Source organism: Pogoniulus pusillus, chromosome 27, assembly GCF_015220805.1.
Source record: "Pogoniulus pusillus isolate bPogPus1 chromosome 27, bPogPus1.pri, whole genome shotgun sequence".
NCBI lineage: Eukaryota > Metazoa > Chordata > Aves > Piciformes > Lybiidae > Pogoniulus > Pogoniulus pusillus.
In genome coordinates this window covers 16,360,420-16,616,987 of record NC_087290.1, presented here as the reverse complement: position 1 = coordinate 16,616,987, position 256,568 = coordinate 16,360,420, and the positions used below count along the sequence as shown (strand labels likewise).

The window sequence follows — 256,568 nt, the reverse complement described above, 5'->3', positions numbered from 1 at the left end:
GCTGTTCAGAGAACAATACAGATGGGTTTCTGTTAAAGTGATAGATTTTAATATTTAAAACTCTTTGCACATATTTGCTTTTAGTTTAAGAGGGCCATTTCTGTGAGGCATACTTCACAGAATCACAGAATTAATCAGGTTGGAAAAGGATAACATACTTCCTATTGAAAAGGACTTGGGGGTGCTGATGGACCAGAAGCTGGACATGGGCAGGCAGTGTGAGCTTGCAGCACAGAAGGCAAATCACAGCCTGGGCTGCATCCAAAGCAGCATTGGCAGCAGATCAGAGAGGGGATTCTGCCACTTTGCTCTACTCTACTGAGACCTCACCTGCAGTGCTGCATCCAGCTCCTGAGCCCTCAACACAGGAAGCACATGGAGCTGATGGAGCAGGTCCAGAGGAGACCACAAAAATGCTCAGAGGGTTGGAGCAGCTCTGCTACAAGGCAGGCTGAGGGAGCTGGGGGTGTGCAGCCTGGAGAAGAGGAGGCCCGGGGATGACCTCACTGCTGTCTACAACTACCTGAAGGGAGGCTGTAGCCAGGTGGGGGTTGGTCTCTTCTCCCAGGCGACCAGCAACAGAACAAGGGAACACAGTCTCAAGTTGTGCCAGAGGAGGTCTAGGCTGGATGTTAGGAGGAAGTTCTTGCCAGAGAGGGTGATTGGCATTGGAATGGGCTGCCCAAGGAGGTGGTGGAGTCACCATCCCTGGAGGTGTTCAAAAAAAGCCTGGCTGGGGCACTTAGTGCCATGGTCTGGTTGACTGGATAGGGCTGGGTGCTAGGTTGGCCTGGATGAGCTTGGAGGTCTCTTCCAACCTGGCTGATTCTATGATTCTATCTGGCTGGAGAGCATTTTGGCTCTCATCACAAGGTTTAGGGGAGAAATGCAGATTCATTTGAGAAAGCTTTGAGAGCAGCCATTTAAAACTCTTTCTTGAACACACCATATTTATGCCTTCTGTTTTGCAAACATTATTATTATTTGCCCTCCTTGTGGTATCAGAGATCTGAACTACCTTCAGAGAATGAAATGCCACAAGGTAAATCACGCAGCTTCTTATTAAAGCTGCTCTATCAGAGCACCCAGATCAGTGCTAAGCAATCTAGCAAGTGGAGGAAATGGTAAGTCATTATTAAATTTATGAGCAACTGGTTCATAAATCCTATATAATCACTTTTTCTGAGCTGACTTGGGGAAATCCTTTAAAGCTGCCTCGTTCCAGTTGGCATTCGCAGTAGCTCAGTGTGCTAGAAAAGATTTACCTTTCCCCAGGCAACTTCCCAAAGCCCTTTGCTTTTCAGCTGACAGTGAGGAAAGAGCCTGTAGCAGTGTGTTTCAAATTGGAGTCAGATTTAAAATCTTCCAAGGCACCTGAATTTAAGCAGAGATTAGGCACATAAAACCGAAATTACAACTCAAACCTCCTCTGTAATTCCCTCATTCTGGAATTGCTGAAACACCCTGGGTACCAAGCTTATTTACTTCAAGGCTTCTGATGTCTCTGCACATGGACCTGAATTGAACAGCTCAAAGCCAAGTAAGGATCCAGAGATCAGGTGGGTTTTTTCCTAACTTCCCCATGGGGTCTCCTTCAGAAACACTCATAGTATCTTACCCCTTAGCAAAATCAAAGATTCATAGGTTGAAAGTGAAAAGGAGCAAGATCAAAGCCTGATCTTGCTTGTCCTAGGGTCTCAGTGGACATCTTTGATGGCTTTTTAATGCCAGCTCAGCTCCTTAAGCCTCTCTCCTGAGCTGCAGGATCCAAGCTGATGTGTGTGGTCATGTCCCAATATGGACATGATTTCAGACTATGCATGGTCCTCCAAGTGGCTTCCTGGGTGCTTCTTGCTGTCCAGCTGCTCACACTCTCAGCTTTAATATGGCCCAGCTGTGGTTCCCCGCTGCAGCATCTGCTGGCAAAAAGCAGGTAGGGCTCTGAGGTTGGTTTTGCTGTCCAGAACGTGAGGTGCCAAAACCTAGTTGCAGCTTGAGCATTGGAGCGGTGTCTGGTCTCTAGATTGGGTAAAGGATTTGGGGCTCACAGAGCCTTGCATCTGCAACTGAAGTTAGTCCTGAGCTGAACCCAGAGTCTGGAAAGCCAGAAACTGTACAAGTAGTGTGTGGAGATTATGTAAGCCTTTTTTTTTTTTAAGATTAAGATGCATTTTTCATCTGAGAATCATTGAATGACAGTTAACATTTTTCACTTCCCATAGCTTTGGAATGTCATAGAATAGAATCATAGAATCAACCAGGTTGGAAGAGACCTCCAAGATCATCCAGTCTCTTCCAACCTGGTTGATTCTATGATTCTATCCCCCAGCCCTATCCAGTCAACCAGACCATGGCACTAAATGCCCCATCCAGTCTCTTCTTTAACACCTCCAGGGATGGTGACTCCACCACCTCCCTGGGCAGCCCATTCCAGTGCCAATCACTCTCTCTGGCAAGAACTTCCTCCTAACATCCAGCCTATACTTCCCCTGGCACAACTTGAGACTGTGTCCCCTTGTTCTGTTGCTGGTTGCCTGGGAGAAGAGACCAAGCCCCATCTGGCTACAACCTCCCTTCAGGTAGTTATAGACAGCAATGAGGTCAGCCCTGAGCCTCCTCTTGTCCAGACTAAACAACCCCAGCTCCCTCAGCCTCTCCTCATAGGGTTTGTGCTCCAGGCCCCTCTCTGGACTTGTTCCAGCACCTCAACATCTCTCTTGAACTGAGTTGCCCAGAACTGAACACAGCACACAAGATGTGGCCTGAGCAGTGTTGAGTACAGGGGCAGAATAACCTCCCTTGTCCTACTGGCCACACTGTTCCTGATACAGGCCAGTATCTTCCAATAGATGAATTTGTTACCTGAGGATTTTCATTGGCATAACCAAGTGATGACCAGAAGAAAGCTACCAAGGCAGGAATTTTACACATGAAACATGGAAAGCAATTTAGGAACAAGTTGCCAAAAACTAGCTCTGAATGTTTTGGATTTGACATAATCAAGTAATTGATATGATCAAGTCATGGCCAGAAGAAAGCTACCAATAGAAGAATTTTACAAATGAAAAAGACAGAAAGAAAGTTAAGAAGAAATTAACAATAACTAGTCCTGGAATGGTTTGGATTTAGTTTTGGGTTGGTTTATTTTCCTATAGTCATAGAATCATAAAATGATTTAGGTTGGAAGGGACCTCAAAGATCATCTAGTTCCAAACCCCTGCCATAGGCAGGGACATCTCCCACTAGAGTATTTTCCTTGCTAGTTTGAGGAAAATATCTTATATTTCTTTAAATTCAACTTTTTTATTGTTTGGATTGCTTGGATTTCTTTTGTTCTTCTTTTCTCCCCTTTCTTTTGCAGGAACTCTATGAGAGTGAACATCCTTCCAAACAACAGAGATGATTCCACTCCAGCAATATTCAAGTATAGATTATTAGGACCTTAAATAACTTTCAGGATGTGCTCAGTGATCTGAATTTTCCTGCTGCAAATGTAGCTGCCATGTTCAGTTTGATTTGCTGCTGCTTGGAATGCAAGTATGAATATTGCTATTTTCTGTACCCCCCCAAAAGATGTGGCAAGACAACACCGCTCCAGGGCCTGGCAGCGATGGCAGCGCTTCAGCTTCCATTAAACAAACGAGAGAAGGCTTAAAAAATTAACCACCCAGTTGAATATTTCATAGTGACTTTGCTAAATGAGGCTGGGCTGTCTCTCCCAGAGAGTGGTGCAGGAAAAGCAGCCTCCCGCAGCAGGCAGAGACATGCTGAGTCCGCGATGTCTGTCTGCAGGTGTGCAGTGCCTCTCGGGCAAGGCTCCTCTCAGCCACATGAGCCAGGGGACTGCAGCCTCAAAGACCTGAAACCCATACCTTGGAAAGGACCTGCATGATAAAGAGACTGGAGAAGAACTGAACTGCTGCTCCTCAGGACCTGGCCTTGCTTTTTTGCAGCTCCCTCCTGAGACCTTGAGAAGCTAAGATCATAGAATCATAGAATGATGAATTCTGTGGTTCTGGGTGAGTAGAGAGGGAGAATCATAGAATGGTTTAGGTTGGAAAGGATCTCAAAGCTCAGCCAAGTCCAACCCCCTGCCATAGGCAGGGACACCTCCCACTGGAACAGGTTGCACAAGGCCTCATCCAACCTGGCCCTGAACACCTCCAGAGCGGATAATCCACGACCTCCCTGGGCAACCTGTGCCAGTGTCTCACCACCCTCACTGCAAATAGCTTCTTCCTAACATATAGTCAAAATCTCCCCTCTGCCAGTTTAAACCCATTCCTTCTCATCCTGTCATTACATGACCTTGTCAATAGTCCCTCCCCAGCCCTCCTGGATCCTCCTTCGGACACAGGAAGGCCACTCCAAGGTCTCCTTGAAGGCTTCTCTTCTCCACACTGCAGAGCCCCAACTCTCTCAGCCTGTCCTCATAGCAGAGCTGCTGCAGCCCTCTCAGCATCTTCATGGCCTCCAACACTTCCATGTCCTTCTTGTGTTAGGGGCTTCAGAACTGCACACAAGACTCCAGGTGGGGTCTCAGGAGTAAAGGGACAGAATCCCCTCCCTTGCCCTGCTGCCCACACTGCTCTTGCTGCAGCCCAGCACATGGCTGCTGTCTGGGCTGCACTCACACTGCAGGCTCATGTTGAGCTTTTCATCACCCCAGACCCCCAGGGCCTTTTCCTCAGGGCTGCTCTCAGCCATTCACAACCCAGCCTGGAGCTGTGCTTGGGATTGTGCTGACCTAGGTGCAGGACCTTACCCGTGGCCTTGTTGATCAGTGAAACAGCTCACTGGCTCCAAACACACAGCAGTAACTCAGCCAAAATGATAAAATGGATCTTACCTGTGCATGGGTTTATAGGCAAGCTGAAAAAAAAAGATTAACACATAATTTCTTTGGTTTTGTTCCGTTTCCATGAGAAAGAAAAGATTCCCAGTTTTCAGGGGCCATTTCTTCCCACCGCTAGGGGACAATAACTGCTGCCCAGACCTCTGATGTGATGAACAGCCATGGTACTTCGAGGGTGTCTGAAAGCTGGATTGCAGGTATGCAGGGGCTGGCAGCACATGAAGTGCTCTGCCTGGCACTGAAGGCAGCACATAATCATGATGAGAGTAGACAGAGCTGCAGATGCACCTGTACAGACGGTTTGCCAAATGGTGGCTGTGTCAGTGGTTCATGAGGCCTGGAAATAAAGATGTCACTTGTTCAAGAAAAGAGAGGAGAGCCCAGGTGAGGAATACAGTGATGCCATTCAGGCCATGATCCCTCCTGGGCTACTCTGCAGTACTGGATGGAGTCACCATCCCTGGAAGTGTTCAAGAAAAGACTGGATGGGGCACTTAGTGCCATGGTCTAGTTGATTGGACAGGGCTGGGTGCTAGGTTGGACTGGATGATCTTGGAGGTTTCTTCCAACCTGGTTGATTCTATGATTCTATGGTGAACAGAAAGACCTCTGCTTTGTAAAGCTGAATAGCCATAGTGAAGCAGTCATTTTGCCTTATGTCTCATTTTAGTTCCCTTGTGGACAGCACAAGCTCCATCACAAAATAAATAAGTCAGCAAAGATTGTCTGGAAGGTTAAATGTTAAGAGTGTTGTCAGGATGCTCCCATTTTCTCTGTGTGATTTCATATGCATGCAAGCTTGCACTGGAACTGATCTCCTGGAATAAAAAAGGGCTTACTGCTGAAATATTCTACATTATCTTTGATACAATTTTTATGAAATGCAGCTCATAAAATGCTGCAGAGTGTCTTGTATGATACAAAGCTGTGAAGTGCATCTCATAAAATACTCTGGAACCTGTACCTCCAAGCAGAGGATAGATCAAATGCTGCAGCAAATGAATTTAGATGACACCTGGCTTTCACAGTGATAGGTCTATTATTGGAATCTGCTGTGCTGGTAAAAGTGTGAGGAGGGAGGGGAAGGCAGGGGGAATGGAGACATGGATTGCCATCCTGTGTGATGAGCCCCAGCCAGGGACTATTTGTATACACACGGGAACAGTGTTTCTAGAAGCAATTCCCCTTCATCTTTCCCAGCCCAAGTGCCCTTCTGGGTGAGGAGCAAAGCCATAGAAATCCCTCTCCAGTGGGCAAAACATTTATCAGCAGCCTAGGATGTGGCAAACAGTACAGGAACACACTGCTCCTGTTTCTGCCTTAAAGTCTCCTAATCTACACACATGTGTTTGTGTTGCTCTGTGTAAGATGCCACGAGAGAGAAAGCGTCTTCATCTCTTTCTTTGGGGCTGTCAGGACAGATCATGGAATCATAGAATTGGAAAGGAACTCCAGAGATCATTGCATCAAATCCCCTCTGCCAAAGCAGGATCACCAAGGGCAGGTCACATAGGAACACGTCCAAACAGACAGATGCCAAGGCCAGGCTGGATGGGGCTCTGAGCAACCTGATCTAGTGTGAGGTGTCCTTGCCCATGGCAGAGGGCTGGCATTAGATGATCCTTGAGGTCCCTTCCAGCCCTGACAATTCTATGGTTCTATAATTTAGCCAGTTCATCTTGACAGGTCAAATAACACAGGCAGATTCTCTAAATGACATGGTGTTATTAAATTCAGACTGGATGTGAGGAGGAAGTTCTTCAGCATGAGAGTGGTAAGAGCCTGGAATGGGTTGCCCAGGGAGGTGGTTGAGGCCCCATCCCTGGAGGTGTTTAAAACCAGGCTGGATGAGGCTTTGTCCAGCCTGATCTAGGGTAGGGTGTCCCTGCCCATGGCAGGGGGGTGGAACTGGATGATCCTTGTGGTCCCTTCCAACCCTGACTGAGTCTGTGATTCTACTCTATGATTCTATTGAGTTCATGGAGGGGGTTTGTTGGAGGGTAGATTTTGTTGAATGGGCAAGGTCTTCATCTCACAGCACCACAGATCCTAAAATGTCCCTCACCAGATTTCTTGTATTCCCCTTCAGATACTGGAAGGCCACAATAAGGTCTCCTCAAAGCCTTCTCCTTCCCAGACTGAACAGCCCCAACTCCCTCAGTCTCTCCTCAAAGCAGAGCAGCTCCAGCCCTCTGCTCATCCTTGTGGCCCTTCTCTGGATGCACTCCAGCACATCCATATCCTTCTTGTAATAGAGGCTCCAGAACTGGATGTAGTACTCAAGGGGGGGGGGGGGGGGGGGGGGGTGGTGGTGTAATCAAAGTGCACTTAAAGAAGAAAACCAAACCTGTGCTTTCTAAGCTGCCTTTTTTACAAATTATAAATGTTGTTAGCAAGGGAGTGGTATGAATATAACACATGCAGGTATGAGGCATGAGATAGCATGGCCTTTTGACCAAGCAGCTAAAGAGATGCCAATGTCACACGTTCAATGGACTAACCACTTGGATCTCAAGATGCAAACTGTGAATCTTTGTTCAACAGGCCTATTTCTAATCAAATTAGTGAGTTCTTGTCTCAGATGCTCTCTTACCTCTTCCAAAGGGGGCAAAAGGTAAAAAAAGTGCTCTGGATAGAAGTGGAGAGTTTAAATGAAAATGCTATTCATAACTACATGAAACAGCACAAAGCATATCAATTACAATGAAATCCGTAGTCCACCTCAGCCATGTGTGCTAGTTTGAGCCTAGCTGGGATATTTCAGTGAGAGGAGGTAGATGCTAGGCTGTGAAAAGTGAACAATGGTGATGGCTGCTGCACTCATAGGCTTGCTGAGATGTTTAAAAACAAGAACACAAACAGATAACACAGTTGCTCTTTGGCTTTGGACTGCCTCCCCTCACTTCCTAACTTGCTGTCTGTGTGACTAATCCCTCTGCTTCCTAACCCTCCTGGCCAGTTATCCAAACTCAGCTTGAAGGCAAAGTCTGAGATAAGGTAGAGGGGTGGAAAGGTGGTTGGGAGCCCCTCCTGGGGACTCTGGTTTCTGGGAGGGCTGCTGTGTTTCCCTATTACTTTTCAACTTGTATATTTCTGTCTGCAGCTGTATGTATTGTAACTATCTGCTTGTATATTGTGCTAAGCTGTAAATATAGCTTCATTCTTTAATTTCCAGCTGCTGAGTCTAGTCTGGGTGATTTTCTTAAGTGTGAGGGAGCAGGTAAGACCCAAACCATCACACCATGGCTCTCCAAGAACCTCCTTAAGTCAAAGTTTTCACAAACCTCCCTCTAAACCAGGCCAACAAACCCAAGCCTTCATGCCCCCACCCCTCCACCATGCCTCTCTACCCCCCCTATTCCCAACCAGTGCAACACAGCTAAAAGTTGTCTTGGCAGCTCTAGGCCCTAGTTGGCAGCATTGCCAAGGCTGAACCCAGGCCTCACTTCCCCACCAAAGAGACAACAGCCTGTGCATCCTCCCGGGAGCAGAGAGGGAGGGAAAAGGGAAGAAACTGACTCTGCAGCCAGTTTTATAGGCATGCAGGACTTATGGGAATGAAATACACTTCCCAGTCCACCTCCTGGACCTCTCTAGCCTTGGGAGGTCTGTAACTTCATGGTTTTTTAAAGGCACCCAGCCTCAAAACTGTCACAGTTCTTTACCAGTAGAAGTGTAGGCAATAAAAACAGACACATCTAAAAGTTAGGCCTTTGGTCAACAGCAGCTGGATTTAGGTAAATCCTAAACCTTGCATTGCAGAGAGGTTACATCTAGGTAAGAGGGTGGTCTCTTCTGGCCTTCAGATCTATTAACCTCAGTCTTACACTGTACAGAGAGCCTGTCTGATCCCAGCCTCACTGAAATCCATGCAGATGCAAGCCTTGCATTCGTTTCAGTGGGTCATGGATTGATGTCTAACATCTGTTTTACATTATTTAGGTTGTAAGCTCTCTGAGGTATTGGGCTTTAAGCATCTTCATTCATAGCACACAGAGTACAATGGAGTCTTGGCCCACAGTTTGTCTTTTGTCTGTCCTTTCAGTGTATCCTCTCTCACCCTATTTAAAAATTGCCATCTCACTGAAGTCAGTGAGGTCCTGCACTGGTTTCACTCTCTCTTTGCAGGCTCCAGACTGCAGCCTTTCTTGGCTGTTGTATGCCTCATTCATTTCTCTGTGTTACATTTCTGTGGCTTTCCTGATTCTTTGTATAAGGTTAAATATTAGGTTTAAATACTGACATAAAGAAAAAAGTGTATGGATCTGTGTCTGCACTGATTGCCTCTACAGCTGAATAATTAGTAAAACATGGACTATAAATCCACGTGGCCCTGGAGAAAGATGATCTCCCTTCCTCCAGGGGAGAGAGGATGGAAAAACAGAGCCTTTTAAAGCACTCAGCTACTCTGCCACCTCTGCCACCAGTCAGTCATGCATGAGATGTCAAGCTGTCACCACAGTGCTGTGACACTGGCCCACACTCTAAAACATGCTTGAAATACCAAGCATTTGAAGTCTTGGTGAAGTTGAGGAGAGTAATTAAGTATCTGAAATTGCCTGCTTAGTTCCTTCAGCCATACTGGCCTGAAGGTCCATATGCACCATAGCTACTTTTTTAAACATATGCTGGGGACATGCACACCCCTGGCAGTGTTTCAAAGGCTCATGCTCTCCTCAGCAGACAGCAAGAACCACAGCATCACAGAATGTCAGGGGCTGGAAGGGACCTCAAAAGCTCATCCAGTGCAACTCCCCTGTCAGAGCAGGATCACCTAGAGCAGATCACACAGGAACACATTCAGGCAGCTCTTGAGTATCTCTAGAGAAGGAGACTCCACAACCCCCTTGGGCAGCCTGTTCCAGTGCTCTGTCACCTTTACAGTGAAAAAAATCCTCCTCATGTTTACATGAAACTTCCTATGCCTATTTTTGCTCTTGGTTTTTATTTCTGAAGTTCCCACTGCTGCATCCCAACGGTGGAGCCCAAGCAGCAGAGCAGGTGGATTTTGATTGCTGGGACACAGGGACATGAGCTGGATACATTTCTGAAGCCTGTGTAAGGCAGATTTTGTTCCATTTTAAGCACCAACAGTGTTTCCACATTGCTAAAACAGCTCTCAAACTCACTGCAGAGAAGGCTGGAGATGTGGGGCTTCCTCACTCATCTTCCTTCTCACGCATCCATCGCAAGGCAACAACCTTTGCCTGGGGCCCCTATTTTTACATTCATGTGTGGCTCTGTAGTCCTCCCACTGCTATGGAAAAAAAACCATGACAGAAGCCAATTTTAGTCACTCTGTACCTTCCAGCTTCATCCAAAAATAACCCTCCCAAACTCTGCCAGAAGCAAATTTTTCTAGAATTACAGAATTCTTTCCGTTGGGGAAAAAAACCCTTTATGATTAAAACTATCCATTATCTGACCCTACCAAGTCTGCTGCTAGGTCAAGTCCCTTAGCAACACATCTGTGAACCAACTCCAGGGATGGAGATCCAGCCACCAGTGTTTGAGAGCCCTTTCAGTGAAGAAGTTTCTTCTAATATCTAATCTAACCCTCCACTGCTGCAACCCGAGGCCATTTCCTCTCATCCCATAACTTGTTATTAGGGAGAAGAGACCAAAACCCACCTCACTCTGACCACCTTTCAGGTATCTGTAGAGAGAGAAAAGGTCTCCTCCAAGCTTCCTTTTCTCTGGACTAAACAACCCCAGTTCCCTCAGCTGTTTCTCATAAGACCTGTTCTTCAGACCCTTCTCTGGACCTGCTCCAGGACTTCAAAGTCTTTCTTGTATTCTTCCTGTTGGCCTTCTTGGCCACCTGAGCATGCCACTGCTCATCTTCAGCTCACTGATAATCACTATCCCCAGGTCTTCTGCTTGGCAGCTTTCCAGGCACTTTGGCCCAAGCCTGTAGCACAGCACAAGGTTGCTGTGACCAGTGTGCAGGATCTGGCACTTGGCCTTGCTGAATCTCACACAACTGGCCTCAGTCCATTGATCCAGTCTGCCCAGAACCCTCTGCAGAGCCTTCCTACCCTCAGTTTTATTAACTTTGGATATTTCAGAGGCATCCAAATGTTTCTCCTTTCTATTTTCTAATCAGTTGATCTCTTTTATTGGGAGTTAAGTATTTTCTCCACTCTCTGAATCCTCAAGCCTTTGTGGACTGCCTCATATTTTACAGTGACTTAATCAATGATTTACAGAAGATCTCCCTTGAAATATGCAAGAACTTGATACAGAGTGTGGGAGCACCTCAGAAGAGACCCAAATTAAGTAAAAGTCCAATTCCCATGTAATGAATGCATGCAATTATGGAAGTTTTGCAATTATTTCTTCCAAAACTGGAAGAAGTTACACAACCTTCAAATGGCAGAGGATTAGTTTATGCAAACTATTTTGTTAGGCTGTGCTGGGAAACCTCACAGTTCTCCTCACCAACATATGTAAAATCAACAATTAGATGTTAATATAAACCCCATGCTGAAGTCAACTGACAATTTAGAACACTGTGCTTTGTAATAATAAACCATAAAGAAATATGGGCAAATTGGGTATTTAATAGACTGGCAATTGTGTTTTAATTAGGCTGTGCATTTATTAAATGGCCTGAAATAATCCCCAGTGAATAATTAATTTTGAAAAGGGCCATTTATATCTATAGCACTTTGGAAATAACTCTGAATTTTCTAGAACATTGTTACTGTGGAAGGAAATGCTACTGTAAGGTTCTTCTACTCTTCATACATCCATATAGATTGGGTGTTAGGAACAGGTTCTTTACTATGAGGGTGGTGGAATATTGGAATGGATTGCCCAGGGAGGTGGTTGGAGTCCCTTCTTTGGAGATATTCAATGTGAAGCTCAACATGGCTCTGGACAACCTGATCTAGTTGAGGATGTCCCTGCTGATTGCAGGGAAGGTTGGACTAGATGACCTTTGGAGGTCTTTTCCAACCCAGACCATTCTATGATTCTATTGGGATTCTATACCATTGTGCCCTGGTGAGACCACACCCAGAATACTGTGTGCAGTTTTGGGCTCCTCAGTTCAAGAGAGACAGGGATCTGCTGGAGAGAGTCCAATGGAGGGCTGCGAGGACAAATGGGGAACTTGAGCATCTCCCCTGTGAAGAGAGACTGAGAGCCCTGGGGCTGTTTAGTCTGAAGAAGACTGAGAGGAGATCTGATCAGTGTCCATAAATATCTGAGGAGCAGGTGTCAAGTGGAGGGGGCAATCTCTTTTCAGTGGTCAGCAGCAGTAAGACAAGGAGCAATGGATGCAAACTGGAACAGAGAAGGTTTCACCTCGTCATGAGGAGAAATTTCTTTACAGTGAAGGTGACAGAACCCTGGAACAGGCTGCTCAGAGAGGCTGTGACCCTTACAATAAAGAAGTTCTTCCTTATGTTGATATGGAACCTCCTGTGCTGCAGTTTCCATCCCTTGCCCCTTGTCCTACCACAGAACACAAGAGAGCAGCAGCCTTTCCTTCATTCCTGACCCCCAGCCCTCATCTATTTACTTCCATTGATTAGACCCCCTCTCAGCCTTCTCCTCTCCAGACTAAACAGCCCCAGGTCCCTCAGCCTCTCCTCATCAGGCAGTGTTCCAGTCCTCTAATCATCCTTGTAGCCCTCCACTGGACCTTTTTCAGCAGATCCCTGTCCCTGTTAAACTGGGGAGCCCAAAACAGAACACAGTACTCAAGCTGAGGTCTCCCCAGGGCAGAGTAGAGGGGGAGGAGACCCTCCCTTCATTGCTGGGCACACTCCTCCTAACACAACCCAGGATCCTATTGGCCTTCTTGGCCACAGGGGCATGAATATGTAAAACATGGATCCAGGACTTGCAAATGAGATCTTGCACATCCCTAAACCAGCCAGGTAAGAACTTTCACTCTTCACTAGGCTGATGATTTCTTAATAAAGAAATCAGTACCAGGGGCCCTTGTTAACAAGTTCTAAGGACTGGTGGAAGCAGGACGGATTGCAGGGAGAACAGGACAGTTGCAAACGCTGGGATGCTGCTGCCACCTGAGGTTTTCTCCTGGAAATAACAACAGTCCTGCGGGAGCGGTTACACAGAAATTGGGAGCATGGATGGAAAACGGAAACCGAGGCTCATTAGTGGCAGAAAAGCCTCGCAAATGCAAGAAGAGCCCCAGGCTGACCTTCTCCAACGCTGCCCAAGAGCTGTCTAAGCTGTTCTCGGCGCACACTGCTGTCTGCAGGGGCAGCTGTGCCCCTCTTCCTGCCCTCACCAGCCTTATGCTGGCACCAGTGCTTTTGAAGCTTCTACCTAAGAGAGATCAAAGAACTGATCCAAATAAAATCAAATGTTTTTCAGACTGCATCTAGAATGTCATGCTCAGATTTGAGTCCCCCCAATGCAAGAAGAAATCAATTAACTGCAGTAAATTTAGCACAGTGATGCCTGGAGGACTTGCCCCTTGAAAGATGCTGATGGGCCAGAGCTTTCAGCCTGGCAAAGAGGCAGCTCCAGGGGGAATTTACAGCGTCTGTACAGTATCTACAAGAGGTTACCCAGAAGACAGAGGCAATGAAAGGACAAGAGACAAGGGGAATAAGGTGAAAGAAAAGGTTCCAGCTGGCTATATGAAAAACCATTTTCACCACAGGCACAGTCAGTCAAGGCTGCAAGCTGCCCAGAGATGTTGTACAGTTGTCATCCTTTGAGGTTTTTAAAACCAGTATAGACAAAGCTTGGAGGAACCAAGTCTGATCTCACAGCTGAGCCTGCTTTGAATAGGATTGTGTAGATGAATGTGAATAAATCATGAACAATTATAGCATGTGACAGAGAGACAGTTGGAGAAAATGAACAGGGTGTCTGAAATGTTAGAAAAATTATGTATCTGTTTGATCATTTCCCCATCTTCTGGGGTTGGTATCTCATTTTAATTGGCTAAGACCATGCTGTCATTTGTGCCCAGCTTTTGGTCCTGTTCTTGGCTTCCTCCTACTGATGTAAAATATACCATTTTAATCATAAGAGTTATCACCTCACACAAACTTCTCCCACTGTGGACCTCAGCTTTGCACATGATGTACATTGGCAGGCTGGGCCAAGCAAGGCATGAATCAAAGCTAGTTTGCTCCATCGTGTTCACTGTGACAACTTTCTGTCTACAAAAAGTATAACCCAGTTACATTTTAAACCAAGAAAATTAGGGGCATAGCATACCTTTTTGAGCTGTGACTCTCACCAACAGGGTATTGTGGACTTTGTCTCTGCTTCAGTGCCTCTCAAAGCCCTCATTATATCCTGAAATATGTAAAAGGAAGTTACATCCTTTTTTGATATAATAAAATATTAATAAACCATAACCAACCATAGCTATTAAATATCTTTTAATAGTTATCTTTTTTAGCAGTGGATTTCATTCTTTCTTGCCTAAATTCTTTATAACACTAAAATACTTGCACAATATGCAGTGATTTAATGACTGAAATCAAATCATGCTTAAAGATTAATTAGCATTAAATCAGATAATGATAAAAGATTAAGATCACCCCCTCTCCTAATCAGATCATTTAGGAAAAGATGTATTGCTTTACAGAAGTTGATATCTGCTATTCCATAGCTGTAGACTTAATTTTACAAAGGGTTTGCCTCACTTAGTAACTCTTCTGGCACTTACCTCCAGAACTTAATGGCATGCATGTTTTCAGTGCTAATCTGAAGTACCACATGGGATCTTCATAGAATCACAGAATCATAGAATCAACCAGGTTGGAAGAGACCTCCAAAATCATCCAGGCCAACCTAGCACCCAGCCCTAGCCAGTCAACCCTAAATGCCCCATCCAGTCTCTTCTTGAACACCTCCAGGGCCAGCAACTCCACCACCTCCCTGGGCAGCCCACTCCAATGCCAATCACTCTCTGAGAAGAACTTCCTCCTAACATCCAGCCTAGACCTCCCCTGGCACAGCTTGAGACTGTGTCCCCTTCTTCTGTTGCTGGTTGCCTGGCAGAAGAGCCCAACCCCCACCTGGCTACATCCTACAGGCTACAATCCCTTCAGGTTGTACCACGTACCTGGGTACCCCCCTCTGGGTACAGTTTTGATGCTTTATTATAGCTCAAATACTAGAATCATAGAGAGAAAGGTATACTGGAAACTACAATGCTTATAGCTCTGAATTTTTCTGTTTCTTGTGTGGAAATGCCTCTCTAAGAGGCATTTTAAAGAAATTTTCATTGCAGGTTTTGGGAGAAGGCAATACTGGATGCTTGTCCAGACCTCTAAATGCTTCTTCTGAGAGAATCTCAGTGTTGCTCTTCTGAGAGCCACATAAAAGAAAGCAGACAGCATAATTATTTCAAAACAGTTACTTTTCAGCAATGCAAACAATGGATAAACCTCCAGATTCAGGATTAAAGTTGAAAGATCCTGCTCTGCACTGACTGAAAGTGCACAATAACCACAAACACTTCCCAGAATATAGCTGTATTTATAGTTTTCCTATCTGCTACTGAAATATAACATCTAAAGTCAACTCAGTAGAACAACTTTGCTCAAAATTATTTCATCAGAAAATCATAGACCTTATTTACTTTTGTCCTGGGAGCCTGAATACAGTGAAGGCCACTATTTTTCAAGTTTTAGAAGCACTGTTAGTCTAATCTATTACATTCATTTCTAAAGCATCTACCACTTCAGTTTCTTGGTATGCTGTTGATAATATTCACAAGTTGAAACAATTGTGCTTCCCATCCCAAACCCCAAAATCTTAGCTTTTTGTGGACTCCTAAACGTGAGCTAACATTTAGGTAACTTTCATGGGGTGTTTCCACATGTGCAGTCTGACTGCATGAAGTGCCACACGACACCTGAAAAATCACAGCATCACAGAGTGTCAGGGGCTGGAAGGGACCTCCAAAGCTCAGCCAGTCCAGCCCCCTGCCAGAGCAGGAGCACCTACAGCAGATCACACAGCAACACATCCAGGTAGGTCTTGAGTATCTTCAGAGAGAGAGACTCCACAGCCCCCAGGCAGCCTGTGCCAGGCTTCTGTCACCCTCACACTGAAAACATTTTCCTCCTGTTTCCATGGCACTTCCTATGCCTCAGCTCCCACCCACTGCCCCTTGGCCTGGCACTGGGCATCACCCATCAGAGCCTGGCTCCAGCCTCCTGCCACTCACCTGCACATCTTTATAACCATTGCTGAGGTCCCCCCTCAGGCTCTCCTCTCCCAGCAGCACAGCCCCAGCTCCCTCAGGCTCTGCTCCTAAGGAAGATACTCCACTGCCTTCAGCACTGCTGTGGCTCTCTGCTGGACTCTTTCAGGCAATTCCCCAGGGCCCTTCTTGAAGTGAGGGGGGCAGAACTGTGCACAGTATTTGAGATGCAGCCTCAGCAGGGCAGAGTAGAGGCGGAGAATCTCTCAGTTAAGCCTCGTGAAGTCAGCTCAACGTTTGGGGCTGGCTCGGTGCTCGCTCACGACGCTGATCGGGGCGCGGGCTGCTGGCCAGGTGCTAGCCTGTGTGCTGACCCTGCCGTCACACGTTCCGCATCTGTGTTCTGCTGAACTAAACACTCCCAAGTACGGGACACAAAACTAGGCTAAGGCTTTCATAACATTCTACTGTGCATTAAAGGCTTATAGAGGTAAAACGTGTCTTTAGCGAGGAGCAGAGTGCCGACTTCCACATCCACCGGCACCCCCTGCGCCGCGGCCTCTCCTCTCAGCTCTTGCCGCCCTCTCACTGCAGACTCTGCCCAGCCTGCAGGGGCAGAAGGTGAGGGCAGAAGGTGAGGACAGGCGCGCCCGGCATGGCCCAGAACTGCAGCAAGTCGCCCTTGTCGCCGCCTGCAAGGCACAGCCCACTACAGCCACAAGCCGCCGTTGCCGCCGCCGAGGCACGGCCGCCCCGCGGAGGCTCCCTGGGAGGCGGGCAGCCCCGATCGATGACATCGGCGGCTCGGCTGCGGGGCCTGCTCGGCGGTGCGGAGCGCGACTGTGTCTCCCGCCGAGGCGGCAGTTGTCGCCGCTGCTGGGAGTCGGGGCGGCGGCGGCGGTTGGGATGGCGGCACCGGCGGAGCTGTACCCACGGAACTCCATCGAAGATGACTTCAACTACGGCAGCAACGTGGCCTCGTCCAGCGTCCACATCCGCATGGGTACGAGCTGGGGATGTGCAGTATCGCCACGCTCCCCCTACCCGAAGCCTTCACCCTCGCAGCTTGGCGGCGCTGCCCCTGCTGCTCCCTTTGCTGGGCGGCCAAAGGAGATGTCGTACCCCTGTGCTCTCAGCAAGTTCCTCCCTGTTAACCCCGTATCGCCTGTGGCGTTTGGCTGAACTCAGATCCTGCGCGGTATTTTTATCGTCTGGGCAGAGGTGGTGAGTGGGGAGCCAGGGCGTTACCTGGGCCGGGTTAAGGGTGAGGGGAAGACCAGTGGCTTTAGAAAGATCATTTCAGCCTACATGGTGTAGGTCTTTTTGAGATGGATGAAACCTATCTAAATGCAGGTTGTGTTTTTTTTCCAAAGCGATGCCTTTTGAAGCCCGACCATGATAGGTGAAGGGCATGAAAGCTAAAATTGGTGTCAATAATTGCATTGGCTTAACTCAGGGACAGAGATTTGAATTGCTTCCGAGGTGTCAAAAGTTCATCTCTTCTGCTGAAGGCTTTCTGTGCCATTAGCAGCCATGAAATACTGCTCTGCTGTTAACATGTAGGTCTCCAATGCATCAGATACTCTCGTAGAAGGTGTTTAACCACTAATCCTTGCTGAATGAGTTATGATGTTATTTGGTACATCTTGGAATAAAAATGGTAGTGTGCTATGGATTTTTTATTAGCTATTTCTGATAAACAGGAGACCACTTCCTAGGAAAATGCAGTTTTATCCCGTTTGGAAAATAAAGGATGCTGCAGGAAGTGCAGAACGGTGTGAGGAGAAGTTGTGCTGGGTAGCAGGCTACTTCTAGATTTGTTCACTGTATTACAACAAAGTAGGGCCCAGTCTCTCATGGCTTACAAGTATATAGCTGTGGCAAGCAGGTAATTTAATTCACCTTCTCATAGTATGAGCTTTTAAACTTCTTTTTAGGCTGTACTATTAAAGATTAAATCAGTTGTCTCTGCAAGCTCATTCTGCCTTTCAGAGCATTTTGCCCAGTGGACTTGGTCTGCTTCTAGCCAGGACAAAGAATATCTGTGTGATATATCTGCATGTCTTGAACCAGAGCATTTTGCCCAGTGGACTTGGTCTGCTTCTAGCCAGGACAAAGAATATCTGTATGATATATCTGCATGTCTTGAACCAGAGCATTTTGCCCAGTGGACTTGGTCTGCTTCTAGCCAGGACAAAGAATATCTGTATGATATATCTGCATGTCTTGAACCAGAGCATTTTGCCCAGTGGACTTGGTCTGCTTCTAGCCAGGACAAAGAATATCTGTATGATATATCTGCATGTCTTGAACCAGAGCATTTTGCCCAGTGGGCTTGGTCTGCTTCTAGCCAGGACAAAGAATATCTGTATGATATATCTGCATGTCTTGAACCAGAGCATTTTGCCCAGTGGACTTGGTCTGCTTCTAGCCAGGACAAAGAATATCTGTATGATATATCTGCATGTCTTGAACCAGAGCATTTTGCCCAGTGGACTTGGTCTGCTTCTAGCCAGGACAAAGAATATCTGTGTGACATATCTGCATGTCATGAACCACTCTCCACTCTCTATGCTTCTAGAATTCTGAAGCTTGTTAGCTCAGTTCTGGAATTATTTGGTTTTAAGCAGTCTGTATCTGTAGATACCTGTTCATTAAGATGCAAGTCATAAATTACCATAAATTATGTTTTAACTTGGAAGAAGGTTAATCAAATGGATATTACTGCTAAAGTTTGCCCCTTTCAACTTGTTATGGCTGCTTCTGTCTTGCACAGAACTTCAAATCAATTTTTCTTCATTTAGATCTGCTAGTAACATGATGGAGAATGTGTATTGTTTGTAACTTCTTAGTGAGATCAGGTGCTTGTAACTTACTAAAAGTCTGGAGTAAATTACTTGCAATTATTTTTGTATTTATTTTGTCATAATTGTCATTGTTTAAATCATTAAGTCCAGGAATAAATGGAATTTTGCTGGAATACCATATCAACTTTTAAAGGAAAAAAAGTGTCTTCTTATCACTTTACATCGAATAAGGAGTTTGCAGTGATACCTTATCAAATAGAAAGCTTATATCTGATTTACTGCTAAATTGTGTAACTCAGAAGTGGTGATTTTTCTTTTACTTATTCTAGCTTTTCTTCGGAAGGTCTATGGCATTCTCTCCATCCAGGTTCTCTTGACCACACTCACATCTGCAGTGTTTCTGTACTCTACTGAAGTGCAGGCGTTCATTCGTGAATGGTAAATACTAAAATGAAATGAAGCTGTGGTTGTTGTATTGTGTTTGAAGTACAGCTCCTGTAGTTTGCTGCTCTGGAGCAATTCAATGCTTCTAATCGTTTTTATACCCTGTCTTTCAATAGAAATTTTGTAACCTGATCAGAAAATAATTTTCTGGTTTGTTTTTTTGTTGTTGTCCTTGGTTCAGTATTATCATTAAAGTTTACTTTAATCAATACTTTATTATCATAGAATGGTCTGGGTTGGAAAGGACCTCTGAAGGTCACCCAGTCCAACCCCCCGTGCAGTCAACAGAGACATCCTCCACTAGATCAGGTTGCCCAGAACCCTGTCAAGCTTCATCTTGAATATCTCCAGGGAAGGGGCCTCAACCATCTCCCTGGGCAACCTGTTGCAGTGTTCCACCACCCTGATAGTGCAGAACCTGTTCCCAACATCCAATCTCAGTCTGCTCTGCTCTAGTTTGAAGCCATTGCCTTCATCCTGTCACTGCAGCCCTTTGTAAATTAGTAGTGCTTATTTTAATATTTATGCTATCCATCAGTTGTAGAATATCTCATTTACTGACATTTAGGTTGGATATTAAGAAGCACTTCCTGATGGAAAGGGTAATTAGGCACTGGAGTGGACTGCCCAGGGAGGTGGTGGAGTCGTCATCTTTGGAGATATTTAAGGCAAGATTGGATGTGGCACTTGGTGCCATGGTCTGGTCCACGGTGTTAGGTCATAGGCTGGACTGGATGGTCTCAGAGGTCTATTCTAGCTTCAATAATTCTGTGATTCTGTGATTTCTTATTTTATGGTCATTAGTATCTACTTTCAGACTCTGTTCAGAATGCTATTTATAGGTACCTGCTCCAAAAAGTTGAATTGTGTCTTATTCCAGCCCCTGCCTTCCCCATCTTAGTTTATTGTTTGGTTTATTGTTTGTTGTTTTTTTTTCCTGAAAACTAATCACCTGCCTCTCAGATTTTTCTTGAGAAAAAAAAAAGTCTCAGAATCAAAACTGTGATGAATGAGCAGGAGAGAAGAACTGGGGAAGGGAGTACATGGAGTCCAATTTCTGTTTTCCTGCAAGTGCAGGCTTTGCTTTTGCTTTCACTTCAAAGCTCAAAGGAAAAGAAAGAGCATTGATCACTACATGTTTAAGATACAGTGTATGCTACAGAGGTTGTAAAGTACAACTTCCTCCTTAAATGTGATCATCTAAAATAGTCCTGCTTGCTTAGAACTGTTGTGATTTCGTGTTTGATTTTGTTCCAGTTTTCCCTTGGAGGTCTGCCTGAATGGTTTAATTATAGTGATACTTGCTGATCAGTACTGATTTCCATTGGTGCAGTTAGTGCCCATGTTTCTTGCATTCAGGTGTTCATAAAAACCAATTCCTCGAATGTGGCATTCTTAACAGGCAAAATATTACATATCACAGAATAACAGAATGGTAGGGGTTGGAAGGGACCTCCAGAGCTTGGCTAAAGCAGGTTTGCATAGATCAGATTGCACAGGAATGCATCCAGGCAGGTTTTGTAGGTCTCCAGAGACAGACTCCATGACCACTTTGGGCAGCCTCAAAGTAAAGCTTTTTTGACTTGTGTTTAAGTGAAACCTACTGTGTTCTAGTTGTACTCATTGCCCCTTGTCCTGTCACTTAGCCCCACTGAGAAAAGCTTTATTTTATACCATAGTTGTACACTTTGTTATTTTAGTAGAGATGGAGTTTCCTCTTCATATGGGTTTATTTCCAGGTGATGTATTCCTGAGCAATCTTTAGCTTCAGTATGAATAAAAAATTGCCTTTACTTAAGACTGCACTGTTTTTAACTGATTATCTGTGATGTTCACACAAACCCTATGAGGAGAGGCTGAGGGAGCTGGGCTTGTTTAGCCTGGAGAAGAGGAGGCTCAGGGCTGACCTCATTGCTGTCTACAACTACCTGAAGGGAGGTTGTAGGCAGGTGGGGTTGGTCTCTTCTCCCAGACAACCAGCCACAGAACAAGGGGACACAGTCTCAAGTTGTGCTGGGGGAAGTATAGGCTGGATGTTAGGAAGAAGTTTTTGCCAGAGAGAGTGATTGGCATTGGAATGGGCTGCCCAGGGAGGTGGTGGAGTCAGCATTCCTGGAGGTGTTCAAGAGAAGACTGTATGAGGCACTTAGTGCCATGGTCTGGTTGACTGGATAGGGCTGGGGGAATAGGTTGGACTGGATGAGCTTGGAGGTCTCTTCCAACCTGGTTGATTCTATGATTCTATGTTATGTTATAGAATAGTTGCATTGTAAAAGTTGCTTTACATTTACTTCGGATATATGAAGCACTATCTATACCAAAATGATTACTTAAAAACTTGGTTTTATGAAAACTGTTTTTAAGTCTTCCAGCTATTTTAATTTTGTGACTTATTTGGGTTCTTTTTGTATGGAACTTTGCAGGCCTTTCTTGATTTTGATATCTGGGATTGGAGCTTTGCCTTTAATGGTGGCACTGATCTTCTGCAGACACCAGCATCCTGTTAATTTATACCTGCTTTTTGGATTTGTAAGTATTTATGTAGCTTCAGTTTCAGCAGTCCCTAGAGTAGCTTTCATTGTGATGAACTCCTTAAAGTAAACTGGTGGGGAGTAATTTGTTTTTTTGTATTCCTTGAAATATACCAAATATACTTACAAGGATCAGAGTTATTTTTTGGAGATTCTATGCATTAGTTGCCCCTAGGTAGCTTCTATGTCAGTTTTCTTGTAACATCATTTTAGGAAGAGTGGAATCAGGTTGAGCACATTGGGGGTGGTTTTTGTGTTTGTGTATAGCTCTGTCTGCTCTCATTGTTCTGTTGATATCAGTGAATTTCTATAACACTGTTCAGTAGGAAAGGAAAAGGCATTTTATTACCTTCTTTAATAGAAGACTCAAAAGCAACCAGGTGTATGTATTTATTTCTTTAATTGTTGTCTTGTTGATGCTAAATTCTGAGCGTGTTTTCAACACAGACAAGTCAATCCAAGCTCCCCTGAAATTTCAGTCTCCTGCCTGATGTAAATTTGTAGGTACAGGCTAATGTAGCATAGGTTAGCAAAATCCAGATCTAGGATTATATGGAAGTCAGTGTTACGAAAAGAAGTCACAGTAGAACAATTAGAATTTGATGCTTTAGGAGTTGCCTAAGTAGTGTTTGTAATACAAGGGGAAGACAGCTTTGCTGTATAAATGGTAACACAGTTAGAAGCTTCCTGGCTTATGAACTCTTGCAGGAAAGTAAAATGTTTAAACACTTATAAGTGCAGCTGTAGCAAGGAGTGAGGGTTAAATGTTTCAAATTAAGTTTCATTAAAATATGAGAGAAGACACTGTCATAAACCAAGAGGTCAGAAATAACAGGACATTTAACCCAGACTCTGTTTTTATGACATACAGCTTTGCATCCTTCTGTCCCCTGGACTGTGCAATACTTCAGCTGTCATACCATGTTCGGCCAAGCTGTTACCTCACTGCTTGCTACAGCTGCACTTATAAGTACAATGAAAGGAAGTCAATGAAGACACTTAGCTGTCTTAACAAGATATGAAGAGTGTATTAATTTTATAGCCCCTTGAATAGTTTGTAAGAAGTGTGGTAAGAATGTTCTGTGCTTTGATTAGAAAACCTAAATGGCATTTTTCTATAGTCTCATTCCTTTTCAGTTTATATTGTGTCTTCCAGCACAGTAAGACAGCACATGGTTGTGAGCTAGAGTAATGCCTGTGGGGATGTATAACAGAGTGGGATTCATTACATGTGAAGTCTCTTAAGTTTTTTTTTTCTTTTCTTGTATTTTTTTGTTGTTGTTTGTTTTTACTTTTTGTAGACCCTACTGGAAGCACTGACAGTTGGCATTGCAGGTGAGTGGTAGCCATCACATTGTCTGATTCCATAAAGAAATCTGAAAAGGAGTTCAGGATCTTGTACTAATTGCTATTGGAGATTCCCAGATGTGGCTAAAAGGCTATTAAATCCACTATTTGGAAAGGTCAGTGACAGTAAAAAATAGGGGATAAAGGGAGAAAACTGGGTTCTGATGCAGAACTGTTAACTGTGCAAACCAGAAGCAAGAAATGAGTTGTGCCCATCCACTCTTTTGGTACAGCTAGCAATATTTTTTTCTTATAAGGCAACTGTCAGGAAAGCCAATTTGCAAATGAAGTGACCTTATCTTCCCTCTCAGTTTCCTCCAAGGGATTTTGAGTTTGGAGAGTTCTGCACTTTATTGTTAGGGTTGAGATAGAGTTGTGATGGACAAGTCTGAGCATCTCCTTGCACTACAGCTCCCAGTTCAGGATGAAATCACTTCATTGTGTTTTATGAGCTCCTGAAAAACAAAAAAGTCATTTGGGCAAAGTATAGATTAAGGAGGGAGGCACAAAAAAAGGGATCCATTGATTTATCTTTCCCCTCCTATCCCCTAATCAAACCGTTACAAGCCTTCACAGAGGACTTTTTTCAGTATCATGAAAAATTCAGATAGCCTTTCCCTTAAGATCTTACCCATCTGTGCTTAGAATGCTTATCTTCATTTTTTGTTGGTGTTTTTGGATTTGTTTTGAGTTTTTTGGACTGGTTGTTTGGTTTTGGGTTTGCTATTAGGCTGGATGGTTGGATTTTTTTTTTAATAGGGTAGATCTGTTATTGCCATTTAAGATGCAACAGCTGTGAGGTAACTCCAGCTTAGCTAACACAAAGGTCTGTGCATCCTGTGGTCATGATTTTGAAGTGCAAAGACAAGTTCAGGCATTATTTACTTTCTTTGTTCACAGTTAAGATTTTAGTTGGGTTTTTTTTCTGTCTGAAAGTTTAAACTTTGCTTTCCTCAAAAGATAAATCAGGAAATACAGAGTGTAGTGGTTCTTTAAATGACAGCTCACTTTCTCTGTTTATAGTGAGTTTCTATGATGCATCCGTTGTCTTCCAAGCCTTTCTTCTTACTACTGCTGTATTTCTTGGACTGACTGCTTATACCTCGCAGTCAAAGAGAGACTTCAGCAGATTTGGAGCAGGGTAGGTTGTCATTTTCATTAAGATGATTTTTCCTTTATTAAAGTATGCTTTGCAGATATAATAAAGATCAGTAGAACCTGCTTTGAGAGACTAGTGAAGGTGTTATTTATCTGAAATGATTAATTTTATGTGGTTTTGCTTTCTTGGAAAGAGCTGCTTCTCTGTTACTGATTCTTAAAAGCCATAGAATTACACTAGAAAACTAATTTGAGCTGCATTTTACACGGAGACAGAAGGCAGCTGCCTAAGGTACTTGTTAAAAGGTAAAGTTACTGTTCTAACTTTTGACAGCTTTATAAAGCTATGAGTTTTACAGCTGATACCAATGAACAGTTGGCATCTAAGAATTACCAACGTGTACTTGTCAAATATATCATGGAAGAGCTTCAATAAGGGAAGATATTTTAAGTAAACATTTGAAGATAGTGTTGCTTACACTGTGGTTTTGGGTTTATTTTCAGCCTCTTCACTTGTTTGTGGATTTTGATCCTCTCTTGTTTCTTGAGGGTAAGATACCTTGTGTTTAAGGTTAAAAAATATTCTTTAATATAAATCTTTTACTAACTTTCAGTATAACCAAAATGTTTTGGACAGTCCAATATAGCCTAATGAAAGGAAGTTCCTAAGCAGATCCAGTACTGTTGTAGATTGTGCTGCTGATCTTTTAACCATTCATTTCCAATTCATGTTGGGTGTTGTTCTTGCTGATGTAAAAGTGGCATTTGAGTTGATTGACAAAATTTATCAGCAAAGATCCTCGACTGAGAGAATAGGAAGGAGATTTGGCTGTATTTTGTTTCCCTAATTTCTCTGCTGTTAATATTCTGGAGACCAGAGCTTCCTGTCTCTTGAGTTGGAGGCACTTTTATACTCAGTTTAAAAGACTGTGACTGGGGACTATGTGAAATAAGGACACTGAAATGTCATCATCATACTATATTTGTGTGTAAGTGAAAAGACTTTGCACCCTAAAGTGTGGAGTATCATTATAGAGAAGTTTTAATAATTGAAAGAAGAAGTAATGTACAACTCCTTTTTTTCCCATTTCATTTGCCTCCAGCTGTTTTTCTACAACGACACAGTGGAGTTGGTGTTTGCTGCTGCCGGAGCTCTTCTGTTCTGTGGATTTATTATTTATGACACTCACTTGTTGATGCACAAATTGTCCCCTGAAGAGTACATAGTTGCTGCAATCAATCTCTACTTGGACATCGTGAACCTGTTCATACACCTGCTGAATTCATTGCAGGCATTGAATAAAAAGTAGACAGAAGTGGTGTGTGATTTGACTACAGCTTATATAATAAGCATTGGGGTGGTCTGCAGACTCTGTAGTTCTGTCTTCTAGAGACTGATCAGTATTCTGGGAATATTGATCCTCCTTAGGGAAAAAAAAAGGCTTTCTTCTGCAGATAAGTTCTTCTCTAGAATACATGTTATGTAGTTAACATGCAGTTGTCACTTCAGACACTTTTTTTAATCACTTAATTTGCACTTGACATAATTCACAGTAAAAATATTTGCCAACATCTCATGGTTCCAGGGTAAGCCTCTCTCTGCTATTCTACAGCTGCTGGAAATGTTTCCTGTGGGATTCTAGGTGTAGCATGTAAGAGTAGCCTGAGTTTATCATTGTGCAATGATTTGCTGAGCTAAATTATTTTTTTCCTAGTTTTTGTTTGGGGAAATGGAATGTTGGTGAATGTCACAGAGATGTTCCTATCTTGCTGAAGGGAATGTTAAGTGTTATTTATTGCCTGTCTTTCAGTGTTTTGAAAGATCAGTTGGAGATGGACTCTGGCATTTTATCAACTTGTGTATATTAAGCTTAATCGTCAATAAAAATGGGAAAAGCTTTGGTCTGTGCTTGCAGCTGAGACTGGAGGTGAGGGCACCGCCAATGGACACTGCAAACCCTTGCTGGACAGGTGTTTGGTTGCTGACAGGGGAGAGGCACAGGAACAGCACCCACCCCCCGAGCTGTTGAAATCCTGCAAAGCCAGGCAGGGTGAAAACAGTTTGGAGAAACTTGCCTCAGATCCAGCATAAAAGTTGGAGTCTTGTGACGGCTCATCCGTCCTGCCAGGTTAGCAGAAGTGCAGCGCGGTACTTGGGCAATACCGTAAGCGGTGACAGCCTGTGCTGCAACTCAGTTGTTTCACGCAGTCATTTCGGTGGGAAAGGACCCGACTGAGGCTACTTGAAGTACGACCGCCAGTTGTGAGCAAGTTTCTCTCGTTGCTTCAGGGTTTCATTAGGAAATGCGCGGCGCTAGCCAAGAATGAAAGGTTGCTTTTTACCTCGTGGTGACACCTACCGGCTTTGGTCGCTACCCACCCCCGGCGCGCTGCACTGGGAGCGGCGGTTGGGCGTCATTCCATAGCCACAGCGAGCAGCTGCTCCGTGGCGTGAGCACGACGTGAAACCGCCCCGGGAGCGGGGCCGGCTCGGAGCGTTCCCGCAGCAGGCGGGGCGCAGCGGGGCGCGCATGCGCGACCGGAAGGCGCCGTGCGGCGTGGGGGGGACCGGCGGAGCCTGGTGCGTGGCGGCGGTGAGCCCAGGGAAGGGGTCCGGGGGGGGAAGGGGTCCGGGGGAGGGAGGGGCAGGGAACCCCCTCTCTGCGCGCTGCCCGCCCGGTAAGGCCGCCGGTAAGGCGGCAGCCTCTGCCCTGCGCTGGCTCTGGCCTCACCGTTTCCTGTGCCCCCTCCTCTCAGGACATGGCGAAGAGCCTGCGGAGCAAATGGAAGAGAAAGATGCGGGCGGCGAAGAGGATGAAGAACGCGCCCAAGGAGCTGGAGAGGCTGAAAAAAGTCCTGGGGACCAACGCGGATGCCGTCATGGAGGAGGTCAAGGAGGTGGCAACTGTGGTGACCCCCAGGAACGTCCTAGCGCAGGGCGGTGAGTTGGGCTCTCGTTGGGCGCGCTGGAGCTACGGGGAGAGTCCTGCTAGCAAAGCGGGGCAGGACCGCAGGGGAGCCGAGGTGCCCTCGCCAGGTGTCAGGCAGGCTCCGGCTTGCCCCGGCCCTCGGCTGTCTTTCTGAGTGCTCGCTGTGTTTTCCTCCTGCCTCCCGCTCCCCGCCCTTTCCAGTGTGCCAGTTTCTTTTGTTGCCATCACCCGGGCGCAGGGACGTGCTGCTGGATTAGTTTGTGTTCCTGTGACTTATTCCATGCAACTCGGTGACAGCGAGTTGGAAAAACAAATCTTTTAAAGCCTAAATGTGCTTTTAAATCCTCGAATTTGGCTGCCCAGGGAGGTGGCAGAGTCACCATCCCTGGAGGTGTTCAAGCAAAGCCTGGATGAGGCACTCAGTGCCATGGTCTGGTAGTTGATTGGACAGGGCTGGGGGATAGGTTGGACTGGATGAGCTTGGAGGTCTCTTCCAGCCTGGTTGATGCTATGATTAGCCTTTGAGGCTTTGATTTAAAGTATGCAGCATGATACTAAGACATGTCTTTGTGAAGATAGATGAGTGAAGTTTCATCACTGAGCAGTTATTGCAAGCACAGCACTTTATTTGTAGATGAACTGCAAACAGGATTTTATTTCCAAGCTACTTCAAAGAGGACGCTTAATATATGAAAGTTGAACATAAACCTAAAGTAATTTTATAGAGATTTTATTAAAAAAAATAATTTGGGAGTTTTCCTTTTTTTTTTTAAAATTAAAACAACAACCAAAAAAGCCTCATAATAGAGTCATGGAATGGCTTGGATTGAAAGGAACCTCCAAAAGTCACTCAGGGACACCCTCAACTCGATCAGGTTGCCCAGAGCCCTGTCCAACCTCACCTTGAAGATCTCCAGGGAGGGGGCCCCAGCCACCTCCCTGGGCAATCTGTTCCAGTGCTCCACCACCCTCATGATGCAGAACTTGTTCCTGATATCCAATCTAAATCTTTTATGTTCTAGTTTGGAGCCATTGCCCTCATCCTGTCCCTGCAGGCCTTTGTAAACAGTCTCTGCAGCCTTCTTGTAGCCCCCTTCAGGTACTAGAAGGTCATTATTAGGTCTCCCTGTAGCCTTCTCTTCTCCAGACTGAACACCCCCCAGCTCCTCCAGACTGTCCTCGTAGCAGAGCTGCTCCAACCCCCTAATCACTTAAGTGGCCTCCTCTGGACCCAGTCCATCAGATCCATGTTCTTCCTGTACTGAGGGCTTCCAAGCTGGGTGCAGTACTCCAGGAGAGGTCTCAGCAGAGCAGAATAAAGTGGCAGAATCACCTCTCTGGATCTGCTGGCAATGCTGCTTTGGATGCAGCCCAGGATGTAATTTGCCTTCTGGTTCCTTTAGATTGCAAAGTACAATTAAAATAATGTGCCATGTGAGGAAGTGGCATTTTCTCTCAGGGGTGTTCCTTCATTTAGTTAATGCTGCATCTGACAGGAATCAGAGAAGCAGCTTACACAGAGTTGGTTTTCTTGTACTGTCAATTTTTTCTTGGTTTGTGTTGGCAGTCATCTCTCCTGTGGCTTTTGGAAAACAGTGCTTTTAACATGCCTTGGGTTTTGTGTCTTTGTCTCTGGAACTGGGACTTTTTTAGCTACATATCAAAGAATGTTAGGGGCTGGAAGGGACCTTGAAAGCTCATCCAGTCCAACCATCCTGCCAGAGCAGGATCACACAGGAACACATGCAGGCAGGTGATGAATATCTCCAGAGACTCTCCACAGTCTCCTTGGGCAGCCTGTTCTGGGGTTCTGTCACCCTCACAGGGGAAACATTTTCCTCATGTTTCCATGGAACTTCCTATGCCTCAACTCCCACCCACTGCCCCTTGGCCTGTCATTTGGCATCACTGAGCAGAGTCTGGCTCCATCCTCTTGGCTCTCACCTTTACATCTTTATAAATGTTCACGAGGTCACTCCTCAGGCTCCTCCTTTCCAGGCTGAAGAGCCCCAGCTCCCTCAGGCTCTCCTCCTAAGGAAGATGTTCCACTCCATCACTTTTGTGGCTCTGCACTGGACCAGCCTTTTGTTGTGCCAGCAGGTACAGCCTTTTGTTGTGCTGGTGGACCCCTGTGCCTGTTCTCTGCTGATTGCACGTATTGGTATTGCAGCTTTAGGGTTCCAGAAACACACCTTTGTGGTGCAGATCCCTGTAGACTATCAGCATGCTTCAACTATTAAAGCAGCACACTTGCCTTTTTCTCATGAGCTTCATCTCCCAACATCAGACAGGCACAACAGAGAAACATCTCTAAAAGCTGATGATAAAGCTTTTAGAGCTGCACCTGTGTGGTCTGGAAGCGAGGTTGAAATTAAATAGTAGAGCACAGTTTGAATCTGTACATAAACAAGACATCCCCCTTGCAGCTTTGGTGTCTTGCTGTGATGTGATGTTCATGTGTTAGCTAGCTGGGGTTACTCCTTGGGAGTTACCATGTCACAGGCAGTCTTCTAATCCTGTATGTCTAATTATATTGGATTTGATCTTGTGCTAATTTTTCCAGGCAAATGTAGCTCATGCTTTGTCCCATCATTGTATTTCATCTTTTTACTTTGTTCTTCTCTTGTTTTCATCTTTCACTCTAATTGTTTAGAGCAGATCATCTTAGACACCACATCATAAAGAGTGTTTAATTGTGCATATGTTTCAGTAAGCCTATGGCTTTCTCTACAGTTGCAGCATTTAATGGAGACCACAAACAATGCTTTTAGGCATAGTATTAGAACATATGGCAGACTAAAGAATAAGCACAGAGAAGGGGGACCTGAGGGTCCTGGTGGATAGAGGAAGGATGACCATGGGCCAAGAAGCCCAATGGTGTCCTGGGGTATATAAGAAGGGGTGTGGTGTTTAGCAGGTCCAGAGGGGTTCTCCTCCCTCTCTGTTCTGCCCTGGTAAGGGTATATCTGGACTACTGTGGCCAGTTCTGGGCCCCTCAGTTCAAGAAGGACCTCAGGGAACTGCTTGAATGTGTCCAGCACAGAGCCACAAAGATAATGAAGTGGAACACCCTTATGAGGAAAGGCTGAGGGAGCTGGGGTTCTTTAGCTTGGAGGAGACTAAAGGGTGGCCTCAGTGTTTACAAATACGTGAAGGGCAGATGTCAGGAGGATGGAACCAGGCTCTGCTCAGTGATGTCAAGTAATAGGACAGGAAGCAATGGGTGCAAGCTGGTCCACCTGAACATAAGGAACAATGTTTTCCCTGTGAGTGTGACAGAGCACTGGAGCAGACTGCCCAGAGAGGTCACAGAGCTGCCTTCTCTGGAGACATTCAAAACCTATCTGGATGTGTTCCTGTGTGACCTGCCCTAGATGATCCTGCTCTGGTAGGGCAGCTGTACTGGATGATCTCTGTGATCCCTTCCAACCCCTAACATTCTGTGATTCTATAAAGGTTCTTTGCCCAGACATAGGCCTTTAGGGAAAATGTTGCATATTTTCTATCAGCTGTTGAAGTTCCTGGGTTGCAATTGCATTGGTTCAGAAAGCACTCAGCTCTCTACATACAAATACTGCTGTGCATAGGAGGATTATTGTACCACTTTGGTGAATCTTGTAGTAATAGATTCTGTCAAGTCTATTAATATATTTTATTCATTATAAATACCTTTATTTTTCAGATGACTCCAAAATGGACATTGATAATAAACGAAACAAGAAAACTCTTCTAGACCAGCACGGACAGTACCCAATATGGATGAATTCCAGGCAGAAAAAGAAGCTGAAGGCACAACGTGTTAAAGGCAAAAAAAAATCAAAATTGGCCAAAGGCTTAGCTTGGTAGAATCAGAGTTCTGTAAGATCATGAATATTTTACTTACAAAATAAATACCCCAAATAAGTACATGGCAGTTTTGTGCTTTACCGCCGAGTATAATTTCACAGAATCATTCAGGCTGGAAAAGACTCTCAGGATCAAGTCCAATCTACTCTGCAAAGTTCACCCCTAAACCATATTCCCAAGCACCTCATCTAAACGACTTTAAAACACATCCAGGGTTGGTGACTCAGCCACCTCCATGACCACTCTTGCTGTGAAAAGTGTTTTCTGATGTCCAGTCTAAACCTGTTGCATGAACTTTTGAAGAAGTTGTTAGGCCAGCAGTGGTGAAAGCAGTATCAACTTGGTACCTACAGACCTTTAAAAATGCAAAAAACAGTCTGAGTGCCTTTGAATAGATGTGGTGGAAGGCCAAAATAGGCCTAAATGTGTCCTGGCATGTCCAGACATGCCCTGTTCCCCCTCTCTCCTGCTGATGGGGGAAGCAACTGCAGGCAAGGAAGACAAAGGCCTGGTGCCTCCATGTCTCTTCCAAGTTATAAGCAGCATACTCACATATGTTTAGACACTTGTTTGTGTTCTGCCCTAGAAGGGTAAAAGAAAGTCCTAGCTCACCTAATATGGTCAAGTTTGGCAAACTGCCATTCTGATTGGGTAAGCTTTCTGGCCAAAGAGCCATTAGTGTCAGGCTGAATTGATGAGGTGATCACAATGTGCTCTCAGTGCTCTCCGCCACTGCAAACATGCTCTCTGCTGCTGTATCCTGCCATGCTCTGCCATGCTTTTGCCTTACTTGCTTTGCAGCATTTTTTCTGCTAAGTTCCAAGCCAGCTTTGCTGCATAAGAACAAGCCCTGATGATCTGGGGCTTGTATACCTGGAATTAGTTTAGTTTACCAGGAATAAGCATTAAGTGCTTTCACATGATAGGCTAACATAGCCAGTGTGATATTGGGCCCCTCTGCACATCTGCAAGACGTTGTGCCAAGTCTGCACATCTGCAAGTCTTCTGCTGAGATTGGGAGCCCTGGAAAGGACAGAGTCATCCAAGAGGGACCAGAATCAGGTCAGAGATTGTCTGCCTCCCAGCAACCTGTTAGAGCCTGGGAAGATTTAGAAGCCTCAACGGCTAACAAGATGCTGGCAGAACTCCTTTCAGGTGTTTGGGTAGTGTCTGGAGGCTGTAGTTTAGCCCTGGGAACCCGGAGATACTACTTTGGGAGTAAATACTTAAGAGCCTCTGTAACTAATTCTAAGTACCTTCTGCCTTAAGCAGGAAGGAGCCTCGGGTCCCTCTAGTGGGCAAGCAGTATATTAACTGCAAGAGTCTCTTGCCAATTTCAATTAGGTGAATTAACGTTTGTTATACTATTGCTAGTTATTTCTTGAGTGTTCAAGATTGCCTCTGTTTTTCCTCTCTGCAATGTTTTTCATGACTGCAAAGAACTTCTTATTAAAAATTAAGGTCTGTGGTGAGATTCCTGAATATCAAAATTAATAAACTATATTAATCTTGGAAATAAAAAATCCTTGCCATACTGTTGCAATAGATTAAGTGTCTGTGTTTACCTGGAGCTTCATCTTTTATACTGTGACCAGAGGAAATGCTAAAGGAAAATTCTGAAATAACAATGGAAATGGAAATGGGTTTTGTACTGTGATCTTCATCAATGTAACCTGTCTTTTAGTCAATTCAACCAAAGGAGTCTGTAAACTCACCATCTCCTTTACCTTCTGTAAAATTGCTTTCCTGTGCCAATTTATATTGCCTTTAACATCTGATGAATAACAAAAATGGACTTTTTAATATTTAAGTAAAAAGAGATTGTAGAATCATAGAATCATAGAATCAACCAGGTTGGAAGAGACCTCCAAGATCATCCAGTCCAACCTATCACCCAGCCCTGTCCAGTCAACTAGACCATGGCACCGAGTGCCTCATCCAGTCTTTTCTTGACTGGATGAGGCACTCGGTGCCATGGTACATTGTACACTGAAATCAACACCAAGACCTTAGGAAGCTTCTGTAAGTGAAAAGATCAAAGTGTCCAAGTGACTAATGCGTGAAGAAACTTTAGGTAACTCAGAAGTATTTCAGTGCTGTCTGTGGTTTAAGTGCTGCAGGAGCTAAATAAAACTGATGAACATGAGAGAATGCAAATGCAGAGATTAGCAATAAAATTGTTTAAGACATTTTCTGAATTTTGGTAAATGTGAATTCACTTTTCCATGTGTATTTTCAGTGTCCTTCAACGACAGTACCCATCTGTCAATGAGCTTTATGACATGGGCAGAGGATAAGGTACAGCATGGTTGTGTAACACAGGCCATTTTGATGTGACTAGCTGCAGCTGATGGTACATTGCTGGGTGCTAATGTGATGAGAGATGCAGGAATTAGTTGTCCTGGAAGCTTATGTTAAAATCTCTAAGAATTGAAATTATTTTGGTGCCCATAGGATCATAGGATGTTAGGGGTTGGAAGGGACCCAAAGAGATCATCGAGTCCAACCCCTCTGCCAGAGCAGGACAATCCTATCTAACACAGATCACAGAGGAACATATCCAAACAGGCCTTGAAAGTCTCCAGAGAAGTAGACTCCACAACCTATCTGAGAAGCCTGTTCCAGTGCTCTGTGACCCTTACAGTAAAGAAGTTTCCCCCCTTGTTGAGGCGGAACCTCTTTTGCTGCAACTTACACCCGTTGTTCCTTGGCCTATCTGAGGGAGCAGTGAGCAGAGCCTGTCCCCCCCCACTCCTGGCAGCCTCCAGATACTTACAAACATTTATCAAATCCCCTCTCGGTTTTCTCTTCTCCGGACTAAGCAGCCCCAGGTCCCTCAGCCTCTCCTCATCAGCCATGCCCTCCGGTCCCTTCATCACCCTCCTAGCCCTCTGCTGGACCCTTTCCAGCAGGATGATGGAAGGGGAACATCCCTCTGGTTATTTATGTCCCCACACACCCAGGACCCCCAGCCATGCCCCACGCCCTTGGCATGTGAAGGGAGCCTGGGGGAATCTTGAGGGGAGTCAAGGTGACAAAGGGGGTTTGGGGACATCTAAAGGAGATCTGTGAGCATCTAGAGGGGATAAGCGCCCCTTTAAAGTGGGTCTAATGGCATATAAAGTGGGTCTGGGGCCCCTGAATAGGAGTCTGTGGGCATCTAAAATGGGTTTGAGGATCTCAAAAGGGGAGTTGGAGGCCTGAGGATCTCAAAATGGGTCTGGGGGCCTCTGGATTGCCCACTGGGGGCTCCTAGAGGGTCCTAAAGGAGTTGGGGGGAGGTCTCATTGTAGTTTTGTGGTCTCTGTGGGGTCCCCTCTGTACCTGGCGTCTTCATTGGCACTGTAGAGCCTGGCACGATTTGGGAGGGTCTAACTCTCGTGTTGGGGGTCCCCGCAGGGGGCACGGAAGCCAAACGGCACTGCCGCCGCGCGCGCCTAGCTCCGCCCCTCACGTAATAACGTAAGCACGTCCCGCGGCCGCTCTAGCACACCGTCTCTGTGCTCAGGTGCGCCCTACGCGCTCGGCTCTGCGCTCGGCTCTCCGGTGCAGCTCCGCCCATTACGTCATGATGTAAGCACGTCCCGCGGCCGCTCTGGCCTGCACTCTCTCTATATATAGAGCCGCTCTGGGAGTCGTCTTCATCGTCGGTCCTCCAGGATGGTTCCTCCCCTCGCGTAATGACGTAAGCACGCCGCGCTGCCGCGTCGCGTTTCGGTGCCCGTGGTCTCTGCTCTCTCCTATCGCTGGCCTGGGGCCGCCCTTGCTCCGCTGCCTTGCTGAGCCTCCGCCAGCGGGTGAGGAGCTGTCGGGTGATGTCTGGGGGCCTCCGGAGGTTTTAGAAGACTCAAAGATGCCTGGGAGGGGGGTATGGGGCCGGGGGCACTCACGTCCCGGCGTTCTGGGGCTCCTCAGCCCGCTCAGGCCCCGGCGGAAGCCCGAGACCCTCGCCCTGGGCCGTGGCGAGGGGGCGGCTGTGGAAGGGGTAGGGTTAGGGAACCGGAGCGGAACCGGCGTCTTGTGGGCGAGAGTGCCCCTGTAGTACTGGGTGGAGTTTCCCTAGGGCTTTGGAGTCATCCCTTTAGGTTCCCAGAAAGATTAAAGAGGACATCTAGGGACATCTAAAATGAGTCTGGGGGTATTAAAAGGGCTTTTGGGGGCATCTATACGGGTCTGGGATGATTTAAAGGAGGCCTGTGGTCCTGTAGAGAGGGTCTGGGGCCCTCTTAAGCGGATCTGTCGTCATCTAAAGCGGGTCTGGGGAGCATGAAAAAGGGGTCTGTGGGTATCTAAGGGGGGCCGTGTGCCTTCTGCATTTTCCCTCGGGGCCACCCTGGGCGTCTCTGGAGGCTTCCGAAGGAGTTGAGGTGGGCTCTCAGGTGTTAGGGGTATTTGTGAGGTCCCCACAGTATCTGGGATGTTCTGTGGAGTGGCGGGGTCTCAGATTTTGGGATTCCACAGGATCTGGGGAGGTATTGTTCTAATTTTTGGTAGCCTCTGAGGGTCTGGGACACAGCCATGACCCTTCCTGGCATGTCAAGGGACTCTGGGGGAATCTAGAGGGGTTTTGAGGGTAACAAAGGGGGTATGGGGACATCTAAAGGAGGTACGTGAGCATCTAGAGGGATTTTGGGGTCCCTGAAATGAGTCTGGAAGCCTGTAAAGGGGGTCTGGGTACATCTGAAGTGGGTCTGGGGGTATCCAAGTAGGATTTGGGGGCATTAAAAGGATTCTGGGGCCATATAGAGGCGTCTGGGGGGGCCTAGAAGATCTCTTCGGCGCTCCAAGGGCATCCGTTCAGGGTCCTGAAGGAGATGAGAGCGGGTCTCAGTGTGGTTTTGGAGTCCCTCTCGGGACCCCACAGCGTCTGGGTTCTTACATGGCGTTGCTAGGGACTCCGCGGCCTGGTGCGGCAGACTCTCACGGTCACTGCTGCCGCCTTGTGGGCATGGCGAGGTAATGCGTGCTGCAGTTTGCTGCTGCGGCTCCTAAAGGGCTTTGGAGGGTACCAAAGAGGGTCTGGGAGTATGACAATGGCTTTGGGAGACATATAAGGCAACCTAGGGAGCATCTAAAGCAGCAGGGAACGGATAAAGAGTGGGTACAGGGACATCTAAAAGAGATCTGTGAGCATCTAGAGAGGTTCTGAGGGTGCCTAAAAGGAGTGTTAGGGGGGTCTGGGGGCTCGTGAAAGCGTATGGGGACATTTAAAATGGGCGTGGGGGTACGAAATAGGGGTTTGGGTGTATGAAAATGGGTACTGTGGGTATCTAAATTGGTCTGGAGGTTCCCTTGGTGGCTCCTGAGGGGTCTTTGTGGGGGTCTTGAAGGAGTTGGGAGGGCTCAGCCAACCGAAATCTACTCTTCTCTATCTTGAAGGCATTATCCTTCGTCCTGTCCCTGCGGGCGTTTGTAAACAGTCCCCCTGCAGCCTTGTAGCCCCCTTCAAGTACTGGAATGGTATTAGGTCATCTCTTCTCCAGTCTGACACCCCTAGCTCCCTCAGCCTGTCCTTGTAGCAGAGGTGCTCCAACTCGCTGATCATTTTCATAGCCCTTCTCTGGACCTGCACCATCAGGTCCATGTCTGTTCTGTATTGAGGGCTCAAGAGCTGGCTACAGTACTGCAGCTGAAATCTCAGCAGAGCAAAGTGGCAGAATCACCTGTCTCCATTTACTGGCCAGGCTGCTTTGGATGCAGCCCAGGATGTAATTTGCTTTCTGGGCTGCAAGCTCACACTGTCTGCTCATGTTCAGCTTCTTGTCCCCCTGCCCCCCGCCAAGTCCTTTTCTATAGGGCTGCTTTCTGTCACCTCATCCCCCTAGTCTGTGTTGATAGGATTATTCTGGCCTAGGTGCTCTTGAACCTCATGAGGTTCACCTGGGCCCACCTCTCAGCTTGTCCAAGTCTCTCTATTTAGATTTAACACTTTTGGCCTTTAGAAAATGATGACTTTCCAGTGTAATAAAATACTGCTTGAATAAAAGTCTCTCTCTGTGATTGAGTAACTAATCTTCATTATTAGATGTCTTTGGTTTATTGCTTAGAAAACAGGAACACAGCATGATAACAGCTGTGAAACTTTTGAGATTGCAATGTCTGAAAATTCTGCAGAACAGCTAACAGAAGGTGAGATTTAGGGTACTGTGACCTCATTAAACCTTTCTTAAATGATGTTGTAAAATGAGAGATGCTTTTAAATTCCAAATGCTAAAATATGTGGGGTGAATTGTTGTATATACAAGTAGGGATTATTCCTTTAGCCAGAGATTGGGCCTAGAAAGGCACACACACACTTTGTAACTTGTAAGAAGCAGGAAATTAATTACATGCCACTTGCAGGAGAACAGGGAAGGAATCAGAAATATCTGTGCTCTGGTACCATTTGCTGGGAGAAGCATGATTAAGCACCAGTGAGTTTCAGAGAGAAAAATCATGCTTGCACACAATATTGAACAAACTCTCTATTAATCTGAAATGGCCTAAACTTTCTCAAGTCCTGTCTAAACTATGGCAGTGTTGTGCTGTGCAATATACCCTAACCCTCATCCCTTTTCTCCTCCAGAGTGGAGATCAGACCAGGGCATAGTACAGCTGCTTTCTGGCTTCATGCCCAATTCCTATTCCACCCATTAAAATCGGGTGGTCAAGAAGGTCAAGTATGGCTGGAATGTATTTCAGTGTAAGGCTAAGAAATAGCTGGAGATTCTGGGCCCTGAATTTTGGACTGACTCAGTGATCCAGTGGCCAGTGAGACTGCACTGTGCTACTACATGACAGACTAATTTTGAGTTGAAGATCACAGAAATAGTTTTCACCTCTGCAGATCCTGTGTAACTACAGCATTTATTAACAAATTTAAGCTAACTTAATTAGGTTGTCTTTATCCAGCAGCATAGCCTGGTAATTCTCCAGGTTATTCCTTCATTAAATCACTAATTTAGCACAGAGTATTCACAGGGTCTGTTACAGTTTTGAAGACTAGTGTCTTAATTCTAAATGATAAATCTGTGAGAGGATTTGAAAGTCCATCCCAAACGGGGGCTGAACAGAATATGAGATCAATCTATCTCATTTCATTGGGTGGTTATTTTTCTATATGATCTGAGGTTCAGAATGTTCATTCTTCTTCTTGCTTGCCTGTTGTTTTTCCTCCACTGTTCTTCTGGCCTTAAGTGCTCTGTGCCAAACAATTGTTATGGTCACATTGCAAGGTAAGGCAACGTGGCCTTGTGGGCTGTGGTGTCCCAGGGGGAGGTGTCTGGACTTCTGTCCAGAGGGGTCTGAGTTTGTGCAGGTGGGTCCCTGGACTTTGTTCTGGGGAGTTAGCTGGATTATTGTCTACTCGTGTGTGTGTTTGTGTATGTTTATTACCTTTTATACCTAGCCTACTTTGTAAATAATAATTTCCTCTTCCAAAATTGTGAATAGTGTGGTAGTTTAACTGTGGGGGTAAATCCCAGATTCTAAGTGTAAACCCACCACAGAGCCTGCTGCTCTAGTACCCAAGGTGGCTCATTGAAAGCTGCCAGACACCTGCTTATGCAAGTTGCAGCTGTATCTTTGTCTGCAATGGGCTTTACAAGATATTTCTGGAAGGCATGTTTGATCCTAAGAACATAAAAGCAGGCAATGATGAAAAGCTGAATTGTTTCTTCCCAGAGAAAGAAAAAGTTAAGAGCTATACAAAGCCATTACTGTCAAAAAATAAGACGTGGCTTACATTTTTGTGCCTTGTGATCTCTTCCTGATAAAGGCATATTAGGAAATGGTTTTGAAGCCCTCTGAGCTTCATCTTGCCTGCATAACTGAGGGGATACATTAAAGTCATTGGTATCCACATACGAGCATGAATTATGGCATGTACACTGTGGTATTATTCTGGGGGCCTGCACAATTCAGCATAACCTCTATTTTTATCTACTTGCTCATTGTCCATTTACCTCCTGAGTATGAGGGACCATACAGCTTTTTAAGTCCCTGTTTTCACATAACTTTATCCATTTTTGTACATGTATTTCATTCAAGGAATGTAAAATGAGAGTCTGTGGGACAGCTGTGTCCAGCATGCCATGAGCTAGATCATAGAATCATCCAGGTTGGAAGAGACTTCCAAGATCATCCAGTCCATCTTATCACTCAGCTCTATCCAATCAACTAGTCCATGGCACTAAGTGCCTCATCCAGTGTTTTCTTGAACACCTTCAGGGACAGTGACTCCACCACCTCCTTGGGCAGCCCATTCCAGTGCCAGTTACTCTCTTTGGGAAGAACTTCCTCCTAACATCCAGCCTATACCTCCCCTGGTACAACTTAAGTCTGTGTCCTCTTGTTCTGTTGCTGGTTGCCTGGGAGAAGAGATGCTGTGATTGGAAGAATATCAGATAAATTGGTATGTGGACAAAACCAACAGCATCACATTTCCATGTGGATTTCAACCACAGTTCAAAGTTCACCCAGGTTTTCAGTGATTAGAGGCATGCTGTGAGTGTATGCACTGGACTTGGCAGTGCATTGAGTTCACAGCAACACTTCTTGCTTCGGTTCCCATAGAAATGGTACAGTGCCTTGTTCCATTGGGTGCAAACAGAGCCCAGCATATCAGTAAACAAACAGATTTGGATGTATCCTACTTTAATCAGATGTACATTTAATTCCCATTTTGCTGTGCCATCCTGCTTTTTCTGCTGGTTTTTGCAATTGTGTTCTTTAAGAATAATGTGTAAGTTAGGACAGAGGAGAAGATTTTAGGAGCTGGATTTATATGCCTATTGTAAGTAGTGGTCGAAGGGAATAAAAGCTCTTGTATTCAAAACATTAGAATCTGGTTTCTGGACAAAGAAGAAATCATTGGCCTGCACTGCCTTTCCTCCTCACTAGGAATTGAAATAGCCACAATGCTGTATTTTTGTGCTTAATCTCTCTTTGCATCAGCTGCTCAGCTAGTCAAGTACTGAGTGCTCCGGGAGGGTACAATTCCTGATACTTAGAAGTTACTATATGGATGCAGTGTGTTACCTGCACTCCAACAGTGTAGTGTCTTTAAGGTCTGACTTGAGTGAAAAGCACAATGAAGACATAGTCTTGGTAACAAACTCTACATTCTTGCAGCTCTGAAGGGAAATGCATGTGAATACTTCCTGCCACAGTCATTTGTGTTACTGCAATGAATGATAAAGTGGGTGTAAAACATGATTAAATCAACACCCCCTCCAACCCCCCCCTAAGTCAAGCCCACTGGATTAATTTATAAGAAACAATATGCAAGGCCAAACTGCAATGGATTAACTTTTTTTGTGTGGTTTGAATGAATCTAACCCACTGTTTGTAATATTTTCACTGTTATTTAATGTTACACAGCTGATAGTAGATGCACAGGGAATTTCACATGCCTGGAGGTGGACAATCAGACTCTATTCAGTTCTTTGGAAACAACACAGTTCATTTATGAGTGTTCTTTGTGAGTGCTGAAAAGAATCCCAATTGACTAGCAACCCAAGACAGTTCTACTTTTATTTTAACAATTAGCTGTAATAAAATAAAATTGCTGGTTGTGGTGGTTTGGGTGTTACCTGCCCCCCCCCCCCCCCCCCCCCGTTAAAATCACCCAGACTAGACTCAGCCGAGCTGGAAACTAAAGACTGGAGCTATATTTACTGCTTAGCACAGTATACAAGCAGATAGTTAAAATATATACCGAATTATACAAGTTTAAAAGTAATACAGAAAGACCACAGCCCTCCCAGAAACCAGAGTCATCAGGAGGGGCTCTCAAGCACCCTTCCACCTTCTTCCCACCCCTCTACCTTGCCCCATGTTTTGCCTTACGTTCAAGGTGAGTTTGGAGGATTGGCCAGGGGAGTTAGAAAGCAGATGGATTAGTCACACAGATGGCAGGTTAGAGAGAGAGAGAGAAGTGCATCCCAAAGCCAGAGTGCAAAACTCTTGTTTCTATCCATCTCAGCAAGCCTGTGAGTGCAGTAGCCATCACCATTGTTTCCTTTTCACAGCCTCTAATCTAATTCTTCTCACCAAAATATTTCAGCTAGGCTCAAACTAGCACACTGATCGATATGGTATAGACATACCTGGACAGAACAAAAGTGAGTAGCTAGTTCACACATGGTAGGAGCTATCAAAGTTGTCTGATCTTTTACTTTGTAGGATCCAGTTATTGTTAACTTAAAAGTGTCAGTGGTCACAGGATGGAATATCCCATGCTGAGTAAGGAAATGATTCATAGTTTTAAAGGACTGTTGCTTTGATTATACTAAAAGAATCCTGAGCTATTTTTTGGAATTGCCTCTTAAGTACTGTAGTTTCTTGGATCAAGGTAGTGGAGACTATGCACAGGTAGCACTGTTCTATGCTTTAATGGCAACCAATAGTGTACTGATAACTGTAGCTGCTCATGCATGTTGCCCATGTAACTGAGCCAGTGTTTACCAAATAGTTACTTCCTACAAAATAGGACAAGCTTACTCTGCTGCTGAGATTAAGTTCTTGAACTGTATCTGAGCGAACCAGTTTGGCCAGTGCTTCTCTACTGGCTGTTCCATTAATAGAAGGTTGTTTCAAAATGCATTATAACCAGAACGTTTGTGAAGGAACATTGGTCTTTGCTGAGATAAGCAGTAGGGTAATGGCTATTAATTTCCCAGGGGGGTGTTGGTGAGGGTGCTGTAGCAATGTGACACTGAAGGATGTGTGAAGAAAGGACATCTGGGGCACTAGTAACATAAGACTGCATCATCCTACTAGTCAGCTGGTGTCTGATTTTTCAGAAGGCTGTGAAAACATCTTGTGTCAAGTAAAAATATAGGGAAGGTTGTGGAGAAGAAAGAGGCTTTATTCTTCAAGGGAGAATGAGTCAATTGCTTCCTCTTACATTAACCTTTAAGCTTATAGTTCATTCCTTGTTGTTTTCATTGTGAATATTGTTCATGTAGTCCAAGCCAAGAGAAAAGGAAACTGGGTCAGCCCTGCATCTTATTTCTAATGAATTTGCACTAGTTGGCAATCCCTACCTTCAAGTAGAAAGCTGAGAATTCAGAAAAGGGAGCTTGATATCAAAGATGTGCCTTTGCAATCCCTAGAAAATCTTCTCAGATCTGGCCAAATCATGAGATTTTGTAAAACAGCATTTTGCATATGTGGGACAGAGACATGTGAGAGTTTAATACTTAGGTCTAAAAATATTCCATGCTTGCTTAGCAGTTAAATTTCTCACACAACCAGACTGTGTAGCTGCCATTCAGAGAGAAGCAGTAGGCATGAGTCCAAACCACTGCTGCATCGCTGCTGAAGAACTTTCCCTGTAATTACTTGTCTTGTGTTTGCTTAGGAAACTCAGACCAGTCACTAATCTTTCAGTGATCATCTCTTCACTTGCTGAATTTTAATCAAGGAAGAAACCATCTATTTTAGATAGAGAAATGCAAGGCAATAGATTGAAACAAGGGTTGAGATCAGAGGGGCAAGCTCAGTAAAGAGCTGGAAACCAACCAGGAGGAGAAGGGTTTAATGTAATCTAAGAAAAAGACCCAGGAAGCTGGAGGAAGTTTAATTGAGGGGGTGTTTGGAAGCCTGCTGGAAGTAATGGGGAAGGTAGAATGAGTCATTCTGGAAATCTGGGTTCTCCAATACTAAAATAAATATGGTCACAAAAATACTGCCATAGCCTGTTTTCATTCTATTTCAGATCTGAGTTAAGTCATGCCCTCTTTTAGACTGCATTCAAAAACATCTGGGTTGATGTAGCTATTTCTGGGCATAGGTAAGTCTTTAATTTCATGTCAGGCAGGTCTTAAACTGGTCTAGTTCGTCCTTTACATCTCTCTACTCTAGTTAGTAATGTCAGTTAACTTGGTAAGAATTTCCTATCAGCTCTGCACAGGTGTACAGCTGGAATACACTGCACCATTTTACAGGTGAAGAAATTGAGTCAGGTGAGTTCTGTAGTTTGTTTTAGGAAGAGCACTGTGAATCAATGAATGAGCCATGAATCTAAATTCAGGAATTTCTGACCTCGTGTTTCTTCTGGAAATCCCAGATCGTGCTTCCTTTTATTTTTTTCTCTCATTACACTACTTCTATTGTTCAACATTCATTGCTCCTATTAATGTGAACTGATTATATTCAGTGATGGGCCAACAATCCTCCCTCTACAGGGAAATCTGTCATATCACTGTTGCTTAACACTTCCTCTCTGTAAGCTTGTTGTCTATGTTGCTCAAAACAAAGATAAGAATTGTTCTTTTTGTTTTGCCTTCATACTAGAAGGGGGAAAATGTTGCTATCCAGACAATTCTTTAAGTGAACAAAAGAAGGCTAGACTTACTGTTTGTATGCCTACACAAGCGTGTTATACTGAAGGAAATGTGGAATGGGGGTGGGAACTGAAGGAAGAGACAACCATGAGAGGCGAGAGCATGACAAGGCTGGATTTGCATACTAATGAGAACTCTCCTTTAATTAGGAATTTCCTTTCAGTACATTGTTCTTTTTCCTTTTCATGCTATCCATTGCTGGAGGGGTTTTTTTGTGTTGGGTGTTGGGTTTTTTTCAGCCTCTGCCTTATGTGTTATTTCTCATTTATTCCACTCTGAGCAGGAGCAGCACAGAGCTGGCTCATATCCTGATTTCTGAGAAAGTGCAGTTCAGGGAGTGTGCAACCGAGCAGTGGGAAAAGCAGTGCTGAAAGGAACTGGTACAGAAATCAGGGGAAAAATTCTAACAGTGCTTTGCTAAAGGAAGAATTTTTAGTTAATCTCAGAAAGATAATACCATGTTTACAGGACTGATGCTACGTAACTTTTTATTCTGTACAAATGTGTTCCATTCACGTCTGAAAAGTGGGGTATTTCAAAGCTAGGTGAAAAGGAAACCAAACATCTGTGGAGTGTGAGTGGTCCAAACTACATTATAAACAGGTAAAAATGTAATCCATAGTTCAATATTTTCTCCTCCTCCTATGCTGTCTTCCTTCCTGGGTAAATTACAGAATTACAGAACCATCCAGGTTGGCAAAGCCTCTCAGGATCACCAAGTCCAAACTATAATCCTGCTCTACAAGATTCACCTTAAAACATATCCCTAAACACCACCTCCAAATGACCTTTAAACACATCCAGGGTGGGTGATTCCACCACCTTCTGGGTAGCTCATTCCAGTCCCTGACCACTCTCTTTGTGAAAAACATTTTTCTAATGTCCAGTCTAAACCTCCTCAGTCTCAGCTTGAGGCCCTTCTCCCTTGTTCTGTCTCCAGTTACCTGTGAGAAGAGACCAGCAGCAACCTCTCCACAATGTCCCTTCAGGTAGTTGTAGTCAGCCGTGATGTCTCCCCTGAGCCTCCTCTGTCTTAAACTAACCATCTCCAGCTCCCTCAGTTTCTTCTCATCAGATTTATTCTCCAGACCCTTCCCCAGCTTCCTTGCCCTCCTCTGCACTGGCTCCAGCACCTCCACATCTCTCTTGTATTGCGGTGCCCAAAACTGAACACAGAACTTGAGGTGTGGCCTCGCCAAGCCCAAGGGGACAATCACCTCCCTGCTCCTGCTGGCCACAGCATTTTTAATACAAGCCAGGATGTCATTTGCCTTCTTGGCTGCCTAAATCACATTGCCCTTCCCCATAGTGAATGAATTCTGTCATAATCCTTGTAACAAAACAGATACTTTTTCCTGTTTTATGCTCAGAGACAGCCAGAAACAGATGCATTCTGACCCTGTCCACAGTCCTGTATGTTGTATACTGATGTCACAAATGCCTTCTTTTACTGTTTAGTCTGTCTTCCCTGTTGACTGTTGATGAATAAAATATATTACACTAAAATAAGAATGAATAATTTCCCTGAAAGGAGTGAATTCAAATAAATTTCATTTAGCATAAATCCATTTTGGGCATCCCTATACCTTGAATGATTTACATCAATCTTTGCATTTTCTCTTAGTGCTTGTATTCTCAGAAAGGGAATTACACTCTCAAGAGGCTGAAAAGTTAGTTGATCTTAATTTGCTTTGCAGTTTGTTAATTGCACCTGGTAATCCTCCATACATATATTGAGAGTCTCACATGTTTTTTGGTTTTGCACTTCTGCCTGAGCATGCTCTGAGTGGGGGCAGGGTAGGGAGGAAACAACAAAACCAAGGAAGAATTCGGTTGCAAAATATGTGCTCATTAGAATAGAAAGAAACTGCCTGTGCAGCATACACCCACCTGGTCGACATAATTCCTTCTCTGTGCACCAGCCCTGATTATGCTGCTGACATTATGCACATAGGGGAAATTCCTTTCTGACTCCAGATCTGACAGATCTATAACCCTGTTGATGTAAACAAAGCTCACTACTTATCTAAGACCCAACTGTAATTGTCCAGTCAGTTCCACATACAGACTTCCTACTGATGCAAACAGAAGTGCACAGGAGCAGCTGGAAAGATGTTTGGGACCCCGATATGGTTTCTGCTCTAAAACCTTCAAGGTTAACTTTAAATCAGCAGTGCTCCTGACAAAGGGAAAAATCCAACAGTCTCTCCATTTTCTCCACTACCATCTCCTTGTTTTTACCATTCTCTGTACAAGCACAAGCATTCGTGCAAGAGCACAACTGAAATGGTGAAGTCAAAACTAGCCTGGAAACAAAGGGTAAATATGTAATATGCTTTTTAACATATTATAACATATTTATTTTCATGTTCTTAAACTTTCTCAGCAGGAAGCCTTCCAAATTTCAGTACAGTGTTCTGTTGCCTGACCTGTCACACTGATTTGTCACTGAAAGACTAACCACAACAAGGGAAACATGTAAGGTATCAACACTGTGTGTACTCCAGTAGTAATTTACCCTGGAAATGTTGCCTTTTTTTTTTCCTTTCTTCCTTTTTTCTTTTCTGATGCTTTCTTATATGATGGAGGATGGAACACAAGAAATATTTGGATTTAGAAATGCAGCTGCGGTGCCTCATGAGAGCTGTAGTTTAGGAGCTTCATAGTCCTGCTGTTGTCTGTTCACCAAGCTCTCTAGTCTAACCAAACCAAAAGTACTCTATGTTGTGGTGTTTCCTTTTTGAGTTGTCTAGCTTTTTTTTTTTGTTGTTTGTTTCTATTCTGGTTTAACTCCTAAGCTTCTGGTTTAAGTCCTAAGCTCCAATTTTCTGTAGTGGAAATCTCAGTGATGCAATTACTTGAGACTAGTGATTACTGCTAGATTCCCTTCACTCGCAGAATACCTTGACAGCAGCTGCTTTGACATTTTCATCCTTATGGACTCTTTGTCTTGCCACTGAGGGAGGCAGTTCTGCCTCAAAATTTAATGGCTGCCCTCTGTTATCTTGCAGTTACTGTGCCTTTGAACTTCAGTCATAAAATCATAGAAGGTCTTAGGCTGGAAGAGACCTTAGAGATCATCTAATCCAACCTCCTTGACATGGGCAGGGGATGCCTCTCAACTAGACCAGGTTACTCAAGGCCCCATCCAACCTGGCCTTGAACATCTCCAGAGAGGGGCATCCACAGCCTCTCTGAGGGATCCATTCTAGACTCTTGCCACTCTTGTAGTAAAGAATTTCTTCGTAAGATCCAATCTAAACCTATTCTCAACTTAAATCCATTTTCATTTATCCTGTTGCTGGGCTCTCTTGTAAAAACTCCCTCTGCAGCCTTCCTGTAGGTTTGCTTCAGCTATTAGAAGGCAGAGTCTTCTCTTCTCCAGACTTCTTCCAGTCCCAGGGCAAGATAAGCCAGACAAGCTGCACACCTCTATGACAGTTTTTGATGACCCAGATCATCTTTGGTATCACAGAGGCATAGAATGGTTTAGGTTGGAAAAGACCTCAAAGCTCAGCCAGTTCCAACCCTCTGCCATAGGCAGGGACACCTCTCACCAGAACAGGTCACTCAGGGCCTCATCCAACCTGGCCTTGAACACCTCTAGGTAGGGAGCAGCCACAGCCTCCCCGGGCGACCTGTGCCAGTGTCCTACCAACTTACGCTCATCAGGCACAAGTTAGAGACGATACAAAATTTCAGTCCCGGAGCTGTCCAAAATTGAGCAATGCTGAGCACAGCCCAAGAAGTGACAGTTTCCAACGGGCTATTATTAGGCCAAATCTGAACAGTGCCTGGCTTCGAGGGCGAGAAGAGGCTGTCGGCAGGAAAAGGCAAACACTGCCAAGAGTGGCCCATCAGGGCAATCGAATGGCTTAGCGAGGCCCAGAGCCCAGGCACTGCTTTCCCCGGGTTTGTGTCGTGAGGCGAACCGGCTGCGGCCCCCCCTCAGGTGCGCTCCCGCCCGGCCCGCGCCGCCACCTGCTGCCGCCACGGCCCCGCCTTTCCGGCCGCGGCCCCACCGGCAGGGCTGCGCTTGCGCAGTCGGCGGCTGTGCGGTTGGGTCCTGTCACTGTCGCTAGGCTGTCGGCGGCGGGACCGGGGCAGGGTAGGGTAGGGCAGGGCGAGGCGGTGAGCGGCGTGTCCGCCGAGCAGCGGGCGGCGCCAGGCGATGAACTCCCGCAAAGGTAGCGTACCGTGCTATGCCGGGCGGCGGGGCGGGAGCGGGGGGGCTGCGTGGCCGCCGCTTACGCCGGCTCCCGGTTCTTCTCTTCTCCCCGGTAGTGCTGGCCCTGCAGGCTCGCAGGCGGCGGCCCAAGCAGTCCGCGGCGGCCAGCAGGAGGGACAAGCACCCGCCATCCCACAAAAAGTGAGTACGGGGAACTCGACCCGCCAGGACGGAGCCTCTCGCCCGGGACAGATCTGTTGGCCGTTCTTTCTTCACGCTATCTTTCCCCGCACCTCCCCGTAACGCCTGTCGAGGGCAGTCCCGCGGCTCGGCCGCTGTGCCCCCACGCAGTCCCGGCCGTGCTGCTGGCTTTCCCGGGGAAGCTGAGCCGCTCCCGCAGCCGCCGGTGGGATAGAGGGCAGCTCCTCCGGCAGAGCACGCCCTGGCCGCTCGCACCGCACCGCACCGGAGCCAGGCCCTTCTGCGGGCCGTTGTCGCCTCGTGCCCCCGGGGGCTGTCTGCAGCCCCGGCCCTGGGCTCAGGCGCCTTAGGGCAGGGTCTGCTCCTGCCTTCCTCCCGTGTAGAACCCTTTCCTCATCGCTGCGGTCGGCGGCTGTGATAAACCCCTGTTTGTCTGGGATCTGCACAGGTTTGGTCTCTGCAGCCCTCGTGTCCCTTTTGAGTCACCCTCCGATTCATCTTCATGGTCATCTCCCTCTCCTTGTGCTTTCTGTGCAGAGGCTTCTTTCTGGAGACCTTCTCCCGTCTGCAGGCAGTCCCTTTCCCTGGTACACTATCCTGCTCTCGGTCTCCTGCTCCCCACTGTGAGATTGTTTCCTGTTGCCCGCGGTGCTGATAGCACTGTTGTCTCGTTTAAATACATGTTGGCCTTGAAGAAAGGGACCGAAGTTGTGGGCCGTTTCCCCCCTCCCCTGCCCCAGTCTTCTGCTAACACTACATGTTTTTGTCGCTGTCCATCTATTCTCACGATGCCTGTTTTCACTGAACCATGTAGCAGCATTCTCTCATCTCCACAGTGTGCCCAACTTAACTACTCTTGTCTTGTGACAAGGTGGCTTTGTACTCCTCTGTGCTTTGGTGGTTTTTTTCCCCTCATACAATTACTTGCTTCTCTCACTAACTTTTCCTGTATTTTGTTCAGTGAGACTTTATTGGTGACTCATGAAGTCACCGTTAGTCTCTTGCCTTTTTTTGTTGTTGCTCAGGGGTGCAGTCCACCTGCATTGTTCAGACAGGGAAACACACACCCTGATGTTCCTTAGCCTTTTCTCCTTCGAGGCAGCCAGTCTTTGGAATTAGGGAGCAGGAGATGATGGATATAGGTAGAGATGATGGAGTGAAAATGTTGCTGTGTGCTATGCCAGATGAGTCAAGGGGCAAGGTCTTTTTTCTTTCTGATTTCTGTAGGAAGAAATAATATATCTTTGACCTTGGAGTTTTGGTGGGATTTTTAAAGTTACAATCAATGGGGTTCTTTCCCTTTTGAAATGGGTAAAAATAATGTAGAGTGAAATGCTGCAGTAGTGGTTGTCAGGCTTTGACAGATAACTTTTCACACTCCGTTCTGCTACTGCTGTTTCCTCCAGCATCACACGAAAGCAGCATTACGCTTTCAGTTGAGTGAATTTGGATTTACTGCAGTGGAAGCAAATCTTCCGTACAAAATATATAATCTGATTGGACTGGTTCCTGTGTTTCCAGAAACCTTTTGAGAAGTCACTTTGTTTCATTACATGGATTTGTTTTACCACGTTGAAAAGAGGAATACTATTTTAACTCAAGGTTCAGAATTAGTTTTGTAGCTGTCAGTTAAATCTCTACCACAAGGTGAAGAACTTTTCTTCTGCTTGGGTGATGCAGTGCTTAATACACTTCTCTGTCTCGAGACACCCTGTTGGTTGAGTTTGTCGAAAGAGACACTCGGTAAGTGCAGAAATGGTGTTCTTTTCATGTTTGCCGAAGAAATGGGCCACTGTTAAGCCAGGGTGCAGAGTCAGTAGCTGGCCACTTTCCATGCTGAGTCAGCATTTCCAGATGCAGTGGCTGGGTCTGTTCAATTGCTGCAGGAAACAGTGGGTTTGCTGTGGTAGACAGCAGTGCCATACTTTCTTATCTGCTATGTATATGGTCTTTTCAAACTACTTTTATGCTAAGGACACCTCCTACTCTATTTTATGGTTCTTCATGAAGTTTTTAGGTATTCCTGTATTTAGCTAAATAGTTTAATCCCCCAAAGTGAAGCCAGCATCTGAGGTTATTTCAGAAGACAGTCTCAGTAGAAATGTGTTTTGTCCTGATCTTATCCATGCTTAAAATTCACCTGCTACAGCATCTATCAGTGTCTTAGGACCATGCAATATCTGTGATGCACAGTAGCAGCAAATGAAAATGTTGATTTGAGGAGTGGAAATTCTATACCTTAAGTTCCCTCTGGTGAACTTGTTCACTACATAAGAATTGTGACTTGGTTTCACATCTAAAACTGGCTTTATTTCTGTATGTTGTGGTTCATAGGAAAATTCTTCTCTGCTGGGTTATAGCTTTATGGAACAACTTCTATTGCTGCTGGTAACAATGTGCTTCAAAGGAACTGCAGGATTCGGCTTGTAGAATTGGCTAGGAGAGTTGTATTGCACTGTAGCTTATTTGCAGGCTTTTGTTTGAAGAATATTAAGATGTCAACACAAAAAGAAGAAAAAATTACAGTGCCTTTAAACTCTGAATAGCTTTTTGTCTATTATGACTTTGGTTGTCATAGAAGGTTGTGAGGTTGGTCCTGTCACTGCTCACCGTTCACCTCTTAAGTTGGTTTTATGCAATAGAGTGAAAAGAGAAGAGAGCAGAAGTTGAGCTGCATGTTCTGAGGAGAAAGCACTTTGTCTCGAATCAGTACTACATTGAAGTCCTGATTTATTATGTAATAATAAAATCTGCTGGATAGCAATTGGATTTGGTGTGTGGTGTGTGCAGACTTCTTACGTATCTTTTGAATTGGACAAAAATAATCAAATGCTACTGCAAATTATTTCTCCTTAAAGTGGAGAATGCATTTGAGAGAGGTTTGTGAAGTAGAGTTTTTGACAGCTACTGAAGTCCGTGCTCAGAGACGGACTTGGTAACAGACAGATGAGGCAGTTTCCTGACCTCAGTGCTAACAGAAGCCAGTTCTGTAAGAGATGGCCTCAGGTACTTCTGCCTTTTTGCATTCAGCAGAATGATAGGCTCTTCTTTATATCCAGACTAGTACTGGATTCAACTGGGACAGACTTATTTTGGACGTTTTTATTTTGCTTGAATTTATTTGTGAATGAATATGACAGAAGGCGAATGAATATCTTACTGGAGGTTTGTCATCTTTAATGTATTTGCTATAAGTTTTTATCCAAAGCTCACAGCTAATTTTTTTTTTTTAGCATCCAAAACCTAAAAAAAAGGCCACATGATGATGAAGTGTGTTACATGATGATGAAGTGTGCTGAATACTTCACATGTATATATGTGTAATCTCCTTCTCTGGAGACTTGCAAGACCCATCTGGATGTGTTCCTGTGTGACCTGAGCTAGATTCTGTAGTCTTGCTCTGGCAGGGGGGTTGGACTCAATCTATGAAGGTCCCTTCCAACCCCTAACATCCTGTGATAAATCCAGATCCCAAGAGTGAATTTTCAAAACTAAGTTCTCTGTAGGGTAGATGTTCTGGTTTTGTCTTTAAGCAATACTTCACCATGGGTGCTAGAGACCATGAGAGATTGCTTCATGGTAGTGACAAGTGTAAGTGTTAGATAACACAAGGAGTACCATGTTTCTGTACTGTGCACTTCCAGATGGCTACTTGGACCCGTGGGTATTGTACAGTTTTCAGGGTTTTGGGTATAAGACATCACTATGGAATCTTAAATATCTGAAAAGAATTCGTTGCTTTTGTTTGCCAATGTTTCTTTACCACAGTGTGTTTTAACCTCTTCCAGTAACTCTTTGAGGAGAACAAAAGTGCTCATCTTGCAGCATGTTACAGTGGCTTCCCTTTGCTGCTTTTTTTTGTGGTTTGGGTTTTGGGTTGTTTTTATGCTTGCAGAAGTTTTGCAAACCCTGCCCTAGCTTTTTCATTAGCTATTTTTGCAAGGGTGAGAGTGGAAGTATGTATGTGAAATGGACTCTCTTTGACCACCAGTGGGCTTAGGGCATAGTATCTGGATATATATCCTAGAGTTTAGGAAGGCCACTCAGTGTTCTTTTAGGTATTTACTCAAAATTTGATGTTACTGGAAATTGCTACTCTTGCCTTCTTTCTTCATAGCCTTTTGTCATCTTGCTAAAGCTATTTTAATAGGCAATCTGTCTTGTTTCTGTTACATTTACAGATTTCATTAAGCTACCTGTACTTCAGGGCTGTAACTTTCTGTCTTGGTTACTTGCACACTGAGTGTGGGTGGGCTCCAGATGCTTAACATTATGCCTTCCTAAAGAGTACAATGTACAGAAAGATTCAGATCAACATAATAAAATTGATTTTAGTTGTCTAGACGTAATGCAAGTAATTGTTTTCTAAAGAAGTAAGTGATTGCATTTAATGTAAAGAAAGTGTTATGGTATGTTTGATCATGAATGCCTGATTAAATCCACTGTTCATCTCTTTAAAGTGATGACAAAACACAGAGTAAATGATACATTTACTGGAAACTGTTTTCATTTGGTCTCTGTGATTGCTTAAGGCAATGAACTTTAGGTAGTAAGCCTTTATCTAGCTTCCTTTTCCTGTCCTCTTGCGTGAAAATGCTACGTAGTAGATTTGCTGCTACGTGCACCCACACATTTATCATAATGTGTATAGAAGTTAAAAATTCTTTTAATGCTTTTTTGAGACAAGTCTAGGTATGGATGGGGAAGACTAGAAAGTCAGTGTCCAGTCAATTACAGAAGTGTTTCGGTGCTTCCTCAGATGTCTTTGTCAGGCTTAGACAAAATAATTGTGTTGTTGCAACTAAGTTGTTTTCCCTAAAAGCAGCGTTTATTAAGTGGCTGCTGTGCCAGGGAGTATTTGCTAAATGGATTCTGCTCACACAATGAGAGAGAATCACAGAATATTAGGGATTGAAAGAGACCTGGAATGATCATCCAGTCCAACCACTCTGCTGGGGCAGGATCACCTAGAGCAGGTCACACAGGAACGTGTCCAGGCAGGTTTTGGATGTCTACAGAGAAAGAGACTCCACAGCCTCTCTGGGCAGCCTGCTCCAGTGCACTGCAACCTTCACAGTGAAAAAAAGTTTTGCCTGTTCACTGGTCAAAGGCTACAAGTGTACCACTTGGTCTTACTGCATGGGAGTGACCATCAACTCTCTTTATTTTGTTCTTGATCTCTGAAGAATGTCAGAGAAGCTAATGTTAATGTTTTTTTCAAGAGGAGGACTAGAAAGGATTCAAATAGATTGTACTCAAAGTGATGCCAGTGTCTAATAATGAAAACAAATAATGTCACCTCAGTTCTCTACAGAAGAAGGGAATAGGACTGTTAAACATTTAAACATAACTATGTAGCAGCTGTATTCATAACCATTCCCTTTTCTTACCAATTACTCCTGCTGTAATTCTGCCCAACTCTTACCTCTGTAATCTAGTCTGCATTTCAGTGATAACTAAATCTCTTCTAATTGCCTATAGGGGCTCTAGTAATGGGGCCCTTTTTGCTAGCCTGTTTTTTAAAAGAAAATTAATAGTTTGTTAATATTTAAAGGAACAAAAAAAAATCTTTCTACCTGTCTATACAGTTCTCAGTGTTCATGTCTATAAAAAGGTCTCAGCTTTCATGTATTTGAAATGATAAGCCTTGTTTATTGGTTTTCCTATTTGTGTTTCCTTTTTATTTTGTTCATTTTTTTGAGATTCTTACTGTTGTTCGTTGGTTTTCACTTCTAATCTGTTAATTATTGCACACTGTAAAGCAGGATGGGTCTGTTTTAAAGTTGTCAGAGCTTTGGCAGTAGACTTTCCCCTTTCTAGGCCAGTATTGCAGCTTTTAGCATGAGCTCTCCTTTTAGGAACTGTTGTGCTTGAAGGGCTCTCTGACAATGTGCAGAAGATATGTGGAGAAGTGTCTGGAAAGAAAGGTGTATAATGTAGTAAAGCACATGTTACAAAGCAGAACTGAGCTTGAGATAACCACAGAAAAAGGTTTTATTGTTTAACTGAAGACATTTTTGATTAAAAAAGATGATTTTACTAAGTTTCAAAGTAGACCTCTGTAAAGGTAGTCACTTTTTTCACTTCATACTGTTTAGCCTACATGTTTGGAAATACTATGATTAAAACAGGGCATATGTCTAAATATTACATATTCCTGTTTTATCCAGCAGAGCAGCTGGCACAGGCTCTTGACTGTGATATCAAGGGCCTGCATAATGAAGTAATGTTCTGCTGAGGAATCTGTTTGAGTGTTATTAATGCCAAAGGAATCTTATCTGAGATTTGTTGTTTATAAAGTCAGACCACAGAATACACCCTGATAAAATAATGCTTCTTGACAGTATTAGTGCCCTACTGTTTTCCTGAACTGAAGTTTAGTCAATTAATAGTCAATAATTTGAATGTAGGAGATTAAAAGAATCGAGGGCTTTGGTTGCCTTGAGCTATTGTCAATGCTTGGTTTGTGGTTTTCTAAAATGGAAGAGAGAATTCCATAGTTAGAAGTCAATTATATTTTCCTGTCCCTAAGGAAAAAAAAATAGCATCTGTTGTGGCAATAAAGGTCAGAGCTAAGTACAATATCTGTGTCTTAAATTCTGATACTAAAATCAATTGTCTACTATTTTGAAAGCTGCACTAAAATGATATTGTTCTTATATTCATGGCTCTAAAGAAAATTCTGTCTGGACATCTGGCTTTTAATTCACATTGATCTGTTTCTTCCAGTCTCCCCTTTCACTCCAGTAGGTGTGCTTGACTCCCACTCACTACCCTCTTACTGTTACCTGTGTGTGATGTTACTCCTTCTTCTTAGACTGAGATGTGTCTCTGTGTATAATGCCATTACTGAAGAGGTTCTTAGGTAGTTGCATGGAGCCTGGAGATAGGTATGATAGAAGTGCTGTTTCTGTGACTGCTCTGAAAGGTTGCCACAAGGGGAGCAAATGCACAACTGAGCTGTGTCTTCAAGAGAGAAGCTACAGTCAGCAGAGCAGGTGATTCCTTGCTCTTCTAGAGTGCTAAGGAAAGAAACAACTCTGAATAGGGAGTTGAAGCCCTTTCCTTTTGTCCTATTGCTGGTTACCTTGGTGAACAGACTGACCTCTGCCTCACTACAACCTCCTCTCTGGAAGTTGTAGAAAATGAGGTCTCCCCCAGGCCTCCTTTTTTTCTAAGGTAGGCAACCCTCAGCTGCTCTTCATAAGACCTTCACCATCTCCATTGTCCTTCTCTGGACTTGCTCCGGCACCACACCAGGTGGTTCTTTTCTGCTGGGCAGCTTTCTAGCCACTCTGCCCCAAGCCTGTGTCATTGCATGGTGGTGTTGTCACTCATGTGCAGGACACAGACTTGTTAAAGTCACACCACTGGCCCCAGCCCATTGATCCAGCCTGCCCAGATCCCTTTGTAGAGCCTCCTTACTTTCAAGGAGATTAACACACCCACCTATCTTGGTGTCATCTGCAAACTTACTGAATCACAGAATGCGAGAGGCTGGAAGGGTCTTTGGAAGCTCATCCAGTTCAAACCCCCTGCCAGAGCAGGATCACCTAGAGCAGATCACACAGGAACACATCCAGGTGGGTTTTGAATATCTTCAGAGAGGGAGACTCTACAACTCCCCTAGGCTGCGTTCTGTCACCCTCATAGTGAAAAAACTCTTCCTCATATTTGCATGAAACTTCCTATGCCTCAACTTCCACTCATTGCCCCTTGTCTTTTCACTGGGTGTCACTGGGCAGAGCCTGCCTCCATCCTCTTGGCATTCAACCTTTACATCTTTATAAACACTCATGAGGTCACCCCTTAGGCTCCTCTTCTCCAAGCAGCAGAACCCCAGCTCCCCCAGGCTCTCCGTGTAAGAGAGATGTACTCAGGGTGCCCTTGATCCCCCTCATCCAGAACGTTCATAGAATCATAGAATCAAGCAGGTTGGAAGAGACCTCCAAGCTCATCCAGTCCAACCTAGCACCCAGCCCTATCCAGTCAACCAGACCATGGCACCGAGTGCCTCATCCAGTCTTTTCTTGAAGACCTCAAGGGGCTGTGCCTCCACCACCTCCCTGGGCAGCCTATTCCAATGGGAAATCAAAGATCATATAGAAACAGGCTCTAGTGCTGAGCTCTGAGGAGCACCACTTGTGACAAGGCAGCAGCTGAAGTCAACTTCATTTACCACAATCCTTTGGGCCAGGTCACCCAGACAGGTTGTGTAATGCAGTGAAATGTGCACCCATCCAAGCTGTAAGCTCCTGTGTTTACTGGAGGGTGCTATGGGGAAACACTATCAAAAGCTTTGCTAATGTCAGGGTAGGCAACAGCCTTTCTCTGATAGACTAAGTGGGTCACCTTTTCATAGAAGGAGATCAGGTTGGACAAGCAAGACCTGCGTTTCAGAAACCCTTGCTAACTAGGCCTGGTCACCTGTTTGTCCTGGATGTTTTGTGATGGTGTTAAAGGTGATCCGCTCCATAACCTTCCATAACACTGAGGTCATATTGACAGGACTATCCTTCCCTGGATCCTTCTTCCAGCCATTCTTGTAGCTACGTGTCATATTTGCTAACCTGCATTCAGTTGAGACCTCTGCAGCTAGCCAGCATTGCTGCTAAGTGATGGAAATTGGCTTGGTGAGCACTTGGATGGTTTTCTCTGTATGCTTGTGTGGATCCCATCTGGCCCCATAAACCTGTGTGTGTCTAAGTGGTGTAATAAGTCACTGACCAGACTGAATTACCAGAATTCAAAGTTAATCAGGGATGCAAAACATCTTCACCCCCTTTCCCAGAACATAATTTAATTTCTGTTTTTAGCAGCAGCAGTGGAAAGCAGCAAAGTTGATAAATGTATACCTATATCAGAACGAAAAGTGAGTTTATAATGGCACTTCCTAATCTGAGCAGATCTGGGACTATGGTGGGGAGTATTTCACAGAATGTCAGAGGTCAGAAGGGACCTCCAAAGCTCATCCAGTCCAGCCCCCTTGCCAGAGCAGGAGCACCCAGAGCAGATCACACAGGAATGCCTTCAGGTGGGTTTTGAGTATCTTCAGAGAGGGAGACTCCACAACTCCCCTGGGCAGCCTGTGCCAGGGTTCTGTCACCCTCACAGGGGAAAAAATTATTCCTCATGTTTAAATAAAACTTCTTATGCCTCAACTTCCACCTATTGCCTCTTGTCCTGTCATCAGGCATCACCCAGCAGAGCCTGCCTACATCCTCTTGGCACTCACCCTTTACATCTTTATAAACATTCATGAGGTCACCCCTCAGATTCCTCTTCCCCAAACAACCCAAACTTTTGGAAGTTCTTTTCCGTTAGATTAGGTAAACTAGGACCCATTCTGCATTTTACTTCATGTATTTAGGGCACTTGGATCATCTTGCTGTTAAACATAGAACAGCAGACCAAAGACTAGGCAGGAGGGAAAGTTTTTGTCTTCTGGGTTTTGGGTTCTTTTTATGTGTAATCAAAGTGAAAGAAGTAAGCTCTGAAAAACGATTTTAGTACTGGTGCTCTTTTCCTGAAATGATACATTTGGAGATGTAGTCAATATCTGATTATTATATAACATCAAGTTATTTGGTGATACTGTCTTATTCTGCCTAATTAATCTTATTTGAAAGAGAATGTATTATCTTAGGCCTAATTCTATAAATAGTCCTTGGCCATTTTCTTTGGTTTGAGTTGAGAGTAGTATTAGATTTCTATATATTAGTGAGAAAATACCTGATGGGTTTCTTCAGGCTTAACAGAGTTGTGTGTGAAGAATAAATCTGATGAAGAGCAACTGAAGGAGCTGGGGATGGTTAGTTTGAAAAGAAGGCTGAGGGGACACCTCATGGCTGTCTACAGCTACCTGAAAGGACGTTGTGGAGAGGTTGGTGCTGGTCTCTTCTCACAGATAAACAGTGATAGAACAAGAGGGAATGGCCTCTGTCTACAACAGGGTAGGTTTAGACTGGACATCAGGAAGGATTTTTTCACAGGCAGAATGGTCAGGCACTGGAATGAGCTGCCCAGGGAGGTGGTGGAGTCACCAACCCTCGATTGTGTTTAGAAGTCGTTTAAATGCGGTGCTTGGGGATACGTTTTAGGAGTGAACTTTGTAGAGCAGGGTTAATGTTTGGTCTTGGTGATCCCGAGGGTCTTTTCCGCCCTGAGCGGTTTTGTGTTCTCCTGCTGGCTTCTGTGCTCGTTGACTATGGCTGGGACACACCGCTAGGTGGCAGTAGCAACTACAAACAACGCCGGGAGCAGTTAGAGTTGTCAGCTGCAGTTAGACCCTGAGCAGCAGGGTTGATTAGAGCCAAAACAGGAACATATTCTGTGTCTATAATTGGCCCCATTTAGGGGGGAGGTGTTGTGCAAAAGCACTTGGTGTGGATGCTTGGTGACTGAGGACAGGCAGGTGGCTTTGCTTGGGCACAGAGGAAACGTTTTCATTTTTTGGTGTATGTGCAATGTATGTTACATAATATGTATGTATTGTACGTTCCATGTAGTATGTTTGTCTGCAGTATCAAATATATATTGTATGTATGGAAAAGGCACATGATCATACTCTTTCATTAGAGATGGTGGAAGCCCTATCCCTGGAAGTTCTTCAGGCCAGGCTGGATGTGTCTCTGAGCAACCTGATCCAGTATGAGGTGTCCCTGCCCGTGGCAGGGTGGTTGGAGCTAGATGGTGCTTGAGGTCCCTTACAGCCCTGATAATTCTGTGATGATGAAAGGTGCTTTAGCCTGCTGGTCAGGTCGCATTAACTGGGGTTGTAGCAATGCCACCTGAAAAACAAATCCTCACTAATGTGAATGTAAAACATTTCAAAACTGAGGTGTGAGTCAGTATGAATTTATGTATAGCTGTGGATGAACTTGGGATTTTTTTTCATTTGAGTGTTTCATGTTTGGTTCCTCTTTTTGTTGGTTACATTTTCCATTTAACTGCATCTCCCTGTTTAATAAGTAATTACATCATGCATGGTGGTGTTGTCACAGTAACTTGATGCTGTGTATGCACTACTTCTGTAAGTATAGATAGTTTAATCTTGCTATATTACAAGAGTAGATAGTTTAATCTTGGTATATATTACAAGTGTGGATCTTGCTGTATTACACTACTGGAAAGGAAAGGATTTCAAAAACTTCATTCCATCCCAAACTATGTCTATAGAGTCTGCTGCCATTAAGATTTTTATTAAGTTGAATCATTTATTGTTTGTGCACTGTACCCTCAGGGAACATATAGAAAGTGCTTCATGGGTATGGGCTATCTTAGGCATAACAAGCAGCAGAGCTGCATCATTTGTGTATCTGGGACGAGTAGGAAATGTAAACACTTTGATTTAGGAGTGGGACATGAGGAAAATGACTTGTGAAATGCTAACACATTTAGACTCTGGTTCAGAGTCTGATGCTTTCTTGCTGTATTTTTCCTCTTACTGGTATTTGTTGTTGCATGTTCCTATAGGTGGTGCATTCTGCACATGCTTTCAGTGTTTTGTTGCTTTTTTTCATACAAATGGCAATTTTGTTATTGCTCTGCTGCTTCTGGAAGAGGGAGTGAATTCTGTTGGTATGCATTTGATTTGTATCTCCCAGTGACTGAGTTAAAGTGCCTGGTTTCATGTCCAGCGGCAAAGCTGCCCCGGGCAGCAGAGACTGCAGGCTGCTTCTGTGGGAAGCGATGCGGGTTGGGGAAGGCTCCTGAAAAGGGCAGTACCTAATGTAGAAGGTCCTCTAAAGCAGTAGAGGTTGACCACTCAATATCCAAGCTAATTGTTCCATTGTTTCCTTGAAATAAGTGCAAGTGCTTTGAATAGTTTACTGCTGCTTTCTGTACCTTATTACTTGCGTTCAGGAGGTGCTGCAAGCGTGAATGTGTTTGCGTAGACCCTGTTAAATCAAATCTTTGTGTTCTACTGGCCCCATAAATGTGACCTGACAGGCAGGGAAAAACAGTTTGCAGTGACTTTGCAGAACTGCAAGTAACATAAAGCTGACAGTAGGTGTTGGTGGTGATCTGATAAATGTTGAGGGATGACAGTAGTCTTGGCTTCAAAAATCTATTGAGCCCATCTGCTTGCCTGTGTGGATTTTCATTCTTCAGTACTGCATGCTTTTGAGAAACTGGATCAACAGAGCCCGGATCTATTTTCAGTAGCTGCAATACAAAAACATTCCTTTGTGTGTAGTAGAGCTATTTCCCTTACTTTTTTTCCTTTGAGAAAGAAGAGCAAGTGCAATGCAATTTGGCTGCAGGGAATGATGTGACTCATTTAGTGAATACCAGATACAAAGCAAAACAGTGTTTCATTGTCTTGCATTTCTCTGCTGCGTGTCTCTGTTGTCTCAGATTTTAATATCTGAATGACCTGGCACAGACTGAAAATGGTGCTGAGAACTAAAATATGTACACATATATTTTATTTTTATATAGCTACTAAATACAGGTAGTATTGCAGAGAAGTCAAGAGAGCTTCAAGACCTTCCAGGGAGCTAATAGACCATGAAAGCAAAAACTCTTTTTTTTGAGACTAATCCTGAAATGAAATCAGAAAGTGATATGGATCATAAAGAGACACTGAATGAAAATACCTGCAAACTGCCTGGTGGGCAGGGTGTGTTGGACTGCACACCCCTGGTTTGGGCAGGTGCCTGAGTTTTGACCTCTCATGTCAAGAAGAACTGGAGGAGCCTGCAGTAACCAGAGTAAGAAAGTAAGAAAGGGTTGAGGAAATGAAGTTCAAAGAATAGCAAATCAGGATCTGTCAATTATCCAATTAATTTGACAACTTTATTTTGATTACTTATTTTTGCAAGTATTTCAGTTTAGTTTGTGAATGTACTCGAACTCATAATTGAAACTGATTGCATTTTCTTAATGAATACTATTAACTGTGAAAAGTAGTGTGGGATGGAAAGGGTAAAGGGTACTTCTGTTTCCATATTTAAATTGTGGGCATGGTTAAATGTTCCCCCCCCCCCTAAAATCAGCATTAATGCTAGCTAGAATTGTTGTTAGGAAAATAAAACACTCCTGTATGACCTTGCCATCCCTTTTCCTGCTGGCACTGTGCTTTGTGCAGAAGCACTTTGCATGCTTGTACTTGTGAAGGAATGATGAAAATGGTGGAATTATGTTTTATAACAAGAGTAAGTTCCTGGTGTTATGCTGATGTTGACTGGTTATGTGTCAGTGAGGTGTGGAAGCTATTGTGCTGGTTTGAGGCTAATTGCAATATTTTAATGAAAAAATTACATGATAGGCTGTGCAAAAAAAAACAATGGTTATGTCTACTTCACTCATAGGTTTGCTGAGATGTGTAAAAGCAAGGCCACAAACATAGATAAGACAGTCTGTCTGTTGGAGTCTCTCAGTGTTGGTGTCTGTTTCCCCCTGGTTTCTAGCTGGATCTATGTAACCCAAGTAATCATTCTGCTTCTGACTCCCCTTGCTGATCCTTCCAACTCACATTGCACATGAGGCAGATTCTGGGATAAGAGCAGGGAGTGGAAAAAAGGTGGAAGGGTGGTTGGGAGCCCCTCCTGGGGACACTGATTTCTGGGAGGGGTATTGTGTTTCTGTATTACTTTTAACTTGCATATTTCTGTCTCTAGCTGTAAATATTTGTAATATATTGTAAATATCTGCTTCTATATTGTGCTAAGATGTGAGTATAAAGTTCATTCCTTAACTTCCAGCCGGCTGAGTCTAGTCTGGGTGAATTCATTGTGTAGTGGGGCAGGAAACTCCCAAACCATCCCAGCTATTTCACAATATAAATACGTAGTTTGAGTATTTGATGGAGTTTTCTTGAGAAGTGAGGTTGTTGTTTTCATCTTTATCTAATGTGCTCTTTTGAGGCTAATTGGGATATTTTAATGAGAGAAATTAGATCATTGTCTGTGGGGAAAAAAATAGTAGTGGTGTCTGTATCTCTCATAGGTTCTGCTGAGAGATACAAACCCAAGAAACATAAGGTCAGGCAGTGTCTCTGGGTGCTGCTGCTGCATTAACTGTCTCTGCCTGAACTTGTGTAACCCCAACTAATCGTTCTGCTTCTGACTCCTCATCTGGCAATCTCCTGCACATAAGACTTCTTGATGTAAGGGTGGGAGTGGACAGAAGGAGAGCAGTTAGTTTGAAAGCCCTGCTGTTTAGGAGGGGTTTTGTAGTTCTGTATTACTTTTAACTTGTATGTAGTTGTAAACATCTGTATACATTGTGCATATATGCTTGTAAATTTTGCCTTGCTGTACACATAGCTTCATTCTTTAACTTCCCACCAGCTGACTTAGTCTGGTGTATCATGGGGGAGAGGGGAAACTCCAAAAGCCTGAAGGCAGTTGTGGCTTCGTGCTTAGCTTATGTAACTTCAGTTGTTAGCAGAAATTCTCAGGCTTTTTTCCTTCAGTTTTCAATCTGTAGGGACTTTAGGTGGTGGCTCCAGGTACCTGAAAAGAGGTTGTGGAGAGGTTGGTGCTGGTCTCCTCTCACGGGTAAACAGTGACAGAACAAGAGGGAATGGCCTCAAGCTGCCACTGTGTAGGTTTAGGTTGGACATTAGGAAACATTTTTTCCTGGCTGGAGTGCTCAGGCATTGGAATGGACTGCCCAGGGAGGTGGTGGAGTCCCCAATCCTGGGTGTATTCAGAAGTTGTTTGGATGTGGTACTTGAGGATATGATTTCAGGGTGAACTTTGTAGAGTAGGAATAATAGCTGGACCTGGTGATCCTGAGGGTCTTTTCCAGCCAAAATATTTCTGTGATTCTGTGCTGTAGATTTGCCCTGTGGCAGAGGGGGAGCTGTGCTGTTGTGAAATTATTCTCCTGCTGCACTTGAGATATGCTGCTTTGAAAAATCTGCAACCCTGGAACTTCTGTTCAACAGGGATTTGTGACTGCATTTGTGACTCATTGCTGGGTTACGGTCGGGTGGTTGTGGAAAGCAAAGCTTACAGAAACACTTCTCACTGTGTTTTTAAAATTGAAACTTAAAGCAAATTATAGCTTTTCCTGTATTCTTTTTGGTTCTAGACTTTGGGCTTGTCTGAATATCCTAACTGCAATAATTATGAGTGTACATTTGGCTGTGTAGACCTGGTTTTTCAGGACTGTGGTGCGTACATTATAGTCCATAATATTATAGGTTGTAATTTCCAAGAGATAACTGTAGATGTAAATTCCATGCTCCTCTTTATCTTGTGTGTATTACTGTACAGTGCATAGAGAAATGAGCAGCATGAGTGTAGCTAACATTTTGTTATTTACATTTTGTTGTGCCATTAGGGTGATATCACTGCCTTAGAGGTGGCATTTTGCACTTATATTGAGCTGAAAAGTACGGAGTGGGCAGTAGTGGTTGAAAGGTTCATATTCAGTCATATGAGAAGAGCAATCAAAGCCCTAGACTTACTATAGCAAATTAAAATGCCAGAAAATACAATGAGACCAGAAGATTGGGGAGAGAAAGCTAATTTTACTTTAAATAAATTAGATCACTGAGGAGGCTGCATGGAAATTATTAAGAAACAAAAAATAGAAGTAATTGTAGAAAATGATGTATTAAACTTTTCTGGGTCAGATTTGGGGAATGAAGTTTTAAACAATGTATTAGGGCATTTATTCATATTATTTGGGAAGGCTTCCATGGAGAGAGAAAACCAGAGCGACTAGGAAGACTTAGCTACTTATTTAGGGGGTGATGGTAGGGGACAATATAGAATCATAGAATGGTTTAGGTTGGAAAGGACCTCAAGGATCATCTAGTTCCAACCCCCTGCCATAGGCAGGGACACCTTCCACTAGGACAGGTTGCTCAAGGCCTCATCCAACCTGGCCTTGAAGACATCCAGGGAGGGAGCAGCCACAGCCTCCCTGGGCAGCCTCTGCCAGTGTCTCACCATCCTCACTGTAAAGAACTTCTTCCTAAGATCTAGTCTGAATTTCCCCTCTTTGAGTTTAAACCCATTACCCCTTGTCCTGGCATTCCCAGACCTTGTGAATAGTCCCTCCCCAGCCTTCCTGTAGGTCCTTTTCACATACTGGAAGGCCACTATAAGGTCTCCTCAAAGCCTTCTCTACTCCAGGCTGCAAAGCCCCAACTCTTGTAGCCTGTCCTTATAGCAGAGCTACTGCAGCCCTCTGAGCATCTTCATGGCCCTCCTCTGGACTCGATCTAACAGTTTCATATCCTTCTTGTGTTCAGGGCTCCAGAACTGTACACAGCTGTTCAAGAGCAGCTACACTTTTGTCTGCTCTTATCTTCCTCCTGCCTTTTACTGTTACTCTGCAAAGGCAAAAATAAAAGGGAATGGTTTAAATACATCATTGAGTTAAAGAGCTCATTGGAGAGGTAGGACATTCTAAGATTCAGACTTGTATACAGACTACATGTGAACATAAAGCCAGGAGAATCTACATAAACTTGTGGAAATAAATATTGCAGTGGCCCTCATATTTGGATCTCTCTGACAGCTGCACTTAAACCTCAGTGGGTTGAGTGATTTTTATTTATTTTTTTTTCATTTCTAGATTTAGTTTATGGAATTTATTTTAAATCAATTGCCTTGATTTTAATAAAGCAAGGAACTCAAAACTGTGTGGTCCTGATGATAAGGAGAGTTGGAGCCAGCTCACTGATGTGTGGATGACTATTAGTTTGAGATCTTCAGAGACTCTTCTCAGTCAGCAGGTAGTGCTTATGACAATGATAATGCTACGAGATCATTATACTCACTTAATGTGATTTAGCATAGCTCTTTCTGCTTAAGAGTGAGAAGAGAAGCAATTGATAGGTAAAAAAGGTTTTGATCTTTGTTGTTTAGTAGCTGCTATTTGTTTATACACATATTTGTAAAGCTGCTTAACCTTCCACATGAATTGGCAAGCCACCGTGCAGTCAGATTCTGCCTGCTGTTTGTCTTTGAAGTGGTGCTTACAGCCCTCTTGTCTTAGGTAGAGGAGTTCATTGTAACAATGCATACTGAGAGCAAATTCAGAGTGAAGGCTGTAGGGGGCAAAGGCTACTTGGATTTCTCATCAAATAATCTATAGAGCCAGACCCAAGACCATCTTTCGGAGAGGTAGTTGAGTAATTTAGTGGATTTTGTGGTTTAGGGTCAACTGTCAAATGGAAATGTTGACCAGTTGTGTGATGCTGTTGATAATTACTAGCAGTCTGTGTTACTCTGCAGTTTCCCATTTCATGAACTAGAGATAAGTGAAATCAAGAGAGACATTGGAGTATAAACATAGTGTAGCAGTCTCTGTATTGCCACATAGTGAGAGGCAGAAGGCAGATAGTGTTAAATGCATGCACCAGTCTTTTAAAGGTTAAATAATACTGCTGAGATCTCACCTACTGTTCAGGTGTGTGACTCAGGAAATGCAGAATTCAGGGGAGATTTATAAAAACCAAGCATTTAAGAGATATCCTAAGGTTGTTGTACAATGACTGAGAGGAAGGTGTTTATGTGGTTCTAGAAGAAAACATTTATTTACTTCATACTATTTTCATGGTTTCTGAGGCCTTACAGCAGGAAATTGCCAATCCATTCTCCTTCAGAATTCTGTATTTTCCATAATAATCATCATCTCATATCTGTAAAGGGTTAATGCAAGGGCTAAGCTGACTGCTCTCCCAGCACAAAAATGAGGAGAAAAGTAACACACAAAACTCAGGGTTGAGATAGAGATAGGTAAGAGGTTAATATAAGACAGAAAGGACTGCTGGAAAGAGTCCAGTGGAGAGCCACAAGGATGACTGGAGGACTTGAGCATCTCCTCTACAAAGAGAGACTGAGAGCCCTGGTGCTGTTTAGTCTGGAGAAGACTAGACTGAGAGGAGATCTGATCAATGTGTACAAATTTCTGAGGGGTGGGTGTCAAGTGGAGAGGGCCGAGCTCTTTGGTGGTCAGCAGCAACAGCTACAAACTCGAACAGAGAAGATTTCACCTCAACATGAGGAGAAACTTCTTTACAGTGAGTGTGACAGCCCTGGAATAGGCTATCCAGAGGTTGTAGAGTCTCCTTCTCTGGAGACTTTCCAAACTCACCTGGATGCATTCCTGTTGCAAACTACCCTAGGGGATCCTGCTTTGGCAGGGAGTTGGACTTGATGATCTCTGGAGGTCAATTCCATCCTATGAAGTTCTGTGATTGTGTGATACAATGCATGATTACCTTAGCTTAGCCTGTTTGCAGAAGCAGCACAGTGAAATACTGGAGAAAACCAGCATAAAACAGAAAATCAAGCCCAGAAGCTATCTGTCTTCCACTCATTCAGGAAAGAGCCAACACTTAAGATGCCAGAGCCCAGAAGTAGCAACCAGAACAGGAAGCCTCCCACGTTGCAATCTGAATTTCAAGCCCCATCACACTTTGCCACAGTCAGCACTTTCATTTTTGCAGCTGGCATGACTGCAGCACGGTATGAACAACAGCAACAGATTCAACTCAACCCATGACAAAATGTTAAAGAACTCTGTGCTGCTGGAGATACCATCTTGCAGATGAAACAGTGTTAGACTGCCAGGTTGTTTCATGTGTACTTAGTATGGATTCATGAAAGCTCTTAAAGAAAACCCTAAAACCAAACAACAAATTGAAAATCTGGAGTGCTTGATGTTGTGCTGTCATTTAAGATACAAAATGCAAAAGAGGACCTTAATTGAGACTGGGAGCAATAAAATGTATGTATATGCTAGAAGGCAACTTCTGAAGTGAGTGGAACCAATTTATGTGAGAAAGAAACTATGTTGGCCTTATCTACCACTTGATTACTGCAGGATCATCCCTTCCAGTCCTTCCAAAAAGCATGTGACATGTATTCTTATTTTGACCAAAGCATCCTTTTAAAACCTCTTCATCACTATTCACTGTTAAGCTGATCCAGTTTACTTTTTTTTCAGTTATTCACACTTGCCCACCTTATTTCTCCCTTGTGTGCAAATCTGAACGCATCGTCTCTCTTTTCTTATCTTCAGCATTGAAAGCTTTGCCCACTCTTTCCTTATCTCCTGTAATTGCTCCCTACTTCTTCTCCCTGTGCTGTTCATCTTCCTATAAATACCCCTCATCACCAACATTTGTAGCTGCTGCACTTTTCTTTTTCAAGCCCCTTAGCCATTTCTGCAGTCATACTCATTGAGGGAATGAATGATATGGTTGGCAATTGCATTACTCTAATAATAAACATTGTGTAGAGGCATTTATAAATGCTTTTCTCTCCCCATGCCTGCCTTCTCTTCCTTCACAGTTCTACTCCTTGTATTCTAATTCTGTGAACTCTTCTTTCAGGGGAGCAGTCTTGTCTCTGTGTTTTTATATGGAACGGTCTGTTCTAACCCTGACTGAGGCTCATGTAATGTAAAAGCTGTATGGGAATACTTGGTTATTATGTAAGGTGTTCTGGTCAGTCTACTCCACTCTGGTGCCACCCCATCTGGAATACTGCACCCAGCTCTGGACTCCTCAGGATAAGAAAGACACAGACTTGTTGGAGTGGGTCCACAGGAGGTCAGCAAAAACAATCAGAGGCATGGAGCTCTCTCCTATGAGAGAGTTGGAGTTGTTCCTCCTGGAGAAGAGAATGCTTCTGGGAGAGAATTAAGTGCAGCCTTTCAGTGCTTGAAAGGGGCTTGTGAGAAATAGAGGACAAGAGATAATGGTTTTAAATTTAATGAAGTTATATTCAGACAAGAGAGAAGACTTTTTTTTATGATGCAAGTGATGAAATGCTGGAACAGGTTGCCCAGAGACAGGTAGAAGCTGCATCTCCTGCAAACATTCAAGGTCAGGTTGGACAGAGCTTTGAGCAACCTGATTGAGTTGAAGATGTCCCTGCATGCTGCAGGGTTTTGAACTCGGTGATGTTTAAAGGTCTTTTCAGACCCAAACCACTCCATGATGGTACAGTATAAAATAATCCTATTTACACTTCCTGAGATGCTGCTTCTGGATCTGGCATTTTTCTTTCTCCAGTTCTCCTTATGTGCTTTCCCAAGCAGATTAACAAAAGAAAAAAACATAATTGTAATTATCCTTGGAGGATAAAGCAAGTCTAAATATTTTACCACATTCAGTCACTTTTCCTGTTGATATCTCTGAGTGAAAATAAACTGGGGCAATGTTAAGTCTTGCTGTCTTTTTATTCTTGTTGGAGGAGTGGTTGGATGACTCATGTTGGTTGGGAGTTTTTCCAATTTTAACATAGCAATTGGAGGTGGTGCATAGTTAAAAGGAAAAAAAAAAACCAAACCCCACAAAGACAGCAAGCTCTTTTTCTCAGCCTTCTAGTAAAGTAAGCATGAAAAATAATAGCTAAATTAAACAAAAGCTGGAAAGGGTCCTGGTTTTAGGACCTTCTTAGGATATACATCTTATTTTTTTGTGCCCATAATGTCCTTCTTTTGCCTTATTTACAAGTTCTTTATGGGCAAAAGCTAAATTTCTAATGTGAGGAAGCAATTTTTACATCTTCAGTAAATGTACTTTGGGCTCTCTTAAAATAGTGTAAATTGTACTCCAGATGTAATATTTGCCAGTACATAGAAACCTCCAAAGCATGGTGCTGGGTACAACTCACACACCTGCCACTTGCTTAGCTGCTTGCCTTTGCTTAGCTGCTTTTTGATGTAGAAGCAGCAGTGCCTATTTCCAGCACACATATTCTGGTGTATTGTGTAGACAGTGCAGAAAAGAGCACTCTTGACCTTCCTCAAAATACTGAAAGTGATCTTCTCTCTTCCTAAAAACCCACATATTGGGTTAAGTTGAGCTTTTGCTACATTGGTTGTTTTCCCTTGCAAGATTTAGTTCTCATCTTGTGATCTTTTTCAGTTTGCTTTTCTTCCTACACTCTCCTGAGTTTTCTCCTCTGTCTTTGTCTGCTATGTTCACCTGTCTATTTTCACCTTGGCAACATACATGTCCTCCCTTGTAGCCTTCTTTCCTTCTCTCAGAATTTTTGCTTTGTTTTCCTCCTGCTTCTTGATATTTCATTGCCCTCAGTGATTTGTACTGGTTTTTATTTTACTCTCGCTGTCTCTTCACAGTCTCTGTAGTCTTTCTCATCTCTTTGCCTTTATCTAGTTCTTAATTAACATTTGAAGGTAAACTGGTGACTTCTTGTGACTTAAAATGATGTTGTTTAGAATCAACTGATGGAGTGGGTCCAGAGAAAGATCATAAAAATGATCAGAGGATTGGAGCACCTCTGCTACAAGAACAGGCTGAGGGAGCTGGGATTGTTCAGTCTGGAGGAGGCCCCAGGGAGACCTAACAGCAGCCTGCCAGTACCCAGAGTGGAGACAGACTGTTTGCAAAGGCCTGCAGGGACAGGATGAGGGCAATGGATTCAAACTAGAGCAGAGCAGATTTAGTTGGATGTTAGGAAAAAGTTCTTCACCATAAGCATGGTGGAACACTGGAACAGGTTGCCCAGGGAGGTGGTTTGGGCTCCATCCTTGGAGATATTCAAGGAGAAGCTCGACAGGGCTCTGGAGAACCTGATCTAGTTGAGGATGTCCCTGCTGACTGCAGGAGGGGTTGGACTGGATGACCTTTGGAGGCTCCTTCCAACCCAGACCACTCTGTGACTTGTAAGGTTGGCTCTTCTTCTGTGGCTTTTCACTTCATTTTTTCTTTCCTTTTTTACATGTATATAAATATATCTCAGTGATAAATACCAAGAATAAATAAAGATTATAGAAAGCTATTTCTATTTTAGGTTTCCTATAAATAGGGTGAAGTAATAGTGGCATTAATAAATATATGTAATTTTGTAAGTGAGGCAGGATGATCATTGGTAAGCTTTGTGTGGAGCAGACTTGCCAGTCCCCTTGAAACTTGAATAATCTGATTTTTCAAGCATGTATCCTTTATCACTATAATCTTAATAACTTCAGGGACTGGTGAAGAGGATAGTGAAAGTAGAAGAGAATTCAGATAATTTCACTTTCAGTGCTCTTTCATGAGGTTGTCTTTTTATCATAGTTTTCATTTTTTCCTGCTGTGTGTATAAGATGAGAAATGCTCTAAGGATGAAGCCTTTCTCCAAGCCCTCAGTGACACCTATAGTAGGTAAAGAATTACCTCACAGTTTGTCTGCTTCCTATTTGCTTTTTCCTTTTGATGTCTTTATGACTGTCTGCCCTGGCCTCTTTTTAAAGCAATTACTACTTTTCATTCTAGTGGGGGGTTTATTTTTATGAAATACAGAGCTGTGACACTATTGGCAGTCTGTTCCAACACTGTATATTGTTTTAAGTGTTGCTCTAACAGCTGCCAAAATGAGGACTATGTTGTTGAAAACCTCAATTTATAGATTTTTTTTGCCAACAGTTACATCAAAGTGTTTACCCTGCTCATATGTGCAGGAAGACTGAAATGTATGGGAGTTTTAACTTTATGGTCGGAATAAGGAGTTGGCTTTGGGTGTGGACGTGTGTAAATGACATAATTTGCTGACTCAATAGATGTTAGCCACCAGGGTTGAGACCTGAAGAGGAGCTGGTGGGGTTGCCGGGGAGGAGAAGGCAGAGTGACATACTTCTGCATTTTTAGCAGTGTCACTCAGCAAAATCCGCTTCATGCAATGCACAAGAAGATAGGAGGTAAAGAAGAACCCTGACTATCTACTGAATGTCACCATATCTTTTCAGAGTGGATGGTGATTGCCACCTACATTACTGTGCCTTCACCACAGAAAAAGCTCCTTGTAGCGAGCTTTTAGACAAGGCAATATCAGTGTTCTCATGTGATTGCTGAATAAGTGACGGGCAAGTCAGATGGAGAAAGAGAGAGGGTGTGAAAAGAAAGAAGGTAGAGCTAAAAATAAATCTTGAAAGTCTTAACATTCAAGAGGTGGGCTTGCAGGCCAGCAAAGTACACTCTGAAGTCTTCATCAGCAATAGATGATTATGATATAATTCAGATGACACATTAATGGAAGAAAAAGAAAAACAACCCAAAAAGAAGTCAGAGGAGATGTAAATAGCTTTACTGATTGCAAGATAAGATTTTGTGTCTGGACAGACCTCTGCTTTATAGAAATACCTTCAGTACTGTGACTACTTTTAACTTTCTCCTTTCCTATGGAAATATTTTCTCCTTAGCAGACAGAATTTTCCTCTGATTAGAAAAAAAATATATGCTCATTCCTTACCTACAGACTTTTACTGCAAGAAATTTCTCCAGGTTGCTTTGCCCTCATGTATTGTCGTTGCGTGTGTGTGTAATGCTGCTTGCAAAAGCAAAAATCAACATTCCATTTCTTCCAAGAGGAAAAGCAAGAGTGGGATATTTTGACACGGATTTGGTATGTTTTTCTCTACAAAATTAAAAACAATTCCTGATAGAAGTCCTTTGGGATTAGAGGCTTTCATAGCACTCCCACAGCTGGAAGCAGCTCTGGGTTTTTACTTCTATTTTTTGGTGGCTGTATCTTTTCCTATTATGCTGTAATCACATTCAGACTTTGCAGTGACAGCCTTCTGAAGAACTAAATGCATTTCTGTTCCTTGCAAAAAAAGAAAGTAAATAGAAGAATGTCCTTTATGTGAAGATTTTCGCTAATGTCAGTTTATTACTGTTAGTGTTAGCATTTGTTTTGTTTATTTAAATACTTCCTCATGTTGCTGTGTCCACTCTTAGCTATGGAAAAGCCTAACAGAAAAGCCTCTGCTGCTACGTAAATTCAGGGCACTGGTAAGTAATGAGTGAATATGGTGTATCACAGAATTAAACAGATTGAAAAAGACCTTTGAGGTCATTGAGTCCAACCTATCACCTAACACCTTCTAATTCACTAAACCATGGCACCAAGTGTCTCTCTAGTCTCCTTTTAAACACCTCCATGGATGGTGACTCCACCACCTCCCTGGGCAGCCCAATCCAATGCCAATCACTCTTGCTGTGAAGAACTTCCTCCTAATGTCCAGAAAAACCTGCTCTAGCACAGCTTGAGACTGTGTCCTTCTGTTCTGTCTCTGGGTGCCTAGGAATGAGAAGTTTCACCTTTCTTGGTCTTGTAAGAGGACAAACATGCCATCCTCAGTATGAAGCAAGCCAAAAACCTATCCACTTTAGCACTGAGTTGTGCCCCATGGGGCCATGGGTTCACATGGTGATCATCTTACCCAAAGCTTAAATCTTCAAGAAAACTGGGTAGGATACAATTACCTATGTAAAACTTCAGTTAAGATGTTCTTATTTCTTACAAGGAAGGAGACAAAGAGAAACAAAGAAGTGTGCCTACGTGAAGAAGGAATAAGAATGCCTGTGAAAGATAGCAGAAAGAGCATCCTAAGCAGCCATTAAAACTGCCAAAACCAACATCAGCCATACTACACCATTCTGAACAACATCCAGTTCTCCTTCTGACTTTACCTCTGGTCCCTTCATTTGGGCGGTGTACAACTCCAGTGTAAATAATCTAGGTTCTGGGAATCACTGGCATCAAGGAAAGAAAAATTAAGGCTGTCTTACAATAACCTTTCCAATATTACAACAAACCTTGAAATTCTGTGTCCAACCATTTAACCACCCTTCTGCATGCTCTCTGCAGCTTATTGCTCATTGAAAAGACAACTGAGGGGCCAGCACAAACACAGAATACACCAAAGGCCTCTGTTAGAGGCTGTCAGCCCAACATCAGTTACTGCAAGGAAAAGACTTTGGGTTGTGGCACATGCACCTTTGCTGTCTCTGAGGTGAAGTGCACAGCATGCAGAAGAAACATCACAGTGAGTCATCAGCACTTTCCAATCACCTAAAACTCCCAAATGCTTAATGCAATCATGCCTGCTTCTTGTATGTGAATGTACCTGCCACCACTGTCAGTGCCAATGCAAGCAAAGCCATCCAATACACTGCACAGAAGTCATTGTCTGTTGTAACAGGTGAGTAACAACAATAAAGCTGTAACAACAGCACCTGAGAACAGACAGGATTCTCTGCTACTGTAGCATCTTTATATTATTTTAAAATATTAGTTTAGCTAGCTAGGTAGATCTAGCTATTCTTGTTACATCTTAAGTTGGGGCTTTTAGAAACAGCAGTTTTAGTCAAGCTATAATACAGAAAAAATAAATTATTATTGAAGGTACAATTGTATTGCTGAGAGATGTTACACATGTATGCAGTGCCCATGAAAGAAGGAAGCATCTGATTACAATTCAAAGGTGTTTCTCACCTTGAATGTGTCCAGAGAAGGGCACCAAGGCTGGTAAGGGGGCCGGAGCACAGCCCTACAAGGAGTGGCTGAGGAAGCTGAGGTTGTTCAGCTTGGAGGAGAAGAGGCTCAGGGTAGACCTTATTGCTCTCTACAACTACCTGAAAGGAGGCTGTAGCCAGGTGGGGTTGGGCTCTTCTCCCAGGCAACCAGCAACAGAACAAGGGAACGCAGCCTCAAGTTGCGCCAGGGCAGGTTTAGGCTAGACTTTAGGAAGAAGCTCTTCGCAGCAAGAGTGACTGGCATTGGAATGGGCTGCCCAAGGAAGTGGTGGAGTCAATGTGAAACAAGCACTCTGTGCCCTTTGAGAGGAACAGAGCTGAGGGTGACCTCTTTATGGCTAAGAATACAAGAAGTATAAAAGCGTCATTATCTGCTGGAGAGGAGTTCTTGAAAGCCTGGCAGTTACAGAGACACTGTGGTGATTACCACTACATAAAAAGTTTGACAGGACATGCTGGAAAACATCCTGTGAACATCCTGTCAAAATACCTCTCTGTGAAAAATATTTGTACAATAAGGATTTCTAACTATAAAATTAAGTAAGAGACCATAAAACCCTCATGCTTCTAAGAACAGGGAATGACTGTAAAAGGTAAGGCTAAGGAAGTTTTAACCTGGAGTTTAAGGTTACAACATGTATCCAATAATTGTGACCCAGTTTAATCCTTTTGGGTAAATCATGTAGGTTCATCTCCTAGGAGAGGCAGGAATCAGTGTATGCAAGATATTATGAGTCATTGCTTCAGACTTTAGAAGCTAACATATGCTTGACTCAGTTTGGATGAGTAGGAACCTGGGTTGTTGTTTTTTTTTTTTCCAGTGGAATTTAGTTTGTCATTCTGCAACCTTAGAACAATATTTTTTTCCCCCTTGAGTTTTGAAGAAAAAGTACCTAACAAATGAGTGTAAAAAGAATGTTTGAAAGCTTGAATAGCGCTTAAGGCGTTTAGGCAAATTGTGTAGAGCTGAAAGAAGATGCTATTATCAGAAGAGTCCTGCCACAGTAACAATTGTGCTCTAGTTTGTGAAAGGAATAAATTAGCAATATTTCAGGCTAGAAATAGGAAGTTATCCATTCTGTCTAGTGAGTTAAGGCAGCAAAGTGATGTAGTTTGAGCACTGGAACAGGCTCCCCAGAGGGCTTGTGGAGTCTCCTTCTCTGGAGACTTTCAAGGCCTGTCTGGATGTGTTCCTGTGTGACCTGAGCTAGATTGTGTGATCCTGCTCTGGCAGGGGGGTTGGACTTGATCTGCCTGGGTCCCTTCCAACCCCTGACATCCTGTGATCCTGTGAGGGTATGAAAAGATTGACACTCTATTACTGTGCCAGAGGCAGAAATTGTTTCATCTTTGGAAGAAAAGCCGACCATGTGCGCTTGGCACTCCACCTGCCTTGCTCTAGACAAGGACTGGAAAATACTGCTGATATTGTAACTAGCAGAGTAATAATGACTTAGGGAACCACGGAATATCGGGGGTTGAAAGAGACCTCCAAGATCATCCAGGCCAACTTTCAACCCAGCACTGAAGGGTCACTTCTAAACCATGTCCCTAAATGCTAGGTCCACACGCTATTTAAATGTCTCCATGGATGGTGACTCCAGCACTGCCCTGGGCAGACCATTCCAATGTTTGAGGACTCTCTCTGTGAAGAAATTTTTCCTAGAATCCAACCTGAACCTTCCCTGGGACAGCCTGAAACTGTTTCCTCTGGTTCTGTCACTTGCCACCAAGGAGCAGAGGCTGCCCCCTCCTCACTCCAGCCTCCCTTCAGGGGGGTGTAGAGAGCAGTGAGGTCTGCGCTCAGCCTCCTCTTCTCCAGATTGAACACTCTCAGCTCCCTCAGCCCCTCCTTGTAGCCCAGGTTCTCCAGGCCCTTCTCCAGCCTTGGTGCTCTTCTCTGGACATGCTCCAGCTCCTCAGTGTCCTTCCTGTAGTGAGGGGCCCAAAATGGAACACAACACTCAAGGTGTGGCCTCACCAGTGCCGAGTACAGAGTGACTCACTCTGTCTCTAACTATCTTAGGTACAGCTTTTGTCATATGAAGATGGTTTTTGCCTTGTAATAGGAAGCAATTGGCAGCTGATTTTTCAAGGACATTTTAATACACTTTGTGAACATTTGGAACTTTTTGCCCAGAACAGATACAGGAATAAGCTTTCTGTTTTCCAGTAGCTCTAAGAAATGTTCTCGACTCTGCCTTTGTCCCCTCCAAATAAAAGCTTTCTCATGAAGGTAAAATACATATAAATAATAAAGTTAATACAATATAAATAGTTTCAATTGCATCATGTAAATAATGTTAGTACTTTTTTCCTTAAAAAATGGCTTTTTGGATGACCACAGCTGCAAGCAGACTTTGGACAGAGTTGGTTATTATGGTGAGATGGGAGCAGGGAGGGAAAAACAACAACTTGCTACTGGGTGGGCATCTGGTCAGGCAACTGCTGCCAGACTCAGAACTACCAGTGTGAAAAATTCCTCTTTGTGTTTCAGTAAGCACTTCATGAATGAATACAACAACATGGCAAAGATCAAATGTCTGTTAGTTAGGCAAATTCATCTGTGTAGCTCGTAGGCTTTTTTCCCTTTTGGGAAGCAGAAAGCAATTTGACTGTGTGGTTGGATATTCTCAAGCTTCTGGTTTCCACCAGTGCATGTTTCCTTTCAGCCATGCTTCATTCCTGTCCGTATCCTGTGCTTTTCTATGTCCTGCTGATGGTGAAGATAGAGATGAACGTTTTAGAACACTAGTGCTATGGTTGCTGGTTTTCCATGGTCAGTGAGCTCTCAGTGAACAGTCTTGGGTTTTTTCCTGTGGGAAAACCCATGCCACAGCTGCCATTAAAGCACACATACGTGCTGCCTGTCAGATTGGCTTTGGCCTCTTTTTGTCTTAATGAGGACAATATTAAACAACAGACAGTGTAGCCTGGATGAAAGATGTCTGCCTTTAAGAATTAGGGCAGACTTACCTCTTGGGTACTAAAGAGGAGGCAGCAGCTGGGTTTGAAGGAAGACAAGTGTTCTCCAGGAGATTTTGTTATTTTTCAACCTGAGCTTAGGGATGCAGAACTCTATTTGGAAGGTCAGCAGTGATACTGCTATGAATGAATTCTTTAAAAGTACCCAAGGAGATGATTAGGGGAGAGTGTCAAGAACATCAGAAACGTGAAAAATCAGCATTTCTGTATCACTGAGATCACTAGGAGAAGATCAAATACAATGGGTAGTGTCTTAAAAACAGAAAGAATGGGTTGTCCAGAGGCTGTAGATGCCCCCACCCTGGAGATGTTCAAGACCAGGTTGGATGGGGCCTTGAGTAACCTGGTCTAGTTGAGAGGCATCCCCTGCCCATGTCAAGGAGGTTGGATTAGATGATCTCTAAGGTCTCTTCCAGCCTAAACCATTCTATGAATATTAAGTCCACTTAATTTACCTGAGTAAATCCATCTTCCTCTTTTAATCAGATTTCTCTCTTGATTTATAGAATTTTTTGTTTGTTTGCCTTTTGTTTGGGTGTAATTTGACTCCTGCCAAACTGAGCATGAGTACAAGCTGGCTTTAGTTGGTGCTTGTGAGCATGAGGAGAGACTGAGGGAGTTGGGGCTGTTCAGTTTGTAGAGAAGTCTCCAAGGTGACCTTATTGTGACCTTTCAGTATCTTAAGGGGGCCTACAAGAAAGCTGGGGAGAGACTTTTTAGGGTGTTAGGTTGTGATAGGACTGGGGGGAATGGAACAAAGCTAGAAATGGGTAGATTCAGACTGGATGTTAGGAAGAAGTTCTTCACCATGAGGGTGGTGAGAGCCTGGAATGGGTTGCCCAGGAAGGTGGTGGAAGCCTCATTCCTGGAGATGTTTAAGGCCAGGCTGGATGTGGCTCTGGCCAGCCTGATCTAGGGTAGGGTGTCCCTGGCCGTGGCAGGGGGGTTGGAACTGGATGCTCCTTGTGGTCCCTTCCAACCCTGACTGATTCCATGACACTATGATTGATTGTGCATGGCCTTGTGCAGTGTATACAAATAAAGCATCTGTGCTCTGCTTTGGTGTCTTTTTATGTAATTTCTCCTACTTATGTGTGTGGTGAGGCAGTGTGGGTTTTTTTTTTAATACTTTTACATTCAGAGCACTAACTAAAATATGATTTGTACATAAATGTTTCAGATGCTCTGCATTTTGATACTTTTTTATGTCCCTGTAGGAAAGGAAGGGGTTAGCTTTATCAATTTTAAGTAAACAAAATTTTTAATGGTCATTTTAATATTTCAAATATACTATGACTTTCAAGTTCTACCTTAATTTCCTCATGCAGAAGTATTATTTAAGATACCAAAGATAATATTATTGTAGTCTCCCAAAAAGGACATGCAAACAGCTGTTTTTCTATCACTCTTCAAGGAGCCAGGCACTGGCTTGTGTGTCATCACTGCTGTGAATGTTGTGCATAAAGGACCTTAAAGCAGTTCATAAAGCCACATTTTTCTCCCCCTCTCCCCCCCCTCTTCATAAGCTTAGTAACATCTGGAAGAATGATTTGTTTTAGAGTAATTCTACTCTTTGTGCCTCCATCCTATCCCATTTAATACTGACACGTTGATCAAACTTAGGCTTGCTCTGTGGTTGTGCTATTTAGAGTCTGTAATTCCAGCAGCTCACTTTGTAGAACTTGTGGAATGGAACACTCATTAATTGGAACACTCATTAATGATGCTAGAATTTGTTTAGCTTTTTTCTTTTCCATCTGTGAGGGCTTATTTTATTTACATTCTTTTTATTACCATACAGGATAAATCTGTATTGCCAAAAGTGTAATTAAATGATGTGCTGGAATACCATCCATCAGAGAGAGAGATCTTTGTGCATCTGTTAGGGCACTGAGAGACTTCAAATTGCAGTGATGCAACTTGTATCCTGGATTTATTTTTTAACATCTTCTATTGTTAGCCAATGAAGTATAAATGTAATAATCAACTTAACAGCCTGTCTAGAGGCTTGCTTCTAGACTCATAGAATCACAGAATTGTCAGGGCTGGAAGGGACCTCAAGGATCACCTAGCTCCAGCCCCCCTTACACTAGATAGGTTGCGCAGAGCCACATCCAGCCTGGCTTTAAAAACTTCCAGGGGAGGGGCTTCCACCACCTCCCTGTGCAACCTGTTCCAGTGTCTCACCACCCTCATGGTGAAGAACAACTTCTTAACATTCAGTCTGAATCTACCCACTTCTAGTTTTGCTGCATTCCCCCTGGTCTCATCACTACCCAACACCCTCACCAGCTTTTTTGTAGCCCACTTCAGATACTCTGGAGCTGCCTGGGATCTGGGAGGTTTTCCAGCCCTCAGCCAGAACCTTCCTGTGGCTGCCGAACTTCTGTCGGTATTGGTATGTGGATCTGGGTGAAGAGAGAAGACTGCTGCTACGTGATTAGAGGAGGACCTGCTGCCTGTGGTAAGAAATGGTAAAGGAAGTTTTGCATAGTTCTTGCAGTCATCCAGTGAAGTCGGTTGTGGACATACTGACAGGACAGATGTGTCTTGAAAGCCCTGAGAACCATCTACTTGGGATGTGAGAACTGAGATTCTTCTTTGCAGCCATCTCCAGTCAAGTGTGTTTTGGGAAGAACAGGTGACATACAAACAACCAGGTTGAAGATTGCTGCTAACTTGCAACCCTTCCACCAGGGCACAAGAGTGATAAACTTGAAGCAGCAGGGTTTTTTTTAACTGTGGTTAAAACAATAACAAAAGCGAATTGAGGAACTAGGTTTTACATCTGAAACGTATGTAAAGAAAGGGGGAAAATGCAAATCAGGTTGAAGCTTTCCTGCTGTGGTAATGTCAAATACTTGAAGTTTACTTTGGCTGTAAAGAAGTGGGCATAGTCTTTAATGTTACACAAGCCTTACCAGCACTGCCATAGATGGCACTATGGTCTCTGGATCTTAAAATGGTGCTTACATTCGTGGCATTGTTCTTTGGGGGTTATTTTTGTGTGCGTCGCAAATCTCTTGACTCCGGAGCTTCTGGTGCAACTCGTTTCCCATAGCCTCTCTGTTCTGCTTCGCCAGGGTCTTGCGAAGCAAGTGGCAGAGGGCAGAGAGGTGCCGCTCCTTGCCTCAGCAGCAGTTGGTGCGGGGGGTGCGTGTGCCGTGCTGGGATGCGCAGCTCAAGCGGTTTCTGTTAGCACAGGACGCAGGAGGCATCATTAGCCCAGGATGGCCCCGCGGGTGTTTCTGCTGCCTCCTTCCCAAGTGCCGGATTGATAATTAGTGGAGACTTCTGACACGAAGGGAATGTAACCATGGCTTTTTAGGGTGTATTTGGAGGCAGCTAGAGGCAAGGCGCTAAGGAATAAAACCCAGATATGACTAGTGACTAGTGCTTTTCATGCCTGATGTATGGAAGTAGTGATTTAACGCTTCGTTCTTTGTGACAAAATGATCCAAAGAGCCATATTTTTCCGGGCCTTTAATCTGGAGGTTTTCGAGGGTGTCCAACACGTTTTAGATAACTAACCGGGAAGACAATCCGCGCCACAAATCCTTCGTTCCTTTCGTTTTCGTTCTCCTCATAAAGTCACCTCCGTGCACTCGCTGGCGGCCGCGGCGGCGACACTCACCTTGTGTCCGCGCCGGGTCCCTCCAAGCCGCTCTCTCCCCCCCGCGCACCCCTGCGCGCCGCGGAATGGTTGCGCCCGCCGCCGTGCCCAGTCATGTGCGCGGGCCGGCCCGGGCCGCCGCCTCCCGCCTCGTCCCTCAGAGCGCGGCTGGGCCGACCCTGGCGCGGGCACCGCGGCTCCTGCGGCCTCCTCCCGAACAAAAGGGCTTAGGGAAATAACATCGCTTGGTTAAAAAGGCTGCGGAAAGCGAGGGCAGGCGGTCTCGGTTGTGAATATTTTCTGATTTTTCCAGAGATCAAGCAGAAGATTGAGCTGCTGATGTCAGTTAACTCTGAGAAGTCGTCCTCTTCAGAAAGGTACGGCTGCATCTCTTGCATGAACCGGTCATGGTGTGGCACTGCCAAGCAGCGGCGCAGGGCTGGTTTTTTTCCCCCTTTTCCTCGTCAAGTTTGCTAGCATTATTTACGTATTGCATGCCGGTTATTATGCCGTATCCATTGAACCTCGTTTTGGGTTAAGCTTCGTGCTTTTTGGGCAGAATTTATTGGTTTCTTTACGTTTATTTATTTATTTTTCAGTGAAGCCTGCTAGGCTGCAGCATGCAAATCATACTACGGCAGGCTGCTGGTTTGGGTGTGCGGGTGTTGCAGACCTTACTCCTTTTCACTGCCATGCAAACAGCATCTCGGTTTCTAAATCGGGTGTTGAAGCCCTCGGGTTTCTGTTGTGTTGCAGGAAACCGTTGCACGGTTGCAAAGGGTCCCTTTCCATTTAGATGCATAGGAAATATAACTTGGCGAAGCGTTTCGTGTCCTGTTATGTGGAAAGGGAGTGCCCTTTGCGAAGCAGCTCAGGAATTGCAAATCCTCCGATTAGTCACATTGTGTAAGATAGATCCATAGAATCGGAGAATGTGATTCTTGCTCAAGTCCGTGCTAGGAAATGGAGCAGTCGCTGCATGCAGTAATGGTTCATGCCTGCAGGTAAGGACAAAATGACTCAGAAGTGTTTTTAAAGCAATTATTTTACCTGTCAGTCAGATTATTACAATTTCAAGTAGCTGTTTTCATTTCGATGAAGTATTTCGGGGTACTGATTGTGTGTTAAAGTTTTCTGACATGAAATAACCTCCTGGTGATTATTTTTTGATATTTTTTTTTCAAGTCATCCATCCCAGCTCACTTCTGTTTTCCTTGTGACTGAATTTTGGAAGAGATTTTTATTTTTGGAGCTGCTTAAATCCAGAGCAACATAATATCATTCATATTTTTCAACTGTTTTACAGTCCTCATTCGTCTCTATGCAGAAGACCCATATGAATGTACTGCTTTGCCATTTTGATACTGGGTATTGGTTCAAAAAAACAGGAAAATTATTTATTCTAAGCACACAAACTGTGTTTAGCTGAAATTATTACCTGAAGTACATTTTATTGAATGGCTCAGTGTAGACATCATAATGCATAGGAAGCAATCTTAAGGAGGCAGACTAAAAGACATCTTTCAAAATGAAGGAGTGCTGTTCAGCATGCATGGTTTAAATATCACACAAAAAAACCCAAAATGAGCAGTTTAATGTTATTTATTTTTGTGTAAGGTACGTGGAAGCTAACTGCATTGCCTTTAACCAGCTGTAGTATAACAAAATACCAGCAATGAGAGATACAGAAAATGGTGTGTGGGGGAAATGGGTTGTTAAGTCACCTTTCCAAAATGGAGAAATATAAAAAAGAGCTTTCAGAGGTATTTATTTATTTAATTCAAAATTAAGACTTGTAGAAAGAAATCTTAAATTTGTTCACCTTTATCCCACACTGATGCTTTAATTTTTGGTTAAAAGACTTAACAAAATGGTGGTGGCAACAGAAGGGATGATGGAGTGAAAACCCTAAAGGAAACAGGTGTTAACTTCATTTTTGGGAAGGCTTTTGCTGGTGTTGTGTGAGCGAATTCGGTGTATAACATAGATATTCATCGACATTAATGTTCTGCAGCACCTTAAAAATACCAGTCTGTTTTTCAGCAAAACATGCTTGTAGTTGTACTGATGGTAGCTAGATGAAAGGATTGTAACACACGATTGCAAAAAGCTTCATTTGCCTGAGATCCCACTTCAGTGCCATTCATTAAAAGGAAGATTTTATATCAGCTTGATGTGTTATCTGGCAATAAAGATTAAAACCTGTATTTTGTATATGCATTTCTTGAGGGATTTAAATGTGGGACTTAGTGTTCACCTGGAGATTGATTTAGCACATCAGCTGCATGGTTTACATGGTCAGTTATGAATAAGAGCATTTTATATACTGAGACTTTTATTTTTCAATAACCACATTCTTTTCACCTCTCTAAAAATAGACTGACTTTTTTTTTTTTGCAAACCGTTATGAAACAGTGCTATCATATTAGCTGCCAGTTCCTTTCAAGGCCCTTTGAAAATCAGTGTTAGATGTTTTTTAAGAAGAGAAATATGCTATTGATCGTCTGAACTGCTAAACTGTCCTCAATCTGCCATATAGCAAAATTTCAGCGTGTGTTCATACCATACAGACATGAAAACACACATGTTTTTGTCCAACACAGAAAGGGAGTTAATACTGGCACTCGATGTATTTATTTATTTATCTATCCTTTTTTACCCTTACTCCTAGAGTTTGGACTTTCTGAGAAGCTTGGGTGGAAGATCTGAAAGAGTCCATCAATTGAATCTTGTTTTCCACACTAACAGAGATTGCCAGACAGCGCTTTCAGAGGGGAGGGGAGGGGCGAGGAGGTGCTCTGTGCATTTGCAGAAACTGATGGAACAGGAACAGAGAAGGAATGAGGGAGAAGCTCATTACTTTTTCTTTGTTCGGCCCGTGTTTTTACAAGGCAGTTTAATATTTGTCGGGTTTCCTGCTCACTTGGCAAGTTCAACGTGTTATCCTAGAAGAAAAAAAAATAGAGAAGGAAGGTGGAATTTAATGGATGGTCTTGCTGTTAACAGAAGCTCAACATGTTAGAAATTCTGCAATGTTCTCTTAGTGTAGTTGGTTGATACATTTTTAAGAGGCTTTTAGGAGACATTAATGAGAAAGTGAGATGCACACTTTTGTTGAGGATGCACTGAGATGTTAAGAGATTGCAGTCTTAAAAGTAAATGTATAATAAGTGGAGACATTTTTTTGTAATGAGTTTCATCTCTACACTTTCCACTAGAAAAAAACATAATTGCAGATGGGGAAGAACAAGATATTTGTGCTTTGGGGTGTTACACGTTATTTCATTAAGCAGACTGTATCTGTAAGTGATACATTTCTGAGTAGTTAGTGCTGCCCATGTAGGTGCTAGCAGCCTGTGGCAAAGTCCTCATTCCTTGTTGATAAGGTAACTGGGGTAACTACGGCTGTGTGTGTGCACATGGTTGGTTACAGTGGAGTTACAGTGGATCAGGTAACGTACTATAGCTTGTTACACTGAATTGATTTGTTTGGATATCTGAGCTTTAAGTATACCATGGAAACATTTTCCTACAGCATGCTTATAATGTGACACACATCTGTTTTCTTTATTTATTGAGTTACCATATACCCCTTCTTTGTGCTTCGGTGGAAGCTGTGTGAGGTTACTTGTTCAAGGTTTGCAAATGTCACGAGAAATCAAGTAACAGCAGCCATATGGAGGGGGGTGAACTTTCAAGAATCCTCCAAGAGAGGAGAAAAACTAATTTCTGACGTGAGTTATGCACTGTTCTCAGGTACAGCATGGTCAACTTTTGAGATGTACAGATGATTTTCTTTTCTTCTCACATTTTTAAGGGCTTTGTGAATATCCTTGCTAATTCAGAGAAAAATCAATTATTCTACCTGGATAAGTTGCTACTCCTTGGACTGCAAACCTAATGTATATCTATTTCTGTTTCATATTTTAGGACAAACAACTCAGTATTTTTTAGCTCTGATGTCGGATTCTATATTTGTGTCATCTTAGCAATGCAGTTTGACCTCAGGGTATTTGCTGGTAAAGGTTATTAGTAAGGCTGCTAAGTCTGAAGTATTTCACCTGCTCTTTTCTCATCTCTCTGCAAAGGCTGCTTGTATTCCCATTTCTTCAAAAGAGATTTCTGCTTCAGTGATTTTAAAAAACAATTAATTTATAAAAAAAACTAATAGAAGCCACTTGTGGCCAGTCTTAAGTAGGTAACTAGTGTCTCTAATGCCATTTTAGTGATTTTGAGAGGTTGCATGAAAAGCAGGAAAGGGACTGTCATTTAAATGGCAGTTAGATAGTGTTATTAAGTATGTAGAAGTATTGGGTGAGATGGTGTAGGCAAGGTTTAAGGATGACTGTTGGGTGAGATTACTTAGGGTTTTTGGTCTCTTTTTTTTGGCTTCTCCCCCTCCCCTTTTTTTTTTTCTCTCTTGTCTTGGATTATATCTATGTCTTCCTTGTCATTTATCTTTTTACGTTGGGTTAATCTACTTCTCAGTGTGTTTACATGGTCCTCCATCAGGTCATGCCAAGAATACAGTCAAGTAAAAAATAAGAGGAAAGAATCTAAAATAATGAGGAGAAAGGAAGAAAATGGAGACAGATTACTGTCTGCTTCCTTTTTGAAGAGACCTGGTGATAACTTGTGTGAGAGGCATTATGAAACAGCAATAGAACAAGGGGACACAGTCTCAAGTAGTGACGGGGGAAGTATAGGCTGGATGTTAGGAGGAAGTTCTTCACAGAGAGAGTGGTTTGCCATTAGAATGGGCTGCCCAGGGAGGTGGTGGAGTCACCATCCCTGGAGGTGTTAAAGAGAAGCCTGGATGAGACACTTAGTGCCATGGTCTAGTTGACTGGCTAGGGCTGGGTGCTAAGTTGGACTGGATGAGCTTGGAGGTATCTTCCAACCTGATTGATTCTATGATTATACAGAAGGATTCCTTTAGTCTTAGGAACATTTGGATTCAATTTTTTTTAGGGCATCTCTGTATTTTTTTTTGTTAGTTTTATTTTTGTTTGTTTGGGCTTTTTCTTTGTTTGTTTTTTTTTTTTTTTTCCAATTGAATTTAATTATGGATGCACTACTTTTCCAAAGGCAGTAGTATCACTTACGGTGAAGCACAAAAATGAAAGTAGAACCACCATTAGGTGACAACATTCAATATGAGCCAATATTGATATATGTCAAATGTTTTAGAATAATTATTAGGTAATAGAGCATTGTAAGATAATTATATAGTAATTTATCTAACTAATATTGAAACCAACAATAGTTATCAGAATAATACAACTATTTCATGGGTTCTGCTATTTTTCATAGTTTTTTAGAATAACTTCTTTTCTGTAGCTGTCTATTTGCTTTATTTTGGTTCTAAGTGTGTAGAAATATTACTTAACATCCACTTCAAGGCTGTTAAATGTGATTTTAGTAGTTGTATAACTTCTGTTTTTCACTGTTGTTTAAAATAATACCTGGTAACAATGAACAGTATTTATTTTCTCCCCATTTTTCAAAATACTAAGGTGATAAAACCCGGTATTTGTGGGTTTTATCTCACAAGTAGGGAGGAAATCATCCTGTCTTAGTGTGAGCCCTTACGCTATTGTCTAGGGAAGCGCTTCATTCTACCACCAAATTCTGGTGATAGTATGGCTGTATAGCTCTCTTGAACTTGATACTTGATCTCAGGTTACTAAAATTGGATCAAGGTAACTCATGTTTTGTGTATTTTTATGTTAAGTGTTTCACAAGCTCATAATTTTAGTGTGCAGGGCTTTCGGGTGAAATATTAAGGGGGCGCAGAGACAAGGAATTCTGCAGCATGCCCTTGTTCTTGTGTAGAAAGAAATATGGCAACAGCCTATGTAGAAGCAGCCACTTGTGGAGCAGCTTCTTTACTGAGGGGATGTTTATAGGGGACACTGTGCTCATTTTAGAGTTGACAGTGCCTGTGTCAGTTCATTAGTAGGCTTTGCAAAGAATTAGAATTTGATGCACATTTTATTTTCCAGTGATAGGCTTCAGCCGTTTGGAATTTCTGCAGTGCGTAAGGAAAAGCTGTACCCTGATACTTAGTCACAAATGAAAGCATAATTCATATTCCTGTTATTGACATCTTCTGTGCACCACTTGATTTTAAAAAAAATCTACATTTTTACCTTTTCTGTCTTCAAGAGTTTTTCGTCATGCAGTTATTTGAGAGATTTTGTTATGAGGAGGTACCTTTTGAAAAGGCAGATCTCAGTTTTTGTCACTTACTGTTGGGAATAAATGAGAGACCTTTGGGAAATGGAAAGGGTGGAGGTGCTGAGGAAATTGTATGAGTTTTTTTTCCCTGTATGGGAGCTGTTCACTGAAAATTAATTGAAGATGATTGCCTGTGTATAAAATATTTGAAAACTGTGACTTGAATGGTAGACTTTCAAAGGTAAAAACATAGATAATCCACTTTGGAGTCAAATGTCAGCAAACAAAGTAACAGGTCATTTTAAGTGTAGCATTTAGTATTACAAATTCAGTCTGTCTCATGTCTTCTGGCCTATCCACTGTCTTAATCCTAACTTCACTAAAGTGCCCACTCCAGGCCTCTAAAGAGATAGTAAGGGAATGCTACCCGATAGATTGGATAAGCCAGTGTCTGCCTCTGCCACATGACTGCATTTCAGTTGTTGCTGTGCTGTGTCACAGGCTAAATTAACTTGTGTTTTCTCTGCGTCTTCACACAAATGAATAACTCTTTAGACTTTCAGAGAGTTCAGTACATTTACTTTGGTGTGATGTCTCTGTTTTCATTGATCCACATTTGATGTAGTTAGCAAGAGACCCCAAGCAACAGGTTAAGCAAACACGTCAGCTCAAGCACTCATTGCATATTTTGTATATTCTAAACATCATTGGGAAATTGTAGCTCCCAGAATCATAAAATCATTTAGATTGGAAGAGACCTCAAAGATCATCTAGTTCCAGTCCCCCCCATAGGCAGGGACACCTCCCACTAACTTCTCTCAGCTTGTGAATTGCTGTGAATTCTGCCATGTGTTTGGGAGGATATTCATCAGCATTTCCATCTGGTTGAAAGGTACCTTTCCTGTACAAAGGATGCTGTGACCCAAAGGTCTGCTCTTACTAGGTCTCTTGGCAGGAATTCTACAGTTGTGAGCCACTATGTTCCCCTGGTGCTTCTGTGTTTTCTTCAGGACTCACCCTTAGGCTTGGGCAGAGTTTCTGACAAAATACCAACGGTCAACTTTGGGCCAAATCACAGAATGTGAGGGACTGGAAGAGACCTCAAAAGCTCATCCAGTCCAACCCCCCTGCCAGAGCAGGATCACCTAGAGCAGATCACACAGCAACACATCCAGGCAGCTCTTGAGTATCTCCAGAGAGGGAGACTCCACACTCACCCTGGACAGCCTGTTCCAGTATTCTGTTATCCTTGCAGTGAAAAAATTCCTCCTGTCACTGTCTTAATCACAACTTAAAAACAAATATGAGAGTCATTTACCAAACCCATGCTGCTGATTGTGACTGTTTGGATAATTAATTGCCATATTGCCATTTCCCTTTCTGTTACTCATTCTCTTTCTTTTATAATTGAAACCTCAAAGACTAAACCCAAATCTTTGCAGCTCCAAGCTCTGCCTGTGACATGTACTGCAGCCAAAGGAGTGCCAGTTCTTTACAAAGTTTGTCTATGCTGCTTTTCTTATCTGACTACAGCTTTAGGCTGGTTGATTGCTTCTCTTTGAACTGGGCAATGTTCAAGACCAGAACCCACATCCTATGTAGATGTTTCCTTCCTATGAAACCTTGGCCATTGTGTTTATTAGGATGTTTAGAAGGCACTTAAAATAATCCCTCTTTATTGATAAATGTGCCTGAATTCTAACTTTACCTTGTTTTCTACTGAAACAGCAAATTTCTCTAAGTTGGTGGTACCCTCCTTTACTAAAAGATCATAGTTTCTTGTCTTGAAGGTTTGTAAAACATCTGTCTTTTAGTGTTGTGCTGCTTGATCTTGAAGATGTTTTTCCAGAACCCAGAGCAGCATAATTCCATGGAGGGGATGAGGGTTTCTTAAAGCTACTTCTCATTTGGTAAAAGGTCATTGGAGTAGCATGAAACATTTCAAGAATTCAGGGCTTTGTTTTCATGAAGCAGCTTCGTACGCCCCAAATACACTGGGATGTTCAGAGCCTTCCTAAGGAGGCAGGCACTTGTCCTCAGTTCTGTTGCTGGGTTGTGCTGTGCGTGGGGTCATAGCGTCTGTATTTTGGGTATGCAAAGGCAGCCATATTAGTGCAGAAACTCTTCCCTCTTCTGAAGTTGCATATTTCTTCAGTGTTGTGCAAGCTTAAATATTAGCAGTAGTTCTGGCAGAAGCTGGGGGAATTGTTTTTTTGCCATTAGTACTACAACAAAGAGGCAGTATTATTTTCTTTTGTAACCACTCTGTCACAAGATACAGCAGTGATTTTTATGTGTGGAGGTGGGGAAAGGGACTGAAATTCCTCCGGTTTTCAGTGGACAACTGTTTTGTTATTCTGTACCCAGCATCAGGACCTGCAGATTTTTGTTGTCTATAATGTTCAGCTGCTGTTCAGCTCTGTCCACAGATGCATTCAGCTCATGCCATGCCCAAATACCAGACGGACATATCAACCTCTGTTTATTCCATGCTGTGAACTGGAATAGAAGATGTTTAGAGTCATCTCTGCTCTTTATGAATCTTTCTATAAAAGGATTACCATACCCATAGGAGACCACGTGTGGCAGTTTCCTCAGTGGTGCTTTGTCATCCCCAGTATGAAAGTGTAAAGCCTTTTTGACAGCTCCTGTTGCATATGTGAGAAGAATCAGGAATTTCCACTGCTGCTTGGTGTCTTAGCATATGAGAAGTGTCTGCTTCTGAGGAGACTTAATACAGCTTATAACCAGGGCTTCCTTGAGAGCCATGAAAAGGATGATCACCTATAGTGATTCTGAAGTACACTTTGATCAATTGAAATGTTTTAGTCTAGTATAAATAAGAGTACAAACAGTATTTTGCATACTTTCTTTGAAGTCTGGCTTGGCTCCTTCCCAGGTAATTAATGTTTCAGAGTAGTAGTCTAGAAAACCAAATGAAAAAAAGCATGCAGCCTTCCTCAGAGTGCTTATGCTTCAGAAGTGAAATAATGCAGAGCATAAAAAAGATATTATTGGTGATCAAGGTAAAAAGCCTTCCCCTTTCTCACATATGGTCTTGATATCTGTGGGTAGATTACTGGCATGATGAATTAGCATAGACCTTATTCCTTGGCCACCATAGCTGTAGTGTGCTGCCAGAGACTGTGTAATTTTTTGTGCAGGTCACTAGTATTTAAAGGTGCTATTGCTCCTAAGGCAAAATTATTATGTTCCTGTAATTTAATTTATATTACTTGGTTTGCTGTATGGTTTTGCTTTGTTCTGCTTTTCTGTTAGAATGCTGTACGGTTGACTCCTGACTTGGAAACATCCAGTCAAGATTCCTTTCAGACGTGCTTAGCACATAGGAATTTCAAGGACTATTAAAAGAAACAGAGGGCATCTAGCTGGAGTAGAATGGTGCCTGAGAATGGCAATACATTTTTATTGGGTTTACTATCATTTAAATATTCAGTGGCTTACAAAAGTCATTAGCAGAACTGCATTAAATGTGTTCCCATAGATGCCTGGACAGCTTAGGCAGCATAGATGACACTGAACTCAGATTTAAGGCAAGGCTTATACACTGCAGCTCTAAAGAGGAACCAATAGCTTTGCTAAGAAACTTGCTAAAGGCATCTGTCCTTTTAGCCATGCCAATTGCTAGAGGCAGCCAAGTGTGGAGAGCTTTGGGTCTTGGGCATACCTTGTGTCCTAGTTAAATAGTTGAGCGCAAGACTAATGCAGGTCTGTGTCTTCAGGGCCAGCCGTCGTTGAGACCAAGCACTTATTCCCAGGAGGTGTGCGTGCTTGCATACATGCTGACACACAGAAAATGCATGTGCAGCTGGACACAGAGAGCAGCTTAAACCACTGCTGTTACTGGCATTGACAGAAACATACACAGAGCACTCAAGCCAGAATGGCACGGATGGCCTGCTCTTATTTTTCCTTTCCAGGTCCTTGGGATAGAAGTTCACTAGAACAGAAGCCCACACGCATGCTTTAGGGGTCCCCTTAGCAGCTAGTTTTAAATGGAGTTGCTGAAGCCTTGACCTATTGGTGTCCTCCATTTGTTGGCACCTACAGCCATAGGTTTGTGTTCTCACTCCCGTTGCTGGTACTTAGACCTTTTATCAGTTACTCGCTGGCCAGTCTGGCTTGATGCTGCCTTGAGTTTGTGCATGCACAGAACAGAAAGTGCATCTGCCAAGACAGTATGGGAGAGAGTGTTGTATTCAGGGGTAGGGCTCAGTCAGACAAGTGCACTGACTAGCCACACATTTGGATCCTCATTTATTCTTTTTCTCGCTGTTTTTTGATACTTGGTTTTCCCTTATCCACCTTTATCCCTGTCCCTCTCCACCTCTAGTGTCTTCTCCTAAATATTTCATAACGTCTTATGTATTCTTACAATCCTACAGTAAGTTTTACACTCCCAAAAGACAACAGGACCCTAAGCCAATAACCTTTAGCTTTCAAGGTGTCTCTTGGGGGAGAGTTTTCCTCCTTGCCTCATGGTGGTGAGTGTCACACAAAGGGAATATGGTCTGATTGATGGCATTTGGAGTAGCTGATTCAGGTGCTCTATTTGTGCTAGTTAGGTTGTTAGGGTTTCTCTACCCATTGTTTTTCTGCTGATCCTTGCTGGATCTGTTTCTACTGTGGTTAGCCTTTAATCGGATAACCTAGCACTGGGCTCCCAGGGATCCGGTAGCACCTGTCAGAACTGGAACTGTTTGGATTTTTGACTATCTGACCAACAGACTGAGATAAGCTGAGGATCCAAAATACACAAGTCCTTTGCTACTGCTCTCCAGTCTCATGGAAGTTCAGTATTGCAGAGTTTTTCCTAGTCCTTCTCTCCAATTTATAAACCTATATTTCTGGAAAGAAAAACTGAGGTATCTTCTTACAAGGTGGTAAATACATCCTTTATTCTTCAGACTTATACCTGCTGGAGGTACTAGCTTGTACATTTAATGAAGGCAAAGTTCAGTAATGACTGCAAAGCAAGTAGTGATAGTTACTATGCTGAACTTGTCCTCATTGCTTGTTGCAGAACCCGTTCAAGCTCAGATAGCAGGGGGATGCATAATTTTAGTAAAGAGTTCTGGAGCATCAACAGACTCCTGCCTCTATGTGTTGTGGTCCAGAAAAGAGCTAGCAGAAAGTGTTCCAAAGTCCAGTTTAAAGGCAAAAGGCAACCATGTGTCCATGTTTAGGGGGAGAGAAATGTCTACAAGGTGGAAAGCAAAGCCAGTTGTTAATTTGGCTTGCAAGCTTCAAGAGATTACTCAACTTCTTTGCAAGGCAGATGAGCAGATAAGTATCACAGCCCCACAGTGTGTATGAGCCAGTACTTGGCTGACATCTGTATTCAGAAACCTGACATGTATTATTCCTACTGTAAGAGCCCAAGAGCTAGCTCATACTTGAGGCTTTGGCAAGTTGCTTCTCTCAGGAAGAGAAACAGATGATGTGATTGGATGGTTGTGAGTTTTTTTGTGTGTATGTGTGCATCCCTGTTTATTTGCAAAACACATAAACAGAGCTCTGTGTGCTTGAGCAGAGTACAAAGTGCAACAAGCAGCTATTTTGCTGATGTTTTCAAGTCTGTCTGTCTAGTAAGCACTGTGCTAAATCTCCTCAACTCAAAAACATCAACACGCAAATAATTGCACACAGCTCTCCTGTGATCACAGATACAGCATTTTTCACATGCCTTTTTTTGTTTGTTTTTCCTGCTTAAAACACAGAGGCATATATAACTTTGAGTCTCCCCAAACTCCTTTAGTCTCATCATTATTATTTATAAAATTCTTAAGTTTTCACACACGTGATAGTCTAGATTTGATGTCTTTGTGTGTGCATGGGGTTTTTGGTTGTGTTTGGGGTTTTATTTGTGTGGGGTTTTTAATTATTATTCATTTTTTCCCACATTTTTTACTTTAATAAGAGAGTAATCAGCTCAACCATCAGCCATGATTGCAGCCAAAGAAAGAATTCTTTAGAGAGCAGTTTGGTCACAGGCATTATTTTTTTAAGATAACAATACCATACTTAAAATGCAGCTTTACCAGCAAGTCTTCATGCATGCTGTAATACCTGTTTTCACTTTCTGGACTCCACAGTTTGTTCCCAGCTCATGTTTGGCGTCTGATAACTCCTGCCCTTTACTGCAAATAGCTCTCGTCAGGCCTTTCCCATGGACAGGTGTGAGCAGTTTTAGGATCTGTCTTCCCAGGCTTTTGCCAGGTCTTCACTGGATTTCTGTAGGGCAAAAGTGTTTAGATTTAGTCCATTGTGGTTTCTTACTTGTTCATTTTTTCATTCTAAATGTGTAGCAAGTCTGTAGCAAGTCTGACACCAGATCATAATGCCTCATCACCCTGCTCCATTGGTCTAAGCCTGAGTGAGTCAGATGTAGCGGACATACATGTTGTCGTCTTTAACTCTTGATAGCTTCACTTGGCTCTCTAAATTTCTTATCAGATGACCTTGTTTTGTCCACAGTTAGCAGTTCATGTGTGGATTGTTGTGTCCAAAAGACACCTGTCTCATGCAATTCTACCTCTCTGGCTGTTTGGTTACTCTTTTACAAGAACCTGAGGCTTCATTAAGTTTACAAAACAAATTGTCTTTTTTTTTTAGCTATCTCTAAAATGGACTTAGGTATTTCCTGTTTTCCTGCTTCACATCTAGAGAAGGGGTTTGCTACAGCATGTTTTACAGTGGACTTAAGACAAAGGAAATGACTAAGAGAGGTATTTGATTGCTGTTAATCGGCTGTCCATGATAGACTGTTTCTGCATCTTAATTTCCAAAGCTCTGAGTTATTCATAGTTAATTGTGCTTTTCACCCATTAAATGTTCAGCTGCTGGATTGGGCAGGAAGTTATTCACTTGTTTATGATAAATTCATAGCCTTAATTGGGATGGAGAAAGCTTTTTGCTAAATTGTATTAATGATGTGGTAATTCAGTTCCTTCAACACGTGAGTATTATACTTGTCATATGCAAACTAACACAGAAACTTTGCTTTTTCTTGGGTGATCCCATCTTTATTCACTGCTAACAAGCACCTAGAAAGCTATGTTTAACTGTGGCTTGTATCTTTGAAGTCAGTACAAACCTTTTCTAATAGAATGCAAAGTGCATGTATTCAGTTACTGAAAAAAAAATGGAACCTTCAGCTCATGAAGTAGCTCCTTGGTAGGATTTTCGTGGTGAAGGTGGCTGTGGAGTAAATATTGAAAGTGTTCTATTTTTTAAATTAAAGGAGAACTTTTAAAGGAAATAAAGATGAGTGAAAACTGCTTCTGAGGGTAGTTAACTGTGAGCATGAATAGCGGTGCACAAGGATTTGCTTGTAAAATTACTTGTTAGGATAGGCACCTGGTAATAATTAGTAGGCTACAGCTTTTTTTTCTACAAGTGATTTATTCTGAGCATACTGCAAGCATATACAATGCTATCAGCTGAAATGCTGTCTCCTTCCTTTTTAGTCCCACCTGCATCTATTTTGTGTCTCCTGCTGATGTGTTTCTTGCCTTGATTAGTTAGGAGAATCACAGGCTACAGTACATCATGCTGTAGCTTTTCAAGTAGTGCTGGTAGCCTGCTGTATGACCTAGATACTGAAGAATTAGTATGCAATCAAGAGAGAAAATAATTCTTGCGAAGTAGAAGTGGGTTTTTTTTTGGAAGTGAGATTATATGGAATTCTTAGAGAAAGATACCAACAGGATTTTCATATTCACTCTGTCTGCAAAGTTCAGTCACAGACTTGTTAGGAGGATTTCTATGAAAAGTATTCTATGAAAAGTGCTGAAATGATAGACTAAAAATTATGTTCTACAGCATGCTTTTGTGCTAAGGTTTTTTTAAAGCTGTATGAGGGTGAGTCATGGTGAGTGTTTTAAATGATTAGAGGAAGGTACTGTTATAGCTATTTTATTTCTCCCCCCCAAAAAATGTAGAGTCCAGCATCAGTAAGTTTGCAGATGACACCAAGCTAGGAGCAAGTGTTGATCTGTTGGAGGATAGGAGAGCCCTGCAGAGGGACCCCAACAGGCCGGATGGGTGGGCAGAGACCAATGGGATGAGATTGAACAAGGCCAAGTGTAGGGTTCTACACTTCAACCCTGAGCAGTGCTAACGGCTGGGGACAGAGTGGCTGGAGAGCAGCCTGGAAGAAAGGGACCTGGTGATACTGGTAGATAGTAGCTGACCATGAGCCAGTAGTGTGCCAGGTGGCCAGTAGTGTGCCAGGCTTGGCTCAGGAACAGTGTGGCCAGTAGGACAAGGGAGGTTATTCTTGCCCTGTACTCAACACTGGTCAGGCCACACCTTGAGTGCTGGATCCAGTTCTGGGCTCCTCAGTTCCATAGAGATGTTGAGATACTGGAACATGTCCAGAGAAGGGCAGCAAGGCTGGGGAGGGGCCTGGAGCACAGCCCTGTGAGGAGAGGCTGAGGGAGCTGGGGGTGTGCAGCCTGCAGAAGAGGAGGCTCAGGGCAGAGCTCATTGCTGTCTGCAGCTACCTGAAGGGAGGCTGTAGCCAGGTGGGGGTTGGACTCTTCTGTCAGACAACCAGCAGCGGAATGAGGGGACACAGTCTCAAGTTGTGGCAGGGGAGGTCTAGGCTGGATGTTAAGAGGAAGTTCTTCACAGAGAGAGTGATTGGCATTGGAATGGGCTGCCCAGGGAGATGGTGGAGTCACCATCCCTGGAGGTGAGGTGTTCATGAAAAGCCTGGATGAGGCACTTAGTGCCATAGTCTAGTCAATTGGCTAGGGCTGGGTGCAAGGTTGGACTGGATGATCTTGGAGGTCTCTTCCAACCTGATTGATGGAAGAAAAAAGAAAAGAAAATCAAGCCTTCCTGAGTTGGAGATTAGAGGTTTGTAATTTAAAGATTAAGTGGAGTTTGAGCATCTTGAAGTTTTTCTAGGTTTTTTTTTTTTTTTGACATTTATTAGTGTTGCCAAAATTCAGTCCTGTAAGCCCATAGAAATGCAAAAGTCTGTTTTCAGTTGCAGTGCCATTTCACTGCATGTAGGAGAAATTGCTGGAATTTCAGTGAAGTACAGATTGACTTCCTTGTGCCAAATTGGAGGATTTGTATTGCTGTTATGGAGAGGTGTGGGTGATGCTGACAGTGTAAGTGGAGGTGATTTGTTTAGAGTGCATCACTGACTGCATAGGAAGGTGGAAACTTGAGAGGCTTTATTTTGTGTGTTGATTTGACTTCAAAATACAAGTCTTGAGGGGCAATTACTAGAAGTCATTAAAAGCACTATGTTAAGGGGCAAAAAATGCTTGTGAAATACATGGAAGAAAGTGTTATATTTATATTGTTGTAATAAACATTTTCTTTGTCAGCATCTGGTTTTTCTCAGTTTCCTGGGATACATACTAGTTAAGTTTGGCAGATGTGTCTGGGTGCTGCTAATTGCCTTTTCCAGTCTTGCTGACATGACTAGGTTAATTTTCCCAAAATCTGTTGAAGATACTGTTTTGCTGAAGTCATAGTTTTTATGATTTGGGGCCTCTTTTTTACAGTATCACAGTATCACCAAGATTGGAAGAGACCTCATAGATCATCAAGTCCAACCTGTTACCACAGAGCTCAAGGCTAGACCATGGCACCAAGTGCCACATCCAATCCTGCCTTGAACAGCTCCAGGGACGGCGACTCCACCACCTCCCCGTGCAGCCCATTCCAGTAGCCAATGACTCAATGACCTTGCCTTTGTTTTTCAGAGAAGGCCATTTTTAGCTGCTGAAACACTGTTGCACTGGCATACTTCAGAACATTCCCAAGCTCATGTTGGACTGAAAGCTGGGTGGCTGTGTCCATGTGCTAGAGGGTAGGGAGACTTTGCAGTGGGACCTGGACAGGTGAGACCCATGGGCTGAGGCTAGTTGTATGATGTTTAACAAGGCCAAGTGCTAGATCATCCACCTGGGTCACAACAACCCCATGGAAAGCTATGGACATGGGAATCTGTGGTTGGAAAGCTGCAGCTTGCAGAGGGACCTGGGGGGTTCTAGTTGACAGTCGGTTAAATAGGAGTCAGCAGTGCCCAGGTGGCTAAGAAAGCCAATGGCATCCTGGCATGGTGTCAAGTAACAGGAGTGGAGGAAATGGTTTCAAGCTGTGTTCGGTTTGGATGCTAGGAAATATATCTTCACAGAGAGGTTTCTCAGACATTGGAATGATCTGCCCAGGGTGGTGGTGGAGTTGGTATCTCTGGAAGTGTTCAAGGAGTGTGTGGAGCTGGTGCTTAGGGGCACTGTTTGGTGTTGACCCCTCAGTGCTGGGTCAGGCATTGGACTGGGTGATCTTGAAGGTCTCTTCCAACCAGATGTTTTCTGTGATTCTGTGAAATCTGTACATATAATTATGATGGTGGTGTTAGGTGATGTAATTGGGTTTGCTACAGATAGAAACACGAAAGGGAAAATATTTTATTCATGGCAGGTGCTAACAATTCTTTAGTCGTGATTTGTCTGTTGAAAAGTTTTTCAGATGATTTGGTTTTTCTTAAAGATTTGGATGGTTAGTGTGAAAGATGCATGTATGTGTTCCTTTCCAATAAGGATGACTAAGGGAAAGACAGTGTATGTATGCACTCAGAAGAGAACAATATGGGTTTATCCCAGATTTTGCTGTATAGAGGGAATGAGACTTTGATTTTTGAGAAGTTGTTTAATGGTTTCCTGTAAGGCATAAGTATAAACACACACAGAGATGCAGTATATCTTGAATTTTTTTTACATATTTAGCTTTGTTGAGTGTTTTCCTGCCACTTTTTAACAAAATGTGCTGACTTAAATTTTACCTGTGCTCTTTTAAAGTCAACAAAACAATGCTGAAGTGTTGAGACTGTTTTTTTCCTTTTAATCTATAGTCCCCACTGTTGTAATACTTGTAGTTTATAGATACTGGTGTTAGCTAAATGATGTTGGATGAGACTGATAAAGCTCTGGTTTCAGTGAACTCTTACTTTGTACCCACATTGATTGGAAGTACCCATTTCCATCTTGTACTCCTGTTCCTAGCTTACTTTTGCTTAGGCTGATGATTATAGTGTCCTTGTCCAATGAAAGCTTGCTGTATCTCCCTCCACGACTCATCAGTAACTGTATTTGAAGTGTCCTTAGGGTTTTAGGCAGAGCACCAGAAGTCATTACTCTCCCTCAGGATCTGATTGTGCTGTGTCTGAAATGATGCCAGTCTCTGGGTTGTTTTTTTTTTTTTTAATACTTTTGTATTCACAGAATGATCTGGGTTGGAAGGGACCTTCAAAGGTCATCTAGTCCAAGCCCCTCTGCAATAAGCAAGGGCATCCTCAACTAGATCAGATTGCCCAAAGCCATGTTGAGCCTCACCTTGAATATCTCCAGGGATGGGTTCCCAACCACCTCCCTAGGCAACCTGTTCCAGTGTTTCACCACAGAACCTGCTCCTAACATCCAATCTGAATCTACTCTTCTCTAGTCTGAAACCATTGCCTCTCATCCTATCAATGCAGGCCTTTGCAAACAGTCTCTCCATCCTTCCTGTAGGCTTCCTTCAGATACTGGCAGGCTGCTATTAGGTGTCCCTGAAGCTTTCTCATCTCCATGCTGAACACTCCCAGCTCCCTCAGCCTGTCTTTGTAGCAGAGGTGCTCCAACCTCTGCTTTTTGTAGCCCTCCCCCAGACCTGCTCCCTCAGGTCCATGTCCTTCTTGTGTTGAGAGCTGCAGTGCTGCATGCAGTACTCCAGGTGAGGTCTCACCAGAGCAAAGTGGCAGGGTCACCTGCTCTGGCAATTCATCTTGCTTAAATTCCTAGGTCATTTTGTTCATTCTTGCAACTGGTGCCATTTTATTTCTCTGCATTGTGTATGAGGATCAGAGAGGAACCAGGGCACAGTTGTGATGATTGTGCATTATTTTTAACATGCTTTGATTTTCTCTTTGATACAGCTTGTGCTCTCTTGGAGTTTTCCCATGTTACAATGAGAAATAGTTGCTCTCAAGCTTTAGTAAGCACTCACTGTGTGTGTCTGTCCTCCTGTAATGAGCTGAGCAGGCAAATGTGAGGACTGCTCAGCTAATGTGGCAGTGTTGCTGCCCTGCTTGGGTCTACATAGACTTATTAGAGAATCAGTCTCTGGTAATACCTGGATTAAAGATGGATTAGATTTTGGTATACTATTAATTCAGCACATGCCTTTTCTGTTCACTTCCATATGCAGTGACTGATTTCTGGAACAGAAGTAAGTAACTAGGGTGATATCTTAGGCTGCCCCAGGTGGCTATTTCCCTGGATTCACAGTTGGCAGATTCTGTAACAGGATTTTGGTATTGGTGACATGACAGACTTAACCAGATGCTCTCACTGAACTACAGCAGGTAATTACCTCTTGTGTATGGTTTTGTAAGAAGAGTTGATCTAGTCTAACTGCTTTGCAACTGAAATGAATGGTTCTGCTGTAGTTTTTTCCTCTCATCTTCCTCTGATCCTTCAAGTTTTCTGCCTCAGTGAGCTGAGGTAAGTACAAGGGTCTACTTGTTGGATAGGAGCAGGAAATTTGTGAACAGGACAGTGATAGTAATTGCATATAGCACAATCTGTCAAAGTGTTGTTTTGAATTGGTTTGGGTTTTGCCTTTCCCCCTCCTCCCACCCCCCCTTTTCTTATTTTTCTAGCATGACATTAATGTCTGGGTGTTAAAGCTTTAGAATAAGGACAGGAGAACCCTAAGTCAGCCCTAACACTTCAGCATTACATTGTGGACTTGCTTTTATTGTGGTCCTCACTACTGTGGGTGCTGTTTGTAAAATTAAAGCATTAGTTAAAAGAAAATGTTGCAATTCAAATTTTAGGATTGAGTAGAAATTCTGAGGAAATAGAATACGTTGATCTAGAAAAATGCTCATTTGTTTTATGCAGCAAGAATAGGGCATATGTTTCAGTTTATTTAGTAATCAAGTGCCTAATAGAGTTTGTGCATTATTCCATATAGCTGAGTTCTTTAGTAGTCCTGATACCTACCTTCTGTGGAGGAATACATTTCTTCCCTGTTAATGACAGTGAGATTTTCAGGTTAGTGTGAAGCTTGGGTATTTTGGGCTTAATGCACGTTAAAAGGAAACACTAGTAAGAAAAATCATCAGTTGTTCTTGGGAATATGGTTCTCAGTCAGATACCTTGGTCAGCAGCTACTTGGAGGCTGATGTGGAGAAAAGCTCACATGCAAAGCACAAACTCATTTGTTCATGTAGAGCCTTATCACCCTACTTTCTTTGAGTTTGGTAGGATGAAATTTGAGACTTTGAGGTTTTTTTGCTAGATTGTAGATGTCTGATAGGAACATCTCGAGCAGGACATTTTATCATCTCTGTCTAAAAGTGGCTACAATAGCTGGCTGTCCTTGCATTTGACAGTTTCTATATTTACAGTCTCTCTCCAGCATTAATTCAGCTTCTTTCTTATCTTCTATTTTACAGATCAGCAATAATTAATCAGTGCAGTATGAGGCATTTAATTTCTTTTCTCAGGAGTTTCTGCTAACAGCAGTGGAACTGTTGGACTTTCAAAGCGTACTGGTTCTGTCTGATAAAGTTTTGGTAATATAGGTATTGATACTTAAAGCCATTAAGCCTGTTTGGAGAACAGTGAGTCTGCAGAACAGGGATTTTGGTCTTGAAAGGAGAAGGAAGAAGAAAGGCTGATAACATCTATTATCCCAGGCTCACTATGGAAGTCAAGTGAGGTTTGCATTGGTGGTTTGGTTTAGCTGTACACTAGTTACTTCTGTAGCATGTTCACCTATGAAAAGTGCATGTTCAGCCCACCTTCTGTGGTACATTGCCTCTGTATTTCTAGAAACTAAAACATTGCTCAGGAAAGATAGTGGCAATCCTGTTAGAATTCATATGAAGTAATGCTGTGGTCAGAGTGGAGCATCCTTCTTTGTCATGCTTGGCAAATCAGTGATTTATGGAATGAGACAACATGTTCTCATGTGTAACCAGTTACTATATAGCTTTTTTTAGACCAGTGATGGAGAATAGAATTCTTCTCACTACTAACCCTGGTTCAACAGTAACATTTTAAGAAAAGCTTTCTGAATTGAGAGAACACCACCCCTAGAAAATTATCTTAGATGTGTATTTGTCTGCTCATTTCAGTGATCTGGGCACATCAGCCAGGAGCTGCAGTTCTAAATGCCACCAAAAATTCACTTGAAACGTGAAAATACTTATTAAAAGTAGCAACAACTCTGTCAAATTTACTGTGGCCAAAACCTGTTATTTTTTTGTTAGGGAAGATGTTGAAATTTTGAAGTTAGAACAGTACATAGTTAAATCATATTAGTATTAAAAGGCATGCCACTGGAATGATGGCTGGAGCACCTCTCCTAAGAGGACGGTCTAAAAGAGTTAGGGCCGTTCAGCCTGGAGAAGAGGAGCCTCTGAGGTGACCTTATTGTGGCCTTTAAATATCTGAAGGGGGCCTACAAAAAAGCTGGGGAGGGACTTTTCATACCAGGAGGTGACAGGACTGGGGGGAATGGAGCAAAGCTGGAGATGGGTAGATTCAGGCTGGACATGAGGAGGAAGTTGTTGAGCATGAGAGTGGTGAGAGCCTGGAATGGGTTGCCCAGGGAGGTGGTTGAGGCCCCATCCCTGGAGGTGTTTAAGGCCAGGCTGGATGGGGCTCTGGCCAGGCTGCTCTAGGGTAGGGTGTCCCTGCCCTTGGCAGAGGGATTGGAACTGGCTGATCCTTGTGGTACCTTCCAAGCCTGAGTGATTCTATCACATTTGATTTAAGGCTTAACAACCCCAGGATACAGGGCAGCCTTGTTGATAGTCCTGTTTGGAGGTAGGACAAATTATTTACAATTCACTGAGTCTTTGTCAAGGTGACTTAGGGAGGGGTTGTGGCATTTGCTCTCTCTGGAACAGTTTAAAATAAGGAGGGACCTGAGAAATTACAGTTCACATACCAGTGACTAAAAATACTGCATGATTCGGTTTCATTCTGGGAAGACAGAATCACAGAATATATTTGGTTGGAAGAGCTCTTCAAGATCATCAACTTTCAGCCCAGCACTGCAAGGTCAATGCTAAACTGGGTCCCTAAGCAGCAGGTCCATGTGCCATTTAAATACCTTGAGAGATGATGACTCCATCACTGCCCTGGGCAGACCATTCCAATGTTTGAGAACCCTTTCAGCGAAGAAGTATTTCTTAGCATCCATCTTAAACCTCCCCCGGGGCAGCTTGGAAACATTTCCCTCTGGTCCTGTCGCTTGTCACGAGACAGAAGAGGCTACCCTCTCCTTGCTCCAGCCTCCCTTTAGGTGGTTGTAGAGAGCAATGAGGTTTCCTTTCAGTATCCTCTTCTCCAGACTGAGCAACCCCGGCTCCCTTGTGCTCCTCGCAGGCCATGTGCTCCAGACCCTTCACCAGCCGTGGTGCCATTCTCTGGACATGCTCTACCACTTCTGTGTCCTCCTTATAGTGAGGGGCCTGAAAGTGACCACAGCATTTGAGATGTGGCCTCATCAGTGCTGAGCATGGGGGCATGGTCACCTCCCTGTCCCTGCTGGCCACCCTATGTCTAATCCAAGCCAGGATGCCATTGGCTTTCTTGGCCGTCTGGGCACACTGCTGACTCATGCTTAGTTGATTGTAACCCAGTGCCCCCAGGTCCCTTTCCAAGTTGGAGCTTTCCAGTCACACATCCTCAAGTCTGTAGGTTCCTGTGACCCACATGCAGGACATGGCACTTGGCCTTGTTGAACCTCATGCAGTTACCCTTGGCTCACTGGCCTCACCTGTCCAGATGTCACTGTAAAGCTTCCCTACCTGCTAGCAGACTGACATAGCCACCCAGCTTGCTGTCACCTGCAACCTTACTGAGGGTGCCTCAATCATCTCTTCCAGATAGTTAATGAAGAACTCAAAGTACCACTGTGTATTGTCAAGATACACTTTATTTTTAAGAAGATTGAGTTGTAACATGAAAATGGCTCAAGTAACTCTAGAATTGTTCTTCCTGAGTGCTAATAGGCTACTATTCAGGCAGTCAAAATACTTTTTGAACATAAAAATAAGCAACTGGTGATAATTGTTTCAGAACAAATAAAACAATAGTTGTGCTGGTTTAGATTAAAATTGCTGAACTTTGGTTAAACCACATGTATGGTGCTGAGTGTTCTAACAGCATGGGAAGTTTGTAAAGAGTATGGCTGATGTAGATCACTGAATAAAGTCTTGGTCTGGAGATAAGAGAAGAATGAATCTGTGTGGGTTTGGAAGTGCTCAGTAGTACATAAGGAAAAATCACAAACTCTGTGTTCTGTTTTCAGAAAGTAATTCTCTTTTAGCCTTTTATTACAAACCCCATTTTGAAAAGGTAAATACTAAGTTGTTGAAACCATTGCAGGTACTAAGAAAAAGGCCATGACTATTTTCTCCCTGATGATTATTAATTTGAATATGCCACACACAGAATAAAGAAGAAATGAACTTGTAACTTCTTTTTGAAATGTATGCAAGAAGTTATGAAGGTGTTCTGAACTGTTCCCCTCCTACTCCCTAAAATGTTTTTTATTCTCTTATCCAGCTTTTTACATCTTTTAAATAGAATTTATATTTTGATGTCTCCTCTTCTGCTGGACTACTTTTTTTTTTTCCCCTGGTGTGTGAGTCAGATGTACATTAGTAGTTCTTTCTGTTTGAATTAAAGTGACAAAGTTGTTGAATCCTTGTCAAGGAAGACTTGAGGTGGAGGGGACAAAACAGAATAAAACTTCAAATCTCATCTTAGTTCTTAGGTTAATCATCCAGAGCATATCTGAAGTCATAATAACAGGATTCTTTTAAGCACTTACAGAATAGTCTAACATAGGTGGTACTTCAATGTCTAAGGTAAGAACAAGCATGAAAAAGATTTAAATTCCAGAATGAGAACTTAGAAGCATACGAACCTCATAAAGACCTTGTAAAGGGAGAGTATGTAATCCTGCATCCTCCTGGTTTTAAACGGGTTGAGGTGGGGTTTTTTTTTGAGTTTTAGTCAATGTACTGCTAAGTAGGTGCAAGAATTTCTCTGCTGACTGTAGCGAAGTAAATTACAGTGTACATGAGGTAGATGCAAAGTGTCTCAATTCGGGAGTTGGGAGGAAGAGGCAGTCTTCTGAACATTCCCTTGAGTGAAATTAAGACACAAACAAGGTCATATATCAAAGTGAGACCATTTCTTTCCTGGAAAAAAGAAACCAACCAAACAAAAAAACCCAACAACCAACCAAAACAGAGAAGGAAGATAAAAGGGAGAGAGAGAATAGAGAGATGGAGCAGGAGAGATGGGGAGAGATAATTGCCACCCTAAGGGTCTGTCTTCATCAGAGAAGCTTTCCTGGTCGGGCTGCTGGAGAGGGTGTTCTACTGTTACTCTGGCTGACGTTCCTCTGGCTTGTGATATCCCTGGTGGTGCTGCTCCAGCTCGTAGTGTTTCCAGTGATGTTTTCTCTCAAGCAGGCATAATTCAGCGGTTATATGTTGTTCTTGGTTCATTCGGCTGACACCTTTGTCATATTAACAGTGCATAGGTGACTTTCAGGAGATCTTCCCATGGCTTTGCAGGGGTAAGAAACAAGTGTCCTTATAGACATTGCTGTCTATAACTACCTGAAGGGAGGTTGTAGGCAGGTGGGGGTTGGTCTCTTCTCCCAGACAACCAGCAACAGAACAAGGGGACACAGACTCAAGTTGTGCCAAGAGAAGTATAGGCTGGGTGTTAGGAGGAAGTTGTTGGCAGAGAGAGTGATTGGCATTGGAATGGTCTGCCCAGGGAGGTGGTGGAGTCACCATCCCTGGAGTTGTTCAAGAGAAGACTGGATGAGGCACTTAGTGCCATGGTCTAGTTGACTGGCTAGGGCTGGGTGCTAGATTGGACTGGATGATTTTGGAGGTCTCTTCCAACCTGGTTGATTCTATGATTCTATTCTATGATTTGACTATTCTTTCAAGTTTTTCAGTCTTTTTGTGCCATAAAATTCTCACAAAGCAGTTTTGGTTGCATCCATACACTAATTTATTTTCTAAAAGCTGTGATTCATTTTCACTGATACTGTGTTTATCCAGCAATAGTTTAAAAAGCTGAGAATCACTCTTGTATGAAAACACCTCTCCTTTTTTTTTCTGGTAGTAAAATGAAAAAGTGCTTTTATGTTAGTCATGAAATTTTGACAGTGTTCAGATTAGTGACAGTCTAGTTACATTTTCCATGGAAAATGCTGGTTTACTCTGCTCACTTGTCTTTTTTTTTTTTTTTTTTTTTTTTTTTTTTTTTTTTTTTTTTTTTTGGAATGCCTCAAAATATTTCTTTTAAAAAAAATCAAATTGCTGTACACTTAGGAAAAAAATCCTTAAATTCTTCTACATGAACTTTTAAATACTCTTGATATTTCCTTTCTTAAAGAAGTACAGTATTCATAGAATCATAGAATGTCTTAGACTGGAAGAGACCTTAGATATCATCTAATCCAACCTCCTTGACATGGGCAGGGATACCTCTCAACTAGCCCAGGTTACTCAAGGCCCCATCCAATCTGGCCTTCAGCATCTCCAGGGAGGAGGCATCCACAGCAAGCACTACAAGGAGCAGTGGCTGCAAACTGGAACAGAGAAGGTTTCACCTCAACAAGGGGAAGAAACTTCTTTAGAGTGAGGGTGCCAGAGCCCTGGAACATGCTGCCCAGAGAGGTTGTGGAGTCTACTTCTCTGGAGACTTTCCAAACCCACCTGGATGCATTCCTGTGTGGATTGCCCTGGGTGATTGTTGTGGTAGGCCTGATAGGCCCAAAATTGGCTTATGTATCTCCTGCCTTGCCTAGGCATGTTTTTCTGCTCTACTAGAGAGGCAAGCGTGGGAAAAGGACACAAAACAACCTGTAGCCACTGAGTCTGACCTGCCCAGGGTCCTGTGGTAAACAGGGTACACACACCCACCTCGTGCAAGGCCTGTGCTTTTCCCAGTTTTGGGTAAAAGTGAGCTTATGGCTTTGTCTAATATGGTAAGGTTTGGCTAAGTGCCATCCTGATTGGCTATTCTGTGTCCAAAGGGCGATTAATCTCGGCCCACGTTGATAAAAGATGATACGCAGGTAAACAACCTACTTTTGTTCCCCTACTCTCTGCTGTGCTCAGCCATGCTCTGCTGTTGCCTGCTGCAATTGCCAACTGCCTTACTGTTTGCCTGGTAAACTCCTCTGCCATGAGTTACCGGGAGCAGACCCTGGATGCCTGCATGTGATCGGTCTGTGTGGCCAGCGTGACGTTGTGCTGAGACTGCACCGCATGCTGCCACTACACCTGAAAGTCCTGCTTAGGAGAAGCCAGGAGACAAGGTCAGAGGTTGTCTGCGTCCTTTCCCCAGAAGCTGGGAAGAATTAAGTCTCCGTCTGACAAGACAGAGTCCCCTGAAAGCATTTGGGCACTGTCTGGACTGTGGCTAAGCTCCACAAGTGGGTAATAATAATTTGTGAGTAACTACTTAAATGCCTCTTTGTAATTCTCCGTTGCCTTTTGCCATAAGCAGAAAGGGCTCCTTGAGCCCAGCTACTGAGCAAGCAGCATACTGACCGCAGGAATCTGCTCTTCCAGTTCAATTATTGTCTATATATTTTGCTGGTTATTACTAGCTCTAGATATTATCCATAGAATGTTTCCATGACCGTGTAAGAACCAAAATATTATTAAAATTAGTGGTTGGGGGTGGCAAGAGTTCTGAATAGCAAAAATAGTAAACAATATTAATTGTGGAAAAATACCATCTCGCATCACAGAATCATAGAATCAGCCAGGTTGGAAGAGACCTCCAAGGTCATCCAGTCCAACCTAGCACCCAGCCCTGTCCAGTCAACTACACCATGGCACCAAGTGCCTCATCCAGTCTTTTCTTGAACACCTCTAGGGACAGTGAGTCCACCACCTCAATTAATCAATTAATTTCCTCTCCACAACAGTGATGCTGCTTTGGCAGGGTGGTTGGACTCAATGATCTCTGGATGTCCCTTCCAACCTCTAAGGTTCTGTGATTCTGTTTGACACATAAATGAGATGCAGCATAGGTGAACTAAAAAAGGCCTCTGTGGGGTTGTGTAGAAGTCGCTCTGCAAAGCATTGCTGTTTGGCACATTCCTGACTTTGGGAACTGTATGAAAGTGATCACTGTTTCTTGTGCTTTCTCCACGCTTAATAGATATACACATCATGTGCTTCCTGTTTTTTCATTGTCTTGAAAAGGGCAATCAGAATAGTGGAAATGCAAGAGTCAGTTATAATTAGAAACCAGAAGTAAATATTAAGCGCATCTTTGCCTCACCACTTCCGTGTTTTTCCAGTCTGAGTTTTTGAACATATTACCAGCTCCTTATATTCTGCTAAGGAACAGAGTACCCTTTCACCACTCTGCATGTGCAGCACATGCTGCTTGAACATTACACCCACTTGCCAGGCTATTTAAAAATATTGTAAAATATCTGAATGACAGTTCATGAGCAGTGCTCAAGAGCAAAAATTGTACTTGGCCAGACCCCTTTGCAACAGTTCTTAGTATTCTGTGATTTAGATTTAAGTCTTTTCGAAGCATGGTCTACTATGGCCTTTGAAGTTAAGTTGGCAGAAGAGTGTGCCCACATCTATAAGCCTTTGGTGTGGATTATACTCTCTATTCAGACATGTTTTGCTTTAACTACAGTCTCTGTTCTGGAAGAATTGAGGGCACATTCTGCTGGTTTGGAAGCAGACTTGCAAAACTGTCACTTGCTGTTCTATTCATACACTCTTGCAGCAGTAGTCTTTAAAATTTACTGTCCTTGCATGCTTATTTTAGGAGACTTGTTCTGCGTAGCATGGCCTCCTTTGGTTTGGACTGGTTACTGAGCTATAAAACAGGATCTTGCAGAATGTATTTGTAAGATAAGTTTGGGTTTTTTTGAAGTTAGTTGACACTTTCAGTGTATTTTTGAAAATACATTTCTCCAAAAACTCACATTCCAGATCTATTTTCAGCATTATTTGAAGGGGAAAAAAGTGGAAGAACACTTTGTTCATAGCCATGTTCTGTCTTTATGAACTCAGGCATTTAACTTCTCTCAGAGGAGTTTCTCCAGCCCTTATAGTCACTTATGCAGTAATAATTATGCAACTATTAAATGTCCTTTCAATTTCCATTACAGTGATTTTTAGTTTGCAGAAGATGTAATTATTAGTGTTACTTAAGCTTAGGCAAGCGTACAGTAAAGTTAAAAAAAAAAAGAGTAAAAGTACTGAAGTTTGAAATTTAGCAAATTTATGTATGTCATTTGAATGTGGTTCCTTTTATTATTTGATCCTGGGCAGAAGAACTGTTAATTTATTTTCAGCAACTGGCTAAAGAAAACTACAGTGTTTCTAGTACCTTTGCTTTAAGTAGGTTGCTAGGGGGTTTAGTAAGGGTTTTAATGGTCTAGGCAGTCTGTTAATTTTTAGAACTGATCTTTCTCTTGAGTGAATTTCTCCCAGTCTCTTTCAAAGAGCAGTGTAACTGGGGAAAAAACCTACACCACAAACCAAAACATCAGGCATTGTAGGGATTTCTCTAAGTCTGTATATCCATAAATCTCTTTTAGGCATGGAATCATATGCTGAGTGCTTTCGCCTTGCAGAACTGTCAGAAGGTGAGAAAAAAAAATCAGAAACTAATTTAACATGTGCTGCTCCAGCAATATTCTCTGATGCACTGAAAAGAAGTATGGCTTTGCAAATCTTAACCCTTCCCCATGTTACTGTCCTGGCTTCTCCGGCTTCTCCACCACTTGGACGTGGAGACATGGCAGTCTTTGAGGTGGTAATTCAGTTTACAATGCATATACGAATAGAAGAATGGTGTAGTTTGAGTTAGTTTTGCAGTGTACAGTAAGAGTACATGCATCAAAGTTTTGGATTTCTCTGAAGAATTAATAAAATAAAAAAAAAACCAAGCCCCTAAAAATGACTAAAACTCCAGTAGGCAGACCATGGTAAGTAACACAGTGCAGCAGGCACATTGTTTTCCAATATTTCCAGTTTTCCAAAAGAACTCTTACTATGCAGATGTGCAGCCTGAGCACTGCACTTGAGTTTTAAATGTAAAAGAAACTCATTTCCAAGCCAGATGTGTATGCAAACAAGGAGTAAACTCCAGAAGATGGAAAACTTCGTGTTTCCCTCCACACCTGACTTCAGATATTTTTGTTTCTTAAATAATATTTGGAATAACATCTCACTGCAGTTCTTAAATCACTCTTGCCTAGCCTTCCATGTGGCCCTAAAATTCTAGATTTGTTTTATAGGGTAGAAATATATATTTTTTTAAATTTCAGTGTGAGTCTGTCCACATATGCATTGCATTGCACATTAATGACATGCAAATCACCCTTGGATTTCTTGTAAAATCCTAGCAGGATTGTTTTCTCACGTGGTTTCTGGTTCTTGAGAATTCTCTCTACCTGAGAGATGTTAGGATACTCTTGTCATCTATAATAATGATCTTTTGCTTTCACTACATCTGACAGAACTGGGCCAAAACTCTTCTTGAGCGTAGAAATCATAAAGGTCTTGTCTCCTCTGCCAGTCACTTGTGTGCACTGCAGTGGATGTTAGCAAAGCTCAGGGAGTGTTTCCTGAAACATTTTATCCCTGTTAAGAGTTTACTAACTTTTAACTCCAAGAACTTTGACCCTGATATGTGCTGCTTAACTAATTGGATTTGTTTTTGATTTGCATGTCCTGATGCAAGTGCAAGGAGTGTCCCTGGTAAGATGACAGACACAAGCATTAACCTGAGCAAAAGAAAAGTGGGAGACAGAATGCTGCAAGGGAGAGATGCATTGGCTGTCTTAGGAACCAGTATGTCTATTGTCTAGCTATTAAATGGTAGCATCACAGTAAAGCCATTTAGAGAATACATAGTGCTGTAGAAGATGCTGTGGTGGGTTAGGAACTTTCCTACACACTACTGAAATTTACTAGAGTAGCTCAGACAGCTTGGAAATAGATGAAGCTGCATTTACAGCAAACCAAAATTTACAAGCATGTAAAGATATTGTGTATATAATTATGTACAAATACGAAGTAATACAGAAATCCAAACTCCCTCACAGACAAGTAAAGCTGCCCAGAAGGGGCTCAAAGCTACTCCCTCTTTCTCTCTCTGCTTTCCCAGACAGATAAGCAGAACCACCAGCAAAGCTTGCATTGTTATTTGTCAGTGGAGAGATTAGAGCAAAGAGGAGCAGCGTTGCAGACCAGAGTGGGACACATTGTCGACATTTTGGCTTTTTATCCCTCTCAGCAAACCAGTGAATGATATGGACTTCATCATTATTTTCTATTCACAACCAATGATTTAATTTCTCTCATTGAAATACTCCAGTTAGTCTCAAACCAGCACAGGAGACTTCTGCTTTCATGGGGTCCTAGACACAGCCCCCATGTTTCTCTCCTTTCACTGTCTGAACTCAGAGTAACTTTGGTATGAATGAATTAAAGACAAGTTCACAGTTGCACTTAATTCTGTAAGAAAATTGTGTGTGGCAGATGTAACTTATCACTCTCTACCTTTTGAAAGGGGAGGGAATGCTTTGGTTTTGTCTATTCCTGACACTTCGTTAGGAAGATTGTAGTTTACATTCATAGGGATAATGTATTGCATAGCACTTGCCCTGGAAAATGCCTGAAATAAGTGCAAAAAGGGAGGGGCAGAGGCTGAAGGGGCAAAATAATGTAAATTTGTTTGCCTCTTAACTGAGGCAAAATCTTTGGACTTGTTTCCTCCTTTCACTGTGGGTGGAGGCTGTTGTAGCTTCAGTTCTCAGTCAGAATTCAGGACCTGAGCTGCTGCATTTCTGATGTCACTATTTTCGTTTAATTGATCTAAATACTTTTTCTAGCAGAGTCAGAAAATATACAGGAAACAAATGGCTGTAATCTTCCTGTTTATATCCTATAACTGACCATTTTCTGCTCTCACTGGGATAGGTCAACTGAAGGCTCTGCACAGAGGCTGGAGTTGTCAGCAAGCAAAACCTTGAAGCTAAGCAGGAAAGTTTCCCCTTCATTTGTCTTTCTCCTAGCTTAGATTTGTATTTCACACTGCAAAAACCACCACCCCCCTCCTATTTATTATAATAGTTTTGCTTCTGTTCAACTAATATTTGATTATTGGGAAACCACTTCTGCTACATGTATGTGAGCATATGTTAGCATATAAAATACTGTGGCACAGTTTCCAGCAGAGCTGGAGGAAATTGCCAAGAAATGTGAAGTGCAGACTAATATTTTATAGCTAAAAAGCAATTTTCTCTATAGCATTCTTTCCTCTTCTTTTTGTCCTATTTATGTATTTATTACATTGATCTTTATCTTTTGCCTATTGGAACTTAACATTCCCAATACTGTTGTCAAGTCTCTGTCCATGTGCCGCGGAAGGTAGAGTTGAGAATGCTGCTGAATATTGAACTGTCTGAACAAAAAAAAATCACTCCAATACTAGAGTTCTTGTTTGGTCAAATGAGCAGCTGCTTTCAAACTATAGTTTCATTATTAATGATTCATGAAGATATTTTCATTTTTATTTAGTGTCAGACATAGGTAAATAACAGACAGCTCTGAGAAATAGCAATTTGTACAGAAATAGCTGAAAGGAAGATGACTTTTTTACATTATTGGGTTAATTTGCAGCCTGCTACTGTTCTGTAGGGGCTTTATTTGAATATATTCTTACAAATGGGGGCAGGGGAAAGTTATAAAGTCCAGGCCTCCTGTGCAATCATAATAATGAAATTAAAATGAAACATGCTGGACTATAAAATTTAATAAAGTCCTTCTACAAATGTATGGAAGATTTCTACCAATTTATAAGTTGCCTGAAGCAACTACTATGTTGTCTATCTAAACTGCTAAGCAGAAACCTGCTTCAAGCTCAGAGCTGTCTGGCCTGCACTGACTTTTGCAGATAGCTGACAATGAAGCCCATGTGATTGGTTTTTAAATTATTCCCATTTTACCTTTATCTGTTGTCACTGCTGTACTTCTCTGGTGGAGCTCCTCTCAGAGAAATGTTTTCTGATTAGTTTCTCACTTCTGATCTTCTCCCCTAATGAGAAAAAGCAAAATTATTTTATTGAAGTCTCTTCATTTGTTAAAACAGCTTTTGTCGCTCACTTGTGATTAAATACTTTGGTTTACTGCTTACTTGATCTGCACATTGCCCTCTTTTTAGTGCTGGTATAGAGGGAGTCAAGTCAACAACCCCATGTCAAGCTACGAACTTGAGGATGTGTGGTTGGAAAGCTGTGACTTGGAGAGGGACTTGGGGGTTCTGGTTGACAGTCAGTTAAACAGGAGTCAGCAGTGCCCAGGTGGCCAAGAAAGCCAGGGGCATCCTGGCGTGGTGTCAAGCAACAGTACAAGAGGAAATTATTTCAAGCTGTGCCAGGGGAGATTTCGTTTTGGATGCTAGGAAATATTACTTCACAGAGAGGGTTCTCAGACATTGGAAATGTCTGCCCAGGGCAGTGGTGGAGTCAGCATCCCTGGAGATGTTCAAGCAGTGTGTGGACCTGGTGCTTAGGGACATGGTTTGGTGTTGACGCTGTAGGTGCTGGGTTGGGGGTTGGACTAATTGATTTTGGAAGTCTCTTCCAGACAGATGTTTTCTGTGATTCTGTAATAGTTTCCTCATCTTTCTAATTTAGCTAGGTAGATTTTATCTTTGTGGCATGTGGTTTCAGAATTTTAACGATGAACACTACTCTCCTCTCTTGGTTTAGCCTACAGTATCTGGTATTTTCATGTTAATACTTTTTTTCCTGGCAATGACAATTATTTGTCCTTTAAACATGCATTTCTGAGGATGTTGTGGCTATTTTGAAGTCATATTTTAATGATAAATTGCACATGATCTTTTCAAGAGAAACAGCACCTAGGTAGTTATCTTTTATCCGAAGATAAAGTTAACTTAAAGAAGATTTTTCTGCATTATTTTGCAAAGTGTTTGTCTCATGACCTGTCTGAGGTTAACTAAAGCATAGCAAGAGTCTGTGTATGACTTTGGTAACTATTTTTAATTTCAGGTCTCTTTACAATTCTGAAATCTTATTTACTTAATGATATGTGTAATTATTTTGGTGTAAAATGTTATTTTTAAAGGAAATGTCCTTTCCTTTTGGAGCTACTGATTAATCTACTTCCATTCAAAGATGTAATAACTCATACCTTAATCACATTCTCATTAGAAAACAATTAGGCAATTCTGGGGAGTTGTAGTTATATAAGCTAGTCATAGACCTAGGATGTTAAAACCAAGAAAAAACCTGTAATGAAAAATAGTTTGTGTTGGTTTTGGTTTCCCAGAAAATATATATATATTTGTTTAGTGAAGTGGGGTTTTTTGTTTGCTTGCTTTTTAAAAATGTTTGTGGTCCTTGGTCAAAATACTGCATCAGGCCTGGTTCAGTATATTCATACCAGCATTTTAGCTGTCAAAATGAGAAATGATACTCAGCCTGTGTCTCTCACTCTAATATTTCTAGTCAGAAATTCTTTCATACAAAAAAAGAACCCAGCTCAATAGTTCAATACATTTTACCTTTGAAAAGGTGTTCTCAGAAAGTCCATCAGAAATAAGGGTTATTTAGAGTCTTCAGAGCATTAACTACCCCTTTAAACAGATTCAAAAGGTATTTTCCATTCTGTCATTTTACAGTAAGCTGCCTAAAAAAATGGGTTTGATACTGGAAACTGCTCTGGGGCAGTAACCAGTTGGGTTGTTTGTCCCTTAGAAGATTGTGTGTGTCTGTCTCCTGATCTCACATCTGTTGAAGGCCAAAGGCTGGCAATGGCCAGTTGCCCAGAGAAATCTCCATCCTTGTGGATACTCAGAATGAGCCATCTGGACACAGTCCTGGGTAACTGAGTCTAGGTAGCCCTGGTAGACCAGAAGGGTGTACAGATTACCTCCAGAGGTTCCTTCCAACCACAGCCTTTCTGTGAAGGCCAGCCCATGTGGGCAGACACAACTTGGATTCAGCAAAAAACCACCCCCAAACCCCATCAGAATTGTGTGGCACTATATTCACTGCAATAGTTTGACAAGAAATTTAAGGGGATCAAGGAGAAAGAGAAGAAAGATGTGCCATCCTATGACAAGAGGAATACTGAACATTAGGTTGGCTTTCTCTCATTTCAAGACCTGTTACAAAAGAGCCTCTATAGTGTTTTATGGTGGCTTTTGGAGAATAATGTAAAGGGGTTGTCTTGCTCTTAAAGAAATAAATACTTCTTTCACAGAAAAATTCAAGAGCATGTGTTTCTATTTACTTATGAAGTAGGAGCTTGCCAGTGGTTTTTGACTGAAAACAGGAGAATATCAAAAACAAGAGAAGGAATATACTGAGTTCCACATATGTAAGTATTTTTCCTAAGCTGTGATTTTGAGGCTAGTAATATAAATATACTTTGAATGTCTGATAGAAACAATCTGGGATTTCTCTAAGCCACTTTAGCCTGTCTGGAGGCCTTCAATAAAATCATAACCATTATATATTTTATATATATATTCTCTGTTGTATATTATATAAATATTGCTTAAGCTCTTTTCCTGCTTAACGGAACCTACATTGGCAGTAGAAATCAGGGCCAGTTTCCATGGCAACGTGGTGGCTCTGGGAGAAAGGCTGATGCTGTGCTGTGGTTGGTAATTTTTATGCAGGGGAAGAGATGCAGAGCTGCATTTTTAGTTAAGAAATGTGTTTCAAGGCACAAGAGCATTTTACTTTTTTAATAAGTCTATTTAAAAAGTAGGACTGGAAGAATGAAAATTGAAATCTGTTGTTTGCTATTTGCAGTAGAGAATTTATTTTTGTCATTACAAACAGCACTTTAAAATGTATCCACAATTACTACTGCTCTTTCTGCATGGAAATAGTGAGGAGTCTTCTGTACTGAAGACAAAGGAAGTTTTGTTCTGGGGCAAAACAGAGACAAAATGGACTGGATTTTGACTTTGTCTCCTAGTCCTTTCAGTCTGATTTTCACCTTCTGATTTCTTGTAAAATAATTTTACAAAAGTCTTTGAGGATTTCCAGAGAAATACTCTTCTTTTTATATGACAGCCTTAACCTCTGGATTTCTTTATTTTCTCTGAGTTTTCAAAAAGTACTCCTCACTTGCTTGTTCTTTCCATCCTCTGCTAGTGGTACTCAGTATACTTGCTTCTATTTTTTCATGATCACAGGGATGGGAAGGTGGTGCCAGGGAGATGGTGGAGTCACCATCCCTGGTGGGGTTCAAGAAAAGACTGGATGAGGCAGTTAGTGCCATGGTCTAGTTGACTGGATAGGGCTGGTGGATAGGTTGGACTGGATGAGCTTGGAGGTCTCTTCCAACCTGGTTGATTCTATGAAGAGCTCTGACACTGACTCCTCTATCTTTATTTTCCCCTTCTGAGAGGAAGCCAAGCCCCTCATGTCCCATATCTACTGGAGAATGTCCAGAAGTTCTGCACAATTACTCCTCCTTGTGTATTTTTGTTTGCTATTTGTGTATTAGTTGTCAGCATTGTTTATTTAAAAAATGGTTGCTGCTGGTACACAGATATTTGAGAGGAATTCAGATGAAATTGGAAGAATCATGGACATTGTTTCACAAACTTTGTTCTGCATGCTTGTAAAGGTTGCTGATCAGGATAGACCGTGATGTGTGGTGAGCTGAAGAAGGTGAAGCTTGTGTTTAAAATGAAAAAGCCTCTCTCTTATACTTCACTAGAAGTTATATTTTGAAGAGCTTTGATGAGAAGCTTAAGTAGTTGTTTTCCTTGTTATTAATGAAAAGCTTAGGCTTGAGGAATGTGTGATTTAAAGGTATCAGAGAGCTTTCTATAAATGCTACGTTTGGGTAGCATGAGTCATTAAGGGAAGGGATTTCTAAAGCCTGTAGTTTCTTTTCTATCTTCGATGGGATTAAGGTGAAGATTTGCTCATGTCTTCGCATTTCTGTGCCTCCTACACTGCAAAATACTTGCTTCACCTTGTTGAAGTGGGATGTTCTGAGAAGTTGGAACCTTCTGAGCTGAACCTGGCTGGAAGCAGCATTCTTCAGAAGTGTGAAAGGCTCTGTTCTTCTCAATGAATCATCTTTCCCGACCCTAGCGCTATGCAGTTAGTCTGTATGTGGTGTTACCTAGCAGGAGTTAATCAAATGTTTAAAGGGAACTGATTTATTCTGTGACTTGTGTAGAAATCTGAGTAGATGAAATCTTCACAGAGGACTGTTAGCCTCTTCTCGGTCTCTCGCACCCACACTATCCATCAGAATTAAGCTTGAAGGCATTTTACACTTGTCCAAGGCTCAGTTGCTTTGTCATGCTGATGACTTAAAGAAATCTCACTGATAGTGGAGTATCTCTATCTCGTCCTACAATCAGCATGTGTTTCAGCTGCCATCTTCTCAGAGCTTTAGCAGATCAAAGCTCTAAATGATCGCCTGTGTGCGCAGTTGTACATCTTCAGTCAGGAGCAGCAAAACAGCTCTGCCGCTAGTGTAGGTACATAAGGTGAGATGAGCTCGGTACATCTTCACCTCCCCTCAACTTTGTCTCTTGATGCACAGTGGTCCGAGTTTCCTTCAGCTCATTTCCATCCATTATTGCTGATGTTCTGCATAGCTTCTTAAAGACTTCCCTAAGGCTTGTCAGATAACTGAGCCAGTGCCAGAGTAGACTTTAGCTGTCTTTGACACTGCCTGAGCTTGGGGAAGGTCAAGCAGTACATTGTAAACATACGTAATGTGTCCTCATTTTAGCACTAGTCAGGTTAACGAAGGTTTGACACACCATAATGCCTTAGTGTTTCCCTTTTCTGCAGCAATAAACCTATGTTGGTCCTCATTTTTTGCTTGTAGTATGTCTTGAATTCGAAGAACTGTCTCTTTCATTTACTGTCATTGCAACTCTGCACCAGATTGTTTCTGACCTTTTCTGTGCTGTGCCGATTATCCTGGCCACTTGACTTTTGGAACCTGGAATTGGAAAGTTCTTCAGTTCTGCAAACAGTTGTGTAGTGGTCACCATTGTCCTTGAGGTGGAGTTACTTATGGGAGAAAGGTGAACTGGAGATGATAGCCTCCCAGTAGTAATAGTTGCTGTCCAGTTGGTGTTGTAAACTGGATTCAGAACTTACCAGATGAGTCTCCTTTCCTGAGCTGTATAGTTTAGTGACATGGTAGGTGAAGCTTCAGTCTCAGCATTCTGGTACCAAGGCATAAGGTATGGAAAAATCCCACTCTGGGAGGTAATTGCCTCTTCTCTGCAGGGGTGGCCATTCACTTGGGATACTGTGACAGCTAGGATTCCTTGAGTGTCTTTCCTCCATGGATGAGATTTTTTCTTTCTGTTAGGAATATTGCTGGTGAGGTAAAGCATGCCAAGGCTGGAATGAGTCAGGTCATCTGATAATCCTTATTCTTGGACTTACTGACACAAAAGAGATTCTGAAAGCCTCATGGGAAATTGTTGCAGTATTTGAACCCAGTTGTTGCAGTATTTGAGCCAAGATGAGAGGGCTTTATAATACTGAAGTTAACTTCTTCTGAAGTAGCTGCTGCTGGTTGATGATCCAGTGAAATTTGTATTCCTAGGGAAGAGCTTTATGGTGAGGAGCAGAAAATGAAAGAGATCTCTCTGCTCTAGCACTCTGCTGCTAGGCTGGGGTGGTGGCATGATAGGACTGTAGTACTCCCTGCTTGAAGTGGTGTTCATTTACAGCTACCTGCTGTTTCGAATGGAAGAAGGCAAAGTTCTTTGGCATTTGACTTTGTATGTTGAAGCCCAAGATTGCCTCCAAAGGCTGATCAGCAACGTGAGAGAGAAAAAGTTGTTCTCTGTTTAGCCGTTTGTTTGAGGTTACAGAAGGTGCTGTGTCTGAGCTTGCTTTGCTCCAGGAGGAGTTTCTCCTACTGTTTGATCGTATGATGGTATCTTTCGAAGGAATGTTAAGTCCCAAGAGGACTGATAATTGTGTTTGATAATGACCAGATGTAGAAACTGTGCCAGATGCTTGTGATGTGCCAGCAGTTTCTCTTTGGGTGCATGGATTTTCTACACATTACAGTGTAGTTTTGCAATAGAGTGAGTGAGAAACCTGAGGCTGTTTAGTCTGGAGAAAAACTGAAAGGGAATCTTATCAATGTGTACAAATATCTGAGGGGTAGGTGTCAAGTGAAGGGGACCAAGCTCTTTTCGGTGGTGCGCAGCAGTGAGACATGGAGCAACAGCTACAAACTGGGAACGTAGACGCTTTTAGCTCAACGTGAGGAGAAACTGCTCTACAGTGAGGGTGCCAGAGCCCTGGAGCAGGCTGTCCAGAGAGGTTGTGGAGTCTCTTCCTCTGGAGACTTCCCAAACCCACCTGGGTGCATTCCTGTGTGGATAGGGCTGAGTGATAGGTTGGACTGGATGATCTTGGAGGTCCCTTCCAACCTCTAATGTTCTGTGGTTACTGTCAGAATACAGATAGCACTTTTCATGTAAAACAAACAATTTCTTGGAGTTAGAGATGTGGCTCCTTATGCTCTTTTTCCTTGTTGGCTTAGAGCCTTTTTTCCTAAAAAGCAACAACATGGTCTTTGGCATAATTGAAAATAATTGTAATAAACTACAAATAATTGATCATAACTGTTAACATTTAAAATTATTCCGAATTCTAACCAGTTTCAAAGTCTTGAATTATGCAACGTAACCGCTCATTGAGCAAGAACTTGGGCTTTGTTTAGATCTGTCTGCTGTCTTTGTTGCTTGTTGTCTGTGTGGATCTATTTAGAAAGCCTTCATTTAAGGCTGTCTCTGGTTCAAAGGGCTCACTGTTAGAAGGCACCTGTCTAATTAAGCTAAATCTGCATTTGGGAATGAATAGGCAAGAGTTCAACTGGTAAAGCAGACACCATTTGAACAAACAACAAAGAGAAGCCAAGTAGGAATTAACAGCTGGAAGAAAGTTGTATACAGGGATTTCAGACTTTAACCCCTTAGAGCACCTGAGGGATTTTGCCTTCTAGGCTTGGAGAGAATCATAACTGAGACGTTTCCAGCTGGACCCACACCCACTCAGTGACTGCTTACGGCATTCCCCGAAGAGATTGGGTGGACATGTTGGGGGGGTTGTAACGCTGTTGGAATACAGCTTACTCAGAAGTTTGGTTTATTAACTGTGTGACTTGGTTATTTCACTTCCTTTTAGTTGTGTTTTCGATTGCAAAACAGTTTCAGTGTAAGGGCAACGAGGCTGGAGAAGGGCCTGGAGCACATGGCCTACGAGGAGGGGCTGAGGGAGCTGCGGGTGTTCAGCCTAGAGACGAGGAGGCTGAGGGGAGGCCTTTGCTCTCTACAGCCCCCTGAAGGGACGTGGGAGCGAGGAGGGGGCAGCCTCTGCTCCCCTGTGACAAGCAACAGGACCAGAGGAAATGGTTCCAAGCTGCCTCGGGGCAGTTCAGGCTGGATGTTGGGAAATGCTTCTTCACAGAGAGGGTTATCAGACATTGGAATGGTCTGCTCGGGCCGCACTGGATTCACCATCCCTGGAGGTGTTTTAAGCAGTGTGTGGGCCTGGCACTTAGGGACATGGTTTAGTGTTGACCCTTCAGTGCTGGGTCGAAGGTTGGACTTGGATGATCTTGGAGGTCTCTTCCAACCAGATGTTTTCTGTGATTCTGTTAATCTGAGAATCTTGAGGAGAGTTTTGTTTTCCCCTCAGAGGTAGTTCTTAGCTTCACCTCACCAATTTCTGTCTCCTCCCTGGTTTTTTTTGTTGTTGTTTGACTCAATCTGTCTCCTCTGTGCTTTCTTAAAGAAGGGGAATCAGGTGCAGATCCTAGCTACTTTCAAAGTAAAGCTTTATTTACCTGAAAGTCATCCTTAAGTTAATGAATTCAGTAGTTCACTGTGCCTGCAGTGCAGTGTTCACAGAGCAGCACTCCTGTTCTATGCCTGCTCCTTGTGAAGAACAGGAAGATTTCTTCAAACAACCTTTTTGTACAGCAATCTTCCCTGCAGTGCATTATTATCCATTGCTCAATAATAACAACAATAAAAACAGGGGTTTTTTGTCTGTGAGAATTTTGGATAAAGAAACCTGAAGTCTGTTGTGGTTTTTGGTAATGGAAGCAATTCATTTGTTGAGGAAAATGGAGGAATGTCTGAAGATGAAGCGACTACATAAGGTCAGACCCAAAATCCATCTGCGTTCCCTCTGGCCAGTAAGAATTGCCTGGGAAAGAGCACAGGCTTGGGCCTCAGTAGGCTGAATACTCTCCCACATCCAGTGATCTCAAGCTGAATGGTTTTGTGAGTAAAAGGCAGTTTTGCATTAGCTGTCCAGTTGATTTTTTTTTCTTCTGAGAGTGCTTTTTTCTGAGTTCTGTTTGAACTTAGCTACCTTCTCTTATCTATGATATCTGGGGAGAAGAAGTGGCTTCAGTTTAAATGTTATATGGCATGAGTAATTTATTTTTTTCTTTAGTTTTTCTTTTTCTGTCAACTTGGCTCGATTTGTGTAGGGAGAGGCAGTGAACAGTCATTTCCTATTTGCTTTCTCTGTGTCTCAAGATTTTATAGGTCTCTACTGTCTGTTTTCCTGGCTGTAGAGTTTTGCTGTGTTGAGATGCCTCCCCATGTGCAAGGCATTTCATGTTTTTATTCACCCTTGCTGGCTTTTTTTTAACCTTTTCCACAACACAGCAGCAAAACACCCCACAGCATCAACGGCAAAACCTCCTGAACAGTTCTTCCTGAATTTCTCAGGGTGTAATTTTCCTGACATTTTCAGCTTTTAATGTTATGGAGATTGCTTTCGCTGTTGGCTGTTCCCCAGCTGGAACATGGAACAGGCAACGTGTCAATGGCAGATAACAGTAAAATGAAGTTGTCAGTAATTTTACATTTCTTAAAGTGGGTGATTGATTTTTCTGTAAGACTTCTGCTGTGTATTTTGCCTCAGCTTCACTGCAAAGGAGAAATGATTCAGTTTTTCTTTTGATTTTTACTAAGTATTCCCTGCAAGCAGGTTAAAAAATTGGATTTCATTGCATTTTGATTGGATGTTGCTATATTATTATTTTTTTTTGTCCATTTAAAAGTGAGTAATTAAAAGGTAGCATCCCTACTAGTTGATTTCTTACAGTGCTTCCTTCCATACAATGATAAGATTTTAATTTACTGAGTTCTCTTCATGCCTACTGACAGAATACTGTTGAGTCTGGAAATTGTCTCATCTTTTATGCTTTGATGGTGATTGAAAGACTTTGCAAGGGTGATTGCCCATTGGAATGGACTTCCCGGGGAAGTGGTGGAGTCACCATGCCTGGAGGTATTTAAAAGGAGACTGGATGAGGCACTTAGTGCCATGGTTTAGTTAATCAGGAGGGTTAGGTGATAGGTTGGGCTCGATGGTCTCGATAATCTTGAACCAAAGCAGTATCATCTAGAGCAGATTACACAGGAACACATCCAGGCAGGTTTTGACTATCTCCAGAAAGGCAAGCTCCACAGACCCCCTGGGCAGCCCGTTACAGTGTTCTGTCACCCTCACAGTGAAAAAACTCCTCCTTTTCTTTACATGAAACTTCCTATATGTCAACTTCCACCCACTGCCCCTTGTTCTGTCATTGGGCATCACTGAGCAGAGCCTGGCTCCAGCCTCTTGGCGCTCACCTTTATAGACATTCATGAGCTCACCCCTCAGGCTCCTCCTCTCCAAGCACCAGAGCCCCAGCTCCGTCAATCTCTCTCATCTTTGTGGCTCTGTGCTGGACTTTCTCAAGCAGTTCTGCGTCTGTCTTGAACTCGGGGCCCAGAACTGGAGAGAATACTCTGGATGCTGCCTCACTAGAGAAGAGAAGAGGAGAGGGGAAGGAGGACCTCTCTAAACCTACTAGCCACAGCCTTTCCATTTCAAGAAACTCTATGCTGGAGAAATGAGATCTAAGGTAAATAAAGTGGGGTGTATCACAAAGGGAGATACTGTGCATAGAATAGTTACAGAACAATTTTGGTAGGAAGAGACCTTTAAGATTATGAAGTCCAAATGTTAAACCAGCACTAAACCAGTTTCCAAATCTCCATATCTGCACATCTTTTAAATACCTCCAGGGATGCTGACCCCACTATTTCCCTGGGCAGCCTGTTCCAGTGCCTTACAAACCTTTCTTTGAAGGTGTTTTTTGCTAATATCCAACCTAAATCTCCCCTATCACAGCTCTTTGTCCTTTTGCTTTTTTACTCAGGACAAGAGGCTGACCCTTACCTCACTACAGCCTCCTTTCAGGCAGTTGTAGAAAAATATAAAGTCTCTAATACAGGATGCACACTGTATTCTTGTTGAAATGTTCACTGTAGCTTGTCTTTCCACTTCAATAAAAGGGCTACTAAGAAATGGCAAAACTGGAGTTCTTTCGTCAGCTGCTGGCCTACCTAACACAATTAAATTACATGTTGGCAGAAAGGCAAGCACCGGTGATGCCAGGATGAGTTATCCAACTTGGCAGCAGAATTTAAGCAGCCAAGTCAAGTGTTAATGACTTGATTTTTCACATATACTATAGAAATGTATAAGTGGACAAACCCTAAGAATCTCTTGCTGAGAATCCTAAACTGAAGGAAAACATTGCAAAAGAAGCCAATAATACAGAGTTAGCACTCAGCATTTATTTCACTCTTTTTCATGTCCTAATGTTTTACTGCTTCAAAAGATGCAAGCAAAGCTAGAAAGAAAAACCAAAGATCTTGCTTAGTTTAAATCAGTGTTCTGTTGTTAACAGATAAATCATAAATCACTCCAGAAGGAAATAAGTAATACCTTTCCCTTCTTCCTGATGTGTGCAGAGGACAGTAAGAAAATGCTCATGATTTACCAAGTACAGTGAGGACTGGAGACAGCAAAAAGCCCAGCCTTTTAAAACCAAAGATCTAAAATATAGTAGCTTGACAGAGACTAGGAAGCAGCTGTTCTCTTAATCTGTTTCCTAGGAATAAATTCAAATGCTGACTTTTTTGAAATCTTGGATTGTACAGCCCTTCCCTCTGTTGGAGGGAATTTTTTGGCATTCTTTGATGTCTGTTTCAAAACAAGCAACAAAATATGTAAATCTCAATTCCAGAAATTCTTCCAGTTGTCTTTAAAATCTTGACTTTGTCTTGGGAAGAAATAGACTAAGTAGATGTTATCTGCTAAAAGACAAAATCAGCATCACCTCAATGGATTTTTGAACTTATTGCTGTGACCTACCCTAGGTTTTGTTATATTTTTACCTCCTTATCTGACCAAAATAATAACATGGAAACCTGTGGTGAGAGACAAATACTGGTATTATGCAAAGTAAGGAGTCAAAGCACTGATGGAAGAGCCTGGGACACCACTTTCAGATCTGTTGATGAACTGTAGGCTTTGTTGTCATGCTTTAATTTTCTGGCTCATCAATAGCATTAATAATTTGTGAATGTTCATAGTTGCTTGTCCAAGATGTCCTGTGCTCGAGCAGATGATGTTTCAAGGCTTGTAAATTAGATCCTTTTACAGTGATTTGTTGATTAAAGCTTTCTGATGACATCAGACTGGGCACAGGGGCCATCAGCTTGCTGTCACCATGAAACCAATGGAAGGCCGTTACTGTAGCATTGCAGTAAGATTAACTGGTCAGAGAGTCCTGTCCCTTCCATTTGCTCTGTCTACTTTTCACACAGTGTACCACATAGAGACATGTTGGCAACAAAGGAGGAAACATCAGGGGCAAAAAAGAGCATAGTTTATGTAAATAGGAGCATTTGCAAACATTTATTATGTGCTCAGGTAGCCTTCTGGCCTTTGTTAAGAACAGTGCATCCAGCAGGAGTAGGAAAGTGATTGTGTCTCTGCACTTGGCACTGCTGAGGCTGCAGTTTGAGTATCGTGTTCAGTTCTGGGCACCATGGTGTAAGAAAGACATTGGGGCCCTGGAGGGTGTCTAGAGAAGAGCAGCAAGGCTGGTGAGGGGGTTGGAGGGCAGGGCATACAAGGAGCAGCTGAGAGAACTGGGGTTGTTCAGCGTGAAGAAGAGAAGGCTAAGGGCATAGATCTTACTACTCTCTAAGGAGGTTATAGTGAGGCTGATGTTGGTCCCTTTGCCCAAGTAACTAGTGATAGGAAATGGACTTGAGTTATGACAGCAGAAATTTAGATTGGATATTAGGAAAAAAAATCTTTACTGAAAGTGAGTGTTGAGGCATTGGAATGGTGCTCGGGGTGGTGGTGGAGTTGCTGTCCCTGGGGGTGTTGAATAAGCATGTAAATCTGGCTATTCAGAATATAGTTTAGTTGTCATGGTAGTTGGGTTACAGTTGGGCTTGATTATGAGGGCCATTTCTAACCTTTATGATTCTGTGGTTCTATTCTATGATTATTTATCCTCCAAATGGATCTCTCATCTCTCCTCTTTCTGTCCTAAATTTTATGTGGTTAAAAATTACCTAACCCTGTTGTTTGGGTAGATGCTCACAATAACTTAAGCCATTAATAAATTAATTCCACATATTCCTTCTTAAATCTATCCATTTACTGAACGAATAGCCAAATGTTATTATGGGAAAGGGGTAGCAGGCAGATAAGTTTGGTATGCACACAACTTCCAGCAATGTCCTTTAAAGTAAAGGCGTAAGAGCAGCTGCTGTGCAGGCGGCGCACGTTGCCAGTGGAATTTATTTCTGACTGTGTACTCTTCAACTCCAAATGCTCTGTCTTGAACAATTGCAGTGTGTAAAAATAAAAAGTGGAAGGGGGAATTATGAAGAGAAGTAGGATCAACATAAATAGAGTTTTTAGTCATGATGAAGGAAGTATTTGAGTCTAAATTTTAGGAGCTGAGAAGTTAGCAAATTACAGATTTCTGTTTCTAATGTGGTTTTCAGACAGCTTCAATTTGGAGTAGATAGGGATGCAAATTGCAGCAGTTTTTGGTGGCACTAGGGCTTGAAGTTACTTTGCAAATGTATTTTGTAAGTGTATTTATTTGACAGGTACCTAGTTTTTACTTGTGGGAAGTATGGATACAAAAAATAACAGCATCAGCCTCTTTGGAAAGGTATTATTTCACAAACAGATGTGCTCCTTCCCTGGATTTCATTTATGTGGATTTCAAAATGTGAGTAGCTTGTGAATGTGTAGGAATTCTGAGTACAGGCTTTTCCAGAATAGGGTCTAAAACATTTTTAATCTTCCAAACTGGAGGTGCAAGCCAGGATTGAAAAAAAAAATCAAATTCTCTTAGGTGATGATGGTGCTGTGGGTTTTGGTTGATTGGTTGGTTGGTTGTTTCCCACTCTGTGCATATTAAAGCATACTGTGTGTGTCCTGCAAGTGTATCATAGGCTACCTAGGAAAATGATTTTTTCTCTCTTTCTGATAGCTGTTGTCAGTATTTTTTATACAGCTTTCCATAGTCTTGGCAGCAGCTACAGAGAGAGGAAGTGCATTAATTCGTCTGGTTGGGGTCGGTGTTGCAGGAAGAGTGTTTTCATGCTGTGCATTAATGAGATTTTCCTCCTTCAGCTATCAGGCAGGAGGTTTTGAATAAGTTGGTGTTCTCAAAAAAATATTTCTTCTGAATTGTGCTCAAGAAGATAGATCTAGTAGCTCATCTGCTCCTCAGGAATTCTGAAAGCTCATCCATGTCTGATTATGTACTTTATGTATTTTTGCAAGCTGTTCCAGCCAGTATGTCCAAATTCATTTGGCACCTGCTTTTGATCTAGTCAGTGCCTCTCTAGAGTTCTACAGGTGATGTGAAAGATGACAGTGAGAACATGTTAGACACATGCCATGGGTATTTTCCAAGGCTTTTTTCCCTCCCCTCTGAGGGGCTGCAAAGTCTAAATTTACTGAGTGTGCTCTTTCTTTCATTTTCAGGCCAGAGCCTCAACAGAAAGCTCCCTCTGCACCTCCACCTCCACCCCCGCCCCCACCGCCACCCCTGCCAGAGGCCACTCCACCAGAGCCGGAGGAGGAGATTTTAGGGTCTGACGATGAGGAGCAAGAGGATCCTGCAGATTACTGTAAAGGTGTGTGCAATTTAGCAGCATCTCTGAGGGTAAACATCCTGCAAGTCTTAACTCTGATTCTTGGGAGATTTTTAGAGACCTGACTGAATTACAGAACTTACTTATGAACTGCTGCTCATTTTGGCTCCAGGTGCACAGTTGTCTTCAGTTCTTTTTCACTTAGCCAATGTTCCATTTATTAATAAATACATTTTATGTATTTTTGCAATAAATACACAAGTATTGCATCCCTTTTCTCTTCCTGATGTCCTAGATAGAAGACTAGAGAAGAAACTTTTCTTGAGTGATGTTAGTTAACACCCAAGCCAAGCCAAACAACCCCTCCTGTGCTTTGAAAGGTTATAAAATACTTCTGTGCCTTTAACGATGTCAAGTACATTTATTTTTGAATCTGTTGTTTTTTCCCTTCTCTTCCATCACCCAGCCCAAGATCTTACATCTTTTTCACGCTGCCTTTCACAAAGAGCCCTCAGACTTGCCTGAAGCTCTCCATATCTTCATTTTAGCTCTTTATTTGCTTGATTTTTGTAGTTTTATATTGTTAAGTGCATAAAGACACGTGACTACAGTGCTAACAGTGCCCTAAGTTTGCTTCAGTGTCACCGTTAAAGCTACAAGTGTGTTCCCATGTGTTCTATACTTACATAACAAATCATAAATAGCAGGTCTGTTAACTATGGTATTAGATTTCAAACATACTGATTTAAGAAACATCAAAATTACATCACTCCAGATTGTTGCTGAACATGCAAAAAGCACTGTAGGCACATTGATTGTATCTCACGTTCTGTATTCCTCATATTGAGACGCTTGTTGTGTCGCGTATGATGATGTCTTCTTAATCAGAAGTTCCTGTGTAAACCTGGAGATGTGCTATTTCAAGAACCCCCTTTCCCAGCCTGGAATAAGTCAGTTTGTATTTTCAGACTTAACAATTGGAAGTATTTTGTTGTGGTGTAAGAAGTTTTATTAACATGTGATATTTCAGAGATTTAAGTGGCTTCCAAATAGCCATAGTTAAAAGCAAACAGTAAACTCAAACTGAATGTTGAGTTTCGCATCAAGGAAAAGAAAAACATTTGCACATTCATTCCTTAAGACAGCTCTTTGGATATTTGCTGTTTAAACATCAGTTTACTTGTAAACATCTGTATTTCTCTGAGATAAGTGTTCCAGGATCCCCACTTAATTCCCCCTGAGGTCAGGACTGCGTTTCATTTAAAACAATCCACTGTTGTCTGTGTTCCAGTATCTCTTGCCAAAATCTCACCATCTTCCAGATGCTAAAACACAAACCAAACAGAAACTAGTCTGAAGTTTACCTGCTTAACAAGAGTCTCTGTGACTACAGCAGATCATATGCTTTTAAAGTCAGCTATGTGCTAAACTAAGAATACTTGAGTATTGCCTAAAAAATGAGAAAGAACTGCTGTATACTTCAAGGTTCTGAACTGAGGCTCTGAATTGATAGAAATACAGTGGAGATGGTTCAAGTTTGGTTCCTTTGGATATTGCTATCATAGAATGGTTGTAAGGGACCTCAAAGATCATCCAGTTCTAACCCCCTGCCCCCACTAGAACAGGTCACCCAAGGCCTCATCCAACCTGGCCTTGGAATACCTCTAGGGAGGAAGCTTCCACAACCTCCCTGGGCAACCTGTTCCCGTGTTTCACCACCCTCACTGTAAAGAACTTCTTCCTAACATCTAGTTTAAATAATCATGATTTATTTCAGTGAGGTCAGTGGTTTTGCTGCTCCAATAGACGGTTTCTCTTGTTTTCTGATCACGATTTTACATAAGCTGACCAACACAACTCCTTGAAGTCTGCTGGAAGGATCAACATAAGAATCTGAGTCAAATGGCTGTATTGGATGCTTTGGGGCTCTACAGGCTTCCTGTTTATTTTATATGGAGTGTGGGGAATTAATAAATTACTTGGTAAAGAATTCCAGAGATGGCTGTTAGACACCTTATTTCCCTTTGTTGGAGAGGTTGCTATATCAGTTTTGAAGATGCTTGTTTGATTTAGGTAACCTTACCTGTGTTTACAGAATGGAAGATAAATATTTGGAAAGCATAATTTATTCTGGAAGTCTCATCCTAACTTTGTCTCCAAAATGACAATCTCCTAGGATTCTTGAGTGAGGCAGATGTATGCTCAGCTACAGTCTGAAATCTCACAGGAAGACAGTTTTGATGAGGGAGTATTTAATTCTTTTTTAAAGAAAAATATATTCAACATTTCAGCTGTTTGCTGGTAAATTCCCATTGCTAGGGTGGTTTTGTTTCTAATTTTATTCTTAAGGGTGTTTTGCTATGTGCTGAGCTCACACCTCCACTGCATTATATGCTGGCTGGTAACTAGTCATAATGGTATTTTCAATTAGGAGGCTGGATTAGTTTGAATTAGCACTTCGTATAAAAGAGATAACTACCAGCTATTGATGTAATGCAGACTAACCTCTGTTCCCTGGCAGCTCTCTCCAGGGCATGTTTAAATCTGTGGAGTGACTTCTGTTGGTGTCACTGAACTTAGATTAAATGTTTGTAAATCTTTATTTGCTGAAGGAATGGCAATATCTAAAGTCCAACTACATAAATTTTGAAAGGGTGCTGGTGTTCATGGATGTAATTGAAATTCTTTGCTTCTCTGATCATCATCTTTGCCCCTTGGAGATGTCTCCCATTCATCCAGCTCACAAAGGGAGTAATTCCCTTTACAAACACAGAACTAGCTAGTCACAATTAACCAATGCATTCAGGGGACTTTTAGGAATAATGGTCTCATTTTTCTGACCCTCTTTCTTGAGTGCATGTAGCTGTCTGGCTGTGAGAGAGGTTTTTTTTCCTGTGTGCTGCAGTGAATAGCACAGAAGGGTTTTTTTTTGGTGTGTTAGCAGCAGCTCCACTTACACATTGAGGATTGTCAAATACCAGTGTTGTTTTTCCCAAAGTCCATAATTTTTTCTCAAGTTGTTAATTTTGCATAGGTGCTTTCTTGTTACCATGATTTTTAGAAGGCTTTGTGTCAGATTGTGCCTTAGGAGAGGAGAAAGTGGCTTGTGAAGTACATCTCCTTGGAGAATATGTTGCTGCAATTGGTATGTGTGGCATATGCTGGTGTATTGCTATAATTAGTTGTGAGAGAGTCATAGGGACCAAAATAATGTGACTTACATGTATACTACTGGTATTCTTGCAATACAAAGACTTTTCTAAACTAACTTAACCAACCTCCAATTTGTTAATTTGATGTCTTTGATTTCCTCTGTAGAGTGTTCTCTCTCCTATGAGTGATGGGAAGACTTCTTCAAGCCTTGGCTTATTTTTGACCCTTTAAGGCATGCCACAGGCTATCTGCAGTCAGACAGACTTTATAAGGCAGTTCTTTACCTAAACTATTTTTTTGGAAACATGTTTCCCTGTATTTAAATTGTTCATTGAGTGGCATGCTATTAAGATGTTACAATAAGGAATTAGTTTGTTTAGTGGAAAAAAAAAAGTTACTTCTGGATACTGAACCTTAGAATCAACCAGGTTGGAAGAGACCACCAGGATCATCCAGTCCAATCTAGCACCCAGTCCTCTCCAGTCACCTAGACCATGGCACTAAGTGCCTCATCCAGTCTTTTCTTGAACACCTCCAGGGACGGCGACTCCACCACCTCCCTGGGCAGCCCATTCCAATGCCAATCACTCTCTCTGTGAAGAACTTCCCCCTAACATCCAGCCTATACTTCCCTTGGCACAACTTGAGACTGTCCCCCCTTGTTCTGTTGCTGGTTGCTTGGCAGAAGAGACCAACCCCCACCTGACTACAACCTCCCTTCAGGTAGTTGTAGACAGCAATGAGCTCTGCCCTGAGGCTTCTCTTCTGCAGGCTGCACACCCCCAGCTCCCTCAGCCTCTCCTCATAGGGTTTGTGTTCCAGGCCTTTCACCAGCATTGTCGCCCTTCTCTGGACATGTTCCAGCACCTCAACATCTCTCTTGAATTGAGGAGCCCAGAATTGGACAGAGTACTCAAGGTGTGGCCTGACCAGTGTTGCGTACAGGGGAAGAATAACCTCCCTCGTCCTACTGGCCACACTCTTCCTGATGCAGGCCTTTCTGTCTAATGGGACCCCTGTGTAGTGGTTTAAGTTAGCAGTTCAGATAAAGCTTGTGGTTGCCTGCTCTCTCTCCTTCCTTGCTGTAAAAATCTCAGACATGAGAAAAATGCTTTGCTGCTATGGGCAGGAACCAACCAGAAGAGCATCAGTAATGTCTGCATTGTTCTTAACATCTTCTCAGGAAGTATTTTATTGCTGCCTTCAGTAGAAAGTGAATGGGAATTTAAACAATCTCTCTTGTGATTCTGCAATCATGCAAAATAGGTTGACTGGAGAAGCTTCAAATATGATAAATAATATAAATCTTTCCTGCACTCTCTGTGAAGTAGAATGGTATAAGCCTGGGGAAATCAAGAACAGATGGTGTTACCACTAACAAAAGCCATAAGAGAGAGGGGTGAATAAACTCTACAGTAGTTGCAGGACATGATTATTTTTCCCCCCTCTGGGCCCATCTAAGGCAGAATTTGAAACGTTACGGTAAAAAATTTCCTTTGATTTCCTATTTATAGGCTTTATATTTTGAAGAGGAAAATGTATGCCAGAAGAATTATTTGAAAACTTTGCAATTATTGTTTATTTTCTGAACATGTTTTTTTCCTCCCTTTTTTTTCCCCATAAAGGAGGCTATCACCCAGTGAAAATCGGTGATCTTTTCAATGGCCGGTATCACGTTATCAGAAAGCTAGGATGGGGACACTTCTCTACAGTCTGGCTATGCTGGGATATGCAGTAAGAAAACTATTTGTTTCCACTTAATTCTTCTCTTACTACATTATTTTGCTTGCAGTCACATACTGTTTCACATGCATGGTGAAGTTACATAGATGTCTGTTATCTTTATGCTGGAGGATGGCTGCAGTCTTATTTTGCTCTTGGTTAAGGGTGTAGTTTATAAAAGCTCTCAAAACAAGTATAAGTCTACTTTCTTCTGGAAATCAACTTTTACTTACTGCATTTGCATGTTTTCTTCAGCATGTGAGATTAAGCTTATGTATTTATCTTCAATGAAAAACTATAACTATCTTTATTGAATGATAAAATGTGTACCCAAATTCCTCTTCTAATGACAGTAGTACTGAGACAAAAGATTCAATAGAATCAATAGAATTTAAAGTTGAGTTTAAGTGTAATTCGTGTGTTCACTCTCAAAATTCATTAGGTGATGAAATGTTCTGTGTAAAATTTTCCATCCTTCCAAGTTAGGCTGTTTTAACTCAGAGCATGTGATGTAAATCTTCTTCTTTTCAAGGGGAAAAAGGTTTGTTGCAATGAAAGTTGTAAAAAGCGCTCAGCATTATACGGAGACAGCCTTGGATGAAATAAAGTTGCTCAAATGTGTAAGTACCACTCAAGCAATACAGTGCTCAATTATAATAGCAATAATGACTTAAAATAAAATAGTAGAAGATTGATTTTAAATTTATTTTGACCTTCTCCTTTTTTTTTTTCCCCAAATAGTTGGCTTATGTGTTATCACCATGCTGAAAGCTCCAAACCATTGTCTGACTTCATGTACCAAGCTAACTTAGTATTTTAAAGTGAATGATTTCCTAAACTGTCAAATGTTTACGTTCTTGGTTTAGGTTCGTGAAAGTGACCCTAATGATCCCAACAAGGATATGGTTGTACAGCTAATTGATGACTTCAAAATTTCTGGAATGAATGGCATTCGTATCCTTTTGAAACCAGGCCATCTTCATTAAAAATTATCTACTGAGATAAGGTAGCATTTAATTCTGGCCTTTTTTTGTTGCTGTTGTTAGCCTTCTTACCTTAAATATGTAGCACAGAAATACATGTAAATGTGCAGAGCAGTCCAGTATGTAAGGCTGTGGTCAGAGTGAAAGTCACCTAGTGTTTCTAAACATGATGCAGAACAGAATCACAGAATCATTCTGGTTGGAATAGACCCCCCCCAGGATCATCAAGTCCAACCATTATGCCTACTCTGCAAAGTTCACCCTTAAACTGTGTCTTCAAGCACCACATCCAAATGGCTTGTATACACATTCCAGGATTACTGACTCAACCTCCTCCCTGGGCAGCCCATTCCAATGCCTGACCACTCCTGCCATGGAAAAACATTTCCTAATGTCCAGCCTAAACCCACCCAGTCACAGCTTGAGGCCATTCCCTCTTGTTCTATCACTGTTTACCTGTGAGAAGAGACCAGCACCAACCTCTCCACAAGATCACTTCGACTAGCTGTAGACAGCCATGAGGTCTGCCCTCAGCCTCTTCTGTTTCGCACTAACCATCCCCCGCACCTTCAGTCGCTCTTCATCAGATTTATTCTCCAGGCCCTTCTTCAGCTTCCTTGCTCTCCTCTGCACTGGCTCCAGCACCTCCACATCCCTCTTCTAATGAGGTGCCCAAAACTGAACACAACACTCGAGGTGTGGCCTCACCAGAGCTAAGTCTAAGGACACAATCACCTCCCTACTCCTGCTGGCCACAGTATTTTTAATCCAAGCTGGGATGCTGTTTGCTTTCTTGGCCACCTGGGCACACTGCTGGCTCATATTGAGTTTTTTGTCTATTAAAACCCCCAACAGCAGCTTTCCAGCCACACTGCCTCAAGCCTTTAGCATTACTTGAGGTGGTTGTGGCCCAGGTGGAGGACCCGGCATTTGGCCTTATTGAAGCTCATGCCATTGACGCTGGCCCAGCAACGAATCCTGTCATGGTCTTCTTGGAGTAGAGGGAGCATATTAAAAACTGGAGCTCTACTGAAAAGGTTTTTATTAACTGAAACTTACAAGAAGAATATTTCCTTCTAGACTGGTAAAGGGAGAGAGTCAGTTTCATGAGTCACAGAATCAGAGAAAACATCCAGTTGGAAGAGACCTCCAAGATCATCCAGTCCAACCTTCAGCCAAACAACTGTTTAGACAGACAGAAGGAAAAATAGGGAAGCATCCTGTAATATGTTTATAATTATAGTAGCACAATAAGAATATATGTGGTGATATAATAATTGTAAGAAATTTCTCTCCAGATAATATATAACATTAATTAAATGCCATAGAGCCTAAATGCTGCCAATCCAGAAATGTTCTTCTGTGTTGGTACTAGAGCATTATTTCATTTAGCTGATGTTTAACCCTCATCAGATTTCTAAATGCCCCTATAATGTGTATTTGTAGATAGATACTTACAGGTCTTTAGTCAGGTAAGAGCAATTTTACGTACATAAGCCTGTCAGATGATGAACATTTGTTCTTATTTTTGTTGCTCTGCTTATTTTTCTCCTTTTCAGACATTCTCCAAACTGCTTTTAAGTGTGTTTCATAAGAGGCACGTCTGCTGGGTGGGCTTTTGGTTTAGTTTTTGCTGGAGGACTTTATCAGGATGTTAGTGTTGTGGGAAGATTCTGGGGCTTACAAGGCTGTTTCCTAAATCTCCATTCACACCTTTTGGCAAAGTCTTTGTTGTGGGCCATCTGCTTTACAGTTAGGCTGTTTCAGGTCAGGTTGGTATATCACACAAAGTTAATTTTGCATACCTACTCCAAACACTTGAGCCACTTGTGTGTCTTCTCCTCATTCCAGTTGTCCCCCCAGCACTGAGCATGAGTTTGTCCAAGATCTCCCAGAAGAATGCTGCATGCTTTTTTTTTTTTTTCAGTTAGACATCAGTTATTTTGGTGTGGCCCTCCCTGTCTTTGTCTGCCTCTGCCATTCCTCTTTGCTTCTTCCTTCTCAATGCTCTCACCTCTCAGTTATTTAGTTCCCTATACCTTTTTTTCTTTCCTGGTTTCTGGCACTGCATAGCACTTCTGTAAGTGCGAGGAATGTCAGGAATGTGCAATGGAAGGTCAGCAGCAGTGGTCTGAAGTGCTCTGCATGGGTGTTCTAAATTTCATTTCTGAATGTTGCAGTGTCTTACCTCTGAGATCTGTGTTGCTGTAGTGTTGCACTTTCATTCCACGGGCTAAGATAATAAGCCCTGAGAACTTCATCCTTTTTCCTGCTGTTTGCTTTATTAGTGACTTCAGTTCACTGGACATTTGTGTGATAAAGTAGCCAAGGCCATTTTCTCTTTTGAATGGAGCAGACTTTTGTAATACTCTGAGTAGGCATATTGATACGGTTGGGAAATGACTATTCATTGTCTCCTCTGTTATAGGACTTAAGGAACATAAAGTGAGACAAAACAGGTAGCAGCAATCAGAATCACAGAAAACATTCAGTTGGAAAATGAGACCTCCAAAGATCATCCACTCCCACCCTCAACCCAGCACTGAAGGGTTGACACTAAACTATGTCCCTAAGTGCCAGGTCCACACTGCTTAAACACTTTCAGGGATGGTCACTCCATCACTGCCTTGGGCAGACCATTCCAGTGTTTGAGAACCCTCTCTGTGAAGAATTTTTTCCTAGCATCCAGTCAGAAGTTTCCCTAGGACAGCTTGGAACCATTTCCTCTGGTCCTGTTGCTTGTCACCAAGAAGCAGAGGCTGCCCCATCTTTGCTCCAACCTCCCTTCAGGTAGTTGTAGAGAATGATGACATCTCTCCTCAGCCTCCGCTTCTCCAGACTGAACAACTCCAGCTCCCTCAGATGCTGCTATGTTACAGCTCTTCACAATGTGCTTTAGCTAGGCTTGAGACCTTTTTAATTTGACTGATCTTCAGATCTCTTAAGTTTGATCTAACACTCTTATAGTGGATGTAGAGTTTAAGATGCCATTTACCTTTTTGCATAGAGGTAAGTACTTAAGAGGGATGTAGATGCTAGACTGATAGACAGGGTAAGTCTCATTTTGGCACAAGTTAAGTGACTCTAAGGTCAGTGGCAAGGTCTAGGTAGTATAACTTAGAGAACAGGTAACATTTCTTCCCTAGCCATGTAGTTCTTTGTGGATGGCCTCTGAGGTACAATGCAATTTCATCATTGAGATTTTCTTTCAGCATTTGTCAATTAATTAATTATCTTGAGTTTGTTCTTCTTTGCAAGGTTATAGAATCACTTAGTTAAAATTTTGACATTAAAGTCATTCCCAGCCCATGCCTAAAGGTTAACTCAGTATAGTCAAATCATATAATTTCTTGCTGGAATGCTATAGATGATAAAATTACTTTGAATATCTGAATATTTTCTCAGTAGAGCAGTAACCTACTTTGATTTGTTAAGTGTAGAATCTCTAAATCAGGAAACCCTCAAACCACAAATCACTGGAAGTTTCTACATGGTATTTTTACCTAATACTCTTCCCATATCTCCTGCTGACCTCTGTTGGTGGCCTGCATAGAATCATGGAATTGTTTCAGTTGGAAAAGACCTCTAAGATCATTGAGTCCAACCCTCTACCTAACAGCACCATGGCCATTAAACTGTGCCCTGAAGTGCCATGCTTACAGGTTTTTTGAATGCCTCCAGGGATGGTAACTTCACCACCTCCCTGGGCAGCCTTTTCTAATGCCTGACCACTCTTTAAATAAATATTTTTTTCTTAATAGCCAATCTAAACTTTCCTGGAACAACTTGAGACCATTTTCTCTTGTTTTGTCACTTGTTACTAGGGACGAGAGACTGACTCCCACCTCAGTCCAGCTGCCTTTTAAGTAGTTGTAGAGAGCAGTAAGATCTCCCCTCAGCCCCCTCTTCTCCAGACTGAACAACCCCAGTTCCCTCAGCCTTTCCTAGTAACACTTATTTTACAGATCCTTCACCATCTTGATTGCCCTTTGCTGGACACACTACAGCAACTCAGTGTTTTCCTTGGGAGTGAGGGGCCCAAAACTGAGCAAAGTATTTGAGATGCAGCCTCACCAGTGCCAAGTACAGGGCCACAGTTGCGTCCCTGCTTCTTCTGGCTGCACTACCCCTATAGAGGCCTGGGTGCTGTTGGCCTTCCTGGCCGCTGGAACACGTTGCTGTCAGCCAGTGCCCTCAGGTCGTTTTTTGCTGGGCAGCTTTCCAGCCACACTTCCCCAAGCCTAGTAGCATTGCACGGGATGGTGACCCAAGTGCAGAACTCAGTAGTGTTTTTTACTTATTGCTTCTGAATTCTGCGTTTTCTTTGAGTTCTTTGATTGCTCTTATTCTCCACAGTTAAAATTGTAGGTGGCAGATCCATTCTCTTACTACTGTACTCTTTGTTGTCAAGTGATTTATAATTCAGCCTAATCAAAGGGATATTTAGAGTAGTTCATTTTTTATAAGACTGTTGCTGCAGACTTCTATTGTTAAAACCTTCTGTTGATACCATGTAAAACTTTGTAGAAGCTAGAGATAATAGGGCAAGTCAGTACTTATAACTATTGCAAAGAAGGCAAAAATGAATTAAGTACTTTTTTTCCAGTTCCCCTCTTCCATTGTTCACCTTAATGCTGTTGTTACCAGGTAGAAATAACTGGCAAGATTTGCATAATTAAAACATTTTAATTTGTTCTATATTTGGGTACTGTTCTTGTGTGTTCTACATACAATTGAAATATTGCACTAAACCTATACCATGGTCTGCTCATTTTAGGGTGGTGATTGCTTTAGCCAGTGTGCAAACATCTGTTTTGATCTCATCAATGAGTTCATTTGGAGATTATCCTTAATTAAATCCCAGATGTTTGTATGGTCTTTGAAGTGCTTGGACACCATCTCCTAAAATGGATCATCAAGTCTAATTATCAAGGCCTTCCCATCCGTTGTGTAAAAAGTATCATTCGACAGGTAAGTTTTGTTAGTGTTACAATCAGGTTTTTCAGCCCTGGTTAGCAGCTTGAAGGGTAGAATGATCATACCTCAGCTGAGCTCTTCCTGATGTGTCAGGGTTTGAGCAGAACTGAATAGTCTGAGAAGTGAAAAGAATGGCCAAGGTAAGACGAGGGTCACTCTGTTAAGAGACACAGCTGCAGGGCAGTTCTAGTTGACAGGTCATGCCTCTTAGAATCATAGAATCAACCAGGTTGGAAGAGACCTCCAAGATCATCCAGTCCAACCTAGCACCCAGCCCTATCCAGTCAACTAGACCATAGCACCAAGTGCCCCATTCAGTCTTTTCCTGTACACCTCCAGGGATGGTGCCTCCACCACCTCCTTGGGCAGCCCATTCCAATGGGAAATCACTCTCTCTGTGAAGAAAATGTTAAAATCTTTTGGAGGATAAAACATAAGAGCAGTGGGAAATAGTGGTGTAGAACTGAACAAATGATATCCCTCTGAAAAATAGGTTCTGAAGGCAAAAATGTTCTTTGAAAAGTTATTTTCTGCAGTATTTAAGGTTTTTTTACTCAGATAAGATGATGAAATGGTTCAGAATGTTTCACCACGATGCGATTCTATGATTCTAAGTAAAAAAACCCAGCAAGCAAAACTTCTATGCTCTTTAATATGTTATTTTACAGTACCATGAAAATAAAATCACTAAGATACAATCTTAAGGAGAAATAGTGTCAGAAAAATCATACATCTTTCTCTGAGTTACTTATAATATCCATGCAATTAAAATGAAAATGATGAATTAATTTGCCACTTTGGTTACTTGTGTTGTCTTTCATCAACATTGCCTCTGTTTTATTAAGTGATCTGCTAAGTAGTTACTTTCTTTGTAATGATTATTGCATGCCAGTTAGGGAATGTCAGCCTATCAGATCTTTCAGCAGAATTGGCTGGATAACCTGATCGTTGCAGTTATTGGAATACAGTTGAAATTTTAGGTCCATACAAGGAGATGTCTCCTTTACTAGACCTAAGGAGCTGAAGTAATGCAGTGCTCCAGATGAGGTGAGCTGCCTGCTAAGAAATGGGCATGTGTTTTGTATTTTATGTGCCCATAAATTGCTGCTGCTTTCAGTCACCATTGTCATTTCTTCATCTGGAGTGGTTTTGTTGTGGCTGAACTCTTGTCCTGGATTTTGGCTAACACTGAAGAAATGAGGAGGTAATTTCTTGATACACCAGGTTTAGCAGCAATTAGCCTTTTCTTACTGAGCAGCCAAATTGTTTTTTCAAAGGAAAATACGCTGAGTTGTTTTTTACACATGTGCAGATGAACTAAAGAGCACTTGGGAAATGGAAGTCTGAGAGCAGTTTGCTGTCATCAAGGTGACTTATCCAGTCAGCCTCTTAGTCTCAGTAACTGACTTTGAGCTAAATAAATTGTCCCATCAGGCCACTGCAGGCAATCGGTCGAGTATCTCTGTACTAGTAATAAATACATTCAACTTAGTCTAAATAATTAAAACAACTATTTTAAAACAAATATTTTGTAATTAGGTACTTCAAGGTCTAGATTATCTACACAGCAAGTGCAAGATCATTCATACAGACATAAAACCAGAAAACATTTTGATGTGCGTGGATGATGCCTATGTTCGTAGAATGGCTGCTGAAGCTACTGAGTGGCAGAAAGCTGGTGCACCTCCTCCCTCTGGCTCAGCAGGTACAGTAGTGAAGTTCCATCAGTATATTAGTGCAAGGAGTATTTTGTTTGATGAAAATTAACATTTCAAAAAATTGTCTGTGAAAAATGCATGTCTAATTAATTCTCATTAACTGGAAGTTATAAGGGAAATGCTAAGCTTTGCACATTGCAATTTTCAAAGTACCCAGATACAGAAAAGGGCTTATTGGTATAAACTTACTCTCATCTCACCCTGCAAGCTTTAAGGGCAGGGATTTAGCTGCACTGAAACTTTGCATTTCTTAATATTGACAATAATTGATAATCTTGGCTAAATTATGTGTCTGATTGCATTACAAGTTCATCAGCATCCTTGTGAATTTTTTTCTTCTCATCAGTTGTAACTTGGGTTCAGAATGCAGAGAGTAGTCTTTAGGAGTCTGTAAGGTTTTGCCTTTGAAAATGAAATGTATTGTACCTGTCTGAATTCATGATAAGCTCTTTTCTGCAGTACTATGTGTGAAATGTTTTGTGTTAAACTCGGTAAGAGTTTAGATGAGAAATCTACCTGATGCTTAGCTAAAGAAGTTCACAGCAATCATTAAAGACAAGAAGATGTATTTTTCAGTACCATGGTTGCTATTTACTTGCCAGTCAAGCACATCAGCTACATAAATAATAACATTAAAATACCCATGTAATATTGTCAGAAAATAATATATCTCAAATTGAAACCTATCTGGTATAATAAAAGTACTTGCTGTATCAGGAACAAATGCTGTGGTCAAAATCCCCAAATGCCTCACTTTATTTTACATGTTAAGATGCAAAGTCTTACAAATTGTGAGTATATTGTGTTGAATTCTACATAATGTGTAATCATATAGCTAAAGGCTATATGTATGCTGTTTGGATGGGAAGTAACTTGATTTTTTTCCGTGAGCCTGTATATTGCTGCCTGACACTACAGTAAATCATAGAATTGTCTGGGCTGGAAGGCACCTCAAGGATCATCTAGTTCCAGCCCCCTAGCTATTGGCAGGGGCACCTCACACTACATCAGGTTGCTCAGAGCCACATCCAGCCTGGCCTTAAACACTTCCAGGGATGGGGCTTTTACCACCTCCCTAGAAAACCTGTTCCAGTAAATAAAATTGTAAAGAATATATTGATGGAGATTTTATCACACTTGGTTCTTATAAAATTGTTCTTAAGTCTGCAGCTTTCTGACACAGGAGCTGGAGATGTGCTTTCTTTACAGCATTTTAACAGTAGGTTCTGCATAGTTTCTCTTGTTAGAGTACTGTTGGTATTCAAGTTTAAGGTTCTTTTTGAAAGCTTTGACCTGTCAGGGACATACAGGCATTTTTTTGCCTGAACTTATCAGCAAAACTGAACTGGTAAAAGAACTCTGAGGTCTCAGCCATCTCTGTTACTTATTTTTCATTTGTTAGTTGTCATATGCCTGTGTGTCTGAAGTTTGTGAGAGGTTCTTCTCCTGTGTTGAGTGCCTCTTTCTCACTTTCTTCTTGCTTCTATCTCACATATTTGGTTATTTCTTTTGGGTTTGGTTGTTTGGGGGGTTGTGGCTGGTGCATTTTCACAGTAATCTCATCAGACAGTCATTGATGATACCTTTTGGAGAGACACTTAGGGAGAGATGAAGATGCATTCTCTGTGATGGTGTGGTTTTTGTCATGAGCACTTCTTCATGCCTTCAGTTCTAGCAGTCAAACTACCTTGTTTCAGAATGAAGGCAACGTGAATATTTGCTGTTGAGTGTCACACAGTAGTCTTCTTGGCTGATATTCTGTGAACTATTTAAGATTTGTCTATACCTGCATGGATAGCTGATCCATGTCTTCAATCTGTGGCAGCTCCTCAGGAGTTTAATTTGTTCTGTCCACTCTTCACTGATTCAGACTTCCCTTTCTGACTTCCATTAACTGTCCACTAACCACAGCAGAATGAGCAGATCTTGATGCTAGCTAACTCCTTCCAATTCCAGATGCACTAATGAGGACAGTCAATGTTTTCAGGCAGCAGGTGCTAGTAAAGAGTGAAAAAATCTGGCTAAAAATAATAAAAGTTAGTATCTTACACTTGATGAAGAATATTTTTACATAATTCCTACTACTTTCTCATTTTGTAGTATTCTTTTAATAAAAATGCATCTTTTTTTTTCTTCTTTGTAGTGAGTACAGCTCCACAACAAAAGCCTGTAAGTATTGTGATATTATTCAAATGATCTATTTTCTGTTTGTGTAGGTAGTAGTCGCTAGTAGACTGCTGGTAGCCTCTACTCCTTTTTAAAGATCTTTCAATAAAGCCTCTGTCTTTCAGAGAACACTTATGGTGTCTTTGGCCTTATGAGTTTTAAGCACAGTATTCTCTGATGGAAACTCACAGGGACTTTATGATTCCATGGCTGTGTCACAGACCGTTAAGCGTTGCCATTTGCATCATGAGGAATAACCTGTTCTGTTCAAATCCTGATAAAAATGGAGGCATGCACTAAGTATTATGCCTTGTATATAGCTTAAGGACACCAGGCCTTAAAGGGAGAGAGATGTTACAAGGTTTGAAAGATCTGCTTGCCATGTACATCTAAGAAGTAACTACTGGTAATTAAGAACACCTGTGGTCCAGCCTGCTTTCTCTGCCTGTGTGTAGAGAACATGCATCCTTTCAATGGGCATACAAAGCAGGTGACAGTTAATGGGATCATCAAATTGACTGTCTTGTACTGAGTGTCCCATAGCTGCTTTTGAAGATAACAGGATTTTTGCAGATAAGCCTTTAAGGAAACAATATTTCATTCTATTCCTTGTACTGCACATTATATGAGGATTTCTTACTGTGCTATCCAAACAGAGAATGAAAACTGGATAAATCTCATCTATCCAACAGTAAAAATAGAATTGAGTTAAAATACAGAGCCTAGCTCACTGTGTTAATTGTTCATTTCCTTGATATTATACCTGAGTTTCTCAATCCTTATGTTACATAAATTGCAAAACATTTTGTAATGGTCATCTGTGGTTTGTGATTCATACATTTTGGACCCAAAGTGGATAATAAAAACGGTTTCCTTTCACAGGAAATAGCTGAACAACACAAGAGTTACTTAAAATCCTTCACTTTCAGTCTCCTTGGCTTTCTCATAGCTTTTCTTAGTATACTTTTGTTGGTCGTTACCTGCATTGTATACCCTTCATATGTAAATAACAGACAGGATAGCAGATTGTACTGTCTTCCACATACAGTATAATCTGTTAATCTAGGTTGAAGTCGAAGGTTATTGTGCCTAGTTGAGATCATAAGAATTTTACCCTGGTGTATTTCTCTTGTATCAAATAAAGAACCATGTGAGAACAGGTACAACTATGTAAAAAAATTGAAATCCTTTTTACTTCATATATGCCTACATCCTTCTTGAGTTGAAGTAAAAAGGAAAAAAGTGATGTTTTTTCTGTGGGAAATTTTGTTCCACTCTTTTCCATTAGTAAGTAAATCACACTGGAAGCAAATTTAGCGTGAGATGCCCAGAGAATAATTGTGTAGGGGTTTTGTCTAGTTTTGTATTAATATTTCAGGTTGGAAAAATCTCCAAAAACAAAAAGAAAAAAATGAAGAAAAAGCAGAAGAGACAAGCTGAGCTGTTAGAAAAACGCCTGCAGGAAATAGAAGAACTGGAGCGAGAAGCTGAAAGGAAAAAAATAGAAGAAAATGTAACCTCAGCTGTGCCATCAAATGATCAAGAAGATGAGTACCACCCAGAGGTGAAACTAAAAACAGCTGATATAGAAGAGGCAGTAGATGAAGAACCTGGAAATGATGATGGTTAGTATTACCTGCCTTTATTGACCCTGAATTTACTGTTTCAGAAGGGAAACAAATTGCAGTGTTGCAGCTCAATTCCTCCTCAATTCAAGAGAGATGTTGAGATACTGGAATGTGTCCAGAGAAGGGCGATGGAGCTGGCGAGAGGTCTGGAACACAGCCCTGTGAGGAGAGGATGAGGGAGCTGAGGGTGTGCAGCCTACAGAAGAGGAGGCTCAGGGCAGAGCTCATTGCTGTCTACAACTATCTGAAGGGAGGTTGTAGCCAGATGGGGGTTGGTCTCTTCTGCCAGACAACCAGCAACAGAACAAGGGGACACAGTCTCAAGTTGTGTCGGTGAAGTTATAGGCTGGATGTTAGGAGGAAGTTCTTCACAGAGAGAGTGATTGGCATTGGAATGGGCTGCCCAGGGAGGTGGTTGAGGTGCCTTCCCTGGAGGTGTTGAAGAAAAGACTGGATGTGGCACTTAGTTCCATGGTCTAGATGACTGGATAGGACTGGGTGCTAGATTGGACTGGATGATCTTGGAGCTCTCTTCCAACCTGGCTGATTCTATGATCTGAAAAATCTGCCAGCCAAATCTTCAAACTCCTCTAGATTATTTAATTTCATTTTCTCTTGTAACTGAAATCATAACTACAGAGTCTGAAAATGAAAAGTCAAACGTGCTATAGAGGAAAAGGAAAACGTCAGTTGCAGCCTAGCTATCAAATCCCACAAAAGAGCACACAAAATGCAACAGAACAATCAGTTGTTGTAGCACATTAATTGGCATAACTGACTGCCTTGGTGATGTAGAGGAAAAATAAGATGAACTTGCACTTTGTAATATTAATGTAGTTAGACTCGTTGCTTTCCTTCTTTCTTGTTACAATGTTTATTGCAATGATCTGTTGCAGTTCCTTCAAGATTGGTTTCAAGGAGTCTTTGAGATGTCTTCTTATTTAGTCTGAGACATTTTGAGCGTAATTTTTACAGACCAGCTCCGTTCTGGCTTCCCTGTTTTTTCTTGTCAGCTTTTTCTGATGAAACTGTTATTGCTGTAATTGGCCTTTGGTTTGGTTTTGTTCTGCTCTTGCTGAGAATTTTCACAGAATCACACAAGGGACCTCAAAAGCTCAACCAGTCCAACCCCCTGCCAGAGCATGATCTCCTGTACCAGAGCACACACAGGAATGCATCTAGGCAGGTCTGGAATATCTCCAGAGAGGAAGACTCCACAACCCCCATGGGCAGCCTGTTCCAGGGTTCTGTCACTCTCAGTGGAAAAAATTGCTCCTCATCTTTACATGAAAGTTCCTATGCCTCAACTTCCATCCATTGCCCCTTGTCCTGTCATTGGGCATCACCCAGCAGAGCCTGGCTCCAGCCTCCTGGCATTCACCCTTTACATAGTTATAAGCATTCATGAGGTCACCTCTTCTTCTCGTCTTTTCCAGGTTGCACAGTCCCAGCTCCCTCAGGCTTTCCTCATAAGAGAGATATTCCATTCCCTTCCTCATCTTTGTGGCTCTGCACTGGACTCTCTCAAGCAGTTCTATGCCCCTCTTGAACGGAGGGCCAGGTTTTTCTTGCCCTACTCTTGCGATGACTCTCTTTGACACAGATTGAGTTACAGATTTGTAAAGCTTGCTTTCAAGACTCATGTGTCTTCTCTTCAGATATTTTTCTTTCTGAATTGTTCTCTCCTGGAGCACTTGCCATTGTTACATTTTTCTCAATCTGTTGTTAGTTTGTTCTTTCACCTTTACTTTAGATATGAAAGTCTCTCCCTTTTTTCAGTGGTGTTCACTGTTCCCTTGTGTGGTACATCAGAAGTCAAGGAGCAGTTAAAACTGGTGAATTCCTAATTTGAAAATGGTACATTGATGTATGCTCTAATGTGTTGCTCATGGAAAATTTTCAGGTGAAGCAGAAGATCAGGATGAAAAAGAGGACACAGAAAAAGAAAACACTGAAAAAGATGATGATGTTGAGCAGGAACTTGCCAACGCTCACCCTCCAGATCCCAAGTGGATAGAATCCCCCAAAACAAATGGCCATATTGTGAACGGCCCCTTCCTATTGGAACAACAGATTGAAGATGAAGATGAGGAAGAGGAAGAATGTCCCAATCCAGAGGAGTATAATCTTGATGAGCCAAATGCAAAGAGCGATTACTCTTATAGCAGCTCCTATGAACAGTTTAATGGTGAATTGCCAAACGGACGTCATAAAATTCCTGAGTCACAGTTCTCTGAATTTTCAGCTTCAGTGTTCTCTGGGGCTCTAGAATCTGTAGCTTGTGGTTCTGCTGTTTCTGAAGGATCAACTGTAAATGAAAGAGAGGAGAGCAGCCCATCTCACGACAGGAGCAGAACAGTTTCAGCTTCAAGCACTGGGGATTTGCCAAAAAGTAAGTATTCTTCCCTGTGCTATTATACTGTGCTTAAAAAGTCTCTTGGAGCCATGGGTGATATCTTATGTAGATGAGTAGATGTAAATGTGTTATCTGTTTTCAGTGACAGGCAGAGGCAGATTTTATTTGGGGGATTTTGGGTGCAAGTTCAGTACCCAGCCCCATGGGTAGGTGCTTGCACTGTTTTCAGTAACACAGAAGGACATTTTGGTTAACAGGTAAAAACTGTCACATTATTTCCCTGACTTTGTTTAAAACGTTCTCAGTGATGCTGACTTTTTTCCAAACCTACAGGTGAAATGTTTTAAGTGGTTTTAGCTTCTGAGTTGGTGCCAAACCTACTAATGTCCTGGCCTGTTTCATGCTTGAGTCTGAAGGGTGCCCACTGAAAAGATGCTGCCTATATGCCAGCCCCTGCAGTCAGAGAAATCTGTGCAGGCCACCCCCATGTGCTCTCCTGACTAAGCACTCCCCCAGCTTGAAGAGGGTGGTGGCATATGAGGTCAGGTGAACCATAGCAAGGCTTGGGTTACAATTGCAGCCTGCTGCTGGGAACCCTTTTTTCATTGCTGGTTGATGTAATCTTCTTGGTTTCATCTGCAGTGAACATTTTTCTCATTGAATCATACATCCGTTGTATGAATACAAAAATTCTCCATTACCTTTATTTTCAATTTAATATTTCACCTTAGAAGCCTTTTGTCAAAAAGGCAGAGCAGCTGTCTGAAAATAAAGAGGAGACTCTTAAGTTGGTTTGGTTCCAAAGCAGTCTGGTGAGTTTTGAGCTTTTAGCACTAGGTTTCATGTAAAGGCAAATGGAGTAGTTTGGAATGGCTTTTAGAAATGGAGGCAGACGGGGAAATCACTTTTGATTGGAGGTGATGGAAATCATTGATCTGGTAACATGGGTGTGTATTACATTTGAAAAAAGCAGCAGGTAAGTGGAACAAAAATGCAGTGCCTAGGTTAAAAACAGTTGTAATCATGGAGTGACAGGTTGGGAAGCACCCTGAGGATCATCTGGTCCAACCTTTCTAGGTGAGAGTGTATTTTCAATGAAGTGGTCCAGCACCCTGTCAAGCTGAGGTGTTTAAGAGGAGCCTGGATGAGGCACTTGGTGCCATGGTTTAGTTAATTAGAGGGAGTTAGGTTGGACTTGATTATATCAAAGGTCTTTTCCAACCTGGTTGATTCTGTGTGTGCATTGTCTGGAGCTGTTCTGCTGAGACAGTGAGGAGAGGGGGTGGCATTTCACAGGTTTTGGAGAACTAGGATACACAAAAGTGAAAATCAGAAACACTCCCTAGTTCTGTGCTCAGGTTCATCTCTATGGATGTTTGATAATACTTACTAGAAGTTGCACTCCTTTGGATCTCACTTTAGTTCTGGGGGAGCCATTTGTCAAATTAAGAATCCAAGGTCTCATGGTCATCAGAGTATTCTGTCAGTTACTGAAGAAATCACAAATGTTCAGCCATTGGCCTGTTGCCTCTTCAGGTGCCTCTGTTAGTAGATGGTTGAAGAAAGCTGTTTCCTGGTGTCATACTAAGTTGTCTTACTGACCAGGTGTTCCCCCCTCTTACTCTGCTTTGTTTACTGCCATCCTTCATCTTCAAGCCATGTGGCAAGAATTTACCTCATACTGTCTGGGTTTTTTATATTTATTTTTTAAATTATTTTGCCTGAACTACTGAATTGTGAAAGCTCCTGCTGCTTCTTGGAAAATACATGTGATTTTGTGTTGAAAAATCAGACTCTGCTACACAGCAAGCTTTTGAGCAAAGACTTTATTCTGTGACTTTAAGCTTTCTAGTTGCTGCCTCTTAAGTGCTGGATTGCAGCCTTATTCTCTCAGTGGATTTTACTTCTGTGCTTAAGCTTTGGACTCTGTTCCAGCTTTTTTAGAGGACTGCTTGGAGGTCACTGCCCTTTTTGTCCGTTGCTGTTTAGTCCTCTGTTTTGTTTCCTTGTCTCCCCTGGTGGATCCTACTGCTTTATTTTCTGGTTGAACAGTAGTTTGTCAGTGCTGTGCTGGCCCCTTCAGGCTTGCTGTCCCAACAGTTGAGGATTCTCACCTGATTTCAGTTGCTCCTAATTCACCATTAGACATTCCTGCTTGTGGTATGCCTGGTGTGTTTTCCAGTCCTCAGGCCAGTTTAACAGATCACTGTATTCTCATTGGAGCCCCAAGTGTCTTTTGGATCTGTCACCTCTTTTATCTTACAGTCAGTTTCCAGACCAGACTTCATTGCTTTGGGACAAGGAAATTGAGATCAGTCCTCTGCTGATCTGTGATACGTCATTCTCTCCTCCAGGTCAATCTACTTCTTTTCCAGTTCGGTTTAGGAGCTTGCAGGTGGTAGTGTAAACAAAGTAGCAGTCCTCCACTGTGGTTTGTTAGGGTTGTCAGTTTCCCAACAACTTTAGAGGTTGCAGGATTAATTAGCTGATAATTCTGCCTTTTCAGTCTGGGTCATACTCAATGCAAATAGGACCTTCAGAGAACTTTAGTTCAGCACTGAGTTTTCTGTGAAATGAGAGGCTGAGGGAGCTGGGGTTGTTTAGCCTGGAGAAGAGGAGGCTCAGGGGGGACCTCATTGCTGTCTACAACTACCTGAAAGGAGGTTGTAGCCAGGTGGGGGTTGGTCTCTTCTCCCAGGCAGCCGACAGCAGGACAAGGGGACACAGTCTCAAGTTGTGCTGGGGGAGGTATAGGCTGGATGTTAGGAGGAAGTTCTTCACAGAGAGAGTGATTGGCATTGGAATGGGCTGCCCAGGGAGGTGGTGGAGTTGCCATCCCTGGAGGTGTTCAAGCAAAGGCTGGATGTGGCACTTAGTGCTGTGGTCTAGTTGATTGGCCAGGGCTGGGTGCTAGGTTAGACTGGATGATCTTGGAGGTCTCTTCCAGCCTGATTGATGCTATAATTCTGTGATTCTCTGTGGTTCTCAAATTCCTGTTGCCCTTTGGACAGATGCTAAAAAAGGGGGAAAGCCCAGGCATACTTTACTTACTTTAGTCAGGAATGGACGTGCAGAATTTATTTTCTCAACTAAGCTGTCCCAAGAACATGTCTTTCATGTGGAGTTTGAATTTCAACATTTTCTGTCCAAATCTGTTCTTGGAAACATGCTGTTTTTTCTTAGAAGCTTTTCTGGCTACTCTAATAGCAGCCATTTGGCAGTGAGAGAGCACACAAAAATTATGCTTGAAATGTCTAAGGGTATTGAGATATCAAGGTAAGAAATCCTCATAACATTCAGCAAATGTTTTTGATGTCTTCAGTGTATCACAAAACTGGATAAAGGCAAGACTGCTTAGAGATCTTGGGCAGCAGTGTGCTCAAAATAATAACTGGTTTGCATTTTGCTTGTGTTAGCAAAAACTCGTGCTGCTGACTTACTGGTGAATCCCCTGGACCCAAGAAATGCAGATAAAATTAGAGTTAAAATTGCTGACCTGGGGAATGCTTGCTGGGTGGTAAGTATGACTACCTCATTTCAGCTCTTTAGCCTTCACTGTTTAGAACAAAGCTTTTTATTGGTAATGTTTTTTTCCATTAATGTGATTCTTTCTGTTTGTAGCATAAACACTTCACGGAAGACATCCAGACAAGACAATATAGATCCATAGAGGTTTTAATAGGAGCAGGTTACAGTACACCTGCTGATATCTGGAGTACAGCATGTATGGTAAGAGCAATACAATGTGCGTTTCACATGAGTGGGCCTCCTAAAACCAGTTGTTTATCTGATGAGGGAGCTTGGTGAGGATGATTCTGATGTTTTGCCACAGGAACATTATCATAATTTGTTGTAGCTACTGATTTCTCCCCTTTATTTCAATTCCTGAAGAATTCCTTCGATTCCTGAAGGAAGCATTTTGGAGAACATTTCACATTTGGATTTTGATGCATTTTGAAGTCACAGTCAAAAGCATGCAAGTTTGGAGGGGATTTTATATATATGTATGTATGTATACACACACACACATATCCACACAGAGTGTCATTTAAACTGGGTATATAATATATCACCAAATCACAAAGTGTCGGGCTGGAAGGGACCTTGAAAACTCATCCAGTCCAAGCCCCTGCCAGAGCAGGATCACCTAGAGCAGATCACACAGGAACACATCCAGGCAGCTCTTGACTACCTCCAGAGAGAGAGACTCTACAACCCCCCTGGGCAGCCTGCTCCAGGGTTCTGTCATCCTCACAGGGGAAAAAATCCTCCTCATGTCTACACAAAACTTCTGTGCCTGAAGTCCCACCCACTGCCCCTTGTCCTGGCACTGGGCATCACCCAGCAGAGCCTGGCTCCATCTTCCTGGCACTCACCTTTACATCTTTATAAACACTCGCGAGGTCACCCCTCAGACTCCACCTCTCCACGTAGCAGAGCCCCAGCTCCTTCAGGCTCTCCTCACAAGAGGTATGTTCTGCTCCCTTCATCATCGATGTGGATTGTGCTGGACTCTCTCAAGCAGTTCTATGTCCTTTTTGAAATGGGGGGCCCAGAACTGGACACAGCATTCCAGATGTGGCCTCGCCAGGGCAGAGCAGAGAGGGAGGAGAAAATATATGTATATATTTCTATATGCTTTCATATATATATACACACATACTATAAATGACAGTCTAGAATCAGTACCATGTTTTCTTCCTGTCTTAAAATCTCTGCAGTTCTTTGGTGTATTTCCATTTCTTTTTTAAACAGCAAAATGATCAAATACTTCAAATGCTTGCCAAGTGCAGCAAAACCATTCCTTAGATTCCACTTGCAAATCACAGCTTTAGGTTCTGAACTTCGAAGAGAAGGCATTTGTTAGTAAAATATATGGTAACGTTCTGTAGAATTAGTTTTAGCATCTAGTAAAACTGAAATTACAGGTGTTAAAATATGTTTGAAGAACATAAAAAAGTAAAAACTTAAATTATTCAGCTTCTTGTAACACTTAGTCTGTCTCTAATATCTCCTTGGGGACAAATAGGCTGTGTGCATCTTCTCATTAAAAGATACACTTAGAAATATCTTTGTCTATTTTAAAAGTGAAAACTTAATTCAAGTCTTTATATTTTACAAATACATGTCTGAAGGGAGTAAATGTGTGAGGAGAAGATCCAAATACTAGACAGTTTGCAGGCGTGGGTGATGAGAAGAATTGCAGGGCTCAGAGGGAGAGGAGGAGGATTGAAAGGAACAAAAAATCCTACAGACATTTTAAGCTCAGCAAGCCATGTGTTGGAAATAACTAACCCATAAGTAAAATTGCAAGTGTGTTTTCTCTGAAGTTTAATACTGCCTTTTGCTTTAGCATACAGAAAAGAAAATCAGTTTACAGTTCTGTTCTCTGTTGCATTGAAAACAAGCCACAGAAATATTCCACAGCTTTGATCTTTAATTCTTTGAACTATTCTTAAGTAACTGTGAAGTTACTATAGAGACTTTTTGTTCCTTTTACTTCATGCTTTGTACACCTCAGATGAACTTGATACCTTTTTCTGTCATTGAATACCCTAGATTTGTCTTCCTATAACATTTTGCTTATCCCCTGCTAATTGTATATACAGTCTTGAAGCTTATAAACCCACATTGTAAAGGGCTCATTTTAGAAGGAAGTGAGATACTTTATAGCAACAACACACCTAGGAAATGCAATATTTTTTATGATATTTGGGGTTGTCCAGCATCTTACATGTTAATTCTTTTCAGTTCTATAAACATCACTGCTTTCCTTATGTGAGTTCTTTCTCAAACTCCAGAAAAAAACCCAAACCAAAACAAACCACACAACCTCCCTCCCTCCTCCCAAACCACACAGACACACAGAGACAATAAACCCACCAAAACCCAAGTAAACCTTAAAGCATCTCTGCCACTGATCTTAAATCAGATTCACAGTTATTTATGAGGTGTTAGTATTTTAATGAGAACATTACAGTTCTGCTCTTCGTTATGGGTGCTTTTCAGATGATTCAGTGTTCGAGGCACAGACACTGGAATTCAGGCTTCTGCCACAGACTTTGGGGTTTGCCCTTTAAAAAATGCTGTAGGAGTTTTATAATCTTGCAGCAGTGCTGTGCAGTTACTGAGCTCAGCTGTCATCCATACATAGTCCTGTAAAAAACACTCATCAATTTCTCAAGCTTCACCCCCAAAATTCAGTGTTTCAAAGCTGCTCAGGATCTGCTTTCCTGTGGGGTTGAGAAGATGGCACAGAACACTGACAGCTGGATCCTGTATCAGATGGACAACATCTCATTTCTGCCTTGAAAACCATAGCAGCTCTTTCTGCACAGGATTTGTAGCAGATTAAGAGCCACCTGTCAGAAGTGTATTTGTGAATACGTTTAGGGAGCTGGGGCTGTTTAGTTTGAAAAAGAGGAGTCTGAGGGCAGACCTCATTGCTGTCTACAGCTACCTGAAGGGATATTGTTGAGAGGCTGCTGCTGGTCCCTTCTCACAGGTAATTGGAGACAGAACACGGAGAATGGCCTCAAGCTGAGGCTGGGTAGGTTTAGATTAGACATTAAGGAAAAGTTTTTCACAGAGAGAGTGGTCAGGGACTGGAATGAGCTGCCCAGGGAGGTGGTGGAATCACTACCCCTGGATGTGTTTAAGGGTGGTTTGAATGTAGTGCTTGGGGCTATGGTCTAAGGTGCATCTTGTAGAGTAGGGCTCTAGGTTGGACTTGGTGATCCTGAGGGGCTTTCCTAACCTGGATGTTTCTGTGATTCTGTGAGTGGGTGGTAGGCAAGGTTCCATGTAGCTTGGCAAAATAATAGATCCTGTCCTTCATTCTGGTCATGATTCTCAGTACAGATGAGCTTTCCTGTCTCAGTCTCTCTGTGGAATGATACTGCACATACTAAAACAGTGAGCAATGTGCATTAATGTGAATGCAAAGTGTAGTAAGGTATTATCAAAACAAAAATCACACATTATGCTTTTAAAGCACTTGCTCAGAACTGAATCACTGACCTACTTCTCTGACAGGGTTTAAAATATTTTGACTTGATTTGGGTAGGATTGCGTGCAAATACCTCTTGTAGATTTGTGTGCATGCACAACCTTCAAATGGGAGAGCTGTGGGTAGTATTCTCACAGGCACTGATCCAGGTGTGCTCTTCATTCCTCCATCTGTGTAGCTCTTGGTGACAGAAGACCTGCTGCCTCAGAGTGAGTGTTAAGTTTCACAATGAGGCTGCCAAACTCTTGGAAGTCCCTGCTCACAAATGGTCCAGCACACTCTGGCAGTAGGTAGTACACAGAAAGATTGCTTAGCTTGTGAAATCAAAAGCAATTTGGGATCTTAGTGTGGTCTTATGCTTTGTGGATATCCATTTGAATCTAAGTTTTTTTCATGACCTTTTGCTTGCTAATGCAATAATCTTGCTCGTTGGGAATAGCATTGACTATGAGAGTAGCATTGGTGGTGTAAAGTGTTAAGTCAAACACAAGAGGTTGTGTTTCATCACAACAGCAGAACTGTCTTCATCATACCATTGGCTCATTAGTGATGAGGGTGGAGATGATATTTTGAAACAGAAGTCTCTGATAACAGTGCAAAGCATCTGTGTTTGTGTGCACAGCAGCTTTCAGAGTACTTCCCTTATCAATCTGGCTTTTAGGGCATGGTAGGTTGGGTCGTTGTGTCTACATGGAATGCGTTCCTCACCTGGGCTCTGCTGACAGTGGGGGGTGTTATCCACGCCAATGGTTTTGATGCAGCTTCCAGGAAGGAAGAGCCCTGGTTTATTTCTGTTGTCTTTAGTTTGGGGGTAGCCAGAGATTCTGATCAGGATTGCTTGTGCTAAAAGAAAGCCATGTAAGGGCTCTAAACAAATAGCCAAAGAAAGAGGAATGACTCAGTGCTAATAAACTCCTAGTTGTTTCCTTTGGTGCTAGGTCAGTGTATAAGTAGCATAGCAAGCCAGCAGCCTATGGACTGAAACTTCTTATTTTAATTCCAGTTCTTACTCTTCAAACCTCTTCAAATCAGATTTAAAGGATGAGAGCAAGCAGTCCAGTACCAGTCCTCTGCTTAGGTCATCTGAATCTCAGAGTCTTTAAGGAAAAAGAGAGGGGAAAAAACCAAAACCATCCAACCAAAAAACCCAGAGAAAGAAAAAAGCAGGGCTATAAAGAGAAGGCAGTGAGTATCTTTGGAAGCTGATCATCAGTGCAGCCACGATGTGCTCTGAAGCTAATGAAACACTTTAGATGTCACTGGGCTTTTCCAGACTAGCACAGAATTGTTGGGTTGTCCTGGGCTCAGCTAAGAATGCACCAAGGTGTAAGGTAGGTTACTTTTTTCCCCTGGACAGGCTGTTGCTGTCGTTTGCCAGACATTTATGCATTTGGCTAAGGAAATTGCAAAGGGCCCTTTCTTTTTCTGCTAACAGTGTGGCCTGTGTAAGGGGCATACTCAGCTGCTCTCTTGGAAAGCTAGACACATTTATTCAATTCTAGAAAATTCTCTGTTCCCTGTTTTAATTTTGCTAACAGAGAAGTGCATCTCTCGTTGTCACACACAAAAGAATGGACCAGTTCAGCTCCAGCAGTGCCTTTGACAGAATGGAAAGCACCCTGATCATTTTATCAGGCTGAATTTCTGTATTTGCAATATTGAGAGATGTTTTTTTTCCTGTGGAACACAAACTGTTCAGGCACTGCATGATTTAGCACTTCCTAAATCTCAAAACCCATGGAACGCAGTCCTCTACTGCTGCTGCCAAGAAATCTTGGCAAGATAAGGGAGTGAGTACTGGCAGAGGGCATCCCTTTGTATTGCTCCTGGAAATGACTGGAAGCACCATGATGCCACTGCTTTTCCTTGTTTATGCTCTTTGGATTGGAGACAGAAAAAGCACCTGGAATGATGAGTCTGATCATCTGATTTCTGTTGTTCGTTGTGTAGTCTTGTTTGCACTGCAGGGAGGGGATGACTGTCAGAAGAGCCAGGACATTAACAAGACTGTTTTTAACACTTCTCTGAAGTGGCTTTTGTGATGAGTTGTGATTCCTGAAAGATTTCTTATAATATGAACTAGCAAATAGGTCATAGCTGTAGATCAACAGGAAGTCAGACACAGAAAGAATCATACTTGGTGGTTACCAACCCAACGAGAATCCAAAAGATGAGAGAAGGGGGAGAGGGAGAAGGAGCAGGCAAACAGCTTTCAAAGTGAGTGAGAATAACCATGTCCTGGGCTGCATCAAGAGAAGTGTGGCCAGCAGGGCGAGGGAGGAGATTCTCCTCCTTTATTCTGCTCTCCTAAGACCCCACCAGAGTAGGGTGTGCAGTTCTGGAGCCCCCAACACAAGAGGGACATGGAAGTGTTGGAGCCAGTCCAGAGGAGGCCACCGAGATGCTCAGAGGGCTGCAGCAGCTCTGCTATGAGGACAGGCTGAGAGAGTTGGGGAACCTGGAGAAGAGAAGGCTTTGAGGAGACCTTGGAGTGGCCTTCCAGTATCTAAAGGAGCCTACAGGAGGGCTGGAGAGGGACTATTGACAAGGTCTGGTAATGACAGGATGAGGAGTAAAGGGTTTAAACTGGCAGTGGGGAATTATCTAGATGTTAGGAAGAAGTTCTTTCCAGTGAGGGTACAGGTCACCCAGGGAGGCTGTGGCTGCTCCCTCCCTGGAGGTGTTCAAGGCCAGGTTGGATGAGGCCTTGAGTGACCTGTTCTAGTGGGAGGTGTCCCTGCCTATGGCAGGGAGTTGGAACTGGATGATCTTTGAGGTCCCTTCCAACCTAAACCATTCTGTCAGATGCTACTGCCAGCAAGCATAGAGGGGTGTTTTTTATCATGAGTATGTCTGTTTGGGAGAGAGAACTCAGGGGGACAGAATGAAGAATGAGCAGATCATAGTAATTTACAATGCTGATACTAAACCTGTATGTAAGTGTTTGTAGTTCAGTCCCCAGTTTACTACTTTGCATGGTGTTCCTCCAGCACGGGGTGGAGAAGTAACTGTCCTTATCTCCTCTTCCTGTGTTACAAGCGGGGGAAAAATGATCATGTCTCCCTGGGCTCACGAGGATCAGCATGCTCCTGTGTGTGAGTGGCACATTGCAAAGGTGTGATGACAAGCTTCAGTCTGCACAAAAGGAGCATTTTGAGGGGGGATAAAAGAGGAAAATAAAAATCTGGCTAAGAGAAGAACTTCAAGTCACTCTGCAGATATTTTTCAGTAGGCTGATGCAGTATGGAGTGCTGTTATTAATCACTGTACACCGTTTCTGAAGGTGGTGGGTGGACAATCTGAAATACTTCATTTTCTGAGGGAACTGATTCTGCACAGCAACCACTCAGCACATACATGAATCCAAGAGCAGAGTACAGCATATTACAGAAACCTGCTTCCCTGTCGGGCATCCTGTGCATGTCTGTGTTGTGTGGATCTGGCCTTTCCTACTGTGCACTAGCCGTGTCCTTTGATAGTCCATCCATTGCCTGGCTCTGTCCATGGGGGAACAAACTGTCTGCTGGCAGGTGTATCTCAAAGAGCTTTTTGTTCTTGCTGTGCTCCCACTTACCTGTGGAACAGTGTGCTTAAAACTAAGACTATTTTTAAAGCAGCTCTTCATTTCAGCTGGTGCAGAGAAGCTCAGGCGAAGTGCCTGGATCTCATCTGTCAGAGGAATAATTTTGGCCTATAGCTTGTTGTCCTTTTTCAGCTGGGGCTTTGTAAGAGGATTTCAGGGAGGCTAATGCAGTCCAAGTGAATTGTTCTTCCAGTCATCTCCCAGACAGCTTTCCCTGGGCATGCATCCATTTTCAGTCACCAGATTGAGTACACAGCTGTCAGGCAATGAGAATGTAGCTATTTCCGACCGTGTGATTAGGCATGGATCCATAATATATGGCAGCGATGCCAGCACTCTTGTGGTAGGTTCCTATAGAATCACATGGCAGGAAAGGAATCATAGCCTCTGCAGAGCCTCCAGAAAGCAGCAGTGTGACCATTTGTATGAAAGGTTCTCCATCTGCAGATGGAGAAAAGCAGTCTAGACTGTTTTTCTGCAGTAACCTTCAGAAAGTGAGAAGTAGCAGTTGCCAGTACAGTCAGTAAGGATGGATGATTGCCTTGGGCTTTTGTGCCATATGTTGAGCGTGCTGCAGTGCATTTGTTACCTTCATATAATCATTAAAACGCTGATTTATCGGGAGGTAAATGTCAACATTAAGTGAAAAAAGAGGATGGTATTTCAAAGAGCTGCTGACAAGAAACTAGTTTTTAGAAGTGATTGCATTTGAAGAGAAAGGAAATACGGCTCATCTGTATTTGTGGCATCCTAGAAATAATAGGCAGGTTTAGGTGGCAAGAGGTTTCTGGTAGCCTACCTTCTGCTCGAGCCAGGGTTAATGTCAACACAGGGTTACTCTGAGCCTCCTCCAGCTGAGGGGTACATATCTGTCAGAATGGCATTGCTAGAGCCCTTCTGGACAGCCTGTCCCAGTGCTCAGCCAGTCTCACTGAAGAACTTTTTTGCTTCTCTGTGGTTGGAATTTCTTATCTCACTGCTTGTGTCTGTTCTCTGTCCTTTCCTTGGGAAGTGTTGGAGCAAGTTCAGAGGAGGCCATGAAGATGCTCAGAGGGCTGCAGCAGGTCTGCTATGAGGGCAAGCTAAGAGAGTTGGGGCTCTTCAGCCTGGAGAAGAGAGGAAGGCTGGGAAGGGACTATTTACAAGGTCTTGTAGTGACAGGATGAGGAGTAATGGGTTTAAACTGTCAGAGGAGAGATTTAAACTGGATGTTAGGAAAAAACTCTTTGCAGTGAGGCTGGTGAGACACTGGCACAGGTTGCCCAGGGAGATTGTGGCTTCTCCCTCCCTGGAGGTGTTCGAGGCCAGGTTGGATGAGGCCTTGAGTGACCTGTCCTAGTGGGAGGTGTTCCTGCCTGTGGTGGGGTGTTGGAACTGGCTGATCTTTGAGGTCACTTCCAGTCTAAACCGTTCTATGGTTCTGTGGTAATGCTGAGAAGTGTGACTCTGAACATCTCTGCAGTTTAAATACCTGCTTGTTTATAAGGTCCTTCTGGTTCTTTTTTTTTTTTTTTGAACTGTAAAATGGAAACTGTCAAAGCTTAGGGCAGAATAAGAAAAAAATGAGTGATTGTTGATGAGTGACTTCAGTTAGTGACTTTGTAGGATCTACAGAAGTATCAGCAAGGGTCAGTATTGCTTTCTTGGCTCCTCTGTGTGATTGCCATGAACTATTCTGGCTATAACCCACTTGGATGGCTCTGCAGTTCACAGCTTGCAAATGCCAAGTGCCCATAAATAGGCTAAATATACAGGTGATTTAACAACTCCAGGTTATGAATTGGAACAGAAAAATGTCTGTTTTCAGGAGACAAATGCTTTGTAGGAAATATTCTAATGGATTCAAATCCCTTGCTAGAACTGTGCCATGAAGTTCCATCTGGTCTTTGGAACTATTTTTTGGATCAGATGTTTCCCCTGGTCTTGGAGAATAGTTTCATGTTCCAGCCACTTGGAAAAGAATTAAATTCCTGGGGCTGCTTGAGTAATTGGTGATCCAGAGCAGAAAGAGAACAGTTTAACCAGTTAAGAGAGATGAGCCCATGTCTGTGCTCAAGGATGAGCTCTTGTGGTTATCTGCCTTCTGCAGCTTTTAACGGGCATTACACCCCTAAAGAGAAACTCACTTTTGTCCCGTCCTAACACAGGACTAGCATCCCATGCAAGCATCATCATGGCCTGTAGGGAGCAGTCATTGCAGTGTCTACTCTGGAGTCCCTCATCAGCACCAGGCTCAGTATTTCACTCTGCAACTGCACTGTGTGCTTTGACTTCTGGTTCAACAAACGTACCTTTTAAAAACCTCTTTCAGTCATCAAGGAAGCTCACCCTGTTTACTCATTTCAAGTGATTAAATACATTTTCAAATAGACTTTTTTGTTTTAATTCAGAGGGTTTTTTTCATTCCTAACCATGTTATCTGGCAGATAATTAGCCTTCAGACACAGACATAGCTCTTTCTATGGAGAAGTGGCCCTCTCTCAGCTTCACTGACTTACATCATCATCAGACAATGCCTAATTATGTAAGAGGCTGTTAGACATGGCCTTACACCGATGCCCTCCTCACACATGCTTGCAGCCTATCTGTTCAGATGGATGCTGTTTGCTGCCTTCCACCACCGAGGACCGGTGCTGGATGTCACACCACAACCAAAAAGCCCCAGGGATTGCTGGGGAGGAAGTGCAGTTGCATGCCTCTCACCTGTCTCCTCTGTTCATCCCCAGAAATGCCTGGGGTCTGGCTGTGCTGCCTGTTGCCACACTTGCAGCCTCCAGACTGACAGAGTGTACTTGGGGCTGGGCGTGAGGCTCTCTCCAGAGCCTGGGTTCATGCTGTAGTTGTGGTGCAAGGGAGCCCCCAGGTAAGTTGCCTCTCCTCAGTCTCAAATCGAGTCATAGGCATTGAGCTTTGACTGTTAATTCCCTCTAGGTGCTGAGATAGTTGTGATGTTGTGCTGACATCTTGAGATGAAGAACACTGACTCTGAAATACCCACATGTATGTCTGTTGTCTTGTAGGCTTTCGAGCTGGCCACTGGAGATTACCTGTTTGAACCACACTCTGGTGAAGACTATTCCCGAGACGAAGGTATGAATCTTCTGGGGTGGCAGCTTCTAGCTGTCGTCACACTGCTTGAACGTCCAGTGAGCTTGCAGTGGGTTCTGTATTTGAGTGAACTGTTCATATGCCTTGTTTCCAGAGTATAAACATGGTCTTTTTCTTTTTAGTTTTAAGTTCCATCACTAGCAATGGGTGGGCAAAAACTCCCTTCTGCAGATATTCATCTACTTAACAGCTGCCTGAAGGAATTAAACTGCCCTTCCTGTAAGACTGCATATGTGTGGAGACCTGACTGAGAATAACAACTTTCTAGCTTAGAAAAGAAGCAACGAATTTGACCTTGACAGTATTTCCTCTTGATAAGAGTGACACTGGAATAGTGTTGACATTGTGTATCTTTATTTCAGCGAGGCAATTACTAATTTTTTTTGGGTTTTGTTGTTGGTTTTTTTTCTTAAATTGGAATTAACTCCTGCTTCCATCTGTATATCTGTCCATTTTCATGCTTGTTTTGCTCGTACTCTTTGCAGTGGTCATGTGGGCATCATTCATTGTTCTAAGCGCTACTAATGATGCCAGAGCTCTGCTGATCCCAGAACCTCTGCATGGATTTGCTGCAAACGTTGATTTGAAACTATTTCTGATTTTTTACTAATTCCAGTTTCTTTCCTCTTCTTTTTTATCCCATCCTTTCCCTGCCCCTTCCACTCCCGTATCCTTTTTTTCTCTCCCTCATAGACCACATAGCACACATCATAGAGCTGCTAGGCAATATCCCAAGGCACTTTGCTCTATCTGGAAAATATTCTCGGGAATTCTTCAATCGCAGAGGTAGTACCTCTTCTTCTTGGAAGGTGCCATGATGCAGACAGAAGTGGAATTGCTGTTACTGGTTATCCCAGCTCCCACTCAGGAGTCTTTCCTGAAATCACACCACCAGAATTCCTCTCTGAAAAACAAAACACACAGGAATCTGTGGCAATGGAAAAAATAACTATTGGTACATTTCCAGTCACACTGCAAAACTTGGTGGTGGCAGCTGATACTCAAAGGTTGCTTTCAGAAGACGTTTTAGCTGAAAGTAGCTTTCCAAATCAGCCACTGAGTGGTGTGTCCCTATCCTGTTTGTTTGGTTTCTTTTAACCAGGATCAATCTGTTTCTGTCTGTACCAGGCCGGTGTTAGTGTGTGCATGCAATGTACTGATTAAACTGTTGTATGTTTCTGTTTTGCTGGCAATGTTCTCCAATGCAGACCACATAGCATTGATCATTGAACTGCTGGGGAAAATCCCTCGAAAATACGCTATGTTGGGGAAATATTCCAAGGAGTTTTTCACCAAAAAAGGTAACGGTATTTCTGCAACACTAATTTAAAGCATAGTGCTATCCCAAAGGAGAGTGTGTTCAGTCATGGGTACTGGAGAAACAGGTCCGGTTAGACGGAGCACTGTTGCCAAAGAAGAACTTTGCTTGCACGATTTGCAGCACTCAGTGCTTCATTTGACATTTGTTTGGGCATGTACTCGACAGAGTGTGGGTATTAACAAGTGTCTGTGTGAACCTGTTGTCCAGTGTCCGTGTTAAGGAGTCAAGTGATGCATAGCTTGTAATGTGATGGGAAGTCATCTCTCAACTGCTTTTAGTCGTGTGTAGGGATCCAGCAGATGCTACTGTTGGGGAATAATGCAGGTGGGAAGGAAATAGGTGGGCAGCGGGCACACAGCTGCCTGCTGTCGGTCCTCACACTGATGAGCTCCTTGAAGAGAGAGCATGCAGGGAAGGTGGCTTAGTGACAGACCGGTGAGGAAAGCTGCTCTGTGGTGCACTGTGCTGTCTTGCTTTGCATGCTCCCAGCTACTGAAATGTCCAGGTGCCACAGCCACAGCGGTGACTTGGCTGTGTTTGGTGCTGTACAAATGTGCAACCCCTCCAAGATGAAAGGTCTTGTCTGTTGCCACGAGAAAGTAACTAATCGGAGCAAATGCACTGCGCCTTTCAGTTCTTGTAGTCTTTTCTCGGGCTGCTCAGGGTGTGTCAGGAGCAGCCCGTTAATGTGGTGGGACAGCATGTGGGGCCGTTGACTGCAGCTGCCAAGAGTGGTTTCCTGCTGCAGAGCGCTTTGGCTTCCCTATTGAAAGCAACTCCCTGTGCCTGAGCACACAGCCTGAGCGGCCAGATGCAGCAGAGTGCTGGGGTGGCTGCAGTGGCAATGCTGTCTTGTAAGGGTTGGGTCACAAAGTGGGAGACAAGATTCTCCTCCCCCCGGATGAGAACCTGTTGTGTGTGGATGTCTCTGGTACAGCAAGGACCTCGGTGTGCCTCTATTGCTGTTGTGGTAAGAGCCAGATCCTTATGTCTGCCTGTCTGGGATGCAGAGGCATTGAACACAGCGCAGCAAGGGGCGAGAGTGGTTGGTGATGAAGGACGGACAGTGACTGCCATTTGGAGCACTCTAAAAGTGTCTTTTTAGTCTAGTGGGGAGGTTACTGGAGGAGTAGTAAAGGTTTACAAAAGTGTCAATGGATGAGCAGAAAACAACTGTTGTTCTCCAGCACATGCCAGATGAGAGCTGGGGGGGGACACCTGAAGTGGAGCTTGAAGGAGGTGACTTTAAAATAAGCTCTTGTCGCCTCAGCAGGCACTGAGCTGCAGGAGCCAGAGAGGCTCAAAAACAATCTCTTGTTAACTGAGGTGAACTCAGGGCTGACAGGTCTGTGAATGTATAAAGCAGAGAAACAGCTAGGCAGGAGGCACCCCCCGATGGGGATTGCAGCTGCTAGAGTGAGGGCAGGCCCTGCAAGAGGCTCCTTTGCCTTCCCTCCCTGGCCATTCCTGTTGCCACTGCCAGAGGCTCGTGTTCTTAATTTTCACTTTACACCAGACGAGTTGGCATTATCTAATAATGTCACAGACCCTTCAAGTGATCTAACAGTTACCCAGTAACCACAGTGTGCCACATGGAAGGGGCCAGTTCATGGAATTCCCTTGAAGTGTAGAGCTTCATCTGATTCCATGAGCAACCTGTCACTGAAATGCGTTGCTGCTGTCCTCCAGGACCTGAACTTCAGTGGCATTCCTCAGAGGCACTCTCTGCTGTGGCTTGTGGGTCTGGGTGGGAGTTAAGCACTTTGAAAAACTTGGTTTACCCACCACACATAATGTCAGCATGGGTGTGCTGTGGAGGCTTAGGGAGGCAGAATCCCACCTGGTTTCCTGCAAACAGAAGATCTCAAATGTAAACTCAAGCTGCATTTTCAGATCACACCAGTGTCAGAGAAACTGAAATACTTTGTCGAGAAAAAAGAGAGCTGGTGAGTGTCCTGCTCACTTTCTGGAGATGATTTTTATCATTAAACTGGCACCAGATAGCCTTTTCTTTTTGCCTGGCCAGCCTGGTGCTGCTGGCCTCACTCATGCCCCCAGGAGGGATTTGGTTTGATGGGCTGGCTTTGGAGTTGACCAGGAAGCATTGATACTTAACCTGCTTATGGCCTGAGCACTTGAGATGAGAGGCCATGCAGGGTACAGACCTGAGGCCACTCCAGAAATGGCACACTGCAGTGTAAAGGCAGACCTAGAAATGTAAGTGTAGGCTTCTCTTCTTGCAAACCTTGGGTAAAAGTCATCACGGTTTGGGTGTTTTTCCTGTCCATAAATCAGTCTCAGAGTGGCGCTTTAGATGTTTGAATGGTCCTACTGAATTCACAGGCACAGAAGGAAGAGTGTCACCAAGCAGTGAGTTTACAGGATTGAGTGCCTCTTCCCGTGAAACGCCTGAAGCAGTTGGTGACATTCAAACAGGAGGGGGCGCTTAGAAAAGGGAAAGCATTTTGAAGTCACTTTTTAGTCACTGTAACAAAAATGGTCGCGGTTTTTATAGGGTCTTGTCTTGATGGAGCCCAGTAATAACTCCACTGAGTCCTTTTCTCCAGGGCCTCCTTCCTGCTATTTGTAAAAATGATTTATATGCTTTGGCACTAAAACTTAAACCACAACATGGTGGGGGAAAAAGAGGTTTTATGTTTCTTATCGTAGTTGATAGCTCTGTTTCCTTGTGAGCTAAACCTGTGCAAGATGTTGGCTGAGTACTGGCTTTGCCTATTGGAAGCTGTAGCAAGGAATCATAGAATCATGGAGTGTTTCAGATTGGAAAGTACCTTTAAAGGTCATCTAGTCCACCTCTCTGCAGGGACATAGAATCAGAGAATGCACTCGGCTGGAAAGGGACCTCAAGAGCTAAGTATTCAGAGAGCAGGAACTTGGCTCCCACAGGGGCACCTTCAATCTTTATACAGCCTGAGTATATAATGTGGAGACAAAGAGGAAGGCAGTGCCATGTGGAAACACACTTCCCCAAAGCTGCTCTGGTACATCATCATGACAGCCCCTGCAGCTGGGGGAGCTATGGACACAGCCTGAAGTGTTTGGTCTTGCTTGCTTGTTTTTAGGTTATGTTTTGCTTGCAGTCAGTAACAAGTCACTGTTTTCTGTAACTGTTTGCCAGTTGTTTGAGTTTAGATCTCCTCACGAGGTAGTTTGCCACCTGTTCTTGGTAGTGGTCACTGAGAAACACTCTTTGAAAGCTACACAGGGTAAGGTTTCCAGCAGTTACTTTTTAGTTACACAAAGGTTTTAGGCACTGGAATGGACTGCCCAGGGAGGTGGTTTTTTAAGATTGAATGAGGCACTTGGTGGCATAGTTTAGCTGATGTGGTGGTGTTAGGTTATAGGCTGGACCTCATGATCTCAGAGGTCTTTTCTGGCCTTGGTGATTCTGTGAGTCTAGGAAAAGAGCCTGGAATGAAGGCACTGCTGGGACAGTGTGGGCCAAAACCAAAGCCCTTGCTCGTTTGACTTGTGAGTACTGGTGGGCAAGCTCGTGCTGTAAATGTATAGATGCAGTTCTGCTGTCATTTTGCTGTGTCAAAACTCCTCCTACCCTGTGGGCAGCACGTCTTACTCTGCATTACCAGCAGGTGTCTTCTCTTTCTCTTGTAAGTGATCTACAGTTTGCACACCAGCTCTTCTAGGGCCTCTGTGATAACACTTGGAAAGCTGCTTTTGCAAGTGTACCACACTGCCCAGTATGTCCTGCTCTGGCCTGAAGTAGCAGGAGCCTGTTCTGCTGAGTGTGTGACAGTTTGAATCCATTAATAGCATGCAGATGCTCATGAAGTCTGTCCTGAAAGCTCTGTATCAACAGGGATGCAGAGAAAGTGTGAGCTGACATCTGATGGCAATTTATGGGCAGGGACTACAAATGAATTTGCCAAGCCACTTCAGCCTGTGCTGTAGTGTGCTCGTGAAGCTATGGGTGAGTCACGTTCACCTTCCAATACTGGGTGAGAAATTACCACCTTCATCAGCAGTGCAGGGGACAATGCAGTGGTTTCTGAAGCGTGGAGGCTATCTGGCCCAGATGTATCCCCTGGGAAACAGAGATGACAGCAGAGGAACTGCAAGCAGACAGAAGAACCATTGCCATCATACGAGATAGCCTAGACCTCAACGCTATTGCTGGTTTGAGTGGCAGAAGATTCCTGTCTCTTTTGTTTGCTTTGGTCTGAAACACATTGCCAGGTTGAGCAAATTTTGATGGAATTCAAATCCTCCAGCTGCTGTTTGAAGGAGATGCTGGCAGCAGCAGGCACTTCTCTCTCAGGAATGCTTAAGCCAGCGTATGTCCTGGGGACATTTGCCAAGACAGTGTTGCAGAATCTCCCAGGGCTTGGCTCGGTGTGGGAGTCACTGCTGGCAAATGCCACAACCTTCACCTTGGCATGGGAGCAGTTGTTGTGAAATGTGGGGGTTTTGGCCCATGGTGTTCTTCTGTCAGAGTGTGAACTGGTGCGTGGTTGAGTGCCTTTGTGTGTGGGGACAGAACGAAGACAGCAAGGAAAAGCAGAAGTGGTGCTGCAGCGGAGTCCAGATGTAAATATGGTTTGCCATAGGAACGAGTTCCTGGCTTTGACACTGGACTTACAGTCTCTCTGGTGACCTTGAGCAAGCTTGCTGTGTCCTGCCCTTCCTAAATGACGGTTCTCAGCCTTGGCAAGGGGCTGTGAATGCAGAGTGGGAAAAAAACCAAAACAGGGCTTAGCTGTGGACAGGGATCAGGCGGTATTTTTCTAATGCCAGTAATGTTTCTGTTTGCAGGGGAGCTCCGACACATTACCAAGCTGAAACCTTGGAGTCTTTTTGATGTGCTCGTGGAGAAGTATGGTTGGCCTCACGAAGATGCTGCACAGTTTACAGATTTCCTGATCCCCATGCTAGAAATGGTCCCAGAGAAACGTGCTTCAGCTGGAGAATGCCTCAGGCATCCGTGGCTGAATTCTTAGCAGAGTCTCCCAGCTGTACAAAAAAGCCAGCAACCACTTTCCAGTGCGTCGGACCTAAAGGGTGACTGTCACAAATTCTTTAGCAGGATCACACGTGAGCTGGCTTCAATCCTCAGACCTTTATTTTGCTTGAGGTACTGTTTGACATTTTGCTTTTTTGTGCACTGTGTTCTTGGGGAAGGGTAGTCTTTCTTTTTTGTCTTCAGCTAGTAGTTTACTCACCCACTTACTTCAGAAAACACTTAACTGTGTCTTTAAGCATTGTTTCTTGTGTTGTGTGGCATTCAGCTGTCAGATTTTTGAAAAAAGGAAACCTACCCCCATGTGTTTTGGCAAGTTTTGTAACTATTTATGAAAAAAAGTAATAATAAAATATTTTAGCTGATGCATATTATATAATTTACAAGTGTAAGAAATTTATGGAGTCAGAACCGAGTTACGGTGAGGAACTGTACAATTTTCTCTTCTGGCAAAGGGAAGTCACTCCTGTACTATAGTGTATGTAAATGCACCTGTAAATGTTTATTGCCATTTCAATATGGGACTGGGGACTCAATTTCAGAGTAAAGCTACTTAAGTTTTAGAGAGCTTTATAGCAAACCAGTTGCACGTAGTGGACTTAAAACCGCTTTAAGGAATTGTGTGAACTTTCTATTCTTGCGGCAGTTCCTGCTCATTGGGTTTTAAACAAAGTGGCTCTGGTTTACAGGATTTCATTCCCCAAATGGCACTTTAAAGGAAGGCTAGACTTCTTTCAAATAAAGTATGCATTATCATTTAGCATTCCCTTTTAGAACTTTTTGCCTATTTTAAGTGCTTTTAAGGAAAAGAAAAATTAGCAATTTCCCTTACAATGTGATAGCGAAGACATGGTACCATATGGCGTTGCCTTTTTATAAGCACTGCAAGTTGTATTATACCTTAAGAGAAAAAAAGAAGACATAAATTAACAGTTGAGCATGAGAACCACCCTATGTGTAAGAATTGCTGACCTCTTTTACACAGACCTGCAAATATGGACAGTGCAGTGGGCACAGTAATGCCAGAAGGAAGATCATGCTCATTCCATTCATAGCTTTACATGTTTCTAAACCGAATTGCACTAGCTTTATTCTTTCCCATTACTAGGCAGACAATTACCTGTTGTAAGTTGCACGCAACAATTAGGTGTTTCCTAGGAAAAAAAAGCAAGCTGCGTAGGCTGAAGCTCATAGGCAATACGGATTGTAGAATGTACAGTACAGAGGTGCGGTTGGGCCTCTGGCAGAAGTCAGTGGGATGAATGTAAGCTTACTTCTGATCTTCATGTAACTACGGTGCCACTTTTTTTCTTGACCGTGTCCATATGAAATTTATTCACATGCCTTTGCAATAACTAGATTGTGAGAAGATAGCCCCATGCTGTAACAATAACCAGTTGTTTGAGGTGCTTGCAGTTGTCTAATTAAAGTGTTTTGTTTTTTCAGTGTGCTGGTCATTGGAATCCTTGCTAGCTCTTACTCCCAGCTGTTTGTTTGCTAGTGATCTGTGGCATGGCAGTGGTGGGTGGGAGCTGGTCTAATCTGGACAAAGTGAAGAGCAGCTTTCTGTGCTAATCTGTAACCTGTATCACCCTGCAGCCATCAGAGTATCCTGAAGGATACCAGGGCACAAGGGGCTGCATGGCAGTGGTTGCTAGGTGAAACACAGTAAAACTGAGCAAAGAATGTTTCTTACTCGGTGTTTAACTACTGTAAGAAAGCCAAAGACAGCCCCATCCCCAATAGGCTGGTGCAGCCACTCCTCCACAGAGAGGCTACAAAGCCACCAGAGTGAGGGACACGCACCAGTGCAGAGAAACTTGTGCCCACATGCTGAGGCCTACCAGGAGCTGGGTTTCAGGACCGCAGGTCCTCACCCTCCACAGAGTGCTTCATGCTGGAACTGCTCTAACTGCTGCATGGACAACACATGTGAACAGGACAGTGGCACAACGGACTCCAGACCTAGAGGTAAAAATTACGTTCAGTTCTCACCTGGCCTAGCCCCTGGTAGTCTCTAGTTACTGCAATTCATCAGAAGCCTTAACCCCTGAATACCAGCACTCGAATGCCATGCCAGCTGAAATGCAAACCAGCTGAGGCATGTAACCGTACAATACCTCTGTCTGGCACACGGCAATACCCCAGAACTCAAGGGACCATGCATAGTACTGGTCCCGGTCTGCCCTCCAGCACATCACCTTTTCGTGCTGCTCTAAGAGCTCACCTTGTAGAGCACTTTGGTATCAGAGAGGCTGTGATCACCTGCTGCCTGGAGGAATGGAAAGGGGCTATAGGGGCTGAGCCAGGTTTTTTCCCAACATCAGTGTCCAAGTAGTTGAATGGCACTGGGTTTCTGTTGCTACTGATGGCCTAATCATACAATCAGTAAGTCCTCTAAATGCATCAAGTCCGTCCTGTTCTACTTGATGCTAATACACCACCTCAGGTATTCTGTACAGCACATGCTTTGTACAGCCAGCAGTTGTTCAGCACAGTATTTCTAGTGTGCTATTTTTACTTTTCCCCCACCAATAATTAGAGGCAAATTAGAATTTAAAATAGCCCAAAATCTTTTCTACGTGTTAAAAAGAATTACCCCTTTTTTCAGTGAGCAGAAACAGTCAATTCACATCACATTTCAGGTTTTCTTCTCTGGTTTTCAGGGCTGGAGTCATCAAGCACAGTCCTGTTAGGTGAGCAGAACTTAGAGCAGTCACTGCTGAAAAAAGTAAGGACACTGTCACACACCAGTTATTGAAGAAATCTGCACTATCTTAGCTGCTAATGCTGAACAGGAGTAAACCACTTCCTTAAAATAAATAAATAATTGAACCTGTGTGTGAGCACACATATACACACACATATATATATATACAGACTCTGCTCTGTGTGTGTATACACACACTTATTTATATAATAACCCATACCCCACTGGAGCACCACTCACTCAGCTCTCCTTCAGCAAGAGGGTCTCTGCAGTGATGAGAAGCTGCATTACAAACAATTGAGCTTGTTTTTAAACTTTCCAGTCTGGAGAGTCTGACAGCATCAGTGCCCACACAGTCGCACCAGCAGGAAGACCTGCAGATCCACTGGAGGAGGACAGGAACATAGTGCAGGGTGCACCTGGTTCTGTGGTCTGCAACTGAGGTCAGAGAGCAGCATTAGTGCAGCAGTGCTGGTGTGTACAGGCTGCTGTGCAGCACAATGAACACCCATTCACCAGTCAATAACTGACACCAGAGCCTGCTCTGCGCAGAGCAGTTCTTACCTCACCTCTAGAAGCAGGAGAAGAAATAAACAGACCTCCCTCGTTCAGGGAACAGCCCCTTCAGGGCACTTCCCTGAAGACATACCATCCTTCCAGGACAAGCAGTTAAAACTGACATAACTGTGATTTATTAACATGAATTAAAATGCCCAACCAGTGCTGCAATGTGACAGTATATTAAAAAAAAATTAAGGATCATATACTGTACTACTTTCACAAAGATCACACTTCTTTTTTTTCTTTTTGTTTTGGTTTTTTTTCTTCAAAAGAGACTTATATACAATACTATATCAAATGAAGGGCGTCGAAGCAATTGTACAAGCCAAAGAAATGCAGTATTTACAGGACTCCAAACATTAGAAACGCTCTATACATTAAATTACAATTTCTGCAAATAACTGATGAAACAAAAAGCCATGTCCACACCAAAACTATAAAAAGTTGTATTGCATCTTTTCCTATCTCTATGCACACAAAGGATTGCTGACAGAAGGAAAATGGGGGGGAGGGAGGGGAGAAAAAAATGTTAGTGCCATCACTTAGCCTGCATACTTATTTAATTACATGTGTATAAAAGTAATATAGAAAACATTCACTAAATGAATTTAACTGCAACGATAAAATTTTAAAGGTTTTGCAGCATCAAACCTACTGCCCAGGAAAAAAAAAAACAAAACAAACCCAACACAGCTGGAATGTTCACGTACAAAGTAAAAAGAAATACCTAATACTGGCTTAACAGCACATTCTCAGGAATTTTAAAAAGAAAAAAAAATGGAAGGAATACAATGAAAGAGCACTGGTGTCTGCTTTTATACAAAGTATCATGTACAAGCTTTAAAAAGTACCTCCAACAGGTACATATGAAATATACACAGTTTATATTACACAACATTTTAAAAATGTTTAGTATTAGAGGGGTCGGTTTTAATGCCACCCTGAACCATGGTAATTGTTCTGAAAAGTGGGTGGCACCTGTGCTCTGTGAATAGGGATCTGTCCAGGCACCGGCGAGGCCTGCTGTGGCCCCTGCACTCCGTGGGGCAAGGTGACAGAGCCAGGGTGAGGGCAGAACCCTGAAGCGGTGGGTGTTGTGATACTGTTTGGTCCTTGAGGTTGGATGTGAGGACCCTGACCAGGGAGTGGGCAATGAGGTCCTGTTCCAGCAGGCTGATGTTGAGGTCCAGGTCCTAGTGTTGTGTGATGTGGGGCTTGTGAGGAATAGGAGGAAACGCTCGTGTGAGCATTTGAAGGAAAATGGGGGGGCGCTTGATGAGATGGGTGATGTAACCCTTGTGCTGATGCTGGGTGATGCCCCGAGCCGGTAACACTGGAGGGTGGGGGAGGAGGAGGGGGAGGTGCAGAGTTTACAACATGCTGGTGTTGTGCTTGCAAACCTTGGTGTCCAGTTGAAGGATGGGGCGGTTGGTGGTGGGGGAGAGGACCTGGCGGTGGAGGTGGCGGTGGCAAATGGTGACCAGCAGCTTGAGAATGAACGTGTGATCCAGGAGCTACTGCCACGGCGTGAACTGGACCAACGACGTGTGCTACAGAGTGCTGCTGATGAGTACTTTGCTGCTGTACGAGGTGAGGTCCTGGAGCAGGTGGTGGTGGAGGAGGAGGAGGAGCAGCAGATGCTGATGCCTGGTGATGAATACTAGGGTTCTGAGATGGCAAGAAATGCCCTGCAGTTACATGGTGTCCCGGCACTGTTTGTTGACCCGCAGTGCTAGGAAGTGCTTGGTTTGGTCCAGATGAAAACACAGTCTGTTGGGGTATGCTGCCCTTCAACTGACTGTAACTCTGAAAGTTTCCAGAGGGTTGCTGGCTTTGAAAGTAAGTAGAAGAAGGAGGTGGGGGGGGGCGGGGGAGGTGGTGCATTGCTGTTCAAATTTTGTTGGTTAAATTGGCTGTAGGAAGCCGCAGATTGTCCTGAAGTTGGCTGAGTGAAGAGGGGTCCGCTAGCCTGCTGTTGAGTACTTGGCTGAAGGGTTGGCGCTGCTGGATAAAAGTTCCGGTGCGTTTCCCTCTGGGGTGTTCCAACTTGAGGTGACTGAGGATGATGAGGTCTGTATGGGGATCCCAACTGCTGCGAGTGAGGCTTTGGTGAAAGGTATCCATGCTGCACAGGCGCGTGAGGGGTGGACGACTTGGGAGGATTCTCCAGGTGTGGTGAAGGGGGGCAATGCAGCTTCAAAGGTGCAGAAGGCAGCTTCTGTGGGTGTGAAAGTTGCTCGGCAGAGCTGCGCAGATGTGGCTGAGGTGGATGATTTTTTGAAAGTGCTTGGACGCTGTTTGCTGGCTGCTTTTGTTGCAGCTCAGATTTTGGGTGGTTCACACATTCAGCCTCAGGTGCGTTAGCTGCAGCTTCCCAGTGCGAATCTGTTTTGGTGGGAGTTTTCCCAAGGGACTGTGTTGAAACTCCAGGACTCGGTGAAGAGGGCTGGAAGGAAAAGAAAGTCAGTGCAAAGCATTCAATTACATGAGCGTTAGAACAAGAACAACATCTGAGGGTTTCCTCCTGCAGGGAGAAAAGAAGTGTTGAGGCACAGGATGTGCATTGGGTGTAAGAAGACCAGCAACAATAGAAAGCTTAAACTGAACAAGGCAGTTATTTTTAACAAGTGTGTCTCAGCCTTCCAAAGAAGACCACAAAGTCTATTTTGAACTACTAACAGAAACTGGATGTGTCAGGTCAAAAGCAGAACCTGTTAATGTCTTTGCTTTCTCAGTCTGACCAAAAATCATTACAGACAAGCCCACTTAACAAAAGTAATGCCATTTTCAGACTGATTCAACATTTTGAAGCTGGCACAGTGCAAGCACACAGACTGAACAATGCAACCTGAATTACTTCACTTAATACTGTACAGGCAGCTGCTCAGCATCTTTCTCATCGGTGCCAAACCCTGAGATGGCAAGAGGCTAAGGTACAAGGTACGTAAATCACGTTCTGACTGTCAGTTCTGAGCCTAAACTGACACATCAGACACGCCTCTTCTGTGCCTCCTATTTGCATGCTCAGCTACTGAAAGAGCAGGACATAAATAAGCTTTGTGTGCATGGACCAACATGTTTACCTGTGTGAAATTACGGCAGAGACAGAGGAACATTTTGTAAGGTACATAGGATGTGTGTATATTTTCATATGGATTTTCTACACCATACATGTGCCCGCACACCCTGTCCATTACCTTGCTTGCTTTTGATGGGCTTTTACATGTCCTTTGTGAAGTATCTGGGGACAGACATTCAGAAGTAGGCTCTGGATTTTCAGTATCAGGCTCTACAGAAATAAAGCAGAGATAATGGTAAGGAGTGGGGAAATCTGGTCTTATGCTTAGCGGTCTTTGCTAAGTCGTCTTACAACAATTTTATTAGCTCTTTCAAAGAGACTATTCAATAGGTCAACTGTCATACAAGGTCATCTGCTTACTGACCTTCCATAAATTCAGTGAAAGAAGGAACCTTAAGCTGCAACTGGGAAATGAGATTTGAATGAGATGAAGGTGGAGACTGAACATGAGACGGTGAGCATGGGCTACAAGGTGATTCTCCCCCTACAGATGAAGCAGACCCAAACATATTATTAGAATGATTCCAGATAACCATGGAGGGGGACTGGTGTGACTGATCTACCTTCAACATGATAAATCAACTCACCACTGTCCTTGTCTTTCCTGTGATCACTGAGAAGTAAAGCTCTCTGATAACTCCGTTCTCTCACTTGTTCCACAGAGGTTGATGCAGTCCTGGAAAAGAGCAGGACGTACTCAGTTTAAGAGGATGTACTTCCAGAGACCCGACACAGGACAATGCACATGCAGAAATACTGTGTCAGAGAAAGTGTACGGTGTTGACTGTATGTATGAGCCAAATATCTGCTTGTACATAAGGAAATGTGACCCAAGTATTTTGTATTGCTTTCTTCCACTTTTATGACGTTGCAGGAAATTGGTATATTCATATTACACAAACTGACAATTCTTCCTAATATGGAAATACCATCTGTGTAGGTGGGGTTTGGTTGTTGGGGTTGTTTTGTTTGTTTGTTTGTTTTGGTTTGTTTTTTTTTAGAGTAGTTCTTAATTTTCCACCTGCTCAGAATAAGTTACAGGTACTGCTTCACATTGCTTTTTGGAGAAAATTGTCTTCTTCCCAAGGTGGAAGCAGTCTTCCTAAGATTTTGCTCTGTAATAGTGAATCCATAGTTGTAAACACTGCACAACTACAAGTCTATCTCCTTTTAAGTTTCTACATTTGACCTGCCAGAGAGTGGGGATAAAATGACTGTCATCGCTTCCATAATCAACTACATCTGACAATCACAACCTGATCAAGAAAGCAAAGACAGTGCTGCACAAAATACGTTCTTTCAAGCGAGCAGGTACAGCATTACACTGCGACACTGTTGTACTAAAATAACTTTTGCTGCTGCCTGCAAAAATAGTGCAAAAATTTACTGATAAATTAATTCTTCTCCCTTTAACCTTTTTCCACATTCTTTGTTTAGAATGTAGTTTCTCCATAGTGAACTTACAGCCCCTTTTTTACAGTGAAACTTCACAGGCTCCCTTCAATAGGCTCTACAAACTACTCCTATTTTGAAATAGCTGGAGCAGCTGAGCAGAAGGATATTCAACTCGTCAGCCCATGTTCATCCCTAACACTGTTAGGTCCTCACTAGAGCATAAAGAACATCTGCAGGATTTATCTTGTGCCGAGTAACATTCTGGGGACTGCTTCACCAGAGCTGACAATCTATCTTAAGAGTACCAAAATGCCTTAAGTGTGCAAAATTTACACAGACTCCAAGTCATTCTATTTCATCCTGCCCTCACAATGAATCTCTCCACAGGATTTCTGGTTTGTTGGAGTTATCTGGCACAGCATCTAACAGAGCATATGGTCTGCACACAGGGAGACCATTTAATAAGCAATGATGCAAGTGTCACCACCTGCTCTGTACCTAAGCAGAAGGAATCATTAGGCAGACTGCATGCAGCCCTGCTCACTGCACTTAAGTAATAGCAAACACCATGAACACACTCCAGCCAGATCTCTGGAAAACAGATGACCTAAAGTCTTCAGCAGCTTTTGCTAGTCAATACAGATTATTTTCCTTTTCCACCCTTCTTCCCCACAGTACTTTGAGAAAGGTTTTGTGATTTAAGATGAAAAAATAATCTTTTCAGCCTACAGACAGAAGAAGTGTCTGAGTGCAGAGCCAAGGCCACACTGAGAAGACTCAAAGTCTCTCACAGCCATTACAGCATCCTCTATCCAACTGTTCTTCCCTTCCACACACCTTCCTCAGCAAGTACACACAGCCCAGCCAGCACAGTGGTGGCAGGCACGTACCTACTCATTGATGCTATTCTCTACACGTTTACAAGTGCACTTTACCTACTGCAACTTGTCTTGCTCAAACCCGTATCTGTTTTTCACTTAGAAAATGCAGAAGCAAAGCAGAATGAAAATGAATTAACTAGAATCTTACAGAGGTAATTTTACATACACTCTACTGTTTGAGATATCTGATATGGTTCTGAGGAAAGAGGCAAGGCAACTCTTGACTAATCTGGAAGAAAAGTTCCCAAGCAGTGATGTGCAACAGCACCGGTATCAAATTAGAATTAATTCTTCAGCATTCCAATTCTGTAGCTTTGTGGCTTACCACTGAACTTCTGGTTCATTCTTCTCACTGGAAGATTCCTTAACTGCACAGCTGTTGCCAACATCTTCTGGAGATGCATTATAAACAGCAGCAGGCAGTGGTAAAGGGAGGCTTGCAGCGTTATCAGTTTGCTCCCCATTTTCACCACTGTTGTTATAGCCATCGTTAGCACTATTGGTGGTACTAATATTTCCTCCACTAGCAGCCTGAGGAGATACAGTAACCAGGGGGAAACTTTCTGTCTTGGAGCCACTTTTTCTAGCTTCTCGTTGTCTCTTACGGTATTCTAACAAGGATACCTAAGGAGAGAACAAACAAACACAACAAAAGGAATATTAAAAGGCAAGTTTCCATTGAATTGAAACGCTGAGAAAGCAAACAACTAATATTTCAGTAAGACATGCCATTTGCCTGCCTCCAAAAGAAAATGGGGATAGATTGATGGAAAATACTTCACTGTATCTGCAGTGAATTCACAGAGTACTGAGCTACTGATGTCTGTAAAGACAATACAAAGAAAATAGCTGCTGCCAAGAAAGGAAGTGTGATGGAGGTCAGCAAAAAGTTTGTTGAAGTTATACTGTTGGCTGAAGCTGCAAGGGACTTTACAGTTTTTCCTGGGACTACAGAGTTTAATAAGAGTCCAATGGTAAAAGCAAAAGTGTTTTTACGAGATCTCAAGTTGACAGCAGGATGTGATTCCCTCATCATCCTTCTGCTTTACTGTACTGCACGTATCTCTGAGCTCTTCATACATTGTTCCTAACATAATAGCATTTAAGACTTCCATTCTCTTCTCCCAGTTTATTCTGAATTTCTGTCATTACTGCAATCTAGAAGAGATGATTAAATTAAATTCTAGGTACATTTTATTACTAAAAACAGTGAGACATGAAGGGGAAAATACCTTCAGTGACAAAATAAATTCCCAAGACATTTTCACTAAGTATCTTCAGGATTTGAAGCAGAAAGCTGAAATATTGACTTTCATATATATATCTTATTAAATGGCGCTTCCACTGATATAGTGTCATTACTGAACATCTAATTTTTCCCTTGCAATTATCAACATCCTACTCTGAAGCATAAAGCATCCAGAACCCAAGTACAATAATGAAAAAAAAATCATGTTTAACTGGCTTGGTTTTTCTGTCAGTGTAGAAAAAGATGTCTGCTTTTATTGAGAAGTACAGCAGCTCGTTTGTGGCCCTAGGGTTGGTTGTTTGCTTTCCAACACATCTATCCATTAAAGATTCATTTATATGTTCCAGAGTAAGAATAGTTAAAAATATCTGATTTTCTCATACAGTTCAAGAATTGATCTTGCTTTCAAACAATTTCTATTATTTAGACATGAATGAAGTCCTGTGTGATCCTGCTCTGGCAGAGGGGTTGGACTAGATGATCTTTCAAGGTCCGTAGGTCCGTTCCAGCCCCTGACATTCTGATTCTATAATCTGAGGTGTGGGTGTCCAGTGGAGCAGGCTAACCTCTTTTCACTGGTCAGCAGCAATCAGACAAGGATCAACAGCTACAAATTGGGATGTACAAGGTTTCTCTTTAACATGAGAAGCTTCTTTACAGTGAGAGTGACAGAGCCCTGGAACAGGCTGCCCAGAGAGGTAACGAAGTCTCCTTCTCTGAAAACTTTTCATACCATCCTGGATGCATTCCTGTGTGAACTACCCTAGAGGATCCTGTCTTGGCAGGGAGGTTGGATCTGCAGATCTCTGGAGGTCCCTTCCAAACCTCTAATGTTCTGTGATTCTGTGACCACACAAATGGGCTATCCTGAAGAACAGTGCTTAAAGAAAGCTTAGAAGTTAGGAATGGATGAAATCTACATGGTGTGGCTCAGATATACAGGACCATACTGAAATGGCATAAACCTGTACAACAGTGAGAGAAAGGAGGAACAAATGCCCACAGAAGTGTGGAGAAACCTCTTCCACAGTAACTGTGTCTTATGTGATGCTGGGAAAAGCTTTTATTCTCCTACAAAATTCCTTAGGTGAGATTTCTTCCATTTTTCTGACACAGTGTAAAACTGTATTTCTTTTATGTGCCCTGGAAGATCCTAAACTCCATTATTTCAAGGGTACAGATAAAACTGGTTTATTTCTTCAGAGACTTGGAGACAGAAATCCTGGGAAGTGTGGGGTGTTGGGGCAAGCCATGCCTTTTTTTCATTCGGACACTAGAGTAGACCTTGGGCAGTAGCAATCCTTGTCAGCAAGAGAAAGGGGTAGTGTTAGTAAAGCACTAAGTGTTGCCAGCATTTGAAAATGAATTAGCTTTCAGGCAAAGAATGTAAAAGTACAGAGATTTTGGGTTCACACAATTCTTTGGCTTTGCCAAAACAGCAGGGCTACAATAACACACAGGATCTATATGGCTGCCAGGGTCAGGACCAGGTAAGAACTGAGCTTTTCAATTGTGTTGCAGTTTGAGGCAAAGTAAACAAAAATGCAGTTCTGATGGAGAACTTCTGAAGGAAAAATCCAAAGTGCTCCCTAGCAGGGTGCCCCCAAGGCACAGAGGCGGCAGCGTGTACCAGGGGTGCAGTGGGACCACAAGCTCACACTCTGCACTGTGTGTGCATATGAATGTGCCCATGCCCCTTCTCTGTCATTACCTCTGCGGAGAAGATAAATCACACCTTTCCATTAAAAACTATTACTACATCCTGTTATGAGACAGAACTGGCAAGCTGTGCTACTGGAGGCTACCACCTTCCATGTTTGTCACAGCCTCTGCAAGGAGCAAAAGGAGCCCAACCCAACAATCGAGTGCAGTCAAATCCAGTTAGAGATAGTAACTTCCAGTTCTGGGTTGAGCTGGCCATGACCACAACAACTTACCAGTAAGAACTGTTTCATGAGAGTAAGCAAATCTAGATTGTGCTTCTTTTTCACAGTATTTTAGGAAAAAAAATGGCAAAGAGAAAAGAAATTAAGCCAAGAAAATTATTTCTTGAACAAAGGATTCTGTGAAACCAGGATACCTCAAATGTACAGGTAACATTCAGGGTTTTGAAGTTTTTATACCACAAATATGTTATGAATTTCTTCAAGAAACTGCACTAAGAAATATTCAGAGTATGTGATCTCTATGGAGCTAGTGTATATTCTGTGTAAGAGGTTTTTACTACTTGCTAGTATAAGCAACCATGTTTAAACCTGAAATTGTTTATTAAGCAATTCATTTAAGACTCAAGAAAATTAGGGATTTTTTTCTTCCGAGTAATAGATAGAAATGCACTCTAAAAGGCATGTGCAGCTGTACTCCTTATCTTCATTATTTCCCCTGATTAGTATCTACCAAAGGTGGGCCATCAGATGATTTTTTACTGTATCATGGTTCTTTCTATTCTATCATCTATTAATGATATCGCCATAAACCAGACCAAATTATTTTAAAAATTATAACCTTTTTCTTCTGTGGAGGATTCTGGGGTGTGCAATTTCCATCCATCAAGTTGTCATTGACAGTCCTTCCAAAGCCAGATGCAATTCCATCTTCTGAAGTACAAAAAACAGATGCTTCCATGAACATGCCTCTAGCATCATCTTGAATCAGGCACTTTGACTCGTTTATTCTGAATCCACCTCCTACCTCCAACTGATGTGAAGGTGTCAAGTCCCTTAAATTAGAATTCATTGAGAAATTTACACCTGTCCTGTCGGGACTTTTTACCCAGGAAGAGTAAATTGTGCCCCGCCCACAATGAGCAGTTTCTAACTGGCTGTTTGAATCAGTCCTATCGTGTGGCGGGGCTTCCAGGTTTTTATGCAGTGCACTTTGCTCAATTACTTCGAGTCCCAGCTGGAGGTCTGACACAGATTCCATTTCTCCAGTGCACTGCCGTGTAACATCAGTCCTATTCCTTGGGCTGGAATATGCAATTGTCTTTATTTCTTGCAGGCCCATTTCTGTCATGTTGGAATTTCTGAAAGAATTGAGTGCTTGAATCGATGTTCTGTCATATCCCTGTGTGAAGAAAAGACATGTCAACGCTTCTTCCACGCTCCAACACAACTGCAACTATCCATTCAACTATTCAAAACGTTCATTTGTGCCTTTTAACTGTCATTACAGGCCTCCCAGTACCATGAATCTGTCTCTCTTTGAGAAACTGTTCTACAACCAGACACTTATTTCAGCTAGTGCTACGTATTAGGTAAAATAATTCTAATAAAACACACAAAGTCAAAATAAACTTTAAATGCCAGGTTTTAGTTATGACCAGCAGCACAAGGGGAAAAGCTTAAACAAAAGCAAGTCTCTGGCCAGGATGTTACAATGCACTTGGTTTTAATTCAGTGTAAAAGGCATCCTCATTCTAAAAACATTTATTTCAAGAAGGGAGGAAAAGCAGCAAGGCTTTTCTAAGACACCGAATTTTCAGACAGTATTAAAACCAGTACTCTGTGAAAGGAAAAATAAATACATTTCTTAAACTACAGAAACTTCTTAAACTGTAAAACCCAGTACACATGCATGGCTGGAAGCAGCTTTTCTAAACCAATATATTTTAAGGTTATCATGAACCCTTTCAAAATTATTTCTACAAATTCCAAGTTCCTAACTAAAACCCCTCAAGTTACAGAATCACAGAATGTTAGGGGTTGGAAGGGACCTCAGAAGATGATCTAGTCCAACCTCTCTGCAAAAGCAGGACCACCTAGAGCAGGTCACACAGGAACACACCCACGTGGGGCTTGGAACATCTCCAGAGAAGGAGCCTCCTCCAGGGCTCTGGCACCACCACAGTGAAAAAAAGTTTTTCCTTCTGTTCCCATGGAACCTCCTCTGCTCCAGCTTGCACCCATTGTCCCTTATCCTATTACTGGACGTCATTAAGAGGAACCTGTCTCTGTCCTCCCAACACCACCTCTTCACATCTTTATAAACATTAATGAGCTCACTCTTCAGGCTCCTCTTCTCCAAGCTAAATTTAGAGAATCTTGAAAATGTTAACAATCACTTATAAGCCCTTGTACTTAAATGCTGACTGCATATGCAAAGTTTTTCATCTACTTATAATGCCAACTGAAATTGTTAAGATTTTTACCTAAAAACACCCCACCAAAACAAATATATGCTTAACTCCCAGGAGAGAGTATTTGGATCATTCGTTTACACGACTCACCAGAAGCAAAGGTATGACCCCGCTAAATCTCTTTCCCGTGGCTGCCCCTCGCCCATTCCGTTCTGGTGTCGCAGCACGGCTGGACAGAGAGCGCAGCTGCCGCAGGAAGCTCCCGCGTCCCAATGCCGCGCTGACCCCTAGCGGCCACCAGCGGAACAGGCCTACAGCAGCTGATGTTCCCGAACTCACCCACCCACACCCACCAGGTACACCTTTCTGTACCGCACTCTCACTCCAAGCGTAATTAGGCTTAGGAAAACCAATTAAAAGATGACGGCAACAAGACGACATGTTAATTTAGATCCAGCCACAGCCTGAAAAGCACAAGTGCTTTTCTGCTCTTTCAACGACAGTAGTTGTTACCCCTTTCCATGAAGACAATCAGGATTTTAAGAGATAGAAGCAGAAGAGGTAAAACAGTTTAAAGTAAAGAAATTAAACAGGTAAAAGTGGAAATACATGGTAATAAGCAAATAAAATCCATAGGGGAGTTACCCTTTCCAGGAAACCTGCACTGATTGGTGAAAAGCATTTAGCAAACCCCACGCAGTCACACAGGTGAAACTGATACCATTTGCACTTTCTTGCAAGTATCCTTACCTCTTGACTGTAAGCTCGCCTTTTTATTTCTGGGGAACTGTCTGGTGAGGAAATGTTCTAAATAAAGAAGAAATTGCAAATCAGTTTCCCTTTTAGCCTAGAGAATTGCAAAACACCCCCCTGTAGCAGGAAGACAAATACCAATTGACACTGGAGTGCCTGAACGCTCAGAACTCTGGAAATCTCACCTCAAAGTGCATGGTGTTTCCATGTATACATGGAGTTACAGGAGTAACTGGCGAGTAGATGGGTTTGTAACCATTTCTGCAAGCTTCATCTTCTGTTTTTACCCTTGGAGGAGTAGCAAATGATGATGGCTCGGAGGCAGCGATGTCAGCATGAGTTGGTGTGGCATATGGAGAAGGAGTAGGCGTGGATGTTTCTGAGAATGCAGACTCCAACAGTTGATAGAGTCTTCGTTTCTTTAATGGTGTGGTTAGATCTGTGTGCCAGAATTTGAAAAAAGCTAGAAGAGCTCTAGATACAGTTTATCATGTACAGTTGTTTACACACTTGATGTAATGAATTTATGAACTCCCAAGATTACAAACATTTATTAATGCCCTTAATGCTCTTAAGGCTCCCTGAAAGATGAACTAACAACCTACAAAAGCTTCCTGAAAAATAAACTTTTTAACAACCTACAGATAAATCAGTAGCTGGAATCTGTTTGCTATGATGTTGAATGCTTCCAGAAAAGGCAAAGTCCAACTTCTACACAGAATTCCACTTTTTAGCTGAATAGTCTTAAATACAAGTTGAGGGCTGCACTGAAGAATCCCCTGATATGCTCCATATCCTTACAGAAGCATGTTTAGTCTTCAGCATGTTCCCATTTCCTGTTATTCCTAAAAAATGACAGTTTTTCAACTGTGTGCAATACAGGCTCCCTGAATTGAAAAGAAATTCTGAATATAAACAACAGAGAAAAGGAATTAATAATCTAACCTCATCAAGCTCTCAGTCAGAGACACTAGTGTTTGACTTCTGTAAGCACCATGAGATACCCATCTGTCAATTAGACAGGTTTTCCTTGAAATAAATGTTTGGTTGCATAATGGTTGGGATTTTTTTGCCCTTTTAATAAGGAAACAGTAGAAGTATCCCCGGAGTTTTCATTAACTTCATTCACTTCAACAATGTCCTCCACATGTAACTACTCTGACACATGTCTTACTACTCTGTTAGTAAACTTCACCTGTTAAGGAGCAGCTGTCATTCAGTATCAGAGGGCTTTTGTTTTCACCATTGATGGCTGGACTTCTGGATCTCTCTTGTGATGGTGAATTAAATCTATCAATCACTGTTGAATTTTCTTCTTCTAAGGCCTGCTTCAACCAACGCTGTTAGAAAACAAGTACAAATCATTGACTCTGAAGTGTCTCAAACTATTCAAACTGCATCACACCATGTCAGAACTGATTTGCCAGCATGCTTTTTACTGCCTGAATTTGTGCCAGCAAACATAGACTTATTTTTGTTTAGTATCAGATGGGGAGCCACAAGAAAGGGGAGGCATTACCTTCTTACAAGATCCAGTCATGTTTTCCACAGGTTCTTTTTTCCTCCTCTTTTCTGAAAGGAATGGTGAAGTGAAACGAATATAGTGCTTTGGGGTTGAATATACATGCGGACTGTAAGTGAGACCTGGTAAAGAATTCAGCTGAGTAGCCAGAACTTCAGGGTCGGTGGTTATACGTAGAGGCCTCTCTGATAGACTGTCTGTGGGCTTTCCTGTTTTATCACTCTTTTCACTTAACCATTCACTGACCAAGTGCTAAACAGAGAGAGAGAGAGAGAGAGAGAACACATTATTATGTTTTGTGAGTGGTTTTATCAGAGGCTTTTAAAATTTTTTTAGTCTTAACTATTTGACCCAGTCAGCTGTTCCACAAGCCAGAAAAGAGGCTGCAAGTTTAAAGACATGCAGAGCAAGAAGAATGAGGACAGTTTTAAGTAAAATAATGGGCACAGCAGAAGGAATTAAAAATAAATGTTCTTCATACCAGTGTTTTGGAAGTATTGCTTTTGTTGGATTTTGGGTGTTTTGGTATAAACACTTAGTTCTTTTGTATTTACCTCTTACTCAATATACAAGTGCCCAGGCCAGCTGTATTTACCAACGTGAATTTGGTAACAGAGCTTTAAAGATAGATCTTAAACTTGTGCCTGAGCACCTAAGATGAGGCACAGCTTAGGGGAAACAGACAATCTTAACAGAAAGTTAAATCCTCTTCAAATTTCTGTACTGTCAAGGTTATGCTTCAGTCAACATGTCAGGCAGACACTTTGAGAATTCTTCACTGTTGCAGTTGTATTAAATTACAACATATTTACTAAGGCACACTTATAAAAAAGGGTATTCCTTCCTAGCCAGTACAGTGTCTTTGAAAAATGTGCCATTAGATTTCAGTTCCTATTAACAGAAAAAATAACTTCCTAAATTTGACAACTGTTAACCAAAATTAATATCATATTATTTTATGTGTCATTTTTTTAGTATCCTCAAGCCTTTAAATATGTAATGATAATCTGTGTTAAGTTGCTTGTCTTCTACAAGTCTATCTCTATTTTTAAAGCAATACTGTCTCCTCACTTAGGGTACACTGAGTACTACAGTGCAGTAAGACATTTCAGAGACTTATGCTTAATACTATGCAACAGCCAAAAAGTGCTGTAAAATTCAGACTTCTCAGGTACCTCGCATTTTTGCTAAGCAATGTGCAAAAAAGAAAGATTATAGTCACCTCTCTGATGAGAATTTAACCGTGATTCAATTAGTAGTGTTATTCAGAAGCCTTTTGAACTATGTTTGGGGGTTTAATACAATACCATCTTGAAACTGTTATTGTTCACCTGACAAGAAGTTTCAACCTATGACATGGAGCCCACTAAAACTTTCAGAACTTGTAAAGCAAGCTAAAAAAAAATGTCACTACTTAATGCATTCCATAGAATTTCAAAGCATAAAGTTTCACAGCTTAGCTTTATTCAAGACTTCCAGTTTTGCATTTTTTTTTTCAGCCTTAAATATGACAGCTCTCCTCCAAGCTTTCTGCACTGCAGTCCAATTAAAAAAATCAAAGCATGACAGACAGTAAAACTCTTTCCTCCAAACATGCACAGAACTGTTTAAACCTACTCACTTCAGACCTAAAAGCTGATTTTCATTGAGATATTCTGTTTGCCAGCATTAAAATACCTTTACATAATGAACAATGAAAGGAAAGGCTTTTATAGTGTTTTCTTTGCCCTTTTAAATTAACAATTTCAATTCTGTTTGGGTTATGTATATTATTTCAGCACATTTACAAAGAAATGTCCTTGGAAAACATCTGTTCCAAATTTTGAAAGATGTCTTCTGAAGTCTCTTAAAAACCTTTTACCAACAGATGTTACATGTACATTTTTTAATATCTTAATTTATTACCAGTGCCTGGCTACGTAATAGTGATTTTAAAAGAAAGTAGTCACCATTTAGGAATAAATAAATAAATCTGTAGCTTTACAACTCTCTGTTAAAGCCCATCCTCTTCTCCCCATCCCTTAAGGAACATACCTTCTTTGTCTTAGGATACTTAGTAGGGCATTTATTAAGTGCTGGAGCTTCCGTTTCAGTAACCATTTCTGTAACAACAGTTTCTGCTTCAGGCTCAGCTACCACTGCAGCATTCTCAGTTTCATTATGTTGTGAAGTTACTTCCACATCAGGAGAAGAGGGCTGGATATCTGAACACATGCTGACAGTTCTATGTCGTCTGCGTTGCTGTCCAATGTGGGTTCTACTCCGTGAGAAGCTTTTTCTCTGTTTAGCTTTGTTAACTTTGGCTGGGGTTGGCTTGGTGGCAGTTTCTTCTTTTGCTGGTTCCTGGTACAAAATAAAAAGTCTAGTAAGTATATCCTGCACACACGTAAAGCTACATATCACTCTATTAACAAAATGTCAGTCTCCTTTTCTTTTAGAGGTCTGAAAACTTCAACCTCATTTTTGTTGGTAGAACTAAAATACATAAGGGATAATAATTCTATGAAGACAGAATGTGGCTTCATGAAACTACAACATTCGTTTTAGGTTCCTCCCATGCACCTGCTCTATCAGCAGTAGAATATTCATGTGTATTAACTGCCACACCACATTCATTCATCCATGAATTCAGAAATCAGCTGCTTACAACATGATGTATTTGAGTCCGATATCCTTTTTGTAATTTGTAGTTTACTCAGCATTTAGCACTGTCATAAAACATACTCAGCAGCATCCTGACATGAATTATCCAGGGAAACAACCTGAACTGAGAATCTGTAGGAGTATTTGCAATGTAAGAAGCACACTAGCATCCAGTAACTGAGTAAAAAAATGGTTTATGAAATATTAAGCATCATCTGCAAGAACTCAAGAAAAAGCTATGCCTTAGTAATGCCTTTCCTGGAAAACAAAAGAAAGGATTATAGGCTGTTCCCAAGTAACTCACTGAAGCAGTGAGCTGTCCTGCACCAGTTACAGAGGGTGCCTAAAGAAAGACACTTTCTGTGGCTAAAGTCAGCACTGGTAAACAAATCCTGTCCTGACCTTTAAGGACAGACTGCATTATACAGCTGATGTGTGTGCACTGAAATTACTCACAAATTAATTTTACACATATTTTATTGAACAAAAGGTACCAGAAGTTAACACAATGCCAAAGAACTATATTTAAAATCAGAGGGAAACAACCATAGGTCATCTCATACATCTTGCAGTGCAACTTGACCTCCAAACCAATGAAATATGCCAAGCTAAAAGCAAGCTTTAAAATAAAGTTTCAGATAACTACCTGAATAAATTCAGCATCATTCAGACTCTGTGCTTCCTTGCATTCTGATTTAACTTCAGTTTTTGCTGTGCTGATTCTTTCCAAAGCTTGTTCTCTTCTTTTTTCTCTTTTTTCTAGTCTGGCAAAAGCTTGCAGGATAGCTTCCATTTTCCGTTCTTCTCTTGTCTGATGGATTTAATAATAATCAAGTTTCCGTCATAATCTTTTGCATATATACATTTCTGCCTTTTTTAAGTACTTTATTTAGCACATGTTCAGTGTATGTGACATGGAACTCAATTTCAGCAGAAGCTCAGAAGAAAGGGAGATGTTACAATGACTGCAATTATTACAGACTCCTGAAGACAGGCTTGCATTCATACCAAATCTGACAAACAAGAAGACAGTCCTGCTTTGTATTTAAGAACTTGCTAAAAGCAGTAATTTACTAGTAAATCACTGGCCTGTAAGCATAAAAAGAACACACAGGTCTGAGCCACTTACTTGCATGTAGAATACTTAAGAAGCAACACTAATGACCAGAGAGATACAAAATACTAATACAGCTATGGAGCAAGAACACAAAGCTCCATCATCCTTTGAGTCATTTTTCCAACTGTCACAAACTACACAAAAATATACACTCAAGAGCCAAGAATTTCAGTGTAACATTGTGTCACACAGAGAAGCTAAATTTCCTATCTGTAGTTCAGGTCCTCCAGTGATGTATGAAGGCAGATCCCTTCACCTTCAGAAAACTCTGCTGAAGACAGTACAGGGGTGGCAGAATTGGGAGGCTTCCAGTACAGATGTTTTTATTATAAATGCCTGCAGCTCAACACTGTATTGATAGCAACAATGCATTTGCACAAAAACTATGCAAATATATTGCTCACATGAGTGAATGAGTAGGCCACATTTTCTTTTGCCATTGAACCTGCTTCTGGTTGCTTAATAAAACACAGCTAAACACACAGTTACTTGCAACCCTCACAGTGGAGTAACAGTAATAACTATCTCTAACTATTAGAGCAATAAGCTGCACAGAAAGCTTTACCTTAAGAAGAGTGCAAATGTAAAGCGCAAAAAAAGTGCCTCTGCAGCAGAAGCAACATATGTGATGAAAATCATTCCTTGAAAGTATGGCAAGGCATTATTGTATATTATTAGAGCTCATGCTGTCATTCTTCAGGTTTTCCATTCAAGTAAACATTTTACTTGAAGAGATTTTGTTTTCTGGCATCTAATAAACACAAGTCTCATAAATTCTGCTACTGACAGTTGTAGGAAATAGTGACCAAAAGGAACGTTTACCACAACCCTGTTTACTTATTCAAGGTCTAGGTAGATACAGTTTTGGTGCCAACTTGAACTCCACTTACCAGAAGTTCAAGTACAAACAGTAAAAATCAAAGTTCCAAATATTAGCATTTCATTATACAACTTGGCCCAGATTTTGATTTAGCCAGCAATTTCAAGTATCTCAGTTTGAATGTCTATTTAAAAAAAAGCACATTTTAAAACGTCATTTTTCTTAACACTGTTCTACCAACCCAAGAAAATTTGAATGTTGAGGCTTCACAATCTGAAAACTCAAAAAAATAACTAGTAAGACAAACCTCCTCAATCCCAATACTAATTATAGAGATGGCCTTTACAAATAACAAGCAACAATAAAGAGCAAAGATGATTTCTGCAATGACTTTTTTAAGGCAGTAAAAAATTATATACATTTGAAGATAAAAGCAGGTTTTAATCAGAAAACAATGATCAAGCCAGATGAAATGCTCTCAAAGGTTGAAGCCCATGTAAGAATCTGACCTAATATATATTCATATTCTACAAGCCTACAAAAAGCAGCAACTAGCATGGGAAGAGCAGGTGCCACTAAGCCTTAGTGACAACTTTAGGCAGCTACTTGCTTCCCAACTTACCATCTTCCTTTTCCTTTCTGCAATCTGCTCCTCTGATTCCATTTCTACTTCATTGCTAATGGGAGTTTTTTCTTCTATATCATCAATAAAATCTGGCTCCTGAAAGATGGAAATGACTGCTTTACAGAAGCTCTACTACTCTTGAAAACTAGGGAAAACTAGAAGCTACAGAGAACTAAGAATCCTCAGATTGCTACATCAGAAGTAACCAAGCCAATAAAGGGAGACGAAAAAGTAAAAACTACTAATATCCACTGGTACCTTTGTATGAACCTGTAAATATAACCACCTGGCTAGACCTTCTCCATCCTGAGCTTTGACAACATCTGTATCTTTTTTCTTTAGCATACTGATACTGAAATTTTGGGGTGCTGTCCCCACTCCCCCACCCCACCAATTGAGGAAAAAAAACAAAACAACCATGTTAGTTTTAGTGAACTAGAACAATTGTCCAAGGCGTTGTTAATAAACAATTACAAAGAAGTTCTTCTCAGCTCAAGAGTGTTCTACTGAAGTCATATTTTCCATTTAAACTTTCTATCGCTGCCACACCACAAGAAAACACAAATGTTACCAAACTAAAATGGTCTTCTGCTTTGAAAAAAAAAAAACAACCATGAAAAAATAACTTTTGGAAGAGCTAAGTGGTCACTTGTCCTGGATATTACTTCACCTTTACATAAAGGATAGAGAAAAGAGCTTTTAACATCTGTCGTAGAAGTGTATTTACATTTTCCCATGTGGTTTCTTTACTTAAGCAGTATGTATTTCACCCAAGGGAAAAAGTTCATAGTTGACTGGCTTCTGTTTTCATATAGCATATTTTAACAGCTTTAATCCTTCTCACAATTCCTATTAGTTTAAGCTCAGTTTCAGAAAACAACACAAGTTCTTCTGTGACTGTTCCATATAAGCACTGCATACTGCATAAAAAGCTCAGGAGAAGGATCCAAAGACTAGTTATCACTTGTTAAAATCAAAATATTGAACAAAACACAAAAAGTACTAAAAAGAGGAGAAAGTCTAAATGTTGCCTCTTTAGAGAACATAATTTCTAACAGTCACATGCCATGCCATCTGGACTTCTAAGCATTTTAAAGCTATTGAGCTAGTAAAACTCCAGATTAATTTGACTGTCCTAAGAAAACTGGGTGTCAATATGATTTTTACATTATTTCCTTCACAAACTGATGTTAAAAGAACAAGGAAATGGCTCCTTTCCAGAATAACTCCTTTCCCATGCCCCTAAATCGTCATCAAAATTTTTATCTTTAACAGTTGCTCCTAAAAAATAATTATTAACCTCGTGCACTTCTCCTACTAATTCTTTCAAATTGACATTAAAGGATAGACTAACTTAAAATTACCAGAGAGCTTTATCATACTGCTTATTATCCAGCAATTAGGTTCAAAACACCTTCCTGGCTCCTCAAACTGTTACTCAATAGAGCTGCAGACCTCTATTAAGCACAGAGTTCCAACCAACACTTAATATTCTGGGTTGAATTTGTAGTTCTTACAGGAGTAGGACTGCTTACTGCAATGTTTGAAATGCTAGACTCTGGAGTAACACAACTAAGCAAAAGGCACTCCAGGATGGACTGGGAACTCCCGAAAGCATGGCATGAAACTTGCATATTAGAGACAGATAAAGAATTTCCGAGGAAAAAAATGAATAGTTAAAACTGGCATAGGAACCAACACTGTCTTTAAATACAATAAAATACTAGGGAAAAACTGAGAACAGTATAAAACTTCTAAACAGTTTATTCATCATTATGATTTCTGGTAAGTCTACACACCCCTTTTCAGTGACTTGTTAAAATTCCTTTAGTAACTACAAAAGGGGAGTATGTGCACTTAAAAGCTCCTTTCTGAATGTCTTTGTGGCAATACCTGATTATTAGAAATGGACAGCCTGAGGGGTGAGAGCTTCCTCTGTTTATTATCTGCAATTTTCATTTTGGTGGTTGCTCCTTCACAGTCCAATGTGATGTTCTGATTCTGAGTCTCCTTTTCTCTTGACGTATCTTTCTCTTTCTTTCCCTTTTTCCTTCTGGTTTCATATCCCGTATTGATGTTTTCTGTAGGCTCAGAACGTCTGAGAACTGGACATTCAGGATTTTCTTTGAGGCAAGCACAATCCACTTTGTATTTACTACAAAAATGAAATGCAAGAAGGCATATTTTGATTAGGCTGTCCAATAATGAGCCTTTTCAATATAGAAATCGCACACACGAACTGATACATTTCACATCAGACATCTGCTACAGAATTTCTGATTCCAAATACTACATATAAATATGGCCTAAACGTATTAAAGGCAGCTGAGTCAAATCTTCACCAAGATATACAATATTGCTAGTAATTCAAAAGCCTCACCTACTGGCTATCAGAACTTGTGGCTCTTTGCCACGTGGAATTCTTTTTTTGCTTTGGTATGGTTAGATGATAGAAGACATGTGAAACCTGAGTATATCCTGGGTGGAAATATAACCACCGCCAAAGAAGTTAACAAGATGCGTGGAAGGCACAGAGTTCTTGCGTTGTGCAAAGACAAGTAGGACATCTCCACTTGCAGAACGAGCACACTGGAAAGAACTCTGTATGGCTTTCTATGGTTTGAAATTCCACTTGGATACATAGGGACTGTTACTCAAACATTTGATTTACATCAGCTGTCGACTGCAGGTACTAAAATACAACTGCTACATACATTCAAAAAGATAAATAACAGAAATGTATGAAAACAATTTCTGAGGCTGTCTTCACATGAGAAGTGTAGGAGTATACTACAACAGTTAACAGTGCAAGATATCTTGAGCTAGTCTGAACTCAAGTTGATCAAGACAGGCAGCACTCTACAGACAACTGGTTCAGGTCCAGAGGTAGCGAAGGATTATCTTGAACAGCAGCGCACCCACAGTGACTTACAGAGAGATCACAGGAAAATGTGTTACCTTGGTGTAAACAAAAGGCTAAACAGTTGGACTGCTTCTGGATGTGACCAAGTGCACATACAGAAATAGGCTCTTTGGTGCTTCCATTCCCAATCTAATTCAATTTAGTATTAGCCTAAGTGTTCCTGCACAATGTAACTACACCCGAGAACATTCCCCACTAGCCAAGATAAATCATTACTGGGAATGACTCAAAGGCATCAGATTTCAAAGAGGTGTTTAAATAACAGCTCCTGCATATGGGAATGGAATGTAACCAATTTTTTGCTTTCTCATTTTAAAACAATGCTTAGAGACAATGGCAATAATTTATTAAGGATTTCCTCAATTTGCCAAAGGAGCAGAAGTTATACTCAGGAGAACATGTAACAGGTTGCAGAATCTAAGGCACTCAGCATTCAGTGTATTTGAACATTCTTAATCACGTACGAAACAAACACTATTTATAACTAAGTTCCACAGATGCTGTCTTCCTCAAGTTACACTACAGAGACACTCTAAAATAAACAGGGCATCACCCAATAGTTCTAGATTTTCTTGGCTTTACCCACACCATGGAACACATTGAAAAAAAAAAATCATTAATCTTGAGGTTTTATTCACATTCATCTGTCTTTTCCACATCATTTGTAAATAACTGTAACACTGCTGAAATCAGCAATAGATATGCAGTAATGTAAATACAGAAGAAACCCTGCTGACTGTTCATTTTAAGTACAGTGGGGGTAAGGGGCCCTGTATTATTAAAGCATTCCAGAAAGTAAAATATGTAAAAACAAAGGCATTGTTAATTGCCATGTAACTTAACAAGCATTAGACATATTTTAGAACAGCACAATCAAATACTTACCAATTTCCATAATCAAAATCAAATGCTATAGTAATCTCTGCTCCCTTTGGAATGTTATGGATGGAGTAAATATAAAGATGAATTGTCCCATCTTCAATTACATGCCTCACCTGTATTCAAGAGAACATTATTATATTATCAGGAATTAGTCTGTTGGGTTCTTTCAAAATACCTGAACAGAAATTTAGGGATGGCTCAAACTATTGTTTAGGAAACTCAAGGAAAAGGGGCCTTAACTTCACATTTCTGCTCACCTCTGCATTTGGTGTACATGAACGCCTGATAAATCGAGCTTCATTTCCAAATGTTCTTGCATCAACACACATTTCTAGTCCATGGAATTTGGAATAAAACAAAACAAATGGGTATGGCCTGGAAAAGATACAAGAAAACCCAAAGTTTAAAGTTTTTGAAGATGCTAAATATTATTCATTCATCACATTAGTTAGCTCTCTACCATGTTTGGCACGATACACCAAACTTGTGGGTTAATCTGATGACACAACATTTGGGGGGGGTGTCTGACACACCAGAAGGCAGTGCTGCCACCCAGCATGACCAAGACAGGCTGGAGTTGGGCAAAGAGTAACCTTATGAAATTCAACAAGGGTCAAGTGTAGGGTACTGCACCTAAGGAGGAATAACCCCACATATCAGAATAGGCTAGGGGCTGGCCTGATGGACAACAGCTTTTTACAAAGACCTGGGAATCCTGGTGGACAACAGGATGACCATGAGACAGCAATCTGCTCTTGTGGTCAAGAAGGCAAATGGCATCCTTGGGGTGCATCAAGAACAGTGTTACAGGCTGAAAAAGGCTCTCCTCCCCTTCTACTCTGCCCCAGTAAGGCCTCATTAGGAGCACTGTGTCCAGTTCTGGGCTCCCAGGTTCAGGTACAGGCAACTGCTTGAAAGGGTACAGCAAAGGACTACAAAGATGATTAGGGGACTAGAACATCTCTCTCATGAAGGAAGGCTGAGGGTCTAAGGGCTTTTTAGCCTACAGAACACTGAGGGGGGATCAATGCCTAAAAACACTTAAAAGGTGGGTGTTACAAGGACAGGGCCAGTCTTTTTCCCAGGGGTGCTCAGTAATAGGACAAGAGGTAATAGGCACAAACTTGAACACAGGAAGTTCCATCTAAACATGAGGAAGAACTTCTTTACTTTGAGGGTGGTAGAGCACTGGATGAGGCTGCCCAGAGAGGTGGTGGAGTCTCCATCTCTGGAGTCATTCAAAACCCGCTTGGACGCTGTCCTGCGCAACCTGCTCTAAGTGAACCTGCTCTGGCTGAGGGGTTGGACTTGATGATCTCCAACTCCTATGAATTCTGTGACTCTGTGAATGTCATGTCTGTATTGAAGCTTTATGATTCTAACTGGCACATTCTCTAAATGTATTCTCAAAATACTGAATGAGTTACAGCCCTGAATGTAACTCGTATGCATTAGGATCTAAAGGGAGGAACAGGGCAAGCACTAGACATGGAAGACACCAGGATAAGATTCTTCATCTTTCTTAAACTTTTCTTATGGCAGGTCCTAAAATGAAACATAGATAGACATTTAGGTGCCTCATGGAATCATCTGGAAAAAAAAAGAACCCCAAAAAAACCAACAAAAAGCCAAACAAAAAAACCCAAACCCAATCAAGTAACACTTCCACATCCCTGCCTAACACCTGCAGTACTTCTAACACCCAACCCTCCTGAAAGGAGGAGGTATCTACAGACTTTGCCAAGACATATCTTAAGTTCTGCTATAACAAGTGCTTGGGAGCAAAAAGGGTGAAAAGCTGTGTTCTTTCTCCTCCAACAGACCTCTTGCAATTTCCCACGTAGGTTAGTCTGTGCAGTTAATGGCAGCACTGAAAATGATCCACAGTAAGAAGGAAGCAGTCATGCATTGCTCAGTAGCTTAATCAAACAGAACCCTGACAGCAAAATGTCCCCAGGTTGACCCATGTCCAATTCTGTTTTCAGCCTGATGGACTCAGGATCTTGGAGGTCTCTTCCAGCCTGGCTGATTCTATGTCTTAAAACCTCACAGAAGAGAGCATATTTGCCATTATATTCTGAATTTTTAGGATGGTAGAACTTGACAATCTCTGGTGTAAGGTGTCCAGCTACTCTACTAAGAATACAGGCATTATGTAACCAGGGAAGAAGGAAGAAGAAACAGAACAGATATGTAAGGATATCCAGAAGAGAATGGGGAAACCCAAATTCCACCTGCAATTATTTTTAATCAGAGAACAGTAAAATACAAGGCACTGCTGGTAACTAAGACCCACTTGTGCTTGAGGCAAGAGTTGGACAAAACAGCATCTTATTAACAGTTATCTTATGAAAACATGTGGAATAAACAAACCTTTTAAAAAAGTATCCATTAGCTTCAAATTGTTCTCTCAGCATGAACTTTCCTCTGTATTCAATAATAAGTGCATCAGGAGGCAAGTCTTTGGCAGCTTTTAAAATTTTCTTGTTTTTTTGCACGTAACTCTACAAAGATACAAGTTGGTTTATTAAGCACAGTTTTCTACCATTTTTCCACTATTACCCACAGCAGATGACACCTTCACAAAAAACAAGCAATTCTGTATGAACTAAACCCCCCCCTCTTCTTTGTAATTAATTCTCCAGATTGTTTTCATCCAACTGTCCTGTTCAATGCAACTATTCTTGAATGTAGATTCAGGGAACACTTTAGAACTCGTGCTCCACAACACGGCTGAAAATCAGCATGTTCATGCTCTCAAAATTGAAGTACTGTATCCCCTAGTGCACTTAACTCTCAGCACTACTAGTACACGTTGCTGAATTGTTTTGTGTAACACTTTCCAGAGTATTCAATTCCTTCAAACTAAACAAAATGTGCAGACATCGAAGGACATTCATGATTCATTCAATGAAAATCAAGACAGGAAAATAACAACATAATACACAAAAAAAAAAGAATCCTGAGAGATGCTCCAAATTTGTTTTCCTCTTTGGATGGAAGAGTGCTTTTAATTAAAAGCCAACACATACCCTGACAATTAGTGAACTCACACCTCTTCTAACTGTCATTGCCAATCAAAAAGGAAGTAACTTCTGTGTAGGCAAAAGGCTCTGTAAACAGGGATATTCTGCTAAGGAGGGTGTCCCACCCATATGCTGTAATGGTCATTGAAGAAAAGCAGCAAAGATGCTTCCATTAATGTGCCAGAATAACTACATCTTTAGATTTCTGCTTACAAAAATGCTATGGTCTGTTAAAGGGCTCTGACTAGAAGCTGCTAAATAGCTGATGTTAAGCATAGAAAAAGACACTTCACAATTTCTTCATTAACTAGAAATTGCAGGGTCGCAACAGTTAGAAAACAAACCAAAACAGAACCCAAAACAAAGAAGAAAAACCAACATCATATTATCATCTATCCTCATGAAACACCTCTCATGAACCAGTAAAAGAAATTTGGTTCTGAGTCCCTAAACATCCAAAACACTTACACCTGATGTGGACAATTAACATGCTGATACACATAGCAGAAAAAAATATTCCACTTTAAATCGACTCTAACCACTCCATATAGTTCTCACAGAGCAGAAAACCACTAGCAAAACTCAGTGCATTATGTCCACCAGAGAAGACAGTCCAAAGATACTCAAATGTTCAGGCTCAGACTCACACTTTAGTTACTTTCACAAGAACAGGAGGATACAAGATGAGAGAAATTAGTTTTAAAATCAATTACACGTTCTGAAAAACATGTTAAATCTCTGATGCTTCGACCTGGCGAGACAAGATGCACAAAATGGATGTTTTGGGGCAGATGTAACCCCACTTTCTATTTTTTTTAAGGACACCTAAATGAATATATTTATCATGGCAGAAAAGCAGCATGCAATAAGCCAAGGCAGAGCTTGTTACCTCTACTGGAGGTTTGAAAATCAGATTGCTGGTGCTGACTTCTTTTTTGTCATTTCCACTGCCTAATCTCAAAGCTATTTTTTGTGCTTCCCTCTGGACACCCTCACTGTACTGGTTATTATTTGCTTCTTCATAACGATCCATCCAGGCCTTGATTTTGGTTTCCCATCCAAAGTTTGAACTGTCAGTAGGATCAATCTCTGGAGCTGAGCCCTAAAAGTCAAAGTAATTGACCAGATAATACAAGGTTAAGAAAAATATATATATTAGAGAAGTTTACAATGAGACAAAATGAAGGCCAAAGGTACACCACAGATTTAAGGTTTGGGTTTTTTACAAAGCTCAATATAAAAGTCTGCATTACTTAGAAGTGGTTGAGTTGAATTCAGTATCATTACATGTCTTTTTAGGAATTTTATGGTTTCACAAGTATTGGCCAAGAATACATCCCCTGTCCAACAGGAATGGAGTCTCATTGCATTGTTAGTGCAACGAGAACAGCGTCTTGACATTGTTTCCTCCCACAGCCACACTGCATCAGGAGTCTGTCAGTCAGGTCTCCCTGCCCTAACAATTTTGTGTTAACATACGCAAATTATAGCTTCCATCCTACAACACACAAGATTTGATTTTCCCTTTTCAGCCTTATGGGTTATGCTGTTATTATTTTTCTGCTTCACATCTTAACTAACTTCACTAACCCTACACCTACTAAATTAAGGTTGTCACTCTAATGTTATGGGCTTTGCACAAATCCTTTTCCTCCCCTTTTCTGCTCCTTACTAAAGGCTTCTCTTTCCTCTTTTAAAGACAGGGCCATTGCACCTCCAGGCCTCACAAGTATCAGCTAGGCTGCAGCCGACCAATGCTCTTTTTTCTATCCACCTGAGCAGAGACACTATTAAAAGTTAACAGCAAGTAGTTCAGCTGTTCTTTTGCATACCGAGAGAACCATACACGCAACAGTACTCAAAATAGGTGTGAGGCTAAGAAAACCATGAAAGAACACAATGGAACCTTTCAAACACTATATTCAAAAAGCACAAAACAAAGATTTTTCTTCACCAATTCCATCTTGACTATTCACAAGTCACATCTCACACATTTGAAGTGTACTGTGTTCCATTTGGTTTTATATATCTCAAGGATGAAAAAACTATGGGAAACACCTACTTTTCACAGCTTGCATCTTTTTAACTCACAGAAAAAATTAACACTGCTGTAGCACTTAAATCTTGCAAAGCAAATATCCCAACATGATTACTTAACTGTGCCAGCAGTAGTGAGTAGAGTTCCACTCAAAGAATACACAGAGGTAGAACAAAACAAGCTCCTGGTTTGGTTTTCAAATGCAATATAGCCATTTTGTTCTTTTGCTGCTTAGAGCTGAAGCTCAAACGAGGTGTGCACTCATCTTTGGACAGCACCAACATCTCTTGAAAACCAAGTATTCTCAGAATAGAAATTTACACATGCCATTTCAGTTAACTTCCAGGACATAAAGATGTAGTGCTCACACCCTCTTCTAAAATTACTCTGTGAGTATATAGTACGTTAATTATCAATAGTATTTTAGTGCTTAATGTATAGCCCTCCCCACTAAAAATCGTATTACCTTTACTCTTGAAGATTTCCTGGACCCTTCCCGAAATGCCTGCAACAAAATTAGGTATTTATATTCTTTGGAAGAAATAAAAAATTCTATTAAGAAATTAATAGCTTTTCAATGTGGACCATTCTCGTTAAGACATGCAAGATGACAACTATGCTGACATCTCAAGAAGGCAACAGGTTATAGCTCTCAAAATCCATCTCAAAAACCAATTCAGCACTCTGAGCGAAGTGCATGTTGGATGGCACAGATAGTATTCCAGGTACCTTTCTCCCACACAATTCTCTAGAACTGCAGAATTCAAGATGAAGTAACGGAAAAGTTACTTATTGGGTAAACCTGTAAATTGTCCACATCCTTCATTACACTATTTGTTGACAAATGGGAGGAAGAAGCAGGTATCACAGATGTCCTATAATACTAACTTCTGAAAAGAGTCTGTCACTCTTCAGCAAAACCTTGTTCTTTAAATCACCTCACATAATACTAGGAGCTAAAAAAAGAATACATGGTACTAAGTTTGCAATCAGTAACATTCATCCAAAATGATGCTCTTAACTTATTCTGATGAAGTTTTAAAGGACAAAATTCTCATCCAATCTAGTGGAACTGAACTGCACAAAGAACTCATTAGTTTAAGGAATTCTCTGTACTTTACTTTTTCACACAGACTGTATTATTTACAACTGTAGTTAAGACAGTATAACATCTGTCAAAGTAATTCAGTGGCTAACTTTCTGACACTACACTTCCACGTAATTTCAAATCAAATAAATGGGAATGAATTTACGTCAGGACAACTAACAGCAACCACTTCTGAACTTAAACCACAATTGAGCACTTTCAAACAAAGAATTGTACCTTGACTATCTGCAGGATTTTTTGTCCCACCTCTAGCAGCATCAAGGGGTCCAGTAAACATAATTCCCCTTTACAAATTTTGCTTCAATTATAAAATTGCTATTTCATAGCGAATACATATACATTTGAATTAAGTGGGGGCAGAAGAGGTAAAAAAGACTGCATCATTCACTGCAGCATATTACATTTCAAGCAAAATCAGGTAATCAAAAATTACTGACCACACCTGCATTTTATAACTAGTGTCTCTTGGTATGAGATGTCACATCACTGTAATTTGTAACACTGAATAATTTATAAAGAGAAATTACATTCACTTACTTTTTTACATTTTGCTATGTTCTGTTCTTTCTCTCCACTTTTTTTCCTTTTCTTATCGACTTTTGTAACTCTTGGAGGAGTTAAAGTAATTGTAGTTGGTGTATGTTGAAAAGCAGTATATAGCTCCACAGGAACCTCATCACCACTCTCTGTTGCGCTGGTATCCCCATCTTTAAAACAAAGAATACTCTCAGTTACACACTGTAGAAATAACATTCCCTAGTCACTCCAAACCTTCATTTAAAAAACAAAACAAACATACTGGAAATGTGCTTCAAGCACTCACACACAAAATTCACCAACAGCTGCTAAGAAAAAAGAAATGACCAATGAAAAAATGGTAATTAACCAATGGTTAAAATCCCAGGTAATAAAAGTATACCAAATAAAGTCAATATTTCAAATGGAATTATGATAGTCCATTATAAGCAATATTAAAATCAAACTGAAAAAAGGGGGAAAAAAGAATCTGTAAACTCATTCATACGTAGCTTTTACTTGAACTATGATGTCAGGATTCTCTCAGATTACTGTATCCCAGAGGGAATTAAAATTAGTGACTGTCCAGCATTTCCTGTGAAGCCCCATTAATCAGGCATGTGTAAATTGTAATCAACTCTCTCAGCTGCAATTTCCAGCTTCAAGTGCTTTTTTCAGGGTAAATATGTTTATTTACCCACAAGCCTCCTCCTCTCAAAAATCCTGGTTCTGCTGCTCAGGGAAAAGGGAAATCAATTTCACTTGTAATGACAAATCACACACAAACTGACAGACATTTTCTTTTGTACTGTGCACCTGCAGATCTAAAAGCCAAAGCCTGAAATTTAGCATACATCAGCATTTATGTCAGACAAACACATTTCCTGACCTGAAAGGGGATTACCCTAGTTCTGTCAAGATGAAAGGCTGTGAAGTACAGGGAGGACTGGGAAGAGAGATGGTGCACACAGATAGGAGACAGTTGTTCTCATGTGCTCAGTACAGATTTCTCAGGTTTCTAAATACTCTGTCTTCAGTAAACATACTTCACACTAAGCAAGACTTTCTGAAACTGCATAGAGTGTGGCTTCACAATAAGAGAGCAGAGCAAATATTCCTGAGCGCAGAAGGATGTTGCCTTAATCAGTGCACTCAAGAGTCCTAATTCTTGAAACCTTCTTTACTAAATAAAGAACTCCAGCTATTTGTTACTCTGGATTTTTCTTGCTCACAACATCCCTTCACAGAATTTTTCTATGCATAGTAAGCAACCCAATTCTATCACCTTGGTTTTCTTTCAGATAATTTACTAGGCACATCATTTTAGTTATAGATTAGGAAGCGATGATGTTTTCTGCATTTCTTTAATTTCTGCCGAGACTATTTTCTGAACTAACATTAAAAAACAAAACCAGCAAACATAAACCAAAGAAATAACTAATCAAAGAATAAATAGGAGAATAACCCCAAAGCTCTTTTGAAACTGCTGATGTCTGCAGCCCATATCCTAGTACCTACAGAATCATTATGTCAAGCCAAACGCCTCTCACACCCCCAAGCCTCACAAAACACTGCCTTCCTTAGGAAAGCAACATTTCAGTGTTGTTGCCTACACTGTGCCCTAGCTTACCGTAAAGAATAATTACCTCAACCAAATATAATTACACAGAGTTCTTTTGAGACACTCCTTCCTAACCTACATAACCAGCTTTCACTTTGAAGAGCCTTAGTATTCCACACTAAGGGAAGAGTTTGCATCTTGGAAGGCAAGATACAAACTCTCCAAATTTCACAGTAAGTTATGGGCCCAGACTCATTTCCCCATAAGCAGCAAAAGCTTTCATCAGCACCAATTTTAAGGACAGCTTGAAGCAACATTCTTTAAAAAGTTACATGTCTAGATACTGTATCTTTAAAATAAAAGAACATCAACAGAAGAACAATAGAAATCAACAGAAAACAATCCCAGTGTCCAGGATACAACTATGGGCTTTCCAAAAAATATTCATTGCACTGTACCAGAGTAAGCAATCCAACGCCCAGTAAGCTGCACCAGAATTACACTGCTCAACCAGAACTACAAAACCAAACCCACCACAGACAACTAGAGGCCCTCCCTAGAACAATGGGTTCTAAGGGTTACAAGAAAAAAAGATGACATGTTACACATATAAGTTTAAGACTCTCACCAGATTTTCTACCATGTGAAACGGTCACTTAAAAACCTCTTTTCTTGAGGCAAACCAATTGATCTACTTGCTCCCCACTGCTTTGGATACAACAAGGCTAAAGTAGCAATTTTTTAATGAAAATTTTACCCAAAAAAGAAATTAGTGTACTCTCATATATAAATGAAAAGCCTTATTATATGCAAGCCTAGAGGGGAAAAAAAGCCCTGAATATGTACCTGCTCAAAGAACATCCAAATAATGCAATCTTACCTTTACTCAAGCACCTGTAGCTCAGTAATAAATTACAAGTACCAGTCTGCTGCTGCTGTTCACTATTGAAAACATTTAAGAGATGTATTCAAAACAATGCCCTTTTTACTTCTCCTACTTGGAATAGTATATAAAAAACAGCCTTTTTTACTAATGTCTCATGAAAGCCAGTTCATATCCAGATTCACTTAAAATCTGATTGAACCATGTAATACCAGGCCACATATAAAAGATGTGTATTTGATTAAGCAAGTATGAAAGTTAACTGGCAATGCAAATACACATTCAAGTTACCTATTATAAACCACAGTAGTGACTATTTTAGCTGAGCCTCCAACTAAACAGGATTAGAATTTATCTTTGTTTTGACTCTGTCTTGATACGTAAGATGTACTAGTTAGTATTTCTTTTCCTACCGAACACATAGAACCGATTTAAATGACCATCAGGATTAAGGAGGGATGAACAACTCAAAAGTTAACATTTCTTGAGCTCCTGTCATGACTTTCACTCTCTCTCTTCCCCGTATAGTGAATGGTCAGAGTGTGGCTACAAATCTTAGCAGATGACTTAAAAAACCCTGTACTATCTAGCAGTGTCAACCAAAACATTACAAAGTAAGTTTGGTTTTGTTAAAATGGAAATAGACAAAACAACACAAAGATTGCAGTGTTCTAAATAAATCATTAATGCCCTTAAGGGACTTAAGGCACCTTAGCACTGGACAGCAGAACGTGCCAATGGCACCACAAAGCACAAGCAATCCTTCTAGGCTACAGAACACATTTTTCTGAAGACATGAAGGAGACAGCAGAACCTTATCTACATGGTATTTTTTTAAGAATTCTTAACACACACACACACACACACACAGAGCACGTACCCCAGTCACTCAGAGACAAGATTTGACAGTAAAATGTGAATCAGATCATTGTAATATAAATGCACCATTACTTTAGCCTTTTTGCAGAAAAGGGCACAGCAGACAGTAGAAACACACAATTTAAAAGCCTAAGCCAGAGCTACACCCCCATCTCTCTTTGACCCTCTGCTATCCCAGCTAAAGAGAGCCAACACCCAATGCCGGAACCCATAAGCGGCAACCAGAAGAGGAAGCCTCCCACGTTACAATCCAAACTTCGAGCCCCACAATACTTCAGCCAGAACTTTTCGTTTTGAAGCTGGCATGAGGCAGGATGGTATGAGTAACAGAAGATTAAAACTCAGCCTATAAGACTTGGTAACCCTCTTACTGCAGCAGAAGAAACCTGAACCCTTCTCATCTTATCTTCAGTAGCTTAGTCACAGCAATCTAGTTTTATAAAATTACAAAACTTTAACAATGTTCAAATTGACCGAATTATTCCACAATGGTAAGAAAAAAGGCAGTAGTGACAACCTTCAACACAACTCATGCAACTTCAACAATATTAATATAATGGTATCTTAGTAACAACAAAGCCAAGTAAAAGGGAATTGATTTATCAAACCTTGTATCCTGACAGCTACCAAAATTGCAGGAACTATGTACATACTCTTTAAGTATAGCTGATAAATACTTATTTTAATAATTATAACCATAACTAGGGAAAATATTTAAGCTTTACTCACCTGACATATTTTCCCTTTTCCTTCGTTGCAACAGCACTGCCCTTTCTTTATCTAAACTCCTGAAATGAAAAATTAATTTTTACTCCATTCATCATGCTTATGCACCAAAGCCTCTAAGTATTAAAACAGGTTTTTCACTGTTACCATTTTCCACTATCACAGAATAAACAGTGAACTAGCTGATTGTTTACAGATACTGAAAAGAACATCAGCTCTACACTGTTGCATCCCATTTTAATGTAAAGTACAAACAAATACTGGATCACTTAAAAAACTTAACTAAATTTCACATGTTGGCTCATGGATTACAGATAAGCAGACATTAAACCATCATCCTGTAGATTCTTCAACTGTCTATTCTGCAACAACAAGATCCAAACAGACTATTTTTCAGAGAAAACAGAGTAATTTTTTTGCAATTAAAATACTCTGAACACAAGGCTTTTATTCTATGTTTAATGAACAAGCTGCTACCTGAACAACAGGTAGCATTTTATGCTCTACATGGAGTAGATACAGAACAATTATGACAATTCAAGTACAATCTATCTACCACACTCAGAACAAAATGCCCTCCTTGTCATATCACAGGACTTCAGGTTTGAAAAGGAGAATACAAATACTCATTCCAGAGCAAGAAATACTCGAAAGTGAGCACTGCAGCATTTTGGAATGAGGTCATAAAGCAGAAGACACTGAGAAGTACTGGTAGGGCAGCTGACCTGAAAACACTGCTTGTTAGGGCTCTCAACGTACGACAGCCTATGTATCAGTCAGCCTGAGAAAGGATCCAGGAATCATTGCCATTTCCTTAAGTGTTTTCTAGAGTTTATCCTCTGCTTAGTGAGGTGAAATAATGACTGCTGTGAGCAAGGGAACAGACTGGTAAGATCATTTGCAGCAGATGTAGCTCCTGTAACTAGAATTGTCAGGATTACACTACATGGTTTGTTTTACCTGCTGATTGTTCCAGTACTTCCTCTTTTTATATTCTCTAATCAACCTAGTAATTAAAGTGTTTAAACCAAACTACTTACCTTGGTTGACAACGTTCACATAGATATATGTCAGGAATATGCTGCCTGTCAATCCCCATGCAGTCAATGTGCTGCCAGACACTTAAAACACAAAAACAAAACCAAAAAACAAATAGGATCTTTTTTATGTTAGGTACTTTTTTTCACTTGCGTGCATAATTCACACACACACACAGAGACAGAGCCATTTTTTTTCATCATGACCTTTACTCAGATTAAATACTGCCTAAAGCTATATCTCAAACACTGTCTTCGACACCACTCTGCTAGCTGATTTTCTATTCCACTGATCACTGTAATTCCAATCTTGTGGCTGTCTCCCGGTGTCTCTCTGCTTCTTTAGACTCATTTTCCCTCCTGGAAACTTTTCTCTAACACTGGAAATAAAAAATGGTAAATCATCACAACAGCGAACAGGATTGTGACAAATACCCTGAGCAACAAGAGTTATGCTTTACATAGCAATGGGCACTTTAAACAAAAAGATTCCATTTCCTTTAATAAATAAATAAACATTATAAAAAAAAATCTATACAAATATATTGATGGAGTTACTTAATGTGTTTTAGTAACACACATATTTATATGCTTTGATACGCACCCCTCGCATGACTGTTAACACTGTTGGGAAGTACAGGAAGAGCCTCAACTTCTTCCCAAGGTCAGGGAAGAGAGGATGCTTCTTAGACTGAAAGCTAACCTAGGACAGTATGCTCATCCCACATGCTGCTAGAAGAAGCTGAGACATACAAATTGCTATTATCTTTCTAGTTGTGAATTTGTCACAACTCTTTCCAGCTCATGGAGAAGCTCTTCCTCAAAAGAAGCAAACACTACCTAACTGGTGGCTGCCTACTGCTCCACTGCTGAAAGAATATCTGATTTTTCAAAACAAGGGAAAATGTTATCAGAATCAGGGACCATCAAAAAATTACAAACAGGCTCGTTAGGTAAGCAGACAGAAGGAGGGAGCTCAAACGATTATTTTCATTATCCATAACTGTCATTTCAGAAATACACTAAATGTAAAAATACAAGCTAATACTGAGTAAATGCAGAAACATGAGATTCATCACCTTCTGTTAAGTACATAAACTCTAAAATATTTCTATGCTCATTTTTCCACATGCAAGTGGAAAAGTGCACCTTATTTTACTGTGAATAAGTAGATGCTTAACCACAAACACAGAAGTTATACATTTAAATTCAGCTTCTCCAGTTAAAAAAAATCAAGTTAGGCTTTTCAGTTCTTAAAATTCTTAAAAATACGTACTTTGAAAATTAAGAGTTATCAGAAAGATTATGAACAGAGAAACCAGTATTTGAGAAGCTTCTTTCAGATTCTTTTGTGTCCTTCAAGATACTTGATTTACATATAATTTACCAAGATGCTTTACTCCTCAATACATGGATATTAGGAACTAGGTCTTTAATTAAGCATACTAACAAATTGCTTAGACAAACTAACAAAAAAATGCCTTTTTCTGATAGAAAGAGATATACTTATATTAAGCAACAGTGCACAGGTAAAGGCATGATCAAATAAATATGAGTAGTCAAGACAGACTGGAATAAACTATAAAACATGCACTGGCCTTAACCAAGTACCCTGCCTACTAGGAAGCCAAGCAACCTTCAAACACTGTTTTAATGGAAGGAAATTTCATGACTCAACGTAATTAAACCACCACTTAGCTAAGCTTACTTTCAGTGTAGCTTCAAGTTTTAAGAAACATTTACCCTTCAAATTAATTTTATATTTATTACCTGCACTTGTCACAACAGATCATATATCCATCATCATGTGTAAAGCCACAAATGCATCTGGTAATATCAGTTCCATAGCTCCCATCCTCTGAAGTACTGATGGTAGTAGCACTGGAGGTTTCATCGAAGTTGGGAGTGCTAAATATGCCTACTTCATTCTTACTTATAAGCACTGATGGAGGAGAAGCCGGAGGTGTTGGAGGAGGCCGAGCACCATAGTTGTGGTCCTAGATTTTTGCAGAAAGATTGTTACAGCTCTTAAATTCATATGCAGATGGTTAAGCCAAAGTGCAAGCATTCACTTTGTAAAACACTTCAGAGAGTTATTTTTTAGTAATTTTATTATTTATGTCATTGCTTATTCTTGTTTTCTACTTTCTTAATTATGTTGTACATGCAAGCACACTACATTCTGTATTCTAGTCTAATCAACCATCTTTAGTCAACTTACCAACTCCCAATAAGACATAAAAATGCAAGCATTAATCAAAAGTTGAATTCCCAGTTAGGAATGCCAGATTTTATGTATTTATTTTATACAGAATACTTAGAATGTCACTTACTGCATAGGGCAAACCAATGTAACTGTGTGAATGTGAGCTGCTGGTATACAACTGGTGCGGATAACTGTTCGATTTTTCAACTACGACAGGGCTAGCTTCTACGGATTCTGGTCTGCAAAGCAAAGAACAGAAAAATAAATGTCATTAGTATGTAACAACTTCTTACTGCCTGCTGATGCTGTTTAAAGCAGCATACAAAGGAGAGGAAGCAACCAAACACACATCACCAACAGTCCTTTCGTTCCTCAAAAAAACCCCAACCAAATAAGGAAAACTAACCCTCTTTTTTCATTTTATAACGAAGCCTCCAGAGTGGCAGACAACCACAAAACAGAAAACAAAATATTAAAATCATGAGTTTTTTTGGCAGAAGAAACTGCACCATCATTACCTTTTCTCAGCAGTTACATTCACATGTGATGCCAGCATACACATGTTCTCTCACAGATGAGACGCTTTTAGACAGTAACTTAACAGTTTTTTTCACTGCACTATGACTCAATCACACTAGGACAAACACCAAATAAATACAAAGTTACCCAAATGTCTGGAGTTTGGTTGTTTTTTTCAGTTGCTTGGGGGCTGGTTTTTGTGGGTTTTTTGGGTGTTGGTGTGGCTTTGGTTGTTTTTTTCACCTTTTCTACGTTGAAAGGCAGGAGAAAACACCAGTATCTAAAACGGAAGTGGCTCCTGACTCGCATCACAAACCAAACCCAGTTCATTTTCCTAATTTTAGCTCTATTAAGCCTGAAGTCTATTTCCCATCACAAATATATTAATAATTCCTGGAAGTGACTTTTTTCAGTGAAGTTGGTTACTTAGGAATCTTAGTTAAAGTAGGTGTGTGTGTTTTTCTTAGACATTAAGGCAGTGGATAGAGGCTTTTGCTACACCATGAAGTGATACTGTTTGAAGAGGACACCAGACACTTGAAATTGTTGGTAACATTTTTTGGTATGACTGTAAGAAATCATTAGCTTCCTCAAAACAACATACTATTTTCATATCTATTTAAGTATATCCTACTAACATTTCTGGTGGCCCATTTCTTCTCATTAGCTTTTCCTCACGCTAGGTTGCTACATAGTAAAACTGTTAAGGATGAAACACTTGTTAAAAACACTACTGAGTGTAGATTTCAGTTTCTAGACACCAAAGAAAAAAGACCATTTTAAAAGCTAACATTTCTATTAGTCACCAGCTGCAATTTTTTAGAGAGCAAGCTAAGGTGCAAGTGCACAAATCACGTGAAGTGCTAACATTAGAAATACAATTCCTGACTAACACCAGAGAGAAGAACAACTTCTAAAACACTCTCTCTAGGTGAACCTGCTCTGATGGGGGGACGGACTAGATCTCCAAAGGGTCCATTACAACTCCTACCATTCCGTGATTCAGCCACACATGCCCTTTTTATCTCAACCCCCCCAGTAAAACCTCATTTTCTCTCTTACATCACTTCTCAACTTGAAAATTTCATTCAGAGTTGTTTCTCAATTCTAGACAAAGCTCAGAATTTCCAAAGGCTTGAATCTTACAACAGAAGGGAGGAGAAAAAACCCCAAACAAACAAGTAACAAAAAATAGAAAACAACACACCACCTTCATCCCCCCCACCAAAAAAATACCAACCAAAACCACAAACCAATAAACCAGACCAGTGTCTTTTCAACACTTTTGCCTTCAGACATTTACTCACATAACACACTCAGGCGGTAATCATGCATCACTGATGTTGTTCAGTTAATCCTTCTGATGATCTAGCCAATCAACATGTCAGTGAATGAAGCACTATTTATCCATCACGGGTAGGACAGAAATTAACTTGTCTTTCTCCAGTTCAGGAGGGTCTTGACCACCGTATTGATACTGCTGTTCTTCAACATTTACTGAATGAGACAAGCAGCAGCACAGCTGCTCCCACCCACTATATGTATGTTCACCACTCAACCTAGGTCTTGTTTGCTTCGATATATGGAAAATGCTCATTTTCAGAGCAAGAAGGTTTACTGGTTCAATACAGGGTTTCAAATCAGGTACAAACTATCCTTTATCAATGCCACAACTAATTTAGAAGAGTGTTATTCATTAACAATAAATGTTACCACAACCTAAGTACCAGCTACTTTAACATGAGAGCATTTTGTGAAAGACACCTGAATTGAAATGTCCTAAGAAGAGAGGTCATGCATATTTTATCAACTGACTACATTAATTAGGTAGGTATTCTAAATCTCTTGCAAAATGTTAAGTCAGGACAATAAATACACCTCATTTCCTAAATTAGTTTCTACCTACTCTAGAAATTTCTAAACCACTTAAAGAGAACTAAGTTTAATATTCAGAGACCTAACAGTTGTGGAAAGCAGTCACATTAAGCCATTAAAAACATTTACAGAAAACAAATGTATTTACCCCCAACTATTTTAATACTCAAACTACACTCAGAATACAGGGCTAAAAAGGAAAAAGGGCATCTTTACATGAGCAAAGATAGCCAGAAAATGAGTAGGAAAAAATAGTGTTAGATACAAAGGCAATTAAACCTTTGTATTAAAAAGATTTTAACTCAAATACAAAAGCAGAGCAGAATCATCTTGCAGCAAAGATTTTTTCAAACACCTATCCAGGGGGGCACAGATGCTCACTTAAATTGTGATAGTATGCTCATTAAAGCTTTGAATGTAACTGTTCCACTTGCACATTCAAATGCTAGACTGAGATGATGAACTGGGTGGAGAAGACTAAGAAACACAGGAAGGTGGTGGAGTTAGAAATTAATCATCATAGTTTTCCTTTACAGTCAACGGAAAAGTAATATTCATCCCATAAGCAGTACAGAATGAGCATAATTTCTCCACATAGCTAAGGACAACCTTCTTAAGTTTGTCAGATAGGTCCACATTGTAATACATCCTTACAGAGTTCTTCATACCTCTTTTCTGTCCACCATGTGCACAATACTGACATGAAACAGAAAGCACATCCTTCATACTTTTCCTTTGGCCAAAATTACAAGGCCTCCTTCTCAAATAGAGATCTCAGAACTTGAGAGTTTTGTGAAAGAATCACGCTTGGTAAAATATTGTACAGCTGACTGAACCATGAGATACAATTTAATTGGAAAAATAATTTTTAGAATTTTCTTTATTCAAGTAGGGCTCTGGTAGCAAAGCACTAACTACTGGTGTTTTCATGGGCACCCCAAAAAGCAGGTTTTCAGGAAAAAAAGTGTAAGCATTTACACATTCAGATCTGAAAGAACACTCTGAGGGTTTCCTTGACTGTATTTTTGAACATAAGTCAATTCTGTACAAGACTGAGGACTGAGTATACCACACTTTTCAGCTTGATCTCAAACAACTGCACCCTTCACTGTCTAACTAAAGTAAATATTTATGATGTTTACAGTTTTCATCAAAACTGAATTTGGTCACCATAATATACTACAGCTGAAGTTAGACTCCAATTCTAATATTAGGCCCTAAAAGAAATAAATATTACCTTGATAAATTGACAATGACAATTTGCTAAAATGTCCCATGTACTTAAACGATTTAGCAATTCAAAATATTCACAAGGAACAAAATTAAAAGCACTACAGAAAACCTAACCCCCATATTGTCAGCCTGCAATACTTTAAGACACTCCCTTAACTTCAGAACAGGAATGTATATATGTTTTTCAAATGACTAAAAAGGCACAATATTCAAACCCTCAAATAATTTTCACTCTCCAAGAGAAACAACTCTCATGTTCTGGATCATTTCCTACAGTTCTTATTAAAAAAATCAATGCGAACTGACAATCTGTATGTTGGCAGCAGGTGGCACTAGTGAGAAATCAAATAAGTCAGAGAGATCAGGTAGATTACAAAAACTCAGTCTCTGAAAGCTTATAGTTAGTCTATATTAAGAGAATTAACTATCAAGCATTCTAAGCATTTGTCAGTAGTTCTTTAACAAGTCCTATCTTCTACATACCGTTCCTTTTAAATATTTTATTTCTGACTATAACAAAAAAGAAATCGAGAAGGTGGAGGGAAGGATGCAAAAGTGATTTCTAACACCCAAAATACAATCAGTCCTTAAGAATTTGGGGCCATCAAATATTTTTATAAAAATGCAGGTGTTCAAACGGTTTAGACACATAGAACTCCTTAAAACTCAAATTTTCAAAGACAGATGGTTATCCAAGCTTTAGGCTATGAAAACATCTGTCAAAAATCCAAATGAAACCTCTTGCTTTCAAACATGCTTCAACAACATCAATCTGCCATGCCAGTTTGATAGGTCTAATACTCAAGTTCAGGTTTGTCTTCCCTTTGCAGCAGCACACTGAGCAGTCAGCTCAGATAAATGAAGGTATTTTGTATGAAAATTGTACTTTCTATTTCAAGATACTTCACCTAACTAAATAGATCTGATGGGCTTCACTACCTAAACAACAAAGAACTGAGCACTACTTTACCACTGAGTAAGTTCTGCTACCCAGGCATCCCACAGCAGCCCTTACAATCACAGGCTGGCCCAATACCATCTCTAAGAACTGTCAAGCTTCCCATTGTCCTAAATGGCATTTTTTTCCCTTTCTTTAAATCATTGTTGCAACAGTCACAGGAGAGCACATCTTTATTTAAGACTACAACAATGTTCATATGTTTTCTCCTGGTTACAAAAATCAACCCAATAGTCAGGATTGAGAAATGTTAGGTTCAGTATATTGGCCTTTTGCGAAAACATAGAGAGGTAATAAAAGCAGGAAAGCAGTGCCACCGATGGTTATCTCTCAGCCTACAGCATACACTCATGCTCTAAAAGGTAGACTAACGCTCTCTTATGGGGCACTGGCACAGTAATTGGCTCTGCTTAGTATTACAAGGCCTTTAGAAGTAGGAAATCACACATGCTCATCTTTGGAAACACTTTTACAAATGCAAGCAAAATAGGTGTTCTGACTACTATAGCACTACCAAGATAATGCACTGCTAGAGAGCTCAGGTACAAGTAAGCTAAGAGGCAGACTACTTAATCCAATTTTTAAAACATTCAAATAACTTGAGTTATTCATTACATTAATTTAAAAAAAAAAAAAAGCCCAAACCAACCAATCAAACAAAAAGCCCCTACAATTCTGTATTATTTTAATAGGTTTATCCCTTAACTTGAAGCATAAGAATTTTTTTTAGATCTCAGCACTAAGAAATTGCACTGAACGTAAGATTTATTTCTTTCTCCCTGGGCTCCTTCTCCAACATAATCAGATCTGCCACTACCCCATTCCTATGTTTGCTCATGCTTCAGCAACTGATGAAGCAATATCAGACCAGTCACTCACAGCAAACAAATTCCAACTCCTCCCTCTCAGGAAAACCCCAGAACTTGCCCAAAGACCAGTACCAGTATGATCTATACCCTATGTGTTACTCTCTGAAAAAAACTATAAAATTACATGCAAATCTTACCAAAGGCAACAGAAAAGGCTTACAACTGTCTAAGATGGTAAGTTAGGGTAACAACTGTGTGTCACAATTTTAAGACATGGCTTTTAAATCAATTCAAGTCGATGATGCAACCTACAGATGTTTTCAGCGTTAAGTACGACAGAGTTAACAAGAATTAACCTCATTAGTAACAGTCACTTCAGATCTGAAGAAAAGCAGTTCCTAACTGGGTCGCCGTGCCACAGCATCAAGCAAATAACACACTGTGAACTCAATCTTGTTTATACTGACAACTATATTTATTTATTTTAACTTCAGTGTGGCATGCTGTGTCTGCAAAGAATGTCGGCAGCCGCGGGAATCATAACCTTTCTCCAAAAATAAAAGAAAACCACAGGAAGAGATAATGAAGAGAACTGTAAATGGGTCACTCAAAAATTTCTCTGCACCAAAGAAACTAGTGTTCATAAGAGATCAACAAAACAACGTAAAAGAAATTTGTCATAAAAACCTTCCAATTGCAAATTTTCTTTATGTAAATGGTGTAAAATTAGAATAGTCTCATAGAAAACTGAAAGTACAGGAGAGAAACATGTCCTTAAAAAGCCATTCAAGAGTTTTGCTCCCACTGAGTAACATTTCTTTCAAAGTTTTTGGAGGAAAGCCATTTGCTTCTTAAACTTACATGCTAAGAAATACCAAAATCAGCCCCTGCTCTGACAAATCAAACACCTCTCCCCAGACAAAGCCCCAAAATTCACTATGCTTATTTCACACAAGTGAACTTCTACTAGCGTTTCAAATATAATATATCTCTGTGAAGACAAAGAATTAGACAGTTCATCCAGGCCTCAGACTTCCATAAATAAAAGCACCTTTGTACCACTTTCTTGCAATTTACCACATCAAATTAATTTACCTTTCTATTATGGGAAATATTTTTTTTACATATATTAAAATATTGCTGTTTCAATTTTCTTTTAAAGTGTGAAAGGCAAACCAAGAAGTATGTGTTTCTTTGGCTGATAAGCAAGAAAAATATTAATCTGTGTAACAGTTTAGCTTCTTCTCCTTTGCTCTCCCTGAAGAGGAAGAAACTGACTTAAGAATAAAGTGACAGTTACAAAGTAATTAAAGATTCAATAGAATTCCTAATTCCTCTCCAATTCTATTCAGAGAAACATCCCTAGAGGAAAAAAATTTATACAAAAAATAAATCTCAGAAATTATGCTCAAATACTTACTCTGAGCCTGCAGCCATTTCCAAATAAGAAGTATCTGCTGTGTCAACCCCCAATGGGATCACTATGCTCATGACGTTCGTTTCTGATAAATTCGATTACTACGGAGTCCTATGCATTGGTATCCAAAACACTGGGGCATGCCAGCCACAGTGCTCATTGCAAACATCTAAGTGCATCCACAAACCCTGTTAACAAAAAAAAAGGCAGAAGACTGAGTCAGCTCATTTGAAAACCAGGCAATTTTACATCACATATTTAAAAACAAACTTATTTGTCATAATTATTTATTTTTTGTTTATTTTATACAGAATCAAAGAATCACCTAGTTGGAAGAGACATCAAAGATCATACAGTCCAACCCTCAACCCAGCACTGATGGGTCAACACTAAACCATGACCCTAAGTGCCAAGTCGACAAACTGATTAAATGTGTCCGGGGATGGAGATGCCTGCACTGGGCAGACCATGCCAGTGTCTGAGAACCCTCTCTGTGAAAAAATAATTCCTATCATCCAGCCTGATTTCCTCCCGGCACAGCATGAAACCATCTCCTCCGTTCCTGTTGCCTGACACCAAGGCAGAACAGGCTGCCCTTCTCACTCCAATCTCCCTTCAGGTAGTTGCAGAGGGATGAGGTCTCTCATCAGAATCCTCCAGACTGAACAACCCCAGCTCCTTCAGACACTCCTCATCAGTTATGTGCTCCAGGCCTTTCACTAGTCTCCTTGTCCTCTGGACACACTCTGGTACCTCAAAGTCCCTCTTGTAGCGAGAGGCACAGAATTGAACACAGTACTCAAAACGTGGCTTCACCAATGCTGAGCACAGGGTGATGATCACCCACCTATTTCTGCTGGCCACATTTCTATCCAAGCCAGGATGCCACTGGCTTTCTTGACCACCTGGGCACACTGTTGACTTATGTTCCCTCAACTGTTAACCAATAGCTCCAGGCTCCTCTCTGAGTCGCAACTTTCCAAACATACATGCCCAGGTCTGTAGCTTATCAGAAGGTTCTTGTGACCTGGCATTTGGCTTTATTGAACTTCATACAATCAGTCTTGGCCCGTAGATTTAACCTGTCCAGATCCCTTTGTAAAGCTTCCCTACCCTCTAGCAGTTTGACATAGCCACCCAGCTCGGTGTCATCTGCAAGTTTAATGAGGGTGTGCTCAACCCCCTCACCCAGATCACTGATAAAAGACAGTAAAGAGTACAGGCCCAGGTACTGAACCCTGGGGGACATCACACCAGACACATTTAACTCCATTCACCACCACTTTCTGGGCCCAGCCAACAGCCAGTTTTTAATCCAATGAAGACTGCACTTACCCAAGCCTGTGCAAGGAGTTTCTAAAGGAGAATACCATGGGAGACAGTGTGTCAAAGTCTTTACTAAAGTCCAGGTAGACAATGCCCACAGCACTTCCCTCATGCACGAGGCAAGTCACCTTATTATCAAGAATGTCAGAAGCTGGAAGGGACCATCCAGTCCAACGCCCCTGACAGAGCAGGATCACCTATACCAGATCACACAGGAACACATCCAGGCAAGTTTGGAGTATCTCCAGGGAGGGAGACTCCACAACTCCCCTGGGCAGCCTGTTCCAGTGTTTTGTAACCCTCAGAGTCAAAAAATTCCTCCTCATATTTAAACTAAACTTCCTATGCCTCAACTTCCACCCATTGCCCCTTGACCTGTCATTGGGCATCACTGAGAAGAGCCTGGCTCCATCCTCCTGGCACTCTTATTGTAGAAGGAAATCAGGCAGGACCTGCCTTTCTAAACCCATGGTGACTGGGCCTTATCACCTGGTTGTCTTGGTATGTGCTGCACAACAGCACCTCGGGATGACCAGCTCCAAAAGCTTTCCCTGGTACCCAGGTCAGACTGACAGGCCTGTACTTTCCTGGATCACCCTTCCAGCCCTTCTTGTAGATGGGCATCCCATTTGCTAGCCTTCCGTCAACTGGGAGCTCCTCAGTTAGCCAGGACTTCTGACAAATAATGCTGAGTGGCTTGGTGACTACATCTGCCAGCTCCTTAAGTACCCTTGGGTGGATCCCATCTGGTCCCATAGACTCATGCAAACAAAAGGACAACATTCAACAGACTCTAAAGTTAACTTCATAACACCCTTAAAATAAGTGTATTTGATCTCAAGGCCTGAACTTAAAAGGATTATAAACTCACAAAAACATTGTCATTTAAACTAGTGATTTAAAAAAACCCACCTCATTCATCACGCTCAGTGAGGTGATAAAGAGTCACTTTTTGGCAGACTTACTCAATGTGACATATGTCTGCTTATTGCTCTATGCTGCCAGAGCCCAGCTGGTATACCCTTCAATAGAAGCCTCATTACAGAATTGTTCAAATATTTTTTAGAGAGGATTATTCACCTCTGGCATGCACTTTGAAAAAACAAAAAACACCAAACCCCATAGCTCTGAATGTCCACAACACAAACGAAGAATGTTAAAAAAACCCAATGTCTTACAATGTCTTAATTCCCATTCTGCATGTTTTTAAACCAAACTCATTCCAATGGTTCAGAACAATAATACAAAACAATTTCTTCATTTATTAGAGCACTAACACAACTGTCAGGTGCCACATTTGTGATTTTTTAAGCAGTAAAATAAAAAGAATCAGCAGCTTTTAACTGTACAGCAAAGATACAACCTACTTGACTCGCACACATGAATACAACAATCCTACCTGTACAGCATACATTACTGGTGTCCCACCCATCTTACTGAGACAGAACATCCGACTGGATGAAGTACACAGCACCTCGGCTGTCTCTATTTGGGTTAGGAAACTGGTGCATTTTTATATCCTAATACATCTTAAGTTTTCCACAAGTGACTAGATTCAAGGGAATAACGCAAAATGTATCTTCCCCCACCCCGCACAGCCTCTCTTCCCTTACCAGGAAATAAGAAACGGAGAAAAAAAGACAGTTTCAGTTGATTTACACAAAATACTTTACTCTCCTGCTACAAAAGTGTCAGATTACACCAGCACATACAGAGAGGACACAGGGAAAAGGGAGAAGGGAACACTCATCCAAAATCCTGTAACAGGAAAAAATGCATCTGCCCAGAACAAGGACAGGAAGAGAAAGAGAGCAACCAGTGGCCTACCTCCTAGGATCGTAAAGCAGTCATAACTCCTGACCTGAAAGTGGGCAACATGTGTACTATGCGGTTCAAACCACTGCACTAGATAACTGAGCCTCCATCTCCGGAGATACTCAAAACTCGCCTGGAAGTCTTCCTGTGTGATTTACTCTAGGAGTTCCTTCTCTAGCAGGTGGGCTGGACTAGGCATTTTTCACAGATCTTTTTGAACCCCTACCATTCTGTGATTGTGTAGTAGCTTCCAAAGAGTCACAACTGCAAGAACATGGACCATTTTAAAGCAAAGCACATACAGTGTCTAACAAATACACTCCTCTCTTCTTATGAGGTGTAGTCATAGAATTGTCAGGGCTGGAAGGGACCTCAAGGATCATCTAGTTCCAATCCCCCTGCCATGGGCAGGGACACCTCATACTAGATCAGGTTGCTCAGAGGGGTTTCCACCACTGTCCTGGGCAACCTAGTACCTTAGATGAAGTTTACAAAAGCCCAACAGTTTTAAGATCAACATCTTTAACAAAATTCATCCTTCCTAAACACTAGATCATCAAGAAAAAAAAACTAGTAAACCTCCAGGGAAAAATGGTGTATTTTAAAAAAATTAAACGGCTTCAGAAAACCATTGTGGACTTAAATCTGAATTTATTCCTTTTACTGACAAAACTGGTATCATAAGGATGATGAAGTGGCATCTGTACAGGACATCTCTAAGGTATGAACTGACACCAAGTCTTCACATATTGCTTGAATTTCATCTTACTACTGAAGTCTGCCAATCAACGCCAAGCATCTTTATATGCTCTGAAGCGCCTTAACTTTCTACAGTTCATTCTTTTAGACAGCCGAAGTTCTGTTCCGGTCCCATTACAAGTCACCAACTTGTCACAAGACACCACATAACCACCTAAAAAGCAACCAGGCAAACTGCCATTGGGGTATCTTGCTTTTCTCACCTGAACATTGTTTTCTTAACCAATGCCACAAATGCTGAAAACATACTATTTTCAAGAACAAGCAGCAATAAAAGCCTGTTAAGTCAAAAGCAGGTACAGAATATTCTGAGTAGCAGGCATAAAACAAACCCCAAGTCTGTCTCACAGTCTAAACAGAGCACTCACTTCTGACACCATATAGACTTCATCTGCAATTTACTTTTTTGAAGAGGATAAATAAATGGTAAACTGATGTTTCCTGTAAAATAAATAATATTAATTCCTACTCAATAACTGAAAACATTTTTTAGTCCAGCTAAACTGGCTATCACAGGTTGTTCCACTACCAACTGCAGTTTGACCTATGCTAACAAACCATTAGCATAAGGGACATTTGTCAGCTATCACAAGCACCCCCCTCACATATAGACAGGAGGGAAAGTAACACAAAAACCTCTGCGTTGAGATAAGGAATTTAATGAGGAGATAAGCTGCTCAATTACTTTAGCCTGGTTTGTAGAAAAGCACAGCAAAAAGCAGAAGCTGCAGCAGAAGCCAGCAACCAAGTGATGCCTGGATGCCCCAACCTGCAGCCAGCCCCGAGGAAAGGCCGACACTGCAAACCTGGAAACCGGAAGCAGAGACTAGAAATAGGACGCCTCCGATGCTACAATCCGAGCTTCAAACCCCATGATCTTTGCTGCAGCCAGCACTTTCATTTTAATGCTGGCATGACATCACTATTGTACTGAATATTCATCAGCAGATTCAACTCAACCCATGACAAGATATTACTTTACACTTATTATTAGGTAAGACTATAAAAGTAGGTCCAAAAGACATACTTAACACCACTACTTGGGATCAAGGTCCCCACTTAGACATTTCTCACACTTAAAATTACTTTTGATGGTGGTGTGGTTTTCCTTAATTGAATTTTCTTTAAACGCTTCTGAGCGAGTAACAACTAGGAATTAATGTAGGAAAAAACGCCCAGGAGATTGATGGTAGTGAAGAACCTGCCTCTGACAATTGCCTCAAGGGCTATGACATCTCCAAACTCACACTAAACAACTGAGGTTGCCCAATCACCCTCTATTCAAGTGGCCTTAATTATCAACACAGAGTAAAGACATGTAGTTATCAAACTCAACAATCAAGTGAAATTTGGTTTTGCTTCCTAAAGTAATGCAGAGAAAGAAAAAAAGTTTATATTTTTAGAATTATTTACATAAAGAAAATTAATCGATAAAGCAAAGCCAAATTAACACCATCATCTCTGAGCAGATAGATCACTTTTGTGAGAAATAAAAACAGAGCAACGATAAACATCAAATGTATCTTTAAGCCTTATTCTGAATTCACTCGGTTCCAAGATACTAACCTACTCTGAGTAAAGTCAGACTTGAGTGACTCACATTTATTTTACCAAACACCATTAAATTGAAGTTGTTTAATCTAAAAGGAAGCAGAAAATTATTTTAATGCTACTTCATCATATTTACCACCCTAAGATTTCAGATCCTCAGCACATACACACATGCACAAAACCCTCCCCTGCCTTATGGAAGAACGCAAGCAGTCACATGAGTCATAAATACTATCTGCTACCATAAGATGGTTGCTTCAAAATTATGCAAGTCCCCACTTCAAGTCATTGTTTTTTTCAGAAGTCTGACAATCCTTCTCCCATGGCCTTCTATGGAAACAGTTTTCAAAGGTGCATTTTATTTAAATAACTGGCAGGAGTGAAAAGAAGTATGTCAGAGAAGAAGTCTTTCTACAACTCACATAGATCATACACAACTTACTGTCTGAGAAAGTCCTTCTTCAAGCACTATATTAAAGTTAAAAAAAATACTAGTTCGCTCAGGTAATTTCAGGGTCAAAGACACCATATAAAAACTGCTGCTCCAAAGTTCAATGATCAGTTCCTTATTGTGCAAAGTAGGTCATCTACTGTATTTCAGTCTCAACAGTAGAGGGCCTCCAATTTGGTTAAAGTCCACTCTATTCTTATAATGATAAATGAAGGAATTTTGGCAATTTATTAGATCAGATTTTCTTCATTATTACCCTTCCAGCAGTTTTATTATATGAAACTACTGGTTTTGTTCAAAGAAATGTTGTTTTTAATTGCAATTAAAAAGTGTGTCTTGTCCTAATATTATTTTAATCTTAAAAACAAATAAACCCAACCAAACAATAAACCTTTCCTTCGTGCATTTACCTTGCATAAGATAAACCTCCTTCAAGAAATTTATCACACATTATCTTTCAATCACATTGGTTTACATTTTCAATGTCAGTGCCTCTTCTCTCTAGAAAAGCTTCCAGACTTACCAATATTAAGACTAATATGTTTGAAGCCATACCATACTTCCCATGGTCCACTTTGCTTATGGCACCAGAACCAAGTTTTTTTCTTTAATGACAGCAACAGAAGAACACAATGCATTCCAAATTATGCATCTATGCGGCTTTGTACAAATAACATAATTTATGCACTGAAAAAAAAATAACTTACATATTATCCCTGAGGTATTCTACTTACACAACATTATTCTGTGGTCTAATGAAGACCACATGTTTCCTCTCTGCCGTGGCCTTCTAATAAGACCAATTGTGTGACAGCAAAAGAAAAAACGTTTTCACTGGTACAGAGAAATAAAAAACACCAACCACAAATATAGAGAGGGCTCAAGTTTTGAATAAAAAAGTAAATCAGTAATCTTCTGAAATTACATCAGTATTTTTTAACATAATCCTACAGGGTCTAAATACTCAAAATTGAAACTAGTTGCTATGATCTGATGTTGGCAGAAAAGAACTCTGGACTTGCTTTATCAGCATGTCTTCCCCCCCCCCTTCAACTTGCTTTTTAGGATCATCAAAACCTATATAGAACAGTTTCAGAAAACAACCAGATGACAGACCACCTAGACAGAACACCACACTTGTAAAATAAGAACGTGAAGTCCAGTCAAACTGTTCAGATGACTCCATCAGGGTTTCATAAGCCCAGCTGTCAATCATCCTCCAAGTGCCAAAAGAGGCCAGACAAATTCCATTTTCCATAAGTTTCTTTTTGGTGCTTTTGTTGTATAAAAGAATGGAATTCAAAGCTAGGTGCAGCACAACATCATTTTCTAATTGATGAAGGGGCATCAGTGAAAATAAATTACGTTTCAAACCATTTAACTCATATCTGGAGAATTTTTCACATACACAAAATTCTACAATTTTTGAGTTGATTGCTAAATCAGTTCAATTTTCTTACATCATTAGGCGTTATAAAAATAGTCTTTTCCTCTCTATTTTTATAACTTTATATATATACTTGAGGTTCTTCAATCTTTTTTTTCCTAGCAATTGTCTCTATCACTCACCACCTGTCAACAATTACAAGATTTAAAAAAAGTAGTTATACAGTTTAGATGTTTCAAGATTTTGGTATTTCATCACATAACTTCTCTTCACAAAGAATTACCAGGACCTCCCTAACCAAGACTACATGTTTAAGGGAGAAAAATATAATTAGTGTATTTCATGAGAGGTTTAAGATAAATAATTATTCAGATTTTACACTACTGCATACAACATTACCTCAAATTCCTTAAATAATGACACTGTAGACTAGTCAAATTACTTTTAGAATCATAGAATCAACCAGGTTGGAAGAGACCTCCAAGATCATCCAGGCAAACCTAGCACCCTGCCCTATCCAATCAACTAGACCATGGCACTAAGTGCCTCATCCAATCTTTTCTTGAAGACCCCCAGGGACGGTGCCTCCACCACCTCCCTGGGCAGCCCATTCCAATGGGAAATCACTCTCTCTGTGAAGAACTTCTTCCTAATATCCAGCCTATACCTACCCTGGCACAACTTGAGACTGTGTCCCCTATACTCTCTGCATCTTGACATAACTAGAGAGGAAAAAAATTAAACTTTCTAACCTGTCTACCTATGGCAACTGTCTTTCCTTAAAAGCAAATATTACAAAATACATTAAGAAGTAAAGCGAGATTTTACTGATATTTATTAAACTGCATAACTGCAATGTCTGAGAATAATTATCACTCCTGAACATATTAAAAAAATACACCCCATGTTTTTCAACTTAGAGAGAAATAGCTGGTTCCCCCCACGTTAAAGCAGAGCTCATTTGACCAGAGCACATGCACAGAAGAGATCTTTCGCTGTCCAAACAGTAATGGTCACAACTATTGCTCATACTCTCTAAATACAGGTAAAATAATAACAATTTCCTAGAGCAGCACTGAAGTATCAGAATGAACACTGTATGCATGTTCATTTTTAAGAGATGTGCACAAATCTAAGGGAGTTAACTTGACGCTTACTGGAAGAAATATCAAAATGTTGAAACAAAGTGATCATTGCTGTCAATTTTCCACTCATGCAAGAATCCAAGGAAGAAGAGTAAGGGTAATCAGATTTACAGATAAAAATTATTCAGAGGTAAGATACATAAACTGATTGCAGTCTTAAGTCAAGCAAGACCTTTCAAGTTCAACCAACATAGGATGCTAAAACAGCTGTAAGCTCTGAGTCAATCTGAATATGAAAACAATCTGTAGTTATTCAGCACTAAACCTAAAGGAAAACTCCAACTTCCATTTGCCCCCAGTAGAAAATTCTTGCTATTGTGGGTCCAGAGTCACATAGGATCACTCTGAAAACAACTGCAGTTTTCCGTATCAACAAGGTATTTCGGACAAGATGCTAAGACTTCCAAGACAGTACTACTGCTTCCAGACCTCTGCTGACTTTGGTGTTAGCTGTTTATAGAAATCATTTAATGTAATAAGAGATACAGATGACCAAAAGGTATTAGTCTATTTTATTTTCCCGAAGAAGAGTCTATAAGGTGTGTTGGTGCTTCCTTCTCCTTAAAAACGCTTTCTCTACAAAGGGAGTGGACTAAAAAGTGATGTTACTCAAGCACACAGGAACAGAGTTATATACTTTAAAACTGAAAGACGCCAAAACAAGTCTATTACATACAATGCGTTCTAAACACTCTCCTCTTCTTTCACACACGCTCTCCCACCGCAATTACATCACATGTGTATAGACATTTTGCAATCACTAGCAAAAGCAATTCTTGTCATGCTTTTCCTCAGATTTACAGGCCAGTAATGTTAATCTGTGGTCATGGGAACCACCCTTCCCACAATGCAATCCGTAAGAACAGACCTAAGAAAAGCTGATACACCTATGCCCTAGCACAGTCTATACAAGTTAAAGTTTTGAGTAGAAATCACTCACCTATCACTATAGTGTGTTGTGGTCCTGAACTGTCACATTGACAATACACTAAGTTTTCCGACCTGACTTCACTGCCTACAGCATTTTGTGTCTCTCATTTTATTTTTTAAAGTTTCTTTTTAACTGGGAGTATTTACGAGAAGAAAACATTAAGAAGATTGTACTAAAAACATTTCCATGTTTTGATAAACCACTTTCTCTTACTGCTCTGAGCACTCACATCTTCTCTACACAATAGTTAACTGGAAAACTAGTGATAGAAATGACATTTTAGTGGTATAACCCAGATATTCTTCAAATAGTGAACCACTCTGTGCACACATGTATGTTTATCTACACACAAATGTGGAAAAAAAACCCAGCATGTTTATAGATGGAGCATAAATACATATATCAGAATAATCTGAGTATTTATTACTGACAATTTCTGACGTAACAGGTGTGCTTGCAGACCAGAAGGCCAACTGTATCCTGGGCTGCATTACAAGTGTGACCAGCAGGAGGAGAGGTGATTCTCCCCCTCTACTCTGTTCTTGTGAGACTACACCAGAACTATTGTGTTCAGTCCTGGTGCCCCCAACACAGGAAGGACATCAAACTGTTGGAGTGGGTCCAGAGGAGGGCTATGAAGACAACCAGAAGGCTGGAGCACCTCCCCTATGGGGACAGGCTGCAACAGTTGGAGCTACTCAGCCCAGGAGAAGACTCAAAGGAGATCTTACAGTACCTCTGGAAGAGGGCTTACAAGAAAGCTGGGAAGGGACTTTTTACAAGAGCTTGTAGTCATAGGACAAGGGGGAATAGCTTTAAGCTGGAAGAGGGTAGATTTAGACTGGATATTAGTAAGAAACTCTTTATACTGAATGTGGTGAGACACTCGAACAGGTTGCCCAGGGATGTTGTGGATGTCCCCTTCCTGCAAGTGTTCAAGGCCAGCAACCTGGCCTAGTGGAAAGTGCCCCTATCCATAGTAGGGGGTTTGGAACTAGGTGATCTCTAAGATCCCTTCCAACCCAAACCGTTCTATGATTCTAGCTTTAATCAGACTTTGAATGATAAATGACTAATCTTACTCGCAAGGAAGCTTCTAAACTGTTTCCCCTGACATACTCCACGACGTTATAGATGTTGCTAAGAGATGTTCCAAATGTTACACCACTGCAAGTTGCAGAAAGAAAGCTTAGTAACAACCATGAGTCCAAATTCAGACCTTACAGATAACTTAAGTCTACTTCAAAGCTGTACAAAGACAAAAAGCAGTAGTAGATAAAAATAAGGACACAGCAGGCACACTCAAATACAATATAAAAATTAGGACCCATTTATTCCTACTGACCTAATGTTCTCCAGCACTATCTTCTTCTCCATCTTCCTCATCACAACAGATGTTCCTGACCTCAGTCACAAGCCCTTCAGCCTCCTATACCCTCCACACTGAACTACACATAGTCAGCAGTCAGGTCCTACTTCACCTACTTCTCACATGTCCTGTCACTCCGACAAAAAAAGTACCTGCTGTGGCTGGGTTGGAGTCACACATGACAAATAATGGCTAAAATCATTATGCTGCTTCACCCTGCCTCTCCCAGGACACTGTTCATAGCCATCTCTTTTCATTCTAAGCTTCAGAGATCTCAAGAGAATTAGCTTCCTAACTCTTGTAAGTTATTGGTTGTATTGATTGAGACCTGTCAATCTTCAGAACAACTTAAGAAACACAGCTATTACAGCCAAACTACTACAGCTCATTCTCTTACTTTGCTTTTAATTGTGGCCATATAGAGCAAGAACAAGCATAATTATTTATGAACAATACATACAGGACTTCACATTCAATAAAGACCTCACTCATGTTTGGAATGACAGCTAGATTGCATGAATTACCCTTGCATTTGGGATCTAGAAAGAATTAAAAAACCTGCCTCCTACATGGTACCTGAGATTTATGCATTAAGAAAAAAAAGTTTCCATCAGGTAATTACTAAATCTTCAGTATTAAATGCATTACACTAACTCTAGTCAGAAGAAAGGAAATTGCCCTTTTATGTACAAACCTAGAATCTGTGTGTAGCTAGAAAGATTTCTCCCATACAGAAGACCTAGTTACTACGGGCCATAGCTATCTTCACTTTACTGTATTTGCTCCAAGAATTATCATCTTGTATTTTCCTGAAGAAATGATTGAAAGTGATCTCTTCAAATATTTATGTCAGCCCATTAAAACACGGAAGAATTTCCCTTACCTCTTCTCTCTCTTCACTCCTTCTCTCAATGGAAGTTAGACAAAATATGAGACTAGGAAGAGAAAAAGAATGAGTAGCAGAAGGGAAACAAAGATAAATGCAGTTACAGAAAGAACTATTGAGCGGAAGTCTACTAGAGGATTAGTAACCAGAGGCATATGTATATTTAAAAAAAAGAAAAAAATCACACAAAAAACATGCTCAGCAATTTTAGTATTTACAGAAATCAACCCCTCAAATTTAAAATTGTCAATCACTTCATGTCTCCTAAGTTTACTAAACATCTTCTATACTTTTAAAAAATAGACCACACACAAGAATGCCTGTTCATTCCAAAATTATCAATTATTTGAGCGGGAGAGTTAAGGAACTGCAAAATACAGGACAAGTACAGAACATGAAGAACAGAAACAGCAGTACGTTTGGAGAAGTAACCTGGGTACCTAACCTTATTGTGCAAGTATCTCTACAATATGGAAGTTGTTTTAAGACAAAATTTAAAAGATTAAGAAAGCAAATTAAGCAGTTTCCCAGTTAAGGAAAAAAAAAGGGCTTTAAGTCATTCTTTTATCAGCTGCTTTACTGTAAACATTTTTCTCTATCCACCACAAAGTAGTAAATAACTGCTGACTAATCTTACACAAAATGTCTGTCACAATTTTTCCTCCAAGAAAAAGTTATTTACTTCTTGTTCTTGACAAACACTTCAAAAATACAATGTTTCAGCAAGTACACGTAGTCCACATTCTGCAGTAATGCTCAAGTCCTGCCTACAACTTCAAGGGCCACGCATATTTATTTTTTTATTAAATGCAACAGCGTACCTCACAGTGATTCAATCACTAGAAGGTCTAGACTCTACGGCACAATAATCCTCCCAAGGAGGAGTTCAGGCCTTTGGGCAGAAAAAACGTGGCTACAAATACAGATCAGAATGCCTTCAACAATCTAAATATTCTGCTGGTTTCATGACATCACATAAAATAAAGTTGTGGGTTTTTTTCTGTATTGCTTAGTAAGATCTGGGAGTCTAATAATTAGATATCTACTACATAAGAATTCTTTTGACATAAAGTCTGACATTAGGCTAAACAAATTCCTATTTTGACAGGTATTCACTTAGGTAAATTCCAAAAACTAGCTCTGCTGTCATTGGTGGCACACGACTTACACGAATAGCACTGCAGCACTTCTACTGTTACTTTGGAAGCTGTACAGAATAGGGAATAAGAAAAGACCTAGTTTTTTTTCTCTTCCAGTACAGAAGATGTGATTGGAAAGTAGAGACCATAGAACATGCAGCAGAGAATGAACTTTATGGAAAAAAAACCTACAGACATTCATAAAAATCCTGTGTAATGATACTAAAGAGTAAGATTCCCATCATTTCTACTCTCAAACAAAAAATGAACAGAAAAAGAGCAAATTGCTGTATTATTTGGTAAAGCAGCTGAGGGAGGAACCTTATCCTTATAACCAGACAAATAACTACTGTATTATCAGTTGTATATAAAACATTCACATTCCTTTCATTGTTGGAGGAGGATAGGTTTGGAAATTAAATGAGAGGTGCAATCTCTCTATAACGTCTTCAAAAACTGTAAATAAGTTGCTGTAATTCTCAGATCTTCACCTTCACTTTAAGTAGAACCTACTAAAAACATTCTTCACTGCAAAAGTCTTTTTAAACCAACAGTTAAGATGGGATTAACTGTCTAGACCTGGAATATACCTTGGTTTCTGATACAGTTTTAAACACAGCCCCATTATAACCATACTAATTAGGAGCTGGCACCTTGTGTGTACTCAAGGCACGTTAAGAGCATCACTCACTGTACCTTTAAACCTAGTCAAGTTAGGAGAGCTAAGAGTGACAAACATCAAAGCAATTCCCATAGTCGGAGCTACTCCAAGTAATATTCAAATCTACCATCCTGTATACATTTTAAATTCTCGTTTTCCAAATACAGGGTATTCATTTCATCACATTCTGTGACTGATGAAATAATCAACAACAGACAACAGATTACAAGTCCTTCTTCTTAAGTTGTAAAATAAAATAGAATAATGTCGTTAAAAGCTAGTCTTATCATGTTGTCTTTGAACTTCACAGTAATTCATTTTTGTGATAAAGATAAAAAAGTAAATCATCACCTAGATTATGATGGCATAAAACAATAAACAAAACAATTGCAAATGAGAAGCATATTTTATAAAGTTTCTATAAACCTGAGACTATTACAACATTTTAACATCTACACCGATTGAAATGTTAAAACTAATTTCTATCTATAATAAAAACTATTTTACCATTCTCATACTTGGCATGATTTGCAGAATTGTTGGTCCTTTGCAAGTTTTCACCTATGTTTTACAATACTGCATCTCCATCTAAGCAGTGCATGACTATCCCATGGAAGGAGAAATAGTCTTTCCAATAAATAACTATGTGAAATTTATACATTTTACCTGCACAGGATGCAATATACTTCAATATAGTCTTCATTTCTACTTTTCAAACATTTAACTGGAGTAGACACTGATTTACCACAGTTCATACTAAATATTTTTCATTAAAAAAATACAAGAAAGCATTTAAGTCAGACATGTACAAAGTACATATTTTAACCTATGTGGTTTTTACATAAAGCTATCTTCAAAAATTTACAGATTATCTCAATTAAGATTTTCGATCAACTGGAAGGTCTTAAAATCTTGCCCATTTCATTAATAACACATTAAGAACTGTAAAGGGAAATAATCTCAATACCTCCCAGCAAGTACATGAACCCTTGACAGTTTCTTTTAAATAATTTGTTTATTATACCTTAAAGGAAGGCAGAGCTTTGTCTTTGAATGCAACTCTAACAGATATTTATTTTTTTCAGTATGAAGGTCAGGACCAGAATTTGCGATCCTCTAAGATATGAAGTTAACTTTTATTACTAAGAAAATATGAATAGACGTAGCTAGAAATATTAATCTTGCACCATTCAAAAGCCCACTACAATTATTCTTCCAAATTCTGGATTATTAAAAATACTTTTAAACGGATTTTTTTCTTAATCCACATTCCACATATGCTGCAACTTTTTTCCAAAGTTTCATTTGTAGCAATAAATCAAAACGACTATTTGCACAGTGGAAACATTTAAACACTGTACCTGTTCCAAACACAGTATCCAAAAAAATTTGCTTTTGAGAGAATTACAAATGCTCATTTGTATGGAAGTCACCAGGCCAACAGCACAGATAGAGTTTTTGGGGATGTCTCCAGAACACTGGATTGCTTTTTTTATATATTCACCAAACTACATTTTCCCCATTCAATTCTGTGAGAACGTTAAAGGAAAATGGCAAAGTAATGTAAATTAAGGTTAAGTGAAAGTAACCTATTTAGAGTAATGTCACAATTCTACAATTACGTATACTACTCCTTACCTAAGTCCCCAAAAATGTCCTTACTATCAGCAAAATTAGGATTGTCCTTAAATCAAACTGAGACTGGTTCTAGAGACACTTCAGCCTTCAGCATGACACCAATTTCTGTTGCTTTCCAACAGAGTATTAACAGTGGTATAGTTTCATTAAGCACAAAAGATAAAATATAACTCCTAAAAGTAATGTGCATTTTAGCACTAAGAGAATTCTTCCCTAGATATAGTCTAAAACGTCAGTGTTAGTTCCCCTCTGAAATTTCACAGATGGCAAAAAGTTCATCCCAAAGGCTAACTTGAGAGGTAAAGCAGATTTTTTCCCTCACATATGAAATACTTGTAGTTCCAAAATAATTTATTTATCTTCACTCTGCATTTCTGCATTCGTTACAGTATGTTTGTAGACCACAAACATTTACTAAGTAAGAAATTTGTATTTCAAATGTTCCCTCTTTCCAACAAAATTCTATTTGGGAGGGTATTTAATTTTGTGTGAATATACTGTAACATATCAACATCAATCAAATCTTTAAAAAGGCAGATTTTCTTTTGCTATATTGGCAGTTTAAACCAAATCAAAGATCTGTTTTTTACAAATGGAGAAACTGAGTCACAGAGGCAAACTGACTCACTAGAACTTACACAGGAAAACTGGAAGATTCCAAAATTCCCAGGACATTCTTAGGGATAAAATTAACAATATAGAAGACAAAATGTAAGACCTGACTATGAGTGTTTCCATCTCTGGGTTTATTTCAATCTCCCTAGAAGAATACTTTTATAAAGTGTACAACATTATTTTCTTTTAATCTTGAATCAGATGTCTGCTTGAGAACATGACTGCGGCCATGAAGTTAGACTAAGAGCTACGTAACCCTCTATGTCATAATGTTAAAAAAAAATACTCGTAAGACCAGGGTCTTTTAATCTATGGAAAGGAAACAGAAAAAGGTTTCCAAGAAGTCCATATACACACTTGTTAGAATATTTTTCATGTTTTTTTAAAATAAACAGAGTAAGATGTGGTTTATTAAAAAAAAAAACACTCAAATCTATACAAATAAGGAAGGTATGATGGAAGCATGCATTACTGGACTATTAACGCATGACTTGGTGGTTGAAATCACTCAGCCTTTGGCCTCAAAACACACAAAAGGCATGCATTAACAACACTCTAGAAGTCTTACTATTTTACTGTCCAACTTAGGTATACCTTAAACCACACATCAGTGATTCTAAACAGTACCTAAATTAGTATTTTTTAGAGACTGAAGACAGTTTTGCCATTTCAGTACCTCACAGTTGTTCAAATCCAGAAGGTTCCAAAGCTACACTAAGATAGGAACTCATACCTCATTAAACCAAGGACAAGATTGAAGTCAGACATACAACTGGGAAAAAAATGTTAGTATTTTGTGCTGTTGCTTAAAATGTATGGTTTGCAGCCTCCACAGTTTGCATCAGAGCACACTACACCAACTACCAAAAAATAAATCCTTGTGACCTCCCTTCCCCCATCTGAACGTATTTATAGTGGTGATACTAAAAGGTTCGTATTTCATTTAGAAAAAAATTAGACAGGAATTGCGCTGTCCCTTGGTATTTTAATGTGTATTATCACATGTAAAATTTATACAGCAGTACACAAAATAAATCGAGGAATGAAATATAGTATCAAGATCATATGTGGCAGAATAAATTCCATGTCTTAATAAAGTAACAGGTTATCATCTCGCATGCATTATTTCCCTAAGTATTATGTTCTGTTAGTAATCTCAAGCTGCAAGTACATGGAATTGCTACCCTGATGCCCAGCAAAGGTGTTTCCTAGAAGGTGAACGTTTACAAATGCGATTCCACAAAGAATTCAGCTGACTTTCAGCGATCTTAACTCACTAGGTACTTTGATAAATACTACTGCTGCTATGTCATTAAGATGGACAGATGTACAGTACCCACTACAAACGCCAATTATTAAACCGATACACACACTACCTTACAAGCAACCTATACACACCCCTCAAAGAAGCTGCTCGAGTGTGCTGCCTTTTTCCACCCCCCTTTTCCCTGACAAGAGTGGTCTCGTTCACTTGCCTTTCACAGACATAACCAATAAAATTAATCAGCTGGAACACAACATTTTTAAATCGCAGTAAAGTCAAGAGACGTTTTGTACGTTATTTGATGGGAAGTCTTTCCATTTAAATATAATGAGACTCTAATATGCTGCAGACAAACGCACTGCATGGGGTGTGGAGGACCCGAGCTGATTAGATTACCACAACATCAGCCTGAGGCCGCCATTTTTAGAATCTCTAAAGGACAAAAGAGGGAAATTAAAAAATCTGCTCCACATTTTTTCAAAAGTAACTTTAAAATTAGAGTGATTATAATCAATTAATCATGCATTATAAGGACAGCCGTGGATACCTCTTGCTCTTCTCTGATCTGAGCCTCGAATAACAAAAACGTTTCGTTATTACTCCTTTAAGGTACTGTAAATAAACAGATTAAACATTCCTAAATCGAGATGCAGCACCAAACTCTTGCTTTTAACGACACGCAGTATGTACCATTTTAGCGACCTCAGGGCTTTTAGCCACCGCACATTCCCTAATGGCTGAGTACAGGGGAATACAGGACCTTTATAATCAGCCTATATTATGTTTCTCTACCCCACTTAGTGAACCGTTTGTTTCTCCACCCCTACATATGCAGCAATAGGGTCTGCCCCACCAATATTTGTTTCTTCAAAAAAGGAGACTGAAGTAAGACGAATGCTGGCTGCAGAGACTAAAGCAAGAAAGGGCTGCACCAATATATAACTACTTACACCCTCAAGAAAGGGGGTGGAGAGAACGATCTCCTTTTAAATTGGCACAGAAACTCTTGTGGACTGCTTTCCGTTTGTCCAGGTTACACCACGAAGCAGAGATATTAGCAGGGAGGGAGGAGAGGAGGCGGGGGAGTGGAAGGCAGAGAGATTAGGCCTATAACGAGCCATTTTAGTGCCACAAAGCAAAAATATACAGGATGGAGGAAGAGAATAGGTTTCCCTAAGCTTCATAAAACTCGATACGCAGTCCCAGTAACACATAAAGCCGTTCTGAAAATCACCACTCTAAGAAAGCGTACGTTGTCACATAATACCCTCTTCTGATTCTTTTCCCAAGCATAATGCATAAATCTGGCATAACTGCCAAAAAATTCTCCTCAGCTCCTCCAATTACAGTAACCCGCCATATTCACAAGACATAGAGACAGCCTGCCATTTTTAACCAAACCCCACAACACGGGAAACAAATTTAAGGTTAACTTAATCACAATCTAAACATGTATCAAGGTGGGAAGGAGTTATACTCGCAACGAGGGTAAGGAGACGTTCCCGATGCATTTCACTCCCTTTTTGCCACCCTCCCATCCCCAAAACACTCACAGCAGAATACGCTGGTAATAACCAAAGACTCACCTGTAATGATCACAGGCCAGGCAGCAGGAACCCTCAGCTAAGCCCCTTCTCTATCCTAACTAAAACAATGCAGAAGCTCTACTGCGGATATCCCTACCTTAGAGCAGGACTCAACCCTCAGCAGGCTCTAGTAAAAGAAAGGTAAAGAAAGGGAAAAGGAAAACCCCCCCTCCCCCCAAACCTAGGTCAATGCGCAGAACCGTACAGGGACCAGCTTGGAAGCGCCTTTGCCTTGGGACCTGTGTACAAACCCCACTACCGCCGCGCTGCTGCTCCCGTGTCTCCCTCCTTTCAGCCTCCTACGCTCCCTTCTATGTCACTGCCTCTCTCTGGGAAAATGGCGTCCGCTCTCCCCTCCCTCCCACTGCACGGGGCTCACCCGCCTCTCCTGCCAGGGGCAGGGTTACCAAGGCGAAGCCAAACAGCCGCCATTTTGCTTATGGGCTGCGAGTGCAATCTGTGCCTTGCGAGCCCTCAGTGTCCATTTTGCAACAGCGCTTTGCACGTTACGCTAAACGTCTCGGTCTGGGCGCGGCCGAGACACCAGACTGCGGCAGGGGCTGGGCACAGGGGCTGTGAAGGGGTGCGAAGGGAAGTAGGGCAGCGGGGGAGGGGCGGCTGCAGCTGGGGCTGGTACCGGGGGCAATCCGCAGCCCCGGGGGCGCGTAGCGCGGAGGCGGGGCAGGGGCTCCGTCCCAGGCTGTTGTGGGACCGAACGAGGGCGGAAGGATGTCTGACTCAGAACTGCATCCTCTGAAGCACACGAAAGCTTCTCTCTCGGCTGCTTCCCCCCACCTCTCTTCACTGCCGTTGCTACTCTCAGCCTAACCTTTATGAATCTTAGGCTGAGAAGTAAATTTTCGTAGGAAAGTACGCGAAAAACCAGGCAGATCGCCGAACCACGCACAGGCAGAGAAACTTGAAAGGCGGGAGTGAGCTGAGAAAAAGAGATGGAAAGAGAGCTTCGAGGCAGGTTTGGGGCGATGTAGCGCTTTTAACTGAATCTCTTCTGTCAAAAAGGCACCTGAGACTGAGGCGTTTAAGGCTATTATATAAGGCAAGTAGAAGACAGCTTCTTTTTTGAAAACGAGTAGCACAACACTAGCCGAAGGCATTTCTCTTCTGCTCGGAGCGAGAGAAGCACTGAACAAGCCTCATTTCCCCTTTAGGGAACAGCACTTGGTGAGCAAGTACAGTCTGCAAGAGCAGGTAAAGCAGAGAGGCTCGTTTAGCGTCTCTGGGCACACGTAGCTACGGAGCTACCCTCCCATTTCTCGTTCTGCCCGTACACCGCCCTGCCTCCCTTGCCCGGCTTCAGCCCCTCCAGCGATACGGCTGATTGAGGGAGGGGAGGCGGTGGCTGGGGTTTCATTCGACGCCCACCAGGGGCTGAGCGAGCCTACTTCAGTGCGCAAACTCGGGACACCAGATAAAAGCTGACCTGGCAGCTCTTAACGTTGCCTCGATGGAGCCGCCACAATTCGGCGACCGGAGAAGCAGTTAGCAGCAGCGCCATAGACTAGCGTCCCACACACACCTTGGGCAGAGAGAGTTTGAGGCTCTAAACAGCTGCTGCTGCGGCAGGAGGGAGCCAAGGTGAAGGGATCTGCTAGCTGGTTGGACGCAGAGGAGGCGGCTGTAATGGGGCATTGAGTCTGAGGGAGGAGGGGGGCGATTAAACGTCTTGTGACCATGGCGGAGTCTACGGGTATTTTTTCCTGTCTAACTTTCTTGTGCGTGTGTCTCTTGTTTCTCTCTTTCTCCTTAGGGCGCTTGGCTGGGGCTGCTCGCTCGGGTTCTGCCTGTTGTCGCGCGAAATGGCGGCTGGCGTCTTGGTGGGTTTGGTTGTCGGGCTTTTTTTTGTGTAGGGTTTTTTTTCCTTCCTCTTCTATTCCCCTCCCCCACTTGTGCCTTGGCTGCAATTCCGCAACGAACCGCGGCGGAGACGGAGTGAGGCGTGGGGAGGGAGCTGTGCGGGAGCCAATAGCCAGGGCGGCCGTTATGGCCCGGCACACCCTGATTGGCTGGCGCTGACATCATCCTGCAGCAGGGGCAGCTGCAGCTGGGCAGGGTTCGGGAACTGACGCGGGAGGCTGATGCAAAGGGAGAAAACGGGCGCCATGATCCTAGGGCGAGGGAGGATTTCGCGGGTGAGGCATCCTGGAAGAGCTGATGCTAAGGAAAGCAGGACCAGGCTTTGGCTTCTCCTTTCCAAACAGTGCTGGGACTGTAAGGACAGGAGCGGGGACAAAGAGGAGCAACTCGTGCCTGCTTTTGTAACTGCGTCAGTCCAAGATGGCGCAGGGTGTCCCTGGAGAGGGAAGGGAGTTGCACGTCCGCCGGAGGTCATGTGACCGCGCTGCATTCCTGTGGGGTTTGGCTGCGGACCAGGCTGGCTGAAGCCGTGGCGGCCGCGGAGAGTCCGCGCTGCCCTCCCCCTTCCTGCACAATGCCGTCGGTGCTGCGTTCCTTCCCATTTCCCGTCCCACACTCACTTCACGCAGGAGGGTGTAGCTGCCGCTGAGGAAGGCTCTCGCTTGTCTCTTCCTTCACCTTTCTCCAGGGTGTAGCTGCTCTCGGGGGAAGGTTTCCATTCCACCCTCTCTCTCTGTAAGGCTTTACCCGCTGCAAGGGAAAGTTCATCCTCGGCGTCCACTCGCTCCGCCCGTGCGTGGGATCAGGCGGTGCGCGGCTCCGGCTCTGGGCCTGCCAGCGGCCGGTTGTACTCAAATAGATGCCACCCGCTGTTGTTCGGCTACCATTGTCTCGTGTACGAGAGCGCTTGTCTCTGTAAGTTAGGTGCCCCGGATCGTCGAATCGTCCTTAGTAACTTAACGGAAGAGGTCTTTTCAAGTGATGTTTGAGTGCCTCCATTAAAACAGCTGAGGAAAAGTGACAGGCTACGCCGACTTTTAATGCTGAGGAGGTCGTCGCGTTTGTCCTGTGGCTTTGCTGGGGCTACAGGGTGGGGAGGCTTAAGAGAAAATCTGCTAGCTAATAATGACTGTATTCCAATTGAGCAGAACTTAAGTATAGGCAAGCCAATCGATCTCCTTTTATTTGTATGTTGTTGGATCCTGTTGAAGGAGTTGAGCAGACTTTCTGTAGAGTGACGTGTATGTTACTAAGACAGGGTGCAGATGGCCTGCATCTTTAATTCGTGGATTTGAGTATATACTTAGTGCAAATGAAAAACTATGGCATGCAAATATCGTGAAGATGCCCCATGTCTTGTTTTCCGAGGTTCATAGGAAAATGAACTTGTCACACTAGTCTGGATACCCTTGGAAGCTTGGCAAATACATTTTTCTGGGGTTGGGGGGGGCGTATTTCACTGTTGAGGTGAAGGAAGTGAAAAGTGTCTGTTTTGCCGTCCTAACACTTCTAAGGAATGCAACTCGTGTTAGTGGGATTCTCATGTTTTCAGAGCAGTTCGATGCTAGTTCCCATGCCTTGTTCTTGTATGCAAGGGGGCAGATTCAGCCTCTGCATCTAACCCAATGAACAAATTAACATTTAAAATTGTTGATGCTTTATAGGTGTTGGTTCATAGCACTTTTTCTGGTTTTAGTCTGTCCTCAGGTTATCTGATTTTTTTTTTTCTTTCCTCAGTAGTAACCTAGTGGGGGATAAAGCTTGACTATTTGGTGAATGTGCTACATGAGAACTACTGGAATGGAAGTAATTCAGTATATGACTAATATAGAAGACTCCTGTATAATAAATGCTACTTAATACATGTTACATAAGTAATACTTTGAGGTGGAGTCTAGTTACATAAGAACTGACTGGAGACTTAGTAGCTACTCTAAGAAGTCCATATTAGTTGGAGATAGAGCCTGGAGGCCATCTCTGTGTTGTCAGGGGAGGGGCAGAAGAAGAAACTTTGAATTATCTAATAGTCCGATGTATTGCTTTGTAGATTATATAAAGGATTCCAGGAATGAAGTGGAGGAGACAATGTTTAAGGATGATGCATCATAAAGCTCTCAAAAGCTTGAAGTCCCACTTGAGCATTTAGTTTTTAAGCTGTTTCCTGAAAGAACAGCTGCTCCCTCTCCCCATTTTTTTAAGTGAACATACTGACCGTTTTTGTTCTATGGAGACCATTATGAAGATCAGAACACTTCAGTCCTAGAGGTGGTGATAATTCTGTGTTTTGTTGGTTTGTTGGGTTTTTTTTTAAGAAAAGGAGTTTACTGGAAATGGTTATGAGGAAGCAGTTTGTTTGACCAAATATTAAGTGACTATATTTCTGGTACTTTTTGTGTAGGCTTAGTATGACACAAGGTAAATAAATTCTCCCCTTGTAATGGAAGCATCCAGAGTGGCTTTCAGTACAATGATTCTTTTGATAACAAATTGATTTGTTTGGGACATGACGTTGTGGATATGTCGCAGTATCATCAGGGTTGGAAGAGACCTCACAGATCATCAAGTCCAACCCTTTACCACAGATGTCCTGGCAGTTGTGTTAAATCAAGAGCATTTGGCTGAAGTTGTGGAAAGAAAATACACTTCTCTTTTATTAGTACTTGCATTTAGACACGTATTCAGTAGCTGTGAAATGGGGAGTAGTTTGAATGTTGATGTTAAGGTAGCTTATATAGAATACCTGGATATCAAGTGCAGCTATGGCAGCTAGAGCTTCAATTCTTAAAGTACCTTTTTAGGTGGCTCACATGGAATCAAGAAGTGAACTACTTCAAAAGTTCTCTGTAACTGGTAGTCTATTGCAGCAGTACTTGAGGTGTCGCTGCAGTTTTATGAAGCTATAGAAGTGAAGGCAGGTTTTAATGAGCTCATAATGTTTTCTTGCTTGTTTCAAGGTTGCTTTATTAGCTGTTCTCAGGGAAGCAGTTGTTAGTCACTTCAGAGAGACAGTAGCTTCAGTGTTCCAGGGCAGTCTCAAAACAGCATCTGATGCATTCAGAATTGCTTCAACAGCATGCAGCAGATGACTGAAAATCCAAATGCACATAGTACTTTGAGACTGAAATCTCAGGAGAGTGAATTTGCCCAAAGGCCAGTCTGATGCAAGCTCTGTCTGAATGTGAAGGGAAGGAACAGAGCTTTAGAAGACAGCTAGGTAAAACCAAGCATGTAGCTTGCATTTATGGTAGTCTGCCAGTAAGAGAAACAGTTTCTACTGAACTACGTTTCTTCCATTTTGATAAAGATATTTCAGTTGACTGGATATTCTCCAGCAGTCAGACTTGTTGCTTTAATTTGCCATGGCAGCCTGTCTGTGCATGTATATGTGGTCTGTGCCTTTGCTAAGACCTGTTAAACAGCGTTGTTTACTCTTAGCCTTACAAAGGCATTGACAGAAGTTCAAGGGTGTTTGGGGGAGAAAGGAGTGAGATATTAGCAGTGTAACAGATCTGGCTTACTCATTACTGCCATAGTTGAAACAGTTGAAGTAGTGCTCATGCTGAAAGATGATCCTGCACCTTCCCCAGCTGTTCATTCTTGCTTCTGCACTACCCCGTTTTTTGGATGGAGCAAGTGATCATGTGGGAAGTAGAACAATGTATCTAGTGTAAGTCTAAATGCAATGGATGGTTTTCTGAGGTAAATGTTCATTGCATGTCTTCACAAACACTTCTGCTTCAACACAAGTAGGAAGAAGCAGACATAGGGAGAAAGAAGATGTACATACTTTAACTGCTAGCAGTGGTGGGGTTTTTTCTTAGAAGAGATGCAGTTCTTGGGGAATTCTGAGAGGCAATGTGAAAAGGCATTTGGCTACTGCAGGCAGGATCCCTGCTTAGTCAAGCAAGTTCACGTTAGAAAGACATTTTAAAGCTTTTTGGGAGTGCATAAGACACTGTTAGACCTCCAGTTGTAGTTGGCACAATCTACAAAAATAAGTGATGTGCTATTTCTGCTCAACTGTAGTCAGTTAAGTGCAGATTGTGTACTGAAGTACCTCAGCTTTTTTGTAAGTGTAAAACTTGGAATAGGCTTTATTCTTCCAGAGATGGCTGATAACCTAATAGCTGGAATATTCAGTGAAGAATTACTTGTACTGGAGGTGCTGAGATAATCTTACTAAAAAAAAAAAGGGATACCTATGGCTCACAGTAGTCACTAGTCCAATGAATGTGCATTATTTGCACGTAGTAGAGCAGGTTTAGTGACTTTTGACTGTTTATCCAGCTGGATATGGAAGGACTGTGTTCTGCACTTGGAACAGCAGCAGGACAGGACTGGAGCCTCCTTTCAAAAATTACTTCAGGCTTTGTGCTAGGAGCTTTTTTGAGAAAGTTGAGAGTAGCAGAGTCTCTGGGAGGAAAAGAAGTAATTGGCTGCTTCTACGGCTCTTAACAATTGAGTTCCTCCCTTAAAGGAGGGTGTTTAGAGCTGTAGCATGGCATGCTTATCCCAGGATTAGTGGGAATTTGCACCGAGTCCAGCTCACTGGTATGACCTTTGGGTAGTGAAGTAGGACAGTGTTTTTTCTCCTTGTAGCATGACCTTGTTATTTGAAGTGCAATCTTTCTGATGAACTTTTAGTTGCTTTGAAGAGCAGTATTAAACTTTGTGTAGTTTCTGCCATAAGTAAGGCAGTGCTCTGACCTGATCATAACACTGCTAGCTCTGAAGCTCTGTCACTAGCAGTTCTTTTAAGATGTTGAAAATAACCGGCAACAGTATAGTTTCTCAGGCAGTGTTACTACAATGGGTGGTTCTTGACGATCACAAGGAAAAACATGTGGGGAAATACTGTCATGTGCTGTAAACTGGGCTGTGCCAGTCAGAAAGCTACTGAACTGCTGTTCCAGCTTCCCAAAGGTACAGCTGGAGCTGGTCCTATCACAGAGAAAGAGTTTGAGTTGCTTGGAAAGCAAGCAAAACTCAGCAGCTGTATGTTTAGACTTGAAGGTTTTGTCAAAAGAGGATCCTTATCCCTGCTGAAACTTCCTACTGTGACTTTTTCTGAAGGGAGCTTTTAAATAGGGGTAGGGCACAACCACTGGCTTAACGAATTTCCTATGCTCCAGTGGTCAGATACAGAGTCACTGTCTGGCAGCTTGTCAGTGATGTGCAGACACAGTAGTTCTTAGGTAGAAGTGCGGCTTCAGTGTAGCACTATTTCACATCGCTTCAGAGGTTTAGCTTTTGAAGATGGCTGTAGTCCTTAATTAATGAGGCCTGGGACTCCAACAGGTTCAGAAGTATGGAAGCTTGACACCAAGGTGGTATATCCAGAATAGGTGGCTTTAGCTGTAAAAATGTGGTGGGGTGTGTTTTTCCTGAAAAAGTCAGTAGACTGGCAGCTAATGTAGCTGTGGTGGAGTTAAAATCTTAGTGTCTGATCTACAGAAATTAGGATGTCTTTCAGTCCAGTTGGTGGTCATGTGTATAGATCTTCGGACTGCAGCTGCGTCCAGTGTCAGTACAAGTGCTGTAGACCAACCAAATACCCAAAACTACCTTGAGTGGTTTATCTGGTGTGTCAGAACTATTGGGCAGGGGAAAAGAGGGACTTAAGCTGAAGAGACAACTTTATTAGTGCAGTGAAAGCAATTCCTTTAAGAGACTAAATGAAATTTATAGCTGGTCATGAGATTGAAATAGTAGTCTAGTCTGTAGCCCAACAGGTCTTTTACCAGCTTTATTCCCTGATAAATACTGAACTGTGTAATGTGCTGCTTAGTTTTGGGCCATGGTGTTTGTTGCCAGTGTTGGTGGATGCTAGATTGCTCAATGTAGTCTTACCTGCTGAGACAGGGTAAGTTGTCTCTCAAACTCTATCCAGGAGAACTTTGTACCTTCTGATTAGAACTTATTTTTAGTGTCACTGTCACAACTATCCTGATTTAGAAGAGTACTTTTCTCAAAATGAAACTACTGATTTTTTCAGGTGGTGCTGCACTTTGAATTAATCTCTGTAACGCTGCTCCAATTACCCCAGCATTCATGTACTGGAGCAAGCTCATAAGCTCTTAAAGGCATGTTGGGTGGTTGTCAGCTCCTATTTTTAAACTGTTTCTGAGAAACACTACTGTGGCCTATCTCTGCACAAGCATAGGAAAGGTTATACTTCATGTAGAAGCCACAGTGGCTGGGTTCAGCTAACAGCCATTTTTGAACTTCAGTGTGTCCTTTTCTAAGATAGCAGTTAAATCTGCACTGACTTTGGGGAGGGGAAATGACAACAAGAGGAAACAGTGGCAGTGAGCTATTAAGTCCTTAGTTATACCTTGCTGTATTAAAAGATAGAAGTCTGTGGTATGACTTACTGGCCAAACTTGAATAGTTTAGTGAACCTGCTTGGTTAAAGGAATGCAAGGTGAGTTGAGAGCTGGAAAACTCTAATATCTCTCTTGTTGAATCTTAAATATAGTGGCTTTGCTTAATATTCTGCTACTGCTTTGCAGTAATGCATTTACTAGAGTTGTGTGATACTACAGTACACCACCTTTAAATTTCCACTAACATTAGAAAATTGCATGACATTGGGTTCTGTATGCAAGTAGAACTAGTAGTCTAAGGTTTTTGCTCCTTGTGTCCAAGATCATCTGTTTCAGCCTAGGGTTGAAATACAAACACTGATTATGGGTGTTAATGCACCTGCTGTACTAGAGAGGGAATTCCAAAATGGAAGGACCACTTTGGAGAATATATATTGTGTGGTTTTGAACAACAATAAAGAATACCGATGAAGCACTTAGTCTGGGTTTTGTTTGTCTCTTAAAACTGACAGGCAAAAGGTATTTCAAATGGGGCTAAGTACTACAAACAGGAATTTCTAAAAAATCATGTTGCTGAAAGATTAATTATACAGTGCTATATCAACCTCATGGGTTCTACATGTCTTAGAGCTCTTCCAGAAGACTTCTCAAATGCTGTGGTTGCTAGCGTACACCTAATTGATGGGAGGGAAAATATATTTGCTTTAGAAGTGCAGCTATTACCTGAATCGATGACTACATAATCCTATTCCCATTTAAGTAATTGTAATTAGCAGATACCAAGGAGATGAACTGCTATCAAAGTTGTGCACTGTAGGCCAAGTGTGAGTGCTTAAATGAAGGATAACTTAGCATTGGACATGTTGTAACCTCATCCTACAGTTAATAAACCTCTTTGAAAGATATGGTAGCTTTTTGCACTTCATCTCCTGTTCAAGTGTGTTTGCTTGAACATGCCCTTTAATTTCAGTAATACAGCGATGCAACAACATGTTCTAGAACCATTTCCTCATTTCCAAAAACTCCCTCAACTCCATACACTTTAACCTGGCAAGAATATGCATATACTTGAGTCCTCTTCAGCTCAGTGGCTATGTTTAACCTAGTCAAATTTGAGCTATAGGCTTGCATCTCAAATTTCTCATATGAGTAAACCTTGTATCCTTTCAATATATTTTGTAATTGGCATATCACAAGCAGGGATATTGAGCTGTCTACAAGTGCTCCTATCTAGAAGTAACTGACTGGAAGGTAGCTTTGCATGTCTATAGATGCTGCATAAAGCATGTTGTTTTTTTTTCCTGTGGACAGCCTAACATTTTAAAGTGTCTTGCTCTGGATGCCACCTCTTTTTTGCCTGAACAGTATTGAGCAACAACTGTGTACTGATTGTATGCAGTGCAAGTAAACTCGACATCCTGTTTTACACTTCATGCGTATAATCTAAACATCTGTTGCATCTTCCTACAACTAGCATGGTTCAGAAGCCATTCTATATTTAAAATCCAGTGCCTTTCAGGGGTGTCTGAAGTAACAGTTTAAAATAGTTGCTGGGGCTTTATCACATGCTGCAATAATGTGCTTGTTTTGATGTTGGTGCTCCTTATCTTTCTCCGTTGTTAGTCCCTACTATAATAATAGAACATCAAAGAGCAAACAAACTGAATTGGGTGTCCAAACACGTAGATGAACTTTTCATTTTCCTTTGTGCTTTTCTAAGATCTTTGGTTGAATCTGAATTTTGGATATGGCCAGTTGGCACTGGAGTGAAAGATTACTGCTTAGGAGCACCTTTGCTGGAGCTCATGAGATGAAATTCTTGCTCTACTACTACAATACCAATGCAATGCTTCATTAAACCCATTTGCTTTTCCCTTACACAACTCCAATATATGCATTCATTTTTTAATATATATTTTTTGAGTCTCATTAAGCATGTCTGACTTGTGATATCTTTTGGAAACTCAGTATCAAACACTTGATGCTCAACTGTAAATGCTTGAAGGGGCCTTCTGGCCTTCCTGGCTGGCAGGGGGGAAAAAAAGTATAAAATACATTAATCTGTAAGCAAGCTTTACAACATCTACCTGAGATAAATTTAGTCTAAAGCAACTGTTCTTCAGTATATGTAAACTAAACCAGTCAAAACTTGAAATACCAATACATGTGAATGTCCATGGTAACTATTAAAGGAGAATAAAAGGAGGACAATGGAAGCTTCTAGAGGTAACTGCAGCTCTTTGGGAGGAATGAAAGAATAGATGGGTTGAAGCAAAGGTGTAGTGTTCTTTGTGTTACTGGAAACGTGTTCTCATGAATGTTTGTGGACTTTCTAAGCTATTCACTTAAACTTTTAAAAAGCCTGCATTGAATGCATCATCGCTAGAGATTCTTCCCTCAAGTGCAGTGAAATACAAACTATAAAAAGGAAGCTTGAAATCTCTCAGTTGGAAGGCAAGCAGGCCTAATGTGGTTCTTGAACAGTGTACAGCTTTGAAGTAGCTCAAAGCTTTGTCTAAAGCATATTACAGAAATTAGGAAAATGGAGGTGTTGTATGCAACTGTGGAATTCTGAAAGAGCAGTTTGAGAGGGGTCTGCATTTAGCATCCCTGTTTCAAGCAGTTGTGCTGCATACTACATCACGTGATTGCTAGTTGTTGTACAACAGGAAAGCTTGGCTTTTTTTCCATTCATCTTGTGGGGGGAAACACACATTTGGACCTGTATTTAACTTCCTTCCTGTTGGGAATTTACGTCTGAACTATTAAGGATTTCTGGCCCTGTGTGAAATTTGAGTTTTGGAGTCTTGGGGAGGAGAAGGTGTCTGGGACCCATCTTAGCTGTGACATTACAAAGTCATTCAGTGGTTGTTCTCTTAGCGTTCTGGGTGGGTACAGCTGGATATGCTGTGGCATATCATGGTCCATTGATAACAGTATAGCATGTAAAGCCTATCAGAGCTTTTTTCATTGTCAAGCACTTTTACTTTCAAAAGACAGGTCATCATTCAGATATAGAAAAACTGTCTTATTTATAAAAACAGAAAAAGAAAATGACTGAGCTGGTGGCTAGCTCTAGGAATGGCTATTTTATGCCTAAATTTCTACTTCCCTACCGGATTCCTCCAGTTTAGCTTGCAGACTTCCTATGCAATAAATGTATATAGTGTAAAGTACATAAAGCAGCCACTCACTGAAGAATAAGCAAGATTGCTTAAGAAAGAGCAGCACAGAAAAAAGGAAGATGTTTATCTTACTAGATCTACCATTTACTTCAAATCCTGTTCTGCAACTGGGTGTTAATACGGAATCTCTAATAGCTTGCTGAAAGAGACACAGCTGTAACCACCAAATCAGTAGCCTTGTTAAATGCAGAAAAGCTGGAGTGATGAAGCCTGTAAGCATGCCTCCAAAGTCCAGTAAATGCTCTCTATGACTGCACAGCATAATATATCTTCATTTCTTACAACTCTCAATTAGTAGGAATTTAACATCCATGTTTATAGGTGAAATCAGGAAGAACATACAGCAACAGGGTCTGATTTTATGCTGTCCTGGAAAAATCTGGCCAGTGGCAGCTGGCTATTTGTAATTTTTTCTAATGTGTGTAATTTTTTTATTCCTGGCTATTTACTCATGCTGTTTGCATTAACTCCAGCTTTTCTCCAGAACGTTGCCCCCAACTTAAATATGGAGGCATTTGTTTTGTAATGTGAAAGAAACTGTTAAACCTGCTGATCTTTTTACTGCACAGGAAGAGGTGATCACAGGAGAGAAGGTGGTGGCTTGAGATCATAAGTTGGCATATTCTTACAGCTTCTGTTTGCTGCCTAATTGACTCCTAAGATAATGCTGGGAAAAAAGCTATAGCTTAAAAACACAGCTGACAACAGGCTCATGTCTACCCTCAGAAAAGTAAACTTTCCTGCCACAGTCTCCTGATGTGTTTGGCTAATGATTACAAACAAACAACCAAAACCCCACCAGACACAACTCAAGAGTTTTAGGACTGTTTGCCCGGAGTATAAATACTTCAGCCTTTGAGGCTTGTGTGGCTTAAATGTTGCATCAATGCTGTCTCAGTTATTTTTACATTTGGGGAGCAGGAAGAGTACTTGTTTCCTGTCTTACCCTCCCCCAAAAAACCTTCAGTACCTTAGACAAGGGGAAGAATAGTAGCAACCCTGAGTTGGTCTGTCAGCTCTGAACTGCATCAGTGCTGCCATGCAACTGCAGTAGCTATACTTCAACGGTATTCTTTTGTTTGGATCTATACAAAGGCATTAAGTCTCTCAGCTGAAACCAGAATGCAGCTTGCTTGCTTATTACTTGTATGTCAGTAGTCCCCAAAATACAGATATTAAAGCTCTTAACTACAATTACCCCTTCTCAAACTGCTGTCATGGGAACTTCGGTAGGCACAGGCATGAGTAACAAGAGAAATCAGTGAAACTGAATTCTCTAGTGTATCTTAGTCATAACATGAATATATTCAGATAATAATTATTAATGTCTTCACTTCAGCTGTTACTTTTCCTTATCCATAGCTACAAATTACTTATAGCAAAGATATGTACTAAAACCTACAAAGCAAAGAAATATAACTTGGTAAAAGTACCTGTCTAGTTTGAGCTATGTGAAACTCCTTCCACATGAGAAGTCCTGAATTGCTACCTTGGAATTGTAAAATCATTTGGTTGGCAGAGGCCTCAGGATCACTGAGTCCAGCTGTTAACCCAGCACTGCCAAGTCATCACTAAACCATGTCCTTCAGCACCACATCTACGTGTCTTTTAAACCCTTCAGAGGTGGTGACTCCACTTCTTGGGTGGCCTGTTGCAGTGCTTGGCAGCCCTTTCTCTGAAGAGCTTTTTCCTAAATACCCAACCTAAACCTTCCCTGGTGCAACTTGAGGCCATTTTCACTTGTTTCTTGGAAGAAAAGACCCACACCTGCCTTGCTACATCTTTTCAAGTAGATATAGACAGTCCTAAGGTCTTTCCTTACTGTTTCTCCAGGCTAAACAACAGCTACTCCTCAAAAGACTTGTTCTCTAGAGCCCTCACAAGCTTTACTGCTCTTCTCTAGGACATGTTGCAGCAATGCAATGTCCACCTTGTACTGAGTGGCACGAAACTGAACATGCTATTCTGTGATCCACAGAGACATAAAGAAATCCTATACCAGTGCCTTGGATTTTATCTTACAGGAGAACTGCAAAAGGCTGCATGTAGTCTTTCTTAGTGGTACTGTAGCAATGATGTAAGGCCACATGTCGCACAAGTTTCTTTGCAGCAGTATTCACATTAAATTCATGAGGAAAAGTCTCTGGGGCTGTGGTGTGGATCTGATTTTACTTGCAGTCAATGTACACGTAATCTTTGTATAAATACTCTCTCTTCCCCTGCTGAAATCGATCTGCAGTAATCCACCTGAAAGTATGAAGCTTCTTGTCTCTGTGAAGCATGTGGGGCACAAGCCTAGAATCACTTGGGCAAGAAGAAGATAAATACTGGCTCTGGAATGCAGACGTATCCCTGTGTGTGGAGAAAAGACAGAAACAGCAGGCTTGTCCTAGCATGCTTCTCAAGCAGCTGCACAGAAATGTCACCACTGTGCAGGAGTTTGCTTTACCTGCAGACTTCTGTCTATTTCCCACTATGGATTTTCCATTTATTTAACAAGAGAGGCTATGCTGTGTTAGGGCATTATGCTTTGCTTTTTGTTCTGGGGTTTTGTTTCATGTAAAGTTAGGATTTCAGAAAACTGAACTGATTTTTGGCTGCTTACTCTGATTCTTCCCGCTGAAGCAAAACCGGCATGCTAGTATTAGCTTGGAAAACTAGCAGTGTCTGAAAGGACCCTGATTGAGAATACAATTTTAAAATCACAAACTCAGGAAACATGGAGTGTCTGCTTACAGAAAGACTTGCAAGCTCTTGCATCACTGCTGAGGCACAGGCACAGATAGTAAAAACCTTGCTGTCCGAATCGTGCTTGCTCATTTTAAAAAGCATAGCAGTATGGTAGCAAAATGGAGCAGTTTTGTCTGTTCTCAAGCACATTTGTAGTTTGCAGATGAAAATCAAGAATTTTGCTCCTACTCAAACTTCTACATTGGTAGTGCCACAAATTTGTGCAGTTTGCAGCTCCATCCACAGAATTACCATTTTTCTTACAGTAATTTGAGATTAAATTAGTAATAAGATGTGTGAAAATTTAGCTGGACATTGACAATACTACCCCTTTGAAAGGTGAAAATGAACCATTTGTTATAAAACAGAGTATAAACATAAAGCAGTGAATGGCATGGAGGACAGGAGCTGAAGTCAATGTATGTTCCCTTCAAAGAGCAGGATCTGTTAACTGTGCACAAGTCCTTTGTGGGTACTCAAAGATGTGAACCTGAGTAGGGCTGGTAGCACCACTTACTGGTTTTGGTGTGGTTTACTTTCATGGAGTCCCCATGATAAAAGTAGCCTTGGAAGTGTTGGGGGAATCATGCTCTAGTTCTTGGTTTTATAGTTTAGAAAAAGCCTCTTGCTGTTCATTTGAGATCTTGCCAATAATCTTGTCCAAGCCGTGATCCTTTCATGGGAAAAGTCTGTGTCTAAGTAGTGGGTGGGGGTTTTGAATGGGTGTGGTTTAAGAAGCTTATGTTTTAAAATGAGCCTTTCACAATTCCTGATGCTGGTCAGATTATACATACCATAGATGTGTGAAACAGATGTCACTTAGCCTGTTCATGTGTATCTGCTAGGCTGAGAATAATATTAACTAGATATGGATGGATTGGGTAAAGCTTTTGTGCAATGGTCATTCTGGACTCCTCTAAGATGAGTGTAGGAGTGTGACTTTCTGTTAGTTGCTTCTAATTGCCATTGGAAGGGGCTGGAGCTGTTTAAAAAAGGCCCAGATTATGCACTTAGTGCTATGGTCTAGTTGACTGGACAGGGCTGGGTGATAGGTTGGACTGGATGATCTTGGAGGTCTCTTCCAACCTGATTGATTCTATTCTGTGATTCTAATTACTCTAACATCTGAACTGAAAAGAAGAAGAAATCATTCCATTAAACCTTTGTTGTTGCTGAAAGACGAATAGTATCAGGAAGCAAGTGGTAGAGTAAGGAAAGGATCTACAGTGAAGACAGCCATCTTCAGCAACAGTGAAAAAAGGAAGCCTTACGTGAGGACCTGCAGCAACTTAGTGGCTGTTAGCTAATGCCACTTGCTATCAAAAAGTCAATGCAGAAGACTAGATTTGGAAGCATGGGAATGACAAAAACAACACTGGAGAAGTTGGTGGAGTTCTTAGCTTGGCCTAAGAGATGGAGGACCTGCAGCTTAGGTGGAGAGTATGACTAGTTGGGTAGTAACCCAGCAAAGTAAGAAGTGATGAGCAGTAGGACCATGTCCATGGTGACTGAAACAAGTTCAACTCAATGCTGGAATGCTGCCAGCTTCTTAATGAGCCCTATCTAGGAAGTGGTATGTCAGAACCTGCTGTGCATACAAGAGACAGTAGTGTTTTGAGGTGTTCCCTCCAATTGCTCTTTACCACTCTTCTGGGTTATTGTTCTGACACCAGAGCATAGTACTCCTGTCACCTCAGCCTGCTGTGAACAAGGGCTTGATCTGTTTAATGAGATCGCTTTCTTCCACCTCTGGATTAAATTTGTGAGTTGGGGCTTGCTGTGGATCTAAGATTCATGTAAATGGAGGGGAAGCTAAAATCCTTCCATCCTGTATTGCTGTAAAACCACCACTGCTTTTTTGGTACAACACTGTTTAAACTGTGTAAATAGATTTTTTTCAAAGCACATCAGGGCCTCATGTCAGAGGTGTAGGTAAGTAGAAACTAACTACTGGTGATCCAAGAAAAATTTGGCTTGAGGAGTTCCGTTACATTGAAAGTATAAGGCAGAGTTAGAGAGCAGAGGCTTATTAAAAACATATTGTTAAGTATTACCCTAAGATGCTCTGAGGTCTGGTCTCATTTGTTTGTCACAATTTAACAAAGCTATTCATGCAGAAAGATACTTTACTGATAACATGACAAGAAATTAAGGCACAGTATGTGGCCTGTAATTATAAGCTTATGTAAAACAAGAGGATTCTGTGGCCCAGGCAGTCTGTTCTGAAATTTCTCGACTTACCCCTGCTTCATTTCATAATGTTTAGAACATAAATTGGAACATAGAAGGTTTCACCTCAACATAAGGAGAAACTTCTTTACAGTGAGGGTGAGAGAGCACTGGAACAGGCTGCCCAGAGGTTGTGGAGTCTCCTTCTCTGAAGACTTTCCAAACCCACCTGGGTGCATTCCTGTGCGAACTACCCTAGGGGATCCTGCCTTGGCTTGGAGGTTGACTTAAATGATGTCTGGAGGTCCCTTCCAACCCCTAAAGTTCTGTGATTCTGTTACAAATTAGAGTAGAACTGAGTTTTCTGCAGCTGTTTTTTTGTTTGCTTGGTTTTGGAGCATCAATAATTTTCACTTTAATTTCATGAATTAACAATGCAATTAAAAGAGTGAGCTTAATGGCAGGCTAAGTCTTACTTGGACCTTTTTCTCCCACCCTCCTCTTCGCCTTTTCTATGCTGACTCCAGTACCTCATGAGTTACTGCTAATCCTGGCAGAGGCTAGTGTTTACAACTCAGCTTGCTTTTTGAATACAGGCTTCAATCTTCTCTACAAATTAAAACCAGATGGAAACTGCAGGGAGCAAAATGAAATTTAATCCTGGTTTGTGACTTGTAATGTTCACAAAAGTCTTTGGATATTATCATTGTTGTTTTGCCTACAAAATAACCTGTGTCTTTCTCCAGTCATTGTAATGTGCAGTCTTGCGGTGCGCTTCGGTAACTGCTGTAAGCCTTCAATGCAGTATATTGATTTACTTCCACTACAGTGGCAGACTGTGTTACAAGTATATGACACTGATTTTATTTGTCTAAGGTAAGGGATTGGAAGCTAGTAAATCAGCCAGAAAAGTTTTTGTGGGTTGTTTTTTTTTTCCTTTTCCTCTGCTCTCCTCACCCAGCTGGCAGAGGTGAAATGCAGTGGGTTTGCAACCTTTAACAACCTTTTCTCCCTTAAACTACCATAGCTGAGAAGAATACTGGGTGGAACTTGAGGAGCAAGACAGCCGCAGTCATCCAAAACTTAATGCAGACAGGATAAGGATTTTTTCATGCAGTTAATGCTATATTTTTTTATGCTGGTTTGTGTTGTCTCGGAGGAAGAGACTGAACATGTCAAATCAGAGAAACGTTGCTTCCTGCTGGAGTTTGGGATTTCCTTGCAGATCTCCCCTCCATAGCTGCAGGAGCTGTTTTTGCGTAGCGTGTGTGCTGAGGCAGGAACTTGCTGGAGCCAAGCCAAACAGTTCTGCGCACAGCGTAATAGTTTCTGACTCAAATTGTGTGGTAACTGTCAAAATATTGTAGGGTGTGGCAGGAACTGCTGTGTCTAATGTTGCTGGGGATTTATTCCTTCATAGTTTGCCTAAACGAGTATCATATACTAATCTTAATATATGAAAATGGGCGCAATCTTTCTTGTGTTTTCTAACCATCTGAAACCTGATAGTGTGCAAAAATGAATTTCACTGTCCTGGAATGCTGTGGCGTTTTCAGCCTAGAGAAGAGGAGGCTCAGAGCAGACTTACCTGGAAGGACATTGTAGCCAGGTGGGAATTTGTCTCTTCCTCCAGGCAACCAGTGACAGAACAAGAGGACAAAGTTTCAAGCTGCACCGGGGCTTGTTTAGGCTGGATGTTAGGAGGAAGCTCTTCACAGCAAGAGTGATTGGCATTGGAATGGGCTGCCCAGGGAGGTGGTGGAGTCTCTGTCCCTGGAAGACAGGGACTTCAAAAAGAGACTGGATGTGGCACTTGGTTCCATGGGTTAGTTAATTAGAAGGTGTTAGGTGATAGGTTGGACTTGATGATCTCGAAGTTTTTTTCCAACCTGCTTAATTCTGTGATTCTGTTTTCTCCTGGTTGGTCAGTCTTAGTTTTTTTCTCATTTCCCGCAGAAAGAATGAAGGGTTGTTTACAGAAGAAAAACTTCAAAAAATAATAACTTAGAAAACTCTAAGCACTGGAAATAGGATAAAGCTTCAAACTTTAGTTTGATAATGTAGTTTCACTAGGAGTTAAAAATACATTAGAGGAAGTTAGAGTATTAAAGCTATAGGTCTGTTCTGAAATGCATACCTGCTTCGTGCAGCTTTTTGCTTGCTAGAAAAACATACATTGTTATGCTGTTGAATTTTAGTGTCAAGTATAAGGCTTGTGGGCTTATTATGGACAAAAGCTTGAAGAGAATTCATATGAACTGTACTAGTTCAGCAATTGTTCTTGGCAAACAAAGTCCTCCAGATTCAAGAGGCGAACAGGAAAGGAGGAGTCAATTTTTCAGGCAGATAACTCCAATGAAATAAATCTGTAAAAGAAAAAACATAACCAGTACTTGTTCCAGTTAAGTCTTGAACTTCTGTACCATGGTGACATGTCTTCCAGTGCTTACCCCGCTGTTTACTGGGAAGCATATTCCTACTTAAGGCCCAGTCTAAAGACTCTAATGTCCTCCTTGTGCCATCTCTGTGATACAGCACAGGTGTTTGGGATGGAAATACTTCTGTGGCAGAAGTTTTTTCAGGCAATCTGTTACATAAGTGAAGTTGCTTTTGAAATAAATGCAAAAACTTGCATTAAGTTTCTGAATGTATAATAGTGTAAAACAGTGTGTTGCTTCTGTATGCACTTGTTTTCATATGCTGCTTCAGATCTGCTGTCTTTTTACCCTGCAGTCCCAGGGGAGAGCTTTGGAGGAAGCCATTTCTCATAACTTAGGCTATACTAGCTCCAGTCCTTGTACATCATATGCTTTCTTGTGCTGAACGGTCTTCTAATGTTGCTTGGAGGAAGGGGAGAGGTGATCTTATGGAGTGTCTGTAAATAAGGGACTTAAAGGACTGCCTGAATTTGCTGCTTCTGGTGTCTTTCAATCAGACCATCTAGAAAATGCTACTTCATAGAATAATCTGAATGTGTTACACTTTTTAAGTGCTTCCTTGCACATTCCAGGGAAGTGTTTCCAGTGTCCTTGAGTGTTCATCTTAAGAGTGTGGCTGGTAGGTTGAGGGAGGTTCTCCTCCTCGCTCTTTACTCTTGTGCTGCTTTTGGAATATTTTAAGAAGGAAAAAATAGATTGTAGGCTGTGAAAAAAACAAACAATGGTGATACCTACTTCACTCATAGGTTTGCTGAGATATAGAAAAGCAAGGACACAAACATAGATAAGACAGTCTGTCTGTTGGTTGGGAGCGCTTCCTGGGGACTCTGATTTCTGGGAGGGCTGCTGTGTTTCTGTATTACTTTTAACTTATATATTTCTGTATATAGCTGTAAATATTTGTAATACATTGCAAATACCTGCTTGTATATTGTGCTAAGCTGTGAATATAAGACTGCATTCCTTAACTTCCAGCCAGCTGAGTCTAGTCTGGGTGATTTCATTGCATGTGTTTGTGGGTAACTCCCAAACCATCACAACTCTGTTCAGGTGAGGCCTCCTCTGGAGTGCTGCATCAAGTTCTGGGCACCCCAGCTCAAGAAGGACAAAGAACTGCTGGGGAGAGTCCAGTGGAGGGACATGTAGATGGTTATGGAACTGGAGCATCTCTCATGAGGAAGGGCTGAGAGAGTAGGGTCAGTTTAGCTTGGAGAAGTCGAGGCAATGTGGGCATCTTACTAATGCTTACAAATATCTAAGGGACAGATGTCAGGAAGATGGGGCCAGACTCTTGTCAGTAGTTCCAAGTGACAGGACAAGAGGTAATGAGCATAAACTTGAACATATGAAGTTCCATCTAAACATGAGAAGGAACTTCTGTACTTTGATGGTGGCAGAGCATTGCAGCAGGCTGCCCAGAGAGGCCTCTGTCTGTGGACAAGTTCAAGGCCTGCTTGGATGTATTCATATGTGATCTGCTTTAGGTAATCCTGCTCTGCCAGGAGGGTCAGACTCGATGATCTTCAGAGGTCCCTTCCAACCTCTGCCATTCTGTAGTTCATCTCTTGAGAGTTAGTGAACCTAAGACATGAAGCAGCACCTAAAGTGCTACCAGAGATGCAATTCCTCACTCCATTTTAATAAATGAGATCTTCCATCCCTACACACAAGTGGATAAGGTCTGTGTACTTTATTTGTAATAAAAATGTTTTTTTTCCCTAGTATTTTTTAAAAAGAAAATTCTCATGAACAGTAAATGACAGGCATGTAAAATGTTAGGCTCTGTGTGTGTGACTGTTTAAGGAAAAGCATGATTTTTGAAGTGTGTTTTTTGGACTTGCAGACAGATTACACAAACTCAAGAAGGCCCACCCCACATCCTGTGTAGAGAACCAGCTCACAAAAATGCCCATTGTTCTTCAGGATTATAAGTCACTGTATTTTCTGCCTGCCTTGGTTTTCAAAACACTCTATGGAAAATACTAATGCAAAGGGACCAGAGCAGCTTAAGGAGTGCTGGGTCCTGCCAGGTACTGAGCACTTGCTCTTACTGAAATGAGGGAGTGGATTAAAACATTAGACTCCCTGGCTGGAGTACAAAAGGGTTTTGTTGGTGAAAGTAGCTGAAGAGTTTTATTAGTTGTGCGAATCAACTGATAATTGACATACTTTAAGCCTAAAAGGTGTTTGTATGCAGCCATGCCAATGTTTACTGTCTTTAGGGAGCAGGAAATGTTAGCAGAGTGGCTGCAGGCATGGTGAATTTTCTTTGACGTTGCTTCACCTCTGCTCAGTCTTTTGCTGCTGAGATGCAGTATCCCACCAAAGACACAGGGTGGTTACTCTTTCTGATCCTACGACTTGTGCTATCTGCAAGTTAATGGACCTATCCATAAAGAAGGGAGCTATCAAACTGAAAATGGTAATACTTTTCACTCTGGTTGGTTGTGTTTGAGTTTTGGTGGGGTTTTGTTTGTTTGGGGGTGGGGGTGTTGTTGTTTGGTTCTTTTTTGTAGTGGTTTTGGGTGGTTTTTACCAGTCTCTTTCACCTAACTTGAAGCTTATTTTTTACAAAGCTGAGGTGCCCTTTTTTGGTGTTTTTGTCAAACAGGAAAAGCATTCCAATGTGAATTTTAACCCCCTCATTTTAGGTTTCTTACTCCACAAACCCAGCTTTTTATACTCCTTTCTAGCATTCTGTACCTGTTTAAGACCAAAACATTTCTTATGGTAATACAGCTGTAGCTAAGCAGAAGGCTGCCATGAGAGTGTTTGAAGATGTATCCCTTTTCTGCAGTCCAGTGAAAGGAATCTCTTCTCTTTAGTGTCTGACAGTCTCCTGACTGCAGCAGTCCCAAAACATGTGGCCCATAAAATGAGATTATAGGGAAGGCATTCAAGTAAACAGAAGTTCACCCAGGATGAGAACTGCTCTTTTCATGCAAAGCTCCTGTGTGCTTTAGCCTGGTGCTGCAGCCTCGTTCCCTAGCCAGCGATGACTTCTCCTCTCGATGACCCCAAGGGTGTGAGAGCACCTAGACCATCCCTCTGTTTTGGGAATAGTCTTCTCCTGGAGTGGCTGGCACAATAGAGCCCTCTTTACAGTGTTTTCTTTGCAAGGACACACCCAATTACAAGTTAAGGGAAAAGATTGCTGTCTGTGTCTCTTCAGTGTCTGTGTGTAGCAATAAAAGACCAGTCCCATGACATGGCTAGAGCTGCCAAAAAAATGCAGTGAATGTACAGCTGTATTCGTCATTAACTGTGCAGAAGTGCTACAGTCTTCTCCTGAATTACATTCAAGGGTATCTGCTTAAAGCTGAAAACCTTTATGGTTTTATGAGCACACAATGATATTAGTAGATAATAGTGTGTTTCTGTGATTGTGTGGTCCCATCCAGGCCTCTTCTCTTGACCGTCCACAACCTGAGACAGGCTCAGTCTGCAGTTCAAGTACTTTCTAGTTCCTCATTGAAACTAAATGATAGTCTCCATGAAGAGCATTTCCAGACCTGCTCCCTGCATCCACTTCTGGCCTCAGAAATGAAGTCTGACAGTGCTGGTCTGCAGGATTAACACTGTGTGGGATATTGGGGCATAAAGCCTTCAGATTTAAGTTCCTTTCACTGTTTCTCCTTTTCCATATTTTTAATAGAATCTCATACATCCTTCTACCTTTCCCATGGATGCTGGTCACCAGGGGAATAATTCAATCAGTGGTGGTCCCACATTGCTGGTACACTACAGAATCACAGAATGGTCTGGGTTGGAAGGGATCTTGAAAAGTCATTTAGTAGGTAGCGAGGCTTCAAATTTTGGTAGCCTTGTCTTGGCGTCCTAGAGGCACTGCTGTGTAGCACAGCATGCAGACTTTCATCCACAGAGAAAATACTCAGAACAACAGGAGTTACAAATTCATGTGATTGTGTTTGAGACTGGCTGACATTACATTGCTGATGTGCTAATGAGCATTAGTGAGGAGTGTAACAGATCCCTATGGAATGAAAGACTGATTGGAGCCTTTGAGACAGCACAGCCTTACACTTACTGCCATTACCTTTCTTTAGAGGTGACTCTAAACAAGAAGTTCTTGTACATGGTCGTGGGGTGAAGATTTGTTCAAATAGCAGCATTGGTTATTTTCAGTAATATGAAGAAATACGGGCCAGAAACTCTGTTTTCTTTCTGCACCTCATACAAAGAAGTAGAACAGCCCTGAGAAGTAGAACAGCCCTGGTGTCATGGATTGAATTGAACCTGCTGCTGTTGTTCATACCATGCCGCAGTCATGCCAGCTTCACAAAGTGAAAGTGCTAACTGGACCAAAGTATGATGGGGCTTGAAGTTCAGATTGCAGCATGGGAGGCTTCTTGGGTTCCAGTTTCTTGGGTGTGGGCTCTTTCTCTGGAGACATGGTGGCAGAACAGGTGGTAGTTGGGTATTGGCTGGTTTGGGTTTCCTATTTTATGCTTGTTTTCCCCATGCTGCTTCTGCAAATAGGCTAAGCTAAGGTAATCTTGCACTATATTATTACATCAATTAGATTATTAGCTGAGGTAATTATGTACTGTGATTATGATATCTCTCATTAAACTCTTATCTCTTTATCTCAACCCTAAGTTTTAGGTGTTGCTCTTCCTCTCACTTGGGGAAGCAGGTAGGTTAGCCCTTGCACTAAACCATTGCATTCCTTTTTAGCTCCCAGTGTGGGGCAGTGAAAGCAGCTGTGTTGCTTAAGACAGTCAGTTGTGGCAGGGGACAAAAGGGTTGAGATAAACAAGAAGAGGATTCAGTTATGGCTTGAAGCTTGTTAAGAAAGTTTAGTGTAAGTTTGTTTTGTTTGTTTTCCTTCTCTGTGGTGTGCTGTATTTCCTTTCTGGGGTACTGTATGTGCTTGCAGTGATGCGGGATAAAAAGAAGCATAAACATAGGATAACAGGGGAACAAGAGAAAGAGAGAGCTGTTTGCTCTCTTATCAGGCCTTTGGAAGATGGCCTAGGTCAGTGGATGGAACTAGCAAAGGCCTCAGGGAGGCAAAGAAAAATCTCTCCTCCCCTGTCCAGGCCTGTGTTTCAGCCATGAGGAACAGAATAATTTCTGTGTGGGGTCATTTATGTTGTAGAAAATGGCAGTTTATGAGCAAGATTTTGAGAGGTGTGAACATTGCTAAGGCTGCAGTATTTTGTATTTGCTGTAGAGGTTGTGTGCCACATAGGAGAGAAGTGGAGCTGTATATCCACAGTCTCGTCTCCAAAATTCCTGCACTTGGTAATGATTTAAATTAACATGAATTGTGTGAGAAACAGCTTTTAGAAACCTTGAAGAATTTTAGGTGTGCTCAATGAAGTACCTGTCAGATGCTGCACAGTGCTGAAGCACCAGCTCTGGCTGATGTGAGCTGCCCTGTCATTAGTCCTCCTCTATTAAAACTGAAACCTGTAAACCAGGGGAAGCTAAGTGAAATCAGTATAATTGCTCAGTGATAGAGAGTTGTAAACTCTAAACCAGTGTCTACACAAGAGTCTCCACCAATTCACTTCAACCTGTTCAGCAACCCACTGCATTGTTCAGTGATTGAATGAAGCAGGTCACATACTGCAGCCTCTATGAGCTTCCACCCTCAGTCCATACACGTACCGGCGCTGGCATGCAGGTGAACTTGTAATGGACTGCATCAGCAGGGAAGAACCTTGCTTTTCTTACCGTGCTCAGTTGATGCTCTGTGAGTGGCTTGTTGTGGGGTCAAATGACTGCCAGCGCAAGGGAAACAGGAGGGACAGCCCTCCATTTTGGCAGTAGTCATCAATCAGATGTGCTTTATGGTTCCATGAACTTCTATCTCTGAGTTCTACACACATCTCTAAATTTCTGGAAAGCTGTGGTGGTTGAAGGCAAGATGGCCAGGTGCCACCCCTCTCCCAGAGCTCTGATACTCAGTTTGTCAGCCACTTCACATGAATGCAAGTATGGGACACAAACTTGGCTGACTGTGAGCTTCTAAGATCTTCCTAGAAATTTCTAGCATTGGTCTTACAAGGTGTGGTTCAGATGTCCCTATGTATGTGTTTAGAATGAGATGAAACAGGTGATTGTTGAGTGACTACCAAAAAGTCTAGGCTCAGATCTGGGCAGCTGCAATTAGGCAGGTGAGCCATGCTGAAGGAGGCTGAAGACCTCAGTGCAATTGTCTGGAAAATAAAGGGATACACACAGTAGAAAGAGAAATCTAAGAATGACTAAGGTCATTGGTAATGAACTCAAAAAAGGGGGAGGGAGAGGAAAACGACATTTACAGATCTCAGCAAGTTTATCTGCACTAAGAGACTGGTGTCCAAGTAGTAAATTCAGTCTGGGACTGCAGTAAGGCACTAGGTCCCCATCATCCTGTAAAAGAAACCCCTTCATTTTTCCTTGTAAAGCTTGAAGGCCCTGAACAGTGTCTGAGGAGTTGTTTTTAGTACCTACTGTTACAAGTGACACTAGAGATTAGTAAAAGTGGAAGAAGTTAGATGAACCAAAACTCTTCTGTTGTTATCTATTTAGTGCTGTCCTTGGTGTTCATGGCTGCACTTCATAGATGTTCACTTTCGGTGGTTTTTGTGCTTGGTTGCACTTCCTGTTTTATATACTAGCATCATGATGTCATTTGTGTGCAGCATTGTTGGGGGACCATGGTGGTGAGCTCTCCTGAAATACCTGCAGGAAAGGCTTTCTCCATGGTACGCAAGAAGACTTCTCTTTGCATAAAAGAAGACTTCTTACCTGTTTGGAAGTGGGGAGCAGAGTGGGAGGAAGAAGCAGTGGGAGAAGTACCAGCCTCACACGATCTTCTCTGGGAATCTGCTTATGGGACTAGATTGTCTGTCTTCACCTAGCGTGAGTGAGCATCTGGAGCCTGCAGAACTCCATCTGTGCCTCCATAGCCCTGTACAGGGATGCAGAAGGGAGAGAAAGGGTAGGGAAGACCATAAAGCAAAAAAAAAAAAGCAATGAAAAGTGAGGAAAAGAGCTTCAGAAATAGGTTCCTGCTCCTCTGGCTGGGCAGTGCTGGTTATGGGAAGAAAATGATGAGAAAGTCCCATCAGGGTTTGTTTCTTTCTTTCTCCTGTATGTCCTAAGAAGGTAACAAGGATGGATTGGTTTCTTCTGATGATGTTGCTGCAGGAGAGGAAGGAGTCTGTCTGCCAGGAGGGAGCAGGCAGCTGTGGCATCTCTTGGGAGCAGCCTGGGCCTGCTGCTCTTCCTGCCTTGTCAGACTGCCTTGTCTGCACCGAGCCAGGCTCTCTGTGTGAGCAGCAATTGCACAGAAAGCATTAAAATGAACTCGGAAAAACTTAGGGAAGACTTTGTCTCCTTAAATCTGTTTGAACGGAGCTCTTCCAGCATGAGTCATCTGCGGCTCTGGAGGAGCGCTGGGCAAAGCCTTGCTCCCCTCCGCTGAATGGAAGCTGTCAAAGTGCCCAGAGCCGGGGCAGGGAGAAAAATACCCCGATTCATTTTCTAACGAGATAGGCATGGGAGAAATCCCCAGGGGGCCACCGCTGGGGAGGTTGCGGCTTTGTATTTTTCAGTCACTCTGCTCCACGTAAGCAACACTGCAGGAGCTTTGAGCTCCCACCCAGAGGATTAAGACACCCCAAGCCTGTCCCCAGGAAACAGACAATAGTGTTGATATGCATGTTCTGCAGAGGAAGTGGCTTCTGGTGTAACCAGCAAGCAGTCTGCCAAAGGCCACAGTTTGGGTGGTTGCCAGGCTAAATTTGACTTAAATTAACCTTTTTGGCTTTTGTCTTACTGTTTTCTGAATGTTTCTCCTGCTTCCTGCCATTTCAATCTCACATATGACGGGGTTAATTTTTCCCCCACAAACATGAATACAGGTTTTTTACTTAGAAAACACAGAATTGCTAACAGAGAATCCAACCTGTTGGAAATACTGATTCTATGAATAGGTCCAAGCTAGTGGAGGGGAGATTTAACAGGCATGGAATAATCTTTCATTGGAAGGAGAAGTAACTTTATGGAATCTGAGTATGAATGTGTGCAATGTGAAGAGTTCTCTGTAGTGCAGTTCACCAAAGGCCATTTTTCAAATTGGGAACAGTGGGGATCCAAGATACTGGCTTCTGCTAACCAGTCTTGATGCTGGAGAGGAGAAGGCTCCCAGGAGACCCTATTGTGGCCTTCCAGTATCTGAAGGGGGCCTATAGGAAAGCTAGAGAGGGACTTTTTAGGCTGTCAGGTAGAGCTAGGACTAGGGGGGATGGAGCAAAACTAAAAGTAGGCAGATTTAGATTGGATATTAAGAAGAAGCTCTTCAACTGTAAGGGTGGCAAGACACTGTAACAGGATGTCCAGGGAGGTGGTGGAAGCCTCATCCCTGGAGGTTTTTAAGGCCAAGCTGGATGGGGCTCTGGGCAACCTGATGTAGTGTGAGGTTTCCCTGCCCATGGCAGGGGGTTTGGAACTGGATGATCCCTGAGGTCCCTTCCAACCCTGACAATTCTATTGTATGAGTCTGCATTCTCAAATCAGGAGGTTAGCAAAACTGTGGCTAAAACAGGCTGCTAAGGTGCTGCTCAGGGATTTGTAATGCCCTTTCCCATCCCACCTCACTAAAACCTTTTTGATCGGAGTTTGACATCGGCTATACGACGTAATTGGCTGCAGAAAAGGCTGCGTGAAAGGCAGACTTCAGCTATTGGAGGCATCAGGCGCCCTCTTGTGCCGCTTCTGCGGGAGCGTTGCAGGGGCCAGCAGCTTCCCTGGAGCAGAGCCTGAGGGGAGGAATTCAGCCTCGGCTGTATTGTGCTGTGTGCTTACGCACCTGCATCACGATCCAGTTTCGAGAGAAAGGCCACATCTTCCAAAAGACAAAAAAATGAGATTTTCTGTTTGTTTTTCAGAGTCACTCAAATGTAGCAGTGTTTGCTGTGATTCCCTGTGTGGTGGTCGTCGTTCTTCCATTAAACCTACCTACTTAAAAATACCAACAATGACATCCTAGCCTGGGTCAGGAACAGTGTGGCCAGTAGGACAAGGGAGGTTATTCTGCCCCTGTGCTCAGCACTGCTCAGGCCACACCTTGAGTGCTGTGTCCAGTTCTGGGCTCCTCAATTCAAGAGAGATGTTGAGGTGCTGGAAGGTGTCCAGAGAAGGGCAGCAAGGCTGGGGAGGGGCCTGGAGCACAGCCCTGTGAGGAGAGGCTGAGGGAGCTGGGGGTGTGCAGCCTGCAGAAGAGGAGGCTCAGGGCAGAGCTCATTGCTGTCTGCAACTACCTGAAGGGAGGCTGTAGCCAGGTGGGGTTGGTCTCTTCTGCCAGGCAACCAACAACAGAAGAAGGGGACACAGTCTCAAGCTGTGCCAGGGGAGGTCTAGGCTGGATGTTAGGAGGAATTTCTTGCCAGAGAGAGCGATTGGCATTGGAATGAGCTGCCCAGGGAGGTGGTGGAGTTGCCATCCCTGGAGGTGTTCAGTAATAGCCTGGATGGGGCACTTAGTGCCATGGTCTAATTGATTAGATAGGGCTGGGTGCTAGGTTGGACTGGATGAGCTTGGAGGTATTTTCCAATCTGTTTAATTCTATGATTCTGTGACTGCTTGTGGCTACACAGCTTTAGCCTCAGCGTTTGAAAATCTGACAGCCCTAGGTCTGATGCAGCTGCTGGTAAAAGATCATTTACAGATTTACTTGTAAATTACCCAGTGAAAGAAAGCACAATATG

General features: G+C 41.9%; 4 protein-coding genes and 1 long non-coding RNA gene across 12 annotated transcripts; 4 read left to right on the top strand and 1 right to left on the bottom strand.

The window, feature by feature from the left end:
• Positions 1 to 16,808: 16,808 nt before the first annotated feature.
• TMBIM4 (transmembrane BAX inhibitor motif containing 4) lies at positions 16,809 to 26,135 on the top strand. Its single transcript, XM_064165898.1, has 7 exons — positions 16,809 to 17,010; positions 19,144 to 19,252; positions 21,682 to 21,787; positions 23,091 to 23,124; positions 24,160 to 24,277; positions 24,739 to 24,784; positions 25,338 to 26,135. The coding sequence occupies exons 1-7, from the start codon at positions 16,914 to 16,916 to the stop codon at positions 25,542 to 25,544; spliced, it is 717 nt and encodes a 238-aa protein (XP_064021968.1). The 5' UTR covers positions 16,809 to 16,913; the 3' UTR covers positions 25,545 to 26,135.
• Positions 26,136 to 26,721: 586 nt separating this feature from the next.
• On the top strand, positions 26,722 to 31,070 carry LLPH (LLP homolog, long-term synaptic facilitation factor). Its single transcript, XM_064165899.1, has 3 exons — positions 26,722 to 26,828; positions 26,992 to 27,175; positions 30,847 to 31,070. The coding sequence occupies exons 1-3, from the start codon at positions 26,766 to 26,768 to the stop codon at positions 31,008 to 31,010; spliced, it is 411 nt and encodes a 136-aa protein (XP_064021969.1). The 5' UTR covers positions 26,722 to 26,765; the 3' UTR covers positions 31,011 to 31,070.
• A 3,724-nt stretch (positions 31,071 to 34,794) lies between these two features.
• SRPK2 (SRSF protein kinase 2) lies at positions 34,795 to 165,013 on the top strand. Of its 8 annotated transcripts, none has more exons than XM_064165958.1 (17): positions 34,795 to 34,807; positions 79,866 to 79,929; positions 124,739 to 124,890; positions 129,627 to 129,735; positions 130,256 to 130,343; positions 130,590 to 130,677; positions 135,571 to 135,677; positions 137,223 to 137,388; positions 139,545 to 139,570; positions 140,946 to 141,192; positions 143,099 to 143,587; positions 146,968 to 147,068; positions 147,173 to 147,280; positions 157,164 to 157,233; positions 157,945 to 158,037; positions 158,460 to 158,552; positions 163,364 to 165,013. In XM_064165958.1, exons 2-17 carry the CDS (start codon positions 79,892 to 79,894, stop codon positions 163,546 to 163,548), a joined length of 2,160 nt encoding a protein of 719 aa, XP_064022028.1. In that variant the 5' UTR covers positions 34,795 to 34,807; positions 79,866 to 79,891; the 3' UTR covers positions 163,549 to 165,013. The 8 variants fall into 8 exon arrangements, with proteins under 8 accessions (XP_064022028.1, XP_064022024.1, XP_064022031.1 ...); XM_064165954.1 differs by lacking the exons at positions 34,795 to 34,807; positions 79,866 to 79,929 and adding exons at positions 47,437 to 47,526; positions 47,624 to 47,708; XM_064165955.1 differs by lacking the exon at positions 34,795 to 34,807 and adding an exon at positions 47,496 to 47,526.
• A 1,934-nt stretch (positions 165,014 to 166,947) lies between these two features.
• Positions 166,948 to 228,817, bottom strand: KMT2E (lysine methyltransferase 2E (inactive)). Its single transcript, XM_064165953.1, is given in 27 exon segments — positions 166,948 to 168,705; positions 168,707 to 169,285; positions 170,037 to 170,128; positions 170,283 to 170,402; positions 170,506 to 170,594; positions 172,520 to 172,818; positions 175,949 to 176,509; positions 178,272 to 178,328; positions 178,460 to 178,713; positions 179,470 to 179,614; positions 179,794 to 180,048; positions 181,831 to 182,139; positions 183,086 to 183,250; positions 184,999 to 185,097; positions 186,895 to 187,156; positions 188,810 to 188,919; positions 189,064 to 189,181; positions 191,180 to 191,310; positions 192,722 to 192,934; positions 194,337 to 194,375; positions 195,516 to 195,685; positions 199,547 to 199,605; positions 200,584 to 200,664; positions 202,351 to 202,577; positions 202,914 to 203,025; positions 209,601 to 209,785; positions 228,121 to 228,817. Coding segments are annotated over 26 exon segments (5,553 nt in total). The 5' UTR covers positions 209,672 to 209,785; positions 228,121 to 228,817; the 3' UTR covers positions 166,948 to 167,769.
• Positions 228,818 to 229,886: 1,069 nt separating this feature from the next.
• Positions 229,887 to 231,012, top strand: LOC135187342 (uncharacterized). Its single transcript, XR_010307318.1, has 2 exons — positions 229,887 to 229,955; positions 230,340 to 231,012. It is a non-coding gene; the product is annotated as an uncharacterized LOC135187342 (long non-coding RNA).
• Positions 231,013 to 256,568: the final 25,556 nt, after the last annotated feature.

Bases quoted from the DNA above. Each gene is read 5' to 3' on its own strand.
- LLPH (XM_064165899.1), top strand. From the start codon at position 26,766: ATGCGCGACCGGAAGGCGCCGTGCGGCGTGGGGGGGACCGGCGGAGCC. The intron at 26,829-26,991 runs GTGAGCCCAGGG...CCCTCCTCTCAG, and splicing joins GAGCCTGGTGCGTGGCGGCG to GACATGGCGAAGAGCCTGCG. The intron at 27,176-30,846 runs GTGAGTTGGGCT...TTTATTTTTCAG, and splicing joins GAACGTCCTAGCGCAGGGCG to ATGACTCCAAAATGGACATT.
- SRPK2 (XM_064165954.1), top strand. The intron at 137,389-139,544 runs GTACAGTAGTGA...TCTTCTTTGTAG, and splicing joins TCCTCCCTCTGGCTCAGCAG to TGAGTACAGCTCCACAACAA. The intron at 141,193-143,098 runs GTTAGTATTACC...GAAAATTTTCAG, and splicing joins AGAACCTGGAAATGATGATG to GTGAAGCAGAAGATCAGGAT.
- TMBIM4 (XM_064165898.1), top strand. From the start codon at position 16,914: ATGGCGGCACCGGCGGAGCTGTACCCACGGAACTCCATCGAAGATGAC. The intron at 21,788-23,090 runs GTAAGTATTTAT...TACTTTTTGTAG, and splicing joins TATACCTGCTTTTTGGATTT to ACCCTACTGGAAGCACTGAC. The intron at 24,278-24,738 runs GTAGGTTGTCAT...GTTTATTTTCAG, and splicing joins TTCAGCAGATTTGGAGCAGG to CCTCTTCACTTGTTTGTGGA.